This window comes from Callospermophilus lateralis, chromosome 14 (genome assembly GCF_048772815.1).
Source record: "Callospermophilus lateralis isolate mCalLat2 chromosome 14, mCalLat2.hap1, whole genome shotgun sequence".
NCBI lineage: Eukaryota > Metazoa > Chordata > Mammalia > Rodentia > Sciuridae > Callospermophilus > Callospermophilus lateralis.
Window position 1 is genome coordinate 19,088,231 of NC_135318.1, and position 265,682 is coordinate 19,353,912.

Consider the following 265,682-nt stretch of genomic DNA (forward strand, 5'->3'; position numbering starts at 1 on the left):
TGGGAAAATAGATACTCTGCATGGACTGGTGGCACTTTAGCTGAAAAGGAATTTGGGAAAAATTGTAATAAGAGTTGTAAGCTCAGTGTACCTTCTGGTCTTATCTGAGAAGTAAAAGTTAACTGTTACAGTTGTTCATTGTAGCTCTATCAGTAAGCATAAGAAACTGGAAATGACCCATGTCACTGTGAAACAAGCCATGATACATTTAAGAATGGCCACTTAACCATTAAAAATGACAAGAATGTGGACTGGGTTGATGCTGGCACTGTGCTTTGTCTTGGTTGGAGATTACTTCCTTCTGAGGATAGGATTTCAGCCAATTAGCTTAAATAAAGGAAAATTTACTACTAGAACACAGGATCCTGTGACTCCCAACAGTAACAGACCTGGGTCTCTAGAAGGACCACAAGGACATAGCAACACCTCGGACTAGGAATCTTTCTGTGGCTCATTTGCGTCTCTCTGCATGTCTGTTTGATTACTTTGATTACCTTCTTTTTCTTTGTTTGCTCCTCAGTGTCCTGGCCCATGATGGTTAATAATTGTCCTCAGTTCATGTGACTTTACACCTCTTGGGGCTTCTGCTGTAAGGCAGGTCTGATTCAGAGGGAGCGCGGACTCCCTGTTCAACTGAGATGCTTGCTGGTGGCAGGGGATGCGGTGGCTTTCTTGAGCAGTCTCTTCAACACATGTCCACTACAACTTTAAGAAAGTAGAAAGCATCAGGCTGGGGTGGTGGCTCAGTGGTAGAGCGCTTGCCTAGCATGTGTTAGGCACTGGGTTCGATTCTAAGCACTGCATATAAATAAATAAAACAAAGGTCCATTGACATATATATCTATATCTATATCTCCCAGTTTTGTGTTTTCATATATATATGAAAGCAGAAAGCAAATAACACATTTCAGACAGAGGAGAAAATACACAACAATGTACAGTTGAGCAGCCCGTAGTGCTGCGCCATGAATCTCCTTCTTTACCCTACCAGTGCCTCTGCCCTTCACATGGCTCCATTAAAAAGATAACATTAAGCGTCATGGAGAAAGTGTGGGAAAGAGTGCACAGGTGCTGCGGAAACTGGCAATCAGCAGTGTGTGTCAAGGACAATTTCCTTCTAAGTACAGAATTACTGGGCTCAATTGAGTGGCCGGTCCGCCTTCATTAATTTCTTCTGTATTATTCCAAATCCACCATTTAAATCTTAATCCATGTTAATATGCAAATCATTGATAGCTGGACATTTCTCCCTTTATAATAATGTGGAAGCCACCACATAAATGTTCATAAAAGCATCTTTTTTTTTTTTAATTAATTTTTATTGTAGGTTGTTCAAAACATTACATAGTTCTTGATATATCATATTTCACACTTTGATTCAAGTGGGATATGAGCTCCCATTTTTACCCCATATACAGATTGCAGAATCACATCAGTTGCAGAACCATTGATTTACATATTGCCATTCTGGTGTCTGTTGTATTCTGCTGCCTTTCCTATCCTCTACTATCCCCCCTCCCCCCTCCCCTTCCCTCTTCTCTCTCTACCCCCTCTACTGTAGTTCATTTCTCCCCCTTATATTTTTCTCCTTTCCCCTCACTTCCTCTTGTATGTAATTTTGTATACCCCTGAGGGTCTCCTTCCATTTACATGCAATTTCCCTTCTCTCTTCCTTTCCCTCCCACCTCTCATCCCTGTTTAATGTTAATCTTCTTCTCATGCTCTTCGTCCCTACTCTGTTCTTAGTTACTCTCCTTATATCAAAGAAGACATTTGGCATTTGTTTTTAAGGGATTGGCTAGCTTCACTTAGCATAATCTGCTCTAATGCCATCCATTTCCCTCCAAATTCTATGATTTTGTCATTTCTTAATGCAGAGTAATACTCCATTGTGTATAAATGCCACATTTTTTTATCCATTCGTCTATTGAAGGGCATCTAGGTTGGTTCCACAGTCTTGCTATTGTGAATTGTGCTGCTATGAACATGGATGTAGCAGTGTCCCTATAGTGTGCTCTTTTTAGGTCTTTAGGGAATAGACCGAGTAGGGGAATAGCTGGATCAAATGGTGGTTCCATTCCGAGCTTTCCAAGAAATCTCCATACTGCTTTCCAAATTGGCCGCACCAATTTGCAGTCCCACCAGCAATGTACAAGAGTACCCTTTTCCCCACATCCTCGCCAGCACTTGTTGCTGTTTGACTTCCTAATGGCTGCCAATCTTACTGGAGTGAGATGGTATCTTAGGGTGGTTCATAAAAGCATCTTAAAAATTATGAATACTAGAAATTTTATGGAAGAAAGGGAATTTGATAAATATCTATCTTGTACATGGTACCATTCTTCTCCTTCTGGGTTTTGCCAATGCACAAAAGATCAAAACTGGGGTTTCTGGTGGACTGGGGCTGTGACTCAGTGGTAGTGCACTTGCCTGGCATGTGTGAGGTACAGGGTTCAATTCTTAGCACCACATTTGAATAAATAAAATAAATAAAAACCTGAGATTTCTGGGGACTGGACTTAGGGCTTTGTGCTTGCTAGGCAGGTGCTTTTAATGCCAAGCTGTATTCCTTACTTTATTTTTTTTCTATTCTTTTTTTTATTGATTTTATTTTTTTTAATACATGACAGTGGAATGCATTACAATTCTTATTACACATATAGAGCACAATTTTTCATATCTTTATATATAAAGTATATTCACGCAACCTTGCTTTATTTTTGAATACAGGGTCTTGCTAAATTGCCCAGGCTAGTTTCATCTTGGTGATTCCTCCTGCCTCAGCCTCTGCAGTGAGGCTGAGATCACCAGTGTGAGCTCACCAGTGTGCACTGCAACCTGCCAAGACCCCTCACTTACCTGACACGAGCCTTGTTGAGGAGGCAGCGATCTACCCAAGTGGTCCTGACTGCAACAGGGGTGTTGAGAAGTGCTGGGCTCCAGGTCTGCTTCTCCTTGTTCAATCCCAAATGGCTAGGGCAGGCTTGGCCTCTGCCTGTTCCTGCTAGGCTAGCCCAGACCTGCCTGCTGCTCATCTTGGTGTTGCTGCTGTCCTCTGGCATGGCACAGCTTAGGGGCTGTAAGCTGCACACCAAGTTCTGGTCTTTGGCCCTCCTAGGTCCACACAAGGGAGAATAATCCCTGCAGGAATTATCACCAGCTCTGGAAATGTGTGAGTGGAAAGAGTCGGCCTGACCTTGTGTGGTTCAAATCCTGGGTTACCACATCCCCGTTTTGTGATTGGAACCTCCTAGGGCCTAGGTTCCCCATTTGTACTGTGAAGATGCTACAGTAATTAGCCAATCTTATAAAAGGCAAGGATGTATTATTGAGAAGTGACTTGGATTTCCAAGAGTCTGTGAGTAAAATCCTTCCCAGTTTCAGCTGTGGTTTGGTGCCACCTGGGTTTACTGTTTAAATATTGATGGGGACAAGCAGCTGGCCAAAGTTCCTAGGACAGCAGCAACAATTCTAGGAACCTCCTAGTTATCTGGCACAAATTATGTCTTTTTTTTTTAATATTTATTTTTTAGTTGTAGTTGGACACAATGTCTTTATTTTATTTATTTTTACGTGGTGCTGAGGATCGAACCCAGGCCCTTGCCTATAGTAGGTGAGTGTTCTACTGCTGAGCCACAACCCCAGCCCCACATTATGTCTTTCTGATCAAGGGAAATTGGGCTGAGATAATACCAAGGACACAGGGAGTCACTCTCTTCCTCCCCTCTTTCCCAGAGAGAATCAAATCCTTGATTGATAGGAACTTTAGTTCATTCCCACAGAGGACAGGAACTGAGAGTCAAATAATAGTATGTGATATCTGAATTTACTTTATTGAAGAGTTTTACTTTAATGCCTAGCCTATAATTGTTGTAGGATTCAGGGATAACAGATGAACATGTCATTGTACTTGGTGGTTCAGATAGTATTTGCTAACTAAGTGGTAATAATTTCACACAATTTTTTTTTTCTGGTACTGAAGAGTGAACCCAGGGGTGCTTAACCACTAAACCACATCCCTAGCCCTTTTAATTTTTATCTTGAAATAGGGTCTCACTGAGTTGCTTAGGGCCTCACTAAGTTGCTGAGGTTGGCTTTTGAACTTGGAATCCTCATGCCTCAGCCTCCCGAGCCACTGGGATTACAGGTGTGTGCCACTGTGTCTGGCTTCACAAATGATTTGTAAGCACCCACCGTGTTCTAGGCTTAAGGAGAGGATCACAAATTCAAGGCCAGCCTCAGCAAATTAGCAATAGTCATATGACTATTGTAGTAAATAAGATATATGTTGTTCCTGCCATTATGGAGGTTACAGTTTAGCAGAAATAATTTCTTGGAGCAATAACCTGGAAGGTGGGAAGATTGTTATCATTATATTTTTCTAAAACATCATCTTTCCCTACACACTTTAAAACAAACAAGATATATGTATACTCTGGAGCATAATATGTTCCATCCCCTTCTCTAAAGCAGTCACTCTCAATACGGATGAATTTCATTCCCCATGGGACCTTTGGCAATGTCTGTTGTCATGACTAGCTTACACATGTGCACTACTGGCATCTAGTGGGTAGAGGTCGGGATGCCGCCAAAGCCTCTGCAATGCACAGGACAGCACCACGGCAAAGATGTACCTGACCCCAAATTTCAGTAGTGCCAAGGCTTCAAAACTGAGGTCTAGAAGTTATCTGCTTAGTCCAGGTCATTTATTTCAGGATGAACAGGACAGAAACATATTTCACTTTTAAAAGTCTTAGAAAAACTGGTCCTGTGTTCTGTGTTCTATGACATCTGCCCATAACCGACGGGGAAGAGGGGAATGGGGCTTTTCTAACCTGTGGATTCAGAAACACATTCTTCTTGGGGCAGAGAGAGTGGACCTGAGAGTCTCGGTGCTCTATCGTCACTCCTCCTTTGGTGAGGCTTATATTTGACTGTCTTATACAAACAAGTTGTTCAAACAAAAGGCTCCATAAAAAGACCTTGTCTTTGCTCCGCTTTGGAAACCCCACCAAAATATGCAAATGAGCCAAATCATCTCAGGGTCACTGAACCCAAGTTTTCAGTTCACTTGATTTCCTTTCTTTCTTTTTAAAGAGTTTCAAAAGCTTGTTTGAGCATAATTAATCCAATTTGATCTTTAGGGCAGCCCAGACTTTCAGAATGACTGGTTTGTATTGCTGATTTTCTCACACATGTCTAGTAAAGCAATCAGATTTGGGACAAAACAGAAGATGAGGAAGAGTAAGATAAAGTCACAAAGCCAGGTGGGGAGAGAGGGAGGGAAGAAGGAAGATAGAGAAAAGAGAGTTCAAACATACCAAAGGAGTGGAAGATAACGAGCACAGACCAAAAATGGCCAGTCCTAGCCTTGAATTCAAGCGCCCTGGTTTACCTATCTTCACTTCTTTGCTTTCCACAGAGCTTTTATTTTTGGCACCAGGAATTGAACCCAGAGGTGCTTAACCACTGAGCCACATCCCCAGATGTTTTTATATTGAGACAGGGTCTTGCTAAGTTGCTGAGGCTGGCCTGGTCATCCCCTTGTCTCAGCCTCCTGAATCACTGGAATTACAGATGTGCGCCACCACGTCAAGCCCTGCATAGCTTTTCAGAAACAGCATGTTGGATTCTAGCCTACTTCCTTGTCTTCCAGCTTCTGGGTAGAGATGACAGCTCTGGTCTCATAGCTAGTTTCTGAAGCAGAATCCTGTCTAGAGGCAGCATACATTTAGAAGGGAAGCTAGAAGCCAGGCTGGGTAGTGTACAGGAATAATTCCAATGACTCAGGAGGCTTAAGGAGAGGATCACAAATTCAAGGCCAGCCTCAGCAAATTTAGCAAGGACCTAAGCAATTTAATGAGACCTTGTCTCAAAATATAAAATGAAAAGGAGTGGGGATGTGGTTCAGTGGTTAAGCGCCCCTGGGTTTAATCCTGGTACAAAAAAAAAAAAAAAAAAAGAAGGGAAGCTAGGATGTGTGTGTGAAATTAATAGTGTCAGTCTGTCCATTTACCTCACCATAGGGCCTTATTAGGAAATGTGTACTGTGCTTGTTGTTAATACAGCCTGGATATCTACTAGTTAGTACCAGCTGCGGGATGTATGAATCAAGTCTCCATTCTTTGGTTGGATGATGATTCAAACTGTGACGTGAATCCTCTGGATTCTGCATTCCACACCCCATTGGCAGAATAAGCTACATTCCTTTTATTACAAATGAGATTTCATTTTAAAATGGGTAATAATTGATCTGAAATTTTTTTTTTCCCCAACAAATCCTTTTACTTAGAACTTGTTGCCGATGTTAAACGTACTATTATATGGGCTGGGGACGTGGCTCAAGTGGTAGCGTGCTTGCCAGGCATGCGTGCGGCCCGGGTTCGATTCTCAGCACCACATACAAACAAAGATGTTGTGTTCGCCGATAACTAAAAAATAAATATTAAAAAATTCTCTCTCTCTCTCTCTCTTTTTAAAAAAAAGTACTATCATAGATTCTTATAATACACACATAACAATTTCTGAGTGTACCCACAGATATTTTGTCTGTGTCGTAAAATCATCCACAATGGAAACTAACCAGTTAACCAGTCATTTGTAATGCTTGTGGTTAACAGAATTTTATTTGCATCCCATTTAGCATCATTCTTTTAAAAAGTTTTGTTACTGGTTGATGCCAAGTGTTCTGCAGTTCTTCATTAAAATAAACAAAAACTTAATAAAAGCTTCTTGAAACCATATTTTATCACTTAAACTTGTCCCTATTGGCCTTCAATAATGAGATCCTTTTTAGCCCCCAACTTTTTTTTATATATATGCATTTTTTTTTTTAGTTGTAGATGGACACAATACCTTTATTTTATTTATTTTTTACGAGGTGCTGAGGATCGAACCCAGTGCCTCACACATGCTAGGCAAGTGCTTTACTACTGAGCCACAACCCTAGCCCTGGTCCCCAACTGTAATGGCTGAATCATTCCTTCTTTTGAATTTTTCTAACTTTGGTTTTGGATTCAACTCCTGGGGATCTGGTGAGTGTTTCTGCTGACTTCCTTGTAGCATGATGTGCACAAAGTGTGTGCTCAGTGAGAGTCAGATGGAAGAACAAAGAGAGCTTTGCAAAATGGGTATCAACGTACTGTGCAACTGGCTCTCAGCTGGGTCCTTCTTTGAAGGTCTTTCCTGTTCTTTAACCTGGGCATTGTGAGGGCCAAGGATCTCTCACCAGGCTAGTCTCTCCAGTTCTAATGAAGTCCTTGTGTTGGTGTGAAGCATTATCCCCATCCCCATTACCTTCCTGAACAGCCCAGACCCTTCTCAGGCAGCCAGCACATCTGCTCAGTAACATGTGTCTCCAGGTCCCAGGGTCAGGCAGATTATACAAAAGACCAAACTGGTGAAAGGAATGGAAATGATGAGGCTTGAAAATTCTTCACTCTTTGTTCTTCTGGTGGGTGACAGGATAATTAGTCCAAATGAGATGCAGCCTCTCCCAGACTATATTTAGCCTAATTGCAGAGCTTTCTTTTCCCTGGAGGAGACTTGGATCCCTCCCTGGTAAATGGTAATGCCAGAAGGGAATAACATCAAGCAGGCCATCCATGAGCATAGCAGGGCATGCTCTTTCCTGTTCAGAAAGAAGGTGAGGGCAGAACAGCTCAGGAAACGGGGTTTGGCTGGGAGCAACGGTGCATGCCTATAATCGCAGCAGTTTGGGAGGCTGAGATAGAAGGATCACAAGTTCAAAGCCAGCCTCAGCAACCTAGTGAGGCCCTAAGCAACATAGGGAGACCTTGTCTCAAAATAAAAAATAAAAAGATCTGGGGATACGGCTCAGTGGTAATGACAAACCCAGGCTAATTCCCTCTTAAGATCAGGAGCCATCTTGTTAAAAGTTATAAAAATTTCATTTCTGTTTTCTGTAAAATATTAGGATTTCTACTTGGCCTGGCCATATTTTAATGTCTTAAACTTACTTGGAATGCCTGCCCAAGCCTTGCATTCACCCATGCCTGGCTTTCTCTGACCAGATAACAACCCTCTCTGAAACCCTAATGGCACCTCATAGATTCAGATGTTGGGATCTAAATTTAAGTGCTGAACCATTTAGACCATTAACCTACTACCTGTCTTTGTATTATGCTTGTCAAAATTCTGTTATCTGTAAGTTCTCAAGACACCTGCCCTCTTTTTGCAACTTTCTGTGCTATAATGCTGCACTCCTAGAGAGCTGGAGGACTGTCTTCTATTCCCATGGGTTTCAGGAGAGATAGTCCCGGTCGGCTGGAATTACAAGCTTGCTTTTATATGATTTAAAATTGGAGGGGCTGGGGATGTGGCTCAAGCGGTAGCCCGCTCGCCTGACATGCGTGCGGCCCGGGTTCGATCCTCAGCACCACATACAAACAAAGATGTTGTGCCCGCCGATAACTAAAAAATAAATATTGAAAAAAAAAATTCTCTCTCTAAAAAAATAAAATAAAAAATAAATAAATAAATAAATAAAATTGGAGTCAGTGGTCTTTTCTTTGTGTTATGGTTTAACAGTAAAGCACCCTGGGTTTACTCCCCCATGCCAAAAAAAAAAAAAAAAAAAAAAAAAGATTTCTGGTCAAAAGTCTATCAAGCAATCTAACCTTACTTATATTGTTTATAGCATCTAAAATTATCATCTCCACATAGCTTAAAATCCACCAAATACTCATACAGTCACAATTTCCAAAAAGGTCTTGCTGTCTATCCCAAGTCACAACCATTTTGTCACTAATTCCCTAGACTCAGGGATGGAACTAACTAGAATTCCTACATAAACTTAACTTTCTTCCCAATGGGCATTTGAAGAAAGACCCTGACAAACCCCAAATTGCCAATCTTCCTGAAACTTGAAAAAATATAGAAAAGCATATATTTGAAACTACCCCCCCACAGGAATATATTTTCCTTTATATATGAAAATTGGAGAAAACTGAAAGTATTTCATCAGAATGTAATTTTTCAGTGAGTCATCATTTCAACTGCTTAGGGAAAAATGAAGAGGAGAAACTCATATTCAGCTATTTGACTCTAACACCACACACCAAAGAAAAATAAATTCAAAATAATAGCATCTATAGAAATGAGTGTTACATAAAGATGTGTATGTGTTCATGTGTGTGTGACTCCTTACTAGGTATTTGGTAACTTAGCAAAAATATCTCATTTGACAGGGCAAATCTTGAGTAAAGCATAAGAGTCAATATATTTCATTTCCTCCTGGATCTATTTATTTATTTATTTGTTTGTTTAGTGTGTGTGTGTGTGTGTGTGTGTGTGTGTGTATGTGTAAGTGTGGACTGGGATTGAACTCAGGGCCTTGTGCATGTGAGGCAAGCACTCTACCAACCAGGCTATGTCCCCAGCTCATGCCTTTATTTAGTTTCATTTTTATGGTGGTGCTAAGGATCAAACCCAGTGCCTGACACATGCTAGGCAAGTGCTCTGCCACTGAGCTATGGCCCCAGAGCTATGGCTCCATACATATTTCTTTTTATTTATTTATTTATTTATTTTTGGTTCTGGGGATTGAACTCAGGGGCACTCAACCACTGAGCCACATCCCCAGCTCTATTTTGTATTTTATTTAGAGACTGGATCTCAGTGAGTTGCTTAGTGCCTCCCTTTTGCTGAGGCTGACTTTGAACTCGCAATCCTCCTGTCTCAGCCTCCTGAGCTGCTAGGATTATAGGCGTGCACCACTGTGCCCAGTTTAAATATGTCTTTTAACCTTTTTTTCTGCACCTTTCCCTTTTGGATATACCAAGATAGAAAATCCCAGGCCAATCATGTCCACTTGTATTTTTTTTTTTTTTTTTGAGAGAGAGAGAGAGAGAATTTTTTTAATATTTATTTTTTAGTTTTCGGCGGACACAACATCTTTGTTTGTATGTGGTGTTGAGGATCGAACCCGGGCCGCAAGCATGCCTGGCGAGCGCGCCACCGCTTGAGCCACATCCCCAGCCCTGTCCACTTGTATTTTTGCTGTTATTTTATGATAGCACTTTCAAAAAGGACATAAAATGTCATTAGTCTATTAACTTATTCCAATATTGCAAACTTTGTCTTTACTAGCAATTCCATATGTTATGGCCCTTTATTATTCACATGGTCTCCTTAGAAAATAAAATTGAAGTCTGTAACTGAAAAACATATAATTTAACTGCTATATGTCTTTAAATGTAACTATCTTGCATCTGTCTAGCTAAAGGTTAAAAGCTGACTAAAACACATGGCAAGTAAAAACATTCAGCAAGTAACTATATTTCCAGTTTGTTTTGGAGGTTACATATTTATTTCTTCTAAGAAATTCTAATGCTTTGTTCAACTCTATTAGAATAAAAATGTGTGGGCTGATCTGTCTCCTTGATGCCAAAAAATAAAAAATAAAAATATTTTGGTGCATTAATAAACATACATAATGGTGAGATTCCTTGTGCCATATTTGTACAAGCACATTAGCAGTTTGATCAATCTAACTCCCCAGTGCCTCCTCTTTCCTTTCCCTCCTCCCTCCCACCTCCCTGCTCTACTCTACTGATCTCCCTTCTTGTTATTAAAAAGAAAGAAGAAAAGTTCTCAAATTGATGACATCACTCCTGATTTAAACATAAGTCATTAGATAATGATGGATGAACTGAACCTAAAGTAAACAAAAGAATGAAAAATAGCAAGAATCAAGAGTGGAAATTGGGCCTGGCACTGTGGCACACACCTGTAATCCCAGCCTCTCTGGAGGCTGAGACAGGAGGCTCATGAGTGCAAAGATAGCCTCAGCAACAGTGAGGGGCTTAGCTACTCAGTGAGACCCTATCTCTAAATAAAATACAAAATAGAGCTGGGGATGTGGCTCAGGGGTTGAGTGCCCCTGAGTTCAATCCCCAGTACCCCCCAAAATAAATAAATTAATTAAAAAAAAAAAAAGTGGAAATCGGTGAAATAAAACGCAGAAAACCATTGAGTCCCAAATTGGTTTCATATTCTGAAGTCAATGTAATTCACCATTAACAAGCTGAAAAAGTCAAATATATCAATAGATGCAGGGAAAGCAGTTGACAAAATCCAACATCCCTTCCTGATTAAAAAGAAACAACAAACTCAGCTGGTAACAGAAGAGAACTTCATCATCCTGCCATAAGACATCTATGAAATCTCCACAACTAACATCACATTTTACATGAAATACTAAGTGCTTTCTTTGTAAGATCAGCAATAAGGAAGGCCACTCCGGAAGCTGTAGCTAGTGCAGTCAGGCAGAAAAAGAAAAGTTATCCAGAATAAATCTTTCCATCTTGGGACTGGGGTTGTGGCAGGGGTAGAGCGCTTGCCTAGTGCATGCAAGGCCCTGGGTTCGATCCTCAGCACCACATACAAATAAAATATTATTTAAAAAAATATATTTTTTTTATATTTATTTTTTAGTTATTAGAGGACACAACATCTTTGTTTGTATTTGGTGCTGAGGATCAAACCCTGGCCGCACGCATGCCAGGCCAGCGCGCTACCGCTTGAGCCACATCCCCAGCCCTAAAAATATTTTTTAAAATAATATTTTTTAAAATAAAGGTATTGTGTCCAACTACAACTTAAAAACCAAACAAAAACTTTCCATCTTTGGAGATGGCATTTGTTATTTAAATAGAAAATCCTGCTGGGTGCTGCTGGCACATACCTGTAATCCCAGCTATTTGAAAGAATTGCAAATTTGAGGCCAGCCTGGGTAATTTAGTAAAATACTGTCTCAAAAAGGGCCAGGGATGCAGCTCAGTTGGGATTACAGGTGTGTGCCACCATGCCCAGCTGAAAAACAATAATCTTTTAAAATGTAATGTAACTATCAGATATTAACATGCAATGGAAATGACTTTGCTATACACTTCTCACCATATAAAAAATTAAGTAATGAAAAATTAACTTTATGAAAGAAGATATATGGATGTCAAAGCAGTACATGAAAAGATGTTCAATAACATTAGTCACTAGGGAGATACCATGACCCACTTGTAAAAATTGCTAAAATACTCAAATGTTGACGAGGAAGTGAAAGGATTGGTCTCTCCTTCTGTTGGTGGGGATGTAAACTGCCAATCACTTAGGAAATCAAGTTAGTAGTTTCTTACAAAAATATATAGCTGGGCTGGGGATGTGGCTCAAGCGGCAGTGCGCTTGCCTGGCATGCGTGTGGCCTGGGTTCGATCCTCAGCACCACATACAAACAAAGATGTTGTGTCCGCCGAAAACTAAAAAATAAATATTAAAAAAATCTCTCTCTCTCTCTTTAAAAAAAAAAAAAAAGTCATCTGTAAGGAGAACATTATTTTAAGCGAAATAAGCCAAACTCAGAGAGTCAAGGGTCATGTTTCTTTCATATGTGGAAGCTATAGAGGAAAAACAAAAAGAAAGGTGAGGGACCTCATAAATACCCAAGGAAGAGCAGTAGAATAGACGAAAGAGTCTCAGGAAGGGAAAGGGAAAATTCTAGAGAATGATATTGGCCAAATTATATTGTTATATTGTGTGTATATACAAATATGTAACACCAAATTCCACCATTATGTACAACTATAATGTACCAATAAAAAATGGTGGAAAAAAAAAACAAAAACTAGAAACAAATGTCCATTGACAGGTGACTGGATAAACAAACGGTGGTATATCCATACAATGCTACCCGGCAATTCACAACAATGAACTGTTCATACACATGACAACACAGATGAACGTCAAAATAAATCGAGCTGTGGTAAAAGAAGACAAGCAAAAAATGCACACTGCATGACTCCATTTACGTAAAATGCAAACTAATGGATAGTGATAGAAAGATATTGGTTGCCTGGGGATGTATCAGGAAGGCCAAGGACTACTAAGACTAGCTACACCACATGGGAGGAGTGGGTAGATATGTTCATTATCTTGATTGTGGCAGTAAGATGTCAACAATTATTTATTTACTTTTTTATTTTTTAAAGAGAGAGAGAGAGGGTTGGGGCTGTGGTTCAGAGGTACAGCACTCGCCTACCATGCGTGTGGCACTGGGTTTGATCCCCAGCACCACATACAAATAAAATAAAGATATTGTGTCCACCTATAACTAAAAAATAAATATATTTTTTAAAAAAGAGAATTTTTAAAATATTATTTTTAGTTTTTGGTGGACACAACCATCTTTATGTTTTATTTGTATTGATAGACCCAACCTGATCTTTTCTTAAAATTGGGCATCTCGCCACAAAACCATGAAAAGATAATTTTGGCTTTACTATAAATTACTGCAAATTCTGAACCTGCTTGGAATGCCTGCCCGTGCCTTGAACTCACCCATGCCTGGCTCTCTGACCAGATAGCAGCCCTCTCTGAAACTTAGTGACACCTCATAAATATTGGCCTTCCCTGGCCAGACAACGACCTCTCTGGGGCTCTAATGGTCCTCATAAATTCTGATGTTGGAGCCAGCAAAAAATGTAAACTACCATTAGTGTGATGCTTGTCAGAGTTCTGTTATCTGTAACCCCCCTTTGTGTAACTTTCTGGGCTATAAAGCTGGGCTTCAGGAAAGCTGGGCTGCTGTCTTGTTCCTGCCGTTTTGTGAGGGAGAGGCAGCCCGGCCAGTCGAAATAATAAGCTTGCTTTAATTTGATTTTAATTGGAGTCAGTGGTCTTTTCTTGCGTCCTGGTCTAACAGAATGTGGTACTGAGGATCGAACCCAGCGCCCCGTGCATGCCAGGCAAGCGTGCTACCGCTTGAGTCACATCCCCAGCCCAACATTTATTGAATTGTACACTTAATGTGAAGTTATATGTCAATTATATTTCAAAAGAGCTATAAAAATTAAAATTAAAAATTAAAATTAGCTCAGTTGGTACAGTGCTTGCTTCCCATGCACAAGGCCCTGGGTTCAATCCCCAGCACAAGAAAAAAAACATTAAAATTAAACCACCAGGAAAATGGCCAAATGTAACTATTAAAAAAATCATTGCGTGGTTAAAGTGTTTCTTAAATATTATCATGAAAACAAAATTTCTTTTTTTTGGTACTGGGGATTGAACCTAGGGCCTTGCATATTTTCCTCTATCGCTGAGCTACATCCTGAACTCTTTTTCATTTTGAGATAGTCTAAGTCATCCTGGCTTTGAACTTGCGATCCTCCTGCCTCTGCTTCCTTAGGACTGTGATTACAGGCTTGTGCCACCACATCCAGTGCCACAAAAAACAAAAATCTTAAAGGAAAATGATAAATTGCAGAAAATTTGAAGGCTTTTGTATGGCCAGATTACAAACAAGAATGCAGGGCATAAAATATTAAGAAAAATGTGTGCACCACATGTGACAAAAATTTAGTATCTACTAGATTAAGAGTGAAGGTATTATAGGACACCATGGGGTTGGGGGAGGAGGGAATGGAGCATAGCAAATAGAGAAACTGCCCAATGTTTCAATAAGGCAATTCATAAAGAAATAGAAATAGTTTATATAGAGGTGTAAAATTTCATTAAAAATTTTAAAATGCAAACACAAAAATAAACAAAAAATATTCAAAACCAACTTTTCCCCTCAAATCAGCAAAGATGTCTACTACAGGAACTATACTAGTCACTGGAATTGTTTACTACATGGGAGGGGCTAATGATTTTGCTTATTTTTAAAAGGTGCTCACTTTCGTCATCCATTCCTGTGATATCTTGGTCATCTCCATCTTCAGGTCTCATCCCACGTTCTGGCTTCTGGCTGTCCTAGGATGTTGTAGTTGATTCCATTCTCAGCTTCTTATTAGGTCCTGTGACACTTTCCCTAATCACTGAATGTGTCTCAAAGATCTTCCTCCTTTCAAGATGCTTGGCTGCTAGTAATAACATTATTAGTTTTTCTGGGGGGACACTTTTTTTTTTCTTTTTAAACTGGGAATTGAACCAGGGACACTTGACCACTGAGTTACATCACCCCAGCCTCCCCACCCCTGCTTTAAAAAATAATTTTTAGTTGCAGATGGACATAATATCTTTATTTATTTTTATGTGGTGCTGGGGATCGAACCCAGTGCCTCATGCATGCAAAGCAAGTGCTCTACCACTGAGCTGCAACCCCAACCCCCAGCCTTTCAAAAAAAAAAAAAAAAATTGAGATGGGGCCTGGCGAAATTGCTGAGGCTGGCTTTGAACTTACAATCCTCCTGCCTCAGCCTCCCAAGTCACTGGGATTACAGGTGTGCACCACCGTGTCTGACTGGGTTTCACTTTTAAGTGCATACACCTGTAGCATTAAGTCTATCTGCTCTGTTCCACCCTCAACTACTGTTCATCTCCATAAGTTCATTTTCCCTAATACAAACTCTGCCCATTACAAATAATTCCCCATTCTCTTCCCTCTTCCAGCCCCTATCATTATTTTGTTTCTATGAAATTGACAACTCTAGGCACTTCTTTATAAGAATTATAAAATACCGCTGGGCACAGTGGCACATACTCATAATCTCAGTGACTCAAGAGGTTGAAGAAGGAGTACAAGTTTGAGGCCAGCCTCAACGACCTAACAAGGCCCTAAGCCCTGTTTTAAAATAGAAAAAAGGGCTGGGGTTGTAGCTCAGTGGTAAAGTGCCCCTGGGTTCAATCCTAGCAAACTGTGCCCCCATCAACAAAAAATTATAAAATATTTATCCATTTGTTTGGCTTATCTCACTCGATCCAGTACCTTCAAGGTTGATCCATGTAATTTGTCAGAACTTCTTTTTAAAATTAATTTTTAGTGATGAACACAACATCTTTACTCTTATGTGGTGCTAATGTTGGAACCCAGTGCCTCACGTGTGCGAGGCAAGTGCTCTACCACTGAGCCACAATCCCAGCCTAGAGTTTTCCTTTTCTAAGGCTATTATCCTGTTGTAGACACATATAGTTTTACCCATTCATTTGTCAATGAACATTTGGGTTGGTTCCTAAAGGAACCACTATTAATATTACCAGTATCTGTTTTGAGACCTTGCTTTCACTTCTTGAGTATATACTCAGAGATGGAATTGCTGGTCATCCTTGCTAACACTTTTTTGGTTTTGCTATCTGGAAAAATAATCAAGTCCTTTGCTATTTCTCTTGTTCTTTATAAATTTAGAATTTGCCAGATGATTTGTACATATTTTCTCCCATTCTGCAGGTTGCTTTTCACTGTTTTTAAGCCCAGTTTATATATACACACACACACACACACGTTTATGTGTGTATGTATATATTTTTTGTTGCTCTTGACTTTATCATATTCAAATTCAGTTATAAAAGCTCTTCCTGTTTTCCTGAGTTCTACAATTTTTGTCCTTTTAAATTTTTGTATATGGTGTTAGGAATCCAACTCTATTCTTTTGCATATGAACATCATTTTTCTTTTTTAATATTTATTTTCTAGTTATCAGTGGACACAACATCTTTGTCTGTATGTGGTGCTGAGGATCGAACCTGGGCCACACACATGCCAGGTGAGCGCGCTACCTACCGCTTGAGCCACATCCCCAGCCCCATCATTTTTCTTAATACCACTTGTTGAAGACTGTCCTTTACCCACTGATGACTTGGCACTCATTTGGAAATAATTTAACCAAACATGTGCTGGTTTATTTCTGAGCTATTCTTTTCCATTGGTCTGATCAATCTTTATGGTAGTAACAACTGTTTTGATTATTGTAGCTTTTAGTATCAGGTTTCCCTTCTATTTTTTAAGATATACACTTAGTCAAATTGATTTCTTAAACCTCTCTTTCAATATTTAATGAAGAGATCAGTACTTTGTAGTTCCCAACATTAGCAATGGCCCATGGACAGTTGTGCCATCAGGGACAGGAGAAGGGGCCACAGGCAGGTGAGGCACCTGCTGCGTGTCTGTTTCCTTTAGAAAAGAAAAGGCACAGTCCGTAGAGTAAAACTGTATGCCTTTATTCAACATGAGTCATTAAAATAAAATACAGGTTGTCCATGTGCAGAAACATTGTTATACATTCAACTCTGAAGAAGGTAGTTTCTATATGACCAATAAAAGGAACAGTCAACAAGTGAGAATAAAGTCAATAGTGAGGAGCTAAAAGGCAAGAGTTTTATCTGTCAAAGTGCTAAGGCCTATATGCACAAAAATTTAAAAGTGAACAAGACCAACATAAGGTCTTTTTTTTCCATTCTGATTTCTCTTGCTGCTGGTGAAAGGTGTGATGCAGTGACTTACTGAGTTTTGAAAAAATAGGTCAAAGCACTTATGGCTATGAGAAAAGTTTTCAATTTCTAGTTTCATTTGTCATGTACTCCAGATCTTCCATGGGTTCTAGAGATTTTGTGAATTCTCAAAGAACATATTTGCTCTTCAATTAGTACTTTATTATCAGAGAATAAATTATATCTTTCCCACTCTAGAACCCATCTCCTCATCTAACAAAGGGGTAGCAAATATGAGACTTGGGAAGAATCAAGATTGTTTTAAAACTTGATACGTAGATTCAGCTGGGCACTACTGAAGTCTCCAAACTGCTATTGCCTGAAAACCTAACATTGCTGACTTAATCTGCTTTTTTAAAGAATTAACCCAACACACATGAAGTTTTATATACTGTATGCTCCACTGGAAGGACATAGGCTGTGTAAAATAAGTTCTAAAATACTTTTAGATATTCTGGTATGACTTAATTCATTATTTTCTTATTAGGCTAATTTGAATTTAAAATATTCAAAATGAAGATCTCTGACTAAACTTAATAAAATGAAGCATTGAGTCACCTGGGTCTAATAAGAATGCTTATGAAGCCAAGTTTCATTTCACTTAGCAGATATAGGTAGGTACACAACCCCAAATTCAAATTAACACAGCCCAACAGAAAACCACTCCTTGGTCCATAAATGTCTCAAGTCAAATTCTGTGTTATATTCATGGCAACTGAAAATCATGTTAAGTGAACTCAAAATCTTTTTTAAAAATTAAGCTGCTTTAAGTTCAGTTAAATCCACTTAAAATCACATTTGGTTTATCTCCCCCTGCAAAGGATCATTTATGTTTTCTAGTTAACATGAAAATCAGGATGTTTTCCCTTTGGCTTTTTGGGTTTGAATGGAGTTAGGAGGGGTTTGAAGTTACTGTTAGGAAAACCCACTATCTAGGCACAGCCTATCTCTACAGTACATCAGGTTTCCTGTCCTTCCTTAGGAAGAACTGTGTAGGGATTCCCCTTTGTAGGTTAAGGCTGAAATCTACATGGAAGTATGGAGTATTTATTCCTTAGTCCATATGGTCTCTATGAAAAAAATCCAATCTTCCGTTGAAAGTTACCAAGTATTTGGAACATAGATTATATCCATCCTCCTAGTTCTTGGGCAGAGTTGAGACTATGTGATACAGTGGAATACACCTAACAACTCTTTTAACTGGAACATAAATAGATAATTTGGCATACAGAAGTTGAGTTGCAAATCCAATAATCTGTGTTAAAGACAAGTGGTAAGTAAAATTCAAGTGTAAGCACTGAAAAAATATATTTATCCTCTGAAGCCTTTTCTACCTCAAACTTTCTAGAATAAGAATTAGGATTTTAATTTTATACTAAAATTAAAAGGTATAGGGTCATGCTAAAGCCCTTTTTAATTCAAGTTCTGTGACTTGAAAGAAACAAAAAGGTCAATTCTATAGTATTAAGATAGAAAACCAATAATATTAATGTATTTTTTCCATTCTTGGAGAAAACAGAAATGTAAATTCAAAATGAAGAGATTCAGTTCCTTCTCAACTGTAAGGTGAAAATAATATTTTTAATAAAAAATTTCCTTGAGTTTCTTTTGGATTTAAAATGTGTTACTTGCCTAGCTGTTATCTTGAAAGGGTTAACTGAACTTAGTAATTGCCTGGGGTTATCTTAAAGCATTACATTTGACCTGCCTCTCTCCAATTTAGGTTTAATAGATTTCCTATATATTCCAATAACAGTTCTCAAAAAAGGTAAAAACTTATACTCATTCATGCTTTTTTAACATGTCTTGGAAGCATGTAGCACTGACTATTCCTTGAGCCCTGAACATGCTCTATAGTTACTACTTTAGGAAAATATTTTTTTTTTTCAATTTACCTAATATTGCTTACCTTATATAACCAGCACTTTAGTACCTAATCCAACTAATACTTGAGTTAGTAACATGATTTGCACACAAAAAGTGAGAAACATGCCATGAAACGACTTCTCAGAAACAGCAGATGTCAAGTAGTGCATAAAATGAACACAGGCTTCTAAGACTCTGAAGTAAATAAAGGGTAGCTGAAGCTGTCCTGTGTTCTGGTAATTGCTCTTTCTCTCTGAACTGCAGACCAACTATACGTTTAGGTTCCCTGAATATAAACTTTATTTCCCATGAGGTAGGTAACCTGTTTAAATAATGATAAATATATATTAGAAATGGAGTCAATCTTTGAAAAATGGTCATTATGGGCTAGTTTACATACATTTAAATATTTCTCCTTCATTCCTATTATATATGGAATTATGGAGGATGCTGATATTCCCTGAGACTTATGAAATATTTCCTTTCGAAACAGTACATTTTCAGCTAAGCTATAGAATATTCTTCTCTTGGATGGCTGAACTATCTCCAATGTCTTTGGGTAATCCAGATGTTTGAAATTTCAGTTTTTGAAAAATAACACTGTCTGTTTAAGTATTGCTATGTATCTTTACTGTTACAAAGAAAAAATTTTCCCCCAGTGAAAACAAAATCAGAGCTGGGCAATTTTAGGGAGAATGAACTAGTGAATCATAATAGTTTCATGGGTCATCAAGACACATTCTTGAAAATGTAACCTTTCCAACTTTTCTTTCAGTTCATCAATAAATCTATGCATTACCCATTTAAAAGAACAGGCTACATATTTGCAAAGACCATATATTTAGGTATCATTTTGTTCCCTCCCCATCACATCTAAAAATCAAGTATTTTATAACCACAAAATGAGTCCTTTTGGACAGCATTCTAGGTATGAGACTCAGACATTTGACCTCTCCAAACATCTGAGTCAGTCATCTCCCTGTCATTCCTGACAGGAGAGAGTTCAACATTTCAAGAAATGTCAGAATCTAATGCAAGCATAGCTATCTCTCTTCACAAGGTTCTCCTGGCTCTCTGAACTCTCCAAATCAGTGAAGCAGGCAGGATATGAGATACACTGGTTATGAAACTCACTTCTCAGAGAAGAACTGGGAAACAGGAAACAAGTTTTCTGTATCTTCAAGAGATTATTTCTTCACATACTCCTAGGGCCTGGAAGATGGGTGACACTAACTGCCTGCTAGTGAACTATTAATCATTGTGAAGAAAGAAAAACTTCATATTCCTTACCAGTTTTTGTTTTAGGTACATTAAAAAATGGACTGCCCTTTGTTTTCTTTCACTTTCTAGTAACATAGGTTGTTAGGAAAACGTGGAGATGGGGAGAATTCAATATTTTTCTGTAAGTTCTGAAAGAAATGCACTATCCTAATCTATCACCAAATACCTCATTTAACACTCTTCCATAAGGTCTGTGGTAACCTTTTCTCATAATACTATAAGGCAATAACTGAGGGCCCCTCCCCATGCCACTCTCAGATAGATGTCAGACCTCAAGATTCACCAAAAACTCCAAGGTTTTCAATTTCACTTTTAATTATCTTTTGCTTAATAATAAAATGAAAAATAAGAATATATGAATACATACAATCTATATACATATATTTATTGCAAATACTTAAAATTCTTATGTAAAATGATTTTTCTATATTTGTGAAAAAATATGACTTATTAAATGGTGTTGACACCAACTTCTCTGTACATACCCTCAATTCCAATGTTAACAATTCCTTTAAAAAGGCAAAAGACACAAAAGTTTAGCATTTACCAAACCAGTCTGTACAAACCTTATAAGCCAGTGGGGAAAAAATAGCTTGTGGAAAGTTAAGTGAATTTTCTCTTAAAATAAAAATAAACCCCAAAACTATTCCCCTTATTGCATTTTTTTTTTAAATAATCTGAGTGTCTTCGGAGCAACTTCCTCTGAAATAATTTGTGCCTTAAACAGTGAGGTCCTACATTAAACATACCATATATAAGAAATTCAGTCTTCCACTGTCACTTTTTACATAGATATTAAAATATATATTACTTAAAATATATTACTGGAAAGCTATTTTTAAAATTGATCTTTAATATTTGTATCAAATGTAAAGCATTAAAAAAAATAAAGTAACCAAGACTCTATGAAGCTATTGCTTCAACTTTAGGAAATGTCTTACCTACTGTTTTCTTTCAATAGGTATGTAGGTATTGAAACATGTAGGAAGGTCCCTGCCTAGCATCATGTTTCTCAGTCTCTTTGGACTATTCTATAAATTGAGCTGAAAACTACTCTTGGCCAAGTTTTTCACTTAGCACACTGTTGTAATGAAGTGGAGAAATTTTCCCTCCTTGCTATGATGTGATATCAAAGAAAAAATACCCCTGTTTATTGACAGTGAATTTTAGAAATAAATAGCAGTATAATGATCAAATACCCTCCAACCCCATTAAAACAAATCTTTTAATCAAAGGGTTCTTTAAGGATCTCTAAGGTAAAGGAAGGCAATAATACACAATTAGGCTAATGACTGGCAGGTCATTAATATGAATGACATTGCACCTTCACCTGGAAGGCAACAAGCTCTTCCTTTGGCTATTTAAATCTGAGATAAGTTCTGAACCACCTACATCTGTGTGCCTTCCCAACTAATGTAAGCATGCTTCCCTCTAACCCAAGAAAATTCCCCATTATTGGCCAGCTCTTACTCTTTAAATTAAAATGTTACATAGATTAGCACAGACAGCTTCAGTATCTTGAGCACAGGGGTTAAGAAACTGTAGCAGGGGAAACAACTCCAGGTTATTTGGCTTTATTTTCCATTTAGTAGGATAAAGAATTTTTATTAATCAAAAATCTCTTAAGATTCAAGGAACATTTTACTAGACAACCTAGAACATTTAAAAATCAGACTGAGATGACCTACAGTGGAGGCTACCTAAAGGCTAGAGGGCACAAAGGAAGCAAGTGCTCAGGCTTGTCTTACTAGTCGTGGGAGCTGTGCCACCTGATATCCTAAGAAGAGCTTAGCACTTATTAAAACATTTCAGAAATACTCTAAAGGTAAAACCAATCAAAAGCTAAGATAAACATTGATTTAAAGGTACTGGAGTACCAAACTCTAATATTGAAAGGGCCAGACTGTAATGCATTTTTTCTGTTCAGCTTATAAAACAAATGGCTTTCTCCTTGAAACCACTGTTTGAAACAATAAACTGATTCATATTTAATTTACTACTAATATAAGAGAATCTAGACTCTCATCTGGTTGAGTCTGAGGCAATGTATCTTGCTGGCAATTTGTTTTTGACGCATTCTTAAATGCAAACATTTAGCTGGGTATTATTATTTAGAATCTGGAGGATAGCAATGCTTAAAACTTATCCGCCCAGGAGCCTGGGTCAAGGGGAAGAAGCAGGATGTGAATTCCTCTCTAAATGGACCTGAAAATCCCTGTTGCCTTCTTCCTGTCCTGGTTATAGTCCATCCATTCTTAGATTAAAGGTATCATGAAAGAAAAAGTTTCTGGCAAGAAAGGAGCAGAGCAGAAAAGTTGCCTACATCAATTCAAACTGGTAACTGACATTTAGTTCAAGGTCAATTCTGAAAAAACTCCAGCACTCAGTGCTGCTAACAAGGTGAGGAAGTGAACAGGCTGGAACCAGTGACAGGTCTTTCTAAATCCACTAGGATTAATCAAGGTTACTCAAAGTCTGGGAGCAGAACCCTGGTTTCTGTTTCCTACTAGTTTTTCACATGAGAATTTCTTATCCCTGGATCCCTTAGACCCTTTTAGTTATGTGTGTGCTAGAAGAAAAGGAGAAAAGGGAGAGATGAAAGGACATCAAATGGTCTTGTCTGAAAGTGCAACACAAATATTAATCCTATATTGGTCTTGGGCTTCAACAAAAGAACCGGAAAAGAAGAATAAAAATAACTTCCTAAATTAATTTTAAGAGATTTTGATGCAGGGGATGGAGTAGGCAGGAGCAGGTAGCAGAATGGGCAAAAAAAGATAATTGCCTCCTTTTTCCTAATCTGGAATGTAACTTATTTAATAGATTTAAATTATTCTGAATTTTGTAAAGTATCACATCTTGAGTATTAAGTACAAATACAACTGTACTAGGTTGTACTAATATTTTTACTTTACACACTTCTAATTAGGAGACTTGAAATACATATGCAAATAATACAAATCGATAATCTCCTATTTCATGCCAAATTCTGGTACTAATTATTTTTTTAATGTTCTTTAACCATGACATAAAAAATTGTACATACTTAAAACTTTTCGGTCACTAGAAAAGGATTCAAACAACAAAAAGAAAAGAAAAAACAAAACTTGGAGCTGTTTTTCTTCCTTTCCAGACATTCCTTAGCCATTCACCAAAGCCCCTTTATATTAAGCATCCTTAGAGAACAGATAGCAATAATTCCAAATTAGGGGTCAAAAATAAGAAAATGTCTTGTATTGTGTGTGCACATGTGATGTTTAAGATAAGATTTAATAAAATCACTCCAACTTCCTTATATGCTTGGGAGGTAAAACAGGTTGCACAGAAGGACCCAATGTGCCACTGAAGAGCTTTTCTAGCTGTGACAACAGCTGACTATATAACATTAGATTAAGGGCTGGAAGAGGAAAAGAGGCTACCTTGTTTCTAGTGTGATAATAATTTTCCTTTATGTTTAGTTTAACAGTTTCTGCAGTTTCATTCTCTTGTCCAACAAGACAGTTTAAATCACCTCATCACTAACACTTGTCTGCTTTCATCTTACACTAGTATTTCAAACAGGTTTGTGGGCTCCCACAAATGACAAAGTATTATTGCTGGAACTGCTAGACGGATTGCCATGTAGAGACTACAATCATACAGTGGGGCCCACAGAGGCACTCCCTTCACAGACCACATTCACTGTCTCAGGCCAGGAGGGTGGGATTAGGGAACAGCAGGTCTCCTCTTCATGACAGTACTGGTTCATAGAAGTCAAGAACCAAGTTAGGGCTTTCGGGGTTGGAAACACTGCCTGTGATGGAAAGAAGACTTCTACTTCATAAGGTCCCATTCTAAAGTAAAGGGGCTGTATAAATCCTGAATTCAAATTGTGCAAAGGCCAAATAACCTATATGAATAATCTGCAACCATAATGTGAAGACATCATCATTGTGAATAGTCATTGGGTTTAGACCACTCTTTCCATTTCCTACTCTTAGGAAAGGTCAAAAGAGAGATAGCTTCCTTTTACCATGCATGACAATCAACTTTTCTCAGTCACATAAAATGGAACATAAATCTGAATTCAAAATAATACATTATTACCTAAACACTTGGAAAAATGTTAAACAAATGTGACATATTTACATGATTTATAAGTGCAAACTTGTCACAAATTCACAAAAGTCTTGCTTGACTTAGACTTACTATACAAGGTGCTCTTCCTCTAGAATGTAAATGACCTGTACTCTATTCCTGATTAATATTTTTCTTAAGAAGACAGATGAAACCTTATTTCTGTGATTCCAAATAATGCAAAAACACATCTTGTTTACCCTTTCTTTCCCCCTTCTTTACAGTGCATTATCTTTTAAGTCTCATTACCGAACCACAAGGCAGGAGACACACAGTTTAGAGGGGCCGATGCAATCATCATGGCAGAAAGCTCCACACCCTTTGCACATGATCATGGCTTTCAAGCGGCAATAACATTTTGAAGGCGTGTCCTCAATGCTATTTTCTTCAGGAAAGGCTGGAACAGGCATTGTCTGGCCATGGCTGCTGGGATTCATAGCTTGGCTAGCAGGGATGGTAGTGACCGTCACTGAAAAGGACATGACATCACCTACATTGCTAGATACCTGGCTACCTGGTACAGCAGAGTTATGGTCCATATCTGATGAGGTGGAGACATTAATCATGCCTCTGTAACTTGTCCCTATCTGTGTGGGGCTTCCATACAATTTTGGAGTTTGCAGTGATGGAAGGAGCAAAGGCTGATGGGTGGGACTGTCTGCAGGCAGAGAAAGAGCAGTAGAATTGAACAGCTCAGGGCTGCTACGTATTGTCTTACCTCTTACTGCGTGAGCCATTTGTTTCTGTGCTGCCTGAATAAAATCTCTGGCCAGGGTTTTCTCATCAAATGTTTGGCCTCTAGCAAATAGGTAATTCTCCTTGCTTACAGTGGCTTGCTCATTCACTGGTTTCTCAGCCTTCACATTCTTGTTAGCTAAGCAATCATTGTTGGATGGGGTTTCCCTACTATGGGGTTCTGAACTTGTGTCATGCTTGCCAGAACTCTGGGAAGCCTGGGGCTCCTCCTTTACCAAGACAGATTCCTGTTCATCGCCAGTACTCTCCTCATCAGTTTCATCTTCTTTGCTGCTGCTACTATCTCCTGTTGTATTTTTACAATCTGTATACCCCATTCTCAAGGCTTCAGTGGGGCTACTAAGACAAAAGCGGTCTTCAGGATGTACAGAATGGGTCCTCCTAAAGCTCTCTGAACCCCTGCCATAGGTGGAAATATTAAGTAAGTAGTGACCTGCCATTGCAGGTTTGGATGTCCTTCTGCCAGCAAATCCCAGCATGAACCTCTGGCTTGTGGAGATGTCTTCTAACTGGAAACCTGAGTGAGCGAAGTTAAACTGTGAAGGCGGCACAAATGAGAGAATGTTCTGCCTCCGAACCCTCTGGATAAGAGTTTGAAGGATCTGATCTTGAGTTGTTTTACTTAGTCCTTCTTGGTACTGGTGTGTGTCGATGCTAGAGTCCCTTAAATCCTTATTTGAAAAGAGCTGCAGGGGCCTTGGAACCTGGGGAAGCTGCTTACTCTGCACGGTTTTCCCCAGCTGCTGGATAGCTGGATGGGACTGTCTGTCATTAACTTCCTCTCTGGTGCTATTTTCTGTTATGTTGGTGCTTGTGAGTGCTCCCATCCCTTTATCCTCTTTAGTAGTCAGTGGTACAGTTTTCATTTCAACTTTGGTGAGAGGTTTAGGCAGAATTTGCTCCATGGGAACATCTTTGCCTTGGAGCAGCTGAGTAACTAAAGGATTATTAGCTGGGATACTAGAGCTTGGTCTTGAAATGGGCCCATTCACACTTGCAGAAGTTCCTGGGGTTTTAAGGCTAGAAGCTGCTGACAAAATGCTTGAGGACAAAGCTGACCCAACAGATGCTACAGGTGCGCTGACCTGGGATACAGGAAGCTTTTCTAAAGTGGATGTTGTCAATAATGATGTTAAAGGGGTAGAGGATGTATCTACTACTGCACTAGCAGTTGTCTTGGATGAGACTGAAGGATTTGGTGTGTTCATATTAGAATCTGCTTTGGATTCAACTGTGCCATCAGCTACAATAGAAATGGGCAAAGCTCCTGAGATCAGAGCAGACCCTGCTGGAGAAGAAGAGGCTCTCTCCTGTCTGTAACTACTAGGCCCTTGTGGGTGGCTAGGGGAAGCCACTGTGACTGATGCCCTGGCAGGGTTCAGTTTTTCACTGTTCAATTTCTCTATGTGAGCTGGTGATGGGACACTCCTGCATGCTCCACTGATGGCAGATGCTGGAGGCACTGAGGGGGTTTGCTGTAGTTGTGCTCCAGAGACACTATGAGGCTGTGCCTGGCCTGGGGTCTTAGTCTCAGATTGGGGCTGAGTCTCTGGACCACAGGGTAAAAGCTCTCGCGTACCTCCCCTGCTTCCAGTTCCTGCCAGTTCCAGTGTGGGGCCCTTTCCAGTTGCACTGACTCCATCTGAGCCTGGACTCCCTCCTCTAGCAGTTTTTCTTTCACTACCCTCTCCTGGACCTTGTCCACCCCCAGGGCCAGGTCCTGGAATGGTCCCTCCAACTGAGGCGGCTGCAGCGGCGGCTGCGGCAGCTGCAGCTGCTGCCCTCTGTGCTTTGACCAGCTGGGCTTTTGCTTTGATGTCTGCAAGAGTTCTGGCTCCTGTTCTGTTAGGACTAGTGATGGAGATTGGAAAACGAGCCCTGGGAGAGACCTGCGATGTAGGAAATGGCATGGGGGAGATTCTGGAGACTGGGATCTGAAAGAAATAGGGGAGAAAAAAAACACAACAAGGCTTAGTTTTCATTTATGAGACAGACAAAACTTCATTAATCCTTACGTTTTTAGAGCAGGTAAACATAACAGCACCCATAAAAAATGGGACATCTAGGGCTGGGGATGTGGCTCAGGCGGTAGCGCGCTCGCCTGGAATGTGTGCGGCCCAGGTTCGATCCTCAGCACCACATACAAACAAAGATGTTGTGTCCGCCAAAAACTAAAGAATAAATATTAAAATTCTAAAAAAAAAAAAAAAAAAAAAAAAAAAAAAAAAAAAAAAAATCAATTTAAAAAAAAAATGGGACATCTAGGACTGAGCAATTCAAGTTTGCTTCTAGGTGCCTTCTACACTGCCCTACTCATAAGGGAGTAGGTGCACGTTTGCGAGTCATTCTCATGCCTGGCTGGTATTATTTGTGCTTTGGGTCCTAATCCCAAAATTTACAAATTAGAACCTCTAGAGAAAAAAAAATTGTTTCTAAAAAGCTGCTTGTGCTAATGACTATCAGATTTGAAACCACTAATTTTCATATCATAAAAGAATCTGGGGCTGGGATTGTGGCTCAGTGGCAGAGCGCTTGCCTCACATGTATGAGGCACTGGGTTCGATCCTCAGCACAACATAAAAATAAATAAATAAAATAAAGACATTGTGTCCACCTACAACTAAGAAAATAAAAATAAATAAATAAATAAATAAATAGTCAGACTCTTGTCCTACACAGTATTTTGCAGTGCATCACAAAATGTGGACACTTCTAATAGATGACTGAGTTTAAAGGAGCAAATAATTCTAAGACATGTTCTAGAGCACCTTGTTTAAAAAAAAAAAAAAAAAAAAGCCTTTAATTTGCAAAAAACACAAATTTTCTGGAAATCCTTAAGAGGTCACTGAAGACTTCTATTAATTTCTCAGGTCAGCAGTGCTGAAAAATTGATTATTAACTCAGAAGTTAGAGCTGTGGGATTTCATAACAGTGTCAAAATTTCACATATTTTATAACATATATTATACTTAAAACTGAATTTTATATCCTACAAGTGTTTCTACATTAAGAAATACCATTTATTACTTGAAATTTACTAAAAATATCATAAACCTATTGTTTAGGCCACCCCTCCTTTCCAATTCTCCCTGTTCTCCTACCTTGAGAGGTGGTACTTTGCGCACCTGGCCCCTGTCTCCTCTATTGAGAAAGGGCTGTGGCGAGACCTGAAATGGCTGTTGGCGATTCTCAGTGACACGTGGCCTTTTCTCCCAGCTTCCAGGGACCTCTTCTTGAGTCAGAGAAGATTTTCTCTTGAGGCTTTCTGGGCTCTGATCAACAAGAGTTGTGGGAGGTTCTTTGCTGCTGGTCTCCTGGGGTCCTGCTTCTGCTGTGGGCTTCATTATTGGTTTTTCCAGCCCAGGACTCTTGGGTTTGGTTAGGGATGTAACCACAGCTTCTTGGCTTTCACTTTTATTATAATTAGAAACTGTGGTATGATAATTCTCTTTCTCAGATTCCTGTGCAGCAGAGGCAGTTGGTTTCTGCTCCAAGGGATCCTCATCCTTTGGGCACTTGATGGGAAAAATGCCAGTAAGCTCATTTGCACTGGTAGCTGAGACAAGAAGGGGCTCTGTGAATTTGACATTTGGCTGTGCCTCATCTTGGCTTTCGTGTTCTTCTTTTTTGACTGGTGAAGGCATTTGTACTGCTTCTTCTTTACACTCGGACTGGGAAATGCCTGGGAGTATTTTGATAGGAGAGGCCTCTGAAGGAAGCATAGATTTTGGTTGCTCAGCTGTGGTTTTCTTTACTTTGGGATCACTGGGGGAAGCTGTCAATTTCTTTGAATCTTCAAGGCTCAACCCAGAACTAAATGGTGAAATAAGAAAATATTTTAATTGTGAGATAGCACATGTTACTGAAGCATTATGAGAAAATGGAATAGGACAAATGTTTAGAAAAAACCCTGACACATAGTAGCTAATATTCATGCATTATCTTCATTATTCTTTTTTTGTTTTGGGGTGTACCAGGGATTAAACTCAGGGGCACTCAACCACTGAGCCACATCCCCAGCCCTATTTTGTATTTTATTTAGACACAGGTTTTCACTGAGTTGCTTAGCACTTTGCTTTTTACTAAGGTTGGCTTTGAACTTGTGATCCTCCTGCCTCAGCCTACTGGGCTGCTGGGATTACAGGCGTGCACTATGGTGCCTTGCTTATCTTCACTATTATTAATAATAGTGAATGTTCTTGAGTCAGAGTGCCCAGTTCAAATCTTGGCTCTGATACCAGATGTCCATGTGATATTGAGTAAATAGACTAGCCTTCTGTACCTCAGTTTCTTCAATTGTATATTGGGGGGGTTAATGACTTCATAATGTTGCTATGATGATTATTTCATTGAGAGTACTTAAAACTCAATACTAGTGGTTATCATTATTATTATATTACTTCTGCTTATGGGGGGGGGGGTCATACTGTCTAGAGACATGTATTACAGACTAACTATGAAGACCTGAAAGAAGGCCAAGAACCCTGACCCTGGGACTTGATTTGGACTGTGACCAATTTTGTTCTGTAGTACTTGTAGAAAGGCTGGCCCAAGAAATCTAAAGGAATCCAGAGGAAATTATAGGAAACTGGTTATTGATGTTCTCCAGAAGCTGAGAATTACAACTGAATTTTCAAAAAGTCTATTCAAATCTTCCTTGGTCTAGCTCTAAAATTTTGAGAGTGTGCTGCTACATTGTTCTATGGTGTAACTGGGAGTTCCACAGTTTGGCCTGGCTAAAAAGCTAAGCTAATCTTTAAGGGTCATTAATGACTCTTCTTAATATTTTATAATATTACATAACAGTCAAAAATCAATGAAATCCTCTCTGGTGACTTCAAGTCAGTACAACACATGAAAGGGTATAGCCAACGGCAAAACTAGGCAGTTATCAAAAACAGTCCTACTGGGCTGGGGATATAGCTCACGATACAACATTTGCCTAGCAATCGTTGAGGCCTGGGTTTGATCTACAATACCACACACACACACACAATCACAAATAACACCCCCCAAACTGTCCTATAACAGCTGGCAAAAAGTAATAGGTGAAAATGTATTCAACTGCTGTAATGTGTTACATATGCCTAACAAGGAGGAAGCAAATAAATATTAACAGAATTACTGTTACCTATAATATGGTCCAAATATATACACCATCATTTACATAGCTCAAAACTCATATCAATAATGTAGGGGGGTGCTGGGGATATGGTTTAGTTGGTAGAGTATTTGCAAGGCATGCACAAAGCCCTGGGTTCAATCCCCAGCATCACAAAAAAAGAATTAGGTGTTTCTGAGTGGTATGTTTGCATATCGTATGCATTTAGGCTTTGATTTAATCTGGGGGAAAAAAAAGCAAAGAACACAGAAAAAATGAGAGTTTGAGACACTTAATCTCAAAAAGAATCTACCCTAAAGAACTGTGAAGGGGATCAATGAACACTACCTGGAGATTGAAAAAAAAAAAAAAAAAAAAAAGAATAAATAGCAGCCTGGGTGTTCAATCCTATTTCAAACAAAGATACTCCATTATTATATATTTAAATATCTTCATCAAGATTTCATTTAGCTGTCATGTATAACTAATTAAAACAAATAAAAAATAATTTCACTTAGATTTTTATTGGAAAAAAACTATTTGACCACAGTTCTTTGAAAATAAGGATGTATGCTGGGTGTGATGACACAAGCCTATCATCCCAGCTGCTCAGGAGGCTGAGACAGAAAGACTGTAAGTTTAAGTCCACTTAGCAAGATGCTACCTCAAAAAACAAACAAACAAAAAAAATCAAAACAAACAAAAAACCCACCTATAGGAAACTGGTTATTGATGTTCATCTTTTCCAAGGAATGGATACTAATTCAAGATGATTAAAAAACAAAATCAGCAGCTCGGGAAGCTGAGACAGGAGGGTCCTGAGTTCAAAGTCAGCCTCAGCAACGGTGAGGCACTAAGCAACTCAGTGAGACCCTGTCTCTAAATAAAATACAAAAATAGAGCTGAGATGTGGCTCAGTGATCAAGTGCCGCTGAGTTCAATCCCTGGTACGAGAAAACAAAAACAAATACAAAAAACAGCTTCTTGGTAAAGAATTGTTGAAATAAAAATTGAAGGAAAAATTCTGCTCAGGTAAAGCATTATATGACATATGTGCAGGAATTAACGTATGGTTTACAGAATTTGGCTTATTAATTATTACCTCTGACCATAGTAGCTTTCAAAGAATTGTTCCTTCCATGGTTCCACTTTTTTCTCCTTCTCAATCTCTTGTCGAATTCTCACCTGCATCTCAGGTGTAAACTCACCTGTAATGTAAAAACAACAAAAAAGATACTGAATAGAAAAATGCCCTTTTGCAACTTTTAACTATTTATAAATCAAGAAAAACTCATACGGAAATCAGAGTACTATTATGTGAAAGTAACAGAAACTTCCCCAAATATCTCACTGTAAAGTAGACTTAAATACACTAGATGAAATAAAAACATGTTTATATACAACTCCATGTAGTTTTCAATACACATCTGAGGACGACAGTGCCTTTTCTCTGGACGTCCCCCCAGTAGTACCTCCCTCCTACATGAAACATCATATTCATCATATTCCATACAAATTTCTTTAGTCTCTAATCTTGAATTTCTTCTTTTCTTTTTTTTTAATATATATATATTTTTATTTCTTATGTGTAGATGGACACAACATAATGCCCTTACTTGTATGTAGTGCTGAGGATTGAACCTGGGTCCCACCTGTGCTAGGATAGCGCTGTATTGCTAAGCCACAATCCTAGCCCCTCTAACTTATTTTCTACCAGAAAAAGAATGATATGTTTCTCTAAGGAAAATTTTATCTTAGGTCTTTTACCTCTAATTACATAATGAAAAGTGATGGTTTGCTTAAAGGCATTTGAGATTCCAATTAAGAAATCATTCCAAGTAGGAAATTATTCTGGAGTTGTTAGTTATCTAATTGTTTCAGAAACCAGCAATATAATGCCCTAGCAACAGGATACTCAATATGCCCCAAACTGAGCTGCTCTGAATATGCCTTTTATGTGTATATACCACCAATCACCTCAATCCTTCCCACTCCACCAGCAGAGAACAGTAAATGTGTTTGGTAGACTATCTTCAAACTTATGGCTCAGAGAGGCTGCACCCTTTCATGCTCTAATACCCAGGACCATCAGAGAGTAAGAGATAGAAATGTAAGAATTTGAAGTTTAAGATCTCCTGAGAGTAAGAAGGAAAGGAAAAGTATTAGAGGACCATATACATCACAGTCATGAGTAAATAAACAGAAAAAGAGAAATTTTGCTTTCAGAATCTGTTCTAGGACTTGTGGTATTGGTTCTACTATGTATCATAGAATGAGGGATAAAGAGTACTGATCTCTGTTCATAAATGTACAGTGTTCAAAGTTTTGGTTACTCATAAAATATGATCATATGACAATAGACAATCATTTGCTTGGATGTAAAAAAAAAAAAAAAAAAGAATACCGATACCTATTGAGGTATCATTGTTGATAGTACCTATTTATCCTTAACTAATTTATTGTTTAAAAAAGGTATTGGTAATTGACATGTTTTAAAGTGCTTATGTTTTCAATTTCTTCAGAAAAAGGAAATCTGAAGAAAAGAGAAAGGATGAAAGCAATCAGCAAGAAATTCTTTCTAAAAAAGGATGGGAGGGTCTAGGAGTATCATTCAGTAGGAGAGCATAAAAAAACCTATGACATGCATGAGGTCCTCAGTTCAATCCAGAGCACAAGGGAGGAGGGGAGACACTAACAATCACAGTGACCAATAACAGATATCTATTACCTAATCATTTTAACTGTTGAGATGTGACAAAAACTAAGCAGCGAATAGCATTCCTAATGCTCTCCTTACAAATGTATTTACTTTAAAGGTCTCACACTTGTTTTAAGCTGTTCTTTGGCATAATATACCTCTCAAGTATAATTTTGTATTCCAGGTATACCAAAGAACAGATGTAATACCCAGCGGTTTTAATTATTGTTGAATATTAGCCTCACATGGGAAAACCTTAAACAACAACAACAAAAACCCAAATACTAGCCCTCGGGTACTAACCTAGAGTAATTAAAATCACTCAGGGAGGTACCTGGACATCAATGTTTATAAAAACTTAAGAGGTGTTTTGAGCATCCAGGGTTAAGAATTTATAATGCTGACAAATATTATATACGGTGCTTGCAAAATCAATCAATCAGTAACTTTTTTATACTCTATTATTTGCCCTCAATAAATCTGTTAAATTAGGATTAGAAGCATGGTACACAAGGCACTAGTGACCACGGTCAGTAATTCTCAGTCATGGTCCATATTTATTAAAATGTTCTGACACCACTTAACTGTATGCTTCAAATAAGTAAATTTTACAGTATGTACATATATCTCAATAATACATTTTTTTAAATGTTCTGATTCCTTTTCTGTTGGTTCCATTGGGGCTGCCAATAACAAAGAGGTTATCTCAGGAAAGGAAAAGTATTAGATTAATAATTAATATTAATTATTTTATAGTGCTGGGATGGCCAGCACTATAAAATAATTGTACAATTTGCTTATTATTAGTAAGCTTAGAATTTCAATTCCCAGGCACTAATGTAGAATTACTGAATCAAAATCTTTAGTATCAGGGCCTGCAAATCCATTTTTTAAGTTTCTAAGATGACTTTAAATTACTGAAGAAACACACTTGCTGGACTCTATGTGGAGTGTACTTGGTTATAGAGGCTCCAGATAAAAAATTTAGTAATATGTTTCATACAGGATAGCTAATTCTGTCTTTTAGAAACTTCCTGTTTTTTACCTTCCAAAATGGTTAAATACCCACAAGGCGGAAAAGTGTCAATATACCGTCACTGCTGTTCCAAGTGCAGATTCTGAGCAACCAGAGGCAGAACACTTACCTTCTGATAGTCTTTCCTTCCAGCCTTGGGCTGCTGAAGTGAAGAACTCATTATTAAGGGCTGAGCCATTCAACTTCATCAAACCATCTGGACCAACCTGGTTCAAAGAATAAGCCAGGGAAAGCTTACAAAGAAAGGGAAAGGTGTTTGTATGGTATTTAGCTTTCATTTTAGAAAAGAATGTATGTTCATTTAATTATACAGAGGTGCACTAGCTATCTCCTATCAAGCTGCTTATTATGGATGTTTTTTTAAATTTTTAATTTATTTTTTAATTTTTATATTGAGGCAGGATATTGCTAAGTTGCTGAGGCTGGCATTGAACTTGTAATCCTCCTGCCTCAGCTGCTGGAGTTGCTGAGATTACAGGCATGTACCACTGTGCCTAGCTTTTTTATTCACTTGGTACCAAGGATTGAACCCAGGGACACTCAACCACTGAACCACAAACCTGGCCCTCTTGTATTTTGGTACAGGGTCTCATGAAATTGCTTAAGGCCTTGCTAAGTTGATGAGGCTGGCCTTGAACTTAGAATCCTCCTGCCTCAGCCTCCTGAGTTGGTAGGATTACAGGCATACATCACTACTCCTGGCTGATATCTATATATATTTTTAAATTTACACACACACACACACACACACACACACACACACACACACACATTCATGTATTTATTTAGTTGTCAATGGACCTTTATTTTATTCATTTATTTATATTTAATGCTGAGAATCGAACCCAGTGCCTTACACATGCTAGTCAAGTGCTGTACCAGTACCACTGAGCCACAACCTCGGCCCTGATGTGTCTCTCTCTCTATATATGTGCATAAATGTAAATATATATATATGTATTATTTTTTGGTACTAGGGATTGAACTCAGGAGCACTCAACCACTGAACCACATCCCCAGCTCTATTTTGTATTTTATTTAGAGACAGGGTCTCACTGAATCGCTTAGTGCCTCCCTTTTGCTGAGGCTGGCTTTGAACTCACAATCCTCCTGCCTCAGCCTCGTGAGCTGCTGGAATTACAGGTGTGTGCCACCGCATCTGGCTTGTCGATATTTTTAATGTAATATTTTGTTCTTAAAAAAATTCCTTTGCAGGGCTGGGGTTGAGGCTCAGCAGTAGTGTACTTGCCTGGCATGTGTGAGGCACTGGGTTTGATTCTCAGCACCACATATAAATAAAAAAAAATTTCCTTTCCAAACAGGTTTGGTGGCACAGGTCTGTAATCCCAGCAACTGGGGAGGCTGAGGCAGGAGGATCAAAAGCTCAAGGTCAATCTCAGTGACTTGGTGAGACATTTCATTATCTCAGAATAAAACATAAAAAGGGTTGAGGATGTAGCTCAGTGGTACAGCCTTAGGTCTCAATCCTCCCTACAGGAAAGTAACATCAAAACAAGCTCTTCCCATTTACTTCTCCTCTTCCTCTCCTTTTAACTCCATTCTTTAATGATTAAACAAGAACAACTGAAAGGGTTTATTATTTGTTTTACAGAAGTGGTTCCAAGATATGTACACAGTTTATGTTTCTCACAGATTAAACCAATGAAGTCTCTTCAAGTCATCTGGCCTAGATTTTTTGCAGAGGAAGGTATGGGGGATTGAACTCAGCAGCACTCAGCCACTGAGCCACATTCCCAGCCTCTTTAAATATTTTATTTAGAGACAGGTTCTCACTGAATTGCTTATAGCATTGCTAAATTGCTGAGGCTGGTTTTTGAACTTGCAATCTTCCTGCCTCAGCCTCGCAAACCACTGAGATAGATTATAGGCATGAGGCACCACACCCAGCTCATTTGGCCTAGTTTTTACCTTCTTTAAAATGGCTACATATTATTTTGTTATATGAATGTAACTCAATTTACCAGTTTCCAAATGACATATACTTTTTTCCTCTAACATTTCCCCATAATCAAGAAAGCTACAACTAGTATTCTTATAGAGATGTATACTAGTGCTTTTATTTCTGTATGTTCCTAGAATAAAGAATATTAGCGTGGGGCTGGGGATATAGCTCAGTTGGTAGAGTGCTTGCCTAGCATGCATAAGGCCCTGGGTTCAATCCCCCCCCTTAAAACCCCCCCACACACAATGTATCGGGCTGAGGTTATAGCTCAGTGGTAGAGCATTTGCCTAGCACGTGGAAGGCATTGGGTTCAATCCTCAGCACCACATAAAAATAAATAAAGTTATTGTGTTCATCTACAACTAAAAAATAAAAAAAAGAACATTAGCATGTGTATAACTAGATATGTGAGATTACTTTTCAAAAAGACTCAAATAACAGACATTTCTACCAGCAGTATATGAAATACTCCTTTCCTTGGCAACAATTTTTTCACACTATTGAATTTCTGAAATGGTAAAAAAATTATGTTGACTGCTGTTGTGATTGTGCACCTATTAAATGTGTTTTCAATATTTAAATTTGCAATCTTGTGAAGGGTCAATTCCTATCACTTTCTCATTTTTCCATTAGGTTGCTCATCTTTATCATCAGTTTGTAAGAACCCTTTGCATATTATATATGGTAATGACTGTAATCACATGTTTAAAATATTTTCTCCAAACTCACTGTCTACTGAATTGATTTGTGATGCTTTCCCAAAAGGCTTAAAAAAAAAAAAAAAAATTGTCATTCTCCCTAAAGTTAATTTTTATAATTTTATCAGAATCCCTACATAGATTTCTAATAAATTGAATGAAATTATCTTAATGCTCATATAGGAAAAAAGACAGTAAGAAAAACTGGGAGAGGGAAATTGCTTTATGATTATTAAACATACTACACAAAGTCACTGCATCAAAACTCTTATTACTGCCAAGAGCTGTGGTGCATGCCTATAATCCTAGCGGCGTGGGAGGCAGAGGCAGAAGAATTATGTAAACCCAGCCTCAGCAAAAGCGAGGCGGTAAGCAACTAACTCAGTCAGACCCTGTCTCTAAATAAAATGCAAAATAGGGCTGGGGATGTGGTTCAGTGGTCAAGTGCCCCCAAGTTCAATCCCCAGTACCTCCCATCACCCCCCAAAACCCCCAAGCTCTATTATTACTGGTATTAGAATAAACAAAGAAAAAAATGGGAGAGAGTACTTTAAGTATAAGCTACATACATATTAATAGAATACAAAACATTAATGTTATTTCAAATAGTGAGAAAAAGGATCGTACAAATATACAGATAGGTAGTGCATCCAGAAGAAAAGAAAGTTGGACCCTAAATTCAGATAATAGGAAAAAACAAGCAAACAACAACAACAAGAAAAACAACTAGATGGTTTAAAATTCTGAAGAAAATTTAGAAAGTGATCTGGCAACCTTAGGAATTGAGGATCACTTCATAACACACTTTACTTTTCAAACCTGTCTGGGCCAATGTATTTTCCCTTGGCTCTATAGCAGAAATTGAAAACTTGTTATAAAAGGCTAACCTGCAAATGCATTAGACTTTATAGGATATAGTTTCTAGTTCAACTAACTACTCAACTCTCCCTAATACAAAAGTGACAATAATTAACAGGAGTGGCTGTAGGCCAATGAGACCACTGAAAATTTGGTATAGGGGTTATAGACTTTTTCCTATAACACGTTATCCAATTTCCATTTGAATAATCCAGTGATGAGCAAATTACTCTACTGTCAGTTAACCTACTCCATAGGTTAACTCTCTAAATTTTTAAGTTGTTATTTTAACCCCAAATCTGCTTTCAGAAGAAAGCTTATATCTTCCATATGGTAAACACTGAATTATATCAGAAAATATAACCCAACCCTCTGATGTAAATAATAGTTTTCTACTGTTCTTTATTGAAGATTCCATATACTATAGTTTCCAATTTGTAATCTTAATAATCAGAATTCTGTATAAACACTTCAAATTTCATCTTAGAGTAAAGTTGTAATTTTACTTAATTATAACTGCATATTCCACACATGAGGATAACACTGCTCAGATTACAGTGTACTCCCACCATAACAATAACTATAAAAAGACTGGCCAAGTAGCCTTCCAATTAAGATTACCCTATGTGGGAAATTTAACTAGAAAACTCTAAGGTTCCTTTTACTAAAATTATATGTGGCAATCTCCATCTGAGGGCCATGGATCAGACAGAACAGAGTTCCAAAAATAGACCATCAGTTAAGGTCCTATACTATTATTCCAAGTTTAATAACCCTGAGTTTAAAACAAAAACAAAAACAAAAAGGAAAAACTCTCAATGAGGTTCTTTAAAAACACTGATGAGTGGGGCACAGTGATGCACACCTGTAATCCCAGTGACTTGAGAGGCTGAGGTATGCTGATTTAAAGTTTAAGGCCAATCAGGGCAATACAATGAGACTCTGTCTCAAAATAAAAAAATTAAAGGAAGCCAGTTGTGGAGGCACACATCTATGATCCCAGCAACTAGGGAAGCTAAAGCTGGAGGATTTCAAGTCTGAGGCAAACCTCAGCAACAAAGTGAGGTCCTGTGCCAAAATACAAAATAAAAAGGGCTGGGGAGATTTACCGCAGAGGGAAAGCACCACAAAAAAATAGATTATAAAAATGAAATGAAATAAAACAAAAGAAGGGATGGGGGTCTGGGGTTGTAGCTCAGTGGCAGAGTGCTTTCCTAGCATGTGTGAGGCACTGGGTTCAATCCTCAGCCACACCACATAAAAATAAATAAATAAAATAGAAGTATTCAGTCCATGTACACCAACAACAAAAAGAAGGGCTGGGGAACATAGTTCAGTAGTAGAGCTCACCTGGGTTTAAATCCTAGTACCCTTCTCCCCAAATCATTTCTTTTTCTTTCTTTTTTTTTTCTTGGTACCAGAGATTGAACCCAGGGGTACTCAACCACTGAGCCACATTCCCACCTATTTTGTATTTTATTTAGAGACAGGGTCTCACTGAGTTGCTTAGCATCTTGCAGCTGCTGAGGCTGACTTTGAACTCTGGATCCTACTGTCTCAGTTTTCCATGCTGCTGGGATTATAGGCGCCTGGCCCAAATCATTTCTTCAAGAAGAATTAAGGGAGAGAAAGTAGTACCTTGGAAGTATATAGTGTACGTCACTTGGAAATTGGTAAATTAACTGGATAATATTCATAAGATGAAATAATATGCATCCATTTATAAAGAAGGTAAAACTAGGTCAAATGGCTTGAAGAGACCTCAGTGGTATTGTCTGTGGTGATAAAAATAAGTTGCATAGTGGTGAACATGTCCTGTCATTACTGCTGGAAGAATACCTGATTTATCTGGATTCTCTAGACAATAAACTTTGACTGTTCTGACACATGCTGATTCTCAGCATTAAAAAATTGGTATCAACGTCATCCAGAAAACAAGTCCAGAATTAGAAAGTTTTAGTTTTGACTTTATATTAGCTATAATGATTTGCATGGCTTACTTATGCTGTTAATCTTTCTAAAAACTAGGGAATATACCCAACTAGTCCTTTACTGTAAACTAAAGAAAACACCTTCCTCTCTTCTTGTTTTCATAATGATTTAAGGAAGGAGGAAGAAAACCATTATTATTTAGAACATAGCTGAAATGAAAATGAAGTGAAAAAAATCAGAAAATCAAAATGGTGCCTGGCAGGGTGGTGTACACTATAGCCCTAGCAATTTGGAAGGCTGAAGCAGTAGGAGCACAAGTTCAAGGTCAGCCTCAGCAACTTAGACCCTGTCTCTAAAAAAAAAAAAAAAAAAAAAAAAAAAAAAAAAGGGTTGTTATTTGTTTTTTTCATAGAGAGGGAAACAAAGATCAGAATAAGAGTGAATTACTAGTCGTCACTTTTCCTTGATAAAAGCTGAAGTCTTACCTTCATCTTATACCTGGATTATGCTAAATCTCTTTGGTCCTTGCCTTAACACTTTCCAATTAAACCTTTTTCTTTTGGTACTTTTTTTCAAAGTACAACTTATACTGCAGTTTTAATTCTTTATTATAAAAGCAATAAATGTTTCTTTTAAAAGAATTTAATAAAACAATAAAAATAATGAATACTGCTAATTCCACCACTATTATTCCATGAGCTATGTCCTTTTAGATGTATGTAATTTATCTGAATCCATTATTTTGGCTTATTGTTGACAGTTCCCACTTCACTGAGGCACTGACCTACATCCTGCTGATACTGGACCAAGACAAGTCTTCATCCTGAATTGAATTCTATGGATGCAAACAACTTAATAGGAAAGCTACTCAAATTTATTCTATAATTTGACATTCTAGTAATAAAGTTCTTATCCCCATCATAAGTGTTATAAAGCCCTCCTATTAAGACATATAAATAAAAATATTCTTGCTGGGAACACGATGCATGCCTGTAATCCCAGGGACACAGGAGAATCAAAGTTCAAGGTCAGCCTGGATAACTTGGTGAGATCCTGTCTCAAAATAAAAAATAGAAAGGTCTGGGGATGTAGCTCAGTGATGAGTTTTCTTGGGTTCAACTGCCAATACACAAATATGTATGTGTGTATATATACTGTATTTGTGTATATATATCCCTAAATACACACACATACATTATATATATATATTATATATATATAATATATATATGTGACAGTTCCCATTTCACTGAGGCACTGACTTACATCCTGCTAATACTAAACCAAGACAAGTCTTCCTCCCAAACTGGATTCTATGGATGCCAACAATTTAAAAGGAAAGTTACTCAAATTTATTTTATAATTTGACATACGTACGTACGTGTGTGTGTGTGTGTGTGTGTGTGTAAGAGAGAGAGAGAGAGAGAGAGAGAGAGAGAGAGAGAGAGACACACTACTTTTTAAAAAATATTTCTGCAGTAATGGGGATTGGACCTAGGATTTCATTTATGTTAAGCAAGTGCTCTACCACTTAATACCACTTCTTTACATGTATACATTAAAAAGACAATTTAAAAATGTTAAGCTCAAAAGGTGATGAAAGAAACCCCATAAGGGTAATAAAGTTGCTTATATGCTTGAAATGACGCACCTGTCGATCCACCTCTGGAAGTAGTAAAAGCAGTCGCTGTTGGCAATCTCCAGGAAGGACTGAAAAAGTGTGTTTGTTGATCAGTGCTCGAAGATTTGTGTTAACTAGAATGGAGTCTGGTGTCTCAACATCAATATCAGCACATTTAGTTCTTTTCATTTGCCCTAAAAAAAAAAAAAGGAAAAAAAATCATTTGAAATTCCCTTAAAGTTGTGTTTCTACCTAAAATATAGTTTGCTGGACAGTGTAAAAAACCACAGTTAAATAGTACACAATGAAGAAAGTAAAACTTAAGGCTCTTAGAAGATAAATACATATAATTTATCTTTTCTGCAAAAAGAGAATAAAGTCTATAAAAGTAGATTTTTCACCATATTAAAAGAAAATTATCTCCTCCTCTCCCTAGAAAGCTGAGGAAGTTTTTTGTTTTGTGTGTTTGTTTGTTTTTTGGTATTCGGGATTGAACTCAGGGACACTCAACCACTGAACGACATCCCCAGCCCTATTTTGTATTTTATTTAGAGATAGAGTCTCACTGAGTTGCTTAGTGAGACCCTGCTTTTGCTGAGGCTGGCTTTGAACTCGAATTTCTCTTGCTTGAACACCCCAAGCTGCTGGGATTACAGGAATGTGCCTGTGCCCAGCAAAGCTGAGGAAATTTATAAGATATGATAAACGAGAGTAGAGTCTATTTTGACAAATTAATACAAACATGGAATACATCATATTCTAGTTAGGATCCCAGTCTTGTGGTTGTACATGCTGTGGAGATTCACTGTGGTGTATTCATATATGTACATAGGAAAGTTATGTTAGAATCATTACACTGTCTTTCCTATTTCTGTCCCCTCCCTTCCCTTCATTCCCCTTTAATCTACTGAATTTCTATTCTGCCCCTCCCTTTTTGTGTGTTAGCATCCACATAACAGAGAGAGAACATTCCACCTTTGATTTTTTGGGACTGGCTTATTTCACATAGCATAATAGTCTCCAGATTCATCCATTTACTGGTAAAAGTCATAAAGTTATTTTTTTTTATGGCTGAGTAATAATGTTTAGAATGTCTTAAAAAATAGAAACCCAGAATGGGGCTTTGCCTAGCCTGAACCATGTCCTGGGTTCAATTCCCAGTACTGATACTTTTTCCCTCTTTCCATGAGAATTATTCTTCACTGATTGAATTTGCATAGCTAAAAATGCGATTGAAAGCTTAGCAGATGTAAAATATCTGTTTACAACCAAAGGCTTACAGTCTTTCAAAAAATGGACAGTATACAAAAGGTTAAAATGTAAATGAAAAATATATGTAAACAAAAGACTAAGTTTGTTGAGCTGGAGCTATATAGCTCATGGGTTGAGTGCTGGCCTAGCATGTGTGAAGCAATGGGTTCAAATCTCAGCACCACATAAAAAAAATAAATAAACAAAATAAAGGTATTGTGTCCATCTAAAACTGAAAATTTTTTTAAAAAGTTGGAAAAAACATCTACAAATCATGATAAAAATTTACTATTCTAAATAAAAACATTTTCAAATACTACTGGTGGAACTAAAATTTATAACATTGTATTACAGAACAAAATATAAACAGTATCTAACAAATTGTTAAAGTACATGAGACTCTGGGAACCAAAAATTCAAAATTTAGAATAACATGAACAAAGTCACACTATCTTTGATGTGGTACCTACTCAGGGACATTCAACCACTGAGCGACATCCTCACCCCTATTTTGTATTTTATTTAGAGATAGAGTCTCGCTGAGTTGCTTAGTGAGACCCTGCTTTTGCTGAGACTGGCTTTGAACTCGAATTTCTGACTGAAGCACAAGAAAAGTCACTCTGCAAAAGAGGAGAGGATTTTGCTTGAATTAAGCCCACAGGATTCCTACAAATTAAAATCCAAAAACTGGGATTGGTGGCACATACCTATAATCTCAGGAGGATGACAAGTTCAAAGCTAGCCTCAGCACCTTAGCAAGGCCCTCAGCAAATTAGTGAGATATGTCTCAAAAGAAAAAGTAAAAAGGATTGGGGATGTAGCTCAGTTGTAAAATACCCTATGTTTAATCACCAGTATAAAATCTATCAATCAATCCATCCATCCACCCAGCACTATATCACAAAAATTACACAACATATCAGAAGTTATATCACTACAACCAAAGTCATTAGAAATCAGAAATAATGATTTAGATCTAGAAGTACTAACCTTATTGAATATGTAGAATACAGAACAGCTATGCATAAAATGTTTAAAGAAACAGAGAATATAATTACAAAGACAAGGATAATACAGTCAGGGAGAGACTTTTAAAAAGTGAGACTTTAAGAAATGTATGATGTAAATTTTTGAAATCAGATACTATGAATGAATAAAACAGCAATTTGGGCAATATTAAAAAGAGATTAATAACCTAGAATATAGAGCCAAATAATTTATCCCGAGTATGAGAAACAGAAAACATATTTTGAGAGGCTTAACAAAAATGAAAGAAAGCATGAGAACATCTAATATGTTGACTGGAGACCAAGAGTTAGAAAATGGAAAAAAAGGTGATATTTAAGAACTGACAATTGTACATTTATCAGAACTACGCAGATCTAAATATCTACAAACATAGATATTCCAAGTAGAATAAAAAGAAATTCATATTAAGCATATTTTATGCATAGCTGTTCTGTATTCTACATATTCAATAACATTAGTACTTCTGAGCTTAACTAAAAGTGTTTATCAAAGACAAAGGAGTGGGGCTGGGGATGTGGCTCAAGCGGTAGCACGCTCGCTCGCCTGGCATGCGTGTGGCCCGGGTTTGATCCTCAGCACCACATACAAACAAAGATGTTGTGTCCGCCGAAAACTAAAAAAAAAAAAAAAAAAAAAGATATTAAAATTCTCTCTCTCTCTCTTAAAAAAAAAAAAAAAGACAAAGGAGCAGGTGCAGTACCACATGCCTATAATGACTAGGGAAACTAAGGCTGGAAGATCTCAAGTTCAAGGCCACCTCTGGAAACTTGGAGAGACCCTGTCTCAAAATAAGAAATAGAAAGAGCTGGGGATGTAGTTCAATCCCCAGTACAAAAAAAAAAAAAAAAAAAAAAGGACAAGAAGGGTCTGGGATTATAGTTCCATGGTAGAGTGCTTGCTAGTATGCGCAAGGCCCTGGTTTGAGCCACACCACCAGAAGAGGAAGAAGAAGAAGAAAATCCTTGCAAGCATCCTTAAGGAAGGAATAAAAAGGAAAAACAAAGGGGCAGTAAACTTCTTCACAACAAAGGAATTAAGAACAAATAGATAGGATCTATAAAATGCTGAAAGAACTAGGATTCCTGGAATGCCCACCAAACTATCCTTCAAAAATGAATGTGGAATAAAGGAATTTATAAAGATAAACAAAAGGAGAGGACATTTAATACCAAGGAACCCACACTAAATAAGGTTCTTAAAAATTTATACTTGGGCTGGGGATGTGGTTCAAGCGGGTAGCGCGCTCGCCTGGCATCCATGTGGCCTGGGTTCGATCCTCAGCACCACATACAAAAAAAACCAAAGATGTTGTGTCCGCCAAAAACTAAAAAATAAATATTAAAAAATTCTATCTCTCTCTCTCTCTCCCTCTCTCTTTAAAAAAAAAATATACTTTAGGAGAGAAAATTGTAGAAGGATGGGTTGGAATACAATGGAGAAAGGTTAAGCATGTAGGGGCTGTGGTAGAGCGCTTACCTATCATGTGTGAGTCACTGGGTTCAATCCTCACCACCACATAAAAATAAATAAATAAAGCATGTAGAAAAATCTACACCAATGTTATTTATATATTCTAGTAAATATTCCAAGTAGATATTCTGATTTGTGGGACTGAAAACAAAAATATTATTTAAGTCAAGGTAAAAAGATTAGTGCTAAACTGTAAAATAATTCCACAGTTGTAAAGAAATATCAAATGTTTTTTTCTTTTTTAATTTATTTTAGTTGTTGATAGACTTTTATTTATTTATATGTGGTGCTGAGAATCGAACCTAGTGCCTCACACATGCCAGTCAAGTATGCTACCGCTGAGCCACAGACCCAGCCCATCAATTGGTTTTCTTTGAAGAAGCAACTCCAGATATATTAACAAACACAATAAAGTCATTGCAATCTCAATGATTTGGGAGGTGAGCCAGGAGGATAGCAAGTTTGAGGCCAGCCTCAGAAATTTACTGAGGCCCTAACCAATTTAGTAATTCCCTGTTTCAAACAATAAAAAGGGATGGGGAGCAGTGGTAAAGCACCCTAAGTTCAATCCCCAGTAACAAACAAACAAACACACCACCACCAAAGGAAAGAGATTGTCACATTCAATTAAAAACAAAACACAGAACTGGGATTGTAGCTAAGTGGTAGAACACTTGCCTAGCATGTGTGAGACACTGGGTTCAATTCTCAGCACCACATATAAATAAATAAAGAGAAATATATAAAGCTCAAGCATACAGAAATAAAGTATGAACAAAGTAAAAATAAGCTAGGCAAAAACTAAAGCTGGAGAGGTGTCATACCATTTATTAATATCAAACAAATGACTTCCAGTAAAAACCTTATCAGTAACTGATAAGGTAAATGAATAATGATAAAAACCTGAATCTAACAAAGAATTTAAACATGAAAACATGTACTATAAATAGGGCTAGGCACAGAAGTGCACATGTATAATCCCAGGGACAAGGGATCAACTTCACAGATGAAGATCAACTGTCCCAGATATGAAAGCTTGCTCAATCTACACTGTTAAGTTATATTGTAGGACTCTTAAGCCTTGACACTGTGGCTTTGGAGTCTTTTGCTCTATATAACACAGCCTATGATTTCATTTCGGTTTAAAGTTCATAACAAAAACAAAAATCCCTATTATACTTGGAAATTAAAAACTTCAAAGTAACTCCTGAGACAAAGAAATTAAAATATACTGATATATTTAACTTTTCAAAATGAATGATGATAAATACCGTACCTGAGAGGTAAAGGTAAATGTAAAAAAAAAAAAAATTCAATTACCAAGGCACAAAATGAAAAGTAAAGGCTCTATATTCAAACCTGTCATGGGACTGGGACTGTAGCTCAGTGGCAGGGCGCTTACCTAGCAAGTGTGAGGCACTGGGTTCGATCCTCAGCACCACATAAAAAATAATAAAGATATTGTGACCATTTACAACTAAAAAAATATTAAAAAAACAAACAAACAAAAACCTGTCTTCCTGCCAAAAAACATCTTAAATTTGGAGAAATGAAATAACAATATACATACCAATTATATTTGCTTAATTGCACTAAATATCTTGAACATCTTTAAAATAATTACCAACAAATCTATTTATTTATTTATTTATATATTTATTTATTTATGGTACTGGGGATTGCAACCAAAGGTGCTTTACCACTCAGTCACATCACCCAATCCTTTTTATTTTATTTTGAGACAGGGCCTGGCTAGGTTGCCTAAGCTGCCTTCAAATTTGCGATCCTCTGGCCTCAACCTCCTGAGTTGGTGGGATTATAGTCATGTGTCACCGTGCCCAGCTCAGACTTCCTTTTAAAAAAGCTTATGTATCACATTCTAAAGGTTTTATTATGATCAACTTAACTGAAGTCCCACTGATGATCATGTCAATGATTACTAGTTTCCATTTGTAAAAACAATGTTGCAGGGTTGCGGATATAGTTCAGTGGTACAGAGCACTTGCCTAGCATGTTAAACACCTGAGTTCAATCCCCAGACCCAGAAAACAAAAACAAAACCAAAAACAAAACCATACAGGCCTGTATACACTAGAAAGCAATGGCCTACCTTTTCTTTCACACTGCAACTCATGAAATTAGAGGTTTAGCAGTTCTGGTATGACTTTTACTATTTTCCCATTCATTCTATCTTTAAATCTGAATCAAACTATAGCTAAAATTTGAACTTTGTGATTGAGAAGCAGTTGTAAATTATTCCCTAGTATTGACCAAACTTTACCCTGAAAACTCTTTTATGTGCTTGAGTGGCAGACTAGTTTCTATCTTGAATTTTGTTTCAGTTTAGGCTGCCTTAATTTATTCTATTACTCTTGAAATGTAAGTCATGTTTCCTCTGAATCTGGGATGTAAAAACATACAACATACTATCAATTTTAATGACATTAAAAACCAACTTTACTAATGTTAGCTTAGAAATATTTCATGTAAATCATCTACTTTAATTTTTATCATTTTTTTAACACAAAATATAGAAATTCTTCCATGAATTTTGAAGATATTCATTGTGCCTATGTTGTAAAAGTTCTTATAATACTCATTGCAAAAGAGAAAAACTTTCATTTACTTCTCAGCTATTAGATCTAACTTAAACTACACTATGGTTTCGTTTTTTACAGTTAATTTTTCCTAGTTTTCCATAAAAGAAATTCTTGGTTCATCATTCTTTCAGTTCTATACCTCTATATTTCTACTGCAATTAAATGAAAAAAACTTTGTTCAGCTTGTCATCAATACCCTTAAGGCTCAAAACTTGTATTTGACATATTAGTATAACTTAAGTTTTGTTTGACAAATGAATACTGCCTTTAACAGAATTGATTATCAAATGTTATTCTCTTTCTATATAGGAAATACTGCCTTTAAGAGAAAGTACCAATTCACAACCCCACCTAGAATCAACACTACCCCCCACTTTTAAACAAAGCATTTCTCTGGAAATATTAATTAATTATATTCTCACACTTTAATAGTTAAAATGGATCTGGAATACATAAATGAACACAGAATAAATTTCCCTCAGATGTGTAGCACTGCTGCACATTTTTTCCCCTCTTTTTGGTGCTAGGAGAGAACCCAGGGCCTCGTAAGAATGTGCTCTTTACCACGTATTCCATGCCCTGTTGTGCTATTTTTTATCTTCTGTGTAGCTCCTGAAATGTCTGTAATCCCAATTCTTTTTTAATCCTATGACTTGTGATGAATTTAATGATACGTTATGCATGTCTTTCCATGAAAAAATATATGGTATTTAAAAATCATTTTTAAGGGGCTCAGTGGTTTGACTGCTTGCCTAGCACATGTGAGGCACTGGGTTCATTTCTTAGCACCATATAAAAAAATAAATAAATAAAATAAAGGTATTGTGTCCATCTACAACTAAAAATATTTTTAAATTGACACAAATAGTACATCAGAACTTATTTCATCTAACTAGCTATAACTTGTACCTGTTGACTATGATGTTTTCCCCATTTCTCTCTCCTATTTTCCCTACCTTCTGGTAACCTCCATTCTACTCTCAACTTCTGTGAGACCAGACCAGCTTTTTTTTTTTGGTACTGGGGGACTGAACTCAGGGGCACTCAAACATTAAGCCATATCCTCAAACCTATTTTGTATTTTATTTAGAGACAGGGTCTCACTTACTTTTGCTGAGGCTGGTTTTGAACTTGCAATCCTCCTGCCTCAGCTTCCTAAACTGCTGGGATTACAGGTGTGCACCACTGCCCCAGCTATGAGATCACATAGTATTTTGTCTTTCTGTGCCTGCCTTATTTCTACTGAAAAGAATGGCTTCCAGTTTCACCCATGATGTTACAAAGGACAATTTCATCCTTTTATGTCTGAATATTCCATTATATGTAAATACCATACTTTCATTAACCATTCATCAGTCAATACACACTTAGGTGATTCCATTTCTTGGCTATTGTAAATAGTGCTATAATAAACATGTGATCCTAATTTTTAAAATCTTTGAAGAAAAAGCATTTTTTTGTCTTTCTGGAATCGTCTGATTATCTTGGATGTTTTCAAATTTTAGAACAATATATCTTGGCATACTTTTCTGATTTGTTTTTATTTTTAGTACTGGGGACTGAACCCAGGGGCTCTTTACCACCGAACTACATCCCCAGACCTTTCATATTTTGAGACAGGGTCTCACTAAATTTCTGAGGCTGGTCTTGAACTTACAATTCTCCTACCTCAGTCTTCTGAGTCACTAGGATTAAAGGTGTGAGCCTGCATCCATCTTTTTTGTTTCTTTACATCTAATCTCAACTTTCAATCTGGAGTCCTGTGATTTTCAATTCTAAGATGTTCTCATAGTCTTTTCTTCACATTTAGTTCCCTTTCAACTTCTCTTCTTAATAGTTCTACTTTTTGGGACAATGAACAACGTGGATTGGTGTTTTGATTTCTTACCTCTTCTCTGCTATTGAACATCTCTTTATTTTTTTGATTCACCAAACAGAAGAATCACTTCTTAGTATTTGTATTTAACTTGATCTCTCAAATTTCAGTACAGTGCCTCACTGTCTGCCCTCAGCTATGTGTAGTGTCCCCTAAAATGGAATTTCTTTCATCCAATCTCACCTCAAAATAAACTTCTTTTCTTCTGCTAAGGTGAAGCATAAAACTGGTTCTTTTAAACTCTTCACCTCACTATTCTCTTCTATAATACATCATCTCTTCAGTTCTTGTATTTCTATACTCTTATGTTAGTGGGATTTCCAAGAAAAAGAAAAAACTTTCAGTTTGTCTTATTTAATTATAAGCCTTTCCATTTTTCTGTCTATAGAAATGACATGTAAATAATGCAGGACACAAAGCAACTTCCTGGTAGAAAGAAATAACCACAAAATGACTGATGACAGATCTTTCTCTGAAATAAAGTTTGATAAGGAGAGGACAGGAAGAACATGAAGATATTTAAGAGTACAAAGGTGAACATGGTAAAAAACCAAACCAAAACAAAACAAAAAATCACAGGAAAAAGACATACTACATTAATTTTGTCTTTATTTCTTTTCATTTCTTAGAAGTGATTATGTCAGACTGGGTATGTAGCCGGGTGGTGAAGCACTTAATATAGTATGTGCAAGGCCCTGGATTTGATTCCTAGCACCACACAAAAACAACGAAGAGTCATTAATAAATTATTTCTAATCTTTGCTATATAACCCAAATCATGCACTAAACATAAGTCAAATGGCTGATGAATTTCAAATCTGTAACTGACAAATCATGGCAATAAAAACAAAAATCTTTGTAAACTAACTTACTTGTATGGAGTCTGTCAGACCTCTGGAAAGACTTCTTCCCTAAGCCTAGTAAGGGACTTTCCACTTTAACTGAGGAAGAAAAGCTGGAGTTTGGGTTCTGGGGGCTGCTTGACTGTCCATCAGATTGCTTTCCTTCCCATATTGCTAGGGAGAAAAATAAGAAAGACTAGAGGCACGGAGGTTACAAACAGAAATTAATTAATTAATCAATCATTCAATGTGAACTACAGGGAGTTATGTATGAGGAAATTCTGGCCCTGGCTAATGTGTTTTCAGTCTAAGAACTGAAGTAAAAAAAATAAAATCCTTTCCTTCCTCCTAACACACTTTCCATTTTTATTGATAAGTCTCCTTTCTACTAAAAAAAGAAAAAAAAGCAAAGTTCTGCAAGACTCAGAACTTTTTGGCAATTCTATAGAATAAGCTTATGGCATCAAACTGAATTATATAAGAAAATACAGTCTTTCAGTTAGTCCAGTTTAGATTAAAAACAGAATAAGCACAAAATCCAAAAGCCTATTGACATATCCAACAGAAACTGAAAGGTAGTATGTATAACGTCTTACTTTTAAGGAAGAGAACTGGTAAAGAGCTTATTTTGACTTTTTGTTTGTTTGTTTCCTCCTGGAAACAAAAGATTTATAATGTTACTGACTGGGATGCTTCCAAGTATTATAGGTTAGAAAGTGGAAATTAGTCTTGATTTATTTCTTACATACTAATCTTATTTATAAACTTTTAAATAACTGCATGATTATTTTACAGAAAAACTCCATTTATTTTGAAAGAATTTATATTGATAATTTGGCAATACAGGGTCATATAAATAAATGTAGCAATTTAAGAATAAATTTCCAGATTTTAATAAGGAAAATATGGGACAACTTTTTAAATACAAATTTATAACATTAACATGAAAACACTGGGATAAAGAAACTTACATTGAAAAAAAAAAAAATGCCCAAACTACCTACCAGGTTTGGCAGTAGCAGAATCACTGGATTTGACAGACTTGAGAGGAAGGTGTTGGTTGGAGGAGATGGACATGCTCGGTCTGCATTGCTGCTGCTGCTTCTTTTGCTGTTGTTGCTTTAAAGCCTACAAAGAGAAAACTGACTATAATACATAAATTAGCTTTCAATAATAATAAAAAGTAAAATGACTTCTTTTTAAGTTGTAAGAAGAACGCTACTCATTGTTCAATTTCTTTGAAATGTATCAAAGCAAATAAAACTTAAATTAGACAAATTAAACACAAGACGGCAATGATCCCTAGAGTTTGGTTACTTTTTGCCAGTATTATCCTTTATAAATAATTGTGAGGAACAGCCAATTGATATCTTTTAGAACTTAAAAATTCCCAGTAAGTCAAGGATAAAGGACTTAGGAATCTTATAAGAGAACTGTATGTTTTACCATTTTTTTGTAAACAATTCTAAGCCCTGTACCAAGAAGAGCCCTAATTGCACCAACACTATAAAGAAATGCAAATATTCAACTTATTTATATGCTTCAGAGGTACTACATTTGAAAAAAAGGTAAATAACTACTTGAATTATCTTGGGTAAGAATAATGAGGCTTATTTCAATTTACCAAATTTCAGCAATTTATAATAATGCAGTAAACAGAGGGGAAGGAAAACTAGAAAATAATAGTTAAAAGAATAGTATGGCTCCTTCTGGCTACTTGAGATTATTTTCATTTCTATGAGATTGTTAATTTATAGACTAAGTAATACTATTTAGAATGAACAAAATCCAGGAAATTTCCAATTTTTAATAAGGAAAGTATGAGACAACTTTTTAAATTAAGGTTGGGGGAGGGAGGGAGACAGACAGGGAGATGGGGGATTATGAATGTGCATAAGAAAGCAATTTCCAGGTTTTCCGGGAAATGACTTTGTGTTATGGTTTGTATCTGGAATGTCCCCCCCAAAATCTCATGTTTTGAAAGAAAGATCCCAATAAAGCAAGGTTCAGAGGTAGCAGTTTTAGGCAATAATTAAGGCTCTGAACCCATCAGTGGAGCATTAATATACTGCCAGCTGAATGGACTAGTGGACTGTAAGCAGGTGGGGGCATGGCTAGAAGAAGTAGGTCACTGGGCTTGTGGCCCTAGACCATATCTGTCTCTGGTGGCTTCCTTCTCTCTCCTTCCCAGCTGCCATGAGCTAGGCAGTTTTCCTCTGCCATGCCATTTCTGCCTTGGAGTCAGTTGACCATGGACTGACACCTCTGAAACCATGAGCTAAAATAAATCTTCCTCTTATAAGTGGTTCGTATCAGGATTTTGGTCACAGCCACAAAAAGCTGACTTGCCCATTTTAAGCTTTAACCTTCAGGACCATCATGCAATGTTAAATAACTGGTTACTTCCAAGATGCTACAAGGCACAGTGGCAACCCATTGTCCATTCCAGGTTAATGCAAAACTTACCCCATCTATTTCTTCTGTGATGACGTAAATTCACAAACATTATGGAAGCAGAATCATTTATAGCCCGTTAATTAAGAATTACACACAGTTCTTGTCCTATCTTAGTAGTTTACAAACTCTGTTCCTAATTCGATTTTAAAACAAATAAATAAACAACAAGAACCTCCTCATTTGTGGTAAAGAATAACTAACAGTAATTATGATTACTATGAAAAACGTACACTGTAGACAAAGACTTAAGTTAACATAGCACACTGATTTCTACAAAGAAATCACAACACTTCATTCTTAAGATTACAAGAGTATACCACAGTAGCATACGCGTCATTAATTAGTTAACAAGGATTGAAAAAAAAATGCTTGCCTTTTCCCTGTGGAAAAAAAAAAGAAGCACTTAAATTTCTTAAAATCTTTCAAAAATTTATAAAAACACAAATGCTACAGGATATCAATGCAGGCAGTAATCAATTTTATCAAATTTATGGATAGCTTTTCATAAAAGTACTTTTGGTTTAAATACTTTAAAACCTACATAACTTTAAAATTTTGTGTTACTTTTGATTATATACATAATACAAAAATACATTTTTAATATTTAATTCAAACTCAAAGCTAAATTCTTTTTTTGACCATCACAACTGGTATACAACCTCAAAGGTAACCAGTCATTGATTTGTTTTTCCCTACTGAACTTTTTTTCATATTTACATATATGTGTGTGCAATAAACATTCATAGTTCCATTAAAAACAGCATTGTTTTGTGGATATGTGTATATTTTTATAATTGGTATCATGCCCTATATACTGTAGTAAAACTTAATTTTAATGATTCAATATTATTTTGTGGTGATTTTTCCCTATGTAAAGTGTGTGCAACTCCATCATAAAATAAGCCTCTTTTATATAAATGTCTACTTTATTGATATATGATTGCTTATTAAGGAGTTTTCTAATATATATGTAAATTAGAAAATTTTAGATTTTATACATATGTTTGTTAAGTCTATTTCCAAGTTTGCTATAATAAACTTATGTGCAAATATTTTTCTATATTTGTATATGTATTTTTTCTACATAAGTTTGAAAATATTAAATTGCTTAACCATGGGGCATGTGCTTTTAAAATTTAATATATGTTGCAAAATTCCTTTCCAAAGTGGCTACAATAAAATATTCCACAAGCAAATCAGTTTTCCTGCACACTTGCCAATGCTTGATATAATTAAGCTCCTCAATTTATACCAGAATCTGAAGACATAAGTAACCTGTCATTTTAAAGTCTGCCTAAATTACTATTGAGTTTATATTTATTGATCACTTGCATTTCAAAAAAATTAAAAGCTAGTTCTTTAAAAAGTTCAATAAGACACTGACAAGTGATACTGGGAAAAAAGAAGACATAGCATAAATGAACACCACTGAGAACAAAAAGGAGACATTAAAGAGCACTGTGCACAACTTCATACCCGTATTTGAAAAAAAATTAGATGAAATGAACTGTTTTCTAAGTTTCCAAAATAGCTCAAAAAAAAAAAAAAAAAAAAAAAGTCAAGAGACTGTTAATAACAGTTTACATTGTAATATTAGGAAAATGATTTTCAGTATGACTTAATAAACCTAAGATCATTTCTAAAATTTTGTTCCAAAATCTAAAACAAACAAACAAAAAAGAGCTACACAACTTATTTTATGATGCTAGAACAATCATGATTTCAAAACTGCTCTTGGATAGTATAAGAATACTATACAATCTAAACTACAATATTAATAAGATTTGGTAACATTAAAAAAAAATATGTAATGACCATGTAGAATATTCTAGAATTAAACAGAATATAATATTAGAAAATCTAGCTATGTAATTCAGATTAATGAAAAAAAATCTACCTACACAAATTTAAATCATCTAAATAAATTTCAAAGAAAACATACCTGAAAAATTCAATACCTATTCATGGTTAATACCCCACCACACACCTCACCCTCAAACTTATTAGCAAACTAGGAACAAGTTAGGAACTTCAAAACTGTGATAAAGAGTTATCTATTGAGCTGGGATTGTAGTTCAGTGGTAGAGTGCTTGCCTAGCACTTGTGAGGCACTGGATTTGATTCTCAGCACCACAGAGAAATAAAAAAAAATAAAGGTCCACTGACAAATTAAAAATATTTTAAGAGTTATCTACCAAGGGGGCTGGGTTGTGGCTCAGTGGAAAAGCGCTCACTTAGCATGCGTGAGGTGCTGGGTTCGATCCTTAGAACCACATAAAAGTAAATAAATAAACAAACAAACAAATAAATAAACAGAATGGAGGTGTCATGTCCAACTATAACTAAAAAATAAATATTAAAAAAAAGATATATAAAAAAGTTATCCACCAAAAATCTACAATGAATATTATACACAGAAGTACAAAAATTACTAGCACATAATTAAGATACTTCATAAAATTTTCCCTTTAAAAGGATCTAATGTGGGGCTGGGGTTATGGCTCAGTGGTAGAATGCTTGCCTACCATGTGTGAGGCACTAGGTTTGATTCTCAGCACCACATACAAATAAATAAAGGTCAATCAACAACTAATAAAATATTAAAAAATAGGGACTGGGGTTGTGGCTCAGTGGCGGAGCACTTGCCTGGCATGTGTGAGGCACTGGGTTCGATCCTCAGCACCACATAAAAATAAATAAATAAATAAAATAAAGGTCTATAAACAATTAAAAAAAAATTAAAAAAAAGTAAAAGGGTCTAATGTAAAAGCTCTCAAGGAACTTTCAATAACTTCAGAATCATGCACTGCTACTGTGTAAGATCATCCTTCTGATACACAGACTAGCAATGCTTACCTGCTTTAGTGCCTTCTTGCTGTGCTTCTGTGATGGAGAAATGACTTTACCTGCTGGAATGGTGGGCGATGGGCAGCCTGAATGTGGGGAGGATGGCTGTGACAGTCTAGACGATACTGAGGGAAAAAGTGACAATGAAAAATTTTGTTGTCAGCATTGATATCAAGTACCATTCCTTCCCCAGATTATATGCTACCTGTGTTAAGAACTGTGACCAAACACTTTTGGAAAGGATCTTCTTTTTGTAGTTCTACTGCAGCCTCCCTGTTCATTTATTTCCTCAGAAAGCTCTAGTGAAGGGTGATAGGATGGGGAAAGGATGGGTGTTAGTATGCATTAATTTTCATTCATTAAATTTTCAATAGAACTGAAGCAGCAGGAAGTAAGAATATAAATCACAAGTCATCAAATTAGATAGAAGGTAGAAAAGATACTAGGATGCTCTGGATAGTACCTATATTCTAAAGTAAGCCTGAAGATGAATTATGACGACAGGATACAGGGGGAAGTCTTAAACTGACAGTTTAAGACAAAGGCAATAAGGCCATTCCACCTGAAAAACTCTTTCACAGTTTTAAACCTTACACTCCTTCATTTCTTCAATCAATGGTAGTTTAAAGCTTATCAATGAGATGCCATATGAAGACTTCTCTAATGGAAGGAATGTAAATGTGAAAAGGATGTACCACTTTCAACTATTGAAGACTAGTTGCTCTACGTAGCCTGTTGAAGCCTGGCCAAACCCAAGTTATACATGAAGGAAGGTACTTGCTTCAAGAGCCTATATTTCTTATAAAAAAAAATACACTTACATCTATCTTTATTTTCTTAAAATTTGGCAGGATGTTAGTTCTGTTTATGTTAAGGAAGAACACAGAAATAGCTGATTCAGACTTGTTAAAGAAAAAGAAGGAAAAATGAGAGAGAAAATTATAAACATATTTCTTAGGGATGACTCCTAAAAGTCACATTTACTAACATCTTCTTCCTTTCAAGATAGGCATTGTTGGCAAAATGACACCCCATGTTAAATCCCATAAGCTTTAAGATATCATATATTTATTGGCAGGTAGCTAATAAGAAAATTGAGTACAGTTTATTAGAATACGCAAGTTTGGAATACAGCATTTCAATTTACTTAGATTTCTCAAGAAATACATAGTAGATACACTTATAGAAGATAACAGTAACAACATTAAGAAAATTTAGCACTAGTTTTGTATCCCAACTTTTATGAAAAGGCTTATATATGGGAAAGAGTTGATGTACAATAAACTTGATATTAAAAAACCCAAATTATTCAGTGCAACATATCATATAAAATAAAACTAGATAACTTTGGAAATAGCTGAGCAGCAAAAAGAAATCATATCCTCAGTGTACTCTGATGTTGATCAATTTTTGGAAAATAGCAGCTTTACTGAGATGTAATTTACGTATTATATATTTTAAGGTATAAAATTTAATGACTTTTAGTATGGTTATCACCACCATCAGTTTTCATCATTGTCCACACCCACCCTCTCAAATGTCATAACTGCTAGCTATCATTCTTCTTTCCCTCCCCTGATGCCCTCAGGCCTAGGCAATTATTTATCCACCTTCTGTCTGTATGGATTCGCCCATTCTGCATGTTTCATATAATGGAATCATAAAATGTGTGCTTCTTGTGATGGATTTTACACAAAGCACAATGTTTTGACTACTCTTCTACATTATGACATGAACATTTCAATCCTTTTTATTGTTGACTAATATTCCAATGTGCATAAGCTGCATTTTAAAAAATAATCAGCTGACGAACATCTGAATTGCTTCTACCTTTTGGCTATTATGAATGATGTTATGAACAATATTCATGTGTAAGGTTGGTTGATTTGTTTTTCTTGTGGTATGTTGGATTGAACTAAGTATTTTCAGTATACTAGACTAGCACTCTACCACTGAGCTACATCCCCAGGCTGTTTTAATTTCATTTTGAGACAGGGTCTTGCTAAGCTGCTCAGATTGTATTTACAATCCTGTTGCCTTAGCCTCCTGGGTAGCTAAGATTATAAGGGTGTGCCACCATGCCTATCACATGTGTAAGTTTTCATATGTACTTGTTTTCAATTCCCTTCACTTTATTTCTAGGAATGGAACCACTGGGTCTTACTGCAACCCTATTTTCCAAAATGTCTGCTCTTATTTTATGATGCCAATGGGAAAGCAGGAAGGTTTCACTTTCTCTACATCCTTTCCAACATTTGTTCTTGTCTTTATGTATTCCTCACCTCCCCCAAATACTGTTTCATTATAAACAGAAAACCAACCAATCAACCAACTAAAATAATGGCTTCAGAAAATAAAATTAATCTACTTGGTAGCCTGGAAATGAGACAATAAAGATATCTGTAGTTACCAGGATAAACTGACTGAAATGTTCCCCCTTAAGGCAAAACACTTTCTAACAAATTAAAACCACAAGCTTATCACTAAGCCAACTGAAATAAAAAATGAGAATTGTTAAGACTTATCAGTAGGAACTACTTCCAGAGTTGACTTTTTGCCAAGTATTGGTCTCAACTTGTATGAAACTTTAACACTGTTCTAACTTTTTAAATATTAGAGGCTCAGAATTACAAACAGCAAATAAGACTTAGGCACATGTTGAAACCCTTGTGTCTCCAAATTCCTTTTAGGGGCTAAACTAAATGTCTTTGAGGATACAATTTTATTAAGAATAGTAACCAAGTACTTCTGTATACCTAAAACTGTCCTGGGTTGATTTTAACAGGATTTCACTGAACTCACATAACTACTCTCTAAGGTAGACACAAGTTCTTTTTCTATTTACTACTCCAAACCCTCAAATTCTACTTTCAGAAATAACTAAATAATCTGATTTGTTATCATCCTTATGTTTTTCTATAAAAATACAGAGTCAAGTTCTGAATTTTATTTTCAGAATAATGAATAAGTACCTGCAGTGGGCTGATAATGGTGGCCACCAAAAAGATATGTCCACATCCAATTCCCAGAGCCTGTGAATGTTACTTTATTTGGGGAAAGGGTCTTGGCAGATGCAATTAAGTATCTTGAGATGAGAAGATCAACCTGGATTATCCAAGTGGGTCCTAAATCCAACAACAAAGTGTCTCTATAAGAGATACATAGAAAAGACAGACACAGAGAAGAAGGCCATGTGAAGACAGAGCCGGGGACTGAAATGATGTGGCTGCAAGGCAAGTTAGCAACCACTAGATGCTAGAAAAAGCAAGAACAGATTCTCCTCAAAAGCTTTGGTAGGGAGAACAGCTCCAGTGACATCTTGCTTTCAGACACTGGATCTCCAGAACTGAGCAAATAGATTTCTGATGTTTAAGCTACCCAGTTTATGGTAATTTGCAGTCTTAAGATATTAATACAAGTACCTAAAACTAATGAGTTTATTTTTCAAAACTATTTCATTTTTAACTCAGATATATTTACATATTTAAAATTAAATCAAAAGCGATTATTAAAAATTTGGTACTGAAAACATCTGATTTTGAGCTACTGGGTGCTCCATGAAGTTGTAAACTACCTTTGAGACTTGGTCCTGCAGTATTTAATTGCTTTCTGGCACAAAAAAGGAAAGTCCTTAGCAAATCTTGCACATTTTTTTCCTCAAACCTGGATCAGCTAATTGTCCCATAGAGTACTAGTATTATTTAATTAGAAACAGTATTGAAAGCTAGGTATAGTGGTCCATGCCTGTAATCCCAGTGACCCAGGAGGCTGAGGCAGGAGGATTCCAAGTTTAAGGTCAGCAAGGGCAACTTAAGACTCATCTCAAAAAAAAAAAAAAAAAAATTAAAAGGGTTGGGAATGTAGCTCCATGATAGACCCCCTAGTCCTGAAAACAAAAACAAAAAGCAGGGGATGGAGGGAAGGAAATAAAAGAAATGGCATTCAAAAACCACACTCTGAATGTTAGATGTGTTCACTGTTACTGGCTTACCGGTTATAGGACTTATCAATGGTTGGAAAAGAAAAACAAGTCTTTGTTTTAGAAAGAGAAAAATAACTCATGCTTAGATACTAAATTCTAACATAAGAATATAGGGTTGTCATTTTTTTATTTTATATTTCTATCCCTCCTGATAATTCTGGTTCTTGGTAATATAATTATATTGTTTCTACTACAGATGTGGTTTCAAAGGAAGCACACCAATATAATTTCCAAAAATAAAGACTAATGAATGCAGTTTAAGGTTTGTGTCTGAAATCCTACACCTAAAATATATCCATAGTCATCTATGTATGTCATTATACAACAAATGACATATTTCAATTTCCTATTTCTAGAAAGTACATTTAAAATGTTAATTATGTAAAACTATAAAACAATTGCCTGTCTTATTAAGTCTAGATCCCCTTCCCTGATTACGCTTCTCTTTCCCTATAGAAAAATCATTTTTATTAGTTTTATTTTTCCATTGTTTATTTGCATTTTTGCTTTTCTTGGGTGGAAATATGTACAGACAACACTAATTTTTTAAAATTAGAGTATTAGAGTTATACATAGTAGGTCGGTTCATTTTGGCAAAAATCACAATACATGGACTTTGATTTATTCCATTTCAGTCCCTGTTCCCTCCCGCCTCCTTCCTCTATACCACTGATCTTCCTTTTGGTCATTTATTTATTTTTGATTGGTGCTTTGTATATATACATAAAAATAGAATTCCCTGGTTACACTATATTTTTATTCATTTCTTTTGAAAAAGAGATCAAGCTGGGCATGGTGGTTCATGCCTACAACCCTAGTGGCTCAGGAGGCTGAGGCAGGAGGAATGCAAGTTCAAAGTCAGCCTCAGCAATGGGGAGGCGGTAAGCAGTGAGACCCTGTCTCTAATAAAATACAAAAAAGGGATGGGGATGTAGTTCAGTGGTTGAATGAAAGGCCCTGAGTTCAATCCCCATTACCCACCCCCCACCAAAAAAAAAAAAAAAAAAAAAAAGAGAGAGATCAAATATTAACTTCTCAGCACTTTTTCATTTATACTGTCCTGGAGATAGCCTGGAACATCATCACTCACCAAAAATCTAATAGAAATGAAAGTTATTGGGTCCAAGTTTGGATCTATTGAACCAGTAACTCCAAAGGAGGGTCCCAGAAATCTACATAATAGTTCTTCATGTGATTCTGATGTACACTCTAGTCTGTGAAACAATGGTCTTAATCTATGCTACTTGGTACTTCTATTTTTGAGATTCATTCTTAGAATTGGGGGTTAAGCCAAAAGATAAACACATAGGTATCCAAAAGTAATATTGAAAAAAGTTTCACTACTTTCAGGTTTTAAAAGAAATTCGCCCGTGTTTTCTTTTAGTGTTTGATTTCATGTTTTATTTTCCATCCTCAGTATGGGAGACTGAACCCAGAGGCATTCTCTTATTGAGCTACATTCCCAACCCTTTGTCTTTTGAGACAGCTCACACTTAATCACCCAGGCTGCCCTCAAATATGTGATTCTCCTGTCTTTGTCTGCTGAATGCTAAGATTATAGGCGGTTATATTTATTATACATCTAATTTGTTTGAAATTTATCCTATAGTATTGTGGGAGAAATGAACCTACTTACATCTTTTTGGTTATTTCAACATCTTTGTATATATCTTATAAGGTAATGCTCAGATTCTTTTTTCCCCTTGCTGTTGTTGATGTTACAGCAAATGTTTCTTTTCCCCCATGATCATTTATTTATTTATATATATATATATATATATATATATATATATATATATATGGTGGCTGATTGCTATATATTAATTTTATTTACATCCTGCAACTTTATTATATTCTGCTTTATCAGTCTCAAATGATTCTTTTGTGTTTCTCAGATACAAAAATCATATGAAAATATAGTTTTCTCTTCTGAGTCTTGTTGCATATTACTTCAATTGCTTTCTCTTGCTTAATATAGAAATGAATACTTCTCAACAATGTTAAATATAAATGGAAATGGTGGATACTATCTTGTTCTCTGGTTCTGAACTTGTTCTGGTTAAAGAGTAAACCAATGGTATTTCCCAATTAAGATGCTAGTTTGTTTTTTTTTTTTGTACCGGGGATGGAAATGGAGGCATTTTACTACTGAGTTACACTCCTAGCCTTTCTCCTTTTTGGGATAGGGTCTCACTAAGTTGTTGAGAATGGCCTTAAACCTGATATCCTCCTGCCTCAGCTTCCTGACTCACTGGGTTACAGGTATACAACACCACACCCAACTTCTTTTGATTTTAGTTGATGCTACTGAAAGGGGAATATCAAAATTTCTTAGTATGTTCCTACATTTTGCCTTACATCTCTAGTAGTTTCTGCTTTATGCAACTTGTTTTACATAAATCTAAACTATTACCATCTAATATTGTCATTAAAAAGTGATGCTTTTGATTCTTTTAACATTTTTTGTCCTGAATTATTCACTGTCTGAATACTTCAAAGCTACTGTTTTTGGTCTTATTTACTTTTGTCTACTGAATCTTTATCCTCCTTTTATTTATTTGGTTTTGGATAGTACTGGAGATCAAACTCAGAACTTCACTGAGTTATATCTCCAGCTCTTTATGTCCAGTTGATCCCTGTACTAAAGTGTTTGGAATAACAGGACATCTTACTCTCAATCCAGCAACTCCGAAGATTCATAAAAATTTTTCTATTTATTTTCAACTCTGGTATTATTTTTGGACTGCTTTGTAAGTAAAGAAAAAAACAAATATTAAAAATATAGTTCAGCCACATTGAAGTACAGAGGAAAAAAAAAGAAAGAAGGAAAGAGAAGCAACATGGCACAAGTGGGCTGAGTAGGTTTTGAACACCTTCCCATTTCCTTATAAATAAAGAGAAGAATGATTATGATAACAAAAGAAAAAGACCATGGACAATATCTTCAATGAAATGAGGTGACAAGGTATTCCCCCAAAAACCCAAGAATGAAAGCAGGTTGCACCAAACCCTTGTATGCATAAGTGTCCTTCAGCTTTGACTGCAGGTCTCACTTAAGACAATGAAAACAGATTTTAATCATAAAAAATATTATGGCAGCTAAGATGATGAACTAGAAAATGTTTCAAAAGGATTTCACTGTAATAATGCTTGTTTGTATAATAAGGAATGCACTTTATTTCCTTTGTTAGTTTCCCAGAGTTGCTTTAAAAAAATATCATAAACTAGAGCTAAAAACAAAAATTTAGTCTCTCAAGTTCTGCAGACTGTAATTCCAAAATCAAAGTATAAGGGCTGGTTCCACCTAAGACTAGGTGGGAAAAATCATTCCAACTTCTCTACTATCTTCTGGTGTCAATCCTTGGTGTTCCTTGGTTTAGATGCAGCACTTCAACCTGTCTTCATCTTCATATGGGGTTCCCCTTGTGTCTCCTTGTCTTCACATGGCCATCTTATATCACCAGTCTTATGGGTTAAGCATCCACCCTATTCCAGTTTGGCTTTATGTTAATGTATTAACTCTATATCAACTCTCTCTCTCTCTTTTTTTTTTTTTAAAGAGAGAGAGAGAGAGAGAGAGAGAGAGAGAGAGAGAGAGAGAGAGAATTTTTTTTTTTAATATTTATTTTTTAGTTTTCGGCGGACACAACATCTTTGTTTGTATGTGGTGCTAAGGATCGAACCCGGGCCGCACGCATGCCAGACAAGCGCATTACCGCTTGAGCCACATCCCCAGCCCTATATCAACTCTTGTTTCTGAAGTTACATTCTAAGGTTCTAGGGCTTAGGACTTCAACAATCTTTTTGAGGGTACAACTTGAATCCTAACACTCACCTTTCTTTCATTTAGCCTATTTTCCAGAGCTATATAGTAATTTAATACTTTGCCATTCACTGATTATAAGCTGCATTGCTACTTGAATTTTCTCTAAGGTCCAGAAATTAGAGCATATACTCCAATTTATTCAAAATCATATTCTCATCTATGTTTATAAACCAGAGACTTATAATCTGTACACTTTACCATAGTCCTGTCATGTCAAGCTTTAATTAATATTAATATCCCCATCACAAAAGCCAGCTGAGCTAGAATTCCTTTATCAGTGAATTCTCCCAAACTTTTTAAGGGGGGAAAAAAAAATCTTACACACATTTCTTCAGAGAAAAAAACCCAGCAAATATTAACCAACTTGTTTTATACCAAATTTTTACATGAAAATTATGAGAAAAAAATGCTAGCAAATATTTCTCACCAATAAAACAAAAATATCAGATGCAGTGGGCTAGGGTTGTAGCTTAGCAGTAGAGCACTTGCCTAGCATGTGTGAGGCACTGGGTTTGATCCTCAGCACCACATATAAAAAAATAAAGGTATTGTGTCCATCTACAACTAAAAAGATATTTTAAAAAATCAAATGCAAAATATAAGCAAGTGAGTCTATGGATATGTAGGATTAATAATATACCAAAATATTATCTCCGTAGATGAAGGAAAATGACTGAAAAAATTCAAATCTGTAAAATTTCTTCATAAACTACCAATAAAAGGGAAATTACTTCAGACAACCCACGATAGAATCAACATCATTCTTAAAATGGCATAATATTAAAAACTTTATCTTAAAGTTAATGAAAAAGACAACTGATATTCCATTTCTATTTCACTCTTTAAAGAAGCCCTAGCTACTACAACATGGCAGGAAGGGAGGGAAGCAAGGAAAGAAAGAAGAAAAAGAAAACTGCCATTATTCACAAATCACATGTCTGTATAAAGATACAACCCTAAGAATAAATAAATAAATATAAACCATCAGATTTTTAAAATTTAGCAATATTATTACATATAATGGGCCCTGAGTGGTGTTATATATACTTGCTAGATATGCCAAGAATGCAAGTACATATACAGTATTTATCTAGGGTTATGTTTGCAGTCAACAATCTCTCTCTCTTTTTCTTTCTTTTTTTTTTTTTTTTGGTACTGGGGGTCAAACCCAGAGGTGTTTCACCACTGAGCTCCATTCCTACCACTTTTTAAATTTTGAGACAGGGTCATACTAAGTTGCTGAGGCTGACGTTGAACTTTCCGCCTTCCTGGCTCAGCCTCCCAAGTCACTGGGGTTTATAAGCATAAGCTACTGTACCTGGATGCAGACAACAATCTTAATGAGACAGTCTCTTCCCAGGCAAAGTGTACTTGCTTCTGCTTGAATCCCTCAAGCTCAATGTTTCTTAGCTGAGAAGTAAAGCCCACATATGAATAACATGTGTATGGACCTTCATCTTATCAACGCTGTGAGACCTGGGGTAAAGGGAAACTGACACCTAAAATGTATGCTGGTACTGATAGTGCTTGCTATGTGGTAAGAATCTTCTTTTTCTTTGATCTAGAAGTCTTGTATCTTTTCTCAATATCTATGAACAAATAACATTCATGAACTCTATGTGCTAGCTAAACTTAAAAACAGGCTTAAATCCAAGACCCTTCACAGTACTGATAACTTATGAAAGTAAGTTATGTATCAGCAACAAATTATAAAATGAAAAAATTTAAAGCCACTCTGAATAAAAAATGTCAAGCAATATATCAAATTAAGATCTCTATGCAGAAAAATAAATGGCACTGATGAAGGATATTAAAATTCAAAAAAATGGAGTGATATGATATGCTACATACATGGACTGAAAGGCTTGATAATGTAAACATGTCATCCAAACTCAAAATTGCCTTTAGATCCAATAAAATCCTAACTAAAATCCTACCAGTTTGATCAGAGAGGGGACATGAGGAAACATGGACAAAAACATTCTGGAAATCAACTCCTAAACGTATGGTCTATTGACCCGAGACATAGGGACACTGCAATGAAGTAAAGGAAATAATAGTTTTTTCTAAAAATGGTGATACGGGCTGGGGGTGTGGCTCAGTGTTAGAGCACTTGTCTGGCACGTGGGAGGCACTGGGTTTGATCCTCAGCAACACATAAAAATAAATTAAAAAAATAAAGGAATTGTGTCCATCTACAACTAAGAAAAATTTTTTTTAAATGGTGATGAGAAAGTTAGAAATCCATATGGGGGAAACAAATAAAATAATGATTTTTATCTCACACAATATAGAGAAATTATAGATCTAATATAGACGATAAAAATAAAAAGGTTTCATAAAAATGTGTACATATACATGAATATATGCACACACAGGAAGCAATCTTCATGTTGTCATGATAGGCAATTTTCTTAAGAAAAGGACAAACTGAGAAGTACATTAAAATAAAGCAACCATACCCATCAAAACCTAACTTTAGCCGGGCACAGTGGTGTACACTTGTAACTCCCGCAGCTTGGAAAGCTGAGGTGGGAGGATTCCAAGTTTTAAGCCAGCCTCCGAAACAGAGATGCACTAAGCAACACAGTAAGACCCTGTCTCTAAATAAAATACAAAACAGGGCTGGGGATGTGGCTCAGTGGTTGATTGCCCCTGAGTTCAATGGTACCCTGGAACCTGCCCCCCACCAAATAACTTTAAGAAAGTTAAAAGACAAGTTATTTATTGCAAATAACTTCTTTACACAGTAGTTATTTGCAATAAATATGTCCAACAAGGCAATATATGAAGATATGAAGAACTAGTTAAGAAAAACATAATCCGTAGAAAAAATACAGCAAAACTGGAATAGGCACTGCACAAAAGATGATATACAAATGATTAATAATGAAAATGAGTCCAATTCCAATAGCCAACACAGAAAGCCAACTTACAGTCACATGAGATACTATTACAACTCACTGAAGCCTAAAATTAGGAAGACTGACAATATCAAACATTGGTGATTGTGTGAAATAACTGAAATTTTCATGTACTGTGGTATCATTGCTTTGGAAGATTGCTTGACCATCAATAGACTATTTAATTCTACTTGGGGGTATATACTCAACAGAAATGAGTATAAAAACATATTTTTAAATGTTCACACAATTTTAATACAGAGAGAGAGAGAAAAAAAGAAATAACCTTAATGTTTATTAATGGAGGAATGCGTAAATAAATCTGAGTAATTGTAGATATTTATACAATAAAATACTACACAAATTTTAAAATCTGATATAGTGCTACACACAAGACAATGGGTAAATGTTATGAACAATATTAAAAGCAAAAAATATATAAACATGATTTGATTTACATAGATTTAAACACTGTCTCTGAATTCTATCTGTTCCAGAAAAAACTCATCTGTGACATGAGAAGTTATTATTTGGGGCAATGGATATGATCATAAGGGAATGGGGGCATTATTTTGCTCCTTTGGTCTGGGAACTGGTTCAAGGTGCTATTCCATTTGTAAAAGTTTAACAAGTGGTATACTTATTTTTTAAAAAAATATTTTTAGTTTATTTATTTATTTTTATGTGGTACTGAACCCAGTGCCTCACATGTGCTAGGCAAGCGCTCTTCCTCTGAGCTACAACCCTAGTCCTTTATTTGTATTTATTTATTTCTATGTGGTGCTAAGGATCAAATACAATGCTCACACAAGCCAGGCAAGTGCTCTACCACTGAGCTATAAAGCCAGCCAACAAGTGGTATACTTATGATATGTCCATTAATGAATATATACTATGACCCAATAAAAATCTTAAAATAGGCAAAATCAATCTACTTTGACATAAGACAGTATTTACATTTTTAGCTTAAATTTATTTATAAAAATTGTATGCATTTTTTGGGAGTACCATATATATTGATACAATAAACATGGAATTGCAGGATCATACAATAGACATGTTTTTAATTTTTTTGAGGAACCTACTTCTCCTTTGTCTTCTCCATAATAGCTGTATTAATTTACATTCCCACCAACCTACTCTTCTCCAAAACAGCTGTATTAATTTACATTCCCACCAACCATTTGCAAAGGGTTCCCTTTTCTTCACATTTTCTCATTATCTTTTGACTTTGATAGTAATCATTCTTACTAGAAAGAACTGATATCTCATGTAGCTTTGATTTACATTTCCCTAATGATTAATGATGCTGAACATTTCTTTCATATGCTTATTGGCTGTTTAACTTCTCTTAAGAAATGTCTATTTAGGCCTATTGCTCATTTTTAGTTTTTAGCTGATGAGGTGTTTAAGTTTTTTTTAATATATCCCAAGTATTAATCCTTGTCAGATGGACAGTTGGCAAATATTTTCTCCTATTCTGTAGGTTATCTCTTCATCCTATTGACTATTATCTTTGCTGGGCAAAGATGTAATCCCATTTGTTTCTCTGCTTTGGGAGCCTTGTCCAAAAAATCCTGACCCATTCCATGTCCTTAAGTCAATCCCCTGTGTTTCCTTCTACTGGTTTCATACTTGCACGTCTTATATGTTTAATAAGACATTATAATTATTTTATTATTAATAAAAAATAAATCCATTTATTTTTGCAACTGGTTAGAGATAAGAGGGCAGATGAAAGATGAGAAGAGGCTGGGGAGATGGCATGATGTCTCTGCAGTGTAGGTAAAGGATCATAAAATTACTTACTCATGGTGGTAAGGATAATTTTCTGTGCCCAACTCAAAAAGAAGGCAAGAAAATTTTATACTTTTTCCTCCTTTAAAATAAAAGTAGGGCTGGGCACACGCCTGTAATCCCAAAGACTTGGGAGGATGAGACAGGAGGATCGTAAGTTCAAAGCCAGCCTCTGCAACTTAGCAAGGCACTTAGCAACTCAACAAGACCCTGTCTCTAAATAAAATATAAAAAAAGGGCTGGGAATATGGCTCAGTGGTTAAACACCCCTGGGTTCAATTCCCAGTACCCAAAAAAAAAAAAAGTAGAAAGGTCTGGTGGAGTATACCTGTAGACCCAGTTACTCAGGAGGCTGAAGCTGGGGGAATAGGATGAGGATGGCTTGAGCCCACAAGTTCAAGAACAGCCTGGACAGCATAGCAACTCCTAGCTTAAAAAAGAGAAAAAAATTTAAATTCTGAAAAAAGTTGGTATGCTCCCTTGCTTTTTTTTTTTTTTTTTTTTTTTAATAAGGTTGAAAAAGTAATCTAAACTAATATGGTCTATTGACTAGTCTGCAACAAGGTCATTACAAAAGTGAGAACAAACATTTAGATACATTGCGGGGCCATTCTTAATCATTTTATAAAAGTACTGGTCCACTGGGATTGAAGGGTCCTTTGTGATGAACAATATGAGAGTTCCCTGAGGAGTTTCCTGAGGAGATAGGGATGGAGATAGGGAGTACATAGGAAAGGCATGAGAAGAGTTTTAAGAAAAGGGACCAAGATTTCCCTAGGACCACAACTTACAGAGGAAAAACATCCTGTTTGAAACTTAAGGCTACATTTTAACTATATCAAGGCCATGTTTATAATCTTTTCTTACCAAGTGGCACTAACAGAAAAGTAATCACTCATAGTTTAATAATTAACAGTTTTACTTCAAACAAAACTGATTAATGTCATACTGTACCCAAGGAGATATACTTCCTACAATAAATGATTTTCAACAGTAGAATGGGAATTAATTCTTTTAACCTATAAAACAGTGATTATAAATAAATTGAATTGCCATGCACTGTGGCACATGCCTTCAATCTCAGCTTCTGGAAAGACTGGGCAGGAGGGTCACAAATTCAAGATCAGTATGGAGCCAGGCATGGTGGCGCACGCCTGTAATCCCAGCAACTTGGGAGGCTGAGGCAGAAGGATCTAGAGTTCAAAGCCAGCCTCAGCAACTTAACAAGGCATTTAGCAACCCAGGGAGACCCTGTTCCTAAAAATACAAAAAAGGGCTGGGAATATGGCTCACTGATTAAGTGCCCCTGGGTTCAATCCCCAGTACTAGGAAAAAAAAAAAAAAAAAAGGTCAGTATGGACAACTCAGGAAGACTCTGTCTTAAAATTGAAAACAAAAAGTAAAAAGGGCTGGGGGTATATAGCTCAGTGGTAAAGCACTACTGGGTTCAAATCCCCTGGAAGGAAAAAAGGAAGGAAGGTAGTTGGCAGGCAGGCAAACACTCAGGCAGTAAGCAAGCAAGCAAGGAATTGAACTAACCTAAACACTATTGATTAGAAAAACTAAATAAAAAAAGAATCTTATATCAACTCAAGATATTTAATGGACAAGAAGATACAACCAACAGAAAAAAGCCTATAAACCATCTTTTTCCTCTTGTTATGTAGTTACAAAATTGGGAAGTGTCACTAGTATTGCCATTTTCTCTTCTCTGACCCACCTTAATTGTCCTGAAAAATTACTTTGTGTACACCAATAACATATAAATGATACCAAAAAAAATTTAATAGTCTGATGCAAATTTCTTTCTGTCCATGAATTCCCTCTCCCAGTCAAATTTATCCTCCTATGGCTTCTGGAAACACTGTACACATTCCTCCTTCATGTCTTTTTGGTTTTATTTTCATGATATATCTTGTTTTCTCTAGAGAAGATGACAACGTTACCTAAGAACTTTCTATGTTCATAAAAATAGTAATCCAGGTAAAGTTAGTTCTCATTTTCCAGTGATGACATAATATGATAAATACATGCATGTAACTTACTAGGCTATCTGTTAATTATCTGCTCCTCCCACTGTATCTCTAGATATACTGACAGAACTTTAAAGAAGAGGTGCACATCTTATTTTTTTTAACCTTTATTTTATTAATTTATTTTTATGTGGTGCTGAGGATCGAACCCAGGACCTTGTACATGCTACGTGAGCGCTCTACCACTGAGCCACAACCCCAGCCCCAGGGTGCACATCTTATTCAAATAAGTTTCTCAAGTGCCTGGCAAACTGTACATACTGTGAAGAATGGGTATAGAAAGAAGTTTAAACAAATTTGTTACTTTGATGGTTATTAAAAAAAAAAAAAAAAAACTAATGGCTTACACAATGCTTTTCAAAATTATAACCTGATTATTCTCCAATGTAGAATGCTCAACAGATTTATTTACGAACATTCTTTTTTTTAATCTTATCAGAAAAAAAATGCTTGCTCTCATTTAAACATATATACTTAACAAAAGATAAGTTCTGGCCAAAAGATCAATAATTACTATTTTTGAGTAAAACATAGCTACACACAAAATCTATAAAGCTTAATATTATTTTCAGAAAAACATTTAAAACAAATTCTAGAACCTCTATATCAAAGGAATTTCATAGTTATGTATCACTGAGTATAAATTTGATACTTTTAAATATCAGAATTTTCCACTTCACAGACAACTGACTGTAATACCAAACAAAGTCATGAGGATATGAACTATTAATATGAGATACAGCTGAATGAAAAGGTTTAGAATAATCACTGTCTTAAAAGTTTATTTTCGGGCTGGGGCTGTAGTTCAGTAGCAGAGTGCTTGCCTTGCATATGTGAGGCACTGGGTTCAATCCTCAGCACCACATAAAAATAAATAAAAAAAAGGCATGCTGTCCATCTAAACTACGAAATAAACAAATAAATAAATAAATAAATTTTAAAAAAGCTTATTTTCTCCTGACAACATCTGATGGGTCTCTCTGAAGTACTAGGGAGATTATTGGAAATACTGGAACAGTATTATAGTTTCAGTCTATAAAAAAACAGTATGACTTCTAAGGAAGAGGTTTTATTCTAATTCTTTCTTTTGAAGAATTTCATTTCTAGAAGTAATAGACCTGTTTTAATTCTAAATCCCAAGTGTAGTCTACTCCAAACTGGGCAGATTGTGGCTCCTGATTATGTTCTAAGATTTCCCTAACCAAATAGGAAAGGCCATACCTGAACAACTTTCTTGCTTCTGGGTACCTTCACAGTCCAAGTCCTACTAGTGTGGCCATCTTTAATATAAGACAGAGCTAAAACCTTCAACTTACTCACAACTAAGGAAGAGAACATCTCCCAAAGGTATTTGTACCTAAATTAACTTTGCCAAAAGTCCTATCCCTAGGATACTTCTGAAAGGAAATATCATTTTCTGCATTCAGTAACTTAACACATATATAAATGTTAGAGGGCATGTAGGTCTATAGTATGTTAAGTAACTCCAGACACTATATACAAAATTCCTGATTCAAAGCAGTTTTGAATAAATAGTAAATTAACATTAGTTCATACTCATGGAATAATTCCTTATAGTGAAAAGGAATATTTCATATAACTGATTGTTTTCTTAAGATACTTTAAAAGCAGACCAAAACCTAACAAAACTTTTCTCTTTCAAAAGATAAAAATAATACCCCTGCAGTGGCTTCAAACTGCAGTATTTTTATTTCATTCTAAGAAAAAGGCAGAAGCTTCATGTAACTACAAATTATAAAAAAGCAAAGAAAACAGATGATTTTAATAATTATTTCTCTGGAGTTACTCCACCTTACCTTGGCTTGAAATTCCATAAAGTTCTTCTCTGAACATTGTTTCCTGTCTAAAAACTAAAAATCACAACTACGTTTTACGTTTCTCTACTTTAAGTTAGTTTTAATACTGGACTGAATTTCAAAGTTCTATTCTCTATTCTTATTTAAAGGCATACATTATTCAAGAGAGTTTCTATTGATTTTCAACTATAAGTATCAGTTTTGCTGTCAGAACTCTTTATTTTTGTACATAAAAGGAAGTGGGTTTTGATACTATCTAAGTGTTCTTCCTGTCTTACAATGCATTTGAAATAAAGTGATGTCAGATTGAGAATAAACCCTAAGTAAGAAAAACGAATAGGCACAATAAATTTGCTTTCCCTTTGCTGATAACGACAACTGATTTAGAACTGCCTTGCTGCATGCTGCAACTGTCAATGCTGGCTACAAATTGTAAGGTCTGTCACTGCTGGCTACAGATTGTAAGGTCTGTCACTTTAATTTCTACTGGAGTACAAAAACCTTCATAAATATGTAACATCTTACTGTAATCCAAGAATAATGAGTACTAGGGCTGGGGTTGTAGCTCAGTGGTAGAGCACTTCCCTAGCATGTATGAGGCACTGGGTTCAATTCTCAGCACCACATATAAATAAAGGTACACTGACAACCAAAAAAAATATTTAAAAAATAATAATAATGCAATGATTTCTAGAGGGGAAATAAATCAAAAACAGCTCAAAAATAATTTTGAACTTGATATTTGCCTTGTTGTTCAAGTCTATTATTATGTAGTGCAGAGCACAGGTTATGCTATTCAAATCTACCTACCAAGATACTTACCATAATAGGGTTCCATTTCTTAGATCTTTCTATATCTTAATACATTTACCTCAAACTCTTAAAGATACAATGATTTTGTTCACAGTTTACTAAACCTCCTTTAATACTGATTTTCCTATTTCCAATCCCATCCAAAAAATATGATTCTTAGTGTTTCCATTGCCCAGTGACTTAGTTGGCTCCTAATCTTCGATCTACAATTTCCAAACTTAAAATGTTAAAACTGGGGAGAAGAGATGAAAAGAAAACACCCTTTACAGTTTGGGCTTTATACTTCCAAAAACGGGGACTAGAAAGTCCCAAACCACACCTCTTTCACTACTGGCAGGGATAACTTAAAATTATACAACAAGGATTATGCTCAGAGGCCTCAATTTGTCTTGCTTTCATTCCATTTGTCCTTAACAAGTGAGGTCTGGAAGGCTCTCCAAATGACTGTGGTCTTTAAAGTAAAATACTTTGATTACAAAGTTTGCCTGCATTGCACATATAATATCTAAGCCAGAGCCAGAGAGCACATATGAAGACACCAATTATCTCAATTCTCTTCAGGAAAAATACACACATTAACAGTGATGGTAATTTATCAGAATTACTTTTTTTTTGGGGGGGGGTAGGGGGCGGGGGTACCAGGGATTAAACTCAGGGGCACTCAACTATTGAGCCATATCCCCATTCCTATTTTGTATTTTATTTATAGACAGGGTCTCATTGAGTTGCTTAGCACCTCAGCCTCCTGAGCCACTGGGATTACAGTCGTGTGCCAGTGAGTCTAGCTTAGAACTGTTTCTTGATATAGGCCCATTAACAGTTCTGAAAGCACTTCAAATTAATGAGCCTAGTATTTCGGGAAATATAATCTTAGCTACTAGATTCAAATATGGCTCACCTATCACTCAAATCTAAGAGGATCTTCAAGCCAACGAAAATCTTGAATGTCTATTTTACTCAGGAATATCAGTATCTTTGTACATGATTCAAGAGTTGACTTAAAATTTGCCTTGCTATATACAGCTAAATTAAATATTGCGGTAAAAAAAAGGATTTACCCTCTGACAGAGTAACTGGAAGAAACAGGCAATAAAATGTGTCCTTAATTGGAATATCTCTTCCAGTGAAGCTGCTGCAAAGCAGACATTATTCCCTCAAGAAAGCTTTCTGGGTGAGCTATCAAGTAGACACCAAACATGAGGAGAGCAAAGACAAGCAGACTAAATTTGATGTTTGCTGGTAAAAATAAAAAGCATTCTTTTCCTACTAGAGAGCGAAGTGTTACAGCAGTAGGTGCTCAAAATTTAGAACTGAGGATTACAGCATGTTTTATAAGTCTTAAAAACAAAAAAGCTATGAATGGTTAACCACCGTGAGAGCAAAACCAGACAACACTTATAGTTTTATGGATGGTATACAACATTTAGCTATTTAATTTTATCTTAAATTAAAAATTCAGTTTCTAGCTGACCATGGTGGTGATCTCAGCAATTTGGGAAGCTAAGGCAGGAGGATCACAAGTTCCAGGTCAGCCTAAGCATGTTAGGGAAGCCATAAGCAACTTAGTGAGACCCTGTCTAGAAAAAATAAAAATAAAAAGGCTGGATATGTAAGTGGTAAAGTATCTCTGGGTTCAAAAAATAAAATCATGCTGGGCATGATGATGCACACCTCTAATCTCAGCGGCTTAGGAGGCTAAAATAGGAGGATTGAGAATTTAAAAGCCAGCCTCAGGGCTGGGGTTGTGGCTCAGCGGTAGAGCGCTCGTCTTGCACGCATGGGACCCTGGGTTTGATCCTTAGCACCATGTAAAAAATAAATGAGTGAAATAAAGGTATTGTGTCCAACTATAAAATAAATATTAAAAAAAAAAAAAAAAAAAGCCAGCCTCAGCAAAAGCCAGGCACTAAGCAACTCAGTGAGACCCTGTATCTAAATAAAAGATACAAAATAGGGCTGGGGATGTGGATGTGGCTCAGTGGTCAAGTGACCCTGAGTTCAATCCCCAGTACCAAAAAAAATAAATAAATTTAAATAAATTAAAATCAGTTTCTAATTGGATATCCACATACGAAAAAATGAATAAGACACAGACCTCACACTCTTCACAAAAATTAACTCAAAATGGATCACAGACTTAAAAACTCAAAATTATAAAAAATAGAAAAAAAAATCTATGTGACCCTGAGTTTGATGATGATGAATTTTAAATACGAGACCAAAGATACCATCCATAAAACAAAGGATGGATAAGCTAGCCTGCATTCAAATGAAAAACTTATACTCTATGAAAACAAACTGCAGGAAACTAAAAAGAACACAGTTTTGGAGAAAACACATGCAAAAGACTGCTGCTGGATATGGTGGCTCATGCCTATAATCCCAGTGGCCTTGAGTCTGAGGCAGGAGGATCGCAAATTCAAAGTCAGCCTCAGCAACTTAGTGAGGTCCCAAACAACTTAGTGAGACCTCATCTCAAAAAATAAAAAGGGCTAGGAATGTGGCTCCTGGTTAAGCAACCCTGCATTCAATCCCTTAACCAAAAAATAAACAAACGAACAAAAAAAGGGTCTACTACTCAAAATAAAAAAAAAAAACCAAAAAAACTCTTCAAGTTCAATAACAAAAATCCTGATAAAAAATAGGCCAAAGACCTGAATAAACATCTTACCAAAGAATATATACAGAGGGCAAATAAAAACACAAAAGATGTTCCACATTACGTGTAATTAGAGAAATGCAAATTAAAACATGAGATACCACTATTCACCCAATAGAATGGCCAAAATCCAGATCACTGACACCACCAAATGCTGGTGAGGCTGAAAAGCAATAGGAACTCCTATTCACTGCTGATGGGAATGCAAAATGGTACAATCACTTTGATAGACACTTTGGCAGTTTATGAAAATAAACAATACTTTTACCATATGATCTATTAATCATACTCCTTGATAATTACCCAAAGGAATTGAAAACTTATACCCACACAAAAACTGCACATAGTTTTATTTGTAACTGCAACCTGATATGTTCAGTTGAAAAAGGGATAAACTATACTAAAAAGAAATGAACCATCGAGCTATGAAAAGACAGGGAGGAATCTAAAATGCATATTATTAAATCAAAGAAGCCAACCTGACAATGTTTCAACTATATGACAGTCTAGAAAGGGTAAAAACTTTGTAAACAGTAGAAAGAGTAGTGAATATTAGGGGCTATCAGGGAGAGAGGGTTGAAGAGATGGAGCACAGAAGAGTTTTAGGACAATTAAACTATTCTATATACTTTAATGGTGAATACATGTCTTTTTATACATTATTTTCTAAAGCCTTAGAATGTATACCACTAAGAGTGAATTCTAATGTAAACCATGGAGTCTGGGTGATAATGATGTACCAGCATAGGTTTATCATCTGTCAAAAAAAAGGTACCAGTCTTGTGGGAGATCTTGAAAGTGGGCAAAACAATGCATACATGGGGGTGGGGAATTTTTTATTTGTTTTTGTTTTAAGTACTGGTGATTTAACCCAGGGGCACTTTACCACTGAGCTACATCCCCAGCACTTTTTATTTTAAAACAGGGTCTCGATAAGTTGCTGAAGTTGGCCTTGAATTTCTTATCTTCCCACCTCAGCCTCCCAAGTCCCTGAGATGACAGGTGTGTGCCATTGTGCCTGGCTCTCCACTGAGTTCTTCTTCGAACCTAAACCTGGCCCCCAAAAGAAAGTATTTTTTAAAAATATTCCTCACACTAGAAATAACAAATCCATGAGGCTAGTGGCCACTGTGTTGTACTAGATAGTATAGATAGAAACATTTCCATCATTGCAGGAAACTAATGGAGAGTACTGATCTAGAGGAAAGAGCAAGAGACTGGGTGTGGGAAAAGAGTAATTACTAACAAGGATGTTTGTCCTATAGCATGCAATAATTTATTGAAGGATCAGGTAGATTTACCTTTCCTTTTCCACCTGCTCTTTTTCCCCTCTTTGTTGCTGCCACCGTCACTGCTGCTGCTGCTGTTCTCAGAACTCTGGGAATCTGACTGACCATCACTGCTTTCTTCTGAACCTTCTGATAGCTCTTTCACCCCATCCGGCACATCTTTCTGAAAATGCAGGCATCCAATTAGGATTAATTATTACCATTTTCACAAACAGGCACTAAGTTTCTGATATGCAATGTTGCAATTTAGTTGCACTAATTTTTAGTATTATAAAACAAAACAGCAGATTAAGCAAAGTTATCTAATTTCTTGCCATCTCCCTTTTTGGCTCAAATAAGTTAATGTTTCTATTTACATCAAAAGATAAAAATTATACAAAATAGTCATGAGCAGGCACAATACACAGGCTAAATTTGGACAGGAATTAATTAGACAGGAATTAAGTAGATCTAAGTCCAGGTAAATGATAAAATATTCAGAATTAAAAAAAAAACCTAATAATTATTTTGTTAAATAAATGTACAATTGTGTGTTTTTGTGTTCACCACCATATATTCTGAATTCTATTAGAGAATTAGCTTTTGGATAGCAAGAGATAGTATATTACTTTAATCATATTGGTTCTTGAATATAGGCTAATAAGTGCCAAGGATCAAACAGAAAAAAATAAATTTTTAAAATAATTTTATCAGGGCTGGGGTTGTGGCTCAGAGATAGAGCACTTGCCTTGTACCTGTGAGGCATTGGATTTGGTCCTCAACACCATGTAAAAATAAATGAATAAAGGGAAAAAATCATATCAAGTCTTTTTGGTTTCAGCATTTAATAAAGAGAATGCTAATCAGAAAAGATAAGTGTCAGCTGAGTATGTAAGAGAGAATAATGTGGTTATAAGATCAAGGACAAGATGGGGATAGGAAAGACAGTAGAATGAATTGGACATTATTATCCTATGTGAATACATGAGTACATGACCAGTGTGATTCTATATCATGTATAACCAGAAAAATGAGAAGTTATATTACATTTATGCACGATGTGTCAAAGTACATTCATGTCATATATAACTAATTACAATGACAACAACAACAACAAAGATCAAGGACAAGGAAAACAAAGATATTCTATCTTTATTTTCTCTTAACTGTTAAGCCTTGGTCAAAGTCTCAACCTCTCATAACTTAATCTCTATAAGGTATAAAAATACCTACCTTAAAAGATCACTTGGAAATTAAATGAGCTAATAAATATAAAAATGCTTAGAATAGTGCCTGACATAAGAGCTCAATAAATATTAATTACTAGGTATTTATGTACTAAAAAATATATATATGTATAAATCAACAAACTACTGAAAGTTATTTCTAAGATATAAGACTACGGATTTTCACCCACTAATATTTCATCTTCCCACATGATTTGGTTTTGTAATCAAATAATTCTGACAGACACGACATGACCCCTCTAAGATATAATTGGCATCCATGACATTATATCCAAGACCGTATAAACTCTAATCTAGGAAGAAACAGTTATTTTCCACTTAAATTTATGCCCTGAGCCATTTCTCTCTAAGCCATCTTTTATGTTATACACTTTCTTAAAATACAGACCCCATAATTTTCTATTCTTTCCTTCAAAATGCAGGACAGCTTTTATAGAGTTAGTTGCCAGCCAGACATCTTGACCTGAAGGTTCAACAAGTATCTGAAATACAAATATAATTATCTTCTTTTTGTAAAAAACTTGTGATCCCTCTGGGATCAACTGCTCATGTCCCAAATCTTGGCATCTTTTCACACACACCCGCTTTAACCCACTCCAAATACAAAACATTCTATTTCTCTAATGTCCCTTGCTTTCATCTCTTTTACCATTGTCTTTTCTTTAGGGTCTGAGTTTCTCCTCCAGACAACTATAACCAGCTTTTTTTCCTGCTTTGCTCTGAAAACTATCCTACTTGAATTATCTTCTTAAACACAGATTTGATCAAGCCATTCTCCTATAAAACCTATGCCATCTACTCAGCACACAAACACACACATACATATGCCAAACTACTCAGTCAGGTTCAAAGGTCTCAAAAGTTTGATCTCCACCTATTTTTACTATTTGTTGAAGACTCCTTACCACAGAAGCTCATACACAGATTATGGTCTAACTACTCCAAGTTTCACTACTTTCAAGTCCATTCTGAATCTTATCTGTACCTTTGCTTGGGCTATTCTCATGTCCACAAAGCCCTCACTACCATTATTTATCTGTCCAAAGTCCAATTAAAATCTTATAAGTTAATAACAACGACTTTCTGGATCTCTTTATTTGAACACTTTTTTCACTTAATTTTCACAATACAGCACATTACATTTTTTTGGACATACATTTATTTCAATAACTACAATGTGAGCTTCAGAGAGCAAGACTACAGTTTATCTTTTTTATAACTTCCATTTTTTTTTTAGCATAGAAACCACATTTTTTTAGAATATTGATTTTTCAGTTGTAGTGGATACAATACCTTTATTTTATTTATTTATTTTTTTATGTGGTACTGAGGATTGAACCCAGGGCCTCGCACATGCTAAGTGAGTGCTCTACCACTGAGCTACAACCCCAGCCCCAGAAGCCATATTTTGATAAAATAAATACATTATTTGGTCTGTGACCATGGTTCCTGACATAGAGCTCCCAAACTCTTGCAATTTCCTGAGAAATACTGGCAGTACAAGAATCTTTTATTCTGAAATTTGGTCTTGGACCCCAGTTCCTAACAGAGCTTTAAGACTTCTGTAACTTCTTTAGTGATAGGAATGTCTGACACAGCTCCCAAGTTTCTTGGACTCTCCTGGGTAATGGTAGCATCTTTTGTTCTAATGAGACGATTCTGGTTTTTGGTTTGTTTTTGTTTTGGGGGTACCAGGGGTTCAACGCAAGAGTGCTTTACTACTGAGCTACATCCCTAGTCCTTTTTAAAGTATTTTATTTAGAGACAAGGTCTGAGTTGCTAAGGGTCTTCCTAAATTGCTGAGGTTGGCTTTGAACGCATGATCCTCCTGCCTTAGCCTCCTGAGCTACTAGAATTACAAGCATGAGCCACCTTTTGCCTGGCCTCATAAGATAATTCTTGATGGGACCCCGGACAGTCTCTGTCAAGGGAGCCAACCAACTATGTAATGAGAAAGCTGAAATTTTTCAGGCAAAATCTCCCAGGAAGAGAGAAGGGCTGGAGATTAAGATGATTACCAATGGCCAATGAAATAAACCTCCATAAAAACCCAAAAGGCCTGAAGTTCATATGAACTTCTGGAGAATTCATGGAAGTTCTATGTCCCTTCTCCCACACCTCAGTCTATGCAACTTTTCCATCTGACTATTCATCTGTATCCTTCTTATTATCTTTTTAAATAAATGGGTAAATTAAAATGTTTCCAAACTTATGCCATCTTAGCAAATTAAATGAATCCAAGGAAAGACTCATAAGAACCCCAATTACAACACTTTGTATCAGAAGTACAGGCCACAACTTAGAACACATAACTAGGATTTGAAGTTGGAGGAATGGGCGGGAGGTAGGTGGTCAGTCTGACAGTTTATGAACTGAGCGAAATGAGGGGGTGCACCCCAGTTGGTGTATGATGGAAAATTGCTTTGTGTGTGGGGAAAGAAACCACCACACACTGGATGACAGAAATATACTGAGTATAATAAATTAGGGAAGATCTAAAACAGCTAAGAAATCAAAGAAAAGCAGAAAGTTCCATATAGTGAATAAAGTCCTATAACACTAGTAAGTTAATCACAGTACACAAAAAAGAAGGTATTACAGGGAGATTAGATATTTTTAATAATAATGGGCTACATACAACCATGGAACTTGTGATGACTTCAGTTCAGTGCAAAAAAGTAGAGAGGGACAGAGTCCCACACAGATACAAACACAGTCACTGACTTCCAACCATTAATTTTTCATCTGCTGGTAAACCTCCTGTGGAAAATAATTCTTCTCCTCAATTCACCTGCCTGTTGCAGGTTTAATCTCAACCCCACATTAAACCCATAAGAAGAACCTATGGATTTGGTAAAAGCCATTCAGGTATGGTCACATGGGCTAGGCCAAACTAATTAAGACAAGTTCAAATTAAGTGGGAGGTTTTGGCTATAGTTCCTGAACTCTTCTCCCTCCGAAATTAGAGACTGCAGAGTAGGGACTAGGAGTGAAGTCATAAATGATGTGAAAAGTCTGACTGAAAACGAAGCCAAAAGGAAGTGGCGTGACCAAGTCCTGATGACGTCATTTAAGCACCAGGATCTAGCCTGAGCTTCCCTAGATTTTCAGTTGCATGAACTAATAAATTCTCTTCTTATTGAAGCTCATTTGAAGTGGTTTTCCTATTTGCAAGCAGAAGGATATTGGTAAATAAAGGTTCCTTTTCTCACTGTTGGAATTAGACATTAGCCAGCTTATTATGGTAAAAAGGGCACGGTTTGGGAGTTAAGTCAATTCTGGGTTCATATTCTGATTCTGAAATTAACTGGCTAATACCTGTCAAGAAAATTCAGTCTTCAGAACTTTGGTTTTCTCCATTACAAAAAAGAAATAACTGTGATTGTAGTGTACAGTTAAATAAAAGTAATGTAAAGCATCTATGCAGTATGCTCTATGGTAAAGCCCAATTATCACTGAAATGTTGTATAGTTCTTTTAAAGAATCACTGGGAGCTGGGCATCAGTGCACACAATAGCCTCAGGAAGTGGAGGTAGTAGAGGATCTCTTGAGGAGTTTGAAATTAGCCTGAGAATTGTAATAAGACCCCATTTAAAAAAAAAAAGTCATTATCTTTTCAATAAAGAAAAAATTCTTTTGAAGAATTACTGGGCACAGGGGCACACAACAGTAATCCCTGTAACTCAGGAGGCTGAGGCAATAACAACTTAGACCCTAAGCAACTTAGACCCTGTCTCAAAATAAAACATAAAAAGGGCTGGGGCGATGTAGCTCAGTGGTAAAGAGTCCCTGAGTTCAATCTCCAGTACCTGCCCCCATCCCAGAAAATTATAAATAATAAAGTTGTTTGTCTGATCTATCTATAGACAGTTACAGATTAGTAAAAATAAATAGATACATAAATAAATAAGTATTGGGGATGGGGGCTGATAGAGTATGTACTTAGCATAAATAAGGCCCTGAGTTGAACCCCCAGCAACAACAATTATATATATTTGGTACAGTTTGAAAATATTACCTCCCATTGAAAATAAGTTCTTCAAAAACAGAATTCTGCCTCTACGGCTCAAATATTATTTATATACTGCTGCTTGCTGTTTAATTAAAAATTAGCCCCCAACACAAATATTTACCTTTAAAGTATACACTCCCATTCTACCTGGAACTTTATAGAAGATACCCTCTTCACCTCGGGAGTTTGTGTGGAGCATTGCATTCAGGCAGGCAAGAGGGGAAGTCCCACTGCAAAACAAAAAGATGATGAACACAGTGATGACTTCCTATCTCTGGAAAATATTCTATATAACACCAACTTGATTTTTAATTGGTTAATACTCCTTTGATTTAAACATGTTTTATTAGCCTATCAATCTAGAAAGAGGCTATCATGAAGAAAATGAATATAAAAATCATTCTCATATATGTATAGAAAAAAATAATTCCTCAATCCCAATCACTAACATTCAAGTCAAGAAAAATACAGAAGTATCACAAATACATTTTGTAAACATTCTATCTTATTTTGCACAAACTTTACAAATGTATAAAGAAAAAATAGGGAACATGTACACAGGTTCAAATAAACAATATTTATCCTCTTGCATATTGCTATATCAAATTAAATCTTATCTGTGAAGCTAATACACTGCCATGATTTATTATATCTAAGCCTATAATAAGATCATTAAACACAAATTAAATAGGCTTCTGAATTATTTTGCATGAAGCAACTTGAATAAATATATATTAATTCTCATTTTCTAGAATTTTAGGTACATAATAATCATCTCAAACAACATATTATTTTCCTTTCCAATTATAATCAGATTTTACTTTCCCGTTCCTAACAAAATAAACTATAAGAAAAATTTCTGATAGGCTTGTCTTTCCTTTTTACTGTCCTTTCATCAAGAAAATGACACTAACATTTTACCACTAAAGCCTAATGTTGATTTTTTTTTTCTGGTCAGTTTCTTGAATATTAAGAATTATACACAAGATGCATTTTAAAATATAAACCACGTGGAATCACTTGTATTAAAGAGCATAGTATAAAATATCAGACTGACTAGCAAAAAACTGAATAAAATAATTGAAAATCAAGAAATTAGATGATGTTAAAATAAAAGCTTCAAATAAGAACAGTTTTAAAACAGAAAACAAAAATAGTAAAAAATTGTAAAAGTAAGCATAAGGGCTGTAGTATTTAAAGGTAGTGCTATTATACTTAAAGACAATGTGTTTATATATCTAAGAAAAATGGCAAAAATATCACTGTATAGAATATTAGGGCTGGGAATAACTGGATGCAGTGTTGCACACTTATAATCCCAGAAGCTCAAGAGGCTGAGGCAGGAGGATCACAAGTTCAAAGCCATCCTCATCAGTGAGGAGGCACTAGCAACTTAGTGAGGTCCTGTCTCTAAATAAAATACAAAATAGGGTTGGAGATGTGGCTCAGTAGTTGAGTGCCCCTGAGTTCAATCTCTGATACCTCCAAAAAATAATAACAAAGACAAATCACACAGAAAATGGTAAAGCCAAGATTTCAGTGAGAATCAAGAAAACAGAAGAACAGGAAAGAGATGGCTGGGGAAAAAAATGGGAACATAGGAAAACCAAGAAACAAATAAAATCCATGTTCAATAACCTACTTGTTGAGGATTCAATTTCAATATTAAGCACCTACTCTGTGTAGGGTGATAAAGGTGATGGATCCAAAAAGCAAAAGTTTTCTAGCTCATAGCCTAATGAGGAAGATAGGGAACAAATTGCCACATCACACTGTGATCACTGCTATTGATATGTATATACAGGCTCATAATCCCTGATCCAAAACACTTAGGCCAAATATTTCAGACATACATATTTTTTATTTTGGAAAGCTAATATATACCATAAATTATATAACACTGCAAAGGAGATGAGGGGGTGTAGCAGCCCATAACTAAACACAATGAAACATGACAAACTAACTGGAATAAACAAAGATTATGTACACGCATGTCAGAAATGGTGTTGCCAGGGTTGGAAAAGAAATGGTGTTGCCAAATGAATTTTGGTGCTAAATATATGAACATAAACTTAATTTTTCAAGCATCTAGGATATTAGAATCACGGATGAGAGAGTGCAGTCCTCTATATAAAAAAAAATGTTTTAAGACAGGGCTAAGTATTAGTATTCAAAACAAAATACTAACAACAAAAAACAGTTCTTAAACTGGGTACAGTGGCACATGCCTGTAATTCCAAGAAATCAGGAGGCTGAGGCCAAAAGATTCAAAAGTTCAAGGACATCCTATGCAACTTAATAAGATCATGTGTCAAAATAAATAATAAAAAGGACTAGGGGAGTAGTTCAATGGTAAAGCCTCCCTGGATTCAATCCCTAGTGTCAAAATTAATAGTCCTCGGGGCTGGGTTTATAGCTCAGTGGTACAATGCTTGCCTCACATATATGAGGCACTGGATTTGATCCTCAGCACACATAAAAATAAATAAAATAAATAAAGTGTGAAACTAGCTAAATCACTTTAAGCACCTTTAATCTTACCTATAAAATGGAGGTAACATCACCCACCTTTAACATGATTTTACAGATACTGTGTGTGTGAGTGTGTGTGTGTGTCTGTGTATGTCATGGAATCCAGACTCAGTAACTATGGTGGTTACTCTAACAATTTGTTCCTTGGGCTGGGGTTGTTGCTCAGTGGTAGAGTGCTTGTGGCACTGGGTTCGATCCTCAGCACCACATAAAAATAAATAAACAAAATAAAGACATTGTGTCCAAGTATAACTAAAAAATATTTAAAAAACAACAACAACAATTTGCTCCTCCACCTCAGTCTGGTGGTGTTCAACTGTCCCCTAATTCAAGTGACAGTAATCTCACTCTCACCCAGTCTATTCACTACTCTGAAATCACAGTAACCTTTTAAAAATAAATCATGCTACCTTCTGTCCAGCTTAAAATTCATTCATATCACAACATTATAAGAATAAATTTTTTAAAAAAAAAATCAACATGATTTGACCTTGACCATTCTCCTACATTCTCTGCTCCAGATTCCTCAGGCCTTTTTCCATTTTGTAACTTACCTAACTGGCCTAATGACTGTTCGAAAAGATAACCCTGACTTCCTTTTCTCCCAGCAAGCACTAATTCACTCTTCAGGTTTCAGGCTTACTATCTTTTCCTTACTGAAGCCACTTCTATGTTCTGTACTTATCAGAAATACATATCACTTGTAACTATATATACTATTAGGAAAATATGTCAGTTTAATATCTGATTCCACTGGGCACTGTGGAACACACCTGTAATCCCAGTAATTCAGGAGGCTAAAGCAGAATTATCACAAGTTCAAGGCCAGTTTCAGCAACTTAGCAAGGCCCTGTCTCAAAATAAAAAATAAAAAGGGCTGGGGATGTCACTCAGTGGTTAAGAGCCCCATGGTTCAATCCCCAATACCAAAAATAAATAAATACATACAAATATACATAAATCTGGCTTTATAATAGGCCAGCCAGATTCATTAGTGTGTAAGTTTTATATAGGGTCTCTAGGAAGCAGATTCTCCCTATTTGTGATATTCAAAAACATCCATCTCCAGGACCTGAGAGTAGTCATCTTGTAATTATGATGGAGGAACTTGGTGAAAATGAAACAAACATGGGGGCAGAAGAGATAAAACTGCTGAAGCTCCTGGTTTAAGTTTTGCTTATTTTTTTTCCCCACTTGCATTAAATAGTGAAATTTCCCTTATTAAGCTAGTTTACTTTGCATTTTGTTATTTATTACTGAAAATATTGATACAAGGCAACTAAGGCATTCAAATCTATAGAGATATGAGGAAGAAATAAAAAAGAGGTATAAGAGAATATTCAAAGAAAACAAGTCTATTCCATTAAAGAGAAAATATTACCTTTATGAATAAAAAATATATATTAAATGATAATGTGAGAAGAGGCAAGGTGCTACCTGAACCCATTACACACTAATTCAGTACTCAGCAACATTTTTCTCATATTCTTCACTAAATCTAGAGCTTCGAAGATTTAAAAAGTACCAAACTGGAATATAGGCATAAAAAAACGAAGTGGCAGCTTATATTACTGTTTTTATCAATCATTTACTCCATCATGTAACCTCACAGTATATTAGATTAAGTGAAATATATTTCCCTGCCACAAAGATGTTGATTTGGTGTTGACTACAAGACTTGATTTGGTCAGTGAAATGATACAAGAGTGGGCATTATTCAGCTTACTTCTGTGATTGCTATAAGAGCACGGCCACTGATTCCAGGAGAAAAAGAGAAAATCTACAGTCAATTATCACCAATAATAACTTAGCCTAATCTATCCAAATGATATGAAGAAGGGGGGAAAGAGTGCTTATTGTTAAAATTCACTGAAATTTTGATACTGCTATGCAGCAAAATAAAGCCAGTCCTATATAACACACGCAAGTACAACTGCTTTCTTAGCAATGCTCAATGCCCAAAAATAGTAAACAAAATTATTTTTTAGTTGTAATTGGATATAACATCTGTATTTTATTTATTTATTTTTATGTGGTGCTGAGGATTGAACCCAGCGCCTCACACATGCTAGGCGAGCCCTCTACCGTTGAGCCACAACAACCACAGCCCATGGACACAATATCTTTAATTTATTTATTTTTATGTGGTGCTGCTGATTGAACCCAGTGATTCACATGCGCAAGGCAAGTGCTCTACTGCTGAGTTATGACTCCAGCCCCAAACAAAATTTTTAAGAATAAGTGTGAACACAAAATTTAAAATCCAGTCTAGACGTCATACAAAGAGACAACAGAAAACAAGAACTTTGGGAAAAGATGACCCATAAACATAAAAATTCTATTTGATAATGAAATCCAGCCAACAAAGAAATGAAACAAAGTAAACAATTCAGGAATTCTAAAACAGTGTTATTCAGCTTCAATTAGGTAATATAATAGAAATATAAATCTTCATTTTTTTCCAACTTTCATTTTAAAACTGATAACATACCTTCAGACTGTTTTTCTTTTTCTTCAATTTCAGAGATCATTTAGGAATTAACATTTTCTCATAGTGAAGAAACTGAAATCTATCAATTTTCTTAGTTTCTTCAATTAATGCAATAAACAATGGTTATTCCTAGAGACTTTCAGAGTATTTTCAGTGAACATTTTTTACTACTGATTAACTATATGTTTTGTTATTAGGTGTAATTTTTACAAAAATATTTTATTAGTCCAAAAATATGTGAATAAACTATTAAAACAAGTTAAACTCTGAAAGAGTATGGCTCTCTTTCAAAAATCAGTTCCTTTTTACAGGGCATACTATTGAAAACAAAAAATAAAACAGCAGATAAGAGGGAAACTGCATACAGAGTGAAGTAAAGGACATCTAATCAAAGAGAAAATACATATTAAAGAGCAAGATATTTTTCATTAAGTACAAAAACACACATATTCAAAAAGAGAATCAGAGTCCCATATTCCCACAAACACAAAGAAAGGGGGTACCTATACAATGACAAAGACTAAGAGAAAAACCAAATATGAAGAAATTGAGATCGGGTTGTTTTCTATTTTGTTTTTGGGGTGTTTGTGCATTGTACTGGGGATTGAACCAGGGGGTGCTTTGCCAAAAATTTTTATTTCCTTTTTATTTTGAGACAGTTGCTGAGGATGGCCTCAAACTTGTGATCTTCCTGTTTCAGTCTCCCAAACTGTTGGGATTACAGGGATGCACCACTGTGCCCCCTCAAAATCAACTGGTTTTAAAATGAGCATATTTAAATCATATTACCAAAATCTTTGCTCATTTGAATAACATGATAATAATCTTGAGGGAGGAAATTAGTTTTTCACTTACAGAATATCAACATGAAAGCATTTTTGGCATTCTGGTGATAACTTTATTAAGTTTGTTTCAAAAAGAATTACAAAAGCTTTGTAGATTCATGATAGAATGGCTTACATGTTTACCTTTAATCTATAGGGCTGGGGTTGTGGCTCAGAGGTAGAGCGCTCGCCTTGTATGTGTGAGGCACTGGGTTCAATCCTCAGCACCACATAAAAATAAAATAAAGATATTGTGTCCACCTATAACTAAAAAATAAATACTTTAAAAAATATTTTAATCTACAATAAACTGGAAAAATAATTCAATGTTTAGATACCCTGACTAAAGATTTCTCTGAATGTTGTTCTTGGGAGGGATTAAACTACTTATCCTTAAGTAATAAATGATCATAGTAGAAATAATAACCCATAGAATAAGATAAAAATTCATGAGTTCATATCGATATAAGTGACAAATCAATGATTGGGTGAGAAAAAATAAGGAAAAATTCCTTGTAGTACAATTCCAACAAAAGGGAATGATGAAATTAGAAAATCATTATTATGTGGTAACTACCATAGTAAATTTTAGACAAGTATTATTGATGATTGCTGTGGTAGACAGACTCCAAAATGACCCCTAATTCTTACTACTTCCTAGTACTCACACCCCTTGTGTAATCCCTTCCCCTCTTGAGTGTGGGCAGGAACTTCTCCATTCTAGCAAAGGTGATGGTATGTCACAATTTCAAGTGGTCATTTTACATAATACTGCAGTAGGATTGCTAGGCAACTCTCTCTTCCTGGCTTTGAGAAGGTAGCTATGATGGGGAGGCACTCAGGACAGCCTACAGCCAACAAACAGGAACCAGGGATAACCCAGAAGGATCTAAATCCTGCCAGTAACCATGAGAACCTGGAAGTGGATCATTCCCCAATCAAGTCTTTAGATAAGATACTTAGTAATTTCAAAGGGGAAAAACTGCACCCACAGTGGAGAAATGTGGTAGATAACACATAACACAAGTGATCAAATTACTATCTACCAAACTAGGGTAAACTGAAATCATGTGTCTCCTAATGAGATGTAGTAAAAAAAAAAAACCCACACATTAATTCTGTGATATTTACCCCCCACCAATGTATGAGAAAACATTATAGAATCAAACTGCAGAATAAACTACAAAACATTCGGCATGTTAAATAATGTTCAGATCAAGCTGGGTAAAATGGTGCACACCTGTAATCCCAGCAACGTAGGCCACTGATGCAAGAGGATCACAAGTTCAAGAACAGCATGGGTAACTTAGCAAGACCTTGCATCAAACTAAAATTAAAAAGTGACAGAATCTCCAGGACCACCAATCAATCAATCAATCCAGGACAAGAAAGAATGGTCACAGATCAAAAGAGAATAAAGAGATATGAGAACTAAATGCAAATACAACATGTGATGCTGGATGAGAAAATTAGCAGAATTATTATCAAATCTGAATTATTATCAAGTCTGTTGACTATATAATACTTTGTCAATATTGATTTCTTATTAACTATTTTGATATTTACCTTGTGGTTATGTAAAAAGAATGTACTTTCCTTTAGAAAATTTAGAAAATTCTTAAGTGTTGAAAGGTAAATGGGGCATCATGTCTACAATTTCTTCTCAGACATTTCAGAAACAAATTAGAATAAACAATAAATGTTAATATTGGGCAAAGTGAGGTAAAGATTTTCTTTGTGCTACTCTTGCAACTTTTCAACACAGCAATTGATAAATAAAAAGGTAGAAACAGTATTACATGCCTGAGAAAAGTTTATAAACAATATAGATCATATGGACCAATAAAAAGGAATGAAGTACTTACTAATAAATTCTACAACATAGATTAACCTTAAAGAACCACATGTTATATGATTCCATTTGAAGAATGTCCAGATATGGTCAATCTACAGAAACAGAAAGAAGCTTAAAGGCTCACAACAGAAAATAATTTAACAGTATATGAGTTAGAGGAATTTTTATTGGAATGACAAATTATTCTAAAACTGGATTATGGAGACGATTGTAAACTCAGTAAATTTATTAAAAATCCCTGAGCTGAACTGTACTCTGAAAATAAATAAAGTTTGGCATATCAACTATACCACAAAAAGTTAAAAGAAGGAAATAAAGGAGGGAGAAAGGGAAAAGGGGAAAGAGAAGGAAGGGAAGAAAGGGAAAGGGCCAGGGATGTAGCTTATTGAGGGATGTAGAGAGACCCTGTCTCAAAAGAAAAAAATAAAAAGGGCCAGGGATGTAGCTCAGTAGCTCTATGAGCTACTGAGTTCAATCCCCAGTAGGGGGTGGGAGAATAGTATGAGAAAGAAGCTGACCTTGGTTTCTCATTCACTGACTATTTAAATAAGACTTATCATGTGACAATGGACTGGGAAGTGCATTAAAAAAAAAAGAAAAAAAGGTAGAAACTTCCTCAAGAAGTACATATTCTTAAATTTTAAGAATGTAAGAATGGGGGCTGGAATTGTGGCTCAGTGGTAGAGTGCTGGTCTCACATGCATAAGGCACTGGGTTCGATCCTCAGCACCACATAAATGTAAAATATATACATTATGTCCACCTAAGAAATAAATATTTAAAAAAAAGAATGCAAGAATGAATCGAGCCAAATTTGTTGGTACACATACACACACTATACCTTATCATTTATGATTAAATTCTCTGTTGTTTTTTTTTGACAGATGATGCAAGTTGATACAAATTTAATTGTGACCCATATCAAAACTTCAGTCACTTTTGCAATAGATTCAAGAACTGGACAAAGTCAGAAATTCAGGTTTAGAACCTATTATGTTTTCTAATTTGTTAATCATTAATCCTCTCTTTTACAAAGAATATATTTAACGGTAAATGCAGCAGCACTTGTAGCAAAGTAACCATTATTTTAATATTTATTTTTTAGTTGTATTTGGACACAATACCTTCATTTTTATGTGGTGCTGAGGATCGAACCCAGGGCCCTGCACGTGCTAGGCGAGCCACAACCCCAGCCCCATAACCATTCTTTTTTTTTTTCCCCCCAATGTCTTTATTTTACTTTATATGGTGCTGAGAATTGAACCCAGTGCCTCACACATGCTAGGGAGCGCTTTACCTCTGATAGGGCACGTTTTTATGTATAGGAGAAATAGCCATCTGCTGTATTAGTAGGAAATAATAGAACATTTGCCTAAGGTAGAATAAGCAGAGTAACTTTTAATACCAGTCAGTAAATGTTCATTTTACCCTGTTATTTAAAAATCTGATAGAAGTTTATAGTGTGAAGGATGGAAGTGGGGATTTCTTTTAAAGTGTGCCTACAATCTGATGATCAGAATTAAAAAAACTAGGGAATAGACTTTTGATCAGAATAGACTTTTTTTTTTTTTTTTTTTTGATCAGAATTAAAAAAACTAGGGAATAGAGTTTTGGCAAGAGCCTTTCACTGAGGAATGCTATAGACAAGACAAAGCAAGCTAAAGCTGAGGAATTGACTTTGATTTTTACTGAGGGTTGATGGGCCCTATCAAACAGCAACAATACTCTGTAACTTTTAAAATTGTAATAAAATATATCTGACAAAAAAATTGTCTAGTCTTTTGCACAACATATGATGTGGTAGAGACTTACTATGCCCTCAAGCATTTCCAATTACTCATAAATCCTTCTTTAAGCTACACCATCTATGTGTTCCTATATAATTCTATGTACTAGGTTTGATTTGATGATGAAAATCAGTAGTTAACAAGGTGACAAAATCTTTCCTCTTTGTGATTTTCCACAGTCTGAATTTTCCAAAAATGACCTTGAAACAAATTATCTTTGAAAGTGAAGAAAAAAAAATCTTAACATTCTTTCTATGTTATTCCAATAACAGTCTTTCAAATATTTTAAGAATTCTCGGGAAGCCCTGCTCCTTTCCAGATTATTTTTGGTCTCCTGACTGGCACTCCCGCTAACAACCAATCTAAAGAATCTTAATATCATTAACCTTCACTATCTGTCTCAAACTTCACCACTGTCTTCCAATGTTTATTGTTGCCATTTCACACTTTTGATAAAGAAACTTAAGGGATTCCATCAGTCTAATTTATTTAATCCTAGAGATAGTCTCCTTTGCAATAGGTTACCCTGCCTAATTCCTACTTTAATTCTCAATCTTGTTCAAAAATAGTTTTTTTTTTTTTTTTCTAGCATGCTTACTTGACTTTATAAACAGAACACACAGAATAAAACTGAACGTGAGCTGGGGTTGTGGCTCAATGGTGAAGCACTTGCCTCACATGTATGAGGCAGTGGATTCAATCCTCAATACCACATAAAAATAAATAAATATACCCTAAGTACATGTATGAAGACACGAATGGTGTGACTCTACTTTGTATACAACTAGAGATGAAAAACTGTGCTCTATTTATGTAATATGAATTGTAATGCATTCTGCTGTCATATATAATAAAATAAAAATAAATAAGTTAGTAAGTAAAGGCATCGTGTCCATCTACAACGAAAAATATATTTAAAAAAAAAAAAAAACTGAACTCAGGGCTGGGGATGTGGCTCAAGCGATAACGCGCTCACCTGGCATGCGCAGGGCACTGGGTTTGACCCTCAGCACAACATAAAATAAAAAAAAAAAAACCTGAACTCAAAAGCACCTTTATGGAATTGGGGCTGTGGCTCAGTGGTAGAGCACTTGTCTAGCATGTGTGAGGCACTGGGTTCAATTCTCAGCACTGATACAAATAAATAAGAAAGTGGTCCACTGACAACTAAAAAAAATTTAAAAAATTTTTTAAAAAGAGCACCTTTATGGAAAATAGTGAGTTTAGAAATTAACTACTTAACAGTCTTTGTAGATTTCAAATGCATTGAAAAATTTGGTACGCCTAGATTCTTTTAATCAAACCTATATATTTATATGGATCATATTACATGCAATTCTACCAATGATAGATTCATTTTAGTTTACAACTAATCTGCTCTCAAAAAACAAAATAACATAAATGTAGTTTTTCAATTAAAAAGTTTAATTCAAAAAGTAACATAAAGCTCAGTAAATTTGTTTTTTCAAAGTGTTTTTCTCCCAAAACATGCCCTCAAACAAATGGGAATTTAAGCACTGGAGACAGGAAAAGAGAGAGGGTGTGCAGGACAATGTCCAAGCAGGCATTATAGAGAAAGTGCCCCAAATGAAAAGTTCCAGGCCAACAGAGCAGCAGAAGGGCAAAGGACAAATAAGGAGGATGAGTGTTTTAGTCTGAAGAGGAAAGTCACAGAAACAAAAAAATTATTCTTTGAAATTTTGCTTGCTCACCCTATCCTCTTAACACTGGGCTACATATCTTAACCATCTACTCACCCCATTATTGTCTTTTTCTCCCCAGCTATTAACTATTTTAAAAATATGCCTTGCCAACTAGCAGTAACAAAACAGTTTCGAGAAAGGGAAGAGAGTTCAGAGAAAAAAGGTGTATGTGAGGGGCTGGGGTTGTGACTCAGCAGTAGAGTGCTCACCTAGCATGTATGGGACTCTGGGTTCGATCCTCAGCACCACATAAAAATAAAATAAAAGCACTGTGTCCAACTACAACTAAAACAAAAAAAAAAATTTTTTAAAAGGAGTATAGTGATTCTATTCTCCATTTTTAAGTAAATATATAGAACTACAAGGTTCAATTACACTTAGATTAGATAATCACAAACTATTGGTATAGAAAGACTTGGAGAAATTCATAAGTTTTCACTCAAAGAGGATATAAGAGTTCATTAAGATCTTTGCTCAGGGGGCTGGGGATATAGCTCAGTGGCAGAGCATTTGCTTAGCATGTGTAGACACTGGGTTGAATCCTTAGCACCGCATAAAAAACGAAACAAATAAAGGCATGCTGTCCATCTACAACTACCAATAATAATAATAATAATAATAATAATAATAATAATAATAACTTTGCTCAAACAACTAACTCCTGCTCAAAAGTGAGGAAGCAGAAGCAGTATTTATGTTTTAGAATCATACACAGATATGAATTCATAGAAGTCATGGTATACTAATCAGCTATAAAAAGAAATGAGGTATTCACACAACTTTGAGGAATCCATGGAGAACTACATTGAATTGGGGGAGAAAAAAGTCAATCCCCAAAATGGCTACATATTATATGATTGCCTTAACATAACTTCATTCTTGGAATGACAAGAATATAGAAAGGTAGAACAGATTAATATCAAGGAGGAAGGAGAGATGGAGCCAAAAGGAAGGTAGGTGTAGCAATAAAAGAGGAATATTCTTGTTGGAAGTATTTTGTATCTTGATTGTAGTGGTAGGTACACAAATCTATACATATGGAAATACATACATATCCACCAGTTAGTTCTCACTCCCATACACACTCAACCGAATACTAGTAAAAGTATGGTAGAATGTATCAAAAGCGATATTCTATTCTAACGTTGTAATATGGTTCTGTATTAATGTTTGGAGAATCCATTTAAGGGTTCTTTTCATTCTTTCTTTCCCCCCACTTTTTTCAGGGTCTAGGGGTGACTAGGGATTGAACCCAGAGGCACTCTACCACTAAGCTACATATTTTATATATTCTATTTAGCCTGTCTGGTCTATGAAGCTGCCTTCATTCTCCTAATTTCAGAGCCTGTTTCTTTCCTTAAGAATGTAAGATTGCTGGGGCTGGGGATGTGGCTCAAGCGGTGGTGCGCTCGCCTGGCATGCGTGCGGCCCGGGTTCGATCCTCAGCACCACATACAAACGGGGATGTTGTGTCCGCCGAAAACTAAAAAATAAATATTGAAATTCTCTCTCTCTCTCTCTCTCTCTCTTTAAAAAAAAAAAAAAGAATGTAAGATTGCCCACATTTTTCCAGCATCTTATTTGCCTAAGTTGACATTTGACTCCTATTATCTGCACCTAAAGAACCCCTTCAAACAATAAGCATACAAAAAATTACCTAGTTTTTAAAAAAAAAAAAAAATGTTGGTTGTATCTTTATTTTATTCATTTATTTTTATGTGGAGGTGAGGATCAAACCCAGTGCTTCACATGTGCCAGGCAAGTGCTCCTACCACTGAGTCACAACCCAGACCAAATTACCTACTTTTTAATTAGGACTTCTGCTACGACCTTAAGAAAGCTTTCTTTCAGGGCTGGGGTTGTGGCTCAGTGGTGGAGCGCTTGCCTCGCATGCGTGAGGTCCTGGGTTTGATCCTTAGCACCACATAAAAAAATAAACAAATAAAAAATAAAGATATTTTGTTTACATACAACTAAAAAATTTTTAAAAAAGAAAGCTTTCTTTCATAAACTTGTTCAAAATCAAATAGGTTCTTATAAAGGAACTTAATAGAGTACAAATTTAACTGGAGTTTAAGAGTTTAATTAAGCTACAAGCCAACTAACTCTAAGCCAAGCATGCCATGTTCAAGTGATATGAATATACATGAATAAGGTTCCTGTTCTCAAGTCTCCCAGGCAAGTTAGAAAACTGTAATAAATAACTATGATATAACATGGGCACTGCTATAAAGAGGGTTATCTAAAATGCCAACACAGATAAAAAAATCAATTCAGTAAAGGATTTAGACTATGAATTTTAACCTATTCTCGTCTGGTTTTAAGATAAGAATTTGGGGATAAAAGGAGAGATACTAAGTCTAAAAGGAAACACCCTGCAAAAGTAACATAAGGCAATATGCAAGTGCAGGGAGAAATGGCAAGAAATTATGAAACTCCATCCTTGCTCTACATGTAGTCCCTCTAAGTATTAACACACCCTATCAACAGGAGCTGTCTCTCCCTCTAGAGACATCCTGCATCCTAACCCTTAAATGTGTATCCCTTGTCTTACCACAAAAACATCTTTCTCTTGAGATCACCCCAATCTCCCTTGAATAGTTATCTATTTTCCTAAATAAACTTGTCTATGCCTTTGACTGGCATGTGCTACAATTCTTTGACATCAGGTATGCCAAAGATCCTGCTGGTCCTGAGCCAAGTTCCCCTTCTCTCTGGAAGTCCACCAATCCTTCTTTGGAGACACGGATGCTCTTGTGATCATTTGAAATAAGTATCATTCCTGTAGAAGATTTACCAATATTTTCTCTAAATCAATCCAAGCATTTACATTTTCAATCTTATAGCCAAAAAGCAAATCTTAACATACACATTTCCAAACTCTTAAAAATTTTCATTATCAATCTTATTAGATATTTTAATACTAGTAAATCAAGTGATGATTTTAATGAGCCTTAATGTAGATTAGATTTCTAAAATTATGACCAAATAATGATTTTAAAGCACAAGGGATAAACAAGCATATTATTAATAAAAATTTATATAATAATATCACTATTAGTTTCTGTGTTAATTATTTAGTTTTATAAAGTAAAAATCATGCATCCAAAGGTAAGAGCAATTAAACTTTAAGAATGTTGTATAGCTGCATAATATTTCTTTAGAATAAAGTAGTACTTCTTACCTTCTGGAGTTGGAATGCATCCCAAGAAAATGAAAGGAGGGGGGAAAAAGAGTATTTAATTTCTCTTTACAAAGCAACAACAATGCCAAAAAAATAAACTGTCCCATGCCCTCCCAGCAATATTCATAATCCCTCCACCCCCATTTTACTATATAAAACATTCACTTACTTAAAATTTACAAGTTAGCCCAAATACTACTGTCTAAAAGTACAAGATTATACTCAGCTGAAGCATCTAATCCACTCCAGAAAATAGTTGCAAAATTTTTACTATGTGACAGAATAAACCTATTAGAGCAGTTTGGATGTGGATACAATGAGTATTTTCCATTCTTTAATATTCTTTCCATGCGTTTCAGTTTCCAGGAGCCATCATAAAGCCATCAGCTATGGACTCTAATGTTTATTAGCTTTCCTTTGATTCATAATAGAACTTGTCCCTCCAAATAACAATGGATATGACTACTTTTTCTGTCAACACCCAAGTTACTGTTTCTGTGTTTTCAATATTAATTCTTTTTGACATCTCTACCAGCTTTGCAAGCTGGAAAGAAGACTACACTAGTGATCAGAAGATGCAGGCTTAACCACAAAGTTATCAGCTAACCTTAGATAAACATGATATCAACTTAATTTTAAAATGTTCTTAATTCTTAAACTGAGCTCTCTAAAGGCATTTCACCGGAACAAACAATCAAATGACCTACTCTGCAGGGATAATGATTTCTGCCGACAAGTAATGAGAATGTTGGCTTTATTTCCTTTGAATACTTTTCCATAATGGGGAGTGGGGATTAGGTGCTTTGATTATTTTTTTTGGTAGGAAGTAAAACAAAACATTTCACCTTAAATATCATAAGAGATTTTTTTCATAAATATTCTAATAAGATGAGAGACCCCCCGCCAAAAGTTAATATTTCAGTATGTTTATTGGGCATGGTCTTTGATGGATGGTTCCCAGAGTTCTTTACAATCACAACCCTATAGGAGCTTACTGCTTTGATTGGAACACTGAAACATGAGAAAAAATTACAAGGCAACAATTTTGAGCTCTGCCAAACAGCAATACATAAAGATCTATTTAATCCAAAAAACAATTTGTAATTAGACAAAAATTAACCTAAAGCTGTTATGGCAGCACACAATGTTAAGTCTGATTTGAAAAATAATAAAGCCAATATACTAATCAGAAGAGCAAGCACATATTAAAAGAACAAAAACCACAACAACAAGCCTAGATTGCTAGTTTCACTAAGCTAGTTGTATAACCCTTGCTAAATCTCAATCCATGTGTATGTATGTATATATAGTATATGCAATACTAGAGATGGAACCCAGGGGTGCTCTACCACTGAACTATATCCCCAGCCTTTTTTATTTTGAGACAGGGTCCAAACTGATGAGGCTTGTCTGAATTTGTAATCTTCCTGCCTTAGCCTCCTGAGTAGCTGGAATTACAGGCATATGCCACTGTGCCCATCCTTATTTCTCCAATAATAAAATGAGATGTAAACTATAATAACTTTTTCCATCTGCAATATTCTACAACTGAAATAATATGATTGATGTGGGGAAAACGTGGGAGAGGAAGAGATGAGGACTGCTACAGAGATTATGCATTTTGGAGTACTGTTCAAAGGTATCATGTTATAATTAGATAGAGTTTAAGATGAATGCATAATGTGGTACATATATACAATGGAATATTACTCAGTCATAAAGAAGAATGAAATTATAGCATTTGTAGGTAAATGGATGGAACTGGAGAATACCATGCTAAGTAAAATAAGCCAATCCCAAAAAACCAAAGACCAAATGTTCTCTCTGATATGAAGATGCTGATCCACAATGGGGGCAGGGGGATCCACTGGATTGGACAGGGTAGAGTAGGGAAAGGCAGGGGAAATGGGAATGGGAAAGAGAGTAGAATGAAATGGACCTAACTTTCTTATGTTCATATATGAATACACAATCAGTATAACTCCACATCATTTACAACCAGAAGACTGGGAAGTTATACTTCATGCATATATGATATGTCAAAATACATTATACGGTCATGTATAACCAAAAAAGAACAATTTTAAAAACTTAAAAAAAAAAAAAAAACTAGGTACAGTTTATTGGCCAGTGCATGTTCAAGTCATCTATTTATTCTCAAACTTGTCAGTACTACTATATAACACACATAACCTTCTTTTTTGGATCATTTTTTAAAAAGAAGTATGCTTTTAAACACTCCTTGACTTGCAACAGAAGTAACAAATAAGTAAAAAAAAAAAAAAAAAAAAATCAACATAATTGAGAAGGTAGGAAGCTGGCCATACTCATTCATCAGCTGCATAACTTACCATACCAATTTGTGTGTGAAGATTCAAATAAATGCCACATCAAAATTATTAATTACATACCATGTAATTTTAGAATCATTTATGAAGGGTCTAATTCAGAAAATGCTCAATTTGTGGATGACAAAATTCACAAACAATCTTCCTAATTCCTTTTCACTTCTACTCATAAATGAAAAATCAAGAAATAGTAAGACAACACTGTCTCAAGAACTGAATACTTCTTCCTTCCTAAAATATCTACTTAGAGTCAAGATAATACTGTATAACTAATAAAATGAGCAAAACAGGTCACAAAAATCCCAATGGGGGAGAAAAGAATTAAAGATAATGGCCATTTCAGAAGACTTGAAGTCCTCCTACACTTACTGTTGTAGAAACATATCTGCAGACATTAATGGCAGCCATAGTTGATGAAGGGGGGAAAACCTGTTCTGCATCTCATCTATAGATAACGGTAAAGGAGTGGTAACCATAAAGGTTTAGCAGAAATGGCTTCAATATAGAAACTCTTGTTTTATATGCCACTCATTATGTGTGTTGTCAACAGTATTTGTTGAAAGTAAATGTTTAGTCGGTCTATTTTTGATAGGCCAAAATATCTAAATTGCATACAGATAGCCTCTGAATATTTATGTATTAGATAATGTCTGAATCATATAATGCTTGTGACTTACCTCAAAATAATGTGGAGTGGGAAGACTATCTATAATTTATGCTGGAGGATTTATACTTTTTAGTTTGAATTTTTCCAAAAGTAAAAAATTTACATTTTAAAAGAGTATCTTTGGTACCTAACTTAAAAACCTATGTTTGCAACAAATGTGTAGGCAGAATGACTCCTACTATTATGTATAATTATAGTATACTATTAAAAAATAAACTTAAAAAAACAAATGTGCAAGTATATCATCACAAAATGAAAATTTTCCCTAGAGTCTGTAACCCATCAGGAACTATTTACCTATTGACGTCCAAAATAGGTATTAGATACTAATCTTTAAAGACAGATATTCTATGCCCAGATCACTGCTACCCTTTAATTGCTGACTTGATATTTTTAACAAAATCATTTCCCTACACTTGAATACCACTACTTACCCCTCAATGGGGCTCAAAACATTGGGGGGAAAAATAAACCCTCAATGAATATTTAATCAACCCCCTGACATTACCAGTTTAACCCTCAGATCTTCACTAAATTGCAGCTGTTCAATCAAGATACCTATAAATCATTTTTCTTTTCCTCCTTTATTTTACCTCCCATAGCCAAGCCATCAGAGTAATTCTGTGCATTCTCCCCAAAACATTCCATCTCAAATCTTTCTACTCTCTCCAGATCAAACTTATTTTCACCTAAGTCCAAACACCACTATATCTTGCCTAATCTACAATAGCCTCATTAGTCGCCTTACTACCTTCAACTCCTGCCACAGCCTATTCTTCATAAAGAAGTCTATAAAGCTTTACCTGAAATATAAGCCATACTACAAATCATCTTGTTAATCATCAGATGCAAATTTCCAAGGGAGGTATATCATTTCCCTATGAAGACCAGTAACTCATTTGGACAGGTCCATGTTTAAACATTTCACCTTGCCAATGGATTCAAACTACTTCTTGTATTCTAATCACATCCACTTAGCTTACTAATACAAAGAACAAAATTCCAACTATAAACTTAGTCACAGTAAGGTTCCAAATATGTAATTATAAAACAACTGTGGTAAATGACCTATACGAGACTATTTGTGATAATCCCCCTTACGCACTTCTAAAATGATTGACCAGGCTAGACCTCATGGCACATGCCTATAAACCCAGAGGGAGGCTGAGATAAGAGGAGCTCAAGTTCTAGGTCAGCCTTGGAAATGACTGACTGGTCTGAGCGGTGGCGCTCATCTGTAATTTCCAGCAACCTGGGAAGCCTCATGAGACAGGAGATCACAAGTTTGAAGCAAGCCTTAGCAAATTAGTGATAACTTGTCTAAAAATTATTTACAGGGGGAGGGGTCCTAGGAAAGTAGCTCAGTGGCAAAGCACACCTGTGTTCAATTCCTAGTGCCACAAAAATGAATGAATGAAATGACTGGCTAACAAAAGCTACACACCAAAATCTACAATCCTATTCTAAACAAAACAAGAACACAAATCATTCTGATCCATAGTTTGTGGTTTGATGGTGGAAGGCTCCAAGAATTTCAAGCTTAATCCAACTTTATGATTTAAAATGAAATTTCTACCCAATGATAATTTTATTTTTTCAAAAAAGGAAACTGTCGGGCTGGGGATGTGGCTCAAGCGGTAGAGCGCTTGGCCCGGGTTCGATCCTCAGTACCACATACAAAACAAAGATGTTGTGTCCACCGAAAACTAAAAAATAAATATTAAAAAAAAAAATTCTCTCTCTCTTTAAAAAAAAAAAAAAGAAAAGAAAAGAAACTGTCTAGATAAAACCAGATATATAAAAGGGTACAAAAAAAATCTTTAAAGGTTCTAAAGTACTTCAAATTTGGAATATATAACTCCTGTTGAAGAGCTCAACCCTAGGGAATTTCTGCCATGTCACTGTTGGGATTTATTTAAGAGACATGACAGGCTACAGTTTAGCCATAGAAACTGACATGGAGGTATCTTTAAACTGAATATGAGGTGTATTTAAAAAGTTTTTCAACAAATTATAAACTATTTAATGATTTTCTAAAATAACTGTTGCATGGTAAATAGCATGGAAATTAACTTTTCTTTTACGTACAAATAACAAAAACCACAGGTAAAGCATCTATCTACATTATCAGTGATGTTTTATCTGTTCCAAACAAAATTAGACTACTTCAGAATACTTCCACCATTCACTCTGACTACTAAGTACACCAGAATCAGTCTTAATCTCACCTGTTCTAAATCAGGTCCAATTTGACCTGAAACACCAAATCTGTATCTTCTCTTCTACATGACTCCTCTTAGAGGGGATATGAGGGTGAGGTTCAAAGTCAGAGTGCTTACCTAACATGCAGGAGATCCTGGATTCAATCTCCCACGCCCCCGGAGAAAAGAACAAAACAAGATTTATGACTCCTACCCAAAAGCAGTGGTGCACATTTGTAAACCCATCGACATGGGAGGCTGAGGCAGGAGGAACTTGAGTTCAAAGCCAGCCTCAGCAAAGGTGAGGTGCTAAGCAACTCAGTAAGACCCTGTCTCTTAACAAAATACTAAATAGGGCTGGGGATGTGGCTCAGTGGTTGAGTACTCCTGAGTTCAATCCCTAGTAGCCCCCCACCTATCAAAAATGAAAAGATTCGACTCCTATGGGAAACTCTAAATTATCTTTAAAAGGGATGCATATTACACCATAAAAAGAATATAATCGAGTACATACTCATAGATTATTCTGAGAGGAAAACTTTTAGGACTTTTTCTTTCCTATATTTCTAAAATGCTAAATTTAACAGTTATAGAAAGATATTTAAATATTATAAAACTTTCTTCTAAAAGGAATACCTATTTCTAATTAACTCATTCAAAATTCCACACTTTGGTAAACAATTTTCAATCTTACCACCTAACTTCTTAAAGTCACTAGTACCTCAATCTTTCTCAGTCAGGAGTTAACCCCTTCTCTTATTTTTTCTTTAGTACTGGGGCTAGAACTCAGGGGCACTCAACCACATCCCCAGCCCTATTTAGAGACAGGGTCTCACTGAGGTACTTAGGTGCTCACTTTTGCTGAGGCTGGCTTTGAACTGTCGGTCTTCCTGCCTCAGCCTCCCAAGCTGCTGGGATTATAGGCATGCACCACCGTGCCTGGCTAATCTCATCTTTTTTAATACTTGTTTGGTGATTGCAGAAAACCCAATATAACATAAAAGTGACCATTTTAATCATTTTTAAGTACAATTCAATGATGTTAAAAATGCATTTGCATGGGCTGGGGATGTGGCTCAGGTGGTAGCGCGCTCGCCTGGCATGTGTGCGGCCCGGGTTCGATCCTCAGCACCACATACAGATAAGGATGTTGTGTCCGCCGAGAACTAAAAAATAAATATTAAAAAAATTCTCTCTCTCTCTCTTTCTCCCTCCCCCACTCTCTCTCTCTCCCACTATCTCTTTAAAAAAAAAAAAAGAAACTGGTTTTCTTAAAAAAAAAAAATGCCATTTGCAATGTTGTACAGCTATAATTACTGTCAATTTCCAGAACTTTCTTATAATCTCAACCAGAAACTCTGTACCCATTAACAGTAACTCCCTACACCAGAACCTGTTAACCTCTATTTTCTGACTCTGTAAATGTACCCATTCTAGATATATCATATAACTAACTCATACAATATTTGTACTTTTGGATAACTTATTTCACTTAGCTTGTTTTTAAGGTGGATCCACATTCATGGATATATCAGAATTTCATTTCTTTAAAAAAAAATTCCATTTCCTCTTAAGGCTGAATAATATTCCATTGCATGTATATAGCACATTTTGTTTATTAATTCATCTGTTAATGGACATTTGGGTTGTTTTCACTTTAATATATTCTAAAATAAAACAAAATATAACAATAATCAGAATCAAAGAGATTCTTTAAAATGTGGAAGCAGAGGGAAAAATACAAAGTAAAAAGACATAAAAGATATACTGAGGTCTAAGGAATAAAAATAAAACAAGTAGCAGCACACTTTCAATAAGCATACTCTGTGTTTCATTCTATAATCTCTCTAAAAAAGATTAAAAGACTTGACACTTGATTGCAGCAAGAAAAGCTATTTACTACATTTGAATATAATCTTCTAACCATTGATATTTTTCATATACTCATTAACAAGTAAGTTTTCAATGCCTACTATGGCAATACACAAAAAGAAGAGATAATATCACTATCCTCACAGAACTACTTTAATGTATGGATGGATATCTCTCTCTCTCTCTCTCTGGTGGTGGTGCTGGGGATGGAACCCAGGACTTTGCACATGTTAGGCAAGCACTGTACCACTGAGCTATATCCCTAGCACTGACTTTTCTTTAAAATCACAAAAACTTATCATTTTAAACTTTAGTGCTATAAAGAAGAAGAAATAGTATAATAAACTAAACCAAGAATATGTGATCTAGACTACAAAGTCGGTCAAAATTCTTTAAAAATGAAAATTTCAAACTGATTGCCTAAAGAGTTAACCTCACAAATAAAGCTAAGTGGTCCTCATGTATAAAGGCTGAGACTGATGTAAATTCCCTACAAAATGACAAAACATAAAAGATATATAAAACTATGAGAATAGACAGAAATATACTTAACTTGGAGAGGAGGTTATCAGAAAAAAACAAACATTAAGGAAAAAAACTCCAAAGAGGAAAGAAAGAAAGTAAAAAAGCTTGTGGTACCAATTAAAGTAACAAGTTTCAAGAAGGAAATAGTACTACAGTGTAATAATAATAATAATTCTGAGAAGTAAAGAGGTAAGAACTTAAAATCCAATTGATTTTGTGAAATGTAAGTCACAGATGACCTTGAAAGAACTGCTTTATGGTCATAAAACTATCTAACCACATCATCAGAGTTTAACCAAGAACTACTTGTAAACTGTTAACACTTGAAGCCAAAGACATTTCTAATGACTCCACAATTTTGATGCATACCAAAAATATAAGAAATTCCTTTTTCTCCTTTTCTATTCATTTATTACTATTCTTTATTTATTCACTGATCTTGACTCCCTCTGGAAATGATAATGGAAATTTAAAGTCCTAGAGCATTACTATATTAGACTTGTATGACACTGCAATGCAATTTCAGACCAAAGAGATTATTGGAGCTTGTTCTCTATATATCAGATTTCCTGGTGTATTTGCCTGGTATGTATCAAAATCTAAATTTATAAAAAGAAACAAAATCTCCTACCCATTCCCACTCTGTATGATCCAACAGTGCTATTAAAGGATATTAGAATACCTTAACAAAATTTCTCAGTCACAAAAATACTATTATCTTCTCCTGTATCTTAGTATTAATTGATCTATGATCAAATCTTTTTTTTTTAATATTTTATTTTTTAGTTGTAGATGGACACAATATCTTTATTTTATTTTTATGTGATGCTGAGGATTGAACCCAGGGCCTTGCACATGCTAGGCAAGCACTTTACCACTGAGCCACAACCCCAGCTCTGTGATCAAATCTTTTTCTGAATTAGCCCTAATCTAATAAATCTAATTCAAATAAAATTTAGAAATATAATGCTAATAAATTAAGAGTGATCATTTTTTTAAATGATTACAAAAGAGACTTTGAAAAGCTAATTTTTCAAATGCATTTTCATGTTTTAATTCATGCAAGCTTATACTCAATGTTTTTAGGAACATGTTATATAAAGTAGGATATGATCATTTATATTTCCTCTTTTCATAACCATAAAGCAAACCTAATTTATTTACTGCCTACTGAAATTTGGCAATGAATTAAAACAACCAAAAAAAAATTAACTGCTTTAGAAAAGAAAAGCCAATTTTAAAAACTCAAGTAGAACTTCATGTTAAAGAAAAAAACAATGACAAGTAAAATCTAGTATATGAAATGGTTATTAATCAAGAAATATGCTGCTGGGTGCAATGTCACACACCTGTAATCCCAGCTACTTGGGAGGCTGAGGCAGGAGGATCACAAGTTCAAGGCCTGGCTGGGCAATTTATAAAGTCCCTGTTGCAAAATAAAAAAGGGCTGAGAATATAGTTCAGTGATAGAGCACCACTGGGTTCAATCCCCAGTGCCCACCCCCCTCACCGCCCCAAAAAGGTGCTGTGGATTTAGTTTAGTGGCACAGAACTTGCCTAGCATGTGCAATGCCTGAGTTTGGTCTGGGTGTGGGGGGTGAGGGGCAACAAAAGAAAGGGGGGCGAAGAAAGAAATAAATTGTTGTCCATTTGCAAATATCTACCCATAGGCCACTGTTTCTCAATGGAAACACTACTGGCATCTGAAATGAATGACTACTCAATATGGACTGTGCAGTACCAAATATTTAGTATCCCTGTTATCTACCGTTTAAATATCACAGTGTAATCCCCCTCACCAATCACTGTGATTATCAAAAATAGGACTCCCAACATACTGTGATCTCCCTTCCCTAATGGTGTTACACAATACCATCCATAGTTGAAAAACACTAGAAGTAGTTTCAAAGCACAGCAAACTTCCTACCTTAATGAAAATCGATCTAATAAAAGGGGTTGTGGCTCAAAGGTAGAGCGCTTGCCTAGCACACTTGAAGCAATGGGTTCAATCCTCAGTACCACATAAAGTAAAATAAAGACATTCTGTCCACCTGTAACTAAAAAAATACATATTAAAAAAAAAAAGACTGCCAAATTTGTCTTACTAAGCAAAGCAAAAACATAATTTCAACATTTCTTAATGACAGAGGGTTTTGATTATAAACAGTAACTGTTATGTGCTATTGTAATATGTATCTAAGAAACTAAAAGTATATGTTATCTTTGATGCTATCTATGCCCCATCTATGTATTAAAACATAAAAAGATTTTTTAATTTTTGTTTTTGGACATAGGGTTATTCCAAGCTGCCCAAGCTGGTCTTAAACTTGTGAGTTCAAATGATTCCTTTGCCTCAGCCTCCCAAGTAGCTAGGACTACAGACATGAGTCACCGTACCAAGCTAAGAATTTTGTCTGACACATCTAGTACATTATATTTTTTCTATTTATTTATTTATTTATGCATGCTGGGAATTAAACCCAAGGCCTTGAACATGCAAGGTAATCATTCTACCCAATGAGCTGTTTCCCCAGTCCCCATTTTATTCTTTTTGGCTAATGTTATTCCTTCCTAGAACATCTATCTCTAGCGTTCTCTCTTAAGTCACAGTAATATTTATCTGCTAATGACCAAACAAATTAAATGAAAAGTCTGAATTGATAGATGAAGGCTTAAAGATGGCTCCAGGCCTCCCTGAGAATTAAAGTGCATGGACTTGAAAACAGCTACCGTTTTTCTCATTAAGAATTTTTTGATTTACTTTTTTGTTTTTATAACTGTTATAATTTAAAAACTTCACAATGATCTGACAGCTGAATACAACAAGAAGTTAACAAAGCACTTAGCACTAACTAATCAACCTTGAGGACTAAAGTACACTACTATATACTATCAAATATTCCAATCAAGTATTATAATTGTTGCTAATAATACTTAAATAACTCACCTGATTTCTTTTAGTCCTTCTCTCTGGATAACTTGAAGAATTTCTTTATGACTCATAGGTGTATTGGGGTATTTTTCTAAGACCTGAGAAATAAGTATATAATAATAAATTATTTCTTATTTTAACTTCTATCCTTTTAATTACATATGTAACTGTATTTAATAATTGTCTTAATAGTTACATACAAAACATACACATTTAGAGAATTTTCAACCCAGATCTTCTCCCCTCAATCCCAAACAGACAAATCCTGAAGCAGAAATAAATCGAAAAAGCTAAAATTAATAATTCGAATATTCACTATTGACTTGGAAAGCTGAATAAGGAGGATCCCAAGTTTAAGGCCAGTGTCAGCAACTCAGTAAGACCCTGTCTCAAAAAAAATAAAATAAAAGGGCTGGAGAGGGGCTGGGGCTCAATAAGAGAACACTAGCATAGCATGTGTGAGGCACTGGGTTTGATTATCAGCACCACATATAAATAAATGAATAAAATAAAGGTTCAGAAGCAACTAAAAAAAAACCATATGTAAATTTTTTTTAAAGAATACAAATAATAATAATAATTAATAATAAATGCTGACGAGGATGTGGGGTATGGGTATAATTATAAATTTGTCAGTGAGAGGCCAGCCATAGTGACGTATATCTGTAATCCCAACAAGTGGGGAGTCTGAGGCAGAAAGATCACTCAAAAGTTCAAGGTCAGACTCAACAACTTGTGAGGCCCTATACAACTTAGCAAGATCCTGTCTCAAAAATAAAAAATAAAAAGGATTGGAGATGTATCTGAATGGTCAGGCACCATGAGGTTCAATCCCCAGTACCAAAAAATAAATTGCTGATGGGACTGTAAATTAGTATGACCATTTTGAAAAGCTATATTTCATAGAAGACTAGAAATGGAACCACCATATGACACAGCTACTTTCACTTTTTAATATTTATCCAAAAGAAGAAAAATCAACATATTATACTGATACAAGGACATCAGTGTATATAGCAGTGCAATTCACAATAGTGCAATTCACAAATTATGGAACCTGTTCAGGTGTCCATCAACAAATAAATGAATAAAGAAAATGTGGTAAGGATATACAATGGAGTTTTACTAAGTCATAAAAAAGAATGAAGTTATGGTATTTGCTGGTATAAATAGATGGAAATGGAGAACATCATGCTAAGTGAAATTAAGTCAGACTGAAAGTCAAAGATGGAACATTTTCTCTCACATGCGGAAGAAAGCAAGAGCAAAATAAGGAAAAGTGGGTGGGGTGCCCCATGAAAACAGAAGGCAAACCAGTGGAGTAGAGAAAAAGGGTTAAGGAGGAAGGAAAAGGAATGGGAAAGAGGAGAAACTATGGAATGAAATTGACCAAATTAGCGGCTGGGGATGTGGCTCATGTGGGGATGTGGCTCAAGCGGTAGCATGCTTTCCTGGCATGGGTGCGGCCCGGGTTCGATCCTCAGCACCACATACAAACAAAACTGTTGTGTCTGCCGAAAACTAAAAAATAAATGTTAAAAAAATTAAAAAAAAATTCTCTTTCTCTTTAAAAAAAAAAAAAAGAAATTGACCAAATTATGCTATGTACATACGTACAGGAATATACCACAGTGATTTCCACCTTCATGTGTGTATCTATAAAGCACTAATTGGGAAAAAAAAAAAAAGAGCTAAATAAAAAGAAGGAAGACCAGTAGAGAAAAGGGAATCAAGGAGGAAAGAGGGAAAGGAAAAAGAAAATATTGGGAACTAAAGTAGAACAAATTACATTTCATGCATGTATGATTACATCAAAATGAACCCCAATATTATGCATAATTATGATGTATTAAAAAGATTTTTAAAAATAAGATAAAAATAAAAAAACCAGTTTTCTAGCCAGATTACAAGAAAGGGTTTCTAGGAGGAGTTTCTAGTAGCTGTGTTATATGGTGGTTCCATTTTTAATCTTCTGTGGAATCTCTACACAGTTTTTCCAAAAGTGTCAAGAGACCGGGCACAGTGGCGCATGCATGTAATCCCAGCATCTTGGGAGGCTGAGGCAGGAAGATTGAGAGTTCAAAACCAGACTCACAAATTTAGGGAGGCCCTAAGCAACTCAGCAAGACCTTGTCTCTAAATAAGATATTTTTGAAAAGGCTGGGGATCTAGTTCAGTGCTTAAGCGTCCCTGGGTTCAATTCCTGGTACTCTCCGCCCCCACACACCCAAAAAAAGTATCAGGAACCTCTCAGAGAAAAGAGAGCTTAAAAAAGTGATACCATACAGTTGTTGTTCTTCTTCTCTCCCCTCTCCAAATCCCCCAGGGCACTTTACCAATGAGCTACATTCTCAGCCCTTTTTTATTTTACTTTGAGGCAGGGTCTTACCAAATTGCCCTGGCTGGCCTCCAGCCCTTGTAATCCTCTGCCTCAGCCTCTTTAAGTAACTAGAATTACAGGTGTGTGTCACTGCATCCAGTTTATCATGAAGTTCTACTTTACTCCTGGGGTCACCCAGTGCTATACATCTGTGAATTTGACCCTAGCCAACATTACTATCGAGTATACCAATACCAAACACGCAAAGTAGCCACAAGGTGACTCAAATGCAGGGCAGATCCAAGTAACCATGCAAAGGATCTGAAAACCAGATATTGGAATTATAGTGCACAGAAGATGAACAGAAACTTGTAACTTGAACCTAATAAGGTCAAATCCTGCTTTAAAAAACCCTACAGAGTCTACATTTTCCATAAGATATTTTTTGGGGGTGAGGGGGGATCAGGGGTTACCAGGGATTGAACCCCGGGGCAGTAAGTTATATCAGCAATCCTTTTATTTTTCATTTTGAGACAGGGTCATGCTAAATCACAAGCTGGCCTCAAATTTATGATCCTCCCAAGTTGCTGGTATTACAGGTACACACCACCACAATCAGCTTTCCCTAGAATTTAAACAAGAGTACAAAGAGTATCATAACACAGCATCAAAATGTCTAATATATAATCCAAAGTCTCTAAACACATAGACTAGGAAAAGATAAATAACTGACCAAAAAAATGACAAGCAACATACAACAAACCAAAAACAAGGAAATGTTGCTAAAAGCAGCTAGTATAACTTTACTTCAAGAAGTCAGGGTAACCAGGAGTGGCCAGTGCCTTTAGTCCCAGTTTGAGAGGCTGAGGGAGGAGGAGATCACTATAACTCAGGAATTTGAGGCAAGGAACCCCCTCTCAAAAACAAAACAAGCAAAAGACTCAAGAGTGAATATTCTTGAGACAAATTAACATGTTTTATTTATTTGCACTTATATATAATTTTAGAATGAAAAACTACAATAACCAAAACTTAAAAACTAAAAGTTTCTTAGGAGGAGGACTAAATAGCAGAATGAAGATAAAAGAGGAAAGAGTGATGAAGGGAGGGATAAATGAACAATGGGTCAAAATCAAAAGCTCTGACATTCATGTTATCAAAGTCACAAAGGGAAAAGACAGAGTGTAATACAGAAAACATATTGGAAGGAATGACAGCTGTAAACTTCAGAAGATCAGCAAATGTCACACAAGACAAATACCCAGATACACCACAAACTACTGAAAATTAAAAAAAAAAAAAAATTCTGTAAAGCCATCAGGGAAAAATAACTCATTCCCAATTAGGAGAATGATGATTCAAATGACTATGGGTTTTTCATCAGAAATCATGAAGGGAAGCAACAGGAATATTTTTTTAAAATATATTTTAGCTGTTGTCAATGGATCTTTATTTTATTTACTTATATGCGGTGCTGAGAGTTGAACTCAGTACCTCACACACACTAGGCAAGCACTCTACCACTGAGCCACAACCCCAGCCCAGTGGAGGAATATTTTAAAGTACAAGAAGGGACTGGGGCTGTGGCTCAGTGGTAGAGTACTTGCCTAGGGTGTGTGAGGCACTGGGATCGATCCTCAGCACCACATAAAAATAAACAAATAAAATAAAGGCATTCTGTCCATCTAAAAATACAAAAAAAAAAAAAAAAAATTTTAAGTGCAGGAAGAAAAAACATTACCGACCCAAAGTGCTATATCTAGCAAAAATATACTTTAAGAATAAAGGAAAGGGCTGGGATTGTGGCTCATTGGTAGAACACTTGCCTCACACATGTGAGGTACTGGGTTCGATCTTCAGCACCACATAAAAAATAAATAAAGATACGAGTTCATCTACAACTAAAAAAAATATTTAAAAAAAAATAAAATAAAGGAGAGAGCTGGGGATATAGCTCAGTTGGTACAGTGCTTGCCTAACATACACGAGGCACTGGGTTCAATCTCCAGCATCACAAAAAAAAAAAAGAGAGAGAGAGAGAGACAGACACAGACAGAGAGAGAGAAATCAGGATGTTCTAAGGTGAAGGAAATTACCAAAACACCTGCACTAAATTGACATCTTCTGCTAGGCATCCTGGCACACAATTATAATCCCAGCTATTTAAGAGGTTGAGGCATGAGGATCTCAAATTTGAGGTAAATCTGGGAAAATTAGTGAGACTCTGACTCAAAATTAAAATTTTAAAAAGAGGTCAGATATAGCTCAGTGGTAGAGCACACGCCTGGGTTCAATCCCCAGTACTACCAAAAAACTGACATCTTTTTAAGTCAATTCTGGTATAAATGTTCTTCCTATGTGTTTCTTTTTAAAAGAGGAACTTCTTGAGATGGATACTGGTTGTTCTCATCATCTTTCTCTTCTAACAGATTAATGTAAGGCCATAAATTCCTTTTATTCACAGCTTTTGCGATATCCCACAAGTATTAAAATTGGTATTTTTGTTATCAGCTCAAATGGCTTTCTAAATGGAATTATAATTTCTTCCTTCACTAGTGTGCTAGTTGAAAATGTATTGCTTAATTTCCCAAATTGGAATTTTCTGTCTTATCTTTTTTTCCTAATTATCAAAGAATTCAGAACACTAACCCCAATTACTGCCCTGACCTCACCTTACATGGCATTTTTGTTGCTGCTGTAAATAGTAGGCACTTAGACTTATGTACTTATTTGCATCTTCTAAGAATTTGCATCTGTTCAGCACCGCTTCAAGCTTCCATCTGAAATTATTTTTCTTCCAAAATAACTCATTTTAATTTAACATTCCTTCAGTGTAAATTGCTAGTAACAAAGTGGGGCATCCCTTATTCCCCAACCAATCTTCTGCTTTTCTGTAACTCTTTGCTTTAGTTTTTACCACTTTTATTATCATGTGCCAAGAAGTAATTTTCTGCTAGACATTTATTCACAGGACTCCTGGAGCATTCTTACCATTAGGTCTTCAAAAATTGCTTGTGCCCCACTTTCTTCCCTCCTTGGAATCCAATTACTAAGTGTTTGACTGATGTCCCTTAGCACTTGATTCTACTATTATATTTCCCCGTTTCAGAAAAATTAGCTGACTTTACAAATTAGCATGTTCCAAAAGTTATGAGTGATGATGGTTTATGTATTATGACAATCACATTACACAGTACTAGTATAAAGTCTAATGATGTTTGTAATTACTTTTATGACTTTATTATTTTATTATAATAATTGCACAAAAATGTGAATATACAAAGAAAATTTTAAAATAATATTTAGTATTCCTCTCCCAACTCAATAACAAAATAGTATGTATATTTCATTCTAGTCTTTTTACATTTGCATAGCATTTTAAAACAAAACTAGTACTGGAAATTACTTTTTTCCATTTCATATCATACAGCAACCATTTCTTTAGGACATTAAATATTACATGAAAACATGATCCTCAGCTGACTGTTTTACAATCTAATTAAACCATAATTGGGGCTGGGGATGTGGCTCAAGCGGTAGCGTGCTCGCCTGGCATGCGTGCGGCCCGGGTTCGATCCTCAGCACCACATACAAACAAAGATGTTCTGTCTGCCAAGAACTGAAAAATAATAAAATATTAAAAAATTCTCTCTCTCTCCCCCCCCTCTTAAAAAAAAAAACAAACCATAATTGACCTCCAATTGGATAGTTTTGTATACCTGTTATTATAACTAACAATAACTATTAAATATTCTTCTTCATAATTTTGTATATGTATCTCAGAATTTTTTAGAGAAATTCCTAGGAGTACCCAACAAAGTGCATAAGTATTTCTAAGCCTTCTGATGAATTTTACCAAACTGCTCTCCACAAAGATTTTACCCATTCACAATAAAAGCCAGTGTCCCATTACTTCCTCATATTTCTTGGCAACACAGGAAAGTGAATATCACCCTCCAACCTTCATTGTTGCAAATTTAGTAAGGGGAGGCAAGGTGAGAAAGTTACCTTCTAGGTTTTTTTCCCCAAAAATGTAAGAGTTCCCCCATATTTATTTTGCTTTTCCTCTGTGTTCAGGAATAAGTCTAAGTCTTTCAGGTGGAGTCTCCAATACATGCAATGTCTTTTCTTCTTTTACAGGCAAAAACATGAAAGCTGCATGTCTTCCCCAAGACCTTTTCCCCCCTCAAGTTAAAACAAAATACTCAAAATGACTAGAAAGTCTTCTTTTCTTCTGAGGAAAGAAGAAAAGTATCTTGGTAATAAACCAGCAAACTGTGCCATATGTGTATGGAAGGTTTCTGATCATCCCATGGGCCCTATCTGAGGTATGGTAGTGAGGAGAGTAAACTTTTGGCTTTACTGGCATTTTATTTCAAGGTTTTTAAAATCTAGGCAACTGAAACTGCTTCCTTGAACTCCTTCCAGCAATCATAATCTGTTGCCATGGCAATGCCTACATTCCAGTCTCCTCAGCAAGAAGCACCTCTGAATACTGTGATCATATTGAGAGCATCCAATTACTTCCCTACCCCACCACACCCAGTTGTGGAACACAAACTTTCTGCCCAGAAGCTAAAACGAGATTCCCTCAATTTTGACTACTGTTTCCTTTGAGTGCCACCAGAGTCCTAGTTTCTTAGGTCCTTTTATGAGGACCTCTCTCACTTGGGGGGCAAAATGGCTTAGCCAATGAAAAATGGTACACTCCTCTAGCACAGGAATGACTTCCATCATAGAAGCTTTGGGGCCTTGGAATGCTCCTATCAATGAACTGATCAATGATAACGTTATATCTGGGCTGAATCTCCTCCCTGGAGGATCACAAACTGTCATCAGTATGACACGTGTACAGTCCTCTTCCTTCAGAACCCAGATATTCACCTAGTAGTTGATTTCTGAAGGTATGATGGTGCTCTGCCTCCCGTGTCTTGCAAGGAGGGTGCAATCAACATTTTTTATCTTCCCCCAGATTAAGGTACCAAATGTAGTATCAGCATATTTTTCAGTTCTTCCTACTAAAATTTCTAGATCATCCAGGCCTGTTCTACCAGTTATTCCAATCATCACAGGCCATGGTAGCAAGGAACCCTGAAGCCAAGTCTGCATGGGAAGGAAGATGCTATGGGCAAGCACACTGGGTGAAGACCTAATGTTTGTACTTTAATACCTATATTTCCTTACTTGTGAACTGGTTATTCATGACCTTGGTCTATACACCATTTGTATCAGCTCTGTATTTCATATTAAAACTTTTGGTATTGTACATACAATAAAACACTTTTTCTAATTTATTATTCATTTTTATTATTATTCATTTTCCATAGAGGTAAATTTTTTTTTTCAGTACTGGGAATTGAATCCAAGACTTTGTGCATGCTAGGCAAGTGCTCTATCACATTTCCCAATCTTTTTTTTTTTTTTTGAGACAGGGTCTCATAAGTAGCACAGGCTAGTTCAGAACTTGAAATCCTCCTGCCTTAGCCTCAAGTAGCTAGGATAACAACAGGCCTTGTGCCACCACATCCTGCTTAGTCTTTTCTTTTAGCACTTCTACAATTAAATGTACCTTCCCTCCCCTTCAATAGCTTAGTAATTTTTGCTTTCAATTCTATTTAATTCACATAACAAAACATACACATAGGCCAGGGAGGCTGAGGCAGAAGGACTGTGAGTTCAAAGCCATTCACAGCAAAAGTGAGGTGCTAAGAAACTCAGTGAGTTTCACTAGGACTGGGGATGTACCTCAGTGGTTGAGTACAACGGAGTTCACCCCCAATGCAAAACAAACAAACAAACAAACAAAAAACACATAAGTAAGGGAAAATTAAGGAAATGCTAGAGGGAGAGGGGGAGGGAGGGGGAGGGGGAGAGGGAGGGAGAGGGGGAGGGAGGGGAGGGAGAGGGGCAGGGAGGGAGGGGGAAGGGGAAAGAAACAATATGGCCATATATTTTTGACTAAAGTACTACACTCTAAGGGCTGGGGTTGTGGCTCAGCGGTAGAGCTGCCTAGCGTGTGCGACGCCCTGGGTTCAAGTCTCAGCACCATAAATAAATAAATAGTATTGTGACCAATTATAACTAAAAAATAAATATTTTTAAAAAGTACTACCTCTATTACCACAAGTTTAATTGAGTGGAAAGAGTAGTTTGCAAAGCATTTATCTTACTCTAACCACAGGAGGGCAGTGTTTATCACACAAAAACTCATTCCACTAGAATTGCTTATGAAACTACAAAATACATTTTTTTTTTTGAAGAGGAAAAATTTTTATTACAAACAGATTCCATGGCATGCATGCTACAGCAAAGGCTGGCTGTGACAAACAGTTTCATTTCAAACCTGCATGGATATATAAATTATACATTTCCTGGGAATGTTTAACTTCTGTTAAAATGTAGATTCAATCCAACATTACACCAATTTTCACACTATTGTAGAGGTTAAATTTTCATCACAAAATAAAAATAACCTTACAGCTACCTACTAAGGTAATGAGCTGAGAAATTAATTCCATAGTACTGCTCTGAAAATATACCCCTAGATTGTTAAGAGAAATTCCAGCCCCATCCAAATGCATTATTTAACTGGGATTCTTTAGTCATCGTCTATTGTTGGCTTGATTGTCACTCCTCTTACTTGACCCCAACCAATTAAACACCAATGTTTCTCAACTCTTTGGCTAAGGGCAATCTTTTCTCCTACTTCTGTGCACACAGGATTAGTCAAAACAATTTTGCCCAAATCAGCATTGACATCACTAACTCTCTCTCCTGTTGACAAGTGATCCTATGTTCACCATGAGCACTTCATTCATAGAAAGTTTTTGGACTTTCGCTGTTTTCTTGTCTCCATCAGTGCGTACACCTAGAAGTCATTTAAGTAGGAAATAGGAAATTTCCAATTCTGTGAAAATCTCAGGTAAAGCTCCAACAGCACCAGGTACCTGCCCCACCATTCTGTCAGCATGGCACAAAGTGGGGACGATTTTTGTTCCAACTCCAGTAAAACCCCCTGGAGCAACATACTGAAGATCATTATGTTTGATAAAAAGGGATACAAATAAAGATTGGTTTACACATGAGTTTTCCTTCACTGTCTTTGGAAACAATACCAGGTCTGACTTCTATCTCCTGGCCCACCTTTAATACTTCTTTTGGAATAAATACTACCACCAGCAACACCTCCCTTAAGGTCGTCAACTTCACAACCAGGCTTGTTAACATCAAATGACCTAATAATAAGGTCAGGGTTCTGAAGTAAAGTCTCTTGAGAGTACTGGTATTTTCTTTACTATGTATACTCACAGATGACTTCAATATTGTATTTCACCTGAGCAGAAAATGGAATACTGGGAACTCTTTCTGCTACTGTACCTTGTACAAATGCTGTTCTTTAGCCTGACAAATCAATTTTATTCTGTAGAATCAAAATATGCTACAGTTTCATGATTTCTATAGCAGTTATGTGTTCAGAAGTCTGAGGCTGAGGACAAGATTCATTACCAGCTATCAAAGGAAGAGCTGCATCCATTACTGTTGCACCATTCAGCATAGTAGCCATCAAAATATCATGGGCAGGACAGTCAACAAAGGAAACATGTCTGGCTAATTTGAAGTTCCCTTTGGTTCTTGGAATATCTACATGAAACTCATCGGGTGTGCTACTTCCACATGACCTATAACATTCTGGCCGAGGACAACTTGGGTCATCAAGTTTATAAATCTTTGCATTAGCATATCCAAGCTTGATTGTAATGTTTCTTTCTAGTTCGTTTTTGAACCTGACAGTGTGAACTTCAGAAATGGCTTTTACAACTGTGGACTTCCCATGAGCTACATGACCAATTGTACCTATATTAATTGTGGCTTGTCTGCTGATAACTTCATGTGATAGTGGTGTCAACTTGGTAACATCCAAGGTGGCGAGATTCTGCTGAGAAAGGTGCGTCTGCCCCAGAGTCGCTCCAGCCTTGCCCCCAGCCATCTTGCCCAGAGAGGGACAAAACACAATTTTTAGAAACTACTATGTGGCAATATGAATAATCACTCAGATTTAAAATTAACACTACGGAGAAAGTACAACTAAATATGTTTTTAAAGTGCTTAATGTACTTACTTCTTAGCTTGCAGGTTCTCATTTCAGCTAACAAAAAAGATTTTAAAATTTTCTGAGACTTAAGAAAAAATCTAGGTAGCTTCTAAGATTTGAGTCCAACTCTAGCTAAATAACAATATTTAAATTAGTGCATTTATAAATTAATTCCAGATACACAAGAAGTACAGTATAAATTTTGCATAACCTAGATGATTTTATTTTATATTTAAAATGTTTAAATAAATAACATGGTAATCTTTATAAATTCCTATCAGTGTTATAAGGCTCACTTACTGTCCAAAGGCTTTAATTAGGATAAATAATTCCATAACGGTGAACCAGGGAATTTGAAAAGTGAAAAGATCAAAGTTACGCTATAGAACACACTAATATTTAAGACCAGAGAAGAAAAAACACTAAACTAAGGAATGGTGGGGAATAGGAAGAAAAACATAATGCTTTGGTGCCTCAGAAATTATTCTAAGGGTGAGGGGTCAACATGTCAAAAGTTTACCTACTTAAAGAACAGAAATACGCAGGGGGGGTTGTGGCTCATGGGTAGAGCCCTTCGCAAGTGCAAGGCCCTGAGTTTGATCCTCAGCATCACACAAAAATAAATAAATAAATAAAATGTATGGGGGGGGAGAATACACCCTTAAAAAAAAAAAAAGAACAGAAATATGCTGTTAGCAAGAGGAGATCTTAAGCTTTGGAAGTTCAGATTCTATTTAATCAGGAGCAAAGAAATCAGACTTGTGAGGTCTTAGCACTGAATGAAAGTCTATTAGAGGGAACAGAAAGATAAAACAACTCTTCAAGAACAGTGAAGGTAGAGCTGGGTTTGTGGCTCAGTGGTATCATGCTCCCCTAGCATGCATGAGACACTGGGTTTGATCCTCAGCACCACATAAATGTAAAATAAAGATATTGTGTCCACCTAAAACTAAAAAATAAATATTAAAAAAAAAAAAAGAACAGTGAAGGAAATGGGAAAAGTCAAGGAATAACTGTTTTGTCAAAAGAGCTGAACAAGTTTCCTATACTGGGATAAAAGGAAACCCAAGTAAACGAAACTATCCCAATTCTCCCTGTCCTAACATGAGAAGCAAATTAGGTTCAGATACAGTTTTTGATAAATTCATTATCATTTTGATTAAGCTCATTAGAACTTGTGCTACTTAAGATGTTACACTTGGAAACAAAATGAATTCAGAGGATATGGTATTCCTCAACTACCAAACTTACTATATACTTTCTCACTATGGAAGTTTAGGAGCTAAGCACATGATAAAAACAAAAAATATGTGGAATTGAGACAGAAGGGATAACCAATAGAGCCAAATACCCTCATAAGAAAGAGGGTAAGGGGCCCTACCAGACTGCGGAGCATATCTGTTGATCACTACCTCTGTCCAGTGATACACTCTTCCATGTGGCTTCTATGACACCGGCCTCTCCTTGGTTCCTTCCTACCTCTGTACCAGCAACTTTTTCATTCTCCACAATCTTATAACATTTACCCATCTTCAGGATTCTCTTCTCTTCAAAACTGCAACTCTCCTTAGGCATTTCACCCTCCAATGGTTTCAAAAATAATTATGCTCCTACAGTAGCATCCAATATATCCCTAGTACTGCCTTTCACACTCTATTTTTTGTAGCTGCACTTTAATTTACTTGTCTTCCCCATTAGCATGTATGCTCCATGAGGGCTAGGACCACCTGTCTTGCTCATCTAGTATATTACCAATGCCCATCACACAGATTAAAACATCTGATAATTTACTGATGGAATCTGGAACATGGGTGGCAAGATTAGCCTTAAACAACATTAAAAATGCCTATTTTTTTAAACAGAAATTAAAGATAAAAGTTAAGGGCAAATACAAATAAGTTTATAGACTTGGGGACAGAAATTTTAATGTATTAAGAAGTGAGGGGTTGGGATTATGGCTCAGTGGTAGAGCACTTGCCTCACAATGTGAGGCACTGGGTTCGATTCTCAACACCACATATAAATAAAATAAATAAAGGTCCATCAACAACTAAAAAAATAAAAAATAAAGAAGGGAGTACATGGAGGGGCTAGGATGGTGGCTCAATGGCAGAGCGTTTGCCTAGCATGTGAGAGGCACTGGGTTCAATTCTCAGCACTACATATGAAAACAGAAAATAAAGGTATTTTTTTTAAAAAAGGTAGTGAGTACATGTAAATACTGATCTATACAAAGAGGCACCCATGGATATACAGAGAATACACACATTGGCTTCAAAAGCTCAGATGTATAGATTTTTACCTAAAGGTCTCTCAATTCTGAAAGCTCTACAAGTCACCCTGATTTAGTCCATTCTTATCTTGTATTCTTTTTATCTGATTATCTGAGAAGTCTAGTTCTCAAGGGAAAAAAAAAATCTCTCAAGACAATCTCCCAAAACTCTAAATTTAGACTTAGTAACAATAAGAGTTAATACTGGAGTGGGGTGCAGTGACACAAACCTGTAATCCCAGCAGCTCAGGAGGCTGAGGCAGGAGGATCATGAGTTCAAAGCCAGCTTCAACAAAGATGAGGCGCTAAGCAACTCAGTGAGACCCTGCCTCTAAATAAAATACAAAATAGGGCTGGAGGTGTGGTTCAGTGACCTCAATACAAAAAAAAAAAAAAAAGAGTTAATACTGGGGCTGGATTTGCTTAGGAGTAGAGCGCTTTGCATAGCACATGTGAGGCACTAGGTTCAATACTCGGCACCACATAAAAATAAATAAAGGTATTGTGTCCATCTACAACTAAAAATACTTTTGAAAAAAAGTGAATTACTCAACCAGCTTTTAAGTGCCCAGTACTGTTCTAAGTGCTTTACATATATTGGCTCATTTAATCTTTATAATAATATGATATAGATATTATAATCCATTTTTCCATGTTAAAATTGAGGCACAGGCCAGGTATGGTAGAGCACGCCTCTAATCCCAACGGCTTGGGAAGCTGAGGCAGGAGGATTGCAAGTTCAAAGCCAGCTTCAGCAACAGTGAAGTGCTATGCAACTCAGTGAGAACCTATCTCTAAATAAAATATAAAATAGGGCTGGGGATGTGGCTCAGTGGTCAAGTGCCCCTGAGTTCAATCCCCAGTACCAAAAAAAACAAAAACAAAAACAAAAAACTGAGGCACAGAGAAATTAAGTAACTTGTCTAAGATCACATCCGCTAATAAATGACAGAGCTACTCCTCCTGCTCAGTTGCCAACTTTGAGACCCCTAGATGTTACAGGTCTTCAAAGAGATAAGCCAAGCATTTGGGTGACAAGGTAATTACACTGGACCTGTTTCATTCTGAAGGGGACAGGAATCTGGAATAGTTGTCAGAGGAGTTTGCCCTCCCTGCTTTCAGTGCCTCCATTAGCACCACTGGCCAGGGATATGTGATTTTATTAACATAGGGCATAAAATCACCTCAGACCTAGTGACCCTTTTTAGGCAAAAGCAAGTATAACAATGGACTCTGATAACTGATATCACCAGACACTATATCAATAAGTAGTAAACCTGAGAGAAGACTGGAAATGACCTTTAAGATGTAGTAAATGCATCCGTAAAGTACATACAATACAGAGGTATGAATGGAATAGGCTTGGCCCCAAATAAAACAATTTATTTCTCATCTCTGCAATTTCAGGCTCTGTTAGGGTTAGAGATCCTTAACCCCAGAATGAAACATTTTTATCAGAGAACCTTTAATCTGAATATGAACTTAACAACTACTGGGTTATTTTGGTTCACGATAATGAAGGAGCCGACAAAAAAGGAGTTATTACACTGGAGAGGTAATTGACCACAGGAGTTTATACTGGAGTTAATACTGGAGTGGGGTGCAGTGACACACCTTTTCCACACCTAGTGAAAGCAGGCAACTGCAGACCAAGGCCAAGGCATGATAAGGAAAAGGCAAACATATTCAGACTCCTCAGGAATAACGATCTCAGGCAAGCAGCTTGATCAGTTCAAGTCTAATAAAGACTAGGGAAATCTAGAATGGCTGATGGTAGAAAGAGACAGTGAGTATCAAAGTGGTCTTGAAATAAGCTGCTGCAGCAGAGACTACAGTTTGTTCCACTAACCTTCTTAAGATACTACTGCCACAAGCTGTCTACACTTGGTGACGAGAGGACTCCAAGTGGAGCACAACCTATGTAAGGAACAAACCATCGCAGTCTTTCTTATCCTGTAACACCATTGCCGCTGATTTTCACTGTAGATATGAGACAGCATCTCTTATGCTACCAACATCCCACCTTTGTTCATGCTGCTTTCTGTAGATGACATACCTTTTCCATTCCTTTTTATACCTGAAAGTTTATCTGTCTTATAAAATATAGCAAAGACTTTAAAAACACCTAAGATTCTATTCTTTGAGGGTTGACAATCAGGCACCTTATACACTAAACAGCTAAGAAGGTTAAGTGATACACTTTTCTGAAAGTAATTTGGTAACACGTGACTTCACAAGCTTTCAAAGATTGACATCTCCTACTCAGTAACTTTCCTTGTAGTATAAAAGCAGAATGGCAGAAACCCACTGGAGGTCTAGGCAGGAGGGGTTTGTTGTTGTTTGTTTGTTTAAGTTGTAGTTGAACACAATACCTTTATTTTGTTTATTTATTTTTATGTAGTGCTGAGGATCTAACCCAGGGCCTCGCCTAGGCGAGTGCTCTACAACTGAACCACAACCCCAGTCCCTAGGCAGGAGGATTTTTGCAGAATTAGTAACAGTTATGGAAATAAACAAATCTAAATACCCAAAATTAAGACAACAAAATAAATTAACTCCCCTTCCAAAGAGTTAAAGAGCAAATCTCTTTAACTCCTTTATCTGTACCCCTCAAATGTGAGACCACAGACTCCTCATTTGTGCCCCTCAAATGAGACAATGTCTGAAACATAGAAGGAACTAAATTGAAAACTGATATATTGGGCTGGGGTGTGGCTCAATGGCAGAGCACTTGCCTAGCAGGTAACAAACAAAATAAAGGTATTTTGTCCATCAACAATGGAAGGAAGAAGGGAAGGAGGGGAGGAAAGGTGGGAGGAAGGGGAGGAGAGGTGGGAGGGAGGGAAGGAGAGAGGAGAGAGGGAGGGAGGGAGGAAAGAAGGAGGGAGGAAGGGAGGGAAGAAGGAGATACATTATCATAAAAAATATTTTGGGTGGAGGTGGGGGTGTAGCTCAGTGGTAGGGCTCTTGCCTAGAATGCACAAAGCCCTGGGTTCAATCCCCAGCACAGCAAACATGTATGTGTGTATTTTTTAAGACTTTTTTTTCATTTGTTCTGTTTAAATATACGCGACAGTAAAGTATATTTTGAAATATCACACATATGTGGAGTATAACTTAGGATCCCCTTCTTTGTATATTTTTTAAAGCAGAGTTTTCAATGATGAAGAAGTGGTTATGATATGTAAAACTAAATACAAAATACAGAAGAAAAAATACTGAAGGATTATAAACAACCAGGTGTTGCAACGCATGCCTATAGTAATCCCAGCTAATAGGCTGAACTGAGGGAAGAGGATTCCAGGTTCAAGGAAGACTCTGCCTCAAAATAAAAACAAAAAGGCTGGGGATGTATTCAGTGGTCGAGAGTTTGCCCAGCATGCATGAGGCCCTGGGTTTAATCCCCAGTATTGAACATTTTTTTTTAAAGTATTACCAATATATGTCCAAATATTAATAGTATGACCTTATATCAAAGTATTAATTTATAATCAAAGCTCATGATAGGGCTGGGAATACAGCTCAGGTAAAAGAGTGCTTGCCTTGCATGCACAAGGCCATGGGTTCAATCCCCAGCACCACAAAACAAACAAAAAAGCTTATGATAAACAGGTTTCAGAATCATATATAGTTATTTACTGTTTATATCTTTTTGGGGAAGAAGATTCATAACTCTTATCAAATTCCAAAAGGGAACTATGGCCATTAAGTGTAATTATATAATAAAATTAAGATTACTGGGCTGGAGATGTGGCTCAAGAGGTAGTGCGCTCGCCTGGCATGCATGCGGCCCGGGTTCGGTCCTCAGCACCACATACAAACAAAGATGTTGTGTCCGCCAAAAACTAAAAAAATAAATTAATTAATTAAAAAAAAAAAACTTCTTTGTTTTTCTGTTTTCAAACTTTTCACAACCCACATCAGTCAGACAATTGTTGGAAGAGAGGAAGTATCCATAATTCACAAAAATACATGACAAATCTCTAACAAAAAAGTTTAAAAACCCTAATTCTAAGACATTTCCTTAAAACATTCCTCACCTAGAAACATAATAGTTTCATGTTGTCTTAAAGAACCAACTTTGATCCACATTAGAAGATCAAGATTTCATACTAGGTTCAGTCAACCAAAAAGAAGGGATATGGGTAGGAAACCAACAATATTAGTATCACTCTACAAAAAAATCTCAGTAAAAGGACTTGATGTTTAAGGTAAAAAGTGAGCTTAAAATTCTAGGGATGTTGGGCCACCCCTGGTAAAAATATGGACTAAACTACATACTTTAAAGATGGAGCTGGTAAGGTTGGGGCTGTAGCTCAGTGGCAGAGTGTTTGCCTAGCATGTTCGAAGCATTGGGTTCAATCCTCAGCACCATATAAAAACAAACAAATAAAGGCATTCTGTCCATTTGCAACTACAAAAAAAAATTTTTTTTAATGGAGCTGGCAGAGAAATCTCAGGTCCTAATTAGTGTTAGGCTACATCTCTCATTCCAACTTTCCCTATACTACAATTCTCACTTGTGACTATATGGTATAAAAGCTGATGAATAATAATTTTGATTTTAAAAATGTAAATTTAAATTTATGGCTGGGGATATAGCTCAGGTGGTAGAGTGCTTGCCTCGCACACACAAGGCCCTGGGTTCCCAGCACCACCAAAAAAACAAAAAGTAACTTTAAACTCTTCAGAAAATTTTTTTTTTAATAATCTATTTGAACAAACCTTTAAGCATTACCATAGTTCCATTAACTAGCAAGTCAGGTAATATGCACTGTATTAAGACTAACCAAATATACACTACACTGTCTTCAACACCTTATTGTCACTGGGTTAAAGTAATCCAATTCTATTACCCCTCAACTATGATTCTCATGAATTCCTCTGTTCATTGCAGACTTCAGTTAAAATGACATTTTCTCCCTAGACCCGCTATCAATATTTTTTTTTGGTTGGGGGTATTTGGGGCACCACAGAGAACTGAACCCAGGGACACTCTTACCACTGAACTAGATTCCCAGCCCTTTTAATTTTTAAATTTTAATCTTTAAATTTTAAATTGCTGAGGCTGACCTCGAACTTGCAATCCTCCTGCCTCATCATCCTGCCTTGCTGGGATTACAGATGAGTTGCTGGAGGCATGTACCACCATGCCCACACATTCAGTGGCAAAGTGCTTGCCTAGCATACGTGAGGCCCTTAGTTCTAGTCCCAGCACTTCAACAAAATAATACAGACCACTTTGAGAGTCTGATGATAGGTAAAAAAGATCTTTCTCAGTCAAAAGTGTTATTTTTATTGGTAAAAAATACTTTTTAAAGGTACAGATGACTTTGACAGCCTGATGATAGGAAAACCTTTCTCAGTTAAAAGTATAATTATTATTGGTAGTTGCTACTGAGGCCACAGACCCTATGATGCTTAAGGTACGCTGTGTTCTTAGCAATTTAAGGATATTCAATTTTTTTGGGGGGTGGGGTACCGAGGTTTGAACCTAGGAGCACTTAACCAGAGCTACATTCCCAGCCCTTTTTTTTTTTTTTTTTTTTAAGACAGGGTCTCACTAAGATGCTTAGGGTCTCACTAAATTGCTAAGGCTTTGAACTTGCAATCCTCCTGCATCAGATTCCCAAGGTGCTAAAATTATAGGCATGTACCACCACCAGCCCAGCCCATTCAACATTCTTGTGAGAAAAAGATTCATTCCCTCCTCTGTGCTCACTCTACAAAGTGGGAACCAACACTAACAGTAAAGCATTATTGGCCACAGAAACTGGTTTAGAAATGGGCAAGCTCAAGCCAAGGCAGGAGTACAACGAGATGAAATAGTTTTTTTATTTTCAGTCCAGCAGCCACTGGACTTAAACCTGATGACATGAGGCTGAAGCCAACAGATTTCTTGGTCCATTAAGGCCCAAAGCAACATCCTAAAGCAGAAAAAAGAAAAAAAATCTTTATGATGCTTCTATTTAAACAGTGAATTCAACCATATCTAAAGTTCCTCCTTGAGATTTTTTTCAGTAACAAACCAATAAATTCCCTTTTCTTCCTTCTACCACTGTGGGATAGGTTTTCTACTACTTTTGAAACAGTTCTTAAAATAGTGCCCATTATCCATACAACAAGATTACGGGCTGGGGTTGTGGCTCAGTGGTAGAGTGCTCGCCTAGCATGCATGAGGCACTGGGTTCAATCCTCAGCACCACATAAAAATAAAATAATGATACTGTGCCCACCAAAAACTAAAATATATTAAAAAAAAAAAAAAGAAGAAGAAGAAGAAAAAAAGAATTTTTGGGCTGGGGATGTAGCTCAGTGGCAGAATGCTTGCCTAGTACCTAAAGACCTGGGTTCAATCTCCAGCACTGGGGGTAAAAAACTGGAATAGAGGCCATATCTATATACAGAATCCATACAGAGAGATTAACATAAAATTAACTATGCTGAATAGGAGAGCCTACTAGTCAGAAAAAAAGCTTTCAACCAAAAAGCAAAAAAATAAATTCTCACATGCTGTTTTATTTAAGTTTTGCAAATTATCAAACTATTTGATGAAATATTCCCAAAAACCAGTCAAAGAAATGCTTTGAAGCTACCAGGACAAGGCAATTGTCTCTGAAATGGAATTTTCCAGATGTCAAACATAATTGGTGCTTCCACATTCTTGCTGAAAACAACCAAGCCCAGATAAAATCTCACCTCTCCTGGGAAGTGTGCTCTCATCCTAATGCCACTCTTCCTTCTCAACTACCTTAAAGTGGGTAACCGCAGTAATTAATTGATCATTTTTTATTGTAACAAGTTATCTTTCCAAATAATAATAATAATAATAGAATTGCATGTAGGGTATGCATACACAAGCACAGTCATAAACAAAGTCTAAAGAAAAATGGGGGGAGGATTAGAAAACATCACACATGGGCTGGGGATGTGGCTCAAGCGGCAGCACGCTCGCCTGGCATGCGTGCGGCCTAAGTTCGATCCTCAGCACCACATACAAAGATGTGTCCGCCGAAAAACTAAAAAATAAAAATTTAAAAAAAAAAAAAAAAAATATCACACAGACAAGTACACAAATACTTAAAGTGGGCAACCACAGCAACTAATTAATCATTTTTTATTGTAACTAGTTATCTTTCCACATAATGAAATGTACTTATTGAGGCAAAATAGCCAAGATTTTACTCAAGACAGAACTAGAAGGAAGCCTTCTGAAGTAGAGAAGGGCAACTAAACAGAGATTTACTGAATTTTAGCTTCCTTTGCAGAGAAAACTGTTTTCTCTGTATGTTTAACACTGCTACCACTGTGCACAGCACACTCCCAGAGGCGCAATGATTTCTGTTTAAAGCTCCAATTCAAATGTGGAATAAAATACTCTTTTCTATGTCTGCCATTGCATGTTTAAAATAAAAAAGCAAACACAATGCTAAAAGAGAACATTATTAAACAGTGAAGGAAAGTTGTACAATAGAAGGAAGGGAAATAAAATACAACTTGCAGTCACTTTTACATGACCAGGTTTCTGAATTCATCATAATGACCTTCTAAATATCAATACTCCCTTTACTCCAGCTCACAAGTATTAAGAGACATCTATTCCTTCTTAGTTTAAAAACAAAACAAAACAAAAAAAAAACGTGTATCATTGCCTGGCATGATGGCACAGACTTGTAATCTAGAAGGCAGGAAGATCACAAATTCAAGGCCAGCCCCAGCAACTTAGGCACACTGCCTCAAAATAAAAATTAAAATTAAAAAAATCTGAGGATGTAGCTCAAAAACAAAGTACCCCAGGTTCAATCCCCAGTGGGGGGAGTTAGCTCTTCAAGGTCAGTGACCACATTACATAATAATGACACCACAAACTAAAACAAAGTCAAGTAGGAAGAAAAGACTAGGGGAAAAAAATAAGTATGGTGAAATATCAATGATGTTTGCCACTGAGTAAAAGATTTGGATGATTTTTCTCCTTTTTTACCCTCCCTACACTTCTAATCATGTAGGAGTAATATTTTGACCTAAAAGTTTTTTTCATTTTTAGGTAATCAAGTCTTGACTTTAATGGATTCTATCTTACTTTTATTAAGCCTGCTTTCAAAAAAATGAGACAAAACCCAGAGTCTTATAAGGAAAAATATTTACAAATGTGACAAAAAACATAATAAACATGAGGCTGGGCACAGTGGTGCATGTCTGTAATCCCAAAGGCTCGGGAGGATGAGACAAGAGGATCCCGAGTTCAAAGCCAGCCTCAGCAAAAGCGAGGTGCTAAGCAACTCAGAGAGATCCTATCTCTAAATAAAATCCAAAATAAGGCTGAGGATGTGGTCAGTGGTCGAGTCCCCCTGAATTCAAGAGCCAAAATAATAATAATAATAATAATAATAGAAATGCATGTAGGGTATGCATACACAAACATAGTCATAAACAAAGTCTAAAGAAAAATGGGAGGAGGATTAGAAAACATATCACACATAGACAAAGCTGTATCAAATCAATGAGAAAAACACCAACAATTCAAAGAACTGGCAAAGGATAAAGAAACAATTCAGAGAAACAGAAACAGAAGTGGCCAATTAACATGTAAAAAAGATGCTAAACCACAGCCATATAAACATAAATATGAAATCAAAATAAAAAACAGATTTTTTTCATCTAGTGACTTACCATAGGTACAAAGGGCTATCCTCGAATGATGTAAAATCTTACATCCCTTTTGAGCACAACTGGGCACTCTTCAGCCTTAACTGGACAACCTTTGACCCATCAAGTTCAACACAAAAATTAATTACGATACTGCTACAAGTACGTAAAAAATATGTAAATAATATTTCCTGAAGCCATATTTGTAACATTATAAATCTGGACATGATCTGAATTCCCCTAAGGAACTAGTAAATCAGACTGCTGAATAACCAAATAACAAGAGAATATGCCTCCATCAAAAAGAGGACCAGAGCCAGAGCTGGGCGTGATGGCACAGGCCTATAATTCCAGCAACTCAGGAGGCTCAGGAAGGAGGATCTCAAATTCAAGGCTAACCTCAGCAATGTGGCAAGGCCCTAAGCAACTTAGCTCCTGTGTCTGGAAAAGGATTTTTAAAAAGCTGGGTGGGGGAATTAAGGCTCAGTGATAAAGCAACCCTGGGTTCAATACCTGGTACCAAAAAAAAAAAAAAAAAGAAAGAAAGAACAAACAAACTACTATATAAAAAATTAAAACTTCTGTGTATCAAAGGATGCAATCAACATCATGAAAAGACAACTAATGAAGTCATCTGATAAGGGATGTACAAATACATGAAGAACTCCTACAAGTCCACAACAAAACAAAACCCAAATCAAAAATGGGCAAAGAATTTGAATTGAAATTTCTCCAAAAATTATATACAAATGGCTAATAAGCATAGAAAAAGATGCTCACCATCACTAATCATTAGGGAAATGCAAATCGAAAACACAAGTTATCATTTCATATTGATTATAATGGCTGCTATCAAAATTACAAAATAAAACAATGTAGGTATGCAGGGCTAATGGGAATATAAAATGATGCAGACAAATAGAAAGTAAAAATAGTATGGCAGTCCCTCAAAAAATTAAAAATGGAGTTGGGCATGGTGTTGCACACCTATACTCCCAGCTACCTAGGAGGCTGAGGAAGATGGATCACAAGTACAAAGCCAGCCTCAGCAACTCAGTGAGGCCTCCAAAACACAGTAAGACCCTGTCTCAAAATCAGACATAAAAAGGGCTGGGAATATGGCTCGGGGGTTAAACACCCACAGGCTCAATCCCTGTTACTAGAAATAATTCATTAATCAATCAATTAATTAAAATAGATATATAATCCCATAATACCATTTCTGGGTATATATACAAAAGAAAACAATTCAAAGTAGGGTCTCAAAAATATATTTATACACCCATGGTCATAACAGCATTATATACAAAAGCCAAAATGTGGAAGCAAACCAAGTGTCCATAAATGTCTGAAAGAATAAATGTAATATATACACACAATGGAATATTATTCAATCTTTAAAAAAAAATCTGGCTGGACAAGGTAGTACAGATCTATAATACCAGCTACTTGGGAGGCTAAGGCAGGAGGATCACAAGTTCAAAAACAGCCTGAGCAATTTAGTGAGACCCTGCCTCAAAAATAAAAAATAAAATGGGCTAGGGAAGTAGCTCAGAGGTAGAACACCCCTGGATTCATTTCCCCCATAGTACGGGGTAGGGGATTCTGATACCTACTACAACACAGGTTTTTTTCCCCCAGTACCAGGGATTGAACCCAGGGGTGCCTAATCACTAAGCCACAACCCCATCCCTTTTTTGAGACAGTGTCTCCCTAAGTTGCACAGAGTCTCACTAAATTGCTAAGACTAATTCTGAACTTGCAAAAATCTTCCTGCCTCACTTCTCAAATGGTTGGGATTAAATCTTAAAAACATTATGTTAAGTGTAATGAGTCAGTTGCAAAAAACAAATACTGCATGTTTTCACTTTGATGAGGTCTTCAGAGTCAAACTCAGAAATGAAAAGTAGAATAGTGGTTATCAGGAGTTGAGGAAGAGAGAAAAAAGTTGTTTAATGGGTATAAAGTTTCCATTTGCAGATAAAAGTTAAGAGATCAGTTGTACAAGAATGGGAATATAATTGAAACCTCGACACTTATAAAATGGTTAAACAGGTGTGGTGATGCACACCTGTAATCCCAATGACTCAGGAGATGGGCAGGAGGACGACGAGTTTGTCAAAGCCATCCTCAGCAATTTAGCATGGCCCTAAGCAACTTAGCAAGACCCTGTCTCAAAAGTTAAAAAAAAAAAGCGGGGGGGGGGGGGGGGGGGGGGGGGGGGCCTGGAGAAGTAGCTCAGTTGTTCAACACCCCTGGGTTCAATCCCTTGTACCAGGAAAAAAAAAAGTTAAGACAGCAAATGTTATGTTATGATACACTGCCCATGATTCTAGAAAGAGTTATGTGGATAAAGAGAGAGAGAGTAAAAAGTTAATAAGATCTAGGTAGTGAGTATGTGAATACTCACTGTAAAAATCTTTCAAATTCACCACAGGGTTTTAAACATTTTTAAATGTTTTGAGAAACAAACCATAGTGCTCTACATACAGATATGCAAACATAATCGCATATTAAGTGAAAAATGAAAGCTGCAGAACTGCATAGCTTAACTTCTTAAATTATTAAAGGAAGAGAGCACTATATGTATGTAAAGAAAATGTTTGAATATATACCTTAGGAACCACTAGCAGTGTTTACAACTCTGAAAAGATGGAATTGTCTTTTTTTTTTTGTAAAATATGTTTTTAGTTGTAGATGGACACAATACCTTTATTTTGTTTATTTGTTTATGTGGTGCTGAGGATGGAACCCAGTGCCTCACACATGCTAGGCAAGGGCTCTACCACTGAGCCTCAGCCCCAGCCCCTGGAATTGTCTTTATACTCTGAAGTATTTGGGTTATTTTAAGCCACAACATCCATTACTTTTATTGTAAACATACATTTATATAGCCCAAAACATACTACCTCTCTCACCACCACAAAGCAAATATTTATTTATCTTATTGGCACCCACTTTTGGGGTTTTTGTTTATTTGTTTGGTAGCAGGGATTGAACCCAAAGGTGCTTTATCATTGAGCTATTTCCCCAGCTCTTTTATTTTTTATTTTGAGACACGGCTTCCCTAAATTGCTCAGGGCCTCCATGAATTGCTGAAGCTGGATTTGAATGCATGACCCTTCTGCCTCAGCCTCCCGAACTGCTGGGATTACAGGTGTATGTCACCACCCACAGTTTATGGCTTTTTTTTTTTTTTTTAGTTGTAGTTGAACACAATACCTTTTATTTTTTTTATTTGTATGTGGCGCTGAGGATTGAACCCAGCACCTCACGCCTGTTAGGCAAGCGCTCTACCACTGAGTCACAACCCCAGCCCCAGTTTATGGGGAAAAAAATCCCAATCCTTCTTTAATTTATATCAGAATACAGTATGAAGCATGCATATAATTTTCTTAATTAGGTTTCTCAAGGACTACCTACACTTAAACAGTGAATTCCTGCATATATTTGACCATTTGACTTTAAAACCTAGTCTAGTGAGCCTTTTCCACTCACATCAGTACCATGCTATGCTGCTTTATTTACTGTATCTCTGCAATACATTTTAATATCAAGCACTACAAACTCTATCTCCCCGTACTACTTAAAAAAAAAAAAAAAAAAGTACTTAAGCCAGGTATGGTAGCACACCCATATCCCAGCAGTTCAGAAGGTTGAGGCAGGAGGATCACAAGTTCAAAGACAGCCTTAGCAACTTAGCGACACCCTAAGCAATTTAGCAAAACCCTTGCAAAATTTTTTAATTTCAAAAAAGGATAGTGATTGTTATAGTTTGGACAAAAGCTCCTGTCAATGCAGAGGTGAGGTGATTAGATTATGAGAGCTCCTGGGGCCATCCTAACTGGATAGTTAGGCAAGTGGGGCCTGGCTGGAGGAGGTGGGTCACTGGAGGCATGCCCTGGAAGTGTACATCATCCTGGGGGCCCCTTCCCCTTTCACTTGATTTCTGCTTCCTGAGCCCAACATGAGCTGAGGAACTTTTCTCTTCTGGCCCTTCCCCTATGATGTATTGCTTCAGTTTATTCCTAGAGCAATGGAGTCGGCCAACTAAGGACTGAAAACTCTGAAATCATGAGCACCAAATAAACTTTTCCTCCTCTAAGTTGTTCTCATCAGATATTTTGGCCACAACATTATCTAAAATGAAAACAGGAAGAACACAATTCCAGGCCACTCTGGACAACTTAGTAAAACTCTATTTCAAAAGTTTAAAAGGGGGTTAGAGAGATGACTCATTGGTAAGAGCATTTCCCTAGCATGCTGGAAGCCATAGTTTCAATCCCAGCACTTGAAGAAGAGGGGGGGACCTCAAAAATTTAAAAGGGATAGTGCACTGATAAAGTACTTGCTGAACATGTGTAAGGCCCTCAGTTTGATTCCCAGTACTTAGGGTAAAAAAAGAATAAAAGGAAAAGGAAAGAAAATTACAGGTCAGGCATGGTGATGTACACCTGTAATCACAACAACTCAGGAGGCTGAAGCAGGAGGATTCCAAGTTCAAGCCCAGCCTGGGCAACTTAGCAAGATCCTGCCTCAAAATAAAATAAAAAGGGCAAGGGATGAAGCTCAGGATAGAATGTTCAATCCCCAACACCACAAAAACAAATAACAGGAAAATTTACTATGTGAAAAGTATGAAGCACTATAACCAAATGAGATTTTTTTCCCAGGAATGCAAAGGCGTTTTAACACTAATTGAGTTGAAAATTGATGTCACCCAACATATTGGCAGTCGATATAAGTCAAATGATTCCATCAATTCACAAAAAGCATTGGAAAAAATCCATCACAACTCAAAAGTTTAAAAACACATGGCAGGCCTAGGGTTGTGGCTCAGTGACAGAGTGCTTGCCTAGTATATGTGAGGCACTAGGTTCAATCCTCAGCACCACATAGAAATAAATAAATTAACAAATAAATAAAAGAAATAGAGGTGTTATGTCCATCTACAACTAAAAATAATTAAAACAAAACACATAATAAACTAAAAGGATTTCCTCAACCAGATTATAGGTGTTTACAAAAAACCTACAAAAGTCAGAATATTAATTATGAAGAACTATTCCCTAAAATCAGAAAGAAAATACTCATAAATCACATATGCAACTAAGGACTTCTATCTAGAATACATGAAGAATTAAAACACAACAGCAGGGGCTGGGGAATGTGGCTCAAGCGGTAGCGCGCTCGCCTGGCATGCGTGCGGCCTGGGTTCGATCCTCAGCACCACATACAAACAAAGATGTTGTGTCCGCTGATAACTAAAAAATAAATATTAAAAATTCTCTCTCTCTCTCCCTCCCTCTCTCACTCTCTAAAAAAAAAAAAAACACAACAGCAAAGCCAGGCATGGTGGCACATGCCCATAATCCCGGCTCAGGGGCTGAGGCAGGAAGATGGCGAGTTCAAAGCCAGCCTCAGCAAAAGCGAAGTGCTAAGCAACTCAGTGAGACCCTGTCTCTAAATAAAATACAAGGACGGGGCTTTGGCTCAGTGGTAGAGCACTTACCTAGCATGAGAGGCACTGGGTTCAATCCCTGGCACCACATAAAAATGAAAACAAATAAAGTGAAGGTATCATGTCCATCTACAACTAAAATAAATAAGTAAGTAAATAAATAAATAAATAAAATATAAAATAGGGCTGAGGATGTGGCTCAGTGGCCAAGTGGCCCTGAGTTCAATCCCTGGTATCCACCCCCCCCCAAAAAAAGCAAACTATACAACAGCAAGAAAATAAACCCAAGGATGAGGGATATAATCCGCTGATAGGGTGCTTGCCTACTAGCACTTGCCTAAGGTATTGAGTTCAACCACAAGACCAAAAAAAGAAAAATTAAAAGATACAGCACAAATGAATTTCATATATATTGGTAGTGGGAATGCAAAATTACATAACTACTCTGAAAAAATTATTTTCTTTCAGTACTTGGAACACAGCATTCCAAGCCCTTCTGGATTTCAGAGTTTGTGTTGAAAAATCAGAAGTAATTCTGATTGGCTTCCCACTAAATGTGACCTGATTTTTTTTTTTTTTCTCTTGAGGCTTTTAAATTTCTATTCTTGGGCTGTGGTTGTGGCTCAGTGGTAGAGCACTCGCCTAGTATGCCATGAGGCACTGGGTTTGATCCTCAGCACCACATAAAAATAAAATGAAGATATTGTGCCCACCTAAAACTAAAATAAATAGATAGATAAATAGATATTTTTAAAATGTTTTTAAAAAATAAATTTCTATTCTTGTTTTATATATTAGGCAATTTTAATATGTCATGGAGAGGTTCTTTTGGATTCTGTCTATTTGGAGTTTTCAATGCTTCCTGTATCTGGACGTCCATTTAATTCCCAATATTTGGAAACTCTTCCATTATTATTTCCCTGAAGAGGTTACCCATGCCATTAGCCCACATTTCAACCCTCATTGATTCCACTGGTTCTTAAATTTTATCTCTTAATATTGTCCCAGGGCTCTTGCATATTCTGGTCATGGTTACTTTTTTTTTTAAATAGTGTCTGACTGTTCAAGGTCAAGCCACTTTGTCTTCCAGCTCTGAGATTCTGTCTTCTGTATAGACTTTTAACTAAACATTTTATTTACCTTTCATTTCCAAAATTTCTGTTTGGTTCTTCTACAATATTGCTATCTCCTTGTTGAATCTGTCATTCATATCTTGTAATGAATTCCTAATTCTTTCAGGCTTTTCCCTGAAAAATTTTCAATTTATCATGGAAGGTTTTTATTTCTACTATGATTTTGAAGAATAACTGCTGCATATATCAAATTGGTTCTAACTCTCAAATTAAAAAACATAGGCAGCACATAGAATAGATTGGAAAACAAGTCCGAACTATAGGTTGTTTGCAAGAGACTCATAGGCAAAGATAGCAAAAGGCTGAAAGTGAAAGGATAAAAATTGATATACCATGCAAAGAGAGCCTGAAAACAAGCAGGAGTATCTGACAAAGCAGACTTCAACTCAAAATTAATCAGAAAAGACAAAAAAAACCGCCACTTTGTACTGGTTAAGGAAAAAATCCTACAAAAAGATATAACAATAACAAATATTTATGACTCAAACATGAGTATACTTTTTAAAAAAAGATACTACTCAAAAACTTACATAGCCCCCAATACAATAATACTGGGTGATTTCAACTTGCCTCTCACCAATAGATAAGTCATGTAGACATCAACTCGGTAAAGACTCTGCAGACCTAAAAAATATGATGAAGCAAATGAACTTAACACATATCTATAGAATATTTCATGCAAACAGCCAAATTTACATTCTTCTTGGCTGCTCATGGAACCTTTTCCAAAACAGACCAAAATTTAGGCCACGATACAACTCTTAGCAAATTTTTAAAAAAGAAAGAATTATATAATTCCTTGCATCTTATCTGATCAAAAGAGAATAAAATTAGGAATTAAAAAAATTAGAAACCAACAGCAAAATAAACTACAGAAATTATACAAACACATGAATTGAATAAAATATGTCTGAATGATGAATGGGTGATAGAAGAAATCAAGGGGAGGGATTTAAAAATTTTTAGTATCAAGCCAAAATAGTGATGTAACACACTAGAACCTCTGGAACATTATGATGGTGGTTCTAAAAGGAAAGTTTATAGTTGGCCTACATAAGAAAATAAGATCCCCCAATAAACTATATAATGATGCATCTAATGGCCCTTGAAAAATACCAATTCCAAAAAAAAATTCCAAAACTAGTAAAGGAAATCGTTAATATAATAGCTGAAATCTATGAAATAGAGAATAAAAAACTACAAAGGATCAATGAAATAAAGTGTTGGTTCTTTGAAAAGATAAACAAGTCCTTAGCCAAACTAACCAAAAGATAAAGAAAGAAGACCCATATTAATAATTAATACAGGGCTGGGGATGTGGCTCAAGTGGTAGCGTGCTCGCCTGGCATGCGTGCGGCCCAGGTTCAATCCTCAACACCACATACAAACAAAGATGTTGTGTTCGCCGAAAACTAAAAAAAAAATAAATATTAAAAAAAAAAATAGGGCTGGGGATGTAGCTCAAGCGGTAGCGGTAGCGCGCTCGCCTGGCATGCGTGCGGCCTGAGTTCGATCCTCAGCACCACATACAGACAAAGATGTTGTGTCTGCCAAATACTAAAAAATAAATATTAAAAAAATTCTCTCTCCCTCTCTCTCCTCTCTCTCACTCTTTAAAAATAATAATAATAATAATAATAATAATAATAATTAATACAATTAGAGATAAAGAAAACTCACCACAAACATTTCAGAAATCTACAAGACTTTGATCCAGAGGATCATTCAGGCTATTTTGAAAACTTATACTCCAATAAATTGGAAAGCCTAGAAGAAATGGATATGTTTCTAGATACATATGACCTGCCAAAATTGAATCAAGAGGACACAGAAAACCTAAACAGACCAATAACAAGCAATGAAATAGAAGTGCTAATAAACTCTTCCAACAAGGAAAAAGCAAATGTATTCTCAGCAGAATCCTACCACATCCTTAAAGAAGAGCCAATACCAGTGCTCCTCAAATTATTCCATGAAATTGAAAGGGGTAGAACACTTCCAAACTCATTTTATAAAGCCAGTATCACCCTGATACCAAAACCAGAGGACACATCAAGGAAAGAAAACTACAGATGAATATCCCTGATAAATCAAAGGGAGGGATTTAAAAATTTAAAAATTTTTAGCAAAAATCCTTAGAAAGATATTAACAAATCATATTCAACAACATATTAAGAAGACTGTACATCATCATCATGACCAGTTGAGTTGGTCTCATTCAAGGTTGCAAGGATTCTTTAACATACACAAATCAATGTTAATTCACACAAATAGAATTAAGGACAAAAATCGCACAGTCATCTCAAAAGATGTAGAGAAAGCCTTCAACAAAAATCAGCACCCGGGCTGGGGTTGTGGCTCAGCAGTAGAGCGCTCGCCTAGCACATGTGAGGCCCTGGGTTCAATCCTCAGCACCACATAAAAATAAATAAATAGGGCTGGGGTTGTGGCTCAGTGGCAGAGCACTGGCCTAGCACGTATGAGGCACTGCGTTTGATTCTCAGCACCACATATTTTTAATAAATAAATAAATAAATGTATTGTGTCCAACTACAACTAAAAAATAAATATTTTTTAAAAAATCAGCACCCATGCTGGGCGTGGTAGTACACACCTGTATTCCCAGCAACTTGGAAGGCTAAGGCAGGAGGATTACGAGTTCAACCAGCTTGGACAACTTAGCAAGATTCTGTCTCAAAATAAAAAATAAAAAAGCATAGGGCTTGGGCTGAGGCTGTAGCTCCGCCTCGCACATGTGAGGCACTGGGTTCAACCCTCAGCGCCCCACACATGTAAGGCACTGGGTTCAACCCTCAGCGCCACATAAAAATAAATAAGTACATTAAAATTAAAAAAAAAAAAAAAGCATAGGGCTCAGTGGTAGAGTGCCCCTTGGTTCAATCCCCAATACCAAAAGTAAATAATTTTTTTTTTTTTTTTTTAAATCTGCACCATGGGCTGGGACTGTGGCTCAGTAGCAGAGCGTTTGCCTCACATGTGAAGCACTGGGTTCAATCCTCAGCACCACATAAAAATAAATAAATAAAAAATAAATGAAGCCGGGTACAGTGGTGCATGCCTGTAATCCCTGCAGCTCGGGAGGCTGAGACAAGAGAATCACGAGTTCAAAGCCAGGCTCAGCAATTGTGAGGTGCTAAGCAACTCCATGAGACCCTGTCTCTAAATAAAATACTAAATAGGGCCGGGGATGTGGCTCAGGGGCCATGTGCCCCTGAGTTCAGTCCCCAGTACCAAAAAAAAAAAAAAAAAAAAAAGATAAATAGGTATTGTGTCCATCTACAATTAAAAGAATATTTTTTAAAAAATCAGCACCACTCATGACAGAAATGCCCAAGAAACTAGAGAGAAAGGGCTATATATCATGGCCAGGCACGGTGGTGCTTACCTCCCAGCATCTTGGGAGGCTGAGGCAGGAGGATCATGAGTTCAAAGCCAGCCTCAGCAAAAGCAAAGCATTAAGCAACTCAGTGAGACCCTATCTCTAAATAAAATACAAAACAGGACTTGAGATGTTGCTCTGTTGTTGAGTACGTCCGAGTTCAATCCCTAATTAAAAAAAAAAAAAAAAAATCTAACTGGAAATGGGAAAGGAGAAATGGATTTCAAAATTTAATAAGGTTTTTAGAGGCAGATGACCTTAAAAACACAGAGGTTTTTACATTTTTGGTAAGAAAGGAAAATAAAATACAGAAGGATGAACAAATTTTATTTATTTATTTATTTATTTAAATATTTATTTTTTAGTTTTAGGTGGATACAATATCTTTATTTTACATTATGTGGTGCTGAGGATCAAACCCAGTGCCTCGTGCATGATAGGCAAGCACTCTACCACTGAGCCACAACCCCAGCCCAGATGAACAAATTTTAAATTTGCTAAGATTGCTTTGAACATATGTTAATTTATTACCAAATCACAGAACATATTTAGTATATCTTAAATTTCAGTAATATTTACAAGAAAAAATAATCTCAGAGCTCAACCCCATTCACACATTGATTTACATTATAATGCTTACATATACACCAATAATATGTTAGGTATACACCTTGCTTATTCTTATATAGTTATAAAAATAAAACAAATTTATCAATTAAACCCAAATATAAAACAAATTTCAACTTTAAGTAAAAATTAAAATAATGCTACTTTTGCTGTTAACTATATCACCATGGTCTTTCCTCTCACACCTCCCACAACACTCCCCATCCTGGGGAAATGAAACCAGGGACACAGACGCCAGTCCTTTTTAAATTTTGAGACAGGCTCTCACTAAGTTGCCAAGGATGGCCTGGTACTTGCAATTCTCCTGCATCAGCCTCCTAAGTAGCATGGATTACAGGATGTGCCAACATACCCAGCATCACCATGGTCTTGGCTGCTACAACACAAGACCTTTTGAGATGTTTTGAATACGCAAAACATGTTTTCTTATCTAAGCTATGGTGAAAACTTCATTACATTGATATACCATGATAATAGCTACGAACCTCCCTTTGTGAAAATACTCCAATTAATACGGACAGCAAAATGACACCAAAATTGCATGTCAAGTAACAAATATACTCAACTTTTAAGATTAACATTAAAACACAAAACTAAAAAATTTTCATTTAAAACCCCAAGCAATCCCATAAATTCCTGGTAAGAGATTCATGGGAAATTTAGTTTGAGAAACAATTTCATTAAACCTTTGTCACGTTGCCACCTGTCTGCTAGAAAATAGACCTGGAAAATATACACAAAGCAATCCAATAGTAAATAAAAGACTGAAAAAGTTTTCCTTCTTACCTCCCACATCTGTTCTCCAAGTACAGTTTTTTTTGTGGGGGGAGCGGTGGTACCAGGGACTGAACTCAGGGACATTCAACCACTGAGCCATATCCCCTGCCCTATTTTGTATTTATTTAGAGACAGGGTCTCATGGAGTTGCTTAGCACCTCGCTGTTGCTGAGGCTGGCTTTGAACTTATGATCCTCCTGCCTCAGCCTCCGGGGCTGCTGGGATTACAGGTGTGTGCCACCATGCCCAACCTCCAAGTACAATTTTATATCACAAACTCAATAACAGGTTTTTCTCCTAGCAAAAATGTCCTTAATTTTTGTCAAAAATAAATATATCGCTATTTAATGGTGTTTTCACAAATGGTATCATGATTTCCAAAGGCAGTATGGTATACAATCCCAAGACATAGTATTTAAACAGAAGACAGCTGTACAACACACTGCCCTGATGGTTCTACCAGCTGAACCTCAAGACCAGAGATATATACATGGCAATGGTATGTATGGAATGAACAGTGTTGCAGAAATTCAGAAAAAAAAAAAAAAAAAAGAACATCCAACATGAGCTAGAGTAAATGGGGAAAAGAGTTTTGTTTTTCCTTTAAGAATGGTAGGATTTGGGCTGGGGTTGTGGCTCAGCGGTAGAGCCCCTCACACGTATGAGACCCTGGGTTCAATATACACCAACTACAACTAAAAAATAAATATTAAACAAACAAACAAACAAAAAAGAATAGCAGGATTTGGAGCTAGGGCTGTAGTTCAGTGGTGGAGTGTGGGAGGCACTGGTTTGATCCTCATCTCCACATAAAAATAAAGACATAAAAAGATACATCTACAATTAAAAAAAGAAAGAAAGAATGGTAGGATTTGAGCCAGGCACAGTGGCCCATGTCTATAATCCCAGCAGCTTGGGAGGCTGAGGCAGGAGGATCCTGAGTTCAAAGCCAGCCTCAGCAAAGTAGAAAGGGCCTAAGGAATTCAGTGAGAACCTGTCTCTAAATAAAATACAAAAAAGAGCTGGGGATGTAGCTCAATGATTAAGCACCCCTAGATTCACTCTCCCCAATACAAAAAAAATATATCCAAACGTACGTCTCCTTAAAAAAAAAAAGGTAGAATCTTATTGTGTTAAAGAGTACTGAAGAATCTCTTGTATATGCAAAGACATCAAGAGACTGGCAGAACATAAAAGGCTGGGTACAGTGGAACACTCCTGTAATCCTAGAGAATCAGAAGGCTGAAGCAGGAGGATTGAGGTGCAAGACGAGCCTCACCAACTTAGCAAGACCCTGTCTCAAAATAAAAAAGGGCTGGGAATGCAGCTCAGTGGTAGAACACCCCTGGGTTCAATCCCAGTATTGGAGAGAAAAAATCTGTTGGACAACTCTGAGTAAATAAAGGTAAAGCAGTTTTAAAAATGAGAAAAATTTGAGGCTGGGATTATAGCTCAGTGGTACAGTGCTTGCCTCACATGTGTGAGGCACGGGGTTCAATCCTCAGCACCACATAAATAAATAAAATAAAGGTATTGTGTCTATCCACAACTAAACTTTTTTAAAAAACTCAAAAATGGGACTGGGGCTGTGGCTCAGTGGTAGAGCGCTCGCCTAGCATGCATGAGGCACTGGGTTCAATCCTCAGCACCACATAAAAGTAAAATAAAGATATTGTGTCCACCTAAGACTAAAAAGAAAATAAATATTTTTTAAAAATGAGAAAAATTTGAAGAGCAGGAAAAGTAATATATACTCCCTCTCACTATACAGCACTCAATCTGTTTAAAACACAGATATGATATTACCTCCTCCATAAAACCATTACTCCTAGAATAAAAACACTAGTCAGCTCAACTTTCCACAACCCTCCACACTTTGGCCCTAACATACCTTTTTTGGCTTAATCTTCCACTACACTTCACAATCCTCAAAGGTAAATTCACTGGGCATTAAACACACCCTGCATTTCAGTGTACCTTCTTTTCAGCTCTTCCCTGTCTGGAACGACCTTATCTATTATTCACCCATAAATGTCAGCATCTATCATCTTGAACACCTTCTCTAAGTCCAACCCTGCACCTTTATCCCTTCATTTTTTTTTTTTTTTTACTGTTGGTTCACTATTATGCAGCTTCAACAGAAAATATATCCATGACTTTAAGTCTTATTATCTAATCTTAGGTTCAAATATCTCACAATTTCTATGTGTTGGGATGCTGGGTACAGATTAGCTGGTCCTCTGCTTAGAATCTCATTAGGTAGAAACGGAAGCACCAGCTAAGGCTGTGAACTCATCTGAGCCTTGGTTATTACTAGTTTTCAGCAGATTTCAGTCCCTTTCTGTTGTAGGACTCAGGCTCTGTTCTCTTACTGGCTCACTCAGCTCCTAAAGGTTGTCTGTGTACATTGCTACAGGGCCTTCTCCACTGGCAGCACACAATAGGGCTATTTGTTTCTTTTCAAAACTAGCAAGAAAACCTCTACTGCTTCAAAATTTCTCTTGTACCGACTTCTAGATCCTGTTGAAAGGGCTTGCCTGATTGGGTTAGGCTCACCAAATCAAAGTCAAACATAATTACCCCTACAAAATCTCTTCATCTTAGCCAGGCATGGTTGCACACACCTGTACTCCCAGCAGCTTGGGAGGCTGAGGCAGGAGGATAGTGAGTTCAAAGCAAGCCTCGGCAATTTGGTGAGGCCCTAAGCAACTCAGTGCTTGGGATGCTAGGCACAGATCAGCAGGTGGCACTACTAAATAAGATACAAAAAGGGCTGGGGATATGGCTCAGTGATTAAGTGTCCCTAAATTCAATCCCTGCCCCCCCCCACAAAAAAAATCCCTTCATCTTTTCTGTATAATATAACCAAATATTAGGACTTATATCCCATTATATTCATTATCCCCATCCACTCAGAGGGGAATATATGGATGGAATCTTGGGACCATTTTAAAATTCTGCCAACCAAAACTATAATCTCGAAAGACTAATACAGGGCTGGGGATATAGCTCGATAGAGTGCCTGCCTCGCATGCACAAGGTCCCAGGCTCAATCCCCAGCCCCACACACACACACACAAAAAAAGACTAATACATTTTTAAATACACTTTCATAAATATCAATAACCAACTAAAGGCATAACAGAAAACAATATTTTTGGCAGAAATCAAAACATAAAACATATATGCATTACATTTTGCCTAAATTATTAGTCCACTTCTTACTAAATAGCAAACTCTTAAGAGGTCAAGAACAATATGTTCATTGTTTCTCATAGGCTCCCACATAGCACAGAATAAGCATTAAGTATTCAATAAACATAAACGGATAGTAAAGGATTTGCAGTTCACCCAAAAGAAAAACAAGCAGAAGATGAAAATTATATTATTGTTACACATGGCCAAAAACAAATAAATAAGAAAATACAGTTGGACTCACACATAAGAGTCCCTACTAACATGGGGGAAGACCAAGCATGTGAAGATATGTGGCAAAACAGGGATAGATCTAGGGTAGACACACCTGCAAATGAAGTATAAAACAGAAGAGGGATCTTTCCTGAGTTCCCTCACTTGTTCATAGCTCACTTAAGTCTCTGATTCCACAATGACCCTGGAAAGTCACAGCCAACGAGGTGTTCCAGAGGTTGAAAGGCTTTTCATTACAACTGTCTCATATCTCTGCACTTATTTGCTAAGATATAACATCTTTACAATATCTACTTTTCCCATTAAGAAACAAAAAATGATACACATTTATTAACTTTTCAGAAATATTAACAAACAATGCTAATAACATACCAGGCATTATACAAAAATAAATAAAAATTCATACACTTTTACTTCATCACTTAATACCCAAAATAGTAGGTTTTACTATCATTATCATTTCAATTTAGGAAAATGATGAAAGCTTTGGCAGTGTTAAAGCCAGGGCTAGGGCTGGGGCTAGGGCTCAGTGGTAGTGCACTTGCCTGGCATGTGTGAGGAATTGAGTTGATTCTCAGCACTGCATATAAATAAATAAAATAAAGGTCTATCAACAACTAGAAAAATATTAAAAAAAAAAAAAAAAAAAAAAAAAAGCCTTACAACTCCAGGTCCTTGGACTGCAGCACCAACATCACCTGGGAACTTGTTAGAAATGCAGAATCTCAGTGAGGTGTGGTGGCACATGCCTGTAATCCCAGCAAATCAGGAGGCTGAGGCAAGAAGATCCTGAGGCAGGAAGATCACGAGTTCAAGGCCAGCCTGGGCAACATAGCAATATCCCATCACACAAACACATAAAAAGGTACAGAATCTCTGGCCACATCACAAACCAAATGAATCTAGAGCTGTATAACAAGATCCCCTGATGATTCTTTTTGTTTTTTTAAGTTGCCAATGGACCTTTTTACTTATTTTATTTATTTATTTGTGGTACTGAGACTCGAACCCTGTGCCTTATACATGCTAGGCAAGCATTCTACCACTGAGCCACAACCCCAGTGCCCCTAGATGATTCTTACACATTAATGTTTATACACTCATTTAAACAACTTGTGCAAGATAACACAACAAACAGTAAAGGCAACATCAAATCCAGATGATTCAAAATTCATGTTAATAACCAGCTAATAATTATGTAGTTTTCCTATATAGGGTAATCTATTGTTAAGGCTATTCTCAAATTGCTATTTTAAAATTGTCCCTTTTGCCAGGCATGGTGGCACACACCTGTAATATCAGAAGCTGGGGAGGTTGAGACAGGAGGATGGTGAGTTCAAAGCCAGCCTCAGCAAAAGTGAGGCATTAAGCAACTCAGTGAGACCACGTCTCTAAATGAAATACGAAATAGAGCTGGGAATGTGGCTCAATGGTCAAGTGCCCCTGAGTTCAATCCCTGATACCAAAAAAAAAAAAAAAAAAAGTCCCTTTCTTCCCATTATCGGTTTCACAGTTTATTAATGATACATAAAAAAATTAATATTCTGGGCTGGGACTGTGGCTCAGTGGCAGAGTGCTTGCGTAGCATGTGTGAGGCACTGGGTTTGATTCTCAGCACCACATATCAATAAATAAAATAAAGGTCCACTGACATTAAAAAAAAAATTATTCTTCTATGCATGTGGTGGCATAGACCTGTAATCCTAGCAACTTGGGAAGTTGAGGAAGGAGAATTGACTGCTTTAGCCTACAAAGTTGAAGGCCAGCCTCAGCAACAGAGTGGGACCCTATCTCCAAAAAAAAAAAAAAATTTGCATTTTCTTAATTTAACAAAAACATCAGCGGTGCACCATGGCTCATGTCTGTAATCCCAGTGACTCAGGAGGTTGAGGCAGGATTTCAGATTCATGGTCATCCTTAGCAACTTAGCAAAGCTCTAAGCAACTTAGCAAGACCCCGTCTCAAAATAAAAAAATAAAGAGAGCTAGGAATATATAGCTCAGTGGTAAAGTGCCCCTGGATTCAACCTCTTATACCAAAAAAAATTTATATATATTATTTTCTATATATCTTGTAGTTCATCCATATCATAGAAAAATACACAAATGTACTTGAAAGGAAAAATCTTCATAACACACAACACCTTAATATATTTCATGGATATATCCAAATTAAACTTAGAAAGGCCAGGCACAGCGGCACACACCTGTAACTCCAGAGGCTCAGGAGGCTGAGGCAGGAGGATAGTGATTTCAAAGCCAGCCTCAGCAACTTAGCAAGCCCCTAAGCAATTAAAGAGAATAAAGGGTTGGGGATGTCGATCAGTGGTTAAGCATTCTTGGGTTCAATCCCTAGTACCAAAATAAGTAAATAAACTTAGAAAATTTGGCAGAACCTCCTCAAGTCAAATATGAAATTAATCATTATTCTGTCAAATAGCAATATATATATATATATATATATATATATATATTTATTTATTTTTTGATAGTTGTGTATGGACAGTATGCCTTTATTTTATTTGTTTATTTTTATGCAGGGCTAAGGATCAAACCCAGTGCCTCACACATACTAGACAACCATTCTGCCACTTAGCTACAGCCCCAGTCCCAATAGCAACATATTTTTAAATGTTGTATTACTATTTAAAAATGTCATTAAGGTCTGGGTTGTAGCCCTGTAGTATAGCACTTGCCTAGCACGTGTGAGGCACTGGGTTCAAACCTCTGCACCACATATAAATAAATAATAAAGGCATTATGTCCATCTATAATAACAATATTTTAAAAAGAAATGTCATTAACATTATTGAACATTTTATTTCAGTACCAGGGACTAAACCCAGGGACACTTAAGCACAGAGCCACATATCCAGCCCTTTTTAGTTTTTATTTTGATACAGGGTCTCACTAAGTTGCTGAGGGCCTTGATAAATTACTGAGGCTGGCTTTGAACTTTCGATCCTCTTGTCGCACCTTCCAAGCGGCTGAGATTACAGGCATGAACCACTACACCCAGCCTCTTGAACCCTTTATTTGAAATTGAATATAGCTAACCCATGTATTAAATAATTCAAATATCAATGAGCTAAAGATTCAAGATGATAGGGGCCATCCCAAATGGTAAACTCCAATGAAAGCTGTTCTAAATGTAATATCAGCCGCTATTATTGTCAGAGGCCAAGGAATTTTCACATGAAATGTCTTTCGTAACGTAACTTTTGCCAAAATATGGATCAACTTACTAAGAAAACACTAAAATTAATAAGTCTTAGCCAGGTGTGGCGGCACATGCCTATAATTCCATCTACTTGGGAGACTGAGGCAGTAATATCAAATTCAAAGTCAGCCTGGACAAGTTAGCGAGAACCTATCCCAAAAAATAAAATGGGGTGGGCTGGGGTTGTGGCTAAGTGGTAGACTGCCTACTTAGCATGTGCAAGATGCTGGGTTCAATCCTCAGTACCACATAATTAACAAATAAGTAAATAAATAAAATGAACAAATTTTTAAAATAAATAAAATATGTCAGCTACGTTTATTGCTCAGTGGCAGAGCACTTGCCTAGCATGTGTAAGGCACTGGGTTTGATTCTCAGCACCAAATATAAATAAATAAGAATAAAAGGCCCATTGTTAACTAAAAAAATATTTTTTTTTTAAAGAGAGAGTGGGACAGAGAGAGAGAGAGAGAGAGAGAGAGAGAGAGAGAATTTTTTCAATATTTATTTTCTAGTTTTCGGCGGACACAACATCTTTGTTTGTATGTGGTACTGAGGATCGAACCCGGGCCGCACGCACACCAGGCGAGCGCGCTACCGCTTGAGCCACATCCCCAACCCCTAAAAAAATATTTTAAATAAATAAATAAAAATAAAGTGGCTGGGGTTGTGACTTGGTGGCAGAAGTGCTTGCCTAGCACATGTGAGACACTGGGTTCTATCTTCAGCATCACATAAAAATAAATAAAGGTATTATGTCCACATACAACTAAAAATATTTTTTAAATAATTAAATAAATAAATAAGATAAAATGAGCTGTGGATACAGCTCAGTAGTAGTGCACCACTGGATTCAATCCCCAGCAGTACACAAAAAGAAAAAAAAAGTCATACAGTGCCCTCTGATGCCCAAGACCAAGTTCATGTGAATTCAATACAAATCAATTTCAGTACTGTCAGGCAGTCAGAAGAATTATCATGGACATTTCCCAAAATCCACTTAGGTTAGAACTTTGAGTGGGAGAAACCTTTCTTAACAGGACCTAAAATAAAAAAAGAATAAAAGGTAAATATTGATCAATTTGTTTATATTAACATTAAAAATGCTTGGGCAAGCCAGATGCCATGGTACCAGTCTAACTCAGGAGGTTAAGCCAGGATAATAATAAATTCAAGGCCAGCCTCAACAAATTAATGAGGTAACTAAACAACTTAGAACCTGTCTCAAAATAAGAAGGGCTGGCCAGGCTCGGTGGAGCACACCTGTAATCCCAGCAGCTCAGGAGGCTGAGGCAGGAAGATCGCGAGTTCAAAGCAAGCCTCAGCAACAGAAACACTAAGCAACTCATTGAGACCCTGTCTCTTGAATAAAATACAAAATATGGCTGAGGATGTGGCTCAGTGGTTGAGTGCCCCTGAGTTCAATTCCTGGTACCCAAAAATAAAAAATAATTCAGTGGTAAAGCGTCCATAGGTTTGATTCCCAGTACTAAAAAAGCAAACAAACAAAAAATGTAGGGGCAGCAAAAGAAAAACACAACTCCATAAATCAAGGCAAAAGGCAAAACAAGGAAATCAACCTGCAACACACATGACAAAAGGCTAGTTACTTTTATTCACAAAGGCCCTGAGCAACTTAGCAAGACCCTGTCTCAAAATAAAAAATAAAAAGGACTGGGGACGTGGACCTGAAGTGCAATCCTCAGTACTTAAAAAAAAAGAAAAGAAAAGAAAAAAGAAACAAACAAACAAAGAAATTAGTGGGAAAAAGACCAGGATAGGGAGTGAATGTGGGAAGGGAGACAAGTGATCTTAACACACAAGTTTACTGGAAAAAAATAAAAAATACAAATAGTAAGCATAGGAAGTTACTTTACATCTGTATCACAGACAAATGTGGCTGCATGAACTTTACATAATTAAAATTAAGTAAAATTTAAAATACAATTCTTTAGACACACTGGCCACATTTTAGGTGCTCAAGGAACACATATGACTAGTGGTCACCACATCTGATAGCAAATACATAACATTTCCATCAAGTTTTACTGAACAAAACAATTGAAAAACTGCTTTGTTACTGTATGAAAATGCCAAGAATAAGATAAGATAGATACTCTTTGGACTACAGGAAAAACTGGAGAAGAAAAAGGAAATTTCAAATTTTTGGAAGATACCTATAATCCCAGTAACTCCAGTGACTTGAAAGGCTGGGGCAGAAGAACCTCAAGTTCAAGGCCAGCCTCAACAACTTAACAAGACCTTATCTCAAAATAAATTTCTAAAAGAATTGGGGATATAGCACAGTGATAAAGTGCCCCTAGGTTCACTCGCCAGTACCACCAAAAACAACAACAACAACAACAACAAACAGGGCGGCGGTGGGGGGGGGGGCGGCGGTATACAAATTGGCACAAAGTTGGGGTTTTTTTGGGTTTTTTTTAGTTTTTGGTGGACACAAACATCTTTAATTTATTTTTATGTGGTGCTGAGGATAGAACCCAGTGCCCCACACATGCCAGGCGAGCACATTACCGCTTGAGCCACGTCCCCAGTCCCAAGGCACAAAGTTTTAAAGATATGTAAAGACATATTTCAAGTTCAAGTGTACATCACTGGCCCTCCACTGGGAATCAAACCCAGGGCCTCCTAGGCAAGCACTCTACCACTGACCTCCATCCTCACTCTTTTTAAATTTTATTGTGAGATAAGGTCTTGCTAATTGCCCAGACTGGCCTTAAAATTTGCGATTTCCCTGCTTCAACCTCTCAAATAGCTAGGATTACAGACATGTGACACCCTGCCAGCTAAAGTAATCTTTATCCTAACTTTTCCATTCACACAAATACACATATACATGTATACATACATATACAAGAATGATACCAGAGGAAACAAACTATAAATGACCTATTTCTCATAATTAAGGATCAATTTTTTAAATGATGACATATCCAAAAAAAATGGAATACTAAAAAAAAAAAAGAAAGAAAGAAAGAAAGAATAGGGAATGTAGCTCGGTTCAATTCTCACTTGGGTTCAATTCTCACTACTGGAAAAAAAAAGAAAAGAAAAAGACCAGGCATGATGGTACACTCCTGCAAACCTAGCAACTCAGGAGGCTAAAGCAGGATTATAAATTCAAGGCCAGCCTATGCAACCCAGGAAAGACCCTGAACCAAAACAAAACAAAACAATCTGAGAATGAAGCTCAGTGGTAGAGCATCTGCCCAACATGTGAATGGTCCTGGGTTCAATCCCCAGAACAAAAATAAATACATACATACATACATACATACAAATAGTAAGTTTGCTGAATACACTTTTTCAAACTGCACCCTACCTCTTAGAGATTCTGATACAACTACAAACTTAATACAAATACAGGTTGAGCAAACATTATTGCTGTAATCCCAGCAATTCTGGAGGTTTAGGCAGGAGGATCACAAGTTCAAGGCCAGCCTCCAAAATGTAGGGAGACCTTGTCTCACACATACACACACACAAAGGTTGTGGAAGGGCAGTCTGGAGAAGTACCTAAGTGTAAAGTGCATCTGGGTCCATTCCCTGGTACACCCTCTCCCCATATTTTTTTTCTAGAGACTTAAAATGAATCAACATAATTAGGGATCTGCCTAGTTACAATTAAAATTTACCTTCTTTTTGAAACAGGGTCTTGCTCAGTTACCCAAGCTGGCCTCGAACTTGTGGTCGTCCTATCTCAGCCTCCGGAGTCATGCACTGCCAACCCAGCCCATATTTCTTTTATTAACAGACACTGTGAGATAACCATGAAGTAGAAGGTAAAATAGCGGGGCTGGGTTGTGGCTCAGCGGTAGAGTGCTCCCCTAGCATGTGCAAGGCCCTGGGTTTGATCCTCAGGAACACATAAAAATAAATAAATAAAGGTTTTTGGTTTTTTTTAAATAAAAATACAACTATCAAAAATTATTTTTAGAGTTTTATCTTTTATAGAGAAACTATCAGCACAGTCACACAAAAAGATATGTGAAAACAATAAATAAAAAGTACTAGTTATTTCTGCACTTTTTTCATATTTCCAGCTAAAACAAACATAAGTTGAAAGCTCATCAACCCCCTAACACACGAAATTTACAAAACAAATGCATAAGATTCACAAAATAAATACACCAGATTGAATAAACAATAGGACCCAGATTTGGGGACATAAATGACTACAGCAATATACCCAAAATGCTAAGATACAACTGATGAGTAAAAATACGTGATTTTTTTTCTTCTTTGTGCTTTTCTATAATTTTCTAAATTTCACCACAATAAATATTTAACTTTTTTTTTTTTGGTATAGGGGATTGAACCCAAGGGCACTTCATCACTGAGCCACATCCCCAGCCCTTTTTATTTTGAGACAGGGTCTAAGTTGCTGAGGCTGTCCTCCATCTTGCCATCCTCCTCCCTCAGCCTCCCAAACTCCTTGGATTACAGTCATGTACCACCACAATCGGCTATTTATTACTTTTGTATTCAGGGGGGAATACAAATAAATAACCATCTGACATTTAATGTGCTGTCCATGTATTAAAGAGATGAACACCTCTCACTTTCCAACATTGAAATGCTATTGTTTAATGCCCTGCTATTTTTCTGTTGCACCCTCAACGAAGGAATAAACTTCACTTTCTCCTTTTTCATTTCTACATACATACATACACGCTTTTTTTTTCTTCGTAAAACACAGAAAAAGTTCTGACTAAATATCCTTTTTAAAAAACCTACCTCTACATTTCCTTATGACAAAATTGGGGGAAAAAATGTTTTGCCCATGAATCACAATTTGCGGGCCACCATCACTTTAGCTACAGAAAAGTGAAGGACGGGTAAACTACACGTCCCACCATGCATTGCTGCCTTGTTCAGAGTAGGTCTCTACGGAAACAGAAAAAAAATATATATATTCTACAAGTCCCACCTGTTACTTCGTTTCTAAACACCTCCAGCACTTTCAGCTCCAACAGAAAACAAAAACAAAAGCCTCGTGACCTCACGTCGGCTCCGAGAGCCAGATAAGCAGGGGGTCAGGCAGAATGTCGGCTGTAGAGGGTAAATTCTACAAGCTCCGGCGCTCCCTTCTTCTTTCCGGAGCTAGATGCACGCACAAGCCTTCTCCTGTCTGCATCCAATGGGGGCTCTCCAGGCGCACAAGGGAGAAGAACCGGTTACTGTGCAAGCACAACAGACTTCCCCTTGCCGGGGCGGAGGCTACCAAAGACTGAGGGCGACAGCGACATGACCCAAGACCAGCCTCCAAACACCAAGAGGACTCGTCACAGATGCTGGGAGAAGCCGCAGCCTGACGGCGAGCCCCTTTTGCTAGCGCCTCCATTCCCACAGGGACCGCAACCCCGACCCTAACTGCCGCCTGCTCGGCGCGGTTTTGTGCCTTCAGCGGGGTCGCGGGGCCAGTGACCTCCCTTCCCCTGAGACTGGCGGGCAGCAAGGGAACGAAATCCTCCCGGCCTTCCCCTTCGCTCCCTCCCCCTTACCGTCTTGGCGGCCTCCGCCCAGGTCCTGCCCTTCTTCCTACGGCCCTTTTCCCTCATGTCGGGTCTTGAACTGGACTAGGAGGTTCCCGTGTCCCGGCTCCGGCCGCCCTCCCTGCCTTCTCTGCCCTGTGCTGCTTTTCCCGCGGTGCCGGGAAAGGTGGGAGAAAGGGGAAGTCAGGCCGGAGGAGCAACCTAGCAGAGGAAGCGGCGGGGGAGGTGCGCGGGGGGGTTTATGGGGCGGCCGATCCTCCTGCTGCCGTTGCCACTGCTACCGCTGCTGCCATATTGGGTTCTTACTGTACAGGCAGCCGCTATGGTCATGTGACCGGTCCCGCGCGGCCGTCACTACTGTACGCAGCCGGCCTCTCAGCCCAGCCGCAAAGCCAGGAAGCCGGCCGTCCTGGGCTCCTCGCCACGCCCCCCCTTCCGGTCTCCGCCTTTCCTCAGGCGCGTGCGCAATGAGGACGGGCTTGGAGTTAAAAATCTCCCGCCTAGCGCTCACACGCTCAGTGAAAATCTGCCTGCGGAAGCGGAACTTGATCTCTCAGAGTAGGCAGGTTTAGCGCTGTGCAACCGTGTGCGGGTTGCCGCGGTGGCTCTGGACACTTAAAAGGGACAGCGTCTTCCCTCAAGGGGTGAACCTACCAATTATTACTTCTCAAAAGCCTAGCATTTGTTTTCTCGATTGTTTATATTAGTTTTTGCAAAGATTGTGTTTTTGAAGATTTGCAAATTCTTGTTAATCCTATTGAATAGATAAGGCCGTGACGTTGACTAGACCAAACTAGAGTCGGATATAGAGAAACCAGAATCAAGTTGTTGCCCGGTAAGAGCCCTTTCTGTCTTTCAAGAATGCCTCTCAAACTTGGATGACTTTATAAGGCCAAATTAGTAACTTAAGTCACGTTTTTAGAAGTGAATGGTCTTGTAAAGATAGAAATGGAAGAACTTGGTCTCTCACAAAGTTCAGTCCCTGGCACATTGCCTACATGTATCAGGCGTTTGGTAAATATTTACTGAATGATTCAGCTATGTCTGTGGTCAAAAACCATCGTTTATAATGTCCACTACAGTCTCCTGAAAGACCGAGAATATAGCATCTTTCATTATCTGTGTCTTTATACTTTGCAAAGTAAAAAAATGAGGGACTGAGGGCAGAATGTAACCCAGTGATAGAGTACCTGCCTAGCATGAATAGGTTTCAGCAGTTTATGGACCCCCCTATAATTATAGTCAATATTTGTAACACGTGGATTTTTTGAAAACAGGGTTCATAACTTTATCTTAGTAATTCATAGCACATCGATGATACTCATAGTGTGTACCAACCACCTCATAGAGGCCCTGCTTAATCCCCAGCTCTTGAATGAGCTTGCCATCCAGTCCTGTTGCACTACATGGGAGCTCCACCCAGCTTGTTCTGAGACTCTACTAGGCCACAGTCTCCACTATACTTATATTGTGTTTCTACATCTACATCCCTAGGTATTTTGTTGTGGTGGTTTGGTTTGGGTTTGGGTTTGAGTTAATATTATTTCGGTTTTTATTAGAAGGTCTCACGGAGTTGCTAGAGTCTGTTCTCAAACTTGTGACCCTCCTGCTTCAGCACTTCTGATTTTAGTTTCAAGGTTCATGATTGTGATATTGCAGTTCCTACTTTTTAATCTACAGATCTAAATAGTTTATTAGTAATGTAAAATAATCTCCCAGAGAGTATATTTGCCTATTAGTGCAATTTGTTAATGAATATTTACATCTCTCTCATATCTGCCCTCCTCTGGAATTCCTTTAATATCTTGTTTCTTCTCTCACTCTCCTCAAGCCCACCCTTCAGAAAATGCCAGCTCTATTTTCTTAAAACCCCACCTGGCAGTGGGCTGTGTTGTGGCTCGGTGGTAGAATACTTGCTTACCTAATACATGTGAGGAACTGGGTTCATTTCTCAGCACCGCACATAAATAAACAAAAATCCAAAAGTAACTAAAAAAAAAAAAAAATTAAAAACAAAAAACCCACCCAACTAAGACATCACCTCCCAAAGGCTGCCCCTGCAAGCTTCACAGAAGCAATTTCTATATTCAATTTAGTCATGCTTTGACATCCCTACTTACTTTCTTCAGCATTTGCCACTCTCTTTTTTTTTTTTTTTTAAAGAGGGAGAGAGAGAGAGAAAGAGAGGATTTTAATATTTTATTTTTTAGTTTTCGGCAAAAACAACATCTTAGTTTGTATGTGGTGCTGAGGATCGAACCTGGGCCGCACGCATGCCAGGCGAGCGTGCTACTGCTTGAGCCACATCCCCAGCCCTTGCCACTCTCTTGAAGACCTCTACTTCCACTTTTGCCTCTTCATTTAACTAGTAACATTGCTTTATACATCATGTAAAAATTAATGACCACTAGTTGCAACCTTCCTTCAGCTGGTAAGTTTATCCATAAAACTGCCAATCCTAATCTCTGCCTCTCCTTCCGGTAGTATACTACATAGCATATATAGGACTCCATCCTTTCTCACCTCCATATGCTCCATTGTTTTTATTGCTTTGATTGCCCTCTACCTCCTACAAGCATGCCCAGGACCACTCCAGCTTTAATGTAGAAATCATTTTAGCCAAGTGTGGTGGCACACACCTATAATCCCAGCAGTTAGAGAGACTGAGGCAGGAGGATTGCAAGTTCAAAGCTAGCTTCAGCAACTTAGTGAGGCCCTACCTAAGTAATGCAGAGTGAGACCCTGACTAGGAAAAAACTTTAAAGGGCTGGAGATATAGATCAGTGGTAAAGTGACCCTGGCTTCAATCCCTAGTGTTGAAAAAAGAAGAAGAAGAAGGTCTGTGCCTATAATCCCAGCTATTCTGGAGTCTAAGGAAAGGAAGGAAGAGGGGAGAAAGAGAGATATCTGACTCCTCCATGGTAAAATGAATGAGCCCCTTTGACAAACTTTAGCTTAGTGTACTACACACAAAACAGAATTTTTAGGCTACAAATATCCTTTAGGCTTGGTTTATCTTGGAACCTGTGCAGATTTCCATTTTCAAAATAAAAATAATTTGTTTTCATTTTTACAAAATGTCTCTGTAAAAATTTCATAGATATTTGGTCTGTCGAAGGAGATACTGAGACTTGACTTCTTGTGCAAGCAACTTATTAGCTCTCAGAAGAAACCTGTAAGGGTATGAAGGAAGCATGATGGAGAAGTAAAGAAGCTTAAGAAAGTCTGGCCTCAACCTGATGCATCCATCTGCTGACCAAGAATGGCCAGCATTAGTTAAGTTTGTCTCCTTTAGAAAACCAAACTGTCACTCAGATGCAATAGCCTCCATTCTAGACTTGGAGAAACTGAGGACAAGAGTACAAGTAAGCCTATTTGGCTTTGCATCAAAACTGTTTTAATCTTCATTTTTTATAGTTAAGAATGTGATATTTTTTATCTCCATCTGCTTGCCTCCTTTATGTATCTTTCAATTACTCTTTTGCCAAGATTGGGCAAGCTGACACCCTCACAATCCAACATACAGCCAAAAAAATAAATAAGTTTAAATATCTACATATCATTTATTACTTGACTTAAATACAATAATTTTAACCAATCTATAGTTATTTCAGTACTAGTATTTAAAACTGAAATGAGTGTCCTTGTGTACACATTGTTATTCATTCATGGAAAGAGAATTAAAAAAATACTAAAGTAAAGAAAGGCAAGATATAGAATCATATGCATAATATTTTTTTAGTACTAGGAATTGAACCGAGGGGTGCTCTACCACTGAGCTACATCCCCAGCCCTTTTTTGTTGTTGTTGTTGTTAATATTTATTTTTTAGTATTAGATGGACACAGTATCTTTATTTTACATTTATGTGGTGCTGAGGATCAAACCCAGTGCCTCGTGCATGCTAGGCAAGCACTCTACCACTAAGCCACCACTCCAGCCCCCCAAGCCCTTTTAAAAATTTTATTTTGAGACAAGGCCTCATTAAGTTGCCCAACCAGGCTCCAACTTAAAATCCTTCTTCCTCAGCCTCCTGAATAGATGGGATTATAAGCATGAACCACCGTACCTGGCCGGAATGACTTTATGATGTGGGGAATATGTGGGTCACTTTATGATGTGCCCCACTCTAGGACAACAATAGTAAGCTATCCCAGTTCAGAGATCTCATGAGGATAACTGTGACCTTTCTTGATACTTTACTTGAGCTTAAATTACCTTGCTCAAACTTCTTTTCCTCCCCTGACAGGTGTTGTTGCACCTGAGCATACTCCTCAGTAAACTCTATGCACCCTAATGTCATTTCACAGCCTGTTTACTGAAGATCCAGAGCGTCATCCTGGTCCTATTAGAGTGGGACCATATGTTGGGCCAGGTAATAAATGGAGTTCTGAACCATCTTTGATTCATATTGGCTCCACTGTTGGGTCCATGTAGTGACCATTTCACCAGTCTCCAGATAACTAGAATAGACACTTTGAAGTTGACAACCTTCACATTGGTTCATTGGCCTGTAAGACGTAACAAAGAAAGGAAAGCTGGGTAGAAGTTCTAAGATCATTTCTGCTGCACTTCCCCCACAGCAGTTAAGACAGTTAATGAAAATAATATCCCAATCCTGGGGAAATAGCAGATATTATTTCCATCCCTAAGACCTAAATTATTCAAGAGAGTTAGTTCTTGGGGCTGGGGTTATGACTTAGTGGTAGAGCATTTGCCTCGCACATGCAAGGCACTGGTTTTGATCCTCAGCAAATAAATAAATAAAATTAAGTTATTATGTCCATTTACAACTAAAAATGTTAAAAAAAAAAAGAGTGTTAGTTCTCATCTTATTTTCATTTCATTCACTAATCTTGCCTTTACCCTAGCTGGCTGGATGCTGAAAGATGACAGTAGTCTACCATAAATAGAATCAAACAGTATTCCCAATTGCCACATGTGGTGAGGAAATGTATGTTTGGATTGGGGAACAGAGTTTCATACCATGGATTGAACCCAGGGGTGCTTAAACACTGGAGCCATATTCTCAGCCCATATTTATATTTTATTTAGAGACAGGGTCTCACTGAGTTGTTTAGGGCCTCACTATGTGGCTGAGACTGGCTTTGAACTCAAAATCCTCCTGCCTCAGCCACCCTGGGAGGGAGGATTACAGGTGTGCACCACCACACCTGGAAGAAATATATGCTTTAAGAAAAAATAGCTCCTAGGCTGGGATTGTGGCTCAGTGGTAGAGCGCTCACCTAGCACATGCAAGGCCCTGGGTTGGATCCTCAATACCACATAAAAATAAATAAATAAAATAAAAGTATTGTGTCCAACTACAACTAAAAAATAAATATTAAAAAAAAAAGAAAGCTCCTAGCATAATATTAAATCCTGATAGAAATGGAGCTCCTGAGGGTTGGGGTTGTGGCTCAGTGGTAGAGTGCTTGCCTAGCATGCGTGAGATACTGGGTTCAATCCTCAGCACCACATAAAAAGAAAATAGATATTGGGTCCATCTATAACTAAAAAAAAAAAAAAAAAAAAAAAAAAAAAATGGAGCTCCTGACCATGTAGCCAGAAAACTATCAAAAACCTGTTTCATTCATGTATGCCAAATCATAAGGTCAAGGGGCACCATAGCAACCCATTGTACAATGTAAGTGGTACATCTGGGATTAAGAGCAAGTAGGATGGGCTGGGGCTGTAGCTCAGTGTCAGAGTGTTTGTTTAGCATGCGTGAGACACTGGGTTTGATCCTCAGCACCACATAAAAATAAAGGCATTATGTCCATCTACAACTACAAAAAAATAATAAAAACAAGTAGGACAGACAGCACAGTCAGCTGTATAAACAGAAGGTTCACGTTCCCCATTCATACACCACTATTGTAGTGATACCACTCCATCAGCTCAAGTTATGGCTGTCTGGGAGGTTTTCTTATGACCAGCTGACATAGGAGATGAAACGTGAAGTTTGGTTCATGGATGGATCAACTTGGTCTTATAGGAGCAAAATGGCATCATTAAAGTCCTATTCAGGGGTGGCTGTGAGAGACAACAGTGAGGGGAAATCCTCCCAGTGAGCAGAATATCAGGCATTATACTAGATTATCTACTGTATGTAGAAATAAAAATGGCCCAAAGTCAGAATATAAATAGACTCATGGTTATTAGACAACAGCTTGGCCAAGTGATCAGGTATGAGACTAGAGAAAGACTGTAAGATCAGAGATAATGAGGCTGGAATTGAAGTCTGTGATGGACCTATGGACATGAAATATCTCATGTTAATGCTCACCAGAAAGCATGTACCATGAAAGAAGCACTCAGCTAACATGAGTACAAGATAGCTCAGCCCACTGACATCATCCAGCCTCTGCCTTTGACCACAAAGGCTTGCATAATTTATCCATGTAGTAGACATGGTGTCAGGAATGGAGGCTATGAATAGACCCCAAATCATGGGCTTTTATTCAGCAAGACTGATTTCCCTATTGCTGCTACTAAATGTCCAACCTGCCAGAAACAAAGCTGAAAATTGATATCATTTTGGTATTAGCTCTCATTTGGTATCATCTCTCAAGGTGACCAATCAGCCACTTGATGGTAAATTAATTATTTTAGACCCCTAAAGCAATTTACTTTTAGCAGAATAGACAGGTATAAAATTGCCTTTTCTACCCATAGAACCTTAGCCAATACCCCTTTCAAGAGTTTACTCACATGGGATTCATATATCTCGTGCATCATAACAAAGAGCCAGTTTTACAACAACAACAAAAAAAAATATGGTGGCAGACACGTGATAGCATAATCTTCTGGTGCCAGGTGTTATTTCTTTTTTAAAAAGATATAATTCTGGGGCTGGGTTGTGGCTCAGTGATGGAGCACTCGCCTAGCACATGCAAGGTGCTGGGTTCAATCCTCAGCACCACATAAAATAAATAAAATAAAGGTATTATGTCCAATTACAACTAAAAATTAAAAAAAAAAAAGATAATTCTTCACACAGCAATCAAGGCTACTATTGACTAAATTGCCACATGTCATCCTGCTCTGCAATGATGCTAGAACATACAAATAAAATTTCTGGAAGGATACCCAAGAAATTATTAAAATTAATTATCCTGAAGTTGTAAAACCGGGAGTTGAGAATTATGATAAGAAAACTTTTTTATAATAAAACAAAATTAATTATTATTGCTGAGAGCCTAATAGTTTTTTTAAAAAAGAAAGCAGGATGGACACAGTGTCACACGTCCATAATCCCAGCAACTCCAGAGGCTGAGGTAGGAGGCTCTTTCACGTTGGAGATCAGTCTCAGCAATTCAGTGAGACACTACCTCAAAAAATAAAAAGGGCCAGGGATGATGGCACATGCCTGTAATCCCAGCGGCTCAGAAGGCTGAGGTAGGAGGGTCGTGAGTTCAAAGCTAGCCTCAGCAATGGCAAGGCGCTAAACAACTCAGTGAGACCCTGTTTCTAAATAAAATACAAAATAGGGCTGGGATATGGCTCAGTGGTCAAGTGCCCCTGACTTCAATCTCAAGTACCCCCAAAAAAAAGGCGGCGGGGGGGGGCTTGGGAATGTAGTTCAGTGGTAAAGTGCCCCTGAGTTCAATCCCCAGCACCCTCACAAATAATTCTTTTCTTGGTTTGTTCTGCTGCTACATAGTAGATAGTCTAAAATTTATTGAATTATTTTCATTCCATGGGAAAATGTGCTTTATCAACTTCTTGCCAAAATAGGATACAGTAGCCCTAAATGGAAAAATAGGAACAGGTAATCCACAACACAAGAAATTTAATTAGGTAATAATCATGTAAAAACAATGTCTACTTCATAAGTATCAGCAAAATTCTAATTAAAAAGTTACTTAGAGAGTTAAGTTAAAAACCTGATTTAAAATACTTCTATAAATATTAACAAAGCCAGGTGCTGTGGTGCATGCCTGTAATCCCATTGACGAGGGAGGCTGAGGCAGGAGGATTCCAACTTCAAGGCAAGACTCAGCAATTTAGCAAGGCCTGTCTCAAAAAAATAAAAAATAAAAAGAGCTGGGAAGAGAGCTCATCGGTAGGTAGAGTGTCCTTGGGTTCAATCCCCAGTACTGAAAAAACAAAAACAAAAGCGGTATGAAGTGCATTCATTTTGTTGTGTAACTGTCACCAGTATCCACCTACAAGAGTTTTTCATCACCCTAAAATGAAAATCTGTGCCCATTTAACAGTAACTCCCTATCTCCCTACTCTCAGTCCCTAGTAATGTCACTGGGGAAGAAATATCTCCAGGATAGGGTCCCAAGAAATTCCCAGAGAAGCGTAAGAATTAGTCAAGGCAAGAGGGATCCGTGGCGTACTTAATGGAAAAGAATTTTAGCACATGGCATTAGAGGTATAGAAACTTATTTAGGGGAGCAAGAAATACATGCTTTCAAGGGGTAATGTAGGCCATCTCCAGAGGGAGACATAGCAACCCCTTGGTCTGTGCTGTTAATATTTATACAGGGACAGTAGCTATGGGCTGAGCTAGAAGTGGAGTCAGGGCAGAGTTACACAATTTCAGGTCAGTCTCTCTGGCGGTCCAGCATTACCCTTGTGTTACTTTTTGCAGCCAAGGGCATGGGTCAAAGCTATGGGCCAAGGGCATGGGTCAAAGCTATGGGCCAAGGGCATGAACTGGGTTGCTCATGAATTGCTTGTTTTGTATTTCAAGGGTTCATGAGTCGTTTCTCTTTTGAGACTCAGTATTTCTTTTTATGTATCCCCAAATTCCTTTCTCAGTAACATTTGTTAATTTTATTTTTATTTTTATTTTATTTTTTTGGCAATGCTAGAGATCAAAGCCACGGTCACGCTACCACTGAGCTACATTCCCAGCGCTTTCCTTTTTTTGAGACGGGTTCTCACTAAGTTGCCAAGTTTGACCTGCAACCTGCCATCCTACCTCAACCTCAGAAAGTTGTGAAAACAGGTGTGTGCCACTATGCCTGGCTCACATTTGTTAATTGTTTTTTTTTTTTTAATATTTATTTTTTAGTAGTTGAACACAATACCTTTATTTTATTTATTCATTTTTATGTGGTGCTGAGGATCGAACCCAGGGCCTCGCACGTGTGAGGCAAGCATTCTACTGCTGAGCCACAACCCCAGCCCCTTAAATGGGGTTATTTGTTTGTTTGTTTGTTTGTACTAGGGATTGAACCCAGAGGTGCTTTACCACTGAGCTACATCCCCCACCCTTTTTATTTTTATTTTGAGACAAGACCTCTCTAACTTGCCCAGCTAGCTTAGAACTTGCAACTCCTTCTTCAGCTTCCCAAATTGCTAGGATTACAGGTATGTGCCACGGAGCTCAGCTAAGGCAGGACATTTTAACAGCAACGAGTGAGCCAGATGTAAAGTTGGAAGAACATAATCTCAGGACAAAATACAACATTTGCTTTTATTATTCTCACTCTCTCCTTCTCTCTCTCTAATGAAAGTCCAAAAATAATGCCACACACACACTAGGAACTGAAACAAGGGTTTACACTAGGCAAGTGGTCTACCCTGAGCTACATTCCCAGCTTTTTTATTTTATTTTGAGACAGGGTTTCACTAAATTTCTCAGGCTGGACTTAAATTTGTGATCTTCCTGCCTCAGCCTCCCAAATAGCTGGGGTTACAGGTGTACACCACCACATGCAGCAACAATTTCCTTTTTGAAGAAACTTCCTGTCACCTCACAGATGGTAGAGTCAATATCAGTTTCAAGTGGAAATAGTTTGATCGTTTAAAAAATACAAAATAGATCCAGGTACAGAGGAGTACCCCCATAATCCCAGCCACTTGGAAAGCTGAACCAGGAGGATTAAAAATTCAAGGCCAAGCTGGGCACTGTGGCATGCTCCTGTAATCCCAGCGGATGGGGAGGATTGCAAGCTCAAAGCCAGCCTCAGCAATTTAGCGAGGTACTAAGCAACTCAGTGAGACCTTATCTCTGAATAAAATACAAAATAGGGCTGGAGATGTGGCTCAGTGGTTGAGTTCCCCTGAGTTCAATCCCCAGTACCAAAAAGAAAAAAAAAAAAAAAAGTACTGGGGTTATACTTCAGTGGTGAAGTGTCTCTGGGTTTAACCCCCAGTATTGCAAATAAATAAAAAATAAGAAAAAAACAGGATAGTATGACTATGCCAGAGCACAAAGCTACAAAGGCCCTGAATAATTCTGAACAGACTTCAGCCTTGCCCAGCTCGCCATCTCAAACAAGCCTGCCTCAAGTTAGGTCCTGATCAGGAGGCGGGCTCTATCGATGGGTCCCTTTCAAAGTCCATGCCTTTGACCCCATGTAGGTCAATAGCATAGGCTGCACAGAGCAAAAGATTCTAGAATTTAGCTGTCTAGACTGGAATCCCCCCCATCTGAGTACATACCTCTGGGAACTTGGGCATGACACTTAACTTTTTTTTTTTTTTTTTTTTTGGTGCTGGGGATTGAACCCAGGGCCTTGTACATGTAAGACAAGCACTACCAACTCAGTCATATCCCCAGCCCCGACACTTTACTTCTTTAAAACTCAGTTTCTTCTACAAGGGTTATCTCAGAGTCTCAATGAAGTAGCACACATAAAGTACTTAGAACAGTGCCAGGCACATCAATAAATGTTAGCTATTCAGCTGGGCATGGTTGCATATACATGTAATCCAAGTGGCTTGGAAGGCTGAGGCAGGAGAATTGCAAGTTCAAGGCCAGCCAGCAACTTTTAGCAAGACCCTGTCTCAGTGGTTAATGTGGCTCAGTGGTTAAGTGCCCCTGGAATCAATCCCCAGTACTAAAACAAAAGATATAACTTTCATCTTTAATAAGATTTAACTTACTCAGAAAAAGGACAGTAGGATTCTAAAGAAAAGAAAAAGAGTGCTGGGGTTGTGGCTCAGTGACAGAGTACTTACTTTACATGTGGGAGGCACTGTGTTTGATTCTCAGCACCACATGTAAATAAGTAAATAAAATAAAGGTCTATCAACAACTAAAAACAATAAAAAATTTTAAAAAGGAAGTAATTGACTATTGAATGTCTGTCTGGTCTAGACCCAACAATTTATATCAGGACATGAATATTGAAAAACTTAAGAAACAGTTCTTTTAGGGACATATACTGTGACCAACTAGTACCCTGACCTTGAAATAATCATTCCAATTCAATTAAGCAGATTTAGTATCTTCCAACTATGAAAAGAAAGGAATATAGGGGCTGGGGATGTGGCTCAAGCGGTAGCGCGCTCGCCTGGCATGCGTGCGGCCCAGGTTCAATCCTCAGCACCACATACAAAGATGTTGTGTCCGCCAATAACTAAAAAATAAATAATAAAATTCTCTCTCTCTCTCTCTCTCTCTCTCTCTCTCTCTCTCTCTCTTTCTTTCTCTCTCTGTCTCTTTAAAAAAAAAAAAAAAAAAAAAGGAATGTAAGATTGCAAACAATGAGGACAAGGACTGTGTCTGCCATGTTCGTTGTTACACTTGCAATGCCCAGAACAGCACATTGTAACAGACATTGTTGTTGTGTTTTGTTTTGCAGTACTGGAGATGGAACCCAGGACCTTGCACATGCTAGTCAAGCATTCTACCACTGAGTTGCGTCCCCAGCACACAAATGTGTTTTTACTGACTGCTATTTTCAGACATGAATAAACCTCATGGGTGTTGAGAGAAAACCAGAGCACCGACAAACTGGACTGGACTACAGGTGGTGAAAGGCCCAGAGCCTGTAGGAAACAGGAAGGAAGGCAGAAGAATTGGAGACCAGCCAGAAGGGACTGGGAATAGCCCGGCTACACTGCTCCTTAGTTACCAAGGGCTTTGTCCAGCCAGATGTCCTCAGCATCGCCTTAGTTTTCTCCCTGAAGAATTTGACTATTCATTCTAAAGTTGTCTCAAACGCTGACCACATTCACAAATACTCCTCAAAGGCCAAATACATTTTTAAATGCTCATTCTAGCGAGACATTTTTTATACAAAGTGGGGTATAGTTTAGCTGTAAAGAAATTTAGACTTACCTCAACCTTGTTATTTGTTAGCTGTCAACTTTAGTAATTTATTTAGATTCTCTAATCATCAGTGCTCTCATCTATCCAAAATAAATATTCATTTTTTAGGAATGGGGTTGTGACTCTGTGGTAGAGCATTTGCCTAGCATGTGTGAGGCACTGAGTTCAATTCTCAGCACCACATATAAATAAACAAAATAAAGTCCATTGACAACTAAAAAAGTATTTAAAAATATTCATTTTTTAGCTGGGCATGGTGGTGATAAACTCTTGTAGTCCCAGAAGGACTTGTGCTCAGAAGGCTGAGGAGAGAGGTGAGTCCAGGAGTTTGAGGCTACACTCAGTAAAAAACATAGCAAGGCCTGTCTCAAAAAGGGTAAAATAAAAATAAAATCATTTTGAGTGCCTATTGTAACAGGCTCAGATGTGGATATTGAGAATGCAGAAGTAAACCAGGTAGATAAAGCACTGCAGTCATGGAGATTTGTTCAAGTGGAGATGGGGAAGAAATTAATCAAGACGCTATTAGGTCAGGTGCAGTGGTACACACCTGTAATCCCAGTGGCTCCGAAGGCTAAAGCAGGAGGATTTCAAGTTTGAGGTCAATTTGGTGAGTCCCTAAGCACTGAGCAAAACCCTGCCTCAAAATAAAAAGTAAAAAGGGCAGGGGATGTGGCTCAGTGAAGTGTCCCTGGGTTTAAGCCCTATTACCTCCTCGCCAAATTATTTTAAAAAGTGACTTGGCTAAAGTAAGTAAGTAAGTAAATAAATAAATAAATAAAATAAAAATTGTCTTGGCAACATTTAAAAAAATAAAAAGGGCTGAGGATGTCACTCAGTGGTAAAGTGCTTCTGAGTTCAATCCCCATTCCTCCCCACCCCTCAAAAAAGACAATATCAGACATTTACCAATACTTGGAAGACAATAAAACAAATTGATACGCTAGAGGTTTTTGCCTGAGAAGGAGCATCTTTAGATCACAAAGAAAGCCTCTGAGAATTTGTTTTAGTATTTTTTTTTTTTAGTTGTAGTTAAATACAATACCTTTATTTTATTTGTTTGTTTTTATGTGGTGTTGAGGGTCACTCTACTGCTAAGCCACAACCCCAGGCACCCGCCCTGCGGCCTACCCCCACCCCGGGAATTTGACATGAGACTGAGAAGACAAGAAGGAACTGACCCTTGAAGATCAGGGTGTGCAGGCTTCTGATGAGAGAGGGGGAATTTCAAAGGCCTGAAGGCATAGCAGAGAGTTTGGTTTGTCAGTGGAACATGAGAAGCTCTAGAATGGAGTGTGATGGAGAGAGATCTGGGAAGAGGTGAGAGAGGTGGGCAGGACCAAGAAAGCAGAGGAGGATATGAGAGATTTTCAGAGAGAGATTGTGTGAAATAGTTGTTTTGGAGAAGGCTGGTAGAGCATACTGGAGAAGTGTAGTAGGGTTGCTTGGCAGCATTGAGAGCCCTTTTGAGATGTGTGGTCATGCATTTAAACTAGAGCTGGTTGGCATAGTGGATGTCTTTCTGAGGATTAGATAAAATGAATGGAAGTTTCTGATTTATAGTAGATGCTCAAAAATGTTAACTACCTGGGCTGGGATTGTGGCTGAGCGGTAGAGCACTCGCCTAGCATGTGCAAGGCCCTGGGTTCATTCCTCAGCACCACATAAAAATAAATAAATATAATAAAGGTATTGAGTCCAACTACAACTAAAAAATAAATATTTAAAAAATTTTTAACTACCGGTTGGGCAAGGTGGCACACACCTGAAATCCCAGCAATTCAGGAGGCTTGAGGCAGAAGGATTGCAAGTTTGAGGCCATCCTCAGCAACTTAGTGAGGTCCTAAGCAACTGAATGAGACCCTGCCTCAAAAAGAAAAATAAAAATGGCTGGAGATGTAGCTCAGGGGTTAAGTGCCTCTCGATTCAGTCCCCAGTGTGAAAAAATTAAAATCAAATAAATAAATAAAAAGGAATGGGGATGTGCCCATTACTGGTAGAGTGCCCTTGGGTCCAATCCTCAATAACAACAAATGTTAACTACTATTCTAAAAGGCAGAACATATGAGAATAAGGAAAACAAAACCAACTAAATCACTTTTGTTAACACTGGCAACCCAGTATGTTTTTGGGCATACAGTATGTTTTTGTTGTTTTTTTGTTTTTGTTTATCTGTTTTGTGGTAATGGAGATAGAACCCAGGTGCACTCTACTATTGAGCTACATCCCAGCTCCCCCCCCTTTTTTTTTTGAGACAGGGTCTAGCTAAATTATTGAGGTCTCACTAAATTGCTGAGGCCAGCCTTGAATTTTTGATCCTCTTGCCTCAGCCTCCCAAGCTTCTGGGATTATAAATGTGTACCACCTGGCCGAGCTTGCTCTTTGGTCTTAATATATTAACTAGAAGTAAATGTACTTGTAGAGTCCCTTGTAGAACCATTTCCTTATATTCAAAATACAGGAATTCAACTCATCTTAGTATATATACAAAATTTGCTTCCCTTTATCTTTTTTTTTTTTTTTTTTTGTGTGTGTGTGTGTGTGTGTGTGGTGCTGGGGATTGAACCCAGAACCTTGTGCATCTGAGGCAAGCACTCTACCAACTGAGCTATATCCCCAGAACCCCTTTATCTTTTTGAGTGCTCACAAACATATCTTCTGGTAACCTTCCATGATGTTCTGAAATATTAATTCACAACATTTGGTATCTGAAAACAGTTCTGCAGCCTAGGATATCATATCTGTTGAAGCTTTGAATACAGTATACCTAATAATACAGTAACATAGAAAAGCACACCTGATTACTTAAACTGAAAAGTTTTTTCTCAGCAAGAGAAACAATAAGAGAGGTAAATAGGGAGCCTACATCATGGGAACAAATTTTTACTCCTCACACTTCAGATAGGGCCCTAATATCCAGAGTATACAAAGAATTCAAAAAACTAGACAATAAGATAACAAATAACCCAATCAACAAATGGGCCAAGGACCTGAACAGACACTTCTCAGAGGAGGACATACAATCAACCAACAAGTACATGAAAAAATGCTCACCATCTCTAGCAGTCAGAGAAATGCAAATCAAAACCACCCTAAGATACCATCTCACTCCAGTAAGATTGGCAGCCATTATGAAGTCAAACAACAACAAGTGCTGGCGAGGATGTGGGGAAAAGGGTACTCTTGTACATTGCTGGTGGGACTGCAAACTGGTGCGGCCAATTTGGAAAACAGTATGGAGATTCCTGGGAAAGTTGGGAATGGAACCACCATTTGACCCAGCCATTGCCATTCTTGGATTATTCCCTGAAGACCTTAAAAGAGTGTACTACAGGGATACTGCCACATCGATGTTCATAGCAGCACAATTCACAATTGGTAGACTGTGGAACCAACCTAGATGCCCTTCAATAGATGAATGGATAAAAAAAAATGTGGCATTTATACATCATGGAGTATTACGCAGCACTAAAAAATGACAAAATCATGGAATTTGCAGGGAAATGGATGGCACTAGAGCAGATTATGCTTAGTGAAACTAGCCAATCCCTAAAAAATAAATACCAAATGTCTTCTTTGATATAATGAGAGCAACTAAGAACAGAGCAAGGAGGAAGTGCAGGAAGAAAAGATTAACATTAAACAGAGAGATGAGGTGGGAGGGAAAGGGAGAGAAAAGGGAAATTGCATGGAAATGGAAGGAGACCCTCATTGTTATACAAAATTACATATAAGAGGTTGTGAGGGGAATGGAAAATAAACAAGGAGAGAAATGAACTACAGTAGATGGGATAGAGAGAGAAGATGGGAGGGGAGGGGGGATAGTAGAGGATAGGAAAGGTAGCAGAATACAACAGTTACTAATAGGGCATTATGTAAAAATATGGTTGTGTAACCGATGTGATTCTGCAATCTGTATTTGGGATAAAAATGGGAGTGCATAACCCACTTGAGTCTAATGTATGAAATATGATATATCATGAGCTTTGTAATGTTTTGAACAACCAATTAAAAAAATTTAAAAAAAAGAAAAGAAAAAAGAAAAATTTAGGGGCACTATGCCAAACTGAAAACTTTTACACAGCAAATGAAACAAGAAAGGTATTAAACAGAAGGGAAGAAAATATTCTCCCCTAACCATATCCAGTTGCAGCCACCACCCCTGAGGCTCTGTTCTTTCTCTGACCTCCCCTTCTATCATGGCTCTTATGCATGCATTCTGACTTTCAAACCCTTTATTCTATTAGATTTATTCCACTTATATTGCCAAAATTACATCTCTCATATAAAATAACTCAAGAGTTCCTGATAGGGGCTGGGGATGTGGCTCAAGTGGTAGCGCGCCCGCCTGGCATGCATGTGGCCCTGGTTCGATCCTCAGCACCACGTACAAACAAAGATGTTGTGTCTGCCAAGTACTAAGAAATAAATATTAAAAAAAAAAAAAAGACTTCCTGATAGTGCAGTTCCTGATACAGCAGATGTGCTATACCCACTTCCTGTTGTGAAAGAAAAAAATGTTTTCTTACTATTATAAATATGGTAGAACTAAGGGCTGGGGCTGGGGCTCAGCAGTAGCACACTTGCCTGGCCTGTGTGAGACACTGGGTTCAATTCTTTTTTTTTTTTTTTTTTTTTTTTTTTTTAAAGAAAGAGTGAGAGAGGAGAGAGAGAGAATTTTTAATATTTATTTTTTAGTTATTGGCGGATACAACATCTTTGTTTGTATGTGGTGCCGAGGATCGAACCCGGGCCGCACGCATGCCAGGTGAGCGCGCTACCGCTTGAGCCACATCCCCAGCCCTGGGTTCGATTCTTAGCACCGCATATAAGTAAATAAAATAAAGGTCTATCAACAATTTTTTTAAAATAATTAAATAAATAAATATGGTGGAATTCAGAAAAATGTATGAAAAAGCAGCTACTTTGTAGCATTATTAATTTTGTGACATTGTAAATATCACACTGTACTCATAACAAAATTAAAGTACAGAGCAACCTTAAAAAAGAAAAAAAAAGCACACCTGAGATTTCCTGTAATTTCATCTCACTGATGAGATCTTTCTAGACATATCCTTCAGATTCAGAAGTCCTGATATCAGAAGAACATTTTATATGGAGCAGAAAAATGAACTAGATTTGAACAGAAGACCTGGACACAGGTTTGAGGACAGGACATATTACTATTGGGGGACCTTACTTAAGGACAGTGGCTAGTGAGACAGGTAGATGCTAAGAAGTGAGAAGAACAACTTGTTATTCTTGGCAGGAAGCTAGTGAGGAGTCCAGCAAGGGATGAGTAAGTAAACCAAGGTTACAGCCAACAATAATGGCAAGGACTCCAGGAGTATATGGAATGGATTCTAGGTACAGAGTCTGACAGCAGGCCACACGCTTGAGAATTAAGCTGGTAGAGAGGTTGAAAAGAACTAAGAGGGCCTCCAGTCTCAGAGGCTTTGATAGCCCCACCTCTATGGTTTTTGATTTTAGTTTTATTTTGTCTTGCAGTACTAAAGATTGAACCCAGGGGTACTCTCCCACTGAGCTTCACCCCCAGCCTTTTTTTTTTTTTAATACTTTTAGTTGTAGATGACACAATACCTTTAGTTTATTTATTTATATTTATGTGGTGCTGAAGATTGAAACCAGTGCCTCACATGTTAGGCAAGTTCTATACCACTGAGCTACAACCCCAGACCCACTTTTCTATTTTTTATTCTGAGACAGGATCTCACTAAGTTACCCAGGTGGCCTTGAACTTATGATTCTCCCCTGCCCCAGCCTCCTGAGTCCCTGGTATTACAGGCATGTGTTACCATGTCCAGCCATTTTATTTATATATATATTTTTTACTTGTAGTTGGACACAATACCTTTATTTTATTTATTTTTATGTGGTGCTAAGGATCGAACCCAGGGCCTTACACTTGTGAGGCAAGTGCTTTATCACTGAGCCACAATCCCAGCCCTATATATATATTTAAAAGTTAAATAATCCTACCTATTTTTTACCCCCAGTGCTGGAGATTAAACCTAGGACCTTGAACATGTTAGGCAAGTGTTTGACCACTGAGCTACATCCCCAACCCTTCTATTCTGTTTCTTTTGCATAGTGATATATATTATTAAAAATAGTTCCCAGTAATGCGAGCAACAAAATAAATAACCCAAAGTATAAAAAAGGTCCATGAACCCACATTGATATAATAATGGTTACAAAATATAAATTGAGGAGAAGAGACAAATTATTCATATGGAGAAGAATTCCAATAATTTGTGTAGGTGATATTTTGCCCTCAAGGATGTGGAACATAATTCCCACAATTTAAGTGTAGTATCTCATAGTGACTTCCCTCCAAAGAGCACAGTATGGAAAAGGGGTAAAAAATTGATAGTGAAAAAACTTGACAGTGAAAAACACTACCTGTGCCAGGTGATTAAAGTCAAAGCAACAGGGATAAGTATATGGTGTGATAAAAATGGCACTTTACTTCTGTTATCTTCCTCCCCCAAATCCATAATGTAATGATGAGGAAAAAATAAGCAAAGCTCAATAGTAAGACCATTTGACCATTTAACAAAATACCTGAATAGTACCTCTCAAAAGTGTCAAGATTGAGCTGGGCATTCTGGTGCACACCTGTAATCCCAGTGGCTTGAGAGGCTGAGGCAAGAAGATCCAGAGTTCAAAGCCAGCCCCAGTAATAGCAAGGCACTAAGCAACTCAGTGCCCCTGAGTTCAATCCCCAGTACCCCCACCAAAAAAAAAAAAAAGATGTGGTGTCAAGATTGCCAGGCACAGTGGTGCACACCTATGAGCCCAGCTATTTTAGAGGCAGAAGAATCCAAGTTTGAGGCCAGCTTGGGCAATTTAGTGAGACTCTGTCTCAAAATAAAAACAATAAAAGGGCTGAGGGTGCAGCTCAGTGGTAGAGCACCTCTGGGCTCAATCCCTAGCACCAAGGGAAAAAAAGAAAGAGGGAGAGAGAAGGGAAGAAAGGACTGGAGATATAGCTCAAAAATAGAACCATCTTTTATTCTAATCCCCAGTACCATGAACAACAACAAAAAAAAAAAATGTCAATATCATCAAAACAAGAAAAGTCTTAAGAAACTGTTACAGCCAAAAGAAATCTAAGGAAACATGCCAACTAAATGTGAAGGAGTAGCCAGGCATGGTGGCAACACCCCTAACCCCAGTGATTAGGGAGCCTGAGGCAGAAGAATAACAAGTTCAAGACCAGCCTCAGCAATTTATCAAGGCTCTAAGCAACTTAACAAGACTCAGTCTCAAAATAAAAAATAAAAAGGGTTGGGAATGTGGCTCAGAGGTTAAGCCCCTCTGGGTTCAATCCTTGGTACCAAAAAAACTTAAAAAAAAAAAAAAAGTGAAGTAGTTTCTGGATGGGACCCTGAAGCAGAAAAAGCACATTTAGGTAAAATCTAAGGATCAGAATAAAGTTATGAACTTTAGCTAATCTATCAATACTGGTTTATTCATTGTAACAAATATACCATACTAATGTTAGAAACTAATATAAGTGAACTGGGTGTGGGGTATATGAGCACTCTTCATATACAAATGTTCTCCATAATTCTAAAAATTAGTTTAATTTTTTAAAAAGAAAGACTTGGGGCTGGGGATGTGGCTCAAGCGGTAGCATGCTCGCCTGGCATGCGTGCGGCCCGGGTTCGATCCTCAGCACCACATACAAAGATGTTGTGTCCGCCAAAAACTAAAAAATAAATATTAAAAAATTCTCTCTCTCTCTCTCTCTCTCTCTCTCTCTCTCTCTCTCTCTCTCTCTCTCTCTCTCTCTCTCTCTCTCCTCTCTCTTTTAAAAAAAAAAGACTCAATGAAGCCCTGGGTTCAATCTCCAGCACTAAAGAAAGAAAGAGAGGGAAGCGAGAGGAGGGACTCCCAATGAACTATATGCCTTGGTATCTGGCATTCCTCCCATCAGGAGACAGTCAACTTCCTCTCTCCTGGGCTGAGTCTGGGCTGATATTGTCTGTTGACTTGATCAATAAAATAAGGTGAAATTGATGTTCTGAGACCTCTGAGCACTCAGGTCTTTACCCCCCCTCCACTGCTTGCTAGGTAAGCTCTCTACTGCGGAACTACATTCCCAGCCCTTGTTTTAAGTTTGGGACAGGGTCTCAGTAAGAAGACTGCCCTGAAATTTTTGATCCTCCTGTCACAACTTTCAGAGCCATTGAGACTATATGTGTGCCCCACTGCGCCTGGCTCTGTACTTTCATTCTTGGAAGCTTGTTGCTACGTTAAAAGCTCAACTCATCTACAACCACCATGCCAGAAGATGTCTAAGCTGGCCACAGGCAGAGGCCAGTGGTAAGCAAAGTGATAGATCTAAGAGGTAGAGCTTTTAAGAGGTAATCAAATCAGGGCAAAGTCCTCATGATTAGATTAAATACCTTTAAAAAGGGTTGAATGGGGTTGCACGTGGTGGCACACAGCTATAATACAGTAACTCAGGAGGCTGAGGCAAGAGGGTCACAAGTTCCAGACCAACCTCAGCAACCTAACAAGAAACACCCTCTCAAAATGAAAAATTAAAAGAGCCAAGAATGTAGCTCAGTGGTAGAGAGGTCCTGGATTCAATCCCTAGTACCACAAAACAAACAAAAAAGAAGGAGGAGGAGGAGGAGGAGGAAGGAGAAGGAGGAGGAGGAGGAAGGAGAAGAAGGAGGAGGAGGAAGGAAGGAAGGAAGGAAGGAAGGAAGGAAGGAAGGAAGGAAGGAAAGGAGGGAGGGAGGGAGGGAGGAGTGCTGGGGATGTGGCTCCTCTGTGGTTGAGTGTTTGCCTGGCATGGGTGAGGTCCTGGGTTCAATCCTCAGCACTGCAAACAAAAAAAGATAACTCAGAAAGAGCCTCAGGGATTAGGGTACAGGTAGAAAACTATCACAGAGGTGAGGTTACCACAGAGAGCCCTTACTAGGGCAATGCCTGGCAAAGCTGTGAAGTCAGTGCATCTGCAGAGTTGCTACTAGCAGGGCAATGCTTAGTGAAGCCAATGCTTGGAGATGCAGTAAAGATCCAGAACTCTAGAGCCACCTTTCTGTACTTTTAAGTCCTGGGAGCTGCTGCTAGTCTGCCCCATGCTGTTGGTGGGACTTCCTGGGGCCTTGAGGACCCAACTTCTGACTCAGTGTGCCTGGAAGGTGGGACATAAGGTTCAAATTACTTTCTTTTTTTTTTTTTTTAACATTTTATTTTTTTTTTAGTACTTGGCAGACACAACATCTTTGTTTGTACGTGGTGCTGAGGATCGAACCTGGGCCGCACGCATGCCAGGCGAGCACGCTACCACTTGAGCCACATCCTCAGCCCTCAAATTACTTTCAAACCTCAAGATTTAATGTTGTTTGCCTTTTGGGAATGTTACAGTACTGTTTTTTTTTTTTTTTTTCTTCTTGTTTTTTTTTTTTTTTTTTTTGCTACACTGGAGATTGATCTTTTTTTTTTTTAGAGAGAGAGAGAGAGAATTTTTTAATATTTATTTTTTAGTTATTGGCGGACACAACATCTTTGTTTGTATGTGGTGCTGAGGATCAAACTGGGGCCATACGCATGACAGGCGAGCGTGCTACCGCTTGAGCCACATCTCCAGCCCTGGAGATTGATCTTCTAAGGGTGCTCTACCACTGAGCTACATTCCCATCCCTTTTTATTTAATTAATTTAATTTGTTTATTCTTTTTGCAGGGCCTCACATATTTTAGACAACTGCTCTTTCACTGATCTCCATTTCTGGCCCTTTTTATTTTTGAGACAGGGTCTGCTAAGTTGTTGAGGCTGGCCTGGAACGTGTGATCTTTCTGCTTAGCCTCCAGAGTCTCTAGGATTATAGGCATGAACCACCGCATCTGGCTAGACTTTAAATTTGATGCTGAATTGAGAGAAGAAAAAAATATTAAGTAGTGTTCTGGATGGGACCTTGAAGTAGAAAAGGGGAATTAGGTAAGATCTAAGGATCTGAAAAAAGTATAAACTTGAGCTAATAATTTACTGGAATGAAATTAATATATTTTGTATGTGATAAGGACATGAATTTTTGGGGTCCTGGAAGAATGCTATGGTTTAAATGTATGTGCCCCTCTAAAATTTATATGTTGTGATTTAAACACTGATAAGATAGTATGAAGAGGTAAGTCATTAGTCTGGCCCACTATTTGCTTCAAACCTCGGTATTTTTTCTAAGGAGGGGTTCCCCAAGGCCTCTTCCATTGTTCTTAATGTTGATCTAACCTTTTCTAAAGTTCTGTGTCCTTTGCAAAGACAGCATCCTCCCCATACTTCCCCCATGAGAGATGGGGGTTGACTAAAGGCTTCCCATCTGAAAGCTTTCTGAAACCACTGGGGGCGGGATTAATTGGTTTTGAGTTTTGGGTCTTGTTCTTTTTTTTTAAGATTCCAGGATTTATATAAAGTAGAAAGAGGAAGAGAAAGCTGCTTTGTCAATCAGCAGTCACTTTGGGATTAATGTAGAAAGAGCTGTACAGAATTTAAAAGAAAAGGATATTATCCTCATCCTCTAATTGGAGACAATCCACAAATCTCGTAGTTTTCTGAGGAAGACCTTGTACCACACTTGCAGTTTCCAAACTATAATTAATAGCAATTTGAACCATAGTATCAAGCTTTTTCTTTTACCTCTGAATCCTTTTTTCAGGTTTATCTAGCCCAGAAAATCGATATGCTACACAGAGAAAAGTTCTGGTGGAAAGGTGACAGACAGGTCCCTGAGGCCCAGTTCTGTTGGGCTGTGTGCTAGATCTGTCCCACATGGCCCCTGGGACACAAAATCAGGGCAGGTGATCAGTCATTCATCATTCACTCAATCATCTTCCACCATTCAGCATTTATCGAATGCCTGCTGTGTTTGGTGCTGGGTATGCTGTGCTGAACAAGACTCCTAAACTTCATTCCCTCAATTTATGTTCTAGGGCAGGGACCATGGAGAGAGGCAATCATCATGGAAAGTCAGTGATGCTCAAACTTTAATTTTTATCAGAATCACCTAAAGGGTTTATTAAAATGTGCCTCCTGCCCAGAATTTCTGATTCAGTAGATCTAGACTGGGGCTCGAGAACATGCAGTTATAACAAGCTCCTAGTGGATGCTAATACTGCTGTCCAGGATCACACCCATTTTTTTTTTTTTTTTTTTTTTGGTACTGGGGACTGAACCCAGGGGTGCTTTACCACTGACCTTCATCCCCAGCCCTTTTTCTTTTGTTTAGGATCTTGCTGATTTTCTGAGACTGGCCTCAAACTTGAGATCCTCCCTCCTCAACCTTCGGAGTCACCAGGAGTACAAGGGTGCACCACTGTATCCGGCTGACATTTGATCTGAGCCCTTAATGATGAATAAGAACCAGTCATCTGAAAATCAGGAGGAGGGCTTTCCAAGAAAATGGCATAGCAAGTACAAACTGAGTAGGGAACAAGCATAGCTTATCTGAGGAACAAAATAGGACATTCAAAGTGCCAGTATATCTGCAGAGCATTTTGAAGTGGGAAAAGTGATATAAGATTTTCTAACACTTAGAAAGGAAGCAGCGCACACCTGTAATCCCAGCGACTCTGAAGGATGAGCAAGGAGGATCACAAATTCAAGGCCATCCTCAATGACTTATTGAGGCCCTGTCTCAAAATAAAAAATAAAAAAAAGAGTTGGGGATGTAGCTCAGTGACAAAGTGTCCCTGGGTTCAATCTCCAGTACTGAAATAAAATAAAATAAAAATTTATTTTTAGGCAGGTTCTTAGGCAAGGCCTTGAACTTGTGATCCTCACACCTTAGCTTCCAGGTCTGGAGTGTGGCACTTGAGCACAAAATGCCTCTTGCTGAGCCACCATGCCCAAGGATTATTTTATATTTTAAATACAAATTCTTTGCTCTGAAATATCCTTTGGTTATTGTGTGATAGTTGTGGGACACAGAGTGGAGGCAGGGGACGTGGGATCAGGGACACAGGATTTGTGTGAAAGCAACTGTAGAGTCTGAGACACCAGTTAGGAAGCTCTTGCAGTGTCTTTGTCAAGATTTGATAGGGAAAGGGAAATTGGCAGTGAAAATGGTAAGAAACGATAGGGCTTGCTGTGGAGAGCAATACCTAGCAAATATAATGCCTTACACCTATTCTCTACCTTTCTCAAATGTCATGATTATAATCCTTCACTTTACTGAAGTGAAGATTATTTTACATTATTCCCCAAACTGGATTTCAATTTTTAGTTGGTAACAGGGGTTTTGTAGAAGTGTGTGTGGGTGGATGTGCGTGCGTCACTTGAATTTTTTTGGATATCATATCCCCCTCCACTCACTAGTTCACTTTTAAATATTGCACTCCTATCCCCTGCCTTTTCCCCCAACACACACACACACACACACACACACACACGGAATGCAGATTTTCAGCAGATCCCTAAGAATGATTTTTTTTTCCTTTGTAAAGCAAATGGAGCGGGGGCGTCCTGAGAGCTTGCAGTCTCTCAGGAGATGTCAGGGGTTGGTTGGTCTCCAGGGGCTCTGGTTGCTCGGAGAGGTGTGTGTTCTGAGTGGTGAGCATCTCTTTCCTGGAGCACTGAGGACCATAATCAATTTCTTTCTTTTGTTCTATTGCACTGACTTATTTTCATTGTTATTTCATCTCTCCTGGGACAAAGTGCAATCAACATATGAATTTAATTGACAAGGACAAAGGGCCATGAACAATTGTAAACTGTCAAAACTGTGAGCAGACAACAGCCCTGATGTCTGCAATAACAAAGATGAGCCGAACAGCCTGTTCTTGTACATCAAAGGGAACTGTCACGCTGTTCAACTGACAGTGCTTGTTAGCTGTGGAAGAAGATATCTGAAACACAACTCATTTCTTAGAAGGCCAGCAAAACGTTTAGCATTCCCTGGGAAAATAAACCACTGTTTTAGCATTGCATTTCAAGATGCTTCAATAGTAATAAAAGCAGAAAACCCGTTTTTCTTTGCAGAGATGATATTGAAGTTCTTGCACCAGCCAAGAGGATTCAAAGGTCAGTTTTAACCTGCTTTGTCTGCCAGGGCCCTTGAGGTCTGAAGTGTGGCACTTGAGCACATGGTGCCTCCTGCTGAGCTCAGGCTTCTCAGGCTCAAGCCACTTAATTTCTCTGCACATTGCCCTTTCTCAATGCCGCACTATGTGATGTCCTTGCGTAGCTTTCTCACATCTTTATCTCGTGTTTGCAAACTCATTTCCCTCTCTCTTTCATAAACCTATTCTATATGTATTTATTTATTTTGACCTTTTTGAGTAGGGCTTCCTAAATTGCATAGACTGACCTCGAACTTTCATCTTCTTGCCTCTGGCCTCACCACGTGTAGCCAATTTGGTTAATTTTGTATTTGGCTAGATATAGGTATAGATAAATATCGATACAAATGGCATGTGGATATGTCGGTATGATGGCGCCTACCTGTAATCACAGTGACTCAGGAGGCTGTGGCAGGAGGATCACAAGTTCAAGGCCCGCCTGGGTAATTTAGCGAGACCCTATCTCAAAACAAAAAGGACTGGGGATGTAACTCAGTGGGTCAAGCATCCCTGGGTTCGATCCCAGTACTCCCCAAAATAAGAGTAGCTTTATATCTGGGTGTGGTGATGCACACCTGCAATCCCAGTTACTTTGGAGGCTGAGGCAGGAGGATCACAGTTGTCTCCAAATAAAGATAAAAAGGGCTGGGATGCAGCTCAATGGTAAAGCAATTCTGCATTCAATCCCCAGTACCAAGGGGGGTGGGGAGTGAATTTTGTCCAAACATGGTAGCAGGGGCCCCTTCCCTCTGAAGATATGCTAGAGTAGCTTTGTGCCCTTGGTCCCTATCATCTCTGAATGCAGTCTTTGTATTTACATGGGCAGATGGCCCCAGTTCTGGTGCTTGATGAAGGGTAGGCTCACTGTGAGTCACTCTAAATAACATAGGACTGGAACTGAAATTCTCAGAGTTCAGTGACTGTTCATTGTGATCACCTGAAGGTGCTTATTTAAAATGTAGATTTCTGGCAAATCCCTCTAACACTGATTTAAACCTGTAGGGGTTTCTCAGGATCCATTAGAAATCCAGAAGTGGGGCTGGGTGCATTGGTACACCAAGTGATACACTCAGGGGACTGAGGCAGAAAGACTGCAAGTTGGAGGCCAGCCTTAGCGATTATTAATAATGAGGCTCTCAGCAACTTAGCAAGACCCTGTCTCAAAAAATAAAAAAAGACTGGGGAGGTAGCTCAGTGGTTAAGCGTCTCCAAGGTTCAATCACCAACCAATAAAATAAAATAAAAAGCACTAGGGATGTAGAACAGTGGTAGAGCACTCCTGGGTTCAATCCCAACTACCAAAAAAAAAAAAAAGAGAGAGAGAGAAAAGGTAGACAGACCCAGGCTGATGTAGCAGTGTAAACCCCTTTAGGGAGCTGAGCATCCCTGCCCTTACACACTATTAACCTTTACACCCTGTGTTGTTTCCTCAAGGTTGTGACTCCGGCTGCTGCTTCTCTAACAAGCCTGACACACTCCCATCCCTTAGTTTGCATTTGTTTTTTTTCTCTGTTTTTCCTCCAGATATCTACATTGTCCACTTCCTTCTTAATCAACTTCAAATTTTTAATGAGAACTTTAAAACTGCGCTCATGCACCCCCACCTGCCTGGCATGGGGCACACCCACACCAGTGACCCCACTGCTAATTGCAGAAGTGAGTGGTTTTAAAATAGGACCGGAGCCAAGTGCAATGGTGCACGCCTATAATCCCAGTGATCTGGGAGGATGGAAAGTTCAAAGCCAGCCTCAGCAATTTAGCAAGGCCCTAAGCAACTAGGGAGACCCTGTCTCAAAATAATAAAGGGCTGGGGATAAGTGCCTCTGGGTTAAATCCAAAATAAAATAAGATAAAATAGGACTGGGGCTCTGAGTTTGATCCCCAGCACTACAAAAAGGAAAAAGAGGGAAGGGAGATGGGTGTGTGGGGGGTGGGGGGAAGGAAAGGCCCACAAATTAAGGGTCTGGAGATCTGGTCTTATTCTCAACCATGTCTATGGAGACAGATGACTCTGTCCCTGGCTTTTACTACTTGTGAAACATGTAGGGGGACGATCAGTTTTCCTGAGGTACTTATGGGCTACAGAAGTAGTATGACACAAAGCAAAAAATATGGACCCTGGGGTCCAGAAGTCTAGCTTCATCACTGTGTCTGTAGCCACATTTGTTAGTTTCCTTAATTCTTTGCTAGTAACTAGTGACTATAATTCCCACCTGGGAGGATTAAATGAGCTGTGTATGTCAAGCACCAAACGCAAAATACCTGGCAGATGCCTCCTAAGCAGCAGAACTGCCCCAGTCCTGGAACTGTTGGAGCTTGGGCTCCCGCCTAGGCAGAGGCAGGAAGTCCCTCCAAGAATGCATCAGAGCAAAACAACTGGCTCACTGTTTTGTGTTTTGCACCAGGTGAACCTCCATGCTCCCCTGGGAGTCAGGGATCAAGGCTTTGGGTTTGTTTTCTAGCAGCAACTATTTTTCATTTCCTATAAGACCAAACTATTACAGGGAGCCACTTATTTTAGTTTTTTGTTTTACAGGCTACAGATGGAACTCAGGGTCTCACACATGTAAAGTAAGGGCTCTACCACTGAGCTACACCCTCAACCTAGACTTTTAAGTTATTTGAATTCAGCATCTACCATAATAAGCCAGGCAAACCTGTGTATTTCCTGCTTTAATCCCTTTTGGCTGATAAACAGAAGAGCAGGGGGAGATGTTATGGCATTATGTAAAAATGTGGATGTGTAACCGATGTGATTCTGCAATCTTTGTAATGTTTTGAATAACCAATAAAAAAAAAAAAAAGACATTAACAGCTAAACTGGACAATACCTAGGTAGTTCTGAAATCTGCTAATAGTTCAAAATTAACTGGTTAGGGACTGCTAGAATGTGAATGGCTGCTGCCACAGCCCTGGCAGACTTCCCATGAGAGCCTGGCATCCCCTCAGTTCTACTGGGCAAAAAGGTATCTTTTTTTTTTTTTTTTTTTGATACTGGGGATTGAACCCAGGAATGCTTTATCACTGAGTTACATCCCCAGTCTCTTTTATTTTGGGGAATAGGGTCTCACTAAGTTGTTGAGGCTGGCCTCAAACTTGTGATCCTCCTGCATGCATCACCTTCCAAGTCACTGGGATTACAGATGTGCCAATGCACCAGGCTAGATGTCCCCTCATTTAGTAGTCAGTGCTTTTCCAAGATGCTGATAACTGCATCTGGGTTCCAAATACTCTTCAACACTCACAGGAAGAGAGGGAAGGAAGGAAATGAACAAGGATTAAAAGAAGAAAAAAAAAAGGAAAGAGAAGCAGGCAGGCATCTCCGCAACGATACTCATTCCTTTATTGTCAACTGTTGATTTGAACAGGGCTGGGACCTGCAGGCTGCTGGCAGCACCAAGCTACAGTGCATTTCTGCTCAACCAAGAGGCCTCCATCCTGAGCCAAGGGGACAGAGGGTAATGTTTTATATATATATTTATATATTACATATGTCCCATATAGTCATATGTATAGAGTGACAGAATTGGTCACTGCATTAACTGTTGTCCTAAATAAAGACCATAGCAACAGACATGGAAATTTGGTCCTAATCGAGTCCCTTACTTTGTCAATCAAATGTTTGATACATCAAAAGGAAAAGGAGAAAGAGAGAGACAGAGACTGAGATATAGCCACCCCAGTGGCCCTGTTCCCAGCGTATCTTACGTTGAGTGTAGTCTCCTGTACAACACACACACACACATACACACACAAACACACACATACACACGTACACAAAACTGCAGGCAGGAGCTCCTCCTCCGACTACACCTTGGGCCCAGCCCACAGACTGGGGGTGGTGAGTGGGTAAATTGTGCTATAAGACTGTGAGGGACAAGTGACCAGACAATTCAGAGTCAGTGTGTCCAAGTGATGAATGGGGTGACACGTGCTGTTTCATCCACAAACAAGAAAGAGGTCAGTGGGGGAGGTCCCCTGGAAGTCCCTCGTTGCGCAGGCCACCTGGGGATATCTACACATAGCTTCTGTCCCAGCCATAGCCAGATCTCTGATCTGAATCCTGAGTCTCAAATCATCTTGGGCTCTGATGAAACTGTGATTTCCTTGAAGGACAGGAACAAATGGTAATTAAGTGGCTCAACCATCTAGTCCAGTAAATACAGCAGAAAAGACAACAATTGAGTTAAATCAAACCAAATCATCATTCAGAGAACTTGAATGGCACAAGAAGGGCTTACTTCCTGAAGGGAAGAGAATAGTCCCCACTGCCACCTGCTGCAGCACATCTGTCAGCCTCATGCTTGACTCCAGTGATGGAACTGCTCATGGTCAAGAGACAGGAGACTCGCACTGCAAGACTGTCTGAAATTCTAAGTTACTTGTCTTGTCTGCTCTCATGATTTCCTCGTCACCCTTCCACCAAAATACCAACTTCAAAGATAAATCAATGGTAGCCAGGCGTGGCAGTGCATGCCTGTAATCCCAGCAGCTAGGGAGGCTGAGACAGGAGGATCATGAGTTCAAAGCCAGCCTCAGCAATGGCAAGGCGCTAAGTAACTCAGTGAGACCCTGTCTATAAAAAAAAGTCAATGTACTTGTGTTATGATCCTTAGTATTAGAGAATTTTCTATTTTTTAAACCAACATGTAATTAAATAGTAAACTATTAAATGAAATGTTTACAGAAAAATTACAATTTCTTCTGTAAGAAATCTTTGCATTTATCAGCATCTTTTGAGTAGATCCAAGGCTTGGAAAAAGATAGACATAGGATCATGGACATATTCTAGAGGCATAATTAGGGAAGCATAGGGAATCCAGTGACCTTTATGGAGTAGAACTTGGCAATTTTAACTCAAATGTAATTTCTCATGTAAAGTAACTTTATGCAAGCAGGGCATGGTGGCAAACGCCTTTAATCCCAGCAGCTGGGGAGGCTGAGACAGGAGGAATTCAAAGCCAGCCTCAGCAAAAATGAGGTCTAAGCAACTCAGTGAGACCCTGTCTTTAAATAAAATACAAAATAGGGCTGGGTATGTGGCTCAGTGGTCGAGTGCCCCTGAGTTCAATCCCCAGTACCAAAAACAAAAAGAAAAGAAAAGAAAAAAAAAGTAACTCTACACAATTTTGTGGCATGAGTATGTGCAAGGACTTTTTAAAAAACAATGAAAGTTTTATATGATTAAAAAAAGTCAATAAAAATTAACTCTGTTTTTTGGGGGGTGGGGTAGAAATTTAGTTATCACTTGTGATACCTGGGGTCATTTTGGGCTGTCACAATGGAAGATTCCTGAGGAGGGACCAACTTGCACACACGGTAATGGACAGATCAGTTTTCAACAAAATCGTGCCATCAAAATATGATTGAGAAACAGAAGTATTAGGCAAGGCTAGCAATGATTGCGCCTGGGTCTCCATCTCCTGGGCCAAATACAGGAGGAAAACCACAGATTTGGATACCTTCATTTAGCCAGGAGCAGATCCCTCCCACAATGAACTGAGATGTGGCAGGGAAAAATGATGGAAGCAGGAAGAAGCCATGGTAGTTGCACCAGGCACAATGGTGCACACCTATAATCCAGTGATTCCAGAGGGAGGCAGGATTGCAAGATCGAGGTCAGCCCAGGCAAATTAGATCCTGTCTTAAAATTAAAATAAATAAATAAATAAACGGACTGGGTGTGTGGCACACTGGTGGAGTGTCCCTGGGCTCAATCCCCAGTACTGACTACAAACAAGAAAAAGGCGGGGAGTTGGTTGGAGAGTTCCTCAATCATAGGAACTTCTAGAGGGAGAGAAACAAAGGGACTCAGAGGAGGAACTTCCCTTGATGACAGTCCATGATGTCTCAATACTATTCCATTTCCAGCAGGTCCTGAGTTGGCTACAACTGGTTGGTTCATAATTCCCATCCAAGGGCTGGGAAGGTGGTCAGGAAGCAGAGTTTGGGAAGCTGTGAGTTCTTGACAAAGCCGAAGAGCACAGGCTGAGTTTTGGTGAAGTCGTTTAAGTCTTTGAAAAAGAGCCCAAGAGGCCAGAAGAGGTTGTCAGAGGCCCAGAAAGTGGAGAGCAGGCTCTGTCCACCAGGAACACAGGCCCAACACTGTCAGGATGTCTCTTGTCCTCAGTGGACACCCTGTAGTTTTCTAGTCCCAGAAAGTGCTTAGGGACTGCTCACCATCAGGGTAAGAGGAGATGGAGATTATGGAATGAGGTGGGTAGAAAAAGTACTGTCTTCTCAGGCACTAGCCATCTTCCTCTCTGAGGGTGGGAGACACAGGGAGGAGCTTGAGGTCTGACAGGGGTCTCCAGGCAGAAGAAAAGGAGACTATGCAGTGATGGCCACAGTCCCAAGCTGCCCAGGTGAGGACACCTCCCCCACATAACTGAGCTCCACGAATAAATAACATGAATTAAATAAAGGAGGCGCAGAATAGCAGGCAGAGGCAGCATCTGCCAGATCCTCACCCCTTCACACATACACACACGCACATGCACGCACACTTACACGCACACGCACCAAGCGGCAGATGAGATGAGCCCAGGGTGGCTGCCCCATCCTAAAAGTCTGTTGGATGGGCAGTCTGACTGTGAAGGCTGTCACTCATGGTCCACCACTGTCGCAGGGTGCAGAGAAGCGGAGGCCAGGGAGGCATGTGCGGTGGAAGGTGGAGGCCGCTGAGGACTCTGGCACCTGCAGGGGTGGGAATGGGACAGGCAGAATGGGAGGTTAGGGACACAGGAGACGGAACAGCGAGGCCTTTCCTTTCCTTCCCTCAACCCATTAGAGTGCAAACAAAACCCTCTTCAGCCTCAACCAGCCCATGCTGTTCCCCTGCCTCCCAAGTCCAATGCTCAGTCTGACCATGGTGGTACTGACCAGGATCGGGACTTTCGGACTTTAGATGTGGAAGGTCTTTCTAGAAAGCTGTCCAGCCTCATGAGCCGCTCCATGTGTAGTGCACGAGGGTCTTGTTCTTGGTCATGAGAGAATTCCATCTCAAAGACAGCTGGAGGGGACACGTCCAACTCCAAAAACATGATGTTTTCAGCCTGTGGTGAATCATGTCAGATGAGAACAGCAGCCTCAGTGACCAGCACTTAGTCAATCTTGAGTATTGGAAGAGTGATGGGTACTTTGAGGGAGTAGAGGTGGTCAGCATCCCCTCTCCTTGGGTTCTCCCCCACACCCCCCATTTCTGTTTCCCAGCTTCTTACCCTATACCTGGGGTGGGACCCCATTGCCATGGCAACCCGAGCATACTGGCTGATAGGCCTCTTGTAGCCCACTGCAGATGTTGGCCGCTTCTTCATTTGGCTGTTATTCCTGTAGGGAAGAGGCGATATCAGAATGAATTTCCTTTTAACACAAAGGGAAAATATCATGAGGAACTAATTATTCTTGGTAGCCAGGAGACCCTGCAATTGCAGGTTTTGGAATATTCTGCTCCTACTTCTAATACAACCTGATAACTTACAATTATTATAATTTTTTTTTTGGTGGGGTGGGCGGGTGAGTGGGATTCTGTGGTTAGAACCCAGAGGCATTTACCACTGAACCATATCCTCAGGCCATTTTATTTTTTATTTTGAGAGAGGTTCTCACTAAGTTGCTGAGGCTAGCTAGCTATGCACTGTGATCCTCCTGAGTAAGTGGAAATACAGGAGTGTGCCACCATACCTGGTATACACAAGCACATATTTCTTCAATATTGTTGCTCTAATTTTTTTTCCACAGTAAAAAGGGCTATCCAGGTGCAGTGGTACAAGCCTTGGCAACTTCGCAAGACCCTGTCTCAAAATAAAAAATAAGAAGGGACTGAGGAGCTGGGTTGTAGCTCAGTGGTTAGAGAGCTTGCCTTATACATGTGAGGCACTGGGTTTGATCCTCAGCACCACATAAAACTAAATAAATAAAATAAAGTATTCTGTCCATCTACAACTAAAAATATTATTTAAAAAAAGAAGGAACTGGGGATGTAGCTCAGTGGTAGAGCACCCCTGAGTTCAATCCCCAGTACTGCAGCAAAAAAAAAAAAAAAAAAGGTTGAGGGCTGGAATGAAGAGGAAAATCCAGTCTCATTTTAGTTTTCAGATTTATACACTAATTTCATACACTACACAAAATTGTTGATGACTGATAGCTCTGCTTTCATTTTCCTTCACAGGATATATATAATAAAATGGTTAAAAACTAGCCAGTTGGGTAGTACACACCTATAATCCCAACTACTTGGGAGGCTGAGGCAGGAGAATGCACACTCAAGGCCAGACTGGGCAATTTAGTGAAACCCTGCCTCAAAATAAAATAAAAAAGGGCTGGGGTGTGGCTTGGTGGGTAGAACACTTGCCTAGCATGTTGGAGGCCCTGGGTTCAAGTCCTAGTACCACCACCAAAACACACACACACACACACAAATACATGATGAGCACATGAAAAGAAGTTCAACATCATTAGTCACTAGCAAAATGTAAATCAAAATCACATGAGATGCCATGAGGATGACTATAATTTTAAAAGAGACAATAACATGTGTTGGTGGAAAGTTAACAGTTTGGTAGTTTCTCAAAAAGTTAAAACATGTGCTGGGTGCAGTAGCATAAATAATCCCAGTGATGTGGGAGAAGCAAAAATTTGAGGCCAGCCTCAGCAATTTAGCAAGGCCCTAAGCAACTTAGTGAGGATGTGTCTCAAATTTAAAAAGGGCTGGGGAGGTAGCTGAGTGGTTTAGCACTCTTGGATTCAATCCCAATTTAAAAAAAAGTTAAACACATAATCTAGAACTTCCACCACTAAGCATATACTCCAAAGAACTGAAAACATGTAGTCGGGTGCCGTGCCACACGCCTATAATCCTAGCAGCTCAGGAGGCTGAGACAGGAGGATGGTGGGTTCAAAGCCAGCCTCAGCAACGGTGAGATACTAAGCAACTCAGTGAGACCCTGTCTCCAAATAAAATACAAAATCGGGCTTAGTGGTTGAGTGCTCCTGAGAGTTCAATCCCCAGCCCTCCCCCTTCCCAAAAAAACATGTACACAAATGATCATAGCAGCATTATTTCTAATAGTCCAAAAGTAAGTTTGGCACAGTGGTGCATACCTGTAATCCCAGTGACTTGGGAGGTTGATGCAGGAGACCTAGCAAGATTGAGGCCAGCCTGGGCAACTTAGTGAGACCATGTCTTAAGTAAATAAATAGGGTTGGGAGTGTCGTTCGGTGATAGAGCATGCCTGCGTTCAGTCCCCAGGACAACAAAAATAAATATGCAAAGCAGAAATAACCCAAATACACATCAACTGATGAATGGACAAACAAAATATGGCATGCCCATAGAATGCTATATTACTCATTGGAAAAAAGGAACAAAGTACCGATACATGGTAGGACATGGACAAAACTTGAAGAAAATACTTTGCCAAGTAAAAGACACCAGTCAAAGACCACCTATCATACAGTTCCACATCTGGAATAGGCATATCCATAGAGACAGAAGGTGGATTAGTAGTTTACTAGGACTGGGAAGGCTACATAGAATGAGTGACTGCTAATGGGTCTGGGGTTTCTTTTTGGAGTGATGAAAATGTTCTATAATTAGATAGTGATGAGAATTGTACAATTCTGAATATACAAAAATCCACTCAATTGCATTTTTATTTATTTATTTGATATTGGTAACTGAATCCAGGGGTGCTCTAACACTGAGTTAAATCCCCAGCCCTTTAAAAAATTTTGTTTTTAATTTTGAGACAGGGTCTTGCTAAGTTGCTCAGGCTGGCCTTGAACCTCCTACTTTAGTCTTCTGAATTTCCAGGATTATAGGCATGTGCCACCACACTGGGATCAAATGTATACTTACTTATTATTTTGTGATACTGGGGACTGAACCCAGGGCCTTGTGCATGACAGACAAGCACTCTACCAACTAAGCTACATTCCTAACCTAACTATATACTTTAAAATGGTTATTTTTATGATGCATGAACTATACAAAGCATTTGTTTAAAAGCAAAACAAAACAGACTTATGGTTTTTAAGCTTTTATACTTTTAAAAAGTATACTTTCTTCGACCAAAATTCCCACTCCTAGGAATTTCCCTAAGGAAATAATCAGGAATAGGGGCATAAATTTGTATGTAGGGTTTATTATTCAGCTATATGAAGGAATATTATATAGTCTAAATTTTTTGTGTGTAGCCTGGTATGGTGGTATATGCCTATATTGTCATGCGTCAGGTGGCTGAGGCAGGATGGCGAGTCCAAGGCCAGCCTGGACAATTTATTGAGACCTACTGCAAAGCAGGAAAAAAAAAATAGCTCAATTTACCTAACATGTACAGGGCCCTGAGTTCAAATCCCAATACTACACACACACACACACACACAAAAAAAAAAAAATTTCTACAATATGTTAAGTAAAAAAGATTAAGTTTTTGTTTTATGCTTAGGGAATATTTAATAGAATGTTAGTGTACATTATCTTTGGATTGTGTTGTTATGGGTGATTTTTATTTTCTTCATGGCTTTTTTTCCTTTGCTGTTCTGGGGATCAAACTCAGAGCTACCAGTGAGCTATACTGCTAACACCTTTGTTATGCCCTTTGGCATACTTGAAAACCTTTGCAATGAATATGTATAACTTTATATCAAATAAATTATTTCAAACATTTAGAAAAATAAAGGAAATAGTAGATATCTGTATGCCTACTATCCAGCTTTGTCCAATCTTAACATTCGTTATATCAAATCTCTTTTAGAGAAATAAAATACAGCTATTTATTCATTTTGGTACTAAGGATTGAACCCAGGGTACTTAACCACTGAGCCACATCCCCAGCCCCCCCACCCTTTTAATATATTTAGAGACAGGGTCTCACTGAGTTGCTTGGGGCCTCACTAAATTGGTGAGGCTGGATTTAAATTCAGAATCCTTCCTAGAAACTGAAATCACAGATATGAGCCACTGCACCAGCTTAAAATACAGTTTTTAAGCTTCCCATTTCCCCGCCTTCCCCAGAGTTATCACTCTCTTGAGCTGGGTGCTTATCATGGTCATGCATGGTTTTACACTTATTTTTATATGTAAGTATTCATACATAATGTGTTACTTGTACGCCTATTTCTAAATCTTGAGCTGTCTGGTGTATGAACTGTACCTTATTTGTTCTCAGTGTGCAGCTCTAGATTATCACTTTAACCACAATGCTATATTATGCATTAAAGTTTCAGTATAGCATCTTGTGTGGGCACATATATGTGTGTGCACCAACTCTTGTTGATGGGCATTGAGGTTGATTTTGTTTTTCAGCTATTAAATATGGCTTAAACACTGTGCTCCATGTACACAGTCAACATCTTCCCTGGGACATATACCCAGGAATGGAGTTGTTGCATTGTAGAATATGTGCATTTTGAATTTTACTAGATATTGCCAAATTGCTTTTCAAGTTGTTATACCTATAAAACTTTCCATTATTCTATATTCTAACCAGGTATTTTACTTTCAGCAATATGATGAGTGTAATGTATTACTTTTTGGGGGGTGGGGGGTGCTAGGGATCGAACCAGGAATGCTCTACCCCTTTTCAGGCAGGGTCTTGTTAAGTTGCCCAGGCTGGCCTTGAATTTGCAGCCCTCCTGCCTCAGTGTCCTAAGTAACTGGAATTAAAGGTATATGCCACCATGCTACACCCAAGGCTCATATATTACTTTTAATTATCCCAAGCAAACAAACACAAAAAGAAAACAAGAAAGTCATTTATTTCCTTTTTTAAAAAGGAGTCAAGTGCAGTGGCACACGCCTATAATCCCAGCTACTTAGAAAGCTGAGGCAGGGAATCTCGAGTCTGAGGTCAGTCTGGGCAATAAAGCAAGACCCTATCTCAAAAATAAAATAGATAGCCAGTGCATGCCTGTAACCCCAAGCAGCTCAGGAAGCTGAGACAGGAGGATTGTGAGTTCAAAGCCAGCATCAGCAACAGCGAGGCACTAAGCAACTCTGTGAGACCGTGTCTCTAAATAAAATACAAAATAGGGCTAGTGGGGCTGGGGATATAGCTCAGTGGGTAGAATGCTTGCCTTGAAGAAGGCCCAGGGTTCAATCCCCAGCACCATACACACACACACACACAAAAAAAAATAGGGCTGGGGATGGGATGTGGCTCAGTAGCTGAGTGCCCAAGTTCAATCCCTGGTACCAAAAATAAATAAATAAATAAATAAATAAATAAATTTTAAAACAGGTTTTGGAATAAGACAGACACGGGTTTAAATGCTGGCTCTGCCACATAAAGCTCTGTCACCGTGGATAGTGTAGAAAGTGGCTTATGATCTCTGAGTCTCTGATATGTCATCCTCATCATACAGAATTGCTGAGATTAAACAAGCACTTAGCACAGTTTAAGGGCAACACACACATGGTGTCTGTGACTGTTATTAATCCTCAATTCCACTTGCTAATTTCAAGTAGGGATACAAATGAAATAAAATGAGCAATAAAAAATTCAAAAGGCAGCTGGGTATGGTGGCACACATCTATAATCCCAGCAGTTCAGGAGGCTGAGACAGGCGGATCACAAGTTCAAAGCCAGCGTCAGCAAAAGCGAGGCGCTAAGCAATTCAGTGAGACCCTGTCCCTAAATAAAATACAACATAGGGCTGGGGATGGGGCTCAGTGGTCGTGAGCCCCCGAGTTCAACATTCAGTACCAAAAAAAAAAAAAAAAAAATTCAAAAGACTACCAATTGGGAGGCAGGAGAGCAGATGAGCAGAGCAATTTAGATAGGACATTCTGTCCTTGCATAAAACAAGCTGTGCAGAGAGGCTACAGAACAGTGCCTCCCTTCTGCACAGGGGCAAAAAGCAGCATTCTTCTTCTTCTTCTTTTTTTTTTCAGTAATAGATGGAAACTTTTATTTATTTTTATGTGGTGTTGAGGATCAAACCCAATGCCTCACACATGCTGGGCAAGTGCTCCACCGCTGAGCCGCAACCCTAGCCCAAGAAGCAGCATTCTTGTGGTTCTATTTATAAGAGTGCTGGACCCCACTTAGGAGTCCCTGCTGACCTTCTTTATAGATAAAAACCAGGTAAGGGGGCTGGGGTTGTGGCTCAGTGGTAGAGCACATGGCTGGCATGTGGGAGGCCCTGGGTTCGATCCTCAGCACCATATAAAAATAAATAAATAAGATGAAGGTATTGTGTCCATCTACAACCTCCAAAAAAAAAAAAAAAAAAAAAAAAAACAGGTAAGGCAAGGTTCTAGAAGCCGAAGCCCCACTTCACTTTGCTGCTGGGAGGCTACAGGATGTGCAGAGGCTAGGCATGTGGACAGAGGCAGCGTCAGTGACAGTGGCAGCAGGAAGACAGTTTTGTGATGGGTGCAGGTGGTAAGTAAGCAGCACTGACTCCATGAGGAAGAGAGTGGGAAAGTCTGGAAAATAATTTTGTCTGTCTCAAAATAAAATTTTAAAAGGGCTAGAGGTATTAGCTTAGTGATAGGGTGCTTGCCTAGCATGAATTCAATCCCCAGTATCTCTCTCTCTCACTCACACACACACACACACACACGCACATACATATGCACAAAGTTTTTTTTTAATATTATTTTTAGTTGTAGTTGGACACAACAACACCTTTATTTTATTTATTTATTTTTATGTGGTGCTGAGGATCAAACCCAGGGCTTCGCATGTGCTAGGTGAACACTCTACTGCTGAACCACAACCCCAGGTGCGTCTACTCAACTCATCTGAGCTTTACAACAAGTTCCTCAGTGTGCGTAGGGCAGGCAGTGAGACAGGCTCAAAAAGATAGTGTTTTGTGTCCAAGATAATTTAATTAAGGACCCTAGGAATCTGAACCTGCTGAAGTACCCTTTTTATGATGGTGTACTGTCTTTCCAGAGTGCATTCAGGACAGTCTGGGGCCAAAGAGGGCCTTTGCAAGCCCAGGCTCTGGGAACAGGACAGAGGGGCAGAGCTGGGCAAACATTGGGTCAGTGGGAATTGGCAGCCTGACCTAATAAACATGCCAGGGCTATTCTGGGTGGCACGCAAGGAAGGAAGAGTTGGGGGAAGGGATTCCGTAATTGGGACACCAAATTTCCCATCTACTCCCTCTTCTGCCCCAGGCCTGCTTTCATGATTGATCCCTCTAGTAGAAGGGTTGTGGCTGACAGCCCAGAGCTAGGGACCTGGTGCTGCATTTATCCACCTTTCCCAACAGAGACCCACAACAGTTATCACCTGCTTGGCTTATGCCAAGAGTTCTCATAGACCCCTCTTCATAGCCCTGAGATCACAATTTTTTGCCTTTAATATTTAAAAAAAAAATCATCTCTCAGCTCCATTTTGCTTTGCTGACTCTGTCTGATCACCTTTTCTCCCCTGTTCAGAAAACAAGCATCCAACATCATTGGGTGTTTTCTCTTGTAGGTCCTCCATGTGCACCCAACACAGCAAATTTGGTTTTCTGTGATCTGGTCACACCGTCCCTGCAGCTTACCTGTCCACCTTGCTGCAGTGCCCTGTGAGTCTGAACTCTCAGTCTCCTCTTTCCCCTTCTGCTCACTGTGCCAGCCCTGCCAGGGACAGGTGACTTCTCTCTGTTTCAGATTCCCTTCAGTTCTTCCAAAAGTCTAGGAGACTCCACGCAGAGCTAAGAATGTTCTTACTAGGGCAAATGTTGCCTCTGTGATGAAACCAGTTTGACTTTCTTCCCTTCTGTTGAGAACAAGGACTGTTCTCTCTTTAACCCATTAAGTTCCAAGTTTTCAAGTCTGTGACTATGTCAATGAAATGTGCCACAGGTGCATTAAAACAGGTTGGGAATCATAATTATTATATATAACTTAAGATCATCAATATTATTAATGAAATCATTAATAATAGTATCAGTCTTATTTGCTCATCACTTTAAAAAAAAAATAGAATCTTGTGGGCTGGGGTTGTGGTTCAGCAGTAGAGTGCTCACCTAGCACATGAGAAGCCCTGGGTTTGATCCTCAGCACCACATAAAAATAAAATAATAGATGTTGTGTCTGTCGAAAACTAAAAAATAAATATTAAAAAATTCTCTCTCTTTAAAAATAAATAAATAAAATAAAGGTATTGTGTCCAACTACAACTAAAAATAATATAAAAAAAACCCCTTTGTGTATGTATGTGTGTGTGTGTGTGTGTGTGTGTGTGTGTGATACTAGGGATTGAATTCAGGGCTTAGTACATGCTAGGCAAGCACCCTATCACTAAGCTAATACCTCCAGCCTTTTTTTTTTTTTTTTTTTTTTTTTAGTTGTAGATGGATACAATACTTTTTAAAATTTATTTATGTGGTGCTGGGAATTGAACCCAGTGCCTCACACGTGCTAGGCAAGTGCTCTGCCACCAAGCCACAACCCCAGCCCCACCTCCAGTCCTTTTTAAATTTTATTTTGAGACAGTTTCAATAAATTGCCCAGACTGGCCTCAAACTGGGTATCCTCCTGTCTCAGTCTCCTGAGTTGTTGGGATTACAGGCAGGTGTCACACACTCAGCCTTAAACACTTTCTTAAAGCCATAAGTGGCAGAGCAGGGACTAGAATTCAGAATGTTCCAAATCCAAAGTCCAGTCCCATCCTGTACCATGGTGGATTTGTAAAGAACCTAGGCTGGGGGCTGGGGGTGCAGCTCAGTGGTAGAGTGCTTGTCTGTCATGCATGAGGCCCTGGGTTCAGCCCCCAGCACAAAAACAAAAACAAAACCCAGAATCTCAGGTGGATTTGGATACAGAGGCCAAAATACTCAAGTTACAGTAAAATTTTGTGACTATGAAAATTTTTGGGCTACGGACATTATCAATCAAATATATAACTCTTAGAGGAGAACTTTATATAAATTAAATTCAAAATAAAGGCAATTATGAGAAAATAAAAATAAAAGATCATATTTGTAAAATAGCTATTGCTGGAGTTGGTTGCAAAAATGCTTTTTGAAGGCAACTTTAATACAAAATTGTGATTGTGCAAGGTACCTCACCTGTGATTATGTTATCAATCAATGGCTACAGAGAGATAGTGGAGAAAAAGGAGAAATGGACTGACTTCCAAAATAAGTAGACATGGGTGTGTCTCAAGGGTTGCCTAACATTGAGCCCCCCGTTCCCAAGACATGGGTGGAGTCCATGCTTGTGGCTCCAGGAGGAGGAGGGAAAATGCTTTTCCAACAAAAGCTTTCTAAAGGGACAATACAACCTTAGGTAATTTCTTTCAAACAATGTCTTTTCTTCTCAGTTCAAGCAGATTTGGTATTCTCATCCCTGGAATAGCACAGGCCCCAGGAAAGCAAAATATCCCACACTTATTGAGCAAATGGAACAATGCCCTGATTAGTTAAATATGCTTTGGCTAGAAAGAGCTTTTCTGTTAGTTTTTTTTTTTTTTTTTTTTTTTTTTTTTTTTTGAGCCCTGATTTAGTTATGTTGCAAATGGTGGGAGCCAACACTGAAGGAAAGCATCTTTTTCTCTGGAAGGGGATGTACTCAGATCCCAGAGCTCCCAGAAATGAGGAAAGCCATATTCAAGGACCTTCTCTACCTTCAACCTTCCACTGGGAAATGAAGGACTTGAGGCATATAGTCTTAGAGATCCAGGCTACCAACTCCCTGCTCCATCCCAGGCTGCCCCTCCGCCCCTCTGCTGAGTCACAATCTCAGTGGGATTGCAATTATGATGAATTGTTTTTACTTTATTCTAACCACCACTGCTTTAAAAAAAGAGTAATTTAAAAAACTTGTTTCATATAAAAATTCCTAGCTCCGTTTTTATTTGCCTTTTGATTTCATATTTTTGGTACTAGGGAATGAACCCAAGGGCACTTTACCACCGAGCCACATCCCCAGGCCTTTTTTTTTTTTTTGAGAAAGGGTCTAAGTCGCTGAGGCTGGCTTCAAACTTGTGATCTTCCTGTCTCAGCCTCCTAATTCACTGGGATTATAGGCATGCACCACCAAGCCCAGCTTGATAAATGTTTTCAAAGTAATTTATTTCTTAAAGTTCTTTTTTAAAGTAATCTGTAATAACTATTCATATAATCTGTATTTAGCCACAGTAGAGAACACTGCTTTTATATATTTTATCCTTACCCAGATGTATTTTGTATGTTTTCTGTACAAAACATATACTGTCTATTCTGAGCAAGTATATATTTGTTCTATATAAAATAGCATGGTTAGATTGTGAATATACTTATCCAGAATTACGAAAAATTGTATAATTATATCTTTAAATTATCAATACAAAATTTTCCAGGAACACAGTCCAATTGGGATTCATCTAGAAGAGTTGCCAGCACAAACCTGTAAATATAGACTGGGGAGATATGCAGATTTAAATTAAAGGGCATCTGTTTGGTACTGGAAAACACTATAGAGGTGAACTAAAGAAAGAAATTTTTGAGGAATAACCAGAATTTGCAGGTCTCTCAATAGCAAAGAAAACTCCTTTCTTGCCAGGTGCTGGGTGCACACCTATAATTCCAGCAAGGCCAGCTTCAGCAACTTATCAAGGTCCTAATCAATATAGTAAGACCCTGTCTCAAAATAAAAAATAAAAAAGGCTGGGATGTAGGGCTGGGGATATGGCTCAAGCGGTAATGCGCTCGCCTGGCATGCACGGGGCACTGGGTTCGATCCTCAGCACCACATAAAAATAAAATAAAGATGTTGTGTCCACTGAAAACTGAAAAATAAATATTAAAAAAAAAATTCTCTCTCCTCGCTCTCTCTCTCTTAAAAAAAAAAAAAAGGCTGGGATGTAGCTCTGTGGTTAAGGTGGGGGGAGGTGGTGGAGGAGGAGAAGAAGGAGGAGGAGGAGGAGGAAGAACAACTTCTCTGAAGCAAGAAACCATAAAACTCAAATCAAGGGGCTGGGGATGTGGCTCAAGTGGTAGCACGCTCGCCTAGCATGCATGTGGCCCGGGTTCGATCCTCAGCACCACATACAAACAAAGATGTTGTGTCCACCGAAAAACTAAAAAATAAATATTAAAAAAAAAAAAAAATTCTCTCTCTCTCTCTCTCTTTAAAAAAAAAAAAAAACTCAAATCAAAACCCTTAGTTCCAGATTAAAAGAAACTAACTAAATAATAATTAAACAAAATACATAATTTCAGGTGAAGATGGAGGAAAACCTGAAATTGGTGATTGTACTTTGGTTATGTAAGAGAAAGTCCTTGTTCTTAGAAAATACAAGTAAAGGGTTAGAATGTTTGCAACTAAATCACAAATGACTAGGGTCGGGGGAGACAGAGGGAATTAAAATAAGATATGTCAAAGTGTTAAAAATTTGGTGCACAGTATAAGGGAATTCTTGGCACTCTTCTTCCAATTCTTTTTTTTTTTTTTTTTTTTTAGAATTTTAATATTTATTTTTTAGTTCTTGGTGGATACAACATCTTTGTTTGTATGTGGTGCTGAGGATCGAACCCGGGCCGCACGCCCGCCAGGAGAGCGCGCTACCACTTGAGCCACATCCCCAGCCCTCTTCTTCCAATTCTTATGTTCCAGAATAAGAAGTTAAAAAACATGCCTTCTAGGGCTTGGGTTGTGGCCTAGTGGTAGAGCACTTGCCCCGCACATGTGAGGTACTGGGTTTGATCTTCAGCACTACATAAAAATAAATAAATAAAGATATTGTGTCCATCTACAACTAGAAAAAAATATACATTTTTAAAAAATTGCGTTCTCAAAGCTTCTCTCACCCCATCTGTAGTTGAGAACTTTGATAACATGACTACATCAAAATATTAAGAAATTCTTGCTGGACATGATGGTACAATTTGTAATTCCAGTGACTTAAGAGGCTGAGGCAGGAGGATTACAAATTTAAGGCCAGCTCAGCAACTTAGCAAGTTGCCTAAGCAATTTAGTGAGACCCTGTCTCAAAAAATCAAAAGGGCTGGGGATGTGGCTCAGTGGTTAAATGCCCTTAGGTTGAATCCCTGATACCAGAACAAAAACAAAAACAAAAACAACCTTCCATCTGCAAACCTTCGACTCAAGAACTTCTCTAAGTACAAAATAACCTTATAAAGCAGAAGCCTCACCAGCATCTGCCTCCAGAAAATCGTCCTAGAGTAATGATTTTTGAACCTGGCTTCATTGTAGAATCACCTGGAAACTTTAAAGGGGGGTGGGGGGGTGGGAGGTGTCCTGTGATCTACCATGATCCTTTAAATTAAACTCTTTGGAGCCAAACTCACACATAATTCTATCTGTGGCCAGGGTCGAGAGCCTCTGTATTAGAGGGGTACATGATCTACTTAGCAATCCACTCATGACTTTGGCATTTACAACTGCACAAGTTGGACCAGCCCTTCAGAAAGCAGAGAGATCAAGTAGACATCAGATGCTCCAGTGAGAAGCTACAGACATTTGCTAACTTCCCACCCAGCTCTAGGGAGACTCCTGCCCTTCATGGAAGTAATATTCCTAGGATAGAGAGAGCAAATACAGGGAAGTGCTGTCCCTTCATTGCTTTACACAGATTTGCAAGGAAGGGAGGGCAGTCCAGCTTAGTCACCCTGTTAGGCTTTGATATTCAGCCTTGTTCTTCCAGGATACCAGCAGAGGGCGCTACATACCCAGCTAATGGACGCAGCTGCACCTAAGCACTAGGAGATGGAAACAGGTGGAAATGCTGAATCACCCAGCTGAGTGAGGCTGGGAAGACTGAATCATGCCTCTATCATGTCATGATCTGATTACTTCTCTATATTTCCCACTGGACTATGAGCTCAGACTGTGTCTGATTTATCTTCTGTCTGCAGTCTTGCAGGTGCAGGACCCAGCAGGACTGGGCAAATATTAACTGTTGTTGCTATTTCTGGCACCTGACAAATGAATATTCACCATAAGTGAAAGATGTTAGTTAGCCTCACTGGGACTCTCAAGAAGCCAGAGGTCCCTCTCCCCTCCCTGCCAGGCCTCTTGCAGGTTGCTTTTGCATTTTTGCATCTCAGGCCAGGCTCATGGCTAATAAGACTTTTTTTTTTTTTTTTAATACCCTTCCTTCATGGAGGGAGACCCCAATAAATCAGGTTGTAAGAAATCCATGGTCCCTCTGCATCCCACTTATCCCTTCCCAAGTCCTAGAACATCTGTCACTAGCAGGTGGGGCCTCAAGCCTCTCACCACCCACAACCTAGAAGGAGCTTGCAAGGCCTTGGGCCCAGACAACGGGCTGGAGACTCACACTCCAGCTGGCACTAGCGGCTGGAACTTCCACTGTTCCTCCTCACAGTCCAGGAAGAGCCGGTTCATGATCTTGTTCTTCTCCTCAGGGGGAATGAAGTTCTCGATTATTAGGTACCTGGGAGTGGGAGTAAGGAAGAGATGAGAAATGGGGTCAGGGAGAGTGCCCATGGTGCTGGAAAGGCTGAAGGAGTAGAAGCAATAAATCAAGAGGCAGAGGGAACTGCGGTGTGTTTGCGCGTGTGAGCACATGCGCAAAACTCAAGGTGGGGGAATAGGGATCCCTCCAATCCCCCCAGAATAAAATGAGGCTTGAAAACTACCACTTCTAATACAAAGACTGTGGGCCCAGAGACTTTAGGGTTACTCTTGACAGCACTAGCATGCCACACGGCTGCGGGGTGGGGGGTGTCCTCAAATTCAAATTGAGTCCTGGCATGCACGCCTGTAACCCCAACTAAGAGGGAGATGGAGGCAGGAGGATCACAATTTCAAGGTTAACCTGGGAAATTCAGCGAGACCCTGTCTCAAAATAAAAATTTTTAAAAAGGGCTGGGGATATAGCTCAATGGTAACAGGGCTCCCCACCCCCACCTCCCAAAAAAATCAAACTGAGGAAGTAGAAGAAAATTCCAGAATTATTAGGCCTGTCCTGCGTCAAACACGGTCTATTCCTGAGACATGGAATCATGGGTGAGCAGACGGTCAGACTAGACCTTAGGGAAGAAGAGTCAGGGAAACCCTGAGGATGAGGGTGGCTGTGGAGACCTGGGGGCAGAAAAGGACCCGGCCCTACTTGAGCTTGAGTTCCCGGGTCTGCTCGTTCTGCGCCTCCTCCAGGTCCTGCCGCACGCGGATGTACTCATCATGTTGGTCCTGGATCTCCGCCTTCACCGCCTGCAGCTTGGCGTAGAGCTGGTTGGGGACAGGTACAGCTCAGAAGCTGCCCAGTGTGGCAGGGAGGCCCCAGTCACCCAGCCTGGCCCCGAGGGCTGCTGGCTCAGGACCCACTTGCTCAGCTGGCAGTGAGGCTGGGATCTTGGCCTGAACTTCCCGGTGCTGCCTCATTCCCGTGAATCAGACGGGCTATTTAAAGGGCCTTTGTGTATCCCTTTGCTGAGGCCTGCCGTGATTACCTGCTCTTTCTTAGCTGCTTTAAGCATCATGGAATGTTCACATTAGAAACCTGAGGGACCTTTTGTTCTAACAACCTCTTTTGAATTGAGGAGGAAGCTGACGCACAGACTAGCAAAAAGGTCACACAATTAATCAATAGAAGAGCTAGGACCCCATCTCATTGGAGAACCAGGGTTGGGCTGGAAGCTGAGCAAGTTGAGAAGGTGACTGGTTCCCACTTTCCAGGGGTTCCCAAAAGTGGCAGCAGGATGTGGAGGTTGGCATTGGCCCTCATGTTCCATTCCTAAGCCACTGAGCATGTCCATGACAACTTCCCAGGTAGTGGGTGTGGCTAGGCCTCTCCTGGCCAGCTCTGGGACAGCCACATCAAAAACCCTGGGAGCTCCCAAGTGCTTCCCAGAATCCAAGCGGGAGTTTGCTACTTCTTGCCCTAGACCTCCATCTTATGTACACATCCTTCCCCTGCCATGAACTTTGAAAGATCCTGGTGACCAGAGATTCTTATCACTTGACATGGTATAAAGGGTCTTGGCTCCCTTTCTAGGCTTCCACAGGCTTAATTCTTTCTCAGGTCTCTTTACACTCTCCAGTCCTTCTCCAGATCCAGCTATCCAAACTGATTCACTGATGACATTGTAAGGGAGGATGTTACCAAGGACTCTGAGTATGGCACACTGGAGACTAAAAGTGACAGCTTACAGCCTATGAACCCTCCCCAACAACTTGGTCCAGGAGAAAGGTATCTATTCCACCCCACGCCAGACTCCTGTCTCCCCCCTGCTCCTCACTCCACTGGCCCAGGCTATACATCTCAGGGTTCAGTAGTTCATGTAAAAGTGGGAGGACTCCTTGAAGCATCACCCCTTGGGCAAGTGACTATCTTGGGCAGAGGCTCTTGGGCCCTCAGCACATCTTTTTTTTTTTTTTTTTTTTTTAAATAGTTTTTTAGTTGTAGATGGACACAATATATTTATTTATTTATTTACTTATTGTTACGTGGTGCTGAGGATCGAACCCAGTTCCTCACACGTGCAAGGCAGGCACTCTACCACTGAGCTACAGTCCCAGCCCTCTCAGCACATCTTGATCCCATCCTGCTACAGCATCTCACCTTCTTGAGTTTCTTGGTTTTGACCTCCACCTCCTGCTGCAGGGAGGTGTAAGTACCCCGGAGCTCCATGGTCTCCTCATCTCGGAGCATCATCTCCTGCTGCATTTCGCGTTCACGACGTTTCTAGGCCAAGGAAGGGCAAGGGGACTTCAGTGGGACAGCATGTACTGGGCAAGGGCCAAGGAAGCTCAGGGGACTGGCTTATTCTGTCATGGAACCTGACTTCACCATAACCCCGAGTGCCAGCAGGGAAAAGGGGACATTCTACGACCCATGTCCACTGTTCCCACCCATGGAGCAGTGGACATCGAGGTCTCCTCAGCTGCCATGGCCATGCCTTTGGAAGCACTGTCCCCAGTGGATGGAGACCCCAGCCCGAATAGCTGGCCTACTCCAGGGTTATTACCCACATACACAGATGCCCATCACACTGACTTCCAAGCCATCTCTCACTTGTCCTACATAGTGTCACTATTGATTGGTAACCAACAAATTGTGCTTCTTGAGGATTTAGGAAATGGTACACAGTTGGCAATGAACTCACAGCCTTGTGGAAGGTCCAGGAGTTCCTTCCAAGTTCCTTGTGGAGGCTGACATCATAGAGTCCTCCACTTCTCATCTACCAACTAGCAGTGCCCCGAAGACCTCTGGCTGGCAGACCCAGGAGACCCGGAGTGGCATGTCTTAGATTCTCAGCACTATATTTTCCAGGGACCTTAGAGCATTACAGTTTATGAACTCACCTCCAAACCCCAGGCATTACCTCAAGGACATGTACCCCAAGGGACCCTGAAGACGGGTCACCCTACCTGTTCAGCAATCTCCTGCCTCTTCAGTTCCAACATCTTCTGCTGCTCATTGGTGTGATCCATAATGTTTCTGCCACCGATAAGCAGCTTGCTCTCCATGGCCTGAGGACACAGAGAGGTTCAGAGATAGGCTTTGCAAGGGGCCACAGCATCCTCAGCTCAGACATTATTCTTCCCTGCTATGTAATCCTTCTAGGAGTGAACACAAGATGTGTCCAAGACAGGGCCTTGTGGACCTCAATGAGAATAGAGTTTTCCCCTCCAGCTTCTTGAGCTCCAGCACAAGGCTCCCATTGTTGACAAGACCATTAGGGAGGCAAAGAGAGGGGGCCCCTCAGGGAATACAGGGCACCTGATCTATTTGCTTTGGATACAGAATGAAGGTTGGTTCACAGAGCCTGCAAGGAGGGTGGGTGGCAATTAGGCCCCACATGGTATTCAGGAGGGGGAGATAAAAGCAAGTCACTGGGCAGCCCAGCCCTTGCATTAAGTGGCTCCTGACTCAGAAAGACAGCTCTCTCCATGGACAGGAAGAAAGGGTCTCATCTTTGATGTGGAAAGTAGAAGCAAAATCCCAGGGAGAGATTCTGCAGCAACAGGCAGCAAAATGGGGCCCCAGAGGCAGGGAGCGCTTTGGAGACAGCTTGAAAGACTTGGGCTCTACCGACGAGGCTGGAAGCCATGGGCGAGTTACTCTACTGAGTTCCTGTCTATAGTGTTGGAACCACGCCACGTTCATTCCAGAATGGCTCAGATGTAAGGAAAGCACTATTTGGTAGGTTCTGAACTAAGCCCTCAACAGCCGCGATCTCCATCATCTTCTAAGGGGACTGACTATTCCTCTACTTATTTAACAAGTGAAGATGTTGAGAACAACCAGCCTGAGGTAACGCAGGTGAGATTTGAACCCACATCCCAGCCTCACTGAGAGCAAAAGGTCCCAACGAGTGCTTGGCACAGGCCTACAGGAGGTATTTCTGGAACTGGAAGCTGAATTAATAATGGATTTGTATAAATCATGACTCCATAAAATGCACTGTCACTACTGCCAATAAGAGGGTGCTGTCCCAGGGCAGCCAGCTGTCCTCTGATTTCATCGCAGGCCTTCCGGAAGGTTGAAATCACCTTGAGCCACCAGAAGAAATTGGCTGTCTACCCACTGGAATTTTTCCCAGTGGAACCAGCTGACCTCCTGAGGGCTCTCAAAGCAAAGGTTGCTGTCAGACTGAGGAAGTAGGCAGCCACCTGTGAGAGCCCCATCCCTGAGGACAGAGCAGAAGATGGGTTAAGGGATACTTTGGGAAGGTCAGACACTTAAGCTGGGCCAGTCAGAGAAGCACGAGGATACCAGGCTGCATATTCTCTGGGGCCAAGGAGAAAGGAAGGGGCTCTTCAATGCCAGTTGTCCTTACTGCCACACCACAGCCACCTGTGCCCCTGGTTAATGGTCTCACCATCTACCCCTCACCACATCACTGACATAACTCATCTTGATGCCTTATTTATTTATTAGGTATAGGTGGACACGATGTCTTCATTTTACTTTATGTGGTGCTGAGGATTGAACCCAGTGCTTCACACATGCTAGGCAAGTGCTCTACCTCTGAGCCACAACCCCAGCCCTTGATGCCTTCTTTTTGTTTGTTTGTAGTACTAGGAACTTGAACCCAGGAATGCTCTACTACTGAGCTATATTCCCAGTCCTTTTTTAAATAATTTTTTATTTTAGTTATAGATGGACGTAATACCTTTATTTATTTATTTTTATGCAGTGTTGAGGATCAAATCAAATGTGTCACACATGCTAGGCAAGCACTCTACCACTGAGCTACAACCCCAGCCTCCCAGTCCTTTTTTATTTTATTTATTTATTTATTTTGAGACAGGGTCTAAGTTGTTGAGGCTGGCCTGAAACTTGGCAATCCTCCTGGCTCAGCCTCCTAAGTCACTAGGATTACAGTCATGCACCACCAAGGCCTGGTTTCTTGACTCCTTCTTGTTCAGGGTTGCATTTACATGACCCTGAGAGTGACTCCTGAAATTCAGCACCTCTGGCAGTTTACCTACCTCACCTAGTCCCACTGTGCATCTCACCCCCATCATCTGGCCAGTCGTTAAACACCATCAGATCTGTTTTTTGGTGTAGCCCATGCGACTCCTTCCTTTTGTCCTCATAACACCTGCTGACTTCTTTGCAACCCTTTTGACTTGCCTGGACCACTGCTATGGGCTCCCCACTGTCTCAGTTTCCCTTTCTGTCCAGCCTCACATGATACCCTATGGAATCCTCCGAAAACACAAGTCTGAATGGATGCTTTTCTGCTTCAAACGACTCCGTGGGTCTTCATTCCCTAGAGGAGGGCATCAAGGTCTGTAGCTGTTACAGGCCCCAGGTGTTGGCTCAGCTTCCTACTCTCCGCTGACCACAGAGGCTCTGCGCTCCAGTTTGCTGAAGAATTCTAGCTCCTGCGATATGCTGTGGCTTCCCACAAACTTCACAAGGTTCTTCCTCTCACTCCATATCCACCTGGAAAACTGCCACTTGTCCTGCAAGACTCAGCTTGAGCATCCTGGGAAACTTTCCTTGATCCCCTCAAAGCTGTTCCTTTAGGCCTCCTCAATAACCGGGACATGTTCCTACTATTTTCCCACAAGAGAACCATTATTTGTCTGCTTCATGTCTCTGCTGTGATTCCTTCAAGACAGGAATCATGTATCACTCATTCCTCAAGGTCCCTGGGTCTTATCACAGATTGGCATATGGCAAGTACTCAATAGGCATTTGATGAACTGAATGGAAATCCTCAATGGGGATTCAGATGGGTTCCTTTTTTTCTCTTTCTTCTTTTGACTTATTGAGAACAGATAGGGGCTATATCCCAGCTGCTCCTTTGATTGATCAACCTATATTCTCTATCAAAGGCTCTAAGCATCCGGGAAACCTGGCAGGAGGGGTGGGGTTGTGTAGGGGTGAGATAAAGGAGAGGAACTACACAGAGTAAGTCCCCTACCACTGAGGACCATGGGTAACTGTTCTAACTACAGGGAAATGGATTCCTTAGGGGCCTGGTTTGTGGTCTGATCTCCAAATTGGGGACACATGTGTCCAATTTAGCCTGGGTTCTTGCACTTTCCTCAGCATTTTATGTGACTCTATCATTCTTTACTCTTTGCTACCTAATAAAAAGAACTTAACCAGTGGCTTGGGAGGCTGAGATAGGAGGATTGCAAGTTCAAAGCCAGCCTCAGCAATGGGGAGATGGCTAAGCAACTCAATAAGACCCTGTCTCTGTATAAAACTACAAAATAGGGCTGGGGATGTGACTCATTGATTGACTGCCCCTAGTTCAATTCCTGGTACCAAAAAAAAAAAAAAAGACATTAGTTTTCAAATTTTGCTGCATAGTGTAATCACCTGGGAAGCTTTTAAACCATCCAGACCTAGAGAATCAGAACATGCCTTATACCTACACCAGGTGACTGTTAGTACATTAATGTTTGGCAAAGTCTACTTTAAGGGGCATACTATTTTGTGGGAGGAGGATACTGGAGGTTGAACCCGGGGATGGTCTACCCCTGAGCTACATCCCCAGTTCTTCTTATTTTATTTTGAGACAGTTCCACAAAGTTGCCCAGACTGATCTTAAACTTGCAATCCTCTTGCCTCAGACTCCCAGTTGCTGGGATTACAGGCAGGCACGCACCACAGCGCCCAGCAAGAGGCATACTATTACATTATTATTTTTCCAATGAAAGCTCAAAGAAGTTAAGTAACCCATCCAAGGTCACATCATGCCATTAACCTTGAACAGAGAATCCAGTCACAGGCCCACCTGACTCCAAAGCCCAAGTCCTTCCTATGACAGTCATTTGTCGAGTGCCTGAAGAAGCAGGGCCAGCTGAAGGAAAATCAACAAAATCACTCTTCTAGCAAAGAGAAAAATCACATCTGACTAATGATCTCGGAAAACTGTTCTTTCAAACTGGGACAAAATAGGTTATTACAGCACATAGAAAGCCAGTGACCAGAACTCTGGATGTTAAAATGCTCCTGGCAAGGTTGTACTCAGAGGCTAAGTTACATAGGGAGTGAGGAGACCAATAAAGGAAAGTGCTTCTTCATAAAGGGACCATGGATCAGGGAAAATAAACAGAAATAAACAAGCATTTCTCTAGACGGAAAAATGCTCAAGTGTTAGAGGATAGGACAGATCTGTCAGAAATTGTGCAAGAGAGTGCACCCAACACCACAGATGATTTGGTAAACTACCAGAGAATTTCCAGACCACGTGAACTGACCTAAATAAATAAATAAATAAAAATAAAAAGGACAGGTGAGCTTCAGTTACAGTTTTACATTTTTTGGGGAAAAAGATCCTAACTGTACTCATTAAATGATAACTGTGCACAATGAGACAGAAAAAAGGGGGGCAGGGTGAGAAGGAGGGAGTGATTCTCTGCTGTTCCCAGACCCTGGCTTAATATGCTGCCACAGTGAAGACCCAGTAGCACCAGCCAGGTGTCATCATGAAGGCTTTTCTGTGACAAGACAAAAAACATCATTCCCTTATAGAGAACAATGATACAGCTGAATCTGGAGCACTGTGTATAGTCCCTTACTGCCTCTCTAGAGAGAAGATCCAGAGAAGGGCAGCGAGGTTCTCCCAGGGCTATTATAAGAGACTAAAAAACAGGACTCTGCAGCCCGCAAAGACAAAGAAAGGTTAAGAGGACAGGCCTGGAAACTCACACTTCAAAATGGGTGTGAGAAGGAAAGTTCCAGAGTTTTCCAATCAGTTTTAGTGCACAGAATAAAAATACTTTGAGTTTTGAAAGCAGCAGTTATTAGAAGAAATAATAAGAAACTTCTTAAGAAAGAACTAACTAACTAACTTAAGAAACTTCCCTTAAGTTTTACTGTTTGTTGAAGGCAATGAATGTACAAAATTTGTTATCTCAGGAGTTGGTACTAGAATAAATACTCAACAGTTTATTCAGAGATTCTAGGGACATATTTTTAATCATTTATTGTTTTGCTCTCCTTTCAGAAAAAAAATTACACAAACATCAAAATAACCCCAGAAATAAAACAAAATGAAAAACTGTTTTTTTCCTACCATGGCTAATCAGTTACTTTCATTTTTCTTGTTTTTGTTCCCCCCAGATTTTTCCTTATCCACAGATCATTTTTTCACTCCTGTAGACATGCTAAAAATACAAGCTAGGAATATGCCAAGCATTTTCTTACTTCCATAACATTTCTGATTATACTTTTATTATTACATAATAATATATAAATTAGAATATGTTTAATTATAAACACCTTTTTACATATATATATATATATATATATATATATATATATATTTTTTTTTTTTTTTTTTTTTTTGGTACCGAGGGATTGAACTCAGGGGTACTTTACCACTGAGCTATATCCCCCAGTCCTTTTTTTTTTTTTTTTTTTGGTATCAGGGATTAAACTCGGGGCACTTGACCACTAAGCCACATCCTCAGCCCTATGTTGTATTTTATTTAGAGACAGGATCTCACTGAGTTGCTTAGTACCTCGCTTTTTGCTGAGGCTGGCTTTCAACTTACCATCCTCCTGCCTCCGCCTCCTGAGCTGCTGGGATTACAGGCGTGCGCCACCGTACCTGGCCATCCCTAGTCCTTTTTATTTCTTATTTTGAGACAGTCTTGCTATGTTGCTGCCTTGAACTTGTGATTCCCCTGCCTCAGCCTCCCAAGTCACTGGGGCTACAAGGAAGTGCCCTGGAGTCAGCTTTACCCAGTTCTCTAATCCATCTGGGCATCACTGGGCAGAATTTGAGGGGCCCATGGGCCTGCCATCTTATGCATCAGCCAAGACTGCAGGGACCCCACATCCCAGCCGTCCTTCCACCTTCATTCCCATGACATGATTCTCAGTGCTGGTTCCTGATGACCTGCTTCTGCTTCCTATTAAATGTCCTTGGATCTTGAACTCTGCTTCGAGACCTTTCCTGCTGTCTGGGCCCAGAGCTCCATGAAGAAAACTCCTGGATGATGACTAACTGCCCATTATCCCCGATTCCATTTGTGCAGTGCCCCTCTGCTTCTCTGCCAATCTCGCCAGGCCCAGCACAGACGTGAACTGAATGAAAACTGATTTTGCCTTATTGCTTCCTCGCCAAGTCTGGCCCACTTACCCAAGCCCACGCTATCATCAAGCCCGGAGAACAGGACCAGTCTTATGCTGTGAGAGGGGGCTGGCTCTGGCATGAAATCTGTGGCGAGGGCCTCAGTCCAGGTGCAAGGTCTCAGTCCCCTCCTTCTCCCCAGTCTCAACCCATGCTTTTTCACCCCACACTGTGCAATATATCACATACCAGCTTCCTTTATTTGCTTGGAAACAGGTTTGGGTTGTTTTGCTTTTTATTTTCCCCATCTTTCTGAGGATAGCAGGGGTCATCTCTTCCTTTGCCTCAGAGGTCTGTATCCTTAACCATCACTACAGGGGGCTGTGAAAGACAGGGATGCCTACACTCTCAGCCCAATTCAGGTTGGGGTACATAAAGCCGAGGGCCTGGGAATGTGGAGTTCTGCCCCCGAGGAAAAGTTCCCTGGAGCTCTCAGCCCCTCCAGTCAATGCTTCCTTTGTGATCTTTCAGGGCAAAAGAGTATAGGTGGGTGGTGCTGTGGACAGGACTGCATTTGGTCCTGCTGGTTCTAAATAAGTCCAGTGTGACTAAAAGGCCAGCAGAGGCTGTGGGGGGTGGAGGAGACCAGACTGGGTGCTCCAGGACACTAGCACTGACTCTCAGAGTAGCCAATGGGACCTTGGGAATTATCAACCCCAAACCCTAAGCTTTACAGATGAGGAACCAGGGCCCGAAATGGAGCCCTCGAAGCCTAGAGTCTCCCATGAAGGACTTATTTGTGTGTATCTTCTTTTATTGACTCTATATTTTCCAAATAATTTACCAGTTTGATCGGGGCCCTGGTTCCAAGTGTCAGGCAGGTAAGTTGCTGTCACAATTAATAGCCAGGACCAATACAGTGACTGTGTCAGCTTGTGCCTACAGCTGAAAGCCTCAGAGGCTCATCTTTCCCTATCCCAGCAGTAGATAGAACACAAAACCAGAGGGAGGAGAAAGGAGGCCCCAGATGTCATTAAGTGCTGACCTGGAAAGCCAGGATGGAGACAGCAGGCAGTGCCAGCCACTCTTTGGGGAAAATACCAGCCATCAAGTGTGATTTTCCAATGACAGAGGAGCTGAACAGGCTCTGCCGTGCCTCTGCTAGCCTATCTGTGACATTCTGCAGGCAACAGGCGTCTCAGGTATAAACTGCCATATACCTGTGGCTGGGCAAGGTTCTTCGTACCTTAACCATCTTATTTAATGAGCACAAGAGCCTTATGTAATAAGGATTTTAATTTACATTGGACATAAAACTAAGGCAAGAAAAAAATTTAAAGAAAACTAAAGGTCAGACAGGTAAAGTGACTTGCTCAAGGTTGTGGAGCCAGTAAGAGCCAGGGTAATGTGTGTGTGTGTGTGTGTGTGTGTGTGTGTTGAGGGGAGTGCAGAACAGGGGCTGAATCCAGTGGTGCTCTACCACAAAGCTACATCCCCAGTCCTCTTTATTTTATTTTTGAGACAGAAGCTCACTAAGTTGCCAAGGTTGGCCTCAAACTTGCAGTCCTCCTGCTTTATTCTCCCTGAGTGGCTGGGATACCAGTTGTGCACCACCAGGCCCATTGACCAGGATAATATTTGAACACCAGCCCCCTAACTCTTTGGCTGTTCCACAGCTTTCTACAGGTAGAAATGTGCCTTAGAGAGAAGCAGCGTTTGGTATTTGTACCCTTCCCAAGTCGGGAAAGCTCAGAGCACCATGCTTTCTCTTCCATGCGGAACAGGCAGGGCTCTGCTGAAGATGATTCTGCCCATGTGTGGCTTTCACGGGGGCCTCTGTAATAAGTCAGTTAGAGCTCTTACCCGTGTGCTGGAGGAAGGTTGTCAGTATCACTAGAGTCCCAGAGAGGCCAAAACCTGCAATGCTCATGGGAAGGGCCACCAAGAATGCTGGGCATATGAATCAGAGCACCCCAGTCCTCCTATGTTCTGCCACCCTCTTATAATATCTAAGGTATTGGCTCTCTGGACTTCAGTGTTCTCATCTATAAAATGGGGGAGAATTCTGATTCCTTGCAGGCTTTGGGTAAGAAGGGTGAGTTAAATGATGGAGGCAAAGGTGCTTGGTAAATGGGCAGGTACAACCAAAAGTCAGTGGTTACCCACAGATTCAGTGCCTCATTGGTAGGTGTCCCCCAAGAGCAAAATACAACAGCTAGCTCAACAGATCCTGCTTTTACCTCTTAGAAAATACAGCTACATAGTCTACTGTCAGTCTCAGACCTCTTTCTCCTTTTCTGGTTCCCTGACTGCAGGTCTTCAGGAATCAGCAGTAAAGGAAGAAGAAATGAGAGACCAAGGGGAGGGGACGAATAGGGCTATTTTCAGATGAATAGTGCTATTTTCAGTGATTCTCTACCCTGGGGATGTAAATCAGGACATTGCTCTGAGTTTCCTCCTTGGATGGCTCAAAACATAACAAAAATATCTGATGTTTCAAGTGCTAGGAATTCTCTTATCAGAAAAAGGAACAATTAAGAGATCAGGAGAAATATTGGCCAGAAAGTGAGGTAAGCTAGTCCCAGCTTCACAGGGGAACTAGGTCAGAGTGCACAGACCACCTTGGAGGAATGCAGAAGGAAAAATAAGCCCTTCTACTGCATAAGTAACCGTGAACACCTAGGCTCACCTCACTGTGTGTTTCTCCATTCTTCCTCATGTATTTGTGTTTTCTAGAAGGTTTCTCTTCAGCATCCAGGATACAATCCCAGATAGCAATATGCTACAGTGTCAGAACCAGATGAGACCTTCAGGTATTGACACATGAGGTTCAGGGCCCGGAGAGGTTAGGTGGTTCACCCTGGGTCATGTAGCCTCCAGGATTTCAGTCAAATCTCAGTCACTCCTCTCTATCCCTTGCTGCCACTCATTCAGACTGTCTCTGTTCCTAGGCTCCTCATCTTCTGCTTTCAAGGGGAATCTGCAAATGGCGCATGAAGCAAGGAATTGTCTACTGATGATTTCTTAAAACCCCTGGAAGCAGAAGTGACTTGTCCCTAAGTTGCAGGATTATCAATAACGGGGTACAACTTAATATTGTTATCAACCCGAGATTTCTCTCAATTATTGACTCACGTTAAGCCAGTCTTCCAAATGGATATTAACACCTCTTCTATTTTTTCCCTTTTCATTTTTTCCACATTTTTAAATTGGTATATTACAGTTGTAATGATTTGTTGTTACATATCCCATACATGCATACAATATAACAAAATAAGTTGGCCAATATCACTCTTGAGCATTTTTTTTTTTTTTGGCAGCGGGGGCGGGGGGTACTGTGAATTAAATTCAGAGGCACTTTACTAATGAGCGACATTCCGGCCCTTTGTATTTTTTAAAATAAAGTCTTGCTATATTGCTGAGGCTGGCCTTGAATTTGTGATCCTCCTGCCTCAGCCTCTTGATTATACCTCAGCTGGGATTATAGGCATGCATCACAGTTGGTTTGTTCCTGCTTTTTTTTAAAAAAAAAAAAAATATTTTTGTAGTTATAGATGGACAATATGCCTTTATTTTAATTTTTTTTTTTTTAACGTGGTGCCTGACACATATGAGGCAAGCACTCTGCCACTGAGCTATATAGCCCCAGACCTGGGGATTAATCTTTTATTTGTTTATTTTTTAAATCACAGAACCCCAACAAAGTTTTTTTCCTTTAAAAATTTTACATTAGGACTGGGGATATAGTTCAGTTAGTACAGTGCTTGCCTTGCATGCATAAAGCCCTGGGTTCAATCCCCATAACCACACACACACACACACACACACAAATTACATTAGTTTTTAAATAAAAAAATGCTTATTGTAAAAATAAAATTTAAAAAAGGTATGAACTAAAAATAAAAGTCCCCTTCCATATTATAATCCCTAAATATGATCCCAACACCAGTGACTTCTTTTGTGATTCCTTCCAGAAATTTAAAGAATTTAAAGATGAAGTTAACTATATCCACTGACCTATGTTCTTGGCCATGGTACATAAAATATTTGTTGATTATATGAATGAGGGTGCTGGGTTGAGGTCAGAGGCTGAGTATTTGCATCATACGGAAGGACAGAGATGAGTTAAGTATCCCAGGAGATAAGAGTTCCCACTGGGGCCTATTAGCCAGGGATCTGGCACAAATCCTTCCTTTCTGATCTGGTATTGCAATGTGGAAGATCAGGAGCTTTAGAGTCAGGCAGACGAGGTTCATAATTCTGGCCCTACCACATCCTAGGGGTATGACTTTGGGTTCTTCATTCCTTAATGTGCCTTAATATCATTATTTGTCACAGGGATTTTTTTTTTTTTTCTTACAGTACTGGCAATTGAACCCAGGGGCACTCTACCATTGAGCTATATCCCCAGCCCTTTTTATTTTGAGTCAGCATATCGCTAAGTTACCCAGGCAGGCCTCAAATTTGTGATCTGCCTGCTTCATATCCTGCCTGCCTCCCAGTTGCTGGGATTACAGGCATGCACCACTACACTCAGCTGGTAGTCGTTACCTGGGAGGAAAGAGAGACAGAAAGTAACTCTGAGGGGCTGCGATTGTGGCTCAGTGGTAGAGCATTTGCCTAGCATGTGTGAGGCACTGGTTCCAGACTCAGCACCACATAAAAATAAATAAATAAAATAAAGGTACTATGTCCATCTATATGTGTGTATGTATGTATGTATGTATGTATATATAGAAAGAAAGAAAGAAAGAAAAAAGAAAACAAAGTAACTCTGAGTCTAATCAGGAGGTAATGCCTAGGAGTTAATGCCTAGATGTTAAAAATTCTAGGGGCCAGGAGTACAGCTGTGTGGTAGAACATGTGCTTAGCATGTGCAAGTCCCCTGGCTGAGCTCCAGCATCAAAGGATGAACAAAAAATGAATAAAACTTCAAGATATACCAAACAATAAGTGCAGGTAACCTATAAGCTAGGCACAGAGGTCTGCCTTGTACAGTTTCCACTGCCACAGAGCTGGATCTGTGGGAAGAGGGACCATTTTCTTCTCCACTTAGACATGCCATCTGGTTCAGCAGCCTCTGGAAAGATGTCTTGCTCAGACTGGCTAGGTACAGGGCTAGCAAGCCCATAGGAAAAACGTGTCCTTCTTGATCTGAGGTCCTGGCCTTTCTTCCTGGTCCTCAGGGCACAATAAGAACATTATGTCAGCCAGCCATTCCATCCAATCCCCTCCCAACCAGGGGCTGGGAATGACGAAGGGCAATATGATAACACAATCCTCTAGCTGATAAACAGCATGAGAAACCCAACACCAACAAAAAGGCCTGCTGAGCCTCACCAAAATCTGAAACCCAGGACTCAGAAATGCATTAACCTTATATGCTTCCCACTGATCAAGTCTTTATGTTACAAATGCCCCTGGCACAGGACCATTCTGTTAACTGACCACAGCTCTCAGGGATGGAAAGGAATATAGGAACATGGGTACTGCTCCCTCTGATACCAAGAGGCCATGGGCTTTGACCTAGATGCCAGACCCAGCCTGGAATGTGTGTCACATGTTATCTCCAGTCTTCTCTCAAGGGTTTGATAGTGGAGGACTCACCTGTGATGGAGGTGGGGGTGCCCAAAGTCCCTTGGTCACCCAGCCCAAAAATCTCCAAGTATATGCATGGGGCTGGTGCCCTTGGGGCCATGCAGATGAAACAAGATCAGCTTTGGGAAAGAAGATGCTCCCTAGGTTATTGGGCAGTCCTTAAAGAAGGTGACCACCCCTATTTGGAGATTAACACCAAGGTCAGGACAGTGGAACGATACCGAGGATTCAACTGTCTACAGAACTTCATCTCCCAGGAGAAGTTGCTTTTCCCCAAAAAACCTGTTGTCCCCTTCACCACCCACTTTCTTCTTTCTCCTTGCCTCTGTGACCCTATTTCTCTCTCCCCTCTTCATTGTCCCCCTCTAGTTCTCTCTTGCCTCCCCCATTTTCTTTCTTCCTCTCTTCTTCTCATTGTCCTTGATTCTTTAACTCATCGTGATAGAGAACTGAAAATGATCTTTTATTATTAGTTGAATCCATGCAATTTAAACTTTAAGCCCTCTTTTAATTTTCAAAAATAAATGAACCTTTTGTATTTTGCTATAAAAGATGCTATTTGAGGACAGATGTAAGCAGGTCCTGTGACCCCACCTCCTCACTATCACACCTTGTGTAACCCCTCCCCTTGTTCCTGAGCGAGACCTGTGACTTACTTCTGACCAAGAGAGGATTGCACGTACAGGATCAAGATGGAGTATGACACCTCTCTTGCCAGAGCCTCTGCCTCTGTCACAGCCTTTGAAGAAGCAGGCTGCCATGAATTATATAACTGCAAGGGCATGAGTGCTGTCAACAACCAAAGAGTTTGAAAGTAGAGTCTTCCCCACTCAAGTCTCCAGATGAGAACTCAGCCCTGGCCAGCATCTTGATTGTCATCTTAGAAAGGTCCTCAAGAAGCCATGAGTAGACTCCTGATCCATAACAACTAAATAATAATAAATATGTGTTGTTTAAAAAAAAAAAAAGATGCTATTTGAAACAATTAAGAACTCTTAAGAGAAGGGGATTTATTTATTTACTTATTTGGTACCAGGGACACTCAACTACTGAGCCACATCCCCAGCCTCATCCCCCACTTTTTTAAAATTTTGAGACAGGGTCTGGCTAAATTGCTGAGGGTTTTGCTAAGTCGCTGAGGATGGCTTTGAACTTGTGATCCTCCTGCCTCAGCCTCCCGAGCCACTGGGATTATAGACAAGAAGGACATTTTAAAGATCATGTAGTTCTATGGCTTTTCTGATCCATCAGTTCCTTAGAGCACTACATCTAATCCCTTAGACTGATGTTCAGTCTCTCCTTGAACATTCACAGGAATGGAGACCCATACTTGATTGAAGCATGATTGACATGTAAAAAGTTGTACAAGTTGTACATATTTAATGAATTCAGCTCCAGGAGTTTGGGGATAATTATACACCCATGAAATCTTCACCACTACCAAGGCTACTCATTACTTCTTAAAGCAACCCAATGGACACAGTACCTTTACTTTATATATTTATTTTTATGTGGTGCTAGGGATTGAACCTCGTGCATTACACGTGCCAGGCAAGCACTCTACCTCTGAGCCTCAACCCCAGCCCATTGAAGCAATCCAATTTTAACTATTAAAAAATTCTTTATATTGAGCTTAATGTGATTCCATAATTCCCTCTCCCTGGTTACCAGGGACAATCCAGGTTACAAAAACAGTGTAACCAGCAGGACAGGGAGGACATGTTGGGGTGAAAGGATGGGGTAGACCAGCCAGTTGTGAAGTCTCCTATTGGATAACTTGCATAGGCAGCAAGATTGAAAAGAAACATTACAGTTAGACTGTTTGGCTTTGCCATTGCTAAAACATGATATGCTTGATATTTCAGGAAGTTGGCCAAGTGAAAACCTCCATTCAGCTGTTGGAGATAATTACTTACATTTATGTGCCAGGAATTGTTTAAAGAGCTTTACACGGATTATCTCATTTAATTCTATTAGTAGCACTATAACATAGCTATTATTATTATTACCCCGTTTTACAGATGAGGAAACTAGTAAGTCACTAAACCCAGAATTGTCTGGTTCTGATGCCCAGATCCTGAACCCAGCAATCTGTAGCATCAGAACAGCAGAGAGGCCAAATCAGGAGACCTCAGTCTGGGAGGGTCAAGAACAGAGAGCTGGGGGTCTCATCTGAGTCTTCTTCTAAAGATGAGCCCCCGCAATCTCCATTCCTAGACTTGTGCTAGCTTCTAACCATCCCCACCAGCCCACCTGTTTCTGCCACCTCAAATCTGAAACATCTACAATAGCTACTATCATTTTTAACACCTTCCCTGCAACCAATATAAATACTAATTCCTGATAAATACTAATTCTTTAAACAGAAAAGGGCATCAAATTTTATGTCAAGCTGGGTGCAGTGGCTATAATCCAGTGTCTGTAATCCCAGTGGCTCAGGAGGCTGAGGCAGGAGGATTCTGAGTTCAAAGCCAGCCTCAGTAATAGCAAGGCACTAAGCAACTCAGTGAGACCCTGTCTCTAAATAAAATACAAAAAAAAAAAAAATTATGTCAAACAAACCTGAGTTTGAATAATTGTGCTCCATACAACATTTTTCTTGGAGGGTGCTTGCATAGATTAAGTAAGATGATTTGTATATGATACAGCAATTGGCAGAAGTGAAGTGTTTAGTAAACTTCATTATTATTGCCATTACTGTTATTTCTCAGGCCTAAAACTCCCTCTCTTATACCCCCATCTATGATTACCCCCATGCATAAAGGTAGGAGAAAGAAAAGCAATCGACAAAGGGATAGTAAAATTTCAGTGTAGTTTGTGCTCCCTGTGGTGATAGCATCCCTCTGGCTTTGGGGTCTCCTTCTGCAGGGTTTCTTCTTTACATTCGCCATGACAGAGCTGGGCTCTGGCCAAGACCCCAGCTTTCTCCCTGCAGACCTACTTACTATGATCATATCCTAATGCTGTTGTTTCAACCTCTCTTCAATTTGAGCCTGTGTTTGGTGTCCTCTGCAGCCTATGTCTCCCCCAAAACACTCTTCTTTTCCTTCTGAGTAGCTAGAATCAAAGTTTTAGAAATCATCTCGTCTAGCCCCTCAAAAATTTTAATTTCAAAATTAAAGCAGTCATTTAAAAAAAAAATATTGGGCTGGGGATGTAGCTCAGTGGTACAGCACTTGCCTAGCATGTGAGAGGCCCTGGGCTTGATCTCAAGCACTATAAATACATACACAAATAAATAAATATGCATAACTAAATTGAGTAAAGTGGGACTTTCCCAAACCAATCTACACAAATTCATCAGTCATCATGTCAGTATGTGCATTGTGCAAAAACATTTGAGTTTTCTCTGCATTGTGGGTCTGTGATGTTACTTATTTCTATTTCATAAGCCTTGACTGCTATCAAGTCTCCCAACTCTCTGGAGATCCACAATCTAAGTATGGATCACTATTGATTAATGGGAAATAGAACACTGATAGCAATCACAAACTCTCACACCTCTGTCCACACTAACATCCCTCTGAGGCCCACGGTATAAACATAGTAAATATGGCTAGGGTTGTGGCTCAGTGGTAGAGTGCTCGCCTCGCACGTGTGAGTCCCTGGGTTCGATCCTCAGCACCACATAAAAATAAATAAATAAACAAAACAAAGATATTGTGCCCAAGTATAACTTAAAAAATATTTAAAAAAACATAGTAAATATGGTAAATGCAAAAAGAGCTTACAGTAAATATAGTAAATAAGAGAGATGAAAGGAGATTCCAAGGAGACAGCCCTGGTGTTTGTACACAGCAAGGGGAGAACAAAGAGAACTAGGAGCCTTGGAGGTGGCAGGCTGGGAAGCAGGCGAGACAGACGATGAAATGAGTCAGAGAGTGAATGAGGGCACTGGGTCGCCTCAACTGTGGCTTAGCTGCCCCCAGAGAGTGGTATGAACTGGAGGAAGGGACTGGGGATGATGAGAACTGGAGATGATGCCATAACTCAGAACGTGGGGCCAGGAGTGAGTTGAAGATGGGAAGTAAAAGCTTGGCTAATTTCTAGGCGGGACCCTTGCTCCTGATTTCGGAGGTCTCTGAGATCTCTTCTGCTTGGCTCTGCTCCCTGCCTTGGCAGGGTTATGGCAAGGCAGCTGGGATGGCAGGGTAAGGAAGGAGTTAAGCAGACAACAAAGATGTCAGTGCTTGAGATCACTGGACCCCTGCTTGGCAGCCAGAAGCCACCCTGTGGCTGCTAATGCCCTCCATTTATTTGGTGCTTGATCTCATTTAATCTTCAGCACAACCATCTCCACTGCGCTCCCTTAGGAACCCTCAAACTGTTTCCACCATCCCAGAAACATACCATGCTGGACCAGCTGGTGCCTTAGGGGCTGCCACCAGAGGCTGGGCCCATTCTGGGCTTGCTCCCTACTGTTTTTCCTGGACTGGATGTGACAAGAAGTCACAGGATGTGGAATCATTCGCCTCCTGGAATTTCCCCTTGCTTAGATCTGAAAGCCAGCACATAATGACCATTTCACCCACTCCCCAGGGAGCTATGTCAGCCTTCTCCTCCTCATTAGGCAAATGAAAATCCAAGGCCTAGAGAGGCAGAGTCCTTTGCCCTGAGTCACACCATGAACAAACAAGGAGGAATCTGACTAGAGCAAGTGCAGATTTGGGGGTATCAGAAAACCTGGGTTCCACTACTGGCTTTGGCACTAACAGCCAAGGTCACTGACCAGGCTCCACTTCCACAGCCTTGCTTTTCATAACTGTCAAGTGGAAACAGCAACACCCATCTCTTGTGCTTGTTAGGAGGATTAAATGAGATTAAGATGGCAAAGTGTTATGTAAAAACAAATTACTGATTATCAAGGAACACAGGTAACCTGATGACCTTGGAAAAACGGAAAGTTCTGGACCAAGTATGAAAATTCTGGGCTCTGCTCAGTTCACCTGTGTGGCCCTGGGCAAGTCCCAGGCCTCAAGTTTCTCAAGGGCCCCACCAGCTATAAAACTGTGGTGTTACATGAGCTATATCTCTAGTGAAAGAATTCCAGCACTGGCCACCCTGATAGCATGCTCTCTCTCTCTCTTTTTTTTTTCCCTCTTTCTCTCTGTCTCTCTCTTTCTCCCACTCCCCCTTCCCCTCCATCCCCTCTGTTTACTAAGACAAGGCTGACCGTTAATTACCAGGCTCAAGCGATCCTCCTGCCTCAGCCTTTCAAATAGTTGGGACTACAGGTATATGCCATCCTGCCCAGCTACACCCTGATCTCTTAACCGTTCTTTTATCTGTAGCTCACATTGCCTTAGATCCAAGAATTTTATTGAGGGAAGGTAGTCAGTTCTCTGTAATAAGAACCTTTGCTCTATCCCTTCTATCTACTTTCTCAGGCAACTTGAGTGTCTGCACTCTCCTCCCTTCTTAGTCTTTGTTCCTCCCATTGCCTCCCAATTTTGATGGGGTGGGAGATTTCTTGGTAGTGTAACAGATTAAAAAACGGACCAGGGGCTGGGGTTATGGCTCAGCGCTAGCACACTTGCCTGGCATGTATGAGGCAATGGTTTCGATTCTCAGCACCACATATAAATACACAAAATAAGGGCTGGGTATATAGCTCAGTTGGTAGAGTGCTTGCCTTGCATGCACAAGGCCCTGGGTTCTATCCCCAACACCAAAAATAAAAAATAAAATAAAAGTAAATAAATGAAATAAAAGGTCTATCAACAACTAAAAAAAAAAAAAGGACAGGTAAGATTTCCCAGTTAAAAATGCCAACTTGCCTAGATTCCCTCCCTGTAATGGAAGACTTGGCTAACTGCCCCAACTTAATATCCTGCTTTTCCCAAGATAGCCCAAAGGGTGCAAAGGCTCTGATCCTTCTTCTGAGGAAGCAGCTCAGCATAACCCTGGCTGAGCTCTCAGAGGTGAATTAAATATTAAACACACAAGGCCAGAGCCCCTCAAGCAGCAGCACATTTCCAGCACAGACAATGCCTATAGCTTGGCTATCATTCTTCCAGTGGCTGTGGGCTGGCCTTTCCTACTCCCAGCCCACACTCCTAAGAAGGAAGAAGAAATGGCAATGTTTTGCTCTTCTCAGCAAGCTCAATGTTCCCTGTGTCCTTCCTCCAACCCCCAGTACTGAAGGTTTCAAGGAGCTAGAGATGCCTGGAACATGAGTTGCGGCATCTGCAGCATTGAAATTTAACAGGTTTGTGACTGGCTAGGCAGGGGCCTCATAGCTCAGCCTCACTTAGGAGCTGGAGGCTCCCATGGGAAGGGAACAGCTCAGGAAGGACACTGAGGTCCTGATATCTCTCAGGGCAATGGGAAATTGGAGACTACTAAGATGAAGCCTGGGTGTGCAGGCCATTTGGTTTTTTTCCTTAGATTAATACAGGTCACAGAATTGTCAGATTGGTAGAACCTCAGAGATCACCAGGCTAATGTTATATTTTACAAAAAAAAAAAAAAGAGAGAGAAACTGAGGCATGAAGAAAGGGGAAAACAATGTACACAAGGTTATTCAATGGGCTGGAGAAGAGCTAGGCCTAGACTCTAGGGCTCTGGTATAACAGCCCACCATACATCCTGCTTGATTCCCTGAATCTTCTTCTTAATGACACCAAACAAGGGGCCTGACACTAAATGGACCTAGCACTGCATGGCCTAATGGACAGTTTTCATAGGGAACAGAATCCACTCAGGTTCCTGCCTTGACATTGAAGAAATAAAAAGCATAAGGTCCATGGGTTCCAGCTCAGTTTTGCCACTTTGTAGGATAAACCTTGGTCCTTTCACTTCTCTGAGCCTGAGTTCTTCATCTAGAAAATAGGGATTTAAAGGTTAGGGGTGTAGCTCAATAGTAGAGCGTTTGTCTAGCATGTGCAAGGCCCTAGGTTTGGTCCTCAGCACCATTAAAAAAAAGGGAGGAGGGCTGGCTAGTGTTAAGGATCAGGTAAGATCATGTGTGAGGCATTTTGTAAACTGTGAATTACTATCTGAATGGTAGAGATAATATGATGTGAGAGGTCTGAAGATGCTGCAGAGGGGAAAAGCATGGTGTGGGAGAGGCTGTGCAGGAGCAAAAAACCACACTCCCATGGGGTGGGGCCCTGTCTGGCCATCCACAGACCTGACTGATCCTGGAGCCACCAGAAGAGACTGACACTCGCAGGTCAAACTGCCCCAAGTTCATTGTCTTGACAACCCCAGCCACTTTGCTTCGTGTGCATGCATGTGCCCAACTGTCAATTGCAGCAATTTGCCTGGCTGCTCCAGGGCAGTGGGTGGGGCATGGTGCTGAGGAAGGATACCCCACTTTGGGCCAGCTCACAGACCCTCAGAGAAGAGCTGGGCAGCCAAGACCCTTGCAGGGACTTCTCTCATGCTGGGGCTCCTCTGGGGCCCTTACCTTGTACTTGGCTGCAAGCAGCTCTGTGGCCTGCTGCTCCCGCCGCAGGTCCTCCAGCATCTTCTCCTTCTCCTCCAGCAGCTTCTGCTTCTCCTCACTCACCAGGCTTCGGTCATCCTGAATGGCCGCCTTCTCTTCCTCCAGCCGTTCCTTCTGTTCCTGAAGGTAATTCTCCATATTCTTCTCCAAGGCTGACTCCAGGATGGGTTGGGGCGGGCGGTGGTTGTTGTTGTTGTCATCATCCTCTTCAGCCACCCAGGCCTCAATCACTGGCCCTTCAGGGTACCCAGCTGGGGCCGACACAGCCTTCTTCCTGCGGCTACTCTTCCTCCGGGGCCTCTTCCCCAGCATCCCCCTCTTCTCCAGCTGGGCCTTCAGGCGGGCAATCTCCTCCTGGAATTCCCGCAGCAGCGTGTCCTTGGGATCCTCATTCACCCGAGGCTTGTTCTTGATGTTCTTGGCTCGATTGGCAAAGCGAAGGGTGGAGAGGCTCTCATCATAGCTGTGAGAAGCTGGCCCCAGTGTGGCCACCATGATGGTCTTGGCATTCCCGCCCAGAGAGTCCTGGAGCAGCCGGGTCAGCTTAGAGTCCCGGTAGGGGATATGGGTGCTCCTGTTACCCGCCAGAGCAGCAATCACGTTACCCAGGGCAGACAGAGAGAGGTTGATTTTGGAGGCTTCCTTAGGTCTCTCTCCACCGCTGCCACCACCACCTCCATTGCCACCGCCACTACCACCCGTGGACTGTGTGGCTGTCCCTCCAGCTGTGTTAGGGCCTGCCTTGTTCTGCCTCTCACTGCCAGCCAGGTCCACCAGGTTGAGCTTCCCCACACGGATGTGGTCCTGGCCATCAGAGCCACGCTCACTGCACTCCACAGTGATCACGAAGATTGCGTGGGAGCGGGAGCTGACCTCATTCATGTGGGTGCTGCCCACCGCACGGGTCTGGTTCCCCAGGTTCATCACATGTTCGATCTCTTTGACATTCTTGGTGACAAAGGAAGAAAGGTCCTTGATGTAGACCCCTGTCTCAGGGTTTTCCTTCAGCTCTAGCCTCTTGCCTGGCTCCTTGGAGAGAAGGTCTCGTATCTCCTCCTGGTAGATCTCCAAGTAAGAGGCTCGGACTAGGTACTGCTGGTTCTGGGAGCGGGAGATGTGGGTGAAGATGTGTTCAAAGGCGTTGGGGATGACCCCGCGCAGCTCAGGCTCCACCCAGGTTCCCTGCATCGTGTAGGTCTTGCCAGTGCCCGTCTGGCCATAGGCAAACACTGTGCCATTGAAACCCTGAAGCACTGAGTCTATCAGGGGCCTCACTGTTTCATCATACAGGTCTGCCTGCTTGGAACTGGCATCGTACACGGCGTCAAAAGTGAAGGTCTTGGGCAGCTCTCCAGGGGCTGCACGGGGGTTCCGCAGGGTCACCTGGCCCAGTTTCACGTCCATGGTCAGGATCTGTTCATGACCAGCTGCCTCCTCCTTCCTGCTGAGGGGGCGGCACCGGGCCACCACCTTCAGGGCCTCACTGGTCTTGGTCTTACTGGCCATCTTGCTGCTCTGTCCTTTCCTCTGCTCCCCTCGGCAGCCTGGGCGGTCCTGCTGTCCTGTTCCTTAGGTCGGGATCGGCGGGGCCAGCCCAGCCCCCAGGCGCCGCTCTTCAATCCGCATGCAGCCTCCTAGGGTGGGGATGCTGGGAAGTGGCCCCGCCGCTGCTGCAGTCCGGGCCTCCACTGCTTTCAGATCCTCGGTGCACCGGCCGGGGAGGTAGAATTAGGCAGAATCTCCGGGCAGCCGCGGGAGCAGCGCCTGCCGAAGGGCAGTGCCGGGAGCCCGCCCCATGCTGGGGCAGAGGGAGCGCTGCTGTAAACAGCTCCGGCAACAATGAGATAAAGGAAGAGGAAAATGGGATGGGGGTGGGCGGCAGGGCTGTCTTCGCCTCCTCCTCCTCCTCCCTCTAGGGATTCATGGCGGGGGCTGCCGTGCGGGGCGGCCGGGGGTCCCGGCCCTCCCGAGGGCAGAGGCTCACCTGGAGTCCTGCCCCGCAGCTGGGGGATCATTCATTGCAGCCAGCGCGGCTGCTGCTGCCTCTGCCTCCGCCTTCCCCACCGCCGCCACCGGAGAATGAGAGAAAAACAGAAGGGGATGGGGCGGAGCAGCGGCGGCGAGAGTGATGTTGCCGCCGCCGCGCTGCGGCCCCAGCTAAGTCTCCCGGCTCGGGTGGGGCAAGGGGCGGGGCCGCGGGGCGGGGGCCGCAAGCTGGGCGCGGCCCGTAGGCGCGGGACCCGGGTGCATTGCCGCCTGCACCCGGTCGACCCCTCCCGGATGACAGGCTCGGGTGCCGATCCAGGTCCTGAGCCCACCAGTCGGATGCAGCGCAGCCACCGCCCGCCGTCACCCCACCGAGCTCGAGCATGCTGGGAGATGTAGTCCTGCCTTTGTTAACCGGGTTCTGGCAGGTTGCTAATGTCTTCTCCAGTCCTCCAGTCCCGGAGCCCCTCCCTTTCCCGCGTGAAACCCTCGAGTGACTGCTGAGGTTGCACCATCCACGCTTGTTCCCTCCGCAGGCACCTTCCTGCGGCTTCCGCTGTTCCTGCCTTTCTGTCCACAGATGGGTACATGTCACCAGTTTCCCTTCAGGGTGTCGCCAGGCCTCGAGGAGCCTAACTCCTAAATGTTTCTGGAAGTTATCCTTTCCACTCCCTAACCTGGTTTACTTCTGGCCTTCCTTTTATCTCTGCTGGAACCAATGATTCCTCACCTCGGGTCCACGAAGGCACACTAGCTCCTTCTGCAACTCCTCCAACGCTTTCCACATGCTACAAGAGCCTATCCCTCTTCTGACCTCCCAGCCTCACCTCCACTACTCTCCTATGGAGATCTGCCTCCAAACATTTTATCTAGCACTTGCTGAGCACCGGCCCATTGGAGGAGCTGCGTCATTCTCATCCTCAAGGAGCACAGATTCTAGGAACCATGTTTTGTTTCTTTAACTGGCTCTTTGTTACACCCATGTACCTTTGCCCAGAGATCCAATCACTCTTCTGCACGTGGTTCCGTGCCAGTTGGGCAGAAGGAGTACTTCCTCCTTCATGAAGCCTTCCCTAACCAGTCCCCCCCCCCACTCCCCTGAAAGAGAGAATTTGCATAAAGCAAAACCTGATTCCAGTTCCAATCTGATCTCCATCCAACAGTGTGCCTTTGAGCAATTACTTACTTTGCTCAAAGTTTCCTCATCTGCTCAAAAGAATTGGAGATGAAAAGAAATAATATCTGTATCACAGAGTGGTTGGAATACTCAAATGAAACAATGGATCATGAGGTATCTTACCAATGAGAAACCCTTAATATGGGTACATGGCCTGGCTTCAATTGTCTGACAGTATCTTCTTCCTTGAGTCTCCTAGATAGACCAAGTGGGTGCTTGGTGTTCCTCTTTGAGGTCTTCATATTTTATGCCTCTAGAATACAAAGGAAGTGTAATTAGTGTAGTTCCACAAGTCCACGGATCAATGTTCCACTCGGCAAGGGGAGGTGAATCATGGACTGAGCTGTCCTTATTTTTCTCCATATGAGATTCAGATGAAGGATAGGCTATTACCTGAAACTTCAAAGTCCTTCTTCCATTTGCAATAATGCTATTCTGTAGATACCAAATTGTTGAGTTCTTAAAATCTGAAGAACTTATCTCCTCACTTCTTCCCCATTTCAAAGTCTCTAGGACTTGAATGTCAACTAGGATAGAGGCTTGGTTTGCACACTTCTGAAGTTTCTGGGCCTTCCTCTCCCTTCTCATGATTAAGCTCCACTGCTTGTGATGATCTTGGCTTTGGGGTCAATTACTGGGTGAGATTTTGACCTTATAGACTAACATCTCTTGGCTCAAGCAACAGACTTTTGGATGCACCATTTGTTTCTTAAGCTATATTCTTATTTAACTTGGCTTTGGTTTTTGAACACCCTTTCTCCATTTTGGCTAACACATCTGCCGCTACAGTGCTGGATAAAATGGATCTTTACCCTGTTCTCACCACCTGATGTTACCACCTGGCAAGGCACCAACCCAGATCCTTCTGTATGGAAGATTGAAATGCCTTTGCTTACAAGATGTGTGACCCCCCAGGAAATTATTTAATTTCTCTGAACAATTATTTTCTCAGTGGGATAAGTAAAGATAAGAATGCTTACCTTACTCACAGGGCTTACATAAAATTAAGTCAGATAACATATGTAAAAACTCAAAGGCTATAAAAAGAACTCAAGAAATTATAGTTTTCTTTCCTTTTGTCCTTTGCATTCAAAGCTGTTCATGTTATGTGTTTCCCTTTCAGTACTGGTTTCAACCATTCTTCCTCCCTCTTATATTCTTGAGTCTCTAGCCACTCTGACTTGCTTGAGGTTCCCTAAACATTCCATGGTTGGGTTTTTTTTAATAAAATGGATCCTCACCCTGTTCTCACCACCTGATGTTACCACCTGGCAAGGCACCAGCCATATTCTTCAATATGGAAGACTGAAACCAGTCCAGACTTCCCTTCTGAGTTCCAGACCTATATACCCATTTCTCTAATGGACATAGCGACTTGGATGGTTCTCCAAGAGCCTGAAATTCTATTGTTCACATTGAACTCATCATTTTTCCCTCTAAACTAGCTCCTCTAAATATGGTCATTAGCCCTATAAACAGCACTTCCCTCACCCCTAATATATCCATTCAAACCCCAAATACTGTCAACTGAACTTCCTAAGTATTTCTCAAATCCATCGACTTCTTCTCCAACTTCCATAGCCATTATCATGGCCAACCCATCATCTTCTCTGGTCTGCTCTCCCACAATATCTTCCAATCTGGTCTCCCTTGATCCCTACTCATCTATTCTCTACAAATTAATCTTTTACAGACATATATCTGATCATGTCACTCTAGGTGGAAAACCTTCCAAAGCTTTTCATTGCTTTTTTTTTTTTTTTTTGGTATTGGGAATTGAACTCAGGGGTGCCACATCCCTAGCACTTTATTTTTTTTTTATTTGTAGACAGACACAATATCTTTATTTATTTATTTTTATACAGTGCTGAGGATCGAATCCAGTGCCTCACACGTGAGGCAAGCGCTCAACCACTGAGCTATAGCCCCAGCCCTCCTAGCCCTTTATTTTGAGGCAGGGTATAGCTAATTGCTTATGGCTTCACTCAGTTGCTGAGACTGGTCTTGACTTTCCATCCTCTTGCTTGAGCTTCCTGAGTCACTGGGATTACAGGCATGAGCCACCATGCCTGTCCTCATAGCTCTTAAGGTAAGGTCCAAATCATTAATGCAGCCCACAGGGCCACCTACTTACTGCCACAGGGCTTTCATATACTCTGTTTCTGCTACTGGGATACTTATCTTCACCATCTGTATCCAAATTCCTCCTCTTTGTGCTTCAGGTCTCCACCTGAATGTCACTTTCTAAAGGAATTCTTGTTCTCATCCTTCCCTGTTCTTTGCTTCACAGAACTCAGCATAATTATCATTAATTACTTGTCCACCTCCCTGTTGCTCAATGAAAACAATAAAGATGTATCATGTCTGTTTTGTTTTTTGGTAAAAGGAATTGAACCCGAGCCACATCCCCACCCCCCTTTTTTAAATATTTTATTTAGATACAGGATCTCGCTAATTTGTTCAGAGCCTGGCTAAATTGCTGAGAATAGCTTTGAACTTGCAATCCTCCTGCCTCAGCCTCCCAAGTTTCTGGGATTACAGATGTGCACCACCACACCTGGCTCAATGAGTATTTTTTTTAAAAGTTGTAGATGGACACAATATCTTTATTTTAATTATTTATTTTTATGTGGTGCTGAGGATTGAATACAGTGCCTCATACATTAAAAGCAAGTGCTCGACAGCTGAGCCACAACCCCAGTCCTCAATGAGTATTTTTAAAATAAATTAAAGCCTTGTATGACCATCACTCTTCTAAGAGATTCCTTTGACACTCCTGACTCTACCATCAGAATTAATCTTTCCTCACCTTATGATTCTATAGCTTTGCCTTTTTTTCCAGTGCTAGAGACCAAACCCAGGTCTTCTAACTAGTATTACAGTCACTATAGTTAGACCTTTACTGTGGTTAACTGATTCTGTCTCCATCACCATAATGTATGCCCCCTGCAGACAGGGGCTGTGGATTTTGTATTTGTGACTTCTTTCCCCATACCCAACATGTAGTTACACACTGTTCATGATTGTATATACTTTAGGTAATCAATATTGGGTATTAAACAAGCAAACAGATGGTCAAAGAAATTTGGAACAAGAAAATGATGAAATGAGACCAAACAGTGACAATAATAGGCCCTTATGTGCACAGAATGATCTGTAGTTCATAAAGTATCATTGTTCTTATTATCTACTTGGCCCTCATATCAATCTCCAAAAAAAAGGGAAAATATGAATATCTCTTCAGATTGATGAAGTGACTAGGGAAGAAAACCCAGCTATTAGGACTCCAACCTGGTAGTCTTTCTATGGGGTAAACTCACTGAGGGGGCAAGTTGCAGTTCAGTTGCTTCTTAGTCCTGGTTTGACTGATAGCTTCATGGGGCACAGGCCCATCCTTGACTTAGTGGGAGGAGGAAGAACCTTTGCTTCATTTTCTTTGATAACAAATTTCTTTTTCCTCCAATGCGATTCCCATACCAGCATCTCTTGGTCCCCATGACAGCCAGAGTATGACTATACAATTCTACCAGGAAGACAGAATTCCCTCTTTAATAATCCTGGGGCCCACAAATTGATGTTCAAATGCAATTAATAATTTAGGATTTGGATTTACCCTGCAAAACTAAGTGATGCCAGCAGAGGGAGATATGACCATGTGAGAAAATTACTGGATGAGCTCTATTTCTACACTGTCAATTGCTAAGAGGTTATCTAATAATAGATTTTCCAATGTGTCCAAGACTATATTTTGAAATTATGTGTGTATGTATGTATGTATGTATATATGTGGTGCTAGAGATTTTTGTTTTGTTTTGTTTGCTTGTCTGTACTGAGAATTAAACCTGGTGCTGGGGAATGAACAGTTTATTTTCTATGATCTGTATTGTAATATCTGGTGAATGGAATTTGTCAATCAAAAAAAAATTTTTTTTAAATCCAGGTAAAGGGCTGGGGATATAGCTTAGTTGGTACAGTGCTTGCCCTTGCATATACAAGGTCATGGGTTCAATCTCCAGCAACACACACACATATACACACACACACACACAAAGAAGCCAGGTGAAGTGCACATCTGTGTAATCCCAGTGACTCAGGAGACTGAGTCAGGAGGATTGCAAGTTTGAGGCCAGCCTTAGTAATTTAGCAAGATTCTATTTCAAAATAAGAAAGGGTTGGGGATATAGCTCTGTGGTAGAGTGCCCTTGTGTTCAATCCCTAGTACGTCAATAAGTAAATAAATAACATAAAAGAATTTTAAACCTGAAAATTTTTTCTAAATCAAAATATTAAAAAGGAGTGGTTCAGGGCTGGAGTTTTGGCTTAGTGGTAGAGCGCTTGCCTACCATGTGCGAGGCACCGGGTTTGATTCTCAGCACCGTGTATAAATAAATGAATAAAGATCCATCAACATCTAAAAAAGTGTTTTAAAAAATTTTAAGGGGTGGGGATGTGGCTCAAGCAGTAGTGCGCTCGCCTTGCATGCGTAGGGTGCTGGGTTCGATCCTCAGCACCACATAAAAATATAATAAAGATGTGGTGTCCACCAAAAACTAAAAAATAAATTAAAAAAAAAAATAAAAGAGTAGTTCATAGAAGCTACCCTTTATTGTGAATCTAACAGGTGGGTTTCAGATGCTTTATTTGATCTTCACATTCACTCAGCTGGTAAGTGGAGGCTCTGGAACTTGAACTTAGTTTCTCCCACTCCAAAGACAGCAGCATCCCCCCCCCCTCACCTCCCGCCCGCGCACCCCCCCCCCATCCAGGACTGAGCCCTGAGGCTTGGTTCTCAATCTACTCGCTGCCTGGACTGACTCCCTCTTCTTCCTTCAACCATCCATTCCTACTCTTGCTTCCTCAGTAAAATGTTCTTGTCTCCTCTCCTTACCTTTATGGCAGATTGTGCCAGTGGTAGAGAGGTAGGCACGAAGCCCTGGGTTCCATCCCCAGCAGCAACCCCCCCCCCCAAAAAAAAAGAAAAAAGAAAAAGATTTCTTCTATTTTGCCACATTTAAGTTTCTTATAACCAAATAATTTAAGAACATTTTTTAAAAGCGTGCTGATCATACTACAAATATATATTTTTTTAATTTGTAGTTTTTGGGTTAATGGTTCCAAACAAGGTAGAAAGCAGTGGCAATTGAGATTTCAGGTAGGGGGTGAAGAGGAGATAGCAGGCTTGGCCAGTTGGGCCATTGCCAAATGGGAACCCAGGGATGGAAGTGGCCTGGTGAGGAGGGGGACTAGGGCCAGCCTATAGAATTTTATTTTATTTTATTTGTACTAGGAATTGAACCCTGGATGCTTTATCAATGAGCTACATTGCCAGACCTTAAAAAAAAAAAAAATTGAGGCAGAGTCTCACTAAGTTGCCAAGGAGGGCCTCAAACTTGTGATTCTCCTGCCTCAATCTCCTAAATCACTGGGATTACACGTGTGCACTGCCACCCCTGGCCTATTTCTTTCTTTCTTTTTTTTAGCATGCTACACATTATTGTCTTCTCTTAGCTTACACACAACCCCTCAATAAATCCTACTGGGTTCTACCTACAAAATCTATTGATTTTGACTCCAAAGTATTTTTTAATTTTTTTAGTCATAGATGGACACAGCATCTTTATTTATTTTTATGTGGTGTTGAGGATCAAACCCAGTGCCTCACACATGCTAGGCGAGTGCTCTACCACTGAGCCACAACCCCAGCCCCTTGACTCCAAAGTATTTTGTGCCACCTACCTGCCTTAGTCCATGTCACCTTCATGTCTCACTTGGACACCGGAAGAAAATTCTAACAGGAATCCTTCTCACTCCCCTATTCTCCCTCTGCCACAGAACAGCCAGTGCCTTCTTTCAAAACTGTGAGTCAGATCACCCCACTTCCTGCTCTCAGTCCTCCAGTGACATCTTATAACTCTCCAAATGAAGCCCAAAGTCCTTGCTGGGAGGGCACACAGGTCTTCTGTGATCAAGTCCCTGGTTACTTCTCCTATTTCACCGCTCCATGTTCTCTCCTTACCTCACCTTGCTCCAGTGACAGGAACCTTGTTTCTCAATCCTGTGGAGAACATTCCAGTGCCGGGCCTGGGCGCTTGGTCTTATTTCTGCCGGTGAGCTTTTCCTTTATTATTATACATGGCGTCTTCCCTCACTCCTTTCCACTCTGTTTCCAAATGTCACCTCCTCACAGAAACTCTTGTCACCACACTTGCTATCACACTTTTATCTCTTTCTTTTTTTTTTTTTTAATATTTATTTATTTATTTTTTTAGTCTTTGGCGGACACAACATCTTTGTATGTGGTGCTGAGGATTGAACCCCGGCTGCACGCATGCCAGGCAAGCGCGCTACCGCTTGAGCCACATCCCCAGCCCACACTTCTGTCTCTTCATCACACTATATCCTAAATCTGTTTTTGTTTTCTCTCACAACACTTAACCACAATATGACATTCTAGATATTTCTTTACCTGTTTGTGGGTTATCTACCCATTAGATTCCAAGCACCATGGGGACACACGCCTGGAAACCCAGATACTCAGGGGGCTGAGGCAAAGTTTGAGGGCAGATGGGGCACCTTAGAAGAGACTAGGTGTGTAGCTCAGTGGTAGAGCACCTCTGGGTTCAACTAGAACCTCTAGTACTGGGATTGTGGCTCAGCGGTAGAGCTCTGGCCTAGCATGGGTGGGACACGAGTTTGATCCTCAGCACCACATAAAAATAAAGGCATTGTGTTGTGTCCATCTACACCTAAAAAATAAAAAACTAAAAATAATAATACTTAAAAAAAAAAAGATTGCAAACACCATGAGAGAATTTCAGTCTGTATCCCAGTGCCTAGAAATATGATTGGTTAATAAGCTCCCAGGAAATAGGAATGAATGGCAAATGAATAATGAATAAATGGAGGATGAAGCTATTAGCAGGCTTTACAATCCTCATTTTGAATGGCCACTTAACTTGATGTATTTTTTGTTGTGAAACATCAAATTGAATCATATGAATTGATATTTTTTAGGGTCTCACTAAATTGCCCAAGCTAGCCCAGAACTTGTGATCCTCCTATCTCAGTCTCCCAAATGGCTGGGATTTTAATAGGTATGCACCACTGTAGCTGACTTGCACCTGGCTATTTTTAAATTCTACATAAACTCAGTATGTATTCCTTTGTGCAGAATTTTTTTCCTTTTTTTATTTTTATTTTATTTTATTTTTTTATGGTGGTGCTGGGGATTGAACGCAGAGCTTTATGCATGCAAGGCAAGCACTCCACCAACTGAGCTACATCCCTAGCCCCTACTTCCCATTTCTTTTGAAAGATTCTAACAGACACCAGAATGGCAATATGTAAATCAATGGTTGTGCAACTGATGTGATTCTGCAATCTGTATATGGGGTAAAAATGGGAGCTCATATCCCACTTGAATCAAAGTGTGAAATAGGATATATCAAGAACTATGTAATGTTTTGAACAACCTACAATAAAAATTAATTAAAAAAAAAAAGAAAGATTCTTCCATGCTGTTGTGTTGAGCTGCACTCCATCATTATTACTACATAAGATTTCTTCATATGAGTTTACTGTGCATGATCTACTCCTGCTAGACACATGTATGGTTTCCAGATTGGAAATCATGATGCTGTAAGCAATATTCTCTTGTGCACATTGAACACCTTTCTGTTGGGTATTGTTTTAGTCAGTCTGGGCTGCTATAATAAAATGCCACAGTCCGGGTAACTTATAAACAGTAGACATTTCCTCACATTCCACACTGGAAAACTCAAGATCAAGATGCTGGCAAATTCTAGGGCTAATAAGGGCCAGCTACCCTTACAGACTACACTTTCTCACTGCATCCTTACATAATAGAGAGGACAAACAAGCTCCCTTGGACTCTCTTGTAAGGATCCTAATACCATTCATGAAGACCCTGACCTCATGATCACCTTCCTAAAGCCCCCTTCCTTTTTCTCCTTTTTTTTTTCTTCCTTTTGGTGCTGGGATCAAATCTAGGTCCTTGAACATGATAGCAAGTGCTCTTTACTGAGCTACATCCCCAATTATCTTTTTTATTTTTCTTTTCTTTTTTTGAGACAGCGTATCACTATGTTGCACATGCTGAACTCAAATTTCTGGGTTCAAGCCATCCTCTTCCTCAGTCTCCAGAGTAGCTGCAACTACAATCATGCACCATATCAGCCAGACTGGCTTTTTTTAATATTTATTTTTTAGTTATAGGTGGAAACAATATCTTTATTTGTATGAGGTGCTGAGGATTGAACCCAGTGCCTCATGCATGCTAGGGGAGCGTTCTACCTCTGAGCCACAACTCCAGCCTCAGCCTGACTTCTTGGGGACTAGAATTTCTTTTCTTTCTTTCTTCCTTCCTTCCTTCCTTCCTTCCTTTCTTTCTTTCTTTCTTTTTTTTTTTTTTCTGGTGATGTTGGGGACTGAACCCTTGTGCATTTGAGGCAAGCACTCTACCAACCGGGTTCTAGCCCCAGCCCTGGGGCTATAATTTTAATATTAATTGGGGGGGGGGGACAGAAACATTCAAATAATACCAAATTTTCAACCATGATTACCAACTTGAGAGAGAGAGCAGCTACAGAAGAAAGTCAGAAGACCTGGGTTGGCACCAAACTCTGATCTCTGAAGCATTTGACCTTGACAAGAAAAGCACCTGCATCTCTGCTTCATTTGGCTCCTGTGCAGAAAAGGGCAGGGTCTTGCACCTCCTGACTGCCTGTCCAGTGCCCTGCCCCCTGACTCACCATCAATCAGCTGTCAGACCAATGTCTTGGTATGGCTTGGATATGAAGTGTCCCCCAAAGGCTCATGTGTTGAAGACTTAATCCTCAACGCAGCAATGTTCAAAAGTGGGAATTTAGGGGAGTGACTGGATCAGGAGGGCTCTCATCTCATCAATGCATTCATCCACTGAGGGATTCATAGCTGAATGGATTCTTTTGTTTTGTTTTGTTTTGGGGGTTTTGTTTTGTTTTAGTGGGGATGGAGCCCAGGGTGCTTAACCATTAAGCAACACTTCCAGCTCTTCTTAGTTTTCATTTTAAGACAGGTTCTCACTAACTTGCCCAGGCTGCTCTTATACTTGTGTCCTCCTGCCTCAGCCTCCCAAGCAGCTGGGATTACAGGCGTGTGTTATCATGCCCAACCTGAAGAGATTTTTGGAAGTGACAAGACTGTACAAGTGTGCCTTGGGGACCACCTCTTGTCTCCAGCCCCTTCCTCTCTCTGCTTCCTGGCTGCCAAGAGGTAAGAAGCTTCTGCCATGATGTTCTGCATCACCATAGGCCCTAGCCGATGGAGCCAGCTGACCATGGGCTGAAACTCCTGACACTGTGAACCAAAATAAAACTTTCCACCTTTAAGTTATTTTTCTCAGGTATTTTGTCTCAGGGACGAAAAATTGGCTAACACATCCTGGATCTTGTATCCTGGTGTTTCAGGGATGGTTTCCTGGTGTGATTCACAAACAGCAAGAATGTTTCAGCCTGACACTGCAGAGATCTCTGCCTTTTTTTTTTTTTTTTTTTTTTATTTATTTTTTAGTTATTGGCGGACACAACATCTTTGTTTTGTATGTGGTGCTGAGGATCGAACCTGGGCCGCACGCATGCCAGGCGAGCGCGCTACCGCTTGAGCCACATCCCCAGCCCCAGATCTCTGCCTTTCTGAACCTAAAGTATCTCCCATTCCAAGAGCTTACTCACCATCTTTGCTGTTATTTTTAGGCTTGACGCCACTTCTTCAACTCCGGGCCAGGGAACATGTGTGTTTCTTTGCCCGGCTCTAACCAGGGATGCTGGATACCAGATAACTTTCAGTGCTGTGACACCGAGCCAGCCATCCCTCTGTGTCTGTGGAGTGCTTAGGCCACACCATGTGATTAGAATCTATCTGGAAAGCTGGATATGCTGGTGTGCACCTGTTCTCCCAGCTATTCAGGAGGCTGAGACAGAAGGATACCAAGTTTGAGGTCAGCCTGTGTCAATTAGCAAAACCCATTCTCAAAATAAAAATTAAAAAAGGGTCAAGGATCTAGCTCAGTGATAGAGTGCTTGCCTGGCATGTGTTAGGCCCTGGGTTTAATTCCCAGTACCACAAGAAAAAAAAAAAAAAATCACACCTGGAAGGTGTCTTATTTCCATGTGATTCCTTACCTGGGTCTCCGCCAGCAAGATCAGCACTGGCTATGGCACCACATCACCAGAACCATGAGCCAAAATGTCTTTTCCTTATTGAAAGAAGAAAGGAAAGGAAAGAACAGAAGAAGAGGAGGAGAGAGAGAGCGCGCGAGAGAAGAGGAGGGGAGGGGAGGGGAAGGGAGGGGAGGGGAGGGGAGGGGGAAGACTGGGTGTACTGACATCTGCCTGTATTCCCAGTTACTCCAGAGGCTGAGGCAGGAGGATTGATTAAGCCTATGAAGTAAGACACCAGCTTCGGTAACACAGCAGATTCCTGTCTCTCTCTCCAAAAAAATGTTTTTAACTTAACAACAAAGTTGGCCAGGCACAGTGGTTCACATCTGTAATCCCAGTGACTAAATAGACTGAAGCAGAAGAATCGAAAGTTCAAGGCCAGCCTCTCAGTAACTTAGTGAAACCCTAAGCAACTCAGTGATAACTTGTCTCAAAATAAAATGTTAAAGGGTGGAGATGTGGTTCAGTGGTTAAGCACCCCTAGGTTCAATCGCAGGTACCAAAAAAATAAATAAATAAATAAAGACTCATACTTGGAAGAAGTCTTCTAAAAGGGTCCGACATAAACACCTGAGTCCTGGCGATTCACTGAGCAGGATCACAAGAAGCGATAAAAAAGCCTGTGCGCACTCCCACCCGCTTGGACGGGGTTGATTTTCAAAACCTAAGCTTATCTCACTACCAAAGGCTCAAGTACCTCCTGAGACATCAGCACCCAAAGGCCACACTAATTGCTACAGGGAAGTTAAAATTCCCCTGAGAAGATCCCGTGTGTACCCTGGGAAGGTTTAGAATCTAAACAGAACAGCAGCTGGTACGTGCTAGGAGGGAGCGGCCCCAGGAGCTGAGAGCAGGCCCCAAGTTGGAGTCCTGAAACCTGAGCTCAGATCTGGCTCTGCCACAGTGTGACCCTGGGCCTCCTGGTGACTTCACCCTGCCTGAGCCTGTGCCCTTATATGCTCAGCAAGGGGCAGCCCTGCCCAGCCACCTGCGCAGAGATGGACAGGAGCAAATGACACAATATATAAAAAAGTACTTTGAAAAGCTTAAAGTGCTCTAAGGTTATTAGAAAGAGAAGCCCTGAGAGATGAAAGAAGCAGGTCTCTAGCATTTTTCAAGGTAATTTACTAAGTAGTAGGAACAATCCCTATAGTATTTGTTCAGTACCTGATAAGAAAGGGTTCCTGGGTTCTTTATCTCACTGGAGCCTGGAACCTTGCAATAGCCCAGGAGGTAGGCAGGGCAGGATGATTACTTAATTAATTAATTTATTTACGCCTGGGAATTGAACCCAGGAGCTCTCTACCACTGAGCCACATCCCCATTTTATTTTTAGATAGAATCTTGCTAAGTTGCTTAACATCTCACTAAGATGTTAAGGCTGGCCTCCAACTTGAGATCCTCTTTCCTCAGCCTCCCAAGTCTCTGGGATTATAGGCATGTGGCACCATGCTTGTGTGTTTTCCTACAGGTGAGGGGAAGGAGGCTTAGAGAGGGGACATGATTCTCCATGGTTCTGTAGTCACAGATCTGTAAACAAAGTCCACATACCAACCCCTCCACTCCACTTTTTCTTTTTCTTTTTTTTTCTTTTTTCAAACCTGGAATTAAATCCAGGGGCACTCCACCACTGAGCTATATCATCAGTCCTTTTTTAAAAATTTTGAGACTGGGTCTAGCTAAGTTGCCCAGGCTAGCCTCGAACTTGCAATTCTCTTGCTCAGCCTGCTGAATAGCTGGTATTACAGGCATGTACTACCACACCCAGCAAACCCCACCCCCTTTAAAAAAAATTTTTGTAGTTGAAGATGGACAAAATGCCTTTATGTTATTTATGTTTTATGTGGTGCTGAAGACCGAACTCAGGGCCTCACAGGAGCTAGGCAAACACTCTACTGCTGAGCCACAACCCCAGCCCCCACACCCCCTTTTTGCAGTTCTCTATGGTCCTCATCATGAACTCATTGTGATGTTGCCTCTTTTTTAGTTTCTGCAACCCTCTGGGGCAATTTCCTACAAGACCTGTGGAAACATCCTAGCAGACCCCAGAAACTCAGTATGGCTAGAACAGCTGGGAAGGAGGGAAAGAAGAGTAAGAAGGGAGTGTGGTTATCTAAGGAGCAACTGGAAGTCATTCAAAATTTGAAGCAGAGAAATAATACAATCAGGGCTATGGTTTTGCTTAAATGTTCTCGTCCACCTCCTCGTTCCTTTTCTGTTCTCCTCTTGCCTTCTCCTTCTCCTCTATTCTTTCTCCTTCTCCTCTTTTTTTTTTCCTAAATATTTTCTTAGTTGTTGATGGACACAATATCTTTATTAATTTATTTTTATGTTGTGCTGAGGATCAAACGCAGTGCCTCATGCGTGCAGGGCAAGCGCTCTACCACCGAGCGACAGCCCCGGCCCATCTCCTTCTCCTCTTTATTCTTCATTTATGTTATATAATTCCCTAGGAAAGAGAAAGAAAGGAACCTCTGGACTTTCTATCACCAGAACCCTTGGACATTCAGTCAGCTGCAGCGCTGACCAGCTGGCTCCTCACACTGCTGGAAGCTAATGTCCTGCCCAGGATCCAGGACCCTTCCCAGGGACTCACCTCACCAGGGGCAGTTCTGGGAGCAGCAAGTTCCAGGGACAAAGCTAGGAATTGATAAAGGAGTATGAAGTGGCAGACACGGGCCTGGGGCTGCTTGTCTACAGAAGGGCTGAAGCCAGTCCCCTGGCCTCATTTTGAGAAGTGGCTTTTCTTAGGCACCGCCTCAGAGGCCCAGAGCCTGAGGTCCTGGCAGTGTGCCTTTCCCTACTGGGTGCTTGCCATTCACAGTTACGCACTCCTGGGCCCGCGAGCAAATGGCCAGGCAGCTGATGAGCACAGCCTGGGGTGCCCCCTCCAGGCTGTCTGCCCCCTCTGACTCCCCAACTTCTTTAGGCCACCTTCCCAACTTCCTTCCCATGTGTCAATGTCCCCACAGATTGCAGCTGGGTCCCAAGTCAGAGGTTTTGGGAAGGATGTCAACAGAAAACACAAGGGCATCTGCCTGCCAGTGTGCATGTGCATGAGCGTGTGGTGGCTTGGAGGAAGAAGAACACACTGTCTTTAGAGAAACCTCTGCCCACTGGTCTTGCTCAATATTGTATCACCAGCAAGGGGCAGGCAGTTGGCTCCTAAAGCAAAGGGTAAGATAAATGACTGACTGAATGAAACAAGGCTGCAACTGAAGAGTATCTGTTATCTGGATATAGCAATAAGAGAGTCCTTGACCACCTTTCTAGAACATGTCTAGGGCCGGCTGGCTGTGTGTGGGAGGGGAGGCAGGGAGCCAGGGTTTGGAGTGAAGGACAGGAGGCAGTGAGGGAGGAGAACAGGACAAGTGGGGGTGGGGTGGGGGGCCAGGCGGGACGGGGATTGGACAGCTTGTTTGAGACTGACAGGGACAGTCCCATAGAGAAATCACTGGCCAACAGGCCTCCTCACATCCTCGTCCACATGAGCATTGTCTTTCTCAGATCATGACCTTGCTGCTTCCCCTTCTCAAACTCAAGTCAATCTCTCTCTCTTGTTTCTTTTGACACTGAGACTACACCTTGCCCCAACCAGGACCTGTGGTGACGCAGGTCCTACCCACCCAGCTCATCACTTCTGGGCATTTGTGACACCTGTCCAGCTGGTACACCCTGCTCAGCAGCTTCACTAGTGACCTGCCCGCCCTGTAGGACTCCCAGGGCACCCCAGTTTCTGCCAGCTCTGCCCTCCTGACCAGGAAGCCAAAGAAGCAGAAGGAGAGAAAGGAGGAAGTTACAGGAGGAGGAGCCCCACGCCTGGTTTTCCATTTCCCCACCGGGAGTGAGCTTAAGTCCATTTCTGCTCTAACCCAACCAAATGACCGATGCTGCAGAAACAGAGCCTGCATGTTCCCACTTGAACAGAACTCAAAATGTAACCAGAGCCCACCCGAAAAACCCTTAGCCATGTGTCTCTCTCATGTCCATTATTTGGACAGGGGCCTTTTTCTCATAGCCTCTTTCACCATGAAGCTCTTCTTACCTTCCATCCCCCGCACCCTAATTCCCACCGCCTACTCCATCCTTTCCTTAGCCCAGGCCCCCATCTGTCGCAAGCCAGCCAGGGGCTGTGTGTGAGCTATGCGCATTTGAGTACATGAGGGACTGGACTGACGCTACTGCTCCACTGGGCTGTGTGACGCGTGACGTGTATGTCCTTTTCTCTTGCTCTGCCTATGATCCCCACACAGCACTTGAGATGGGTGTGGCTTTCCAAGATGTCAATCTGCTGACCACAGGATATTACCGCTGAAACCCAATCCCTTGCCTTACTTGGGTGGAACTTTCTCAAATGCCCCCCCCCCCCCGCCCCCCGCAATAAATAGGGTTTCAGGCACGCTCTTTCTCTCTTTTGCCTGCCTTTCTGGCTTCCCTTGTGGGAGCTGAGGTTGAAGGGCTCACTGAACCCCCAAAAAGGTATTTTCTGTCTCTGTGTGGTTATTTAGTAGCCAGCCCAATTCACCTGGAGTGACCCTGACTGGTTCAGTTGCATGTCATGGCAGACCGGTCCCTGTACCAGTTGCCTTTCCATAACTGTGCTTCTAGGGTCTTTCTTCTCTCCCCTATTTTGCAGATAACCATCATCATCTATGTTAACTATTTTCCATTTTTAAAAATTATGAATCATTTCATGAATCCAGGAAAGTATACAAAACACATAAGTATAACTTAGAATGAATGCAGGGTGGGTGCTATAAATATTTCTCCTGTTAAGAAGCAGAGTGCTCATGCTCCTTGACTTATGACCCAGTCATATTCCCAATAAGCTCACCCTAATTTGAAAAGATTGTGAATTGAAAATACATTTAATACCCTTAAATTCTGAAACATCCTAGATTAGCAACACAGCTTGCTGTAGAGGTCGTTTTCCTTGGTGAAGGTGAGGTTGATTAGGAGTGGCAGCTCACTGCTCCTGCCCAGCCTCAGGAGTCGGGATCATATCACCTATTGCCAGCCTGGGAAAAGATCAACATTCAAAATCGGAATTACTATTATTATCATTTGACCTGGGAATTGAATGCAGGGGCACTTTTACACTGAATTACACCCCCAGTCCTTTTTATTATCTTGAGACACAGTGTTGCTAACTGGCCAAGATTCTCACTAAATGGCAGAGGTTGGCTTTGAACTTACAATTCTGCCTCAGCTTACTGAATCACTGAAATTCCAGGTGTGCATCACCACATTAGGCTCTCAAAATTGGAATTATGATACATTTAAATTTTAAATGCATGTTGCTTTTGCATCATCATAATAAAGTTGAAAATTTTTAATTTGAAATATTGTAAATTAGGGTCATCTGCATTACCAGAACTCATCATCATCATCATCATCATCATCTTCTTCTTCTTCTTCTTTTTCTTTCTTTCTTTCTTTTTTTTTTTTGGTACTGGGGACTGAATCCAGGGGCACTTTACCAATAAGCTACATTCCAACCCCTTTTTAATTTATTTATTTTTTTAATTTTGAAATTAGGTCTTGCTATGTTGCTGAGGGTAGCAATTCTGATCCTCCTGCCTCAGCCTCCTGAGTCGCTGGGATTATAGGCATGTACCACCATGTCAGTCACCCATTATCTTCCTTAAATGCTTCTTCTAAATTATCCAAGAGCAGGGCTTGGTGGTACTCACCTGTAATGCTAGCAACTCGGGAGCTAGCCTCTGAAACTTAGTGAGACTGAGTCTCAAAATAAAAAATAAAAAAGACTCCTCAAGATGTGGCTCAATCATAGAGCACCCCTGGATTCAATCTCCAGTACCAGGAAAAAAAAATTGTTCTAGAACCTTCTGAGAATCCCTATTTCCTGTTATAATTCCCCCCACCACATCTTTCACGCCAGCTTCACCATCTTCCACACTGCCTCACTCCATCTAACAGCACAGGATCAAAAATATAAGGCCTATGTTCCAGTCCCCTCTCAATCACTTAACTAGATTATTTAAACTTTCTGAATTTGTCAAAACTCTTTTGGTGGCAAGTAATGGAAAACAAATTCAAACTGGCTCAATAAAGAAAGAAATGTAATGGCTCACCTTAGAAATTTCTGAGGATAAGTCCAGCTTCAAGCACAGCTGGATCTAATACCCAAAAAATGTCACCAGGCATGGTCTCTCTCTCTCCCCTCACTGCCTCCCATCTTTCTCTCTTTTTGTACTGGGGATTGAACCCAGGGGCACTTAATCACTGAGCCACATCCCCAGCCCTTTTTTTTTTTTTTGAGACAGGTCCTACTAAGTTGTTTAGGGCCTCACTGAATTACTGAGTCTGCCTTTGAACTTATGATCCTCCTGCCTTATCCTCCTTAGTTGCTGAGATCACAGATGTATGTCACTGCACTGGGCAAGAATGGTCTCTTGGCTCTGCTTTCTTTTCTTCTTCAACTATTCCAGCAAGGATTCTGGGTGTGACTCTCACTGACCCAACTAGGTCATAGGTTCATCTCCGGATCCAGGGGTAAGCCAGGCCTGGTTCTGTCTCTCCTGGACTCAGGATGGTGTCAGACCCCTGATTGGTCTGAGAGAAGAGATAATTTCCCAGGGAACCAGGATGCTGATTGCAGAAGGAAGGGGAAGCCATGTTGAACAAATAAAATCAGCAGATATTCTTAGGTCTCACTTTCCTTGTCATGGGACTCTCACTTCTGCCAAATGCTCAAGGCTGCTGGGAACATGAAAAAAGATCAGGGCTGTGATGTTTCCTTGAAAACTTTTGAAGTTCAATAGAAATGAAAGTTGTCTTGGATGTGATTTGTTTGCCTTTTCCTCCAACCATTCACCTGATCCAAAGGCGCTTGGTTTATTCATCCAAAGCCTCCCCTTCCTGCAGTCCCCGTTCCGGGAGGAACTTTGGACTTTTTCCGAGCACTTGGAGTCTCTTGTGTATCTGTGGATCTCCTCAGCATTTGATTGGACCACATAATTTAGCATTTAATTAGGTGAGGTCTTCCATTGTTTTTATTTTTTAGGAGTCTTACAGTTTGTCATTTTTCATACAGATCCTCAACACTTACGTTGGAACGAGAAACAACTTGGACTCCCAGGGGATCTCTTCCTCTTCTTCTGGGATGCTAAACACTCTCACTGTGGCCTAGCTGCTATCTGCCCAGGGAGTTTATGCTAATTTTAATTTTGGCTTGAAATAGAACTAACAGACATATCAATTGTATGGTTCCTGGGGAGTTTCATATGATTTTTCTTCTCTTTCTAGTTAGTTAGTATCCCCCTGAAAAGAAGAATTTTCACCTGTTCCCTACTCTGTAAGGGCCTCCACCACAGTAGATCATGCTTGAAATGTCCAGCCCTGCCCTGTTGTGTGTTCATTTGCAGCACTGGGGATGGAAGCCCAGGGTGCTCTATCACCAAGCTACACCTTCAGGCCTTTTCATTGTTTTGAGATAGGATCCCATTAAGTTGCCCAGGAGGGCCTCAAACTTGTCATCCTCCTCCCTCAGCCTCTCAAGTCTGAGATTCTAGGTGTGTGCCACCACACCCTACCTGTTGGTTAATTTTAAAGTGAGCTTCCAAACCAGCAGGAAAAAAAGCCACACATCCAATATGTAAAAACGTGGATGTGTAACCGATGTGATTCTGCAATCTGTATACGGGGTAAAAATGGGAGTTCATAACCCACTTGAATCAAATGTATGAAATATGATATGTCAAGAGCTTTGTAATGTTTTGAACAACCAAAAAAAAAAAAGCCACCCATCTAGGTTGAAAAAGTTTCTACTCAAACCACAGTTAACAATCTCAGGGCACACACATTTCCAGGACAACTGGTCTTGGGAAATATATACACTCTAGTCCCCGGGTCCTGGTGCACCCTTCTTGGGCTCTTTGTCCTGTCTTTTGTGTTCTCCTTGGGGAGTGCCGTCTTACTACCCATTTCTCCAAAACTACTCTGTAGTTTCTCTCTGACTCCTTTGTAGTCAGAGGCAAGAAAGAGTCTTGCTCTGCCACTCTCTGGAACCTTGCCAGCATTCCCAGTGTCTACTTTAAGTGTCTACACTTAAAAAAGGGAACTTGAACACAAACCTTACTTTCCAGAAGAGACCCTGCTTCTCAGACACAGAGTTCCTTCTAGCCCCAAAGGGAACCCAACTCAATCACTGAATCCCTTTCACAAGCTTATAAGACACACATCCCTACCAAGTGTCACGAGGACTTAGAGACAAAAAGTGCCCACCCGAGGGATACCCCGCTCTCTGGCAGGCCATGGGGAAGACACCTAGGAGCCCTGTTTCCTTTTCATTTCCTGGTGCCCTCAAGAGCCTCCCCTGGTGATGATCCTAGGGATAAGGAGTGCGGGGCATAGCTCCCCATCCACGTTGACCCAGTTCTCCCAGGCCGAGGACCGTGCTGAGACCGCAGGCAGGAGAGGAAGCCCAAGATAGAGGAAGGACAGGGTGTTGGTTCCTTCACTTGTTGAGACCGGGGTTGTGTAGCAAGACGAGTCCCAGCGTGCTCAGCATTTCTCCTTCCTGGCTTGGGTTTCACCTTAGCCCTAGTTCAGTGGCAACCCCGTGAGCTCAGAGGGGTGAGGGATTCAAGAGGAGGAAGCTTGTACAATCCCTCATTCATGAGGGGAGGGCCAGACGTGGGGTGGAGTCTCACAGCAGCCCTCTGACGAAGGCTGAGTCAGTTATATTGCCCCATGTCTGCATGTGGCTTCTCCTACCCTATTCACCCTGCCTTCTAATCACACCAAAGTTCTTATCATTCCTGATGTGAAAGGCGTGGCAGCTTCATGGACTGTGCACTGCACCATTCAGGAGGGGCCGTTCCCATAGACGAAGGAGCAAATAGCAACTCCAAGACTCATGCTCAGTTGTACCAGGCTTCCCTGAGCCAAGCCCTTTATGACTTCCTTCCTCCTCTGCCCTGGGTAGCCTTCTCTCCCACCATCTCTTTACTTGGTAGTAAAGAGCTTTCAAAACTTCTTCAAATGTAATGTTGGTGAATGCGACAGTTTGGATGTGAAATGTCCCCCAAAGGCTCATGTGTTGAAGAGTTGGTCCTCAACCTGTGGCACTACTGGGAGATGGTGAAAACTTTAAAAGGTGGAGTCTAAACCCAGTGTGTTGGCACACACTTGTAATCCAGTGGCTTGGGAGGCTGACGCAGGAGAATTGCAAGTTCAAGTTCAGCCTCAGCAACTAAGGGAAGTCCTAAGTAACTTAGTGAGAACTTGTCTTAAAAAAATAAAAAAAAAAAAATTTTTTTAAGCTGGGATGTGGCTCAGTGGTTAAGCACCCTGTGTCCAATCTCTAGTACCAAAAATTAAAAAGGGTAGAGTCTAGTGGAATGGTCTAGGGGGCATGACCTTGAAGGGGATATTGGGTCCCTTGTCCCTTTCTCTCTGTATCTTTGCTTCTCAGCCACCATGAGGTGAATAGGTCTTCAATGCAACTCACTCCTGCCCTGATGTACTGTGCTGCCACAGGTCCTAAATATAGGGTCAAGCAATCACCAACTGAATGCCCTGAAAGTGTAAGTCAAAATAAATATTTACTCCTTATGAGTTGATTATCTCAGGTATTTTGTCACAGTGACAAAAAGCTGTTTAACACTGTGAACACAGACATGTCAACTGAATATTTCTGGAAATGTTCAAAGCCATTTAGAAGAAACACAATATACACTGGGGTCTCAAACTAGCACACTGTCAGTTCATTTAGCCTAGTAATTTGATTATGCCTGTGGGTATTCTAAAAAGCAGTGTAAATAAAATCCATTAGAATGGCTAAAATGAAAAAAACAATACCAAGTGCTGACATGGACATAGAGCAACTGGAACCCTTATACATCATTGGTGGGAGTATAAATTTTGTAAACCTACATTGGAAACTGTTTGGTAATATCTAAGAAGAGATACCTGGCCTATGATCAGGAAGTTCCTAAAAATACATACATATGTACACAAAAACATGTGCAAAAATGTTCATAGCAGCATTATTCATAATAGCTCCAAATTAGAAACAACTCAAATGCATATCCAACATAGAACAGATGAGTAATGTTATATATTCATAAAATGTAATGTTTGACAGCAATATAAATGAATTAATTATTCCTTCACACAACACACAAAAACAGACACAAAAGAATACATACCACATGTTCAAAAACAAGTGCACTATGCCTGTTAGAAATTAGAATGTGTTAGAAATTATAATGATGGTTGCCCTGAAATGATGGGTGGTGAAGGAATGTGATATTTCCAGGTGCTGGTAGTGTTCTATTTTTATGAATGTGGAGGTAATCACATAGATGTGTTTTGTGAAAGTTTATTGAGCTGTACACTTAGGACCTGTGCACTTCTATGAATGAAAAGAATAGTCCAGACACAATGGTGGTCACTTGTAGTCCCAGCTACTTGGAAAGCTGAGGCAAGAGAATTGCTTGAGCCCAGGAGTTTGGGGCCTGCCTGTGCAATAAACAGGAGGGAAAAGAAAAAAAAGGAACAGAGAGAGACAATCAGACAGACAGACAGGGATGGGGTTGTAGTCTGGTAGTAGAGCATGCACTCAGTATGTACAAGGCCCTGGGTTGGATCTCCAGCACCAAAAACAACAAGAAATAAGGAAAGAGAGGCAGGAAGACAGGCAATGTCTGCACCACTGGGTTCAATCCCTGCCAGTACTGGGGAAAAAAGAAAAGAAAAGAAAAAAAAAAAAAAAGATTTACTTACTCTAAAGCTTCAGTAATCAAGAAAATGTGCAGGAGGAAAAGAGGATGTATGGAAAATTAAAATGGTGCAAAATATGTTATACTCATTTGTGGATACGTCAAAATGAGCCCCACTATTTTGTGTAACTATAATGCATTAATAAAAAGAAAAAAAAAAAAAAGAGTGTGGTGTTGTTTTTTTTTTTGAACCAGAGATTAAACTACTCAGGGGCACTCAACCACTGAGTCACATCCCCAGCCCAATTTTGAATGTTCTTTAGAAACAGGGTCTCACTGAGTTGCTTAGTTCCTTGCCATTGCTGAAGCTGGCTTTGAACTTGTGATCCTCCTGCCTCAGCCTCCAGAGCCCAGGGATTAATGGATATATGGATCATAGTTCAGCAAATTTTTTTCTTTAAAGGGTCGGATATCATTTTAGGTTTTGTAGCAATAAAATTTCTGTCATAGCTACTTAGTTCTGCCATTATAAAGTGAGAGTAACTACAGATAATACAAAAATGGATGAGCCTGGTTGTATTCTAATAAAATTTTGTTCACAGAAATAGGTAATATTTGCTGTCTCCTTATATAGGTTAAGTGTACAGAATGGCCTATAGAAATGTATATATTCTCGGGGCAGGGAGCGGGGGCGGGTGCTGGGGTTGTCACTCAGCAGTAGAACACTCACCTAGCACATGCGAAGTCCTGGGTGCAATCCTCAGCACCACATAAAAGTAAATAAAAGTATTGTGTCCAACTACAGCTAAAAAATAAATATTAAAAAAAAGAAATGTATACATTCTCACTCATTCATAAGATTAACAGATTTTGTTTTATTTTATTTGGTATAGGGGTTGAACCTGGGGCACTTATCCACTGAGCCGCATCCATAGCTGTTTTAATATTTTGTTTTGTTTTTAAAAAGTATTTATTTTTTATAGTTTTAGGTGGACACAATATCTTCATTTTTATGTGGTACTGAGGATCAAACCCAGTGCCTCATGCATGCTAGGCAAGCACTCTACCACTGAGCCACAATATATATATATATATATATATAATATTTTTTTAGTTGTAGATGGACACAGTATCTTTATTTTATTTATTTATTTTTTGTATGTGGTGCCGAGGATCTAACCCAGCTCACGCATGTGAGGCAAGTGCTCGACCACTGAGCCCCAGCCCCAACCCAGCACTTTATATTTTATTTTGAGACACAGTCTCACTAAGTTAGTTGCTTAGGGCCTCAATATGTGTCTGAAGCTGACTTTGAACTTGTGATCCTCCTGACTCAGTCTGCTTAGTCACTGTGATTACAGGTGTGCACCACCACAATCAGCTAGATTAACTGATTTTTGAGAAAGGTGCCAGTATAATTTAGTAAAGAAAGAATGGTCTTTTCAATTTATGGCGCTATTAACAATTGGATGAAAAGAAAAATGAACCTTGACTCATCTTCATTTCATAAGCAAAATTTAACTAAACAAAGATCATAGGTGTTGGGGATGTAGTTCAGTAGTAATTTTTTTTTTAATATTTATTGTTTAGTTCTAGGTGGACACAGTGTCTTTATTCTATTTTATGTGGTGCTGAGGATTGAACTTAGTGCCTCATGCAAGCTAGGCGCACACTCTACCTCTGAGCCACAACCTCAGCCCTACTTCATCTGTTTAGCATGTACAAGGCTCTGGGTTTGATCCTCAGTGATGAAAAAAACAAAACAAAACAAAACAAAAAAACTAAAACCATTAAACGTTTAGAATATATGGGATGAAATTTTGTAATGGATTAGACAATAATTAGAACACCAAAACCACAAACTTCAAAAGAAAAAAATTTGATGGATTTTATATAGATTAAAAAACATTGGGGCTGGGGATGTGGCTCAAGTGGTAGCGCGCTCGCCTGGCATGCGTGCGGCCCGGGTTCGATCCTCAGCACCACATACAGACAAAGATGTTGTGTCCGCCAAATACTAAAAAAATAAATATTAAAATTCTCTTTAAAAAAAAAAAAAGAAACATTTACTCTTCACAAGACATGTTTAATAAAATTAGAAAAGCCATGGACTGTGAAAAATATTATAATACATAGTCAACCAACAATTCGAATGTAGAATATGTTAAGAAATCTTATAATGCAATTATAAGAAAATAAATAGTGCAAAATAAAATGGGCAAAATATTTGAGCAGATATTTTGCAAAAGAGGATTATGGAGGCCAATAAGCCTTCAATAAGATACTCGACATCATGAGTCATTAGGGATATATAAATTAAAACCAAAAATCCTAGTGAGGACTGGGGATATAGCTCAGTGGTAGAGAACTTCATGAGTGAGCATGAAGCCTGGGTTCAATTCCTAGTGCCCACTACAACAACAACACTACCTACCTACCAAAAAGATGAAAAGCCAGGCATAGTGGCAAATGACATAATCCCAGTGACTCAGCAGGCTGACTCAGGATTGTAAATTCAAAGCCAGCCTCAGCAATTTAACCATTGAACCCTTATAACTGAGCTACCCTTTCTTAAAATAAAAAGTCAAAAGGGCTGGCAATGTAGCTCAATGGTAGAAACCCTTGAATTCAAGTCCCAGTACCAAAACCAAACAAACAATAACAACAAAATCCAAACTCCAGAAACAACCTAAAGTGTCTATCAACTGATGAATGGATCAACAATTTGAGTTAGGTCCATTCAGTAGAATTGTATTCAGCAATGAAATGAAAAAGGACAGATCACTGATACAGGCACACTATGGAGAAACCTAAATGCATTATGCTGCCAGGCATGGTGGCAGATGTCTGTATTCCCAGAAACTCAGGAGGCTGAAGCAGGAGGACTGCACGTTAGAGGCCAACCTTGGCAACGAAGAATGAGACCCTGTCTCAAAAAAAAAAAAAAAAAAAAAAAAAAAGAAAAAAGAAAAGAAAAGAAAAGGTGAGGGGGGCTGAGGATGTAGCTCAGTCATAAGGGTTCAATCGCCAGTACAGCAACAAATAAAATAAAAAGCATTATGCTAAAAGGAAGAAACAAGAAGGAAAATACTATGGAAGTATGGTTCCACTTACATGAAATTCTGGAAAAGGCAGAGTGATAGAAAGCAGGTGGAGAGTTGCCAGGTGCTAGAAATTGGAGAGGAATGATTAACCAAGGGCCATGAGGGAACTTTCGGGGGTAATGGAAATATTTTATATCGTGATTGTGGTGGTGGTTGTATTCCTGTATATATTTGCCAAAAACTTGTTAACTGGGCTGGGGTTGTGGCTCAGAGGTAGAGTGCTTGCCTAGCACACATGAGGCACTGGGTTTGATTCTCAGTACTACATAAAAATTTTAAAAAATAAAGATATTGTGTTCACCTATAACTAAAAAATAAATATTAAAAAAAAAAAAACTTTATTAGCTTAAAGTTGATAGTCCCCCCCTTTTGGTGGTACTGGAGATTAAACCCAGGGACACTATACGATTAAGCTATTTTCTGCCCTTTTTAAAATTTTTTGAGACTGGGACTTGATAAATTGCTAAGGCTGGCCTCATAGTTGTGTCCTCCTGCTTCAACCTTCCAAGTTGCTGGGACTACAGATACACACTTATACAATTTATTATATAAAAATATGCCTAAAAATAAGTGACCAAAAATTTTTTTAAAAACTCACTTTACACCTGTAGGTTAACTGCGTAGCTCCTTTCTGACTCTAGCAGGCGTACATTTATAATCCCTTCTTAGTATTCTATGTTTTATATAGACAAAATATATTCTATACAAAACATAGTATATTTTTTTGTATAGACAAAACATGTTTTTTTTTTTTAATTCATTGTTTAATGTGTTATACTAGCTGAGACTTGGAAGCATAAGAATTTGCCTTTTAGAACTTCTCTTCTTGGAACCCAAGAGGAAACAGAAGTTGTGTGACTTGTTAAAGTATCAAAAAGAGTGGGAGCTGAGAATATATATAGCTCAGTGGTGGAGCACATGCCTGGCACGTGCAAGGTCTCAGATTCCATCCTTGCAACAATAACAAAAAAAAAAAAAAAAAAGGGGAGAAGAGTTCAGTCATTGCCCTGAACTGACCAGAAGAGGACATGCAGCCCACTGCATCTGTTTACGGCTCATGGGCAGATCTACTGGTTCCTGTAGGAACCAAGTATTTCAAAAGCACTACAAATACCAGTATGTTATGTTACCCAGAGAACCTCCCAAACAAGTATCTCAAACCCACCTGATGTCTGAAGAGGAGTGGAGGAGTCTTGGTGTCCAACAGAGTCTAGGCTGAGTTTATTGTACAACTCCCGAGCCAAAAACTTATATTCCTCTCTTTAGACAACCTCTTCCAAAAAGTCAACAAAAATGAAGTATGGCTGGGGATTGTCAACTAAATCTTTTTTAGTTTTAATGTATACATGTATACAGGGTAGCATTGAGTGAATACTTGAAAAATGTACAAGTCATTCATCGACACCTCTGCATAAAGCCACATTACAGCAACAAGCCTGTTAATTGAAACTGCAAGTAATTATTGTAAGGTGTTTAAATTTTTTCCTAGATATTTTTTTTAAAGAGAGAGAGAGAATTTTAATATTTATTTTTTAGTTTTCGGCGGACACAACATCTTTGTTTGTATGTGGTGCTGAGGATCGAACCCGGGGCCGCACGCATGCCAGGCGAGCGCGCTACCGCTTGAGCCACATCCCCAGCCCTAGACATTTTTTAATATCTTTATTTTTATTTTTTTATGTGGTGCTGAGGATCGAACCCAGTACCTCACACATGAGAGGCAAACACTCTATTGCTGAGCTATAATCCCAGCCCCTCTCCTAGACATTTTTTCTCTTAATTTAGTGCCTGTTTGACTTTACCTGTTACTTTTGCTAAAGTTTGTTTATTGCATTTCTAAACAAAAACAGGAGGGCTAGAGGTGTAACTCAGTGGTAGCACTTGCCTAGCATATGTGAGTTCCTGGATCTGATCCCCATCGATCTTGGCCTAGAGAGACTGCTGGGTCCTAGCATAAGAAAACCACATTCACACTCTTGCTCTCCCACACATAACCTAGAGGCCACTGTGAGCCCACCACAATGTCACCCTAACCCCAGTCTCCTACTGAATTACATCAGGCTTAGAGATTGGGAGGGATGGGTGTTAGAAGTTGACCTTTGAGCCAGGCGCAGTGGCACACACTTGTAATACCAGCGGTTTGGGAGGTTGAGGCAGCAAGATAGCAAACTCAGAGCCAGTCTCAGCAACTTAGCAAGGTCCTAAGCAACTTAATGACACCCTGTATCACATTGGGGGGACAAAAAGGGGGGAGGGCTGGGGATATGACTCAGTGCAAAGTACCTCTAGGTTCAATTCCTTTTTTTAAAATTTATTATTTATTTCTTACATACATGACAATAGTGGAATGCATTACATTCATAATTATCCATTCACAGCACAATTTTTCGTAACTCTGTATATAAAGTATGTTCATGCCAAATTATGCCATTATACATGTGCTCTCTCTCTCTCTCTCTTTTTTTTTTAGTCATAGAGCGACACAATATCTTTATTTTACTTATTTACTTTTATATGGTGCTGACAATAGAACCCAGTGCCTCACACATGCCAGGTGAGCACTCTATAACTGAGCTACAACTGCAGTCCTGCCTAGGTTCAATCCTCCCCAACCCCCCCAAAAACAAAAACAAAAAACAAACTTCAGTTCAGACATCCTCTTCTCAAGGAAACTTTTCATGACTGCCCCTCTCTTCAATATGACCTAGGGATCTCTCTGATGTACATACACACAAGCACTCTGCACATACTCTTTTAGCCCATGACACAGAAATGGGTAATGTGTGTTCCTCTTCCAGCCTGTGAATTAGGGGACAAGGTCCAACATATCATTTCTGAATTCCAGGCTCTAAAACAATGCTTTGCTCACATTAGAACTTCAGGAAGTTTCTGTGGAATTAATGAACAGATAAGGTTATCGAGTCTTGGATGCAGTCCTGGGAAACAAGATCCAGGTCCAGAGCCTGGCGCCGTGAGGCACACATCTATAAACCTGGCACTTGGGAGGCTGGGGCAGGAGGACTGCAAGTTTGCAACTTGGCAAGACTGTCTCAAAATAAAATTTAAGAGTTTGCTAGGATATAGCTCAGCATTAGAGTATCCTTGGGGGGCTGGGGATGTGGCTCAAGTGGTAGCGCGCTCGCCTGGCTTGCGTGCGGCCCGGGTTTGATCCTCAGCACCACATACAGACAAAGATGTTGTGTCCGCCAAATACTAAAAAATAAATATTAAAATTCTCTCTCTCTCTCCCAATCTCTCACTCTCTCTCACTCTTTCTTAAAAAAAAAAAAAAAAAAATAGAGTATCCTTGGGTTCAATTCCTAGTACTGCCCATCCGTTGCCAAATAAAGTCCTGGTCCAGGGTCTAGACAGGCAGTCACAAGGGAGGTGAGTTGTGGGGGGGATCTTAGTTCTGGTTACTGAGGCACACAGCTTCTTAAGGATCAGGTCAGACCAGAGTGAAATTCAATGGTGAATCCACAGAGATTGAGCTACAGCTTCTTAAATCTTCCCAGTTACAATGAGACCAGGAGGTTCCCACAACCTCACATACAGCTTGAATTCAGTAACCCCAGGTGTAGGCTAACGTGGTTTGAATTTATCTACTGATTTGTTCACTTTTTTACGTGTAACCCCCTGACCAGTGTGTGTACTATGAGGACAGGGATCTTATCTATGTCATAAGCATTCTGACCAATGCCTGGCGTAGACAGCACTCAGTAAATATTTGTTGAATAAACTCACTCAAACTGAACCCACCAGGGAAAACCCAGATGCAGCATTATTCATTCATTCTGTAAAATATAATTGACAATAGGCCCAAAGAAACGCCAATCAGCACATTCTTTGCTCTGTGGGAAGTCCTACATCAGAAGACTAACGCAGATTCAAGTGTTGCTTGGTAAATACACAGTCAGGCCAAGGGGATTTGGAAGATCTTAAGAGACTGAGACTGAGCTGTGGCACCCAGATGAGTCATGCTTTCCCATGACGTCCCTTGGCAAACAGGAGCCTGCCTTGTCCAGTGCTGGCATCTCTTCTCTATCACTAGGGGAGAAACACTGATGGTCTGTCCTCTCCCACTTGCCTTCCCCGTGCTCTTATCAGTCACGATGCTTCAGACCTTTTGGTTTGACTTCACATTACAGTGTCCAGTATTGCACAGTGTCCCTCATTGGTTACATTTTTCACTGTGGCTTTTCAATGAGATTTGGGTCAGAATCTCACAAAGCCTGCTAAAGATAATCCATGCTAGACCATAGAGAAAGACCTTCCGCTAAGTTGTAAAGTCCCTCAGTCACTGTACCTCAGTTTCCCTGTCTCTAGGAAATGAAATAATAACACCTTTTCCTTCTAACCCACAGGGCCAGGGCTGTTAAGCAAAATAAACCCAAGAAATTGAACATGAATGGCTTAAAAGTTGAGAGCTGGGGTATGGCTCAGTGTTAGAACATATGCTTAGAATGCTTGAGGCAGGCCCTGGGTTCTGTCCCACAAAAAAGTTGTGATTTAACTCAAAAAGTTCTATGCTAGATTTGCCACTAGTAAAATATGTAACATTAAGTCATTTTGTCAGATACATGTCATGTTTTTAATAAACACTCAAGAAATATTTACTATTGATATGGTTCAATTGGTATGGTATTGCCGTGGGATGAACTGAGACACCTCTCCACTTTCCCAGGGAGCATGCCTGAGGAAAAAGAGTTGATTTTTAGGGAAATATTGTGATTTTTGTTTTATTGAATGCAATATGAAAATGTGGGGGTCGTAGCTGAATAGTTTGGCAGCAAAGAGTTTCAGAGGTTGTTTAGTGGAAGAGATAAAGAGAGAGGAGATAGCAATGTGGTGACAAAGAGAAAACAGAGAGAGAGAACTGGTCTAACTAGTCAAATGGGAAGGATCTAATTAAGTTTTGCTCTGTGGGGTGTAATGTAATCCTCTTTTCCATTTCCCAAGAAGACTTGAGTAAAATCTCATTAGTCACAAAAATACTTTTGAATTTGAACTTGAATGTATGAACTTGAGGATGTAAACAAAGTGCTCAGTCTGGCCTGGCTCTTCTATCGAGAGAAAGAGAGAGAGAGAGAGAGAGAGAGAGAGAGAGAGAGAGAGAGAGAGAGAGAGAATTTTTTAATATTTATTTTTTAGTTTTCGGTGGACACAACATCTTTATTTTTTTTTTATTTTTATGTGGTGCTGAGGATCTAACCCAGCGCCCTGCGCATGCCAGGCAAGTACACTACCCCTTGAGCCACATCCCCAGCCCCATCATCATTTTCTATAGCAAGTTTTAATTACCCACAGAAAAATCACCCTTCCTAACTTACAATGTTAATGACAACAGCAGTTAGGGTATGCTCAGATAATGTAAATTCACATTAATATTATTTTAAGTTAAACATGTTTACAAAAAATAATGTTTTGGGCTGGGCATGATGGTGCACACCTGTAATCCCAGCAACTCAGGAGGTTGAGGCAGGAGGATTGCAAGTTAGAGGCCAGCCCCAGCAATATAGTAAGACACTCAACAACTTAGCAAGACCCTGACTCTGTCTTTAAAAAAAAAGTAATGGGGATGTAGCTCAGTGACAAAGTATCCCTGTTTAAACCATGATACTAGAAAAGACAAAAACCAAAGAAAGTAAAAACATGACCCATAGAATAGGAGAAAATATTTACAAATCATGGACCGAATAAGAACTTGTATCCAGAATACATAAATAACTCTTATAAATTAAGAAAAACCTCAACCCAATTTAAAAACTGAGCAATAGATTTTAATATATATTTATCCAAAGAAGATGTAAAAATGGCCAGTAGCTCATGAAAGATGATCAGCATAATTAATCATTCAGAAAATGAAAATTAAAACCATGATGAGGTAGCCAGAAGTTGGTGCCTCATGCCTGTAATCCCAGTGACTTGGGATACTGAGGTAGGAGGATCACAAGTTTGAGGCCAGCTTCAGTAACTTTGTCAAGCCCTCAACAACTTAGTGAGACCCTATTTCAAAATAAAAAAATAAAATGTGCTGGAAACGTGGCTCAGTGGTAAAGCACCCCTGGGTTAAATCCCCAATATCAAAACCAAACCAAGGGGCCAGGGTTGTGGCTCAGTGATAGAGTGCTTGCCTAGCATGTGTGAGGCACTGGGTTTGATTCTTAGCACTGCATAAAAATAAATGAATAAAATAAAGGTCCACCAACAATTAAAAAAAAAAAAAAGTAACTATGAACTGCCTTCAGGACCATTTAAAAAAACACTCACAATGAACTAATTAGAATGAATTTCAGAAATTAAAAAAAAAATGAGATAATATTCCTCACACCAGGTTCAGGCACTTTGGAAAATGATTTGGTGGTTCCTCAAAAAGTTAAAACATGAAGCTATTATGTGCTCCAGTAATTCCATTTCTGAGTATCTATTCAAGAGAACTGAAACATAGGTCCACTCAAAGACTTGTATATAATGGCCATACATAATCTTTTCTTTCTTTCTTTTTTTGCTCTACCACTGAGTTACATTCCAAGTCCTTTATTTATTTATTTATTTTAATTTTGAGACAGGATCTTGTTAATTGCCCAGGCTGAACTTGAACCCTCCCGCAAGACCTTAAGTAACTTAGTAAGACCCTGTTTCAAAATAGAAAACAGAAAGAACTGGGATGTAGCTTAGTGGTACTTCCCCAGTCCTCTGTTCAACCCCCTAGAATTGAAACAAACAAAAAAGCTGTTATAAAAATTTTACAGGGTATGGTGATGCATACCTGTAATTCCAGTTACTTGAGAGGCTGAGGCAGGATGATCACAAGTTTAAAGACAACCTACACAATTTAGCAAGATTTTGTCTCAAAATAAAACTTAAAGGGCTGGGGGTTTAGTTCAGCAGTAGAATACTTGCCCAGCATGTGCAAACACCTGGGATAAATCCCCAATACCATAAGAAAAAAAACCAAAAAACTTGTGTACACAATATGATCCCACAGAATATTCCTACACAAAATAGAACATTTTAGATTCTGCTTTCTATTACTTAACCAAAAACACACATAGTATTAGTCAGGAATTTTTTTTTTTGCAAGTAACAGAAATCCAGATTGAAGTGGTTTAAGCAGAGAATAGAATGTATTGCCTCACATTGCCAAAACTTACAGGGGTTGTTGGTTTTACGTAGAGTTAAATCTAGAGGCTCAAATGATGTAATTTAAACATGCCTTTCTTCCTGTCCCTCAGACCTTATTTATTCTGTGTCAACTTCATTCTCAGGTCTACTCTCCCGAGTGGGAGCAAGATGGCCAGGATGTCTAGCAGGATGTAATCCTGCCAATTTGGAAGCTTAAAAAAAAGTCTTTCCCAATAAAAATCCAAGATTAGACTTTGATTCCCTGACCTAAGTCATGTGTGTGTCCAGAGGGGTGTGATACTCTTATTGACATTATAGTAGGGTACAAACCATACTGAGTGAGTGTTGATGTTATAATGTAAAATTGGGTTATTTAAAACGTGTGAAGCTCGTATGGTGGCACATGCCTATGATGAGGCCAGCCTTGGCATCTTAGTAAGACCCTGCCTCAAAATGAAAACATAAAAAATGAAAAGGGCTGAAGGTATAGCTCAGGAGTAGAGCCTTCCTGGATTCAATCCCCAGTACAGGGGGCTGGGAGGAATAAATCAAACCAAACCAAAAGAAAAGATACTGTGAGCTTACGGTGTTTTGAAAAAGAAACATGGATACTTGGAACTAACATTGATTGACTTAGAAAAAATAGTTCAAAACTTTCTACTAGGGCTGGGGGTGTAGAACAGTAGTAGAATGCTTGCCTAGCATGTACAAGGCCATGGGTTTGATTCCCAGCACCAAAATTAAAAAAAAAGTGAAATAAAAAAGTCTTAACTAGCTGGGTGAGGTGGTACACACCTGTAATCCCAGCTCCTTGGAAGACTGAGGCAGGAGGATCTCAATTTTGAGGACAACCTGGGCAACTTAGTGAGACACTGTGTCAAAACAAAAAATAAAAAGAGCTAGTTTCAGTCCCCAGTAACACACACACACACACAAAAAAAAAAAAAAAAAAAAAATAGGACCATGAGTAGAGTATCTCAGAGGTAGACAGCTTCCCTAGCATGAGGTCCTAGTTTCAATCTTAAGCACTGCCCCAAAACTAATAAATAATAAAATAGATTGCAAAAGTGGCAGATCAGGATAATAATGCTTGGGATTTTGCATTTAATTTTTGCAAGGCACTACACAAGTCTTTCATGATATTCTTGTAAAGACTGGATAATTGAGTTGGGTGGAGTCATAGTTCATTGACCAGCCATTTCCAAGGACTGACTGACAATGGATCAACTTACTAAATGCTGGTGAGCCACAGAGATCTGCTCTTAATCCTGACTTGGTTGACTTCTTATTAATTATTTAATACAGACAGAGAAACCATGTTTACTAGATTGAGGGAAGGTATGGGACCAAAAACAGGTGATATGTTGCCAAGGGGACAGAACCAAATTAAAATTAAGTAGGGTGGTATGGTGTGGTCTGTGCCTGTAGATGACCAAAAACCAACTAGACTATGTGGGAAAATGATGAGATTGCCAAGAATCACAGGAGAGAGGGGTGGTGCTTGGTCTTAGGCCTGAAAGCATGAAGCAAGAGTCCATCCCAAGGCAAGGTGAAGGACACTGCTGTTTATTTTGCACCCACAAAGCGCTTCATATACAATACTTTGTTTGACCCTCACGACAATCCTGCAATGTAGGTTTTGTGTTCCTATTTTACAAAAGATAAAAATCTGAGGCTCTGAAAAGTGAGTTTCCAGTCACACACACCAGGCTGGCCTGGATTAGTGAGGGAGGAAGCAGTGCCAGGAAGGAGGCTGACCTTGGTGACTTAGCAATGAGCTCAGCGCCTGTGTCCTCCAGCCTTAGTACCAGGCTTGGCTCCACCAGCACCTGGAGAGTATGCCATGTCAGGACTTACTAGACCCAGGAAAGGGGTGATGTGAGGACCCAGAGAGTTTCTCCTCACAGGTGCAGACCAAGAATTTGGTCTCCGTGTTGCTCTAGCCCTGGGTCTTCTGGGATTGGGTTTAGGGGTGGCATCCTGCTCTACAGGAGTGTGTGTGGGTGGGGATATCTTTATATTTAATTCTGTCTTTCTCCTAAAGCAAATACTAGAGATGTCTGGGCATCTTCTCTGGAGAAGAAAGACTTAGGCAGATAGCAGGAGATGCTGGTGCCTGGCTCATCCTTCCCATACAGGGACAGATTCCAGGGCCTGTCCATGTCTGTAAGGGCTTGGCAGTGATATTTTAGCTCCCTTCAGAGATAAAGTTTCAGGCATGAGGTCGCTGCTCTGGATGACAAGTGGGACACAATGGTGAGAGGCAGGGAGCAAGAAACTGTCCACTGAGGAGGATGCTGCGACAGGGCAGGGTGGGGCTAGCCCAACTGGTTTATCCCGGCCAGGAAAGGACAAGCCAGATCTGGCTCCCAGGGGAGGCTAGAAAGGGAGGGGTGTGGTGCTGACTCAGGGCCTGCCTGAGTCAGGTGACAAGGCAAGGACAGCTGTTGCCTGGGTGTTTTTAGAAAAGTTTTGAGTGACAACAGCTCTCATGGGCTGCTTCTGCACCTCCTCAGAAGCAGGCGGGGCGGTGGGGGGGGTTGGGAAGGAGGGGATATTCTTTATGACAAGCTCTGGGTGAGGGGGCTTCCTTTTATTATGTTGTGCTGATCCTTCGAATGATGAATTTGGAAAACAAAAGCAGAAATTAGTTGAGTCTTAAAAATTCCTTTTAAATTCTCTGAAAGTCCCTTATCTTCTTTCTCTTAGATCTTTTTAGGTGCCATGTCAGGAATCTAGTGCAGAAGTGAAAAGAGCAGGCACTCAACTTAGGAGAGCCTGGCCTCAAAACCTAACTTTATCACTTATTATTTATATGATTTTGATCAATTTTTTTAAAACTTTCAATTATGGAAAAGTTTGAATATATACAAATTATACCTGTTAGTATGGTGAACTTCCATAAATTCAGATGCAGCTTGAATCATTATTAACCTGTGGTTACTCTTGTTTAATCTATACTCATTTTCCTTCACCCTTATTATTATTATTATTGTTATTATTTTGAGACAGGGTTTTGCTATGTTGCAAAGGCTGGCCTTGAATTTGAGATCCTCCTGCTTCAGCCTCTAGGTTTGTGCCACTATGCCTGGCTTTTCTTTCTTTCATTTTATAAAAATTGGGTCTTGCTATGTTGCCTATGCCGGCCTCGACCTCCTAGGCTCAAGCAATTTTCTTGCTTTAGCTACCCAAGTAGCTGGGACCACAGTATCCAGCTTGGCTAGTGCTTCTGATTGACAGAGCTCAGAGGTGGGGTGAGAATGGGGAGTGGTGCTGAGAAGTAAAGAGGGAGAAGAGCTCTATATACTGAAAACTCATGGTGGAGAGTTTCCTAGTGAGAGAAAGTGGGTTCGATGCCAAATAGCTAAAGTCCTGACAAACGTCTAATACAGAAGTAAATGAGTGTGAATATGGGTGAGGATGGAGGAATGGCACTGGTAGGAACAAGGCAAAGAAACAGTGTCCCTATTTGTCCACTGGGCAGGTTTGCCCTGTGGACACCAGTGCCCTAAAAAGTAGGACAAAAAATAGGGGAACCCTGAATGCATAAGCATGGTCAAGGACCTGGCTTCCCCTTGTGGGTATTTAGCACAAGAGAGATGTCTACTTTCAGATATTATTTTGACAGTGTCTAACTCAATATGTAATATGAGGGCTTTGATACCCTGGGCTTCTACCCTTTCTGGCTCCAGGAAAGAGGTGGGGCAGCCTGCAAATAACTGGGTGCTTATTGCAAAGACTTGGAACCAGACAGGGCAGGGCAAGACCTGCCAGCTGCCAGCTGCCAGTCAGTACCAAGCTTTAGGAACAGAAGCCCATAAAGTCTGGCCTACCTTGATTAAATCCGTCACATTAAAAAATTTGCACAGCTATTATTATGCTATGTAGCGATTAAGGGTAAAAAAAATATACGCCTCCATAAATATCCTAAATTCCCTGAAGTGTGCCTCATAGCCCTGTTTTGTGTTGTCCCATCCAGGGGGTTTACTATGCAAAGTTTCATGTTCAAAGAGAAAGTACTATGTTTATGTATTAATTGGTGTTCTCCATTCTTTGGCATGAACTGAGTAGTTATTACTTTAATAGGTAGCCAAATATTAGAAAACATAATTATCCTTTTATTCAGATGATACTTTTATTTTCCTTTATACATTAAAAAAGAGATTATGGGTTGGAGATGTAGCACAGTGGTAGAGAGCTTGCCTAGCATGTGCAAGACCCTAGGTTCGATCCCTACTACTGAAAAAAAATAAGAGTTGAGAAAAAAATATACATTTACATCTACTTACAATGAATATAATGTATATATGTAGTCCCCCCGAATCCTTAAGTTTCCTACCTGATGCACAATCACTTTTAGAAGAGGCATAAAGTTGCAAAAATGGATTCAGAAGTTCTTTCCTTATAGGATGTTCCCATGGAATAATAGAATGTTTTCCATGTCTGAAAACAAGTGATTTTTAACTGGATGCTAAAAATCATGTCGTGGGGGGCTGAGGATGTGGCTCAAGTGGTGCGCTTGCCTGGCATGCGTGAGGCACTGGGTTCAATTCTCAGCACCATGTAAAAAAAAAAAATAAAGATATTGTGTCCACCTAAAAAACTAAAAAATAAAATATTAAAAAATAATCATGTGGTGGGGCTGGGGTTGTGGCTCAGAGGAAGAGTGCTTGCCTAGCCTGCGTGAGGCACTGGGTTGGATCCTCAGCACCACATAAAAAGAAAATATTGTGTCCACCTAAAATTAAAAATATTTAAAAAAAATCATGTGGTGCATACCTGTAACCCCAGTGACTCCGGAGGCAGAGGCAGGAGGATCACAAGTTCAAGGCGAGCCTAGCAACTTATCAGAGCCCTAGAAAGTTAGTGAGACTCTGTCTCAAAATAAAAAAACAACTACCTGGTGATGTGGCTCAAGGGTTAAATGCCCCTGGGTTCAATCCCTAGTACCAAAACAATATAAAACAACAACTCCCAAAACAACAGAAAACCAAATGATTTTGAAAAAACTTGTGCTCCTCTAGATCAGCATTTTTCAAACCAATGATCCCCAAATAGATTTTTTTTTAAGTTCTTGTGGTGATAACAATGTTTCTGAAAATTAACTGAAAGTCAAGCACCATGTCTCATTTAATTCTCACACAACCCTATGGTCATTTCTATTTTGTTCCCACTTCACAGAAAAAAACACCTTTAGGGGGTTAGGCAATTTATCCAAGGTTTTCTTTCAATAAAATGAAGTGTATGGAACTTAGGTCTGGCAGACTCAAGGCCCATGTTTTTAGCCATTGTGCTACACCAGTTGCTCCCTCTGACGCAGGTGGAAGAGTTGGCATTCCTTGACAGGAGTCCAGGGTGCAGAATTTTTTTATTGTGTGTGTGTGTGTGTGTGTGTGTGTGTGTGTATGTGTGTGTGTGTGTGTGTGTGTGTGTGTGTAAAATCTGCTGCTTTCAACCACTGGATTTCTTTCTTTTGTTTTCCTTACTCCTGATGATATTATTAAATATTTGTAACTCAAGTCAGATCTGATTCTTGCTTTTTCCTGTTCTAATTTTTTATTTCTCCCTCCTTTGACTTATTTCTGTATCATGTTTTTCCTCCAAGATGGCTGTTGCTTTGATAATTTATCTGTTCTAAATTTATTTTTAACTTTTCTGCTCTCATTGTCCTTATGGTATAGTTCATTCTTTCTTAATAGTAATAACTTACATTTGCATAGTGTTTGCTCTATATTAAAGTACATTTACATGTTATCTTATTTAATTTTTTTTTAAAGAGAGAGTGAGAGAGAGAGAGGGAGAGAGAGAGAGAATTTTTAATATTTATTTTTTAGTTCTCGTTGGACACAACATCTTTGTTTGTATGTGGTGCTGAGGATCGAACCCGGGCCGCATGCATGCCAGGCGAGCGCGCTACCGCTTGAGCCACATCCCCAGCCCTCTTATTTAATTTTTAAAACAATCCTGGGAAATACTATTCCTCTGGTATCAGCTTGATGTGAGGAAAATAGTGAGACTAAATGAATCATCTATTGTTGTGGGCAGTCACTAGCAGAGCTCATTTTTTTTGTTTGTTTGTTTGTGGTGCTGGCGATTGAACCCAGGGCCTTGTGCATAGGGCAAACACTCTACCAACTGAGCTATATCCCCAGCCCCCAAGCAGAGCCAATTCTTGAAGCTATATTGTCTGACTCCAAGTTTAGTGTATTCTACTGTATCACAGTTGCCCTGTTAGCCTTAACAGTATTTCTTGTTCACAGAAATAAACTCTATAATGGAGCTATATTTACAAGAAATAGAAAGCCCAATGATCCATTTTCAGACTACAGTATTTAGCTTTTAATATAAAATTACTGAGGATGTAAGAAAAGCAGCTGAAGAGAAAATAGAACAAATGGTTACCAGCAGTTAACACCTGAGTGTGAGAGATTCACAGCCCTTCCACAAACAGGAGGTGACAGGAAGTGGGCTGAAGTGGGCTGGCCTGACCAACAAGATAAACTTCATAGTGCCAAAATGTACTCAATCATTGCAGAAAGGCCTTCTCATCCCAAGAGAACAAAGGGAGGTGGGTACAATTTAAGGTTACCAGTTTTTTAAGTAACCCAATAGGAGACAGTAAAACCCAGAGAAGGAGAGATCTGGGAGGAGTGACCAGCCCTGAGGATCTACTCAGACAATGAGGAACCAGGGAAGAAGCCCTGAACACTAGGGGAGTAAAATGCTGATTGAAACTGCTCTGGGTGTGCCCGTTCTCCCAGACACCCAATCTTGCAAGACTGTCAGTAAGAGCCTTGCTTTTTGCTATACCTGTGTTTCTTAGTCATTTCTTTGGGTTTGGGCAGATGAGCTTGTTTCTCATGATAAGCCAAGCAGGGTACTAAAGTCAACTATAAAAAAAAAAAAAAAAAAAAAAAAAATATATATATATATATATATATATATAAAAAAGAGAGAGAGAGAGAGAGCACGCGCCCGCGCTCTGGGGAGACAGCCGTGGTGAAAGCATTTAAGCTGAAGGCTAAAGGAATGTTTGGTGGCCTGAGGAGAAGGTGCATCTCACAAGCAGAGAACCATGTTAAAGTAACTTGGAATCAGGAAGATATATAGTAACTGTGGGAAAGAAAATTTTTTTTTCTGGAGCAGACTGTGTGGAAGGTAAGTAGGGAAGAAAGGTTGACTAGGGCCTGGAGCCCCTTAAATGCCAAGGCCAGCATTTCAGAATTGAGACATCCTTGGCAGTGGAACTAGTACACACACAACCAATGAACAGGGGAAGACTTTAGGCAATACTTTTTTTTTTTGGTACCAGGGATTGAATCCAGGGGTCTTAACCACTGAGCAACCCCCCCCCCCCCGCCCCCAGCTTCTATTCTTGTTTTGTGACAGGGTCTTCTTAAATTGGCTTAGGGCCTCGCTAAATTGCTGAGGCTGACTTTGAACTTGTGATCCTCCTGCCTCAGCCTCCTGAAACACTGGGATTACAGGTGTGTGTGGTGGTACCCTGCTGGGGCAACACATTTTTTTTTTTTTTAATAGAGAGGGTCTAAATCAAGATATTCAGGCAGCCAGGCATGGGGGCTCAGATTGCATGGTAGAGCAACCTACTGTTCCAGAAGGCTGGAGGACTGCTTGAGCCCAGGAGTTTGGGACCAGCCTGGATAAACATGGCCAGAATCCAGTTTAAAAAAAAAAAAAAAAAAAGTATGGGCTGGGGCTATAGCTCAGTGGCAGAGCACTTGCCTAGCATGCATGAGGCATTGGGTTCGATCCTCAGCACCACATTAAAAAATCAACAAATAAAATAAAAGGCATTCTATCCATCTACAACTACACACACACACACACACAAAAAAAAGTAGGCAGAACAGAATTTTGGCAGGCTCTGGTGATAAGAGTAGACATTAGGCAACTAGTACTTAGCCTCAGGACAGTCTAACCTTCCTCTTGGAAGTCTGTGGGTGTGAACACAGGAAATAGACAGCAGTAAATAGGCAAAGTCACAGAGACTGGAGGATTTGGTTTTATAGAAGGCAAAGAATGACACAGCAGGGCTTGTCCTTCCAGGGAAGACTCTACACTTAAGAACCAAAAGAGCAAGGGTATGTTGTGGGAGGCAAAAGAGCAAGAAATCAGGTACAGAGATTAAGCAATAGTGCAAGAGAATAATGATAAAGATGTTCCTGAGTCAAAATCTTTTGAGACAGGAATTTCTTATAAGCCATATAGGCAGGTCCTAAAAGTTTAAGCTGAAGGCTGGAACCAGGAATTGTTCAGCCCAGTTTTTTTTTGTTGTTGTTTTGAAAAAAACAATAAACACAATACTTTCACAATGTAAATATATAAATATACTCATTTTCTTTCTTTCTCCCCTAATTTTTTTTTCCTTTTGGTATTAGGGATTGAACCCAGGGGCTCTTTATCACTGAGCTGCACCCCCGATCCTTATTTGTTATTTTGAGACAGGGTCTCACTAAATTCTAGGGCTGACCTTGAACATCTAATCTTCCTGTCTCAGCTTCTTGACTTGCTGGACTTATAGGCACGGGCCACTGGGCCCTAGTCTCATTTTCTTTTTGGGCTTTGCAAATATTTGGACTAGATTTATTACAAAGACACTTTGAAAAAGGCATAAATAGTAAACTAGTATTAGGCATTTTTTTTTTCATTGCTTGTGCTTTTTATCAAATATTACTTTGTGACTCTAGGTTTATCTTTTAGGCCTACATCCTCATTTATTATTGTTATTATTTTGGTACGGGGGATTGAATTCAGGCACACTCAACCACTGAGCCATATATATATCCAACCCTGTTTTGTATTTTATTCAGAGTTGCTTACCACCTTGCTTTTGCTGAGGCTGGCTTTGAACTCTTGATCCTCGGCCTCAGCTTCCCAAACTGCTGGGATTACAGATGTGCACCACTTATTATTATTTTTTGAGGTAGGGTCTCACTAAGTTGCTTAGAGTCTTGCTAATTGCTGACGCTGACCTGGAACTTGAGATTCTCTTGTCTTAGCCTTCTGAGTCTCTGGGATTCCAAGCATTTACCACTGTGCTCTGTCTGCTACAAAAAAAAAAAAAAAAAATTTTATTTTTGGTGACAGGGTCTTTCTAAGAGAACCAAGAGAGCAAGGGTGTGTTGTGGGAGGCAAAAGAGCTGCCCAAGCTGGCTTTGAAGTTGGGATCCTACTGCCTTAGCCTCCAGAGCAGCTGGGCTTACAACACCACTCCCTGCCATATATCCTTGTTTTTTTTTTTTAAACAACAACAAAACCTTAAAAAAAAATTTTTTTTGTAGTTGTAGATGGACACAGTACTTTTGTTTATTCTTTATGTGGTGCTGAGGATCGAACCCAGTGCCTCACACATGCTAGGCAAGCACTCTGCTGCTGAGTCCCAGCCCCAGCCCTTGTTTTATTCTTTTTCTAGGTCTCCCTTGTCTTGATCACTTTTGTTGGCTTCAGTGGCAGATATAAATGGATGCTTATGCCTCATACCAGTAAAACTTCTTTTGGGATGGTGGTGGTGGTACCAGGATTGAACCCAGCCAGAGGCACTTAACCACTGAACCACATTCCTAGCTGGTTTTATATTTTGACAGAGTCTTGCTAAGTTGCTTGGGGCCTCACTAAGTTGCTGAGACTGGCTTTGAACTTGTGATCCTCTTGTCTCAGTCTCCTATACTGTGAAACTTTTAATTAATTTTACTAAATTAATACTAAGTACCAAATACTAAGTACTGGCTGAGCCTTCCAATTCTTACCTTTATGCTGTTATTTGGAGGTTTTTCTTCCCTTTACCTTTTTGGATATAGTCCTGGTTCCACCACTAATAATGTAAACTTTCTTCTTCTTAGACTTCCCATCTGTCAATTATGTCCAGGGGTTGAATTACATCAAAGATATGACAGTTCTAAAATTCTATGCTCCTGAATCAATAATAAGTAAAAATTTCTAATAAATATAATTTCTGAAGTTTTAGAAAATGGGTTAATTGGGGAAAAGGTTCTAACTGATGAAATTATTGGTTATAACTGGGATATAGAATGAAGTTTAAAGAATTTTGTTTTATTTAGCTGCTCATTATTTCCTAAATTTACATAATAGTATTACTCTCCAAATTAAGCTTTCTACATCAATAAATCATAATACTTTTGGGATGGGGAGGTAGCACAGTGGTAGAGCACTTGCCTGGCATATGCATAAGCCCTGGGTTCAATCCCCAGCACCAAAAAACAAAAACAACTTTCAAGATGCTTTACAATACTGGGGGTTGAGTTTATCAGATTTATTTTTGAGGGAATAATCAAGCTAACACTGAAAATTTTGAGGTACTCAAGGGTTATAACTCTTGAATTAATGACAAATTTGTGAAGCACTGCTCATAGTTGGCTTTGTGATTTGCATAGCTAGCCTATTTTAGAATTGTTGATTTTATCATAAGACATTCCCAGTTGAATAAGAAATGATTCAGGGGATAAGTAGGTTTAAGAGATAAGACTATGAAAAACAATCAGAGAATCCAATCTAAGAGGGAGATATATTAGAGAGAACAAGCATCTTAAGTCATGAAGTTTAGGAGTGTTTGGGAAGGAAAAAGAATGTAAGAAAAGTCTTTATTTTTCTTCTGTGGATGGAACATGTTAAGTGCAGGCTCTGCCACTTAGCTACACAGCCAGCCTCCCATGCTATAGTTATTTTTTTTTTTTTGTAGTAGATTGAACTCAGGGGTGCTGTATTAAGAAGCTGCAGCCACAGCTCCTTTTTTGAGACAGGGTCTCATTAAATGGCCTGGAACTTGCCATTTTTCTGCCTCAGCCTCCTGAGTAGCTGGGATTACAGGTATGAGAGATCACACTCGGCAAGACAAGTCTTTGAAGAATTTGAGACTGAAACATGATGACTGGAATTTCCCCAAAGACTCATTTTAATTACATATCAAATACACCAACATTCTGGTGACGGTGGGGTTGTGTGTAAAACTGTGGCTTCAAATTCTCTCTGAATCCTTGTTTCTTGCTTTCCAGATGTCCCAGAGTTTAATACTTTTTCAAGCTGAACCAGCTCACCAGGTTCAACCACTTTGAGATCACATCCTAGGCATGCTGTAGTGATGGAGCATACTGAGGTCAGAAGCCCCTATTTTCCAACTATGGAAAAAAAGAAAAAAAAAGGGGGGGGGGAAGGGAAAGTGTAAATAAGATTGATGGGGAGCTGGGTGAGGTGGCACACACCTGTAATCTCAGTGACTCTAGAAGCTGAGGCAAGAGGATCGCAAGTTCAGAGCCAGCCTCAGTACTCTTGCGAGGCCCTAAATAATTCAGTGGGATCCTGACTCAAAATAATAAGGCTGGGGATGTGGCTCAGTGGTTAAGCTCTCCCGGGTTCAATCTCCAGTACCCGCCCCCGCACCCCTCTCCTCCAAAAAGAGAAACACTGTTGCGGGTAGAAGAAGAAAAACGATAAGGCAAATGCAAAGAAAATGCAAGGTTCAGGTGGGCTTCACCATCTTTGGATTTTCGACAAGGTGGTACGACTTGGCGGCAGGGAGGGGCCCCGCCTCCAGTGCATAGAGTTCTTGGGTCTCCAGGATTCCCAAGGACCGCAAAGGCCTGGAGCAGGTTCTACGCGCAGAGCACAGCAGCGAATCTTCCATTCGCGGGGAGATTCTCTCTGCGCCCAGGTGTTCCTCAGCCTTCCTTTTCTCGCCCCGGAAGGACGATTACATCATTCCAACCCGAGTAGCTTGGCCAGCTTTTCCATTTCGAACTCCTGCTCTAACGCCAATTTTTCCTGCTTAAAGAAACTGGATGCAGCAGTAATATTTCTCTTGTCATGGCCGGCCCACTAAAGCGAGCACTCCACGAGACTTTCTAGTTTTACAAAGAACCTATTAAGTGACACAGGCCTTTACTTTACATATGTCTACGAGCTGTAGCTACACAAGAAAACTTGACCACCTACGCCCGTCGCTGCGCCAAGATTCTCAAGCGTCCCACTCCCAACAAACTCCACGCAGAGGTTACCCAGAGTAGTTCGCCGGGAGACCCCGGGAATGCAAGAGGGAAGCAGGGACTAGCCACCGTGCTGCGCCTGCGCAGTCACTAGGCAGCGCCTCTCGCG

At 39.3% G+C, this 265,682-nt stretch overlaps 2 protein-coding genes and 2 pseudogenes across 5 annotated transcripts; all 4 read right to left on the reverse strand.

The window, feature by feature from the left end:
• Positions 1 to 20,662: 20,662 nt before the first annotated feature.
• Positions 20,663 to 152,013, reverse strand: Asxl2 (ASXL transcriptional regulator 2). Of its 4 annotated transcripts, XM_076833988.2 has the most exons (13): positions 151,698 to 152,013; positions 106,812 to 106,894; positions 98,445 to 98,447; positions 81,997 to 82,105; positions 76,650 to 76,800; positions 55,528 to 55,643; positions 51,219 to 51,342; positions 50,245 to 50,388; positions 41,177 to 41,340; positions 34,184 to 34,280; positions 31,443 to 31,548; positions 28,341 to 29,052; positions 20,663 to 27,173 (listed from the first exon to the last, which is right to left on the reverse strand). In XM_076833988.2, the coding sequence occupies exons 1-13, from the start codon at positions 151,752 to 151,754 to the stop codon at positions 24,729 to 24,731; spliced, it is 4,311 nt and encodes a 1,436-aa protein (XP_076690103.1). In that variant the 5' UTR covers positions 151,755 to 152,013; the 3' UTR covers positions 20,663 to 24,728. The 4 variants fall into 4 exon arrangements, with proteins under 4 accessions (XP_076690103.1, XP_076690104.1, XP_076690101.1 ...); XM_076833989.2 differs by lacking the exon at positions 50,245 to 50,388; XM_076833986.2 differs by lacking the exons at positions 76,650 to 76,800; positions 81,997 to 82,105; positions 98,445 to 98,447; positions 106,812 to 106,894; positions 151,698 to 152,013 and adding an exon at positions 58,491 to 58,609.
• LOC143380665 (S-methyl-5'-thioadenosine phosphorylase pseudogene) lies at positions 113,308 to 114,183 on the reverse strand (annotated as a pseudogene).
• Positions 115,715 to 117,103, reverse strand: LOC143380281 (eukaryotic translation initiation factor 2 subunit 3, X-linked pseudogene; annotated as a pseudogene).
• Positions 152,014 to 180,129: 28,116 nt separating the features above from the next.
• Kif3c (kinesin family member 3C) lies at positions 180,130 to 221,355 on the reverse strand. Its single transcript, XM_076833176.2, has 8 exons — positions 219,218 to 221,355; positions 200,090 to 200,191; positions 199,281 to 199,403; positions 197,829 to 197,947; positions 197,034 to 197,150; positions 184,023 to 184,131; positions 183,685 to 183,857; positions 180,130 to 183,498 (listed from the first exon to the last, which is right to left on the reverse strand). The coding sequence occupies exons 1-8, from the start codon at positions 220,760 to 220,762 to the stop codon at positions 183,405 to 183,407; spliced, it is 2,382 nt and encodes a 793-aa protein (XP_076689291.1). The 5' UTR covers positions 220,763 to 221,355; the 3' UTR covers positions 180,130 to 183,404.
• Between the last annotated feature and the right edge of the window lie 44,327 nt (positions 221,356 to 265,682).

Bases quoted from the DNA above. Each gene is read 5' to 3' on its own strand.
- Asxl2 (XM_076833988.2), bottom strand. From the start codon at position 151,754: ATGAGGGAAAAGGGCCGTAGGAAGAAGGGCAGGACCTGGGCGGAGGCC. The intron at 106,895-151,697 runs GTAAGGGGGAGG...CTTATTTCTCAG, and splicing joins GGGCGGAGGCCGCCAAGACG to GTCTTAGAAAAATACCCCAA. The intron at 31,549-34,183 runs GTAAGTGTTCTG...TTTACATTACAG, and splicing joins GAAGGAAAGACTATCAGAAG to GTGAGTTTACACCTGAGATG.
- Kif3c (XM_076833176.2), bottom strand. From the start codon at position 220,762: ATGGCCAGTAAGACCAAGACCAGTGAGGCCCTGAAGGTGGTGGCCCGG. The intron at 199,404-200,089 runs GTAGGGTGACCC...TCCTTGGCCTAG, and splicing joins GGCAGGAGATTGCTGAACAG to AAACGTCGTGAACGCGAAAT. The intron at 197,948-199,280 runs GTGAGATGCTGT...GTCCCCAACCAG, and splicing joins AAACCAAGAAACTCAAGAAG to CTCTACGCCAAGCTGCAGGC.